This window comes from Trichomycterus rosablanca, chromosome 4 (assembly GCF_030014385.1).
Source record: "Trichomycterus rosablanca isolate fTriRos1 chromosome 4, fTriRos1.hap1, whole genome shotgun sequence".
In the NCBI taxonomy this organism is placed as follows: Eukaryota; Metazoa; Chordata; class Actinopteri; order Siluriformes; family Trichomycteridae; genus Trichomycterus; species Trichomycterus rosablanca.
Genome location: NC_085991.1, coordinates 37,115,735 through 37,368,783, shown reverse-complemented (window position 1 = coordinate 37,368,783; position 253,049 = coordinate 37,115,735). Strand labels below are relative to the sequence as shown.

The 253,049-nt window shown below is 38.8% G+C and overlaps 6 protein-coding genes and 2 long non-coding RNA genes across 17 annotated transcripts; 4 read left to right on the top strand and 4 right to left on the bottom strand.

The window, feature by feature from the left end:
- The first annotated feature begins 1,566 nt into the window (after positions 1-1,566).
- On the top strand, positions 1,567-11,685 carry nagk (N-acetylglucosamine kinase). Its single transcript, XM_062994245.1, has 10 exons — positions 1,567-1,626; positions 3,139-3,223; positions 3,437-3,535; positions 4,094-4,235; positions 7,041-7,151; positions 7,235-7,347; positions 7,426-7,513; positions 7,593-7,690; positions 7,812-7,890; positions 11,089-11,685. The coding sequence occupies exons 1-10, from the start codon at positions 1,598-1,600 to the stop codon at positions 11,280-11,282; spliced, it is 1,038 nt and encodes a 345-aa protein (XP_062850315.1). The 5' UTR covers positions 1,567-1,597; the 3' UTR covers positions 11,283-11,685.
- A 5,517-nt stretch (positions 11,686-17,202) lies between these two features.
- LOC134312360 (polyadenylate-binding protein-interacting protein 2B-like) lies at positions 17,203-37,134 on the bottom strand. 2 transcript variants are annotated; one of them, XM_062994247.1, is made up of 4 exons: positions 36,999-37,134; positions 19,750-19,910; positions 19,100-19,276; positions 17,203-17,869 (listed from the first exon to the last, which is right to left on the bottom strand). In XM_062994247.1, the coding sequence occupies exons 1-4, from the start codon at positions 37,003-37,005 to the stop codon at positions 17,813-17,815; spliced, it is 402 nt and encodes a 133-aa protein (XP_062850317.1). In that variant the 5' UTR covers positions 37,006-37,134; the 3' UTR covers positions 17,203-17,812. The 2 variants fall into 2 exon arrangements, with proteins under 2 accessions (XP_062850317.1, XP_062850316.1); XM_062994246.1 differs by lacking the exon at positions 36,999-37,134 and adding an exon at positions 35,996-36,057.
- Positions 26,183-28,157, top strand: LOC134312361 (uncharacterized). Its single transcript, XR_010011537.1, has 2 exons — positions 26,183-27,478; positions 28,025-28,157. It is a non-coding gene; the product is annotated as an uncharacterized LOC134312361 (long non-coding RNA).
- A 2,160-nt stretch (positions 37,135-39,294) lies between the features above and the next one.
- On the bottom strand, positions 39,295-42,824 carry LOC134311637 (uncharacterized). 3 transcript variants are annotated; one of them, XR_010011460.1, is made up of 8 exons: positions 42,714-42,824; positions 41,840-41,964; positions 41,551-41,685; positions 40,905-41,012; positions 40,373-40,536; positions 39,874-39,922; positions 39,718-39,794; positions 39,295-39,518 (listed from the first exon to the last, which is right to left on the bottom strand). It is a non-coding gene; the product is annotated as an uncharacterized LOC134311637 (long non-coding RNA). The 3 variants fall into 3 exon arrangements; XR_010011459.1 differs by having other exon boundaries at positions 40,373-40,455; XR_010011461.1 differs by having other exon boundaries at positions 40,373-40,455; positions 41,565-41,685.
- Positions 42,825-50,149: 7,325 nt separating this feature from the next.
- hspa12b (heat shock protein 12B) lies at positions 50,150-77,222 on the top strand. Its single transcript, XM_062993285.1, has 13 exons — positions 50,150-50,198; positions 52,215-52,279; positions 56,904-56,998; positions 58,366-58,490; positions 58,574-58,760; positions 59,963-60,067; positions 61,153-61,269; positions 65,308-65,485; positions 68,446-68,532; positions 73,696-73,800; positions 74,481-74,739; positions 75,951-76,054; positions 76,165-77,222. Exons 2-13 carry the CDS (start codon positions 52,234-52,236, stop codon positions 76,821-76,823), a joined length of 2,067 nt encoding a protein of 688 aa, XP_062849355.1. The 5' UTR covers positions 50,150-50,198; positions 52,215-52,233; the 3' UTR covers positions 76,824-77,222.
- A 1,606-nt stretch (positions 77,223-78,828) lies between these two features.
- On the bottom strand, positions 78,829-86,883 carry cct7 (chaperonin containing TCP1, subunit 7 (eta)). Its single transcript, XM_062994244.1, has 11 exons — positions 86,811-86,883; positions 84,540-84,693; positions 84,334-84,440; positions 83,527-83,705; positions 83,266-83,437; positions 82,883-83,047; positions 81,950-82,138; positions 81,732-81,829; positions 81,452-81,584; positions 81,123-81,329; positions 78,829-79,473 (listed from the first exon to the last, which is right to left on the bottom strand). Exons 1-11 carry the CDS (start codon positions 86,814-86,816, stop codon positions 79,240-79,242), a joined length of 1,644 nt encoding a protein of 547 aa, XP_062850314.1. The 5' UTR covers positions 86,817-86,883; the 3' UTR covers positions 78,829-79,239.
- A 2,392-nt stretch (positions 86,884-89,275) lies between these two features.
- On the bottom strand, positions 89,276-90,028 carry LOC134311635 (uncharacterized). Its single transcript, XM_062993284.1, has 2 exons — positions 89,498-90,028; positions 89,276-89,359 (listed from the first exon to the last, which is right to left on the bottom strand). Exon 1 carries the CDS (start codon positions 90,009-90,011, stop codon positions 89,499-89,501), a length of 513 nt encoding a protein of 170 aa, XP_062849354.1. The 5' UTR covers positions 90,012-90,028; the 3' UTR covers positions 89,276-89,359; position 89,498.
- A 33,034-nt stretch (positions 90,029-123,062) lies between these two features.
- Positions 123,063-235,618, top strand: slc8a4b (solute carrier family 8 member 4b). 7 transcript variants are annotated; one of them, XM_062994236.1, is made up of 9 exons: positions 123,063-123,198; positions 180,351-181,425; positions 185,981-186,244; positions 190,697-191,175; positions 224,988-225,094; positions 229,185-229,309; positions 231,544-231,643; positions 231,912-232,181; positions 235,239-235,618. In XM_062994236.1, exons 2-9 carry the CDS (start codon positions 180,397-180,399, stop codon positions 235,616-235,618), a joined length of 2,754 nt encoding a protein of 917 aa, XP_062850306.1. In that variant the 5' UTR covers positions 123,063-123,198; positions 180,351-180,396. The 7 variants fall into 7 exon arrangements, with proteins under 7 accessions (XP_062850306.1, XP_062850313.1, XP_062850312.1 ...); XM_062994243.1 differs by lacking the exon at positions 123,063-123,198 and adding an exon at positions 188,819-188,824 and having other exon boundaries at positions 180,622-181,425; positions 185,981-186,238; positions 224,988-225,099; positions 229,205-229,309; XM_062994242.1 differs by lacking the exon at positions 123,063-123,198 and adding an exon at positions 228,343-228,354 and having other exon boundaries at positions 180,622-181,425; positions 229,221-229,309.
- The last annotated feature ends 17,431 nt before the right edge of the window (positions 235,619-253,049 follow it).

The following is a 253,049-nucleotide window of genomic DNA, read 5'->3' as shown; positions in this document are numbered from 1 at the left end:
GCTCTTTTGACACACTCTAAAATATTGTGGATGGAACTGAGCCTGTTATAGCTGCAAGGTAGGGAGCTAACTCCAACTTAATGGACATGCTTTTGGAACTGTATATTCAACAGCCTCTCAGTCAGCTGTCCAAATACTTTGGACCATATATTCTATCATTTTATATATCACATCTATAAATTTTGCATGACCAAATTACAGTGGATGAAGTCTTGTTGATTTTCAAAGTGAAAACAAATTAACGAGCACATACTGCCATCTACTGATAATAAACAACATCAACCTTAACTACAAGTTGCAGATACTCTTGGTATTTTTCTTTTGTTCTATCTCGTGTCCAGTTTATGTAAATGAAATTATGATTAAATAATACATAATTGCCTACGTTTTTGTGGATTATTTTCCACGAGATCATTTTTACAAAATGACTAGCCAAATAAATGTAAACAAGGGTGCAAATTTATTTTAGTAATAGCATACTCTTGTACATTGGTTTTTTTGAGATACAGTGGTACCTTAAAACTCAACTCCAATTGGTTCTGGGAGTGGCGTTGAGTTTTAAAGGCGTTGAGGTTCAAGGTATTTTTTTTACATAAGGATGTTGTGGAACTGCATATATTTTGGGCTTATGTAAAATAATGGGGTTGTTTTTGACACTTATACACTGAAAATAACACAAATATAATATAAAAACACTGAAATACAATTTTAAAACAGTTAAAAATCAATAGAAAATGCAATAAAACCTGCACTTTACCTTTACTTCTTTATTGTTTCCTTACGCTTCTTAACCATGGAGATGCTTGATCTTGAAATACCGTATTCCATTCAGTAAGGGCGCATTTACATAAGAAGCAGCAAAACTGCTCTTGCACTGACTGCTGTTATTTCCTATGGAGTGTGGCAGAGCACAAAGCTTAACATGACTTATTGTCCTAAAACGAGCGAGAGAATTTATGAGCAGTAATAATTAAGAGAAGTTTAGTGGTTATATGTAGTTCTTTTAATACATTAAAATGAAACTGAACACGTTGAGTTTAAGGGAAATGTTGAGTTTAAGGGTACAAATTTTTCGACGAAGGGCGTTGAGTTTCAAAGATTTTGAAAGTTCTGAAAGTTTAGGGGACGTTGAGTTACAAGGTACTACTGTACTTCCACTTTATTTGCAATAGTAAGAACGATTTAATTCTTATCAGTTTATACGATATGTCATTTTAGAGAAATAGCAAACGTGTGATCTGCACAAGCGTGCAATAAAATCATTTTGTGTTACAAATCACACATTTCCACTATTAAGTGCACTATTTGAATAAGTTTGTCAAGTTTAAGCCACGTTAAGAAGTATAACTTATAACTTCCAGCGTATTAAAAATATCCTACAGATCTCCGCTGTACGTTAGGATATGAACAATGTAGCATATTATATTTTGAGCAACCGGCACACAGTTTAAAGTGTGTATGGAGTAGGTCTCTGTGAGTTATTTGGAACATAGCCGACATTTACGACAGGCATGGTTGGAATGATCTGATTGGTGAAGACTCTGATTATTTGACTCGCCGTGGTGTTGTCACGTGAAAGAAACAGGAAGCGGCAGAAATGAGTGTTGTCTATGGTGGAGTAGAAGGGTGAGTTACTGACTAAACTATTGAATTATTATTAAATACTCATTTAATGATAACATTAAATCGTTTTACAGAATTATTAAAAACGTATGTGTATATGGAAACAACTGTTATGATCATTGCCTCATTTTCTGTTTACGGGTTTAATAAACTTAGTAACTTCCTTTCTGTAAAAGCTGAAACATTTTGTAAAATGCATTAAAACACGGATGTTTGTTTTGTTAAATGTATTAAACCTTTATTTAACTGATAAAAGTACAACAAATCTCATGTTTTCACTGACCAACTTAATTGCATTTTGTTAATATAAGCAAAATTAGAATTTGATGTTACAACACATTTGAAAAAAGTTGGCACAGAGGCATATTTAACACTGTTACAGCACCTTTTCTATTAATGAACCTTTTTAATTGTTTAAAATCTGGGGATACTAATTGTTGTAGTTTTACAAGTGTAATTTTGCCCATTCTTTACTCTTGCACCTTTCCCTTATAACGTTATGTGGCTTACTTATTGCTTAATAGATTTTTTTAGGTTGAATTTCTTGATCCAGCGGCAGACTGTGTTAAATGACAACAACTTTCCAAAGCTGTTCCACTTATTGTGAAATTTTTCATAACGGTGTAATTTAAATGTTCTATAAACCTTTCACCCTTATTCTGTCCCTGTCACATCTGGGCCTTTTGTAGGCATCAAATTCAAAATACAAAATTCAGTCAAGTTGGTCTATGAACACATTAAAAGTCCTTTCTTTGTACTTCTGTCAGTTAAATAAAGGTCCAAGAGAATTAACAAATCACATATTCTTGTTTTTATTGCAGTTTTCAAAACGTTCCTTATTCAGAAATTGGTTACCAATACATCATTCTTAACCCATGTTCTGTATACATATATACAGTTTTTGCAATCACACACTATAACACTACAGCTGGGTTAGTTGTTTCAAATGTCCAAGCATTAATTTAGGTTTTACAAATGAAATAAAAGATAAAAGACAGGATTGTTGCAGGGAACTCTGTTAGTCATAACAGGAAATCACACATCGCAGAGAATGATATCATGGTAAAACATACTCTTAAACTAAATGTGATTGTGTGAGAGGAGGAGGCTTCATTCTGGTTAGGGTTTTAGGGAGTTTGATTCTTACACTGGGCTCAGGGCAGGAATTTACCCCACATTGGGAAACCTTATAAATTCAGTTTCTTAATCACTTACATCTGGGAGCAATGTAGAGTATCTAGTCCACATTGTAATTATTTAAGTGGAAATTGGAAGAAAACCCATGATGACAAAGGAAAACATTCAAAACTTCTTGCAGACAAAAGCTAGAGGTAAAGTTTGAACTCAAGTTCACATGACTCATGCTCCTATGTGGCGTGTTACTAGCTGTGCCATCATGCTGCCACAGTGTCATCCTGCAAGTGTATTGTATTATAAAACTAAACTTTATGGAACTCTGTGACTTTATGCTGTACTGACACATTGTATGGATAATGTTATGCTTTTATTTGGTAGAGGCGGCACTCACTCCAAAGCAGTGCTGCTTTCAGCAAGCGGAGAGATCTTGTCTCAGTCTGATGGACCATGCACTAATCACTGGGTAAGGAATATGTATAAAGTATACTCTCTCTCTCTCTCTCTCTCTCTCTCTCTCTCTCTCTCTATATATATATATATATATATATATATATATATATATATATATATATATATATATATATATTGTGTATTGTCTATCTTTCCATGCATAATTAAATTGGTTGGAATGTGTTTTATTGTTTTGCTTACTGTAATCATCTGTTTTGTTCTTTAGTTGGTTGGTGTTGATAAATGCCTCGAGGGCATTAACAGTATGGTCCAAAGCGCAAAGGTCAGCGCAGGGCTGGACCCAGACACACCCATTTATTCACTGGTGAGTCTGTACAGAGCACCAGTCACACTCTGCTGAATTATTGTTTTTGGTTGTCCAAGTATTCAGAATATGTATTTAAAATACAAAACTAAAGTGTTCCTATTCATTTATTTTGGTAAATACTAACGTGACATAAAGGATTTCATAATGGATACAATGCACCTATGTCTGTTTGAACTTAAAGAAAATTAAGGTGTGCTGTGCCACCCAAGTGTCCATAGTTTTTTTTTCTTAGGAATGTTAAAGGGTACCAATATCTCCACCCACACCTGTATGTGTAGTGGACTGTGAACTGTTAGCAATTTAAGGGTTTCTGCAACTGTTTGTGAATAAGAGAAAAAAAAAGTCTGTGTTCATCATTTAATTTAACCTTTCAATCTACACTTATTTGCCCATAATGACAAAGTGAAAACATGTTTTACAGTTTAAAAAAATACATTTATCACAGGACAAATGTTTCTCAATCATTGAAGTTTGCTAAATATTGTGTGTCCACTAATCGCATATTGTTGTCTTTGTCGTAATTGGTTTAAAGATTTTGTATGTGTTGGTATTTAGGGCATGTCGCTGAGTGGTGGAGATCAGCAGGGGGCCATTCAGAAACTGACTGATGAGCTGTCTAAAAGATTTCCCAAACTAAGCCAGAATTATTACATCACTACGGATGCAATCGGTGCCATGGCAACAGCAAGTGATCATGGTATTGTATAAATGGTTAGCTAATATCAATTGTGTCAAAAAAGTGAAATAAAAATTCCCAGCAAATCTATTTGACATTTTTCAAATTAGACAGTTGTATGTCTTCTATTCTGAACTGCAGTTGTGAAGTTAATGTGATTACGAATGGACATCTATCTCATTTACAGTCATTTATGTGAATACACGCCCAGATGCTGGTCACAAACTGCATTTCCTGCTTAGTAACCAGTGAATAGTACAATTAGTAATATAATAGTAATATTATTAGTCATTTTATCACAGGAATCCCGTGGTTATACCATGTCAATGACTTTACTTTGTGCATCTGGTTGATTAAAATCAGTTTCCAAAAAACACTGATTTGCAGGAGGCAAGAACACCATGTGGAACTCAGTGTTCCATGGCACGATTACAGACCAATCATTCTCTCTCGAACCCTAACTATTAAAAAGAGATAAGGGAGGACAGGGTGTACTAATAGTATGTGTTTGGTTACTAATTGTAGTCTTCACTTTCATGAAGCCCCCTGTACATTGTATTAATGATTTAACTTTATATGCACAGTTAACAGTTACCATGTGTAAAATGTGCAAATGTTTCATGAACACACTGATGAAATTATGTATGTGACATTTAGTGTAATATGCATTTCTTACAATAATATACAGGGGTTGGACAAAATAACTGAAACACCTGGTTTTAGACCACAATAATTTATTAGTATGGTGTAGGGCCTCCTTTTGCGGCCAATACAGCGTCAATTCGTCTTGGAAATGACATATACAAGTCCTGCACAGTGGTCAGAGGGATTTTAAGCCATTCTTCTTGCAGGATAGTGGCCAGGTCACTACGTGATGCTGGTGGAGGAAAACGTTTCCTGACTCGCTTCTCCAAAACACCCCAAAGTGGCTCAATAATATTTAGATCTGGTGACTGTGCAGGCCATGGGAGATGTTCAACTTCACTTTCATGTTCATCAAACCAATCTTTCACCAGTCTTGCTGTGTGTATTGGTGCATTGTCATCCTGATACATGGCACCGCCACTGGATGCACATGGTCCTCCAGAATGGTTCGGTAGTCCTTGGCAGTGACGCGCCCATCTAGCACAAGTATTGGGCCAAGGGAATGCCATGATATGGCAGCCCAAACCATCACTGATCCACCCCCATGCTTCACTCTGGGCATGCAACAGTCTGGGTGGTACGCTTCTTTGGGGCTTCTCCACACCGTAACTCTCCCGGATGTGGGGAAAGCAGTAAAGGTGTACTCATCAGAGAACAATACATGTTTCACATTGTCCACAGCCCAAGATTTGCGCTCCTTGCACCATTGAAACCGACGTTTGGCATTGGCACGAGTGACCAAAGGTTTGGCTATAGCAGCCCGGCCGTGTATATTGACCCTGTGGAGCTCCCGACGGACAGTTCTGGTGGAAACAGGATAGTTGAGGTGCACATTTAATTCTGCCGTGATTTGGGCAGCCGTGGTTTTATGTTTTTTGGATACAATCCGGGTTAGCACCCGAACATCCCTTTCAGACAGCTTCCTCTTGCATCCACAGTTAATCCTGTTGGATGTGGTTTGTCCTTCTTGGTGGTATGCTGACATTACCCTGGATACCATGGCTCTTGATACATCACAAAGACTTGCTGTCTTGGTCACAGATGCACCAGCAAGACGTGCACCAACAATTTGTCCTCTTTTGAACTCTGGTATGTCACCCATAATGTTGTGTGCATTGCAATATTTTGAGCAAAACTGTGCTCTTACCCTGCTAATTGAACCTTCACACTCTGCTCTTACTGGTGCAATGTGCAATTAATGAAGATTGGCCACCAGACCATGAAACCTCCCACACTAAAATGACAGGTGTTTCAGTTATTTTGTCCAACCCCTGTATATATACACTTATTAGCCATAACATTAAAACCACCTCCTTGTTTCTACACACACTGTCCAGGTTATCAGCTCCGCTTACTATAAGTTACTGGACTGTAGTCCATCTGTTTCTATGCATGCTTTGTTAGCCCCCCTTCATGCTGTTCTTTAATGGTCAGGACTCTCCCAGGACCACCACAGAGCAGGTATTATTTAGGTGGTGGATCATTCTCAGCACTGCAGTGACACTAACATGGTGGTGGTGTGTTAGTGTGTGTTGTGCTGGTATAAGTGGATAAGACAGCAGTGCTGATGGAGTTTTTAAACACCTCACTGTCACTGCTGGACTGAGAATAGTCCACCAACCAAAAACATCCAGCCAACAGCGCCCTGTGGGCAGCGTCCTGTGACCACTGATGAAGGTCTAAAAGATGACCAACTCAAACAGCAGCAATAGATGAGCTATCATCTCTGACTTTACATCTATAAGGTGAATCTAGGTAGGAGTGGACAGTAGTGGACACAGTATTTAAAAACTCCAGCAGCACTGCTGTGTCTGATCTACTCATACCAGCACAACACACACTAACACACCACCACCATGTCAGTGTCACTGCAGTGCTGAAAACAAATAAGCATAAGAAACAAATAGAATTGTTTAATTTGTTAACATATTACATTTTAAAAGCTATTTAAAATATTTTTTTAAAAAGTTGCTTAACATTGGTGGTTGTTGCAAAAATCCAAAAATTAGGTCATGTTTTTCCCAAAAAGAATTTAAGATGTTACAAAACATTGTTACGTACATTCGCCCTCAATTTTACACCCAACATGTTTGTGTTAAATATGTGAAAGTGAAAATACACAGAAATATTTCCAAATAAGTGAAAATTACAAATTAACATAAGCTCTTCTTCTCCTCATAGGTGGTATAGTGCTAATATCAGGAACTGGTTCTAACTGTAAGCTGGTGAACCCTGATGGCACTCAGGTTGGCTGTGGAGGGTGGGGTCACATAATGGGGGATGAGGGCTCAGGTAACTATCAGTACTACTTCTTTTAACATTATTACTAATATCAAAAGCTTTACTAAGATTTTTCTCATTGTGCTTGTCTCTAGCATACTGGATTTCTCACCTTGCTGTAAAAACAGTATTTGATGCCAAAGATAATTTGGTTCCTCCTCCACATGATACTACTTACGTCAAAAAAGCAATGGAGGATTACTTTCAGGTGAGCAATCACTATGTTTGTTTCTGTTTCTTTTGAATGGTTATTTTGTATGAATTGTGCCATTATTTTTACTCCTAGGTGTCAGATTTGATGGGAATGCTTCCCCACTTCTACAGGAACTTTCAGAAATCACACTTCGCTGGGTTCTGTAAAAGACTTGCTGAAGGTATTGTATAGTGAGAAAAAAGATTTTTGTAATTACTCAGCTAAATATTTGAAACTTAGGTGTCGTGTGTGTGTTTTAGGTGCCAATGCAGGTGATGCCCTGTGTCAGCATGTGTTTACCCAGGCTGGTAAAGTACTAGCACAGCACATAGTAGCAGTGCTGCCCAAAGTACACCAGGTTAGATATGTTGCTGATGTGAACCAGTAAACAAAAATACACTTGATAACCATGCCACATAAACATATCATTTAAACTCACACTGTGTCTTGGTTTCTCTCTGCATCTGCCCCTGGTTAAGGAGCTTTTCTCAGGTCAGCTTGGCTTGCCCATTCTCTGTGTTGGATCTGTATGGCTTAGCTGGGACCTTTTGAAGGATGGTAAGTATTGAAAAAAGAAAGTGTATTTACACTGTTAAAAATTAAGGAAACATGTAATCATCGCAGCATAACACCAGATCAGTTAAATCTGTCAATTTTATGTGCTTGGGTGCAAATAAAAGTAAAAACGGATGCACTAGAGAGGCAACAGCAAGACAACCACCAAAAATGGAAAGGTTTTGCAGGTGGTGGCCACAGACAATTACTCTCTCGTTCCTGACTGATTCTTCTCCTGTGTCATTACTGGTAGCATGAGGCATTACCTGCAGCCCATTCGGGTTGCGTAGGTAGTCCAGCTCCTCCAGAATGGCACATTGATACGTGCCATGGAAAGAAGATTTGCGTGTCTCTCAGCACAGTCTCAAGAGCATAAGCAAAAATGGTATCTGCTTCTTTGTGAGAGGAAGAACAGGAGGAGCACTACCAGAGCTTTACAAAATGACTTTCAGCAGGCTACTGGTGTGCATGTTTCTGACTAAATTGTAAAAAACAGCCTTCATGAGGGTCCAGTGTCCTCTAGTGGAGGCTTGTGCTCACAACCCAGCACTTTGCAGCTCGATTGGGATCACCAGAGAACATCAGAATAAGCAGGTCTGCCTTTGGCCCCCACATTCTCTTCACAGATGCTAGTGTTGATGCCATTGACTGGCCCTTATGTTCCCCAGACCTGAATCTAATTGAGAACCTTTGGGGTGTAATGTATCAGTGCATCTGAAGTAGCACCACAGACTATCCAGGATCTTACCGATGCCCTAACAGTGCAGTGTGAATTACAACCTCATTATGGCTGATTAAGTGTAAATTGATGGCACTTGCAAATATACACTGTACATTAAAAAAAAATCCACAACTCAAAGTGCACAAACACAAGGGGTCTTTTCCATGCAAATATCAATTGGTCAGTTTTTGGTCAATTTTGAGTTCTTCATAAGGTCAAGTATAATTGCCATTTTATTAGAATGCTAAGTGTCTGTTGGAAAAGCATTAATGTGCTTTGCCTGGTTTATTTGTGTGTATACAAAAACATACGGTGATATAATATATAGTGTAAATGGTTGTATTTACATTTTTAGTGCTGGGTTTCAGAGGGAGGCAGAGAGTCATTTTTACTTGCTTAATAATTGTGAATGACTAAAGCTTAATCCCTTACTGGTTGAAACATGATTCCATTCATGGTGCATCATCATTATTATGGTATGGCCTTGTGTCTGAACATAGGATCAGTTAATACATTGTGGTAATGGAATTCATTGGATGAATAGTTATGTATGCTAGTAGAAGTACAATTAAAGCAAAAGAATGTCAATACATCACATCCTGCACGTTTGCCTAAATTGGTTTCTACAGGCAAAAAAAGTTTGGTTAGTTTGGAAGTTAAAACATTACTGCTTTTCCATAGAACTCATTTACAGTTGTAGTAGTTGCATACAAGAAAGCTTATATATTAAAGGTTATTTTAAGTATTAAAGTAGTAAAACCCATTTCTGCCATTCAACATCAGCATGGTGTGAAACCTACAGGTCCTTCTCAAAAAATTAGCATATTGTGATAAAGTTCATTATTTTCCATAATGTAATGATAAAAATTAAACTTTCATATATTTTAGATTCATTGCACACCAACTACACACGCGAGACAGATCTTAATGCTGCCAACCAAGCACCATCACACAAAAGCAGCATCACACAAAAGCAGCTTAGGTTTTACATTTTATGTTTTACACTTTTTACATTAAACGAGCTATTAACCTAATCATCTGAATCAACGAATTAACTCTAAACACCTGCAAAAGATTCCTGAGGCTTTTAAAAACTCCCAGCCTGGTTCATTACTCAAAACTGCAATCATGGGTAAGACTGCCGACCTGACTGCTGTCCAGAAGGCCATCATTGACACCCTCAAGCAAGAGGGTAAGACACAGAAAGAAATTTCTGAACGAATAGGCTGTTCCCAGAGTGCTGTATCAAGGCACCTCAGTGGGAAGTCTGTGGGAAGGAAAAAGTGTGGCAGAAAACGCTGCACAACGAGAAGAGGTGACCGGACCCTGAGGAAGATTGTGGAGAAGGGCCGATTCCAGACCTTGGGGGACCTGCGGAAGCAGTGGACTGAGTCTGGAGTAGAAACATCCAGAGCCACCGTGCACAGGCGTGTGCAGGAAATGGGCTACAGGTGCCGCATTCCCCAGGTCAAGCCACTTTTGAACCAGAAACAGCGGCAGAAGCGCCTGACCTGGGCTACAGAGAAGCAGCACTGGACTGTTGCTCAGTGGTCCAAAGTACTGTTTTCGGAAATCAAGGTGCCAGAGTCTGGAGGAAGACTGGGGAGAAGGAAATGCCAAAATGCCTGAAGTCCAGTGTCAAGTACCCACAGTCAGTGATGGTCTCAGGTGCCATGTCAGCTGCTGGTGTTGGTCCACTGTGTTTTATCAAGGGCAGGGTCAATGCAGCTAGCTATCAGGAGATTTTGGAGCACTTCATGCTTCCATCTGCTGAAAAGCTTTATGGAGATGAAGATTTCATTTTTCAGCACGACCTGGCACCTGCTCACAGTGCCAAAACCACTGGTGAATGGTTTACTGACCATGGTATTACTGTGCTCAATTGGCCTGCCAACTCTCCTGACCTGAACCCCATAGAGAATCTGTGGGATATTGTGAAGAGAAAGTTGAGAGACACAAGACCCAACACTCTGGATGAGCTTAAGGCCGCTATCGAAGCATCCTGGGCCTCCATAACACCTCAGCAGTGCCACAGGCTGATTGCCTCCATGCCACGCCGCATTGAAGCAGTCATTTCTGCAAAAGGATTCCCGAACCAAGTATTGAGTGCATAACTGAACATAATTATTTGAAGGTTGACTTTTTTTGTATTAAAAACACTTTTCTTTTATTGGTCGGATGAAATATGCTAATTTTTTGAGATAGGAATTTTGGGTTTTCATGAGCTGTATGCCAAAATCATCAGTATTAAAACAATAAAAGACCTGAAATATTTTAGTTGGTGTGCAATGAATCTAAAATATATGAAAGTTTAATTTTTATCATTACATTATGGAAAATAATGAACTTTATCACAATATGCTAATTTTTTGAGAAGGACCTGTAATTGCCCAGTGCAGCCACAGGAAGTCTGATATATATAAAACCATGCTCAGGTTGACTGCACACTGTGGTGAGTCTGTGGCTTCCTATTTTCTCAGGTTTTACTCAGGTCCTCTCAGAGACCAAGAAGTCTGGTTACAACCATTTTCAGAAGTACAGTCTTCTCACACTGCGTCAGTCATCTGCTGTAGGTGGTGCCAAGCTGGGAGCCCAGAAGGCTGGTGCTGTATTGCCACTGGACTACTCCACTAGTGCCAGTGTGTTTTTCAGTCACTCTTTCTCCAATCAGTGATCACTACAATGAGGGATAATAAGGACACATTAAAATAAAATAGCCTTTTTTTAATGAAGGTTAATCTGCCTCATTGCAGTTGAGCAAAATCAGAAAGGTTATCCCCAATCACTTCTACTTGTAGACTTTTATAATTGTTTTAAATGGTGCTTCTACTTTAGATACTTCATACAACTCAGATTTACCCATAATTTCTTTTTGTAACATTTGAGAGGGACAATGAGGGAAATGATAGCAAAAGCATTTTGTTTACATAAAAATAATGGTTATATGGAACAAGTTTATATGTCACATTCCTTTTATCTTTGTCATTAAACACAAATCAGTGGAAATGTACTGTACACTGATCAGCCATAACATTAAAACCGCCTCCTTGTTTCTATACTCACTGTACATTTTATCTTCTTCACTTACCATATAGAAGCACTTTGTAGTTCTACAGTTACTGACTGTAGTCCATCTGTTTCTTTGCATGCTTTGCTAGCCCCCTTTCATGCTGTTCTTCAGTGGTCAGGACTCTCACAGGACCACTACAGAACAGGTATTATTTGGGTGGTGGATCATTCTCAGCACTGCAGTGGCACTGGGAGAGTCCTGATCATTGAAGAACAGCATGAAAGGGGGCTAACAAAGCATGCAGAGAAACAGATGGATTACAGTCAGTAATTGTAGAACTACAAAGTGCTTCTATATGGTAAGTTGATCTGATAGAATGGACAGTGAGTGTAGAAACAAGGAGGTGGTTTTAATGTTATGGCTGATCAGTGTATATGAATGTCTAGAGCAGTAGAGAATAAAACTGGTAATTATCTGGTAGATGTGTATTCTTTTCTGTGCTAATGATAAATTACCATTAAAAATCTTTTTAATAAAAATATATTTATACAGTGTTTCAATTTCCTAATATAAAAACTCTGCAATACTCTTAAAGACTCACAAATCACTATAATATACAGAAGAAATGTACCATACAATCTGATCTAATCCTAATTACATTTGTGATTAGTATTTTATTTATACTAGCCTGGGGGTGCAGTAGTCTAATATGCTAGCCCACCACCAGTAGCTATAATCTAGTCTGGCATCTACACAGACATGATTGGTATTTTTAAAGAGGGGTGGAATCGGAGTGGACGCGTCTATAAATAGGATAAACCGGTTGACAAAAATTAGAACTAATGTGGATTTGTGTAAAATGCCATTTTTAACAAACATGATTAGACTGCAGGTCCCAGTGTAAAAATTAACTCTTCTGACTTAATGATTAGCTAATGTTGTTCAGAGTAGCTTTGAGTTACCGTTTTCAAAACGTTTGTCATATTTAACTGTAATAAACTGCTGTAAACTGGACTGAGTTAAAATAATCACTTATGCCGTTCAGGTGGCGCGGCGGTAAAAACACACACTTGCGCACCAGAGCTGGGATTTCGAATACATCGTATTGAATCTCAACTCTGCCATCCAGCTGGGCTGAGCGGCCACATGAAAAACAATTGGCCTGTTGTTCATATAGGGGTGGGGTATTAAGCCGGATAGGGTCTCCTCATAACTGATGCACTGTGACCTCTGCTGGCTAATTGATGGCTCCTGCACAGAGGTAGGGAAAGAGTGCGGATCAGGGTGTGTACACAAGGCTGATTCGCATATATGCACTCGCCTAGTGTGGGTGACAAAATGCATACGGCTGCTGCCCACATGTGGGTTAGCTTTGTTCTCCTCAAGTCATCAGAGTGGATGTTGGCATTAGTGGAGAGGAAGCATGACGCAATCGGGCAATTGGACACGCTAAGAAGTCGGGAGAAAATGCATAAACAAAATATTTAAAAAAAAAGAATCATTTATAATGCAAAACTTGTTCTGGTCCAGCCATTTATGTTTGTTATAGCATTCATGTAGGCATGTCATCACCATGCCAACAGTACATTATCTTACCACATCACTGGTAGCTTCCCCACTGCCATCCAGTCCCACACAAAGTCCCTAATGTAACCCAGAAGGTGCTGGCTCCGGCTTTCTGAGAACTAAACTGGAGCTTGGATGTCTCTAGGGCCTTATGGTGCTGGCAAAAAGGAAGAACTACGGCATCCTACAGCTAGGAGCGATGTAGTGACCGGTCAGCATGTCCCTTTTTGTAATTTGCAATAAAAGCAAGAATCACATTTCCTAAAACACTCCAAAAGTTGGTACAGAGGCATGTTTACCAATGATGCTTTGTTACAGCTTTCCTGTTTATTTAACTTTTTAATCACTTGGGAAGAGCTGCATAACAGTCTATGGTCACTGTTGTCTGATTCTCCTCTTCATGGCATGCCATACATTTTTAATAGTAGACAGATCTGAACTGCAGGCATGCCAGTTAAGCACATGCACGCTGTGTCTACAAAGCAACGCTGTTGTAGTGCATGATTAATGCCTGGAATTGTCTTGCTGAAATAACCATGGAGTTCCCAGGAAAAGACATCACCTTGATGGTAGCCTGTGTCTCTCCAAAATCTCAGTATACTCCTCAATGTCAACAGTACCTTCACATGTATGCAAGTCACTTATGCCATGACAGATGTTGGTTTTGGCCCTTTTTGTTAATAACAGTCTGGATTATACTTTTATATCTTTGGGACAGACAACTGGACACCCAAAATCATGTTAAAACATGGACTCATCTGACCACAGCACCCATTCCCCTCTGAGATGAACCCAGGCCCAGAGATGGTCCTGCATATAATTGATTTATGACTTTCTCTGTGTAATACGAGTTTCAGGTTGCAAGTGACAACAGTTTTCCAAAAAATACTCCTGAGCCAATGTGGCTATATTTATCTCAGTATCATGATAGTTTCCCATGCAATGCTGACTGAGGGCTCCAAGGTCACACATTTTCAGCAGTGATTTCTGGCCGTGCTTTACACAAAGATCACAAAGAATTCATGAAAAGATTTACATGTTTGGTATAAACAAATGTCTTCTGAGTTCTTTTTTTCCCTGTATTGTGTTTGGCTCTGACCAGACTGCCAGTTGCTACTGATAATCTACCACCACCATATTTTACAGTTGGGTTGGCATCACATACAGTGGTGTTCAAAAAAATAGCAGTCCAACACCATTAACCTGATAAATCACTGTTTTTAGTAGAAGTGATTTTTCTACATAGCAAAAAATTTACTTGAAAGTGTAGTAGAGTAATAAAAACAAAACAAACCCAACAATTACGACATGCATGCCAATCATTCTGAGTAATCGAAGCATTGATTGAAAGAGGGTTTTCAAAATAATAGCAGTGAGGAGTTCAATTGGTGAAGTCATTCATTCTGCAGAAGAACGGGTGTCAATTTTGGCCCTTATTTAATGTAGGAGGGTGGCAAATGTTGCACAGGTTGGTCATAGCTCATTTCCTTTTGAAATACTGGGTAAAATGAGTTGTTCCAGACATTGTTCTGATGAACAGCGTACTTTGATTAAAAAGTTGATTGTAGAGGGAAAAAACATACAGAGAAGTGCAGCAAATTATTGGCTGCTCAGCTAAAATGCCTTAAAGTGACAACCAAAACCTGAAAGACGCAGAAGGAAGCGTGGAACTACTGTTCAAATGGATCAGAGAATAGCCAGAATGGCAAAGGCTCAGCCAATGATCACCACCAGAAAGATCAAGGAACATCTGAAGTTACCAGTGAGTACAGAAGATGATTAAGTGAAGCCAATTTACCAGCAAGAACTCCTGCAAAGTCCCGTTGTTAAGAAAAAGACGTTTCCTGAATGGGTTCAAATTTGCCAAAGAACACATTGACTGTTCCAAAGAGAAATGGCTGAACATTTGTGGACTGATGAAAGCAAAATTGTTTTTTTTGGGTCTAGTGGCCGTAGACAGTATGTCAGACGACCCTCGAGCACTGAATTCGAGCCACAGTACACTGTGAAGACAGTAAAGCATGGTGGTACAAAATGATGATATGGGGATGTTTTTCATACCATGGTGTTACGCCTATTTATCACATAAGAGGGATCATGGATCATTTTAAATATATCAGAATACTTGAGATCATCATGTTGCCCTATGTCGAAGAAGAAATGCCCTTAAAATGGGTGTTTCAACATGACAATGACCCAAAACATCTTGGTTACAAACAAGATTGAGGTAATAGAGTGACCAGCCCAATCCCCTGACTTCAATCCCATAGAGAACTTGTGTTCTGATATCTGAAATGCGTTCTTTTGAGGCAAAACCCAAAATTGCAGAAGAACTGTGGAATGTAGTCTAATCATCCTGGACTGGAATAGCTGTTCAGAGGTGCCAGAAGTTGGTCGACTCCATGCAACACAGATCTCAAAAACAATTGTTATGCCACTAAATATTAGTTCAGTAATTTTAAGTAAAGTGAAACCTCAAACATTTTTTCATGTTATAGATACATTTTTTTAGTTTTTAAAGAAAAATGCTGCACTGCTATTATTTTGAACAGCCTAATATTCATTTTTCTTAATTTTCTGTAAAGGATTAACACAAACTGGCTACATTTTGTTAATGTTTTGATTTAGAATTGAAAGTGTAGTATTTTCAGTGCGTTTGCATTTATGGAAATAAAAGTTATTATAATGATTGTGCTTTATTCACTTTTTTAAAGTCACTGCTATTTTTTTGAACACTACTGTAAGAGTGACCAGCTCAATCCCCTGACCTCAATCCCATAGAGAACTTGTGGGCTGATATCTGAAACATGTTTTTTTGAGGCAAAACCCAAAATTGCAGAAGAACTGTGGAATGTAGCCTAATCATCCTGGACTGTAATACCTGTTCAGAGGTGCCAGAAGTTGGTCGACTCCATGCAACACAGATCTCGGAAACAATTGTAATGCCACTAAATATTCGTTCAGTAATTTAAACTAAAGTGAAACCTCAAACATTTTTAGTTTATAGATACTGTACATTTTTTTAGAAAAATGCTGCACTGCTATTTTTTTGAACAGCCTAATATTCATTTTTCTTAATTTTCTGTAAAGGATTAACACAAACTGGCTACATTTTGTTAATGTTTTGATTTAGAATTGAAAGTGTAGTATTTCAGTGCATTTGCATTCATGGAAATAAAAGTTATTAGAATGATTTTGTGCTTTATTCACTTTTTTAAAATCACTGCTATTTTTTTTTAACACCACTGTACATGTTTGGTATAAACAAATGTCTTCTGACTTCTTACGTTTTTTTTTCCTGTATTGTGTTTGGCTTGAATTTTTAGCAGACGGTTTTAACCAAAGCGACTTTCTGTATTGTGATCATACTCTCTCAGCAATTAAGGGTCAAGGGCCCAACAGTGACAACCTGGCAGTGGTGGGGCTTGAACCAGCAACCTTTTGATTACTAGTCCAGTACCTTAACCACTAGGCTACAACTGCCCAGCTGCCAAGGTTTCAGATAAATTCTCAGGTATTCACAGCTGTGATTTTTGTAATTGTAGTACAAGCCTGAGTCCAGACCTGTTCATTTACATGTATGTAAAACAGATATGCACATGCCCAGTTCAGCTTCAAATGTTCTAACAAATGTACAACACACTACAAAGCGAATCTGTTAATTGCTGTAAACGAACTCTGATACTGAATGATGCTGATTGAGTCTGTGCTTGTGGGCTTCTGGTTTTTTTAAAAAAAATCTTTCTTCAACTATGTTGATATACAATTACAACAGCAGATTTTTTGCTTTGTCTCCTATATAAACATATATGAAGTGTGCAGGGTAATTATGGACATTTGTAAAAATACTCAAGTGCATATATAAATGGCCAAAAACATGGGATATAGGATGAGACATACTATAGTACAACCTATATTTTCTAAGATTAACGTCCCAGCATAAAAATATCCACAAGCATCCTGCTAAAATGATTCAATATAGGACTGAAAGACCAGTAGGCATAAAAATTACTCAGTGTACCAACATTTTTATATTTATTTTTTTTCTTTTCTTCAAGTAATCGCATTCTTGCATGTAATTTCTACTCACGCAAAATAATGTTTTCTTGTGAATACTTTCAACCTTTTCTGGCCAGTCTACACAAACTGGATTTTCCAATCATAATTTCCCTTTCAACACCCCACCCTTAGTTATGGGGTACTTATCCAAAAGCACCTCATCCAAAAACAGACACAAATCTCCCCTATAAAAAGCAGGCAAGGAAAAATAAACTAAATACACAATTCGGCAAAGACTTCTACTCGAGTGCTGGGGTGATCTGTCATTCAAGGTAGAAAGAAATGAAATGCTTTTGTATAGAGTACAACATTAGGCTGTCATGGCACCTCCTAGAGGCTTCATCTAAACTCTTTGCCCTTGGTTTACATGTAAGAAATGGAAAAATAAAAAAGCTTATAAACAAGCCCTCCTCCCTTCCCCGAATTCCCTCACCCTCCTCTGCTTTTCAAGCCCCTCATAGCTCTGTGTGGACATATTTATAAGAATGTATGGATGGCTGTGACAATCCCAGCCAGAATAAGTCTTTGTGCATATAAGAGGGTTCCAATCCAGAGGGTGAGGCCGAGTCCTAGTATTTTACTCCCGGGACAAACTCCTTGGCTTCAGGATTTAAGCTGCTCTTGCGCTGAAAACAGAACAAAGGGGGAGAACTAATGTTAGATATCATTTAGTAAGTTACATTTTACTGGAACATAGCTTGCTACATACTACTGAATACAATATCTGCTTAATACATTTAACAGAGAACATGAAAATAGGACATTGAAATCTTAATCGCATAAATCACATCTCCCTGCTACTGTAACAAACTTCAGCTGTGTGTATACTGTTTAATAACTTTCATGATGCAAAACTGTGCATCTGCTAAATCTATTTCAGATATTTAATTATTATTATTATTTATAAGGATTTTAACTTCATGTTTTACACACTTTTGGTTACATGACAGGACAGGTTGTCGTTTTATTCTTAACGACATGTCAGCTGCTATGGCTGTTATCATGGCTAGCTAATGGTCTTTAAAAGTCAAAGTGGTTGGGACAGAACAGGTAATTACTGGTTACACAAGATTCATCACTTCAAGCTAAATTACATTTTGTATCTCAAGTTCACCTCACTTGCACGTCTTTGGACTGGGGGAAACTGGAACAGACATGGGAAGAACATGCAAATTCCACCCAGAAAGGTCTCAGACCTTCTCTATCTGGGAATTGAACCCAGGGTGTTCTTGCTGTATGGCGACAGTGCTACCCACTTAGCCACCCTCCCCCATTTCAGTTAAAAAAAGATTACAATTTTCAAAGCTACTTTAGCCTCAATTTTCCACAAAAACACACAGCAGCTATTTTTGAGGTCAAATCTATTATTTATTATCAGTTAGATAACATCCAGAACACTACAGCTGTCATGCACCACTATATGACTGTAAACATTACTGAAGCTTGTCAATTTGTCTGCTAAAGCTTAATCTCAGTTTGTGGTAAACTGCACAGTGTGTGCTGCTTCAGGTAGGTAGGCAGGTTGCAAACAGCAAGTAAGCTATTTACTAAGAACTGACCCCAAAATATCAGTTGTTGTAGGTGCAACAGTTTCTAATATACAGATTTAATCATTTTTGCATAGCTGCCAAAATTAGGAAGGTTAGCACTCATCAGGCCAGCTGGCAAAGTGGCCTAGCTGCTGCTTTTGTCAATAATAGAACATGCAGTTAAATGTGCCATTTCGAGGTACCTTTTGATAGATACTAAGTGTATGATTTGAAAGCTTTAAGATCCTGTAACAGTGGTGCCAACATGCCGTGGGCTCAACGCCAGTCTAGACAAACTAAGCTTGTCCAATCTTGTTCAAAGCTTACCACAATCTCTTCTGCATTGTTGTCGTTGTTGATGGACAGACCATTGAGTTGCTGTTGGATCTGTCCTACACCTGGGGTGAGGTCCCTCGCTGGAATAAACCAATCCTGATCTTCTTCATCCAACATCTCTTGAAAACAGCGCTCCAGAAACTCTTGCTCCAACAGCTCTTCCTCTACCTGAAAAAGAATAATAATGAACACACTAATTAAGGTGTACTAAACCATGAAGTACTTGCAGCGATATTCCCACCCTTAACAAAAGTATGGGTGTGTTTGTTTACACTACTGTGGGATGAGAGCATTTTATTCTGTAAAAGAATTGTTCCTCTACCTGTACTAACAGGGTTCCAGCAGATGTGTGTTCTTAGACTGTTGTTGGTTTGTACTTGAGTGAGGAAATGTTTCCCGTTTACTAAGAAAGCACTACTAATCTTATGGATAAGTTAGTTGTATGGATAAGAGCGTCTGCTAAATGCTGTAAATGTAAACAAGATGCTGCCTGTCACCAAATTAAGCATTCAAAATCAAAGCAAAACAACAGGAGCTGAAGACATACTGAAAAATGAGTTCTACAACACCCATACAGGTGCACAAACTTCACTAAACAGACAAATAAGGTTTTTATATTACAAATGCATGTGTGCACAGACCTGCCGGTTGTACTCCTCCTCGTTCTCCATCCACATAAACTCTGCAAATGGGTTGGCGTCTCCCTCTCCATGCCCATTGGCTATAAACTCCTTTCCATCTTTCCCTGGAGCACCACCCCCTGGCGTTTTAGCTACATTGGGTCCATTCATGTCTGTAGGCTCTGAAAATGAAAAAGTAAAAGGACAATCAGGCATAGCAAACACCACTGATGACGACAATCACAGTAACAAACCATTTGCTGTGCCAGTCCAAATTGTACTGTTGCTTTAATTATCCTTGTCTAGAACTCAGTTGGAGTGTACCTGCTGCAATCTGAATTGACATATTTTGGAAAGGCACGAATCTGGGGTCAATAAAGGTCGACAATTAAGACTGCATTGTTAGAACAAAGACCAAGCCATACAGTCCAAGGAACTGTGGATATCTGTAATCAAACTGTGATAGGCATAGATCAGTGCAAAGATATAAACCAATATCCAATGCTTTGAGTGTGCCCAGGACCACCATGGCCTAAACAACTGTGAAATGTAGCAAGCTTGGCTCAACCTTGAACCCTCCTTGAATTGACTGTCCAGCCAAATTGGACATCCAGACAAGAATGTTTTAGGTAAGAAAGAAACCCTCAATCAAATACAATGTGTGCAAAAAAATCACAAATGGGTTGGAGTACTTTCTGAATCCACTGTCAGAATCACTTAAAGAACTAGAAATTTTAATCTGTTCCAAAAGACAAATGCTGAAGATAAAATATTTTGTGTTGCACAAGAGTGCTTTCTGATGCGTTACTAGTATAATCCTTTATTTGAGCACCGAGCAGGCAAGCATTCATCTTTATAAAGCTTTGATTTACTAAAGCATGTATCTTGAAGTACAGCTTCAAGATCAAATCCCTTTTTTAAATAGAAATTCATCATTGTACGGTCAGCAAAAACACATCTGAAATCAATGTGAAGCTTGCAACGTGTCAGTATCCAGAGGGGAAATCTTAGCTCCCAGGTCTAAAGTGAGGCGAAAGTGTGCAGTGTAGGAGGACGGATCAATAACAGAATGTATCAGACAGATAAATGTCACAGTACAGAAGTATCTAGTTGCAGAGTTCTCTGCAATGAATACAGATTTCAAGTACCTTATATGCGCCAGTTAACCTGCACTTGAATCGGCATTGATAATATCTATGAAATAGGCATTCAAAACATAAATCCATGTGTAACGAACAACTCATTACAAGCACTAAACAATCTAATACCATAAACAAAGATGCAGTCTATTTTAAAGATCTCTATTTTAGATAAGTGCAGCTATTATAAGACGATAAGCAGGGGTCTGTCTTTATACTGGAACATGATGCAAAATATCCACATCAATATCCTCATGCTCTCAATTGGAATTGAAGCATCAGCTATTGGAAGTTAATTTATACTGCATTTATCAAACGACTACTGTATGACAAGTTAATGGACTTGTAAGCCAAGTTCTAAGTTTAATGAAACATGAAAATTATGAGACCATCTATGCAGATTAATTTGTAAAGAATCATGACTGTCACAACAAAAAGGACATGTTATTACTTATTCCAACTAACCTACACACTAAACTGTTAATCATGTAAAGCAGCAAAAGTATAGTGTAGAATGGCATTAATGGATTCCTGATGTGCTTTGCAATTTTTTGAAAGAACACACGTCATGGCCACTGTGCTTTTGTTACAGTTAGCCTTTATAAGTAATATTTAGCAACCCCACCCAATGATTACCGTAAACTTTTAATTTCTAGTTTTAAGCAAGAAGAGGAAACAAACATTTCTCTACACACGTTCTTGTGCATTACGCAATGGAGTTTCACAGTGGTGATTATGTTCTGTTAACTTTAAGGGTTTGGTGAAGTGTGATACTAATTTGTGATGGTAATTTGAAGCATTCACCGATTTTCCTAAGGGTTTAGGGTTTGCTCATTTTTTTTTTTTAAATGCATTTTTTCCCGCAATTTTCCTCCCAATCTAGTCATACCCAATTACTAGGGATGTCCCAATCCGATCTCACAGATCGGGATCAAGGCCGATCAAGGCATTTTTAACTGATCGGAAATCGGCTTTACTAATGCCGATCATAACCCGATCTTTTGTTTTACGTCAGCATGTCCGCTGTGTGGAAATACTTTAAACTGGAAAGTGAAACAATTCCAACAGCAGTGTAATGTCTGCACTGCGAGCGTTTCACGAGGCGGTGGGAGCAGAGCTGCGTTCATTACTGTAGAATTTTACTGTTTATATGGTGTGTGAGTCGAGGATCACTCCGGTTTACAAAACAATAACTTTTAATCCGAGTATGAAAACTTCAGGACCATAACATACAGCTTTTACGAGTTTACGTGTTACAAGACTGAACGACATCTCAGTATCAAGCACTCTGATTGGCTTAGTTATGTAACCGAGCGTCGTAGTGATGCACTTGCTTAATAAAGAAATAAATACACGGTATATTCACAAATTGTCGGGAGCATAACACTTTATTAACTTCTTCTGTTCCGAATAGCGGACAGCTAGAGCCGAGCACGCTATCCCATGCACTATGGAAGCCCCAAAGGGTCAAAACACACTCACTTTGCGTAGACCCGTCCATCAAACCATCGTCACAATACAAGCACTTTAAGAACTGGCTTTCCTTCATAACAAAAGAGTGACTTTCCATTTTATTTTGGTATTCAGGTTTTACTGTAATGCTGTTAAGTAACTTATTTGTTTTTTTATATTCAAGTTAAGCTGCTACACCACTTGTGAGTGGAGATTTTTGTTCATTTTTAGTGCATCACTGCATTAAACAGAATTATGTTCTTTGAATATAAAGTTCAAAGTGAAACTGTAATTATCTCACTTCATTTTTACTACAATGCTGCACTAGGTTTGTTTACTTTGATTTTGTAAAAGAACATTAAGCAATAGCTTGGATGCAGGCAATTTTTTTTTCCTACAGCACTGCAGAGCTATTCAGTTGTTAAACATGTACATTGGATTAATTTGAATAACTGTAATGTACTTGAAGTGTGCACTGTGTGAACAGTATTATCTAGTTCTTATCTAGACAATATCTAGAAAATACAAGTATCGGTTTGAGAATCGGTATCGGATCGGGATCAAAATTAAAGATCGGGAACAAAAAAACTTGATCGGGACATCCCTACCAATTACCCAATCACATTTCATTTCCATGTCCAGCTGCTGACCTCCACTCCTAAACAAGGAGAGCTGTAAATTTCACACTCCCCGACTGCTCATATAAAGATCCGTATTATGCACCGATCTCCATTATCCCAGTCTCTATGCAGGCACCATTGATTAGACCATAGGGGCCATTACTGCAGAGGTTATGAGGAATCCCTTCCAGCATTCCCATGCTCAGACAAGCCAATCACTGTTCGTATAGGTTCCCGGGCTGCCGATAGCAAAAACAAGATTTAAACTCGTTGAACAAGTTTGAGATGTCAGCTCTGGTTTGCTTTTTTGTTTTTTTACTTTTACGGCAGTGTGTGTCAGGAGAAGATCTGCCCATTAAGCTTGTGTAGGCCAAGAATCATGCTCTGAAGAGACCTCCGTGAAGCTGGCCCCCCATGTGGTCAGAAATGGAATATAAATATTATTATTCGTTTGTGCTGCGTTTGTGCTGGTTTGTGCCGTAGGAATCATCGTTTGTGCTGGCACCGTTTTAGAGAAATTAAGTATTATATTTTATTACCCGTGACGTCACTCAGCCCCCCATCAGAGCCCAAATTGCACCAAAAGCATCTCATTCGTTTGTGCTGCGTTTGTGCTGGTTTGTGCTGCTAAAAGAAACATTTGTGCTTTTTTAATTCTCAAGTTATTACGCTATAAATATTACACCCGTGACGTCACCAGCCCCCCCATTAACGTCCAAATTGCACCAAAAGCACCTCATTCGTTTGTGCTGCGTTTGTGCTGGTTTGTGCTGCTAAAAGAAATATTTGTGCTGTTTTAATTTTAAAGTTATTACGCTATAAATATTACACCTGTGACATCACCAGCCCCCCATTAACGTCCAAATTGCACCAAAAGCATCTCATTCGTTTGTGCTGCGTTTGTGCTGGTTTGTGCTGCTAAAAGAAATATTTGTGCTGGTTTAATTTTAAAGTTATAAAGCTATAAATATTACACCTGTGACATCACCAGCCCCCCATTAACGTCCAAATTGCATCAAAAGCATCTCATTCGTTTGTGCTGCGTTTGTGCTGGTTTGTGCTGCTAAAAGAAATATTTGTGCTGTTTTAATTTTAAAGTTATAAAGCTATAAATATTACACCCGTGACGTCACCAGCCCCCCATTAACGTCCAAATTGCACCAAAAGCACCTCATTCGTTTGTGCTACGTTTGTGCTGGTTTGTGCTGCTAAAAGAAATATTTGTGCTGTTTTAATTTTAAAGTTATAAAGCTATAAATATTACACCCGTGACGTCACCAGCCCCCCATTAACGTCCAAATTGCATCAAAAGCATCTCATTCGTTTGTGCTGCGTTTGTGCTGGTTTGTGCTGCTAAAAGAAATATTTGTGCTGGTTTAATTCTACAAATATTGGTCCAGTGGCGTCAGTAGGTGTGTGTCAACTTTTGACAGGTAGTGTATTCAGTAGATGTCACTCACCAATGATGAATGCAATACTAATTGAAATGCAAGACACAGAATATCAAGAAGTGGGTTATGTTTAGTATGAATGTAAAAACAGTTACAATTAATTAATTACAAAATTGTTAAAGACAGAACGTAAACATGTGATACAAAATAGAAACATTGTAGGTTAAACAATCTAGTTCACAATTGATGACTGATCATTTTTTTTATGGCATCCAGCCATAAAAGTAAAGACTATCAGTCCTTTGTATAAAATACAACATGTGGTTGAATTTTTGTGTTTTCAGGGGCTGTCATGACGCGATTACAAAAGTCATCATATCGCTCCCAGACAAAGTATGACCTCCTGCAGTAGGCCACATAGTGTCCAAGAGTGTCTTTTGGCCCTGGGAGAAATGCCACAATGCCTCTGAGTGTGAACGAGTCTTTGCTCAGACTAATGTTGATGGGGAATTCACTTAGTGGGAAACTGCATTCTGCTGCTGTTTCAATGTACAGTGCTGGACCACTTGCATAACTGTGCGTGACCAAACCATTGCACATAAATTTCAGTGCTGATGGATGTTCTGTTTTTAAACTGTCTGGACACTTTTCAGGAGACTTCAGTGGCTGAAGACATTTTGATGGCTCCAGCCTCAGACCTGCTTCAAGTGCAGCCTGAAGCCCTCTCATTCCTTCTGTATTTAAAATATCGACATTGACTGGAATCAGAGGAATTTCTCTTGAGCGTACCAAACTACGGCTGCAGTATGGAGAGGAGCACTGACTTTTGCTTGTGACACTTGGCGTATGCTTCATTGTTGAGGTGATAAAGTGAGCGATGTTGCATTCTGCATTTACCTGCTCCACACCTGACTTAAGTTGAACAGAGTTAAATATGTCTAACAACAATTTTGCCCTCTGTTTGTACACACCCTGTTGTACTCCTCTTATGGTTGTGGTCTTAACCAAATTGAACAATTCAACATTGTCTTGCTGTTCAGTTACATAGGAGCTAAAATTTTCACTGTCACAGAAGGCACAGCAGAGACACTGGCAGAAGGAGTCAAAGGCACAGGTATTGATCACGCTCACAAGTGTTTTGTCTACTTTAATGGGCTGTTTTGCAGAGTAATTGCCATTTTTTAAAACACCAATTTGGGTTCTTTGTTTTTTAAGAGATGAATCAACATGTAGCCACTCTGGACAGTGTACAAGGTATGATGATTTTCTCTTTTTCAATGGCAGACCAAGGCCTCTCCAATTTTCAATCGGAGACTCCTGTTCCATTAAGTCTTCTGTAGACTGCTGTATTTGTTTGTTCTCCTGAATCAACTGATCTTTCATGTTTGCAGGATGTCCACATTCATTTGACTTTGATATTGTTTTCTCATTATTTGCAGATGTGGCTGCTGAAGAAAGTCTCATGGTCCCTTCAATGAACCCAAGGTGTCGAGTGATGAAGCGGTCTACTCGAATTGGCAAACTTTCATGTTTGAAGAGGCCGTACTTCAAATTTTTGAATTCAGCTTCAGCATGGGCAGAGCTTGCTGTGATGCTGTCACTTTTGAAAAGTGGAACCATTACACCTGTCCAGAGAGGTAGATAAGAACCTAGTCTTATTAGATGGGGAATAAATTCTGGAAGAAAATGTAAATTATCCCGATCACCGTCGTGAACAGCCAGAATCTTGCTTTCCTCGCAGATGTCAATCACCCACTTCTTAACATCAGTGGTACATTCTGTCACAGGCTCCTGAGTCTTCACTGTGTCCAGACTGTCATCAGTGCATGTGAGTGGATCGTATCCATCAGCAATTCTTTTTTTCAGATTTGTTTTGCAAATCTCTGAGATGACAGGCATGCCCTTTTTGTCATTACCCTCAGACTCACTCAGTGCAACAATTGCAATAGAGTGTATGAGCTGCCTTGCATCCTGGATTGTCACAGACTGAAGAAGCTGTGCCATGGCTCTTAGATAAAAATCTTTAACCCGCCTTGCTTTCTTATGGAGACATTCCCATTGACTAATCATCTTTATGCAGTGTGCAACATCTACTCTGATGAAGCAAGGAGGCAGTTTTGTTGACTTCCAGCTGTTTAGTACACCAAAACACTCATTTATATAGGTCTTCAAATCAGAGTAAGGAGTAAAGGCCTTAACAAGACCACCCAGCAATGCAAGGGAGAAATCAGAAACAACTTCTTTTGGTACAGATGCTCCTGCTCTTAGCCATTCAGAGAGCCAGTTTGATATGGCATTAATGTCATGCCGCTCAGACAGCATTTGCACCACTGGGATATGAACAGAAGTATCTCCATGTGAGGACAGAACTCCTTGATACAAAAATATATGTCCTGATGTTTCTGTTGGTCTAGTGAGCCTTTTGACTACTGTACCTGTAGCATCAAAACTTACACTTGAACCTTGAGTCTTTACTAATGTTTTGTAGACTAGTAGTTGAGAGGGGGTCCAATAATGGCAAAAAAATTTGTCAAGGCCTATGTCATGAATACTGCCCCTATGAGGCACACTGTATTTTATCAGATGAAGGGAAAGGATGGGGTCTTTGTGTCCTAACTCCTTATCCCCTCTCTCTTGTTTTGCTTTTCTTAATGTATTCAGGCTTGGTAGGTGGCTAGGCTCTGGGTCACCGAGTGCCATTATTTTGTAAGCCTCTGCGGCTCGCCACACATGTGGCAGTTTTTTACCCTCCCAGAGTTCTTTAGAGACCTGCAGTCTTTTCTCTCCAGATAGCATGCGTTTTGCCTTCCCAGTATGAAGACTTTCATCAATGTTATCTATTCTGCATTTTAGCACTGCTGGTGTGCTCACCTCTGGTAGACTTTCACTGGAAATGCACAATTTTGCATTGCACTCAGTACAGTGGCCAGCGATGTCAATGCACTTAGATGCACTCTGTGGGTACACTTTTGCTCTTTTAAATCTAAGTGTGCAGGCTAATTTGGTCATGTTCCAGATCTTTTCATTTAGGACATTAGACCATGTGCCATGTTTCAAGATGGTGTAAGTTCTTTCATTTGACTGTGCAGCTTTGTTCTTGTAGACTGCTTCTTCTTGCCAGATGTCAGTCCACTCTTGAAAGGGGATGGTAAGTTCAAAGTTGATGTTATTTGTCTTTTGTGTGGAATGTTTATCAGAATCAGAGCTGTCACTGTCCTCATTTACCTGTATACCTAGGCTTTGCCAAATGTTGTGTCGATCCATCTTGACGAATGTGTACAAGCTTTTAGGAGTCATTTTTCCACCAAGCTGTTCACTAAGTTCTGTCCACACCTTTTCAGAGGGGTGGGCAATACACTGTGCTCTGACAATTGTATCCCTAGCAGCTTGGATGAGTTTTATGACATCATCCTTGTTACAAATTGGCAGCTTCGGCATCTATGTAAAAGAACATCAGTTATTTTTGATGCAATCATTTTCAGGTTTTTTTTTGTTCCACGTGTCTATTAATATATATGTACAGCATATGTTTGTTTTATATTTTTCACAGAACTGTCCAGTCTTGTTTTAAATGTCATTAATATGATTTAAATTCTCACAGGACTATTACAGGGTTTTATTAGAAGCAATAAATTACCTTGAAATGAGAATTATGTGTTTGTGTTATAAAAACACTTTCCTTTTTTGTCAACAGTCGCCTGAGGAGAGGACAAAAGAAAAGTATGCTCAGACCCTCAAACGTGACAATGAACTTTTTGTTGCTGGGACAATGTTCTTTTTTTTTTTTTTTTTCTTTTTTTTTATTAAATAAAGGTTGCATAAAAAAATTTTTTTTATCATGCCTTGGATTGTTGAAGCCCAATTTACTGGCCAGTGAGCATAATTAAAATGTAGGTATTCATAATGTGGTAATGTGGTGTATAGTGGAGCAGAATGACATTCTGCCAGGGTTTTGGTGCAGCATGCTATCTAGTGAAAGGGTACAAAGTAAAGTACAAAATGAATGAGTGCAGTGTTATTAGACAAGACAGTGCATCTTAATACAATAAATATGCAGGGCAGCATGGTGGAAAGTATAAATGTGTAATCTATGAAGATGTGTGAAGACCTAACAGAACTGACAGCAAGTTGCACAGGGAAACAGATGGATAAATAAGTATAACCTGAATGACTAATATGACGTTATATGGTGAGGGTTATATATTTTTGTGTTTTGTAAGTGGATGCTGCAGTAAATTTTTGCTAACAATGTTAATGATCTAAGGATATTACTTCTTTCTAGTGTCATTACAGTGATACACATATGGGAATACATTGCCCCAAGCAATGACCATGAAAACTTGATAAATTTCCCACAGCAAACAATTTGCTGATCCCCATTAAACTGCATGACAAATCAAACATACATTGCATTTTTCATATAATATTTTCTGTATTTTATCACTGATGTTGAGTCTACTAGAGACTTTTCATTAAGTGACAAAGTCTAAAATCTTGAAAATAGGTTATGTTACTGTTATTTTAGTTATATTTTTACCTGGAAAAGAAATTTTGGGGGTTGGGAAGAACTGCTGTCTGAAAATGACTGCTTACAGTCAACAGGTCCCCACCCCTTTTCTGCATCTCGGACTGGGGTCCACATGGAAACATGGCTTAAAATAAAGATTCCCCTCATAAAGAAGTCACATAGAGAGAATAGGTTTATCACATAAGTTTTGACATTAAAATTATTGATGGTGGTGAATTATTGAAGTGTCATCACTTTACATATTATTTAGCCTATAACTCGAGAATTAAAACAGCACAAATATTTCTTTTAGCAGCACAAACCAGCACAAACGCAGCACAAACGAATGAGGTGCTTTTGATGCAATTTGGACGTTAATGGGGGGCTGGTGACGTCACGGGTGTAATATTTATAGCGTAATAACTTGAGAATTAAAACAGCACAAATGTTTCTTTTAGCAGCACAAACCAGCACAAACGCAGCACAAACGAATGAGGTGCTTTTGGTGCAATTTGGACGTTAATGGGGGGCTGGTGACGTCACGGGTGTAATATTTATAGCGTAATAACTTGAGAATTAAAACAGCACAAATGTTTCTTTTAGCAGCACAAACCAGCACAAACGCAGCACAAACGAATTAAAGGGTTTTGGTGCAATTTGGACGTTAATGGGGGGGCTGGTGACGTCACGGGTGTAATATTTATAGCTTTATAACTTTAAAATTAAACCAGCACAAATATTTCTTTTAGCAGCACAAACCAGCACAAACGTAGCACAAACGAATTAAAGGGTTTTGGTGCAATTTGGACGTTAATGGGGGGCTGGTGATGTCACAGGTGTAATATTTATAGCTTTATAACTTTAAAATTAAACCAGCACAAATATTTCTTTTAGCAGCACAAACCAGCACAAACGTAGCACAAACGAATTAAAGGGTTTTGGTGCAATTTGGACGTTAATGGGGGGCTGGTGATGTCACAGGTGTAATATTTATAGCTTTATAACTTTAAAATTAAACCAGCACAAATATTTCTTTTAGTAGCACAAACCAGCACAAACGTAGCACAAACGAATGAGGTGCTTTTGGTGCAATTTGGACGTTAATGGGGGGCTGGTGATGTCACAGGTGTAATATTTATAGCTTTATAACTTTAAAATTAAACCAGCACAAATATTTCTTTTAGTAGCACAAACCAGCACAAACGTAGCACAAACGAATGAGATGCTTTTGGTGCAATTTGGACGTTAATGGGGGGCTGGTGATGTCACAGGTGTAATATTTATAGCTTTATAACTTTAAAATTAAACCAGCACAAATATTTCTTTTAGCAGCACAAACCAGCACAAACGAATGAGATGCTTTTGGTGCAATTTGGACGTTAATGGGGGGGCTGGTGACGTCACGGGTGTAATATTTATAGCGTAATAACTTGAGAATTAAAAAAGCACAAATGTTTCTTTTAGCAGCACAAACCAGCACAAACGCAGCACAAACGAACGAGGTGGTTTTGGTGCAATTTGGACGTTAATGGGGGGCTGGTGACGTCACATGTGTAATATTTATAGCTTTATAACTTTAAAATGAAAAAAGCACAAATGTTTCTTTTAGCAGCACAAACCAGCACAAACGCAGCACAAACGAATGAGATGCTTTTGGTGCAATTTGGACGTTAATGGGGGGGCTGGTGACGTCACGGGTGTAATATTTATAGCGTAATAACTTGAGAATTAAAAAAGCACAAATGTTTCTTTTAGCAGCACAAACCAGCACAAACGCAGCACAAACGAACGAGGTGGTTTTGGTGCAATTTGGACGTTAATGGGGGGCTGGTGACGTCACATGTGTAATATTTATAGCTTTATAACTTTAAAATGAAAAAAGCACAAATGTTTCTTTTAGCAGCACAAACCAGCACAAACGCAGCACAAACGAATGAGATGCTTTTGGTGCAATTTGGGCTCTGATGGGGGGCTGAGTGACGTCACGGGTAATAAAATATAATACTTAATTTCTCTAAAACGGTGCCAGCACAAACGATGATTCCTACGGCACAAACCAGCACAAACGCAGCACAAACGAATAATAATATTTATATTCCATTTCTGACCACATGGGGGGCCAGCTTCACGGAGGTTCTGAAGAGCCGTCAATAGATGACTGACATCTACATCTGGGTTTAACTGCTACAAAATCACACATTAAGATAAACTAAAAACTTGATCTGTTTTCAAAATGATTAAATGTTCACTTAAACAAAATACAAAAAGAAAACAAACTGATTCTATTACCTAAAAAAATATTATTTGCCCATATAAGGTCTGGATTATGCTCTTATGATGTATGGCAGAGCTACACAGAGCAAACACTATGCTAATACAATCGGGCACATTAAAGTGTCAGAGTCGAACATGATAGAAGAACAGCTCCTAATTGAAACCAGAATTTTGAACAACAAATGTAAGCTAGGTCAGTCATCCATCATTTCTGCAGTCAAAGGCATGGCCAACACTATTATAATAAAAATGCAAACAATATGCTTCTATAATAACAGCACTTGATAGCAGGGCAAAAAATTTTACAGCACACAAGATCAAATCAGAATAGCACCATGTACCCATCTGTCTTGCATGTTAGTGTGTTTACATGCACTCTAATCAGATTACTGCAAGAAATCAAATAAGGATAATCTGATGACTTGGTTTACGTACACTTCCGTATGTGAGGATCCTGAGCACCTGAAGTAAAGCTGCTGACTATTCAGTAAAGTGGACGAAATTTGGACATATAGAAAAAATACTAATTTAGAGACACGGCTCATGTCATTCATGTCTATAGTGGCCTTAATCATTTTAAGATAACCAAAGTAAGTCTTTACATTATCATTTAAACTGCCATATTACCACCCAAACCTAATCAGATTATTACTGTGCATGTGTTGTATTTTGTATTTATTTGATTATGCATATACAGTATTAGTATGAGAATCTGTGCAACAAACCACATCCCATCATTCCAAACGATACAGGCTGTCCCTTAATCAGCACATTACCTTCTAAGTTCTTGGCTAATTGCCTTAGTGCCAAAGGTCTGTGAAAGAAAGGAACAAAGTACCAATGTTCTTGGGAGTTTTTTTTTTATTCTTTGACAAAAGTTTGGCAAAAGTGGCTGTTCCCTTCTATGAGCTACAACCCTTATTATGATAGTGGTCACTGAGGATGCATAAAATATTTAAATATTCTCTTTTAAGAGACAGTAAAGGGGTCAACATTTGAAACAGAGAAATAACAAATTTTTGCATGGCCACGTGTGTCTGATACATTAGAGCTATCATTTTCCCTGTATTTTTTTTCTTCACTTCCTATTTCTCCTGACCATATCTCCATACATCATGACATATCCGATTCATAGTAAAGACGCTGCACTTTTGCCTTGCAAAAAATCTATCAAACTGCAAAAAAGTTGGGACAGAGGCAATAAGAGTAAAGGTTTATAGAATATTAAAGTTACAGTGTTCCACAATAAGCAGGTGAATTGGTAACACATGAGAGAATCATGATTGGATATAAAGGGATCAGTCTTTACACACACTGATGGTCATGGCTTCAGGAAAGATTTGACAATCGGATCAAAAACATTTCTTAATGCAAAACTGCAAATAATGCAACCTGAAACTATTACACAAAGTGAATGCTGTACATCAGTTCTGTGCAGAAACACCTTATAGTTCTCTGGGACTGAGCTCATCTCAGATGGTCAAAAGAACAGTGGAAACTTGCTGTTGTCAAATAAGTCCATGCTTGCTTAAGAAAGGTTTTCTGTGCTGAAGATGAAAAGGACCACCAGACTGTTAATCGGTGAAAGGTGCAAAAGCCAACACCAGACATGGCATGGGGGGTGCATCAGTGCCCAGGACATGGGTGACTTGCATATGTGTGAAGGTACCATTGACACAAAGGGGTGAATTAGGATGAGAGAGACACATGCTGCCATCAAGGGAATGTCTTTTCCTGGAAAGTCTATGATTATTTCAGCAAGACAGTCTCAGGCCTATGTGCAACAACCATAGACAATGAATGCATGTGATTGACTGGCCTGCCTGCAGTTCATATCTGTCTCCAATTGAAAATGTAACAGCATAAATAGGAGAATCAGACAACAGTGACCACCTACTGTTGAGCAGCTGAAGACTTGTATCAAGCAAGTATGGAAAAAAGTCCTCAGTACCAAAACTAAAACTGTCCTGTGCTGTGGGCATCAAACTCTAAATGTGTTATATTAACAATACAATGACGTTATTAAGTGAAAATATTGTAATTTGCTTCTACTTATCAGTTAAAGATTCAAAAGAAAAAACAAATCAACATCTTAACTTTACTGCATCTGGATTTTAATGCCATGTTTAACACGTGGGTCATTTTATGGAATGATCAGTATTATGTTCGAGTCTGCTTATTGTATCTTTTCTTTATATTGTGGGTCCATTTTATATTTTCATTTTTCATAACTGGGAGGTGATCGAATAGGTAGTTATCCAAACAATTCTGGAGATATGCTTGCCTACCGGGGTGAATCAGATAGAATAGAATGCCTTTATGTGTCATATATACAGTGTATCACAAAAGTGAGTACACCCCTCACATTTCTGCAAATATTTTATTATATCTTTTCATGAGACAACACTATAGACATGAAACTTGGATATAACTTAGAGTAGTCAGTGTACAACTTGTATAGCAGTGTAGATTTACTGTCTTCTGAAAATAACTCAACACACAGCCATTAATGTCTAAATGGCTGGCAACATAAGTGAGTACACCCCACAGTGAACATGTCCAAATTGTGCCCAAAGTGTCAATATTTTGTGTGACCACCATTATTATCCAGCACTGCCTTAACCCTCCTGGGCATGGAATTCACCAGAGCTGCACAGGTTGCTACTGGAATCCTCTTCCACTCCTCCATGATGACATCACGGAGCTGGTGGATGTTAAGACACCTTGAACTCCTCCACCTTCCACTTGAGGATGCGCCACAGGTGCTCAATTGGGTTTAGTCCATCACCTTTACCTTCAGCTTCCTCAGCAAGGCAGTTGTCATCTTGGAGGTTGTGTTTGGGGTCGTTATCCTGTTGGAAAACTGCCATGAGGCCCAGTTTTCGAAGGGAGGGGATCATGCTCTGTTTCAGAATGTCACAGTACATGTTGGAATTCATGTTTCCCTCAATGAACTGCAGCTCCCCAGTGCCAGCAACACTCATGCAGCCCAAGACCATGATGCTACCACCACCATGCTTGACTGTAGGCAAGATACAGTTGTCTTGGTACTTCTCACCAGGGCGCCGCCACACATGCTGGACACCATCTGAGCCAAACAAGTTTATCTTGGTTTCGTCAGACCACAGGGCATTCCAGTAATCCATGTTCTTGGACTGCTTGTCTTCAGCAAACTGTTTGCGGGCTTTCTTGTGCGTCAGCTTCCTTCTGGGATGACGACCATGCAGACCGAGTTGATGCAGTGTGCGGCGTATGGTCTGAGCACTGACAGGCTGACCTCCCACGTCTTCAACCTCTGCAGCAATGCTGGCAGCACTCATGTGTCTATTTTTTAAAGCCAACCTCTGGATATGACACCGAACACGTGGACTCAACTTCTTTGGTCGACCCTGGCGAAGCCTGTTCCGAGTGGAACCTGTCCTGGAAAACCGCTGTATGACCTTGGCCACCATGCTGTAGCTCAGTTTCAGGGTGTTAGCAATCTTCTTATAGCCCAGGCCATCTTTGTGGAGAGCAACAATTCTATTTCTCACATCCTCAGAGAGTTCTTTGCCATGAGGTGCCATGTTGAATATCCAGTGGCCAGTATGAGAGAATTGTACCCAAAACACCAAATTTAACAGCCCTGCTCCCCATTTACACCTGGGACCTTGACACATGACACCAGGGAGGGACAACGACACATTTGGGCACAATTTGGACATGTTCACTGTGGGGTGTACTCACTTATGTTGCCAGCCATTTAGACATTAATGGCTGTGTGTTGAGTTATTTTCAGAAGACAGTAAATCTACACTGCTATACAAGTTGTACACTGACTACTCTAAGTTATATCCAAGTTTCATGTCTATAGTGTTGTCCCATGAAAAGATATAATGAAATATTTGCAGAAATGTGAGGGGTGTACTCACTTTTGTGATACACTGTACATACATCAGCCATAACATTAAAACCACCTCCTTGTTTCTACACTCACTGTCCATGTTATCAGCTCCACTTACCATATAGAAGCACTTTCTAGTTCTACAATTACTGACTGTAGTCCATCTGTTTCTATGAATGCTTTGTTAGCCCCCTTTCATGCTGTTCTCCAATGGTCAGGACTCTCCCAAAATCACTACAGATTAGCTATTATTTGGGTGGTGGGTCATTCTCAGCACTGCAGTGACAGTGAGGTGTTTAAAACCTCAATCAGCGCTGCTGTGTCTTATCCACTCATACCAGCACAACACACACTAACACACCACCACCATGTCAGTGTCACTGCAGTGCTTAGAATCATCCACCACCTAAATAATACCTGCGCTGTGGTGGTTGAAGAACAGGGTGAAAGCAGGCTAAAAAGGTATGTAGAGAAATAGATGGACTACAATCAGTAATTGTAGAACTACAAAGCTGATAAAAGGCACAGTGAGTGTAGAAACCAGGAGATGGTACACGTGTACAGTACAAAAAATTCTCTCTTCACATATCCCAGCTTGTTTGGAAGCTGGGGTCAGAGCGCAGGGTCAGCCATTGCATGGCACCCCTGGAGCAGACAGGGTTAAGGGTCTTGCTCAAGGGTCCAACAGTGACTGCATGGCAGAGCTGGGATTCAAACCCAACCTTTCAATTGATAGCCCCAAGCTCTACCCACCTGGCTGCCATTGTCCCAGCTCAAAAGCATCTACCAAAAGTACAAAAATAAAAAATAAAACACAACAAAAAGCATCAAGTAATGAATTTTAAGATGAAACGTGTCACCTTCTGTACAAACAATGCACGGTTTAGTTGGCCCTCTGAGGAATACAGAGTTACATCTTAGCAGATCTATCTGCTTTGTTCCATACATGGAGCACCATGTTTTAAAGTACCACGGTGTGGTGATGTTGCCATATTGCCTACCTGAACAACTGGCTTTTTGGGCACCCATTACAGACAACACCACATGTTAGATAACGAAATTGCTTAAGCGTCTCACGGATGTCCATTTTTAGTTAGCAACCAAGAAACTGGAGCGAAATGAATAAAGCAAAGGAAGTCGACATGACACAATGTATGGACAAATGTAGCTCGTCTGTGCTAGCAAACCAAACAGCATATGTAGGCCACTTCTAAAACACAATGAGTCTTAAATTTGGGTAAAACACGCCCGAAAGTACTGAAACGCATGGTGTGGTCTGGTTGGTAAAGTAAAAGTTGTATTTTTCCTTTGCATTAAAAATGGCCACGTTTAGGTTTGTAATCCTGCATGGCGAAGAAAACACGTCTCACCAAAACAAAGAGCACGCCACGAACGGATTGTGTTACAGTTTCCTGTCTGCTGAAGGACACTCTTGCGGTTATTTGTTCGTGTTAAAGAGTTACTTCTAGTCGAAACTGCATATTTTACGCTACTTAGAAGAAAAATATGAACAAATACACGCAATTTTTGTTTCATTTAAACCGGGTCAAATATGGAGCGTCTTTAAAAGGCAAGGAAGCGCGAGGGGGTGCACACATGCTCTGAACACACAATAAAGGTAAACTGTATGACAAAACAGCCACTCTGCAGAACTAAAAGCAGCAGAAATAAATGCAAAATAATATATAAATGTGCATATTTGCATTACCTATGAACAAAAGTAGCTCTATCAAAGCAAATTAGAACAATGCATTAACCCAATGCATGTACATACATGCACTGCATATTCCTCTGTATATCTGTACCCCATATTATAACCCTTCAGTGACAAAATGCAAAATAGCATTTTAGTGCATGTAGATTTTACGTCACTAAACATGCCATACAGAAAGGGTGCACAATGATTTAGTTACTAAAGTCCAAACCGAAGCTCGAAAATATTCCCTAGATTAACGTGGGAACGCTAAATATACCAGAAACACCACAGAAAACATTTTAAAGTACCTGGCATGGCGTGCACTCGACTGTGGTCCGTCAAAATCTACAAATATACCTAGCACAAACCACTGAAAGGTAATCCTCTCTCTCGCGAGGTAGTTCACTAAGCTAACTGCTGTTGGCTAAATACATTAGAGACACGCTGGTCATGTGTTCACCGTTTAAACAAACATAAAGCCCCCGCCTCCGTTTGTCCGCGCACGCGCGCCACTCAGCCCCCGAATACACCGAGCCGTGTACCAAATGGCTCCATCTATTTCACACACTTGTGCACTACACAATGTAGTGTACACTCTCTCACTCACTCACTTTCTTAACCGCTTATCCACTCATCCCGGGTCGCCGGGGTGCTGGAGCCTATCCCAGCTTTTCAATGGGCGCAAGGCACACAGTAACACACTGGACGGGGCCGCCAGTCCATTGAAGGGCAGACACACATACACACACATACACACATTCACCTACAGGGCAATTCAGTGTCTCCAATTAACCTTACTCGCATGTTTTTGGACTGTGGGAGGAAACCCACGCAGACACTGGGAGAACATGCAAACTCCGCACAGATAAGACCCGGACCGCCTGCCTGGGGATCGAACCCAGGACCTTCTTGCTGTGAGGCGACAGTGCTACCCACCGAGCCACGTACCTACAAGCATACAGTTAAAGTGAAATTTATTTATTTGGATTTTAACGTCATGTTTTACACGGTGGTTAAGTGGGTAGCACTGTCGCCTCACAGCAAGAAGGTCCTGGGTTCGATCCCCAGGTGAGGCGGTCTGGGTCCTTTCTGTGTAGTTTGCATGTTCTCCCCGTGTCCGTGTGGGTTTCAGAAGATAGAAGAAGATATACTTTATTTGTCATATATACATATACAGGTGTACAGTACAATGAAATTCTTTCTTCGCATATCCCAGCTTGTTTGGAAGCTGGGGTTAGAGCGCAGGGTCAGCACCCCAGAGCGCCGTAAGGTGGCTGACCCTGCGCCACCCTGGTTAAGGGCCTTGCTCAAGGACCCAACAGTGGATGCATAGCAGAGCCTGGATTTGAATCCCCAATCTTCCGGTTGATAGCCCAAAGCTCTACCCACTAGGCTACCACTGTCCACTGTTCCTCCGGGTGCTCCGGTTTCCTCCCACAGTCCAAAGACATGCCACTGAGGTGAATTGGAGACACTAAATTGTCCATAACTGTCTTTGATATAAACTTTTGAACTGATGAACCTTGTGTAATGAGTAACTACCATTCTGTCATGAATGTAGCCAAAGTGTAAAACATGACGTAAAAATCCTAATAAACAAACACACCTTGGTTACATTCAGAAACGGTAGTTACTGGTTACACAAGATTCATCTGTTCACAAGTTTAATGTCAAACACAGTCATGGACAATTTCGTATCTCCAATTCACCTGACTGCATGTCTTTGGACTGTGGGAGGAAACCGGAGCTCCCAGAGAAAACCCACGCAAACATGGGGAGAACATGCAAACTCCAGACAGAAAGGACCCAGACTGCCCCACCTGGGGATTGAACCCAGGACCTTCTTGCTGTGAGGTGACAGTGCTACCCACTGAGCCACCGTGCCACCCCAATCAAAGTCAAAAGTATCATTAAGGTGTAGGACAACCACAATTCAAAAAAAGCTTTAATGTGTCTTGCAGGGGCTAACACACAGGACGGCCTTGGTGCCCCCAAGGTGAACAGGCACAAATACTGACCTGTTGCTGGTTTAAGATCATCACTGTTGGTTTAATCCTAAGTAAGATGCTATATGCAAACTGTTTCCTACAAAATATCAATGGTTCAAAACTTTAACAACAGTGAAATATTTCCATCTAGAGCTGAGCACCATGCTGAGAGGTCATGGAGGTAAAATATTTCTTATACTTTAGCAAGTGTATTGTGGGTTTTGCTGAACATTTAAATATACTGTTTGTTTATAAATGGTAACTTGGCAGAATATAAGTAACTATTCAGGGAATTTGTTGCTTAGTGCTATGACTAAATTAGAACAGTGGCTACAGGTTGCATGTCTTATTATGTATATGCTAACAGCCACAACAAGGAAATATGTATTTATTAATTAACAAAACATTTTATTTTATGCTTTACACACATTTATTAAGGGTGCCACTGGAGCAGACAGGAGCACTAAGTCAAATTGCAACTGTGAATCGTATGAATTCAAACACAACATTGTATTTTTTCCTTTTGTCCCCAACTTGCATCTTTAGTTAATGCTTATGCACTATCATCACAGTTAATTATGATACTTTAGATAAAATATAAAAAAATGACACTGTGTAATTTAGGGAGAATTTTATTTCAAGAACATTGACATTAAATACACACAAATTATCAACAACATGGCTGAATATTGGTTACTGTGTGCTCTTAGAGGGTGGGTGTTTCTATACACCGATGATCTTCCAAATCCCAGGCTAACAGGTGTGTTTGAACACAGAAGGTAGGGTAAGTTCAGACACAGTAGGAGAGACATTCACCCAAGGCCCAAAGCAGTTAGCATTCTGTGGAGAAAGAAGCTTCATACAGTGAATTTAGACAGTATTCCGACCCCACATGCCAATTTTCTGCATTAGGTTTCAGCACAGCACAGGAATTTACTTTAAGTGGTGCTAATGTGTGTGAGAGATCTGTAGCTCTGCTCTTGATTTAAATATCAGTCATCATCTTATTTTTTGAATCAACACAAAGTCATATTGTTACCTCTTGGTTGGCTGACTCGGTACCCCCTGCCATTCTGTAGAGTGCAAGGTGGGTAATAAGAGAATGACAGCTGAGACCTGCAGACAAAAAAGAAAAAAACATGAGAGTACCAGATAAATAAATCCTAACATTGGGTGTGAATGTGCAGAAAATTACCTGAGCATGGGGCAGTAAGGCTCTCTGAGCATCAAGGACTTCTGCTTGACTGAAAAAAATGAATATTCTTTATTGACAGCCCTTTAAGAACACAAGCAAATGACACAGGAGCATTTAGTAGATCATTCATATGGGTGTATGGGTGATTACTGTAGACCATTATTTTTAATTTATAATGCTCCTATACAGTATTTAGTACTCCTATTGTGTCGTTGTTCAACTTTTTCTGAGAGTATTGCAGACATCGCATTCAAAATGCTTGATTCTTGTTTTTATTGCATTTTACAAAATGGTGTTTATAAATTGCTAAATAGGCCCTAATGCAAGTTTGTTAACATTAACAATTAAAGGTCAGACTAACATGCTTTAGTTTACAGGTCAGAAATGTTTGCTTGTTAACAGTGTTGTGATCTTTTACAGTCAACGAAAAACAGTGTCGAAAAATCCAATAAAGGAGTCATTTTAAGCTAATAGTGTTTTAAATCCAATACTGACTTACCATCACTCTGGTCAGTATGGTAAGTGTTATGTTCTGCCAAGGTATTCTTGATGTACTTTACATCTCTCCTTGCCTTTGCAGAGCTTTGTGCAGTGGTTTGTCCAGGAGACAAGTCCAGAACAGGGCAAGTCAGCAAAGAGTTTCAACATTACTGGTTAGATGTACTGTAAATTATACCCCAGTTCATCATTAACCAACTGAAACTACATAGCAGCTCAACAATTCAACTGACCTTTTATTGTATAAATGAAGTGTAAGATTAAATTCACAGAGTTGAATATGATTACAAACTTATAAAACTAATAATTGAAGTAATAAAAAACAATATCAGCCTACTCATTTACTCTGTAGTAGCTCACCTCTGCTAATCCAATCTAATTTTTAATATGACCTATGACAGCTGTTACAATAAACTTGCAAAGGAGCAAAATAATCTAACTATAGTCTCCAAACAGATGTATATACTCAAAACATGTGTTTTTACATCAAAATCAGACTGCTAAGTAATTTCTATTAAACAAACTGTACTTACTTTAGGAGTTTTAATGGGTACACATTTGGCTGGTTTTAAGGAAGGTAGGGGTTCACACTGGCTGTTAATCATTTTGAAAGAAGTGTTAGGCCGTGGCACCAATATCCCCTTTAAGGAAACAAAAACAAATACAAGTCATTTAAACACCATAGCTGTCTATTCTGGGAAATATACAGATACACTAAATGGCCAAACACCAGACCATGTGCTTGTTGGTCATTACTATAAGAAAGATCAGCAAATACAGCAATGATGTGTGACAAAAAGGTTGTTCAGCTGCATGAGTTAGGAAATAGCTACAAGATAATAGCTCAGCACTTGAGAATTGCCCTTTCCACTCTTAGGGCACTAATGAAAATGTTAGAAGCAACTGGAGGGCTCTTCCTGGAAGAGGACTTATGTATTTATATTACCAGCACAGTGAGTATAGATGTTTGGACAATCAGGCTTTATGTAATTTATAAAGCAAGTAAAGGTAAATTGCAGTTGTGTGCTTTGAATTTAAAGGAAGTTGAAGTTACTTGTGACTTAAAATTAAAGGCACAGTACATTTATGGAAAAGTTCTTCAATCAGGTTAAAAGGTAAGAGTTACTCAGACTGCAACAGGATCAAATAAGTAAGCTCTATGTAACAAAGTGTACTAACTTCCAGAGTATTACCGACTTCACGAACTGCAGGTATGAGAAGAGGCCGGGGTTTTAACTGGTGCAGTTGCAAGTAGTTTTCCATGTTGGTCACTAAGACCACTCCATCCGCCGATGGAGAACGAGAAGACATCTCCTTTAAATAACACAGAAATAAATTTAAAAGGGCATTTGCACGGATATTAAGGAAAACACTGTTGATGTTCCAGTTCATTGCAAAGCTGTAGCAAAATCTGTTTAGACTGTCATAGGATCACCTCACTGCTCTTTATAGAACAGAGAATACTTACTTCAGGAGTATTGGCAGGTGCTCGAAAGTCTTGTTCAAAACAAAACTGGCGTTTTAACTAGTGCAGTAGAACTTTGTTGACCGATTTATAAGCTCTTTAGCCTGTGAGGACCGGGCACACATTTTCTATAAGAAAACACGAAAACAAATTACTGTTCCCCCATATGAACATACATAGAATTGTTTTGGCACCATTAATTAATTACTCTCTGATTAAAATGAGCTTTGAAACTTTTGAGGATGGTAGTGGGTGGAAGGGGGGGGGGGGGGGGGGGGGGGGGGTGATGGGGGCAGTCTTGCAAGCAAAATGCATTAATAAGTATTTTACAGAATGAGTAGGACAAAAGTAGAAAAGTTATTTTTTTTATCTTATAAGGCTCCAGATAACTTCATTTGTAATGCTGTACTTGAGACCTTGCCTTTTGTCAAGTTCGTATTTTACAAACGCCGGTATTGAAGACTAAATTTAACCAAATAGCTCTGCTTGTTAATAAGGTGTTTAAACTCAAAATAAAGACAGTGAATATTGAAAACGCAGCTTAAGATCCTCAAACAGTTTTTAAGATAATTGGGATAGTTGCACAAAAGTGTACGGCACACTGTTATCTTGAGGTCTTTTACAAACGCCGGTATTTGAAACCATAAAAAAGATGGAAATTGAGGTTTTAAATTCGAGTTAAATATTCGCACATTTAAAGTTATACTGATACATTTTAGTTCAAATAATTAAATAGTTTAAGGTATCAGCTAGATTTCTGCTCTGAAATGCGCTTAAAGCGTTTATGCTAATAGACAAACGCTAGAAATTAACGAATAAAATATTAAAATATTACTTTAAATTAATAAATGTAACAAACTAGATAACAAATGTTAACCTGAGAACTTTTAAGTGTAAAATTCCTAATATATCCACGTATTTTGTCTATCAGAGAGCACAGAGAGCTTGTGAGATGAACTGAAGCACTTCTGTATCTGAAGCTTTCACATCCTGACTGATGACGTCTTCATGGGACATGCCACCGTCCACATGCCGTTCTCATTATAGCACGTGATGCTAAAAATCCTCCCTTCTGATTGGCTGACAGGTGCACATTCATTTCTTAAAGTACAGATCTGATCAGAGATGCAGCCCACTGCAGTGAACCGTTCAGCGTAATAATGCATTAAAATGTATTAAAATGCATTAAAATGTAAATTAATTTATACGTTTATTTAGTTTGTGTGGAGAAAAACAAACTTGAGAGGCAACAAAGTTACACAGCAGAACAAAACATGATCTGCATCAAGACCAGGGCGTAGACAGGCACCTCGGGAAGCATCCAGAGTGGGGCGCCATTTATACATGATAACGTTAGGAACTAAATTCTCCAGCGTTCAACATCTGTTTTAAGTGTAATGAGTTATCCTAAATATTGCTGACCTTCTAAGTAATTACTTTTTGAGTGTGTTGCAGATATCTAATTCAAAGTTTGTTTATATTTACAAAATACAGTTGGTTAGTTGGACTTTTGTCAATTAAATAAAGGTTTAAGAGAATGAACAAATCACACATTCTTTTTTTTTACTGCATTTTACAAAATGTCCCAACTTGGGAAATTGCGTTTGCAAAAAGATAACCATTATGACTGATAAAAGTACACACAAAATCTACAAATCTGATTTTTGTAGTTGGCCTGTAAGGATACCAAAAATGATTGCACCTCAAATCCAGTAAATGTAATTTATAAGTAGGTTGCATTTGGTCAAAAATGGATCTTTATGGATTATACAGTTTTTAGCACTCAGGGATCAAACATTAGTCAAATCAAATTTATTTATATAGCGCTTTTTTCAATAGACATTGTCTCAAAGCAACTTTACTGAATCCAGGACCAACAGACCAAAAACCTCCTGTTGAGCAAGCCAGGGGCAACACTGGCAAGAACAAACTCCCCTAAAAATTACAGGAAGAAACCTTGAGAGGAACCAGACTCAACAGGGACCTTCATCCCCCTTGGGTGGCCTGGAGGATAATTTAAATAAATACATACACAAAATTAAATTAAACTAAAAGTTATAACTAGCAAAAAATAAGTTTTTTTTTTTATTTATTATTCAGTACAGTCTGTGATGAAGTCCGTATCGAGTTCTTGACCTTTTTTGTGCAAACACACCAGTTATCCGTCACATCTAGCAGGAGCAGCATTGTTGGCACGGCAGTCTTGACTTGCAGGATTCAACTTCGAGTGGGTAAACAGGTTTCCATAAAAACCACCTCAGGGTAAAGAACCACCTCAGGGTATAAGAACCACCTCAGGGTAAGGAACCACCTCAGGGTAAAATGACAATAAAGTTGAATTGAATTAAATATTAGATTTAAATAATCAAGATAAATAACCAAGGAATTACTAATGTAGTTTTCAGTGGAAATAAAAATACAAAGCTCAGGTTTATGCTTTTGGAACTGTGGGCCTCCAAGACTCAGGACCACTGTTTCCCATCATAATCAACATCTTAGGCACAAATGGGATATATCATTGCATTATAAATAAAAAAATAGGATTGGTAAAAGTCTTTGTTTAACATGGTAAGACGGCCTCGGCGAAGATCCTTATGCACACTACAACAAATGATAACTGGTATCACTTTTTCACAGGAGTCTGCTGTGAAGGAAACCTTAGATGCAATTGCATCAAGGAGTTCTTGCTGTTCACTGCTGTGGTGGATAAACTAAACTGTACTGATTTATTATTTTTCTTCTGCAGGGGTTTAGAGTGCACTCCAAATGCATGCTTTATTTTTCTTGAAAGCTCTTTTTCATCCTTTTTTACACCCTCTTTAGACTGAAAAGCACTGATGGGAAGGTGGGTTGGTGTTACAAGATATTTAGTGTAGTCATTCATTTTGTTTGCAGACATATGCACATTTTCAGTAAAACCTTGTCCCCACAAAGCTTACAATGACCCACGTAACAAATAAAGTTGTTCTGTATAATTCAGCCCACACATTTATAAACTTTACCAACACCGAAAAAATATTATTATATATTTTAAACTATTTATTTTTTGCAGCTTGGTGGAAAGAAACATTAATGCTACAGACAAAGTTAGTCAGTGTTGTAGTGAATGGGGTGAACTGCAGTGTACTGGGGTGAGAAAAGCAATTTCCTGCCTTTCTCATTGCTTCTCTTGTTGCATATATTTTATGAATGATTTTAGAGAATGAAAGTGAAATATAATATTGCACAAGATGAAAAGCACCAATTAAAACTATTTAAAATTAAAAATTCAATTAATTAAATGATAATTAATTAAAATTAAAACACCAAGTATGTTATTAAACAATAGATTAATTTAAGAATAAAAACTATACAAAATCATCAAGTTATTACAAAAACATGAAAAAGATAATTGTATTCTCAGACAACCAGTAATTCAAAGTAATTGCTATGCCAGTTTAGTAAATACTAAAGATCTTACCATCAAAGTTTACATTAAAGGTTTTTTAAGAACACCATGAAGCAATATACAGTACACTGAAAAATAATGTCACTGTGAGTCTTGCTAAGACACGAAACCACAGTGACTGCTATCATGAAAATGTCACATAGGCCTCAGAGACAACAAGAAAAAGTAAGAGCATTATACTAATAGTCAAAAATGTCCATTGTAGCATAATGGTGTGGGTATGCAGCAGGACAGTGATTCCCAATATAAAAGCAATATCTGTATGACTGAAAAGAAACAGCGGCCTTGTCAAAATCTGTTGTGCAAAACAGCATAATTATGACAAATTTGTATTTTATATTTGACCCTTACATCATTTCATTTGTCTCAATTTTTGTTTAAAACACAGACATAATATATGGTAAAATGGCTTTTGGGCCTACTTTCCATTGGCCTACATTGGAGATTAAACAGCTGAAGTTTTAACCCAAAGTTATGCTAATCTACCTTACAACATGCTATCCATATTTTGTGTATGATTTGTGTGAAAGGTAACTAGCAGTCACAAAGCAATTCTAATTTAGGATGGTCATAAATCCATTCTGAAGGCTGTCTTTAGTAACCTCATTAATGTTTTGAGAATTCAACTTGGGTTATGGTGTGAATGTGTGTACGTGCCTGATTGTGTGGGTGTGCCTTTAGGAAGGTTGAGATTTGTCACAGGAAAGCCAAGAGTGGAAAGCCAAGGCACACACAGCAGAAGCAGACATGCATATGCAATCATACATGTGTAGTTTCATACATAATAGTCATGCCTTTTTTTTAAGGAAGAACAGCCATAGGTTAAAAATAGATCCTTGGACCTCATTGATGTACCAATAATATTTTTCACACATGTACATACTGATTGATTTATTTTAGTGAGTACGACATGTCCCAGACTCTAACTCCATCATGGGTGTTGCCTATTAGAAAGCGGAAGGGTGGTATACAATACAGGAAGGATTTGAGGTGTGTTTGGGATTGAAGCCAGTTCAGTTCCTGGTTTGATGTACAGTACACACAGTATAACAAGAGATCTATGTAGTGCTGTTCCTGTCAGCTGATTCTCTCACTTCCTGTCTGAGGCAAAGGGAAAAGAGGACAAGCCTATGCTGACAGATGTAGATTAAGAAATCTGATTGGAATACTTTAGAGATGCCATAATTAAACAGTTTGAGGAAAAGCAAGCAAGTAAGCAATCAAAAAGGTAAATAAAATAAATAAAGATAGGAAAAGCAGTGCAAGAAGGACTAAGAGAAGTAAGCACAGAAATTAAGAATGACTGAAGTAAGAAAGCAATAAAGTAAAGAAACAAAAAAGAAAAAAGGTTAGCAAAAATATTTATTTATTTTATTAGGATTTTTAACGTCACATTTTAACTTTGGTAACATTCACAGCAGGGCCGGTGCTAGGGGGGGGCTGAGGGGGGCATTGCCCCCCCAAATTGTGTCTTTGCCCCCCCAAGCACAATGCAAGCAACGGCTATTTTTAAAATTATCTCTGAACCAATCACAAAAATGCATTTAGTTTTATAGTGTGAAGATATTTCCTTGCTTATTCCTGATTGGCTCTTTGAGTCATATAAAAATCGGCAGACTGCCCCAAACAGTTCAGTTCGGCAGTATATGTTCTGTTAGTGTGAGCGAGAGGCAGGTATACTGGTAAACACTTTTTTTTTACAGAATTAGTATTCTTTTGTTTTCTTTATATTTTAATTTCCCAATAATTTAAATATTCTCACTCATTCCTATTTCCACGTTTGAATATTCTCAGTCTGTGTGTAGGTACATTTGTCAGCTTTGACTTAAATTTGTATTAAAGCCTTTCAAGAAATAGAGTTGTTCTATTAGTAATGGCAATTTAATTAAGGGGGCGTATTAAAATGAAATACAATTAGATAATCTTTTTTCTCCATTTACATAATCAACATGTATTTTTTAATCATTGGGTTTTAAGTTTAAGTTCGAAAACATGCATTTTTATTTCTTTACCTCATACATCACTTTAAGCCAGTATCAATAGCTTGGCTGTCATCATTCATGCACAAATCAAGCCTTGAATATATTTCTGGCTTCAAAAACATGACTATCAACATGCCCCCTCATTAGGTTTTACTGCCCCCCCAAGCAAAGCAGTCCAGAACCGGGGCTGATTCACAGGTATTTACTGGTTACACAAGATTCATCAGTTCAAGTCATGGACAATTTTATATCTCCAATTAACCTTACTTGTATGTCTTTGGACTGTGGAAGGAAACCCACGCAGACATGGGGAGAACATGCAAACTTCACACAGAGGGAATCAAACTCTTAGAAAAGTTAGAATGTACCTTGACATTTCAGATTTTTTACCTAATGGTTAAAAACACAACACACTTTTTTTGCTGGAAAACATTTAAAATGTTGAGTTTTGAGCTAGTATGAAATAAATAGTGCTATAAATAGTGCAAAATAAATAAATAGTTCCAAAATATTAGTCATGATGTGCCCAGGTGGCGATATTCCGCTAGCACACCAGCACCGAGATTCTGAAATCCTCGGTTCGAAACTCGTCGTTGCCACCGGTCGGTTGGGTGCCATCTAGCGGGCATAATTGGCAGTGCCTGCGGCAGACACATTTCTGCTAAGGGGCGGGACGACCGAACTATGTGTGTGGGGTCTGCAAAAGCTGTGTAAGGACCCTGACTGGCAGATAGAGAGGTGCCTGTGCATAGGTGAAAAAGGGTTCAGCTAAGGGCTGAGGAGGAGGCGTGAGCAGCAATATACCCACCTCGACTGCAATCAGGGATCCCCCAGCAGCGGAACACAAACTACGCCAAATTGGGAGAAAATGGGAGAAAATGCATAAATAAAATAGAAATAAATAAATAAATGAATAAAATATTAGATTATGTGACCTGTATTTGCATGCAAACAAGTAAAAAAAAACTAAGAACTATTCGAATACTTGAGACCGTAGGGGATGCTCTCTCAGGAACGGGGCGGTTGCGCCCTCTGCTGGCTGGTTGGTGGCGCCTGTATGGAGACGGGAGGGGGTGTGGCGGAGTGTGTGATCCTCCGTGCACAGTACTCTGCCACGCTACACTCGTCAAGTGTGGGTGATAAGACGGTCGATTGGCTGTGCGCGTTTCGGAGGAGGCGTGGAACGGCCTCGTCAGCCCCAATCAGGAGCAGGAATCTGCACTAATGAGAGGATGATAGATGGGACGAAATTGGACGTGCTAAATTTAAAAAAATAAAAATAAAAATAAAAAAAATAAAGAAGGAAGAACAAAGCAGGCAAAAAGGCAGCAACACTATAAGTGTACAAAAAAGAAAGAACAAAAAAAGTACAAACAGGGAAAAAGAAAGAAGACAAGGAAAAGGGAAGAGGGAAAGTAATTGTGGAAAACAAATGAGGAAAAGAAAATTACAACAACTAAATTTTGCAGAAAAAGTGTGAGTGTGAGGGAGCAGGGAGAAAATCTGGTACAAAGCCCCTCACCTGGGCCCCATGATGCCATCAGTAATAGTCTCCAGACCCTGCCAAAATCAAGTGATTTGGAATCCGAGCAAAACCAGGAATGTAGAAGTCACAGAGAATTGTACTGCAGTGTGTGTGTGTGTGTGAGTGTGTGTTCTTGCTGCACTGAAAGGTTCCCCCTGCACTCTGCTGAACCTTTATTCTTTCCTCACAAAAAGTTAGTTATGCAGTTTAAGAGAATGAGAACAAGCATGTAAATTTGGTCTCATTTATTTCTATCTAATTTCCTGTGCACTCTTTATAGATAGCAGACAAATATTTAGAATTTAATAAACTTTAGGTATACATGTATTCACATGCATCTCAGAGAGGTTTGGCTCACACTTTGGTTACATTCATGACAGAACAGGTAGGTACAACTAGTTACACAAGATTCATGAGTTCAAGTTTAATGTCAGACACAGTCATGGACAATTTTGTATCTCCAATTAACCTCACTTGCATGTCTGTGGGAGCTCCCAGAGAACATGCAAACTCGACAAAGAAAGAACCCAGAATGCTCCACCTTAAAATCAAACCCAGGACCTTCTTGCTGTGAGGCGCCAGTACTACCCACCTAGCCACCGCGCCACCCTCTAAATGTATTATTTATGTTTGCCCATGGATCTCCAGAACATTGTTATTTTACTAAACATTTCATTTTAGTCATTGTTGCAGTGGGTTTTGGGGCAACTAACCAGACCACAAAACAGGAATATACCCTGGACTTGGAGCCAAACTATTACAGATCACCTCCCACTTAGTTATTCATTGGCAACTATGATACAAGGAGGAAAAACATGCCAAAACGCTTATAGACAGTTACCAAAAACATGGATTGAATGCCGTAGACTCTACCAGATTTGTGACACCCTAACCTTAACAAAAAGACTGAGTTTTTTAATGCCTTTTAAATGTTTAAATGTTACTATTATGATGTAATTTCTTACAGACTATGTTTGCACATATGCACTCATGCACTGAATATGATTCCCTATGAAGTCACCATCCCCTCCCCTAAACTATAACAACCTCCAGAGCCAGCTAAGTGTGTGTGTGTGTGTGTGTGTTACTCTATTAGCTTTTCCTCTCTGACATTCCAGTGCAGTTGAAGGATTGAGTGCTGGGATACAAACACAGGCGGGAACATAGTGAGGGAGTTAGAGCGAGTGAAAGGGAATTCTCTCTGAGCTAGTCTGCATTTGGATTTTTTCCCTTCCTGTGGTGCTTTCAACTCACTCTCATTTGACTTTTCCTTTGTCTGCTATCTCCAGCTGGAGATCACAGCCTCTATCAGCTTCAAAAGCATCATCAGGCATTCTTTTTGGCTCTGATCACTTCTCGGATGTTAGTCCAGCAAGGATAGAGTATTGTTTCTACAAAATCCTAAGGGTGAGTTGATGCATACTATAACCAAAACATTCATGAAATACAACTTTTTCTTTTTCTCGTTTAGTAGTAATCGTGTAGATAAACATCAACACTTGAACCCTGCATAATAATCACTAAAATAAGAATGATACTGTTTAGTATTTTATATTTCTATTTTATTGCACTTGTAATTGTACATTGGAGTCATTAAACTTAAAATATTGCAGTGGATTGTTTGTAAAATTATAAAGTCAGATCCAATACCAGCCCAGTGTTTTGGATCAGCATTGGTTTTAATACTGAAACTCAGTATTGAATCTGTATGTCCCTAAGCATGCTATGTTTTTGTGTCTATGCTGCACTGCAATCAACTGGTAACCTGTCCAGGCTGTATTGTTGCTGTGAGCCCAGAGTTTTCAGGTTCAGACTCACCAAGCCCCTAACAGGATAAAGTGCATAGTGAAAAATAATAAATGCAAGAGTGTAATCCTTTATATGTAATATTAGACAAGCTAACTGCAATATCACTGTTAATTATATTTAACTTAGTAAGCCAACGCTGTGACACTAATTACAGTTTGACTAGTTTGCAGCCCAACTATAAACTCAACATTGAATGCGTTTAGATATTAATGTGCACAACTGCAACAACAATGGAAACACTATTGTACAGATAATGTGTCATTAAAATCTACTGAATTAGGGTTAGATAATTGATAATTGGAATCCAGTGCTTGATTAACTGTCTGTGAATTTGTTTTAAGATTGCTGTAGAGATAAATAATAAAATCAAGATAGTTGGAGATAGACAAGGTGGAGCACTTCCACCAATAGCTCAGATTATTTATGTTCTCTTGTTGAAGAGCCATATTTAGTCCTATGGGCTGGCTTTGGATGACATGGGTAATATATGCTTCATTTTTCTGGGGACTGGTTACGTTTGAATCTTTATCAGGAACAAAGGCTCACAAAAAGTCATAATTTACATACTATCAGTCAGGGTTGCATAAACTAAGTTCAGCAGTTGACATATTTAAGCCACCTGATTTTAGGTGACCACTGTAAAGAGTCACCTAAAGAGACATGTGTAGGTTATTGTATAAGGTAGTCTGATCATGAATATAGTATGCATAAAGTTCCTATAATGCCTGGGCTTAAATGAAAAGGGAACTCAGGCTTCATTGCATTTGTGCAGCATAGCATGTGCTTTTGATTTGCAGTTTTACCTCTGCTTCATTAGCATGCAGATGTGAATATTAATGAAATGTTTTAACATTTGTAACTCAAAACACAAAAGTGTGCAATTGGTTGGTGTTTAGGTTTGAAATAATGAAATATAAAAATTGCATGTTTACATACAGTATAACTAAAAACAAATGTGAAGATGATGTACAAAATTTGATATGGTGCTAATTAATAATGCCCATCAGTCAAAACATGAGCCCAAACAACATGAAGTCACCATGACACCTCCCCCACAGGGTCATTTTCCAGATGACTTTAATACTGTAGCATCTGGGTATTTTAAATACACAGGCATTTAAATGTTATTTCAAAACGTTGTAAATCTGTAGTTTGTTTATATGAAAACAAATTGTAAACAAAAAGAAAGAATCTATTATATCTAATATCTATTATTATTGAGCTAGTAGTAATTCAGCATTTAAGATTCTGTTCCAGTAACAGGACACATGCAAGACACTGGCTACTGGGACATTGCAACATTTAACCCAGTTAAACCCCATTAAACTGCCCGAGTAAAAATATTCAGAATTATTAATTTCTGTATGTACTGTGAAATTTTCTTTTACATTTTTACCAATAATTGTTTTCTATTACCCACATTATATCTTTAATTAGATCTGCCCCCTGACTGAGGTTAATTTGCAAATGCTGGGTGAAAAACAATCCTAAGGAGTGCTTCAGTATTTCTATTTTAATACACTTCTGCTCATTTGTATGATAATCTAAATAAAATAATCTATCAGCTAAATAAATGTAAATGTTATCTGTTATAAATACTTCTGTCTTGGTCAGGCTGTGACGGCCCCCTACAATGGCGATGATTCTGCAGCCCAGCACCAACAGCCTTGAGGTCCCAGGTATTGTACCATTTTATGAATGTACTTCTAATAAACATGTTATATTTACCACATGCATTCATTTGTTACTATAGTAATCATTTAGAATTATTACTAAACTAAAAACACATTTGCACATTACAAATAAAAAATAATGTGGACTATAAATGACCTTACCTTGAACTTTCTGAACACCAGGACATAACATCTCAACAAGCTGATTGAACACTTCATTCAGAGTTAATATAATGTTATTTTTGCTTTTGCCGTAACAGCTTTACTCTTTTTGAACTTACGTTCATCCACAAAAGCTTTGGTTAGGTTGGTCACTGACGTGCATGGTCATTCATCCCAAATGTGTTGGACAGGATTGTGATTAGAACTCTGTGCAGGCCAGTCAAGTTCTTTTACACTAAACCTCATGATTTTAGCACAGTCATACCGAAACTGTGACCACAATACGCCTGGTTAATCATTTTCCAGAAAACTTCATTATGGTAGCCAGCTGCAGCATGACTGTAGTATATTTTAATACCATAAATGATGATAAAATGTGAGTCATCTAATGGTAGTGTGCTTTACACAGCTTCAGCTGATGCGTGTCATTGTACATAAAGATCCTTGGCTTGTGTGTGACTGCTTGACTATGGAGACCAAATGCTTAATACATTAGACAAACAATTTTTATGCTGCAGTTACTTCCAAGGACAGACGACTTGTCTGCACCATGCACTTCAACTTGGCAATCTCATTCTGTGAACCTGCGTGGCCTAATCCTTTTTGTCCGACCTGTTGTTGCTCTGTGTTTTTACTTTACAACACTCAGAGTTCACCAATGGAATTTTAACAGGAAAGATGATTGATAAACTGATCTGTTGAAATGGTAGCATCCTTTGAGAGTTATTATGTTGGCAGTGTATTACACGGCTGAAAGCTTGTCATGTTAATTGTGGGGTTGGAAGTACTGCACAAATTTGGGTGGCAAACTTGGGTAAGGCTTGTTCCTATTTAATATCCTATGGTACGTCCATGTGTTTTGGTCTGATAACATTCCAATCATACCCTTGACTGGATCCGTCTTGTGTATGTAATTTATGTGAGTTTACATAGTTCCTAAAGCTACATGAGTGGGTAAGTCATTAGTAGAATGGCATATCTTTGTGATAAGGTAGAGAGGAACAGTTCATTCCCACTACATCCTTTACAGCACGTAAGAGTTCCTGAATTCTTGGCAGTCTTGGGATTCCTGTTCTGTGCCCTGGATTGATATGGGCCTTTATAGTGTAAAAGTGGTGAAAGTTTCCCACCATTTGAATACACGCTAACAGTTTAGAGATCTACAGCTAGTCTAATGATTTTTAAGGCCCTGGTATACAGTGGGGCCAAAAAGTATTTAGTCAGCCACTGATTGTGAAAATTCTCCTACTTAGAAAGATGAGAGAGGTCTGTAATTTTCATCATAGGTACACTTCAACTATGAGAGACAAAATGAGGGAAAAAAAATCCAGGAAATCACATTGTAGGATTTTTAAAGAATTTATTTGTAAATTATGGTGGAAAATAAGTATTTGGTCACCCACAAACAATCAAGATTTCTGGCTCTCACAGACCTGTAACTTCTTCTTTAAGAAGCTCTTCTGTCCTCCACTCGTTACCTGTATTAATGGCACCTGTTTGACCTCGTTATCTGTATAAAAGACACCTGTCCACAGCCTCAAACAGTCAGACTCCAAACTCAACCATGGCCAAGACCAAAGAGCTGTTGAAGGACACCAGGAAGAAAATTGTAGACCTGCACCAGGCTGGGAAGAGTGAATCTACAATAGGCAAGCAGGTTGGTGTGAATAAATCAACTGTGGGAGCAATTGTAAGAAAATGGAACCTGGACCATTGATAATCTCCCTCGATCTGGGGCCCCACGCAAGATCTCATCCCGTGGGGTCAAAATGATCATGAGAACAGAGAGCAAAAATCCCAGAACTACACAGAGGGACCTGATGAATGACCTGCAGAGAGCTGGGACCAAAGTAACAAAGGCTACCATCAGTAACACACTACGCCGAGAGGGACTCAAATCCTGCAGTGCCAGGCGTGCCCCCCTGCTTAAGCCAGTACATGTCCAGGCCCATCTGAAGTTTGCCAGGAGCATATGGATGATCCAGAAGAGGATTGGGAGAATATCATGTGGTCAGATGAAACTTTTTGGTAAAAACTCAACTCGTCGTGTTTGGAGGAAGAAGAATGCTGAGTTGCATCCCAAGAACACCATACCTACTGTGAAGCATGGGGGTGGAAACATCATGCTTTGGGGCTGTTTTTCTGCAAAGGGGACAGGACGACTGATCCGTGTTAAGGGAAGAATGAACGGGGCCATGTATCGTGAGATTTTAAGCCAAAACCTCCTTCCATCAGTGAGAGCATTGAAGATGGAACGTGGCTGGGTCTTCCAGCATGACAATGATCCCAAACACACCGCTCGGGCAACGAAGGAGTGGCTCCGTAAAAAGCATTTCAAGGTCCTGGAGTGGCCTAGCCAGTCTCCAGACCTCAACCCCATAGAAAATTTGTGGAGGGAGTTGAAAGTCCGTGTTGGCCAGCGACAGCCCCAAAACATCATTGCTGATATAGGAGATCTGCATGGAGGAATGGGCCAAAATACCAGCTACAGTGTGTGCAAACCTGGTGAAGACTTACAGGAAACGTTTGACCTCTGTCATTGCCAACAAAGGTTATGTTACAAAGTATTGAGTTGAACTTTTGTTATTGACCAAATACTTTCCACCATAATTTACAAATAAATTCTTTAAAAATCCTACAATGTGATTTCCTGGATTTTTTTTCTCATTTTGTCTCTCATAGTTGAAGTGTACCTATGATGAAAATTACAGACCTCTCTCATCTTTCTAAGTAGGAGAACTTGCACAATCAGTGGCTGACTAAATACTTTTTGGCCCCACTGTAGGTAACAGCCTGATACTGAAATAACAGAGATGTTTTGATTACCTGATATAAAGGTTTAAAATGGCCACAGGTATAATTGCTTTACATTTGTTAGTCTAAAGTAATCATAGTTTGTTTTTATATTGCTCCACTGCAATTTGTGAAATACCTGATATCCTGTTACTGGATGATGCTACATACCGTAACAGTACTAGATGATGTTACATTTGAACTGTTGCCCGATATCGGGACGTGAACTGAAAATAAACCATTGAGTTTAAACGTACTTAATTTTAATAAATGAACATTTATACGGGGTTTATGGGTGCAGACGTGAAATACAAAAATCTTTATACATTCAAGGCAGTTAGCAGACGCTTTCATCCAAAGTGACTTACAATTTTGACTGGATGCAACGCAAGCAGCTGAGGGTTAAGGATCTTGTTCAAGGGTCCAACAGTGGCAATCTGACAGTGGTGGAGCTTGTACTGGCAACGTTTCGGGTACTAAGCCGGTACCTTAACTGCTTAGCTTCCTCTGCCTCTCTAAAACATTGACATAGAACATCTTCTTCCTTTAATTAATTTTACCCTCCTAAAATTATCGTTTTATCCAGTCTGCTACACAGTCTAAGAGATAGTAATATTAATATTATTCAGTCTATGCAAAATGACAGTATATGAGAAGCCAGTACTACTTTGAATATTTGTTTATTATATATGTTTTTATTTACATCAACCACTTTATTTAGGTCGGAGTCACAGTGATTTCAGTTCACCCTAAATCCCAGGGCACAGGGTGGACAGGGTGGCAATCCATTGCAGTTGAATCTGCTTTGCATAAACATTTTTGAATGATAACAAATATTTAAAAATTAACAAGTTTTCTGTTTGAGCAGCTAGGTAAGACAAGTGTAAATGAACACAGGTACAGTCAAGTCAAGTCAAGTCAACTTTATTTATATAGCGCTTTTTACAATAGACATTGTCTCAAAGCAACTTTACAAAATCCAGGACCAACAGATACAAAAAAACCCCTGTTGAGCAAGCCGAGGGCGACTGTGGCAAGGAAAAACTCCCTGAAAATTACAGTAAGAAACCTTGAGAGAAACCAGACTCAGCAGGGCCCATCCTTCTTGGGTGGCCTGGAGGACACTTTAAATAAATACACGATTTACACAAAGCATACAAACACAGAATTAAATGATCTAAAGGTTATAACTGGTAATAAATAGATAAATAAATAAATAAATAAGAGTTGTTATTCGCTCTAGTCTTCAATAAAGTCTGTAGTGATTTCTTGTCATTCTTGGTGCAATTACTCCAGACCCGTCACATCCGGCAGGAGCAGCATCGTTGTCACGGCAGTCTCGACTTTTAATCCTTTGCCTCGGCGGGTAAACAGGTTTCCATCAGAATGCCTTTGGAGTAAAACAACAAAGAATGTAGTTAATAATGTACAATGCTAGTTGAGTAAAACAGTTTTACAGAGAGTTTTAGAAAAGGAAATATAGATGTTCAATTTGCAAATGTCATTATATTTATTTACATTCTTATTTTAAATGCATGGTGAACCAGTTTAAAACATCCATTCTTAAAGCACATAAGCATATTGTATACTCATTTACTAATAGTTTTTCACTGTGTAATGGCTGATTAGAAAGACTTCATCAGAATACAATACTGACATATATTTTTTGTTTTAGGTGAGGAGAAATCCATATCTACATCTCCATCAAGCTCTCCATCACCATCCAGAAATGACTGCAGTATTGCTCCTGTTACTCCCTCTTCATCTCCGGTATGACTCCAAATACTAACTCAAATCAGCTGCCACATCCACATTTTTGTTGTTAACCAAAATTCTGCAATGCTATTGCTTACTAACTAAGGCTTTAAATCTCCAAAAAGACAAAAAAGTCAGTACTTTTCTGTTATTTTTTACACAGTACAATCTCTGGTTAAAGACAACACACATCCCGAAATACAGAACCAAGTCTGAAATGTTTGATTCATATTAATGGTGATGGTCAGAAAAGTTGATAAAGATAAAAGGAGAAAGGAAAAACGGGAGAACAGGGAGGCTGTTTAGATCAGTACCAGGCAGAGCTGCAGATCTGATAACTACACCTACTGAAGAAAATGTTTCAATTAAAGTGTGGAGATGAAAGACATAACAACAGTACAGTAGTACAGTCTTGAAATATTGTTATATCATACAAGCACTTTATTTTTTGCAAAATGATAAAGTAAAAATATTCATAAATAAATCAATAGACCCACACATTTTCTTATACAGGTACTTGAAATTTTCGGCATTTAGCAGACGCTCTTATCCAGAGTGACTTACAGAAGTGCTTCCATAATAAACTTTACCGTACTCTAGTTTAAGTAGACAACAGTCCAAGAACACAAATCTGTTGAAACCCTGATAGATTTTTTTTTTTTAATAAGAGCATAAGTAAGTACATGTCAGCTTAAATTTTTAGTAAAGAGGTGGGAACTCAGATGTTCGAACAGACAGGGGAAGTTCGTTCCACCACTTGGGTGCCAGTACAGAGAAGAGCCTTGATGCTTGTCTTCCTCGAGTCCTGGGTGGAGGATCAAGTCGAGCAAGACTAGTGACTTAGAGGTTGCGTGGTACAAAGCGGGGTTTTATTAGACCTCGAAGGTAGCTTGGGGCTGGTCCATTTTTGGCTTTGTAGGCGAGCATCAGTGTTTTAAAATGTTTTAATTCATTTTGAATGAGTTGCAGACATTTACACACAGCAACGTTAGTAAATATTACTTATCACTATTAAACCGTTTTAGGTCAAAACAAGAGCAGGGTTTCCTGTGGTAAAAACTCTGGAATTTTTATAACTCACAACTGAAGTCATAATTTGAAAAAACTTGTAACTTGATCATGTCTGTCTATGACTTTCAACTTGAACTTAAACAAAGACTGAGGCCTAACTTGTATGGGCAGTGGTGGGTAACTAGTTAAGGACTAGACCATTGATTATAAGGTTAAGGGTCCAAGCCAACTTTTCACTGATGGGCCCTATAGTAGGGACCCTAGCCTTTAAATGGATTTTATCCTTTTTTATTTCTTGTCATATCTTATTTTTACTCCTCTTCTCTTTATCTGTATTATCTTTATCTCTTTATCTCCTTTCCTCCTTCCAGAGAACAGAAGTAAGGCCACGTATAGCATGTCCGTTCTCTGTTGTGGTGGCCATTGATTTTGGGACCACATCCAGTGGCTATGCCTTCAGTTTTACAGAGGACCCAGAAGTCATCCATATGATGAGGTAACCATTCCTAGCAGGCCTTAAAGGCTTAATGTTGATCACCATTGAACATTTTTTGAAAGCTTTTTTTCCACTCTACGTAGACGATGGGAGGGCGGAGATCCCGGCGTAGCCAATCAGAAGAGCCCGACTTGCCTGCTGCTGACCCCTGAAATGCGCTTCCACAGTTTTGGCTTTGCAGCGCGAGATAGCTACCATGACCTGGATCCAGAAGAAGCTAGACGCTGGCTCTACTTTGATAAGTTCAAGATGAAGATCCACAGCAACAGTGTAAGAATGCAGATGTAATATATATATACACAGCTTAAAGTATTAAGGGAACACCAGATCTTGATGAACAAACAATTCAAGTTGAAAATCTTTACTGATATAAATGTGTAATTTGTTGAGAGCTAAACGATGTAACAATGGTCAATGAAAACCAAAATCATTAACCCTGGAGGCCTGGATTTAAAATCACAGCAGAAATCAAAGTAAAAAAATTTAAAATCACTGGCTGAAACATGTTGCATGAATTTTATCACATCAACTTATTCTGTGACTCAGAAGTGTGTATGACCCTGGTATGCACTCCCAGCAATGTCTGGGCATACTCCTGATGAGGTTGATGTCCTGGGGGATTTTCTCTCAGACCTGCTTCAGGGCATCAGTAAGCTTCTAGACAGTCTGTGGCACTATTTGGCATCATCGGATGATACATAATATCCCAGAGGGTCCTAACTGGATTTACTTCTGGGGAACGTAAGGGCCAGTCAATCGCATCAATAGCCTTTGTCATTCAGAAACTGCCAGCACTCTTTGACCACATAAGCCCGACTTTGTCTTGCACCAGGAGGAACCCAGAGCCCACTGCACCATTGTTAGATCTGACAGTGGCTCTGAGGAGTTTATCCTGGTACCTTAACAGCAGTCAGGGTACCATTGGCTATCACATGGATGTTTGTGCAATTCTCCAAGGATATGCCTCCCCAGAACATCACCGACTCACCTCCAAACCGGTCATGATGGATGATGTTGCAGGCAGCATAATGTGCACCATGGTGTCTCCAGACCTTTATGTCACATGAACTCAGTGTGATCTTGCTCTCATCTGTGAAGAGAACCGAACACCAGTGGAGGACCTGCCAATTCTAGTGTTCTCTGCTGAATGCTGGTCGAGCTGTACAGTTCTGGACTGTAAGCACAGCTCCCATTGGAGGATGTTAGGCCTTTATAGCACATGGTCAAGAGAACTAGATGTGGTTTTATTCAAACTCAAATTTATGTCAACTTATGTCATTAACATTATTATTTTTTGTTTACTGTGACTTCTTTTTGCTTATTTTTGTCAATTCTATAAACATCTCCATAATACCTCTTAACGTAAAAGAAGCTGAATATTTCTGATTGCAACTCTATGAATTATTAGACTGGGTGATTAACAAATGAGCATCTAAACAAATTTGCATCACTTTATTCTGCTTTTTTTGTAGGACCTCACCGTTGTTACAGAACTGGAGTCAGTAAGCGGGCAAAGAGTTAGGGCCATTGAGGTGTTTGCTCATGCTTTGAGGTTCTTTCGCCAACATGCTTTAAAGGTAAAGCAGAAAAATTACCATTTGCTGTGTTTCTATGTATGATGCAAAAAGTAATAAAATTTACCCATTACTGACCCTATTACTACATGAAATGGAAAGATTCATAAACAGAAGAAATAGAAGTCAAAATAATGCTCCACTTAGACACCGTATTGTGGTGCAATACTCTTTTTACTTTCAGGAGCCCCTGGGGACCAAATACCAGCATCAGCTCTACCCACAGAGTCTATTACTATTTAAATACACAGATCAGCCATAACATTAAAACCACCTGCTGTGTCTTATCCACTCATACCAGCACAACACACACTAACACACCACCACCATGTCAGTGTCACTGCAGTGCTGAGAATGACCCACCACCCAAATAATACCTGCTGTTTAGTGGTCCTGGGAGAGTTCTGACCATTGAAGAACAGTATGAAAGGGGGATAACGAAGCATGCAGAGAAACAGATGAACTACAGTCAGTAATTGTAGAACTACAAAGTGCTTCTATATGGTAAGTGGAGCTGATAAAATGGACAGTGAGTGTAGAAACAAGGAGGTGGTTTTAATGTTATGGCTGATCGGTGTATTTTGGCAGCATAATCCGATCCACACCTAAAAGAGTGTGGAAGATTTATATGTGTTTACAACATGGGCATTGTGGTCAAACTTCAGATTACACATTACGATACAAAATACAGTTTGTATTAGTTTATCCTGATCTTACTTGATTTTGCTGCCATAGATCCTTAATGTTGAGATAATCATAAAAACATTTTTTATAGCTTGAGATAAACATGCAATCATTTTTCTATAGCTTAAAGGGTATATACACTGACTGATATTCCATTCCATGGATAATTTTAAATTCTTTTAAATGCCTATGCTCACTAATTCAGTAACTGTATTTGTAATTATTAAATAGAAGCCAAACATGTAAAATATTTCAAAACGTAGGTATAATTCCTAAGAATCAGCCTATAATGGCTTTAGTTAGAAGGCTCTGGAATTTTCATCCTGGATGAGATTGCATTACTTATTTAGTGACGTTGCTCTAAAAATTTTGTTAACCCATGGTTTGTGTTTGTGTGTGTGTAGGAGGTGAGGGACCAGTGTTCATCTGTGCTGGAAGGTGATGAGGTGCGATGGGTCATTACTGTTCCAGCTGTGTGGAGACAACCAGCCAAGCAGTTCATGAGAGAGGCTGCTTACCTGGTAATACACTCAAGCTCATGTCATCACAGATCCATAGGGTTTCCAGTAACATTTCCCTAGTACACACAAAGATGAGGTTATTCATGTGAAGTATATGTAAAGTTGAGAAAGGGATGTCTACACATCAGTGGAAAAGTAACTAGGGTGTGTTGACAATATGTGTAAGTAAATGTGGCACGATATTCACCATAAAATACCAATGTGTTCTCTGTCAAATCCAGTGAAGACAAAGTAGCTTAAATATTTAATATAAATATGCTTTATGTTTTATGACTGAATATATTTAAAATCATAAAACAAATGAAAATGGCATAGTCAAGAGTATTGGTACCCTTGACCTAATTGTTTTGCAGCACAACCTTTGGAAGCATTGTCTGCAATCAATCAAGCATTTCTGCACTTTGCTGCTGGTAGTTTAAGCCACTCTTTTTTAAATCCCTCTAAAGTTGTCTTCTAACTGCAAGTTTCAGCTCTTTCCACAAATATTCAACAGAATTCAAACCAAAACTTATAAAAGGTCACTTCACTACAATTATCCAGTGCTTTCTTTTCATCCATTCTTGTGTGCTTTTAAATGTTTGTTTCTGGTCATTATCTTTCTGGAAGCTTTCAAACACTTGGAGGTATGTTCTACTTCAAAAATGTCTTCATAGTCTTCTGACTTCATTGATTCGAGGCACCCGGTGTCTGAGGCAGTTTAAACTTTATTCTGTTCTCCTTGGGTCTGGGGCCTAGAGCTGGTTTAAGAGGGGCGTAGTTTCCTCCTGACTCAAGAACAATGCTCGAGACCTGGGCACAAACACAGGAAACCACGCCTGCACAAAGAAAGACGGTAGGGAGGGTGGTAATGATGTGGGGTTGGGATAGAGAGGTATGAGGGAAGGCTAGGGAAAAGGGTATTTTGCATGTGACATCATATGTTAATCTTTCTCCTGAAAAATTGCGTGTAATGCAGTATTAAGACTCCAGTTGGCTTGTATGTTGTGGCTGTTGCATATTTTTGTTCACAAGGACATTCATGAAATTTGTCCGAAAAAGGTTTGCTTTATTTTTGTAATTACTGGGAACCTCATGTCTGAAACTACATACTACGTCTAAAAATGAAAAAAAGAAAAGAAAAACAACACAACGCAAATTGGTGAACCAGTTATTCCATGCTGTAATATGCTGAATCAGTTATTCCGTGGTTGGAGAGGGAGGATAGGAAAATGTTCTAACACAGTAAATCACATCATTCTCTTATCCACTGTTTCAGCCTGGCAGTGGATAGCTTCCTACCTGAAAGAGCGTTCTTACTAGGTGTCATAAAGCTGACATCTCCTCCATGTAATCTTTTAACTGGAGTCAAACAGGGTTCTATACTTGGTCCAATTCTTTTTTTGCATATTTACACATTCTCATATCCTCCTATCCCCCTTTCTTACGATTCTCATGTTGATGATACTCAGCTCATCGTGTCATTCCTTTTTAAGACACCCAAGTTTCAGATCACACATAGATGTCAGCTCATCACCTAAAACTTAGCCCCAAAAAGAATGAGGTTTTATATATTCCCGCAGATCTGGACCTAGTCATTTCTTTCAATCATCATCATAAAAATGTGACCATTCCTCTCTATAGAAGTCACTCAGTCTCTTGTCCGGTCTCTCATCATTTCACAGCTGGACTGGTGCAACTCCCTACTGACAGGACTTCCCATGCCCACCATCAGACCTCTGTAACTGATTTAAAATGCAGTGGGCTTTACTGAGAAATTGAAGGACAACACTGTTCCCAAAAAATTACTTTAGCTGTTTAAACAAGTAATATAAAAAAGGGGTTCTTTATTGGATTACAATGTCCATAGTCCAGTCAAGATGGGTAACTGAATAGTTTGATGAGTAATTAACCCTTTGATGCACAACCTGGGTCAAAAGTGACCCAACTGAGTTTTTATTTTCTATATCTTTGCAATAAATTAATTTAGTCATTCAAGCTTCCATGAATTTTTCAATTAACTTGTTTTTGATCATCACAAATCCTTATTTCAGTTTTATATTTTTTGCTTTTTTAATAAAAATCATTTTTGTATCACTACCCTTCTAATGCACAACACGGGTCAAAAATGACCCTTATGTATTTACTATGGAATTTGACAGAAACTACTGACATTTGTAAGTGTTTGTAGCCATAAACATATTTACTGATCTTTAGAAAGACAACCAAAGATTAGGCTCTTGAATCTTGAATATATCCAATACTATTTGCTTGCTAGCTGTTTACATATTCTAGTATAGATAGCGTTTATTAGCTAAGACAGCAAATACATGAATAACTGACAAATGTGCATATGAAAATATTCTTGAATGGATGAATATGGGTCATTTTTGACCCATGTTGTGCATCAGAAGGGGTTTGCTTAGCATGTGCATCAAAGGGTTAAATAATCACTACATTTAAACCCTGCTAAATACCCACAAAGGATTTTGGACTGGCATGTTATATATTTTCCTTTGCCACAATCATCAAAACAATGCATGACTTTTGGTAGAATGTTTTATCCTTCAGTTTTAAAGAGTTGTGGTGGTTGTTATGCTGGTTTTTGCTCTTTGTATTTAGTACGCAGTTTAAGAAACCAGTCTCACAATCATGGGGGAAAATTAAAACCAACCAGGAATACAAACAATTGCATTTACTGACAGATATTTTAGGACACGCATACACAGTCTATAACTTCCATCCAGACATTAGAAAACGTTTAAAGGCACACTTATCTATGACCTCAACCTTTTTCTCTTTATGTTGCTTTACTTAAATTCTGGTTTTTTTCTCTTGTCATTTATCTGTGCACACTTAATATTAACCACTTACTAGTTTGCAATTTAGGACACATGCAGAAATGGGCTTTTCTGAAAGTTTCAAGAAGGCTTGGACAAGATTATAAAACCAAACATACTGCTAAAGTTAGTAAGCACGCACAAAGTATCCAGGAATAGGTCTCCCAAGGGGTGTGGTGCATAACCTTTTGCCCAATAGCTCATACTGTGGACGATCAAGCCCCAGGCTGTTGTACAGCTGTTCCAGGAGATTATGCATTTCTCTCTCCTGTTAATTCAGTGGAACCAGCAAATCCCAGGTATCTGTGAATTAATGTGATTGATAGTAGACAGGAAACACGTCATGCAGGATACAACTCTTATACATAAGGTTGATTGGCTGCATGTGTCTCACCACTGACTCTAAACCCAACTCTGACTGAGTAATGCATGGTCACATTGTTATGATTCATCAGCAGTTGAATAGATCCTGGTGTGTGTGGTCAGCAAGCGAATCATACTCATTTATGTCAATGTCAGCTACCTTTTTTGACAGATAATGAGAATATCATTCCATGGACAGTTTACTACTTAACTGTTACTTGTTGCCGGTTTTAATTTAATTTTGTACAGTTAAATTGTTACATTTAGCACCCTTAAGAATTTAGGGTAGAAACCTAAAATAAAAGGTTCTAGGGTAAAGGAATTATGACTCATTAAGTTAAGATCAACATTTCAATGTAGAAATGCTCCTTCAGATGTAAGTAAAATGTATTCTAGGTAGTATTGGTCTACCTAGATCTTAGAACACTAGAGAATTTTTTTGGTATTTAATTCTAGGTAGCATTGGTCTACCTAGATCTTAGAACACTAGAGAATTATTTTTGCTATTTAGTTCTAGGTAGTATTGGTCTACCTAGATCTTAGAACACTAGAGAATTATTTTTGCTATTTAGTTCTAGGTAGTATTGGTCTACCTGGATCTAAGAACACTAGAGAATTATTCTTGCTATTTAATTCTAGGTAGTATTGGTCTACCTGGATCTAAGAACACTAGAGAATTATTTTTGCTATTTAATTCTAGATAGTATTGGTCTACCTGGATCTAAGAACACTAGAGAAATATTTTTGCTATTTAATTCTAGATAGTATTGGTCTATCTGGATCTAAGAACACTAGATAAATATTTTTGCTATTTAGTTGTCTTTTATTTTACATTATTTTTCTTTCTCATTTTCTTCAGGCGGGTTTAGTTTCTACAGACTCTCCTGAACAGCTCCTCATTGCTCTTGAACCTGAAGCTGCCTCCATCTACTGCAGAAAGCTCCACCTTCACCAGGTAATTGACCTTAGCCAGCGACCAGTGACCAATGGCTTGGACTTGGATGGGTCACGTCTCTTCGATTCCAGCTTCAGGCAAGGTAATGGTGCTGTCTTTTCAAACCAAGGAACAGTTTGTTTTGAATTGCTTCTTTTTCTTAATGGTAAACATGATTATACAAGGGACACTCTGGGCAGAACTCCAGTACAACAGAGCATATCACTTTACTGCATTAACATCGAATGCAAAACATCTTGAGGGTTTGGGGGAAAGCCATGATCTTTGTCTCTCTGTGGAGTTGTGGTTTTCTGGTGGAAATATTTTGTCCTTCTTTGCAGTGTGTGTTGGGGTAAATGTAAAATCAGATAAAGCATTAGGGGGTTCAGTCAGAGGGGGGTTGGAGAAACAGCATGTGGTTTATATTAAGTGAGCAAGAGAAAGGATTGATGAGGGGCCTTGGAGGGCAGTCTTTTTAAATAAACCACCGATGCCTATTGTAAAACAATATGCCCCCCATATTTATGCAATTTTTCTTAAGTAAGTGGTGCCATTATTTTTTCTTACAAATACCACCGAGAGTCATAGTGCATAGTGAATTTTACACCCCCTTCCCCCAAAACATGCACAATCATGTGTAATTGGAACAAGATGCTTTTGGACCATGATGTCAGTCTCCTTAGGTCTGTTCAAACAGTTCACATTTACTACTCATGGTCTCCCTTCATTTTTACCTCCCAACTTCATCCACTTCTGTTAGCATTTGAATGACGGCTCCGAGTTCTTTCATTTCCTTTGATGTTTAATGTTAAAACCATTCCAAGTTTGAATGTGCCCTTCACCACTTCTTTTCTCCCACTTTCAAGTCTTTTACTCTAAATCCTGAAAGCATTTCTTTGGAGCTGCCCATCACTTTAAGTATACTCACAGAGAAAAAGCAATGATGCCAAACATATTGCCAAATAGCCTGACAACTGTCTAAAAGAATACACTCCACAAATGTTCCTCTAGGTGTTTTGATTGCACACTCACTCAACACAGTGAGCACTAAGATGTTTTAGGTTGGAATTATACTTATTTAGTAACTAGCCATATAAAGGTGCAGGTAGCTTTGAATGGAGCAGCAGTGGCATACACTGATCAGCCATAACATTAAAACCACCTACTTGTTTCTACACTCATTGTCCATTTTATTAGCTCCACTTACCATATAGAAGCACTTTGTAGTTCTACAATTACTGACTGTAGTCCATCTGTTTATCTACATACTTTTTAAACCTGCTTTCACCCTGTTCTTCAATGGTTAGGACCCCATATGACCACCACAGAACAGGTATTATTTAGGTGGTGGGTCATGCTCAGCACTGCAGTGACACTGACATGGTGGTGGTGGTGTTGTTAGTGTGTGTTGTGCTGGTATGAGTGGATCAGACACAGTAGCGCGGTTGGAGTTTTTAAATACTGTGTCCACTCACTCTCCACTCTATTAGACACTCCTACCTAGTTGGTCCACCTTGTAGATGTAAAGTCATCTGGTCATCTTCTACACCTTCATCAGTGGTCACAGGACACTGCCCACAGGGCGCTGTTGGCTGTATGTTTTTGGTTGATGGAATATTCTCAGTCCAGCAGTGACAGTGGGTGTTTAAAAACTCCATCACTCATACCAGCACAACACACACTAACACACCATCACCATGTCATGTCAGTGTCACTGCAGTGCTTAGAATGATCCACCACCCAAATAATACCTACCCTGTAGTGGTCCTGTGGGGGTCATGACCATTGAAAAACAGCATGAAAGGGGGATAACAAAGCATGCAGAGTAACAGATGGACTACAGTAATTGTAGGACTACAAAGTGCTTTTATATGGTCAGAGAAGCAGATAAAATGGACAGTGAGTGTAGAAACAAGGAGGTGGTTTTAATGTTATGGTTGATCAGTGTATCTGCTGCAATGAATAGAAGCCGGTCCAAAATGTAACGAAACATACTTAATTGGGTACCTAATTAGGCTTGATTAGAATGTCTCGGTAGCTTACATCATCTCCAAATCCATTACAAGCAGAAATCTCGCTAGCTTGCTAGTGAGCTAATGCGGATGAATTACGATGGCCAAAAAATCAACTTAACATTGACTACAAAAACTTGGACTTTTAGTCCACCCAGAATGCACCTGTCATGAAAAATAATGTGACTATTATTAGAATGCAAACACTTTAACACACTGACACATATAGTTAGTTGTCCAGCTTACTCCAGCTGTCATCCTTTTTCGACTGTTATTACAGTGATGTCAGCTACGTTTGGTAGTCATTACAATCCAAATTGAATCTTTTGTTTTTTCTTTTCTTCTCTCATTTCATCTTTAATGCTGTTCCATACTGGAAATGGTTTCCAGACAGGGCCTAAAGCACAAGTCTGAAAAATAGGATTCTTAGATCTTAAGATCTGGCACACACAGCTAGAATTTGTAAGCTCTTGATTGTGTTTCCTGACTCTTTCTACAGAGAACAGGAACTCCAGTGGACAGATTCCCATTTTATTATTCTAATAATATACAATAGTCCTTAAATATGACCCGGGTTATAAAACACATGTAACTAGTGCTGTACAAAGTGGCTGTAATGATTGAAAGTGTATTTATTTTTATAACAGAATGTGCTATAAGCTATTCTAGACTGTGTAACTTGACTGTTACACATTGGTCACAGTTATGACTGCCAGCATTTACTGGAAAAATGTTTTCTTTTACAGCAACAACAAAAATGTTCCCGCTGGAGTATGGTGGAGGGTCTCAGTTTAGCTAGAACAAGATCATGTGTATTGTAAGATGTGTACTTGCTATTTCCTGTATTGTATAGTAATGTCAGCCAATCTAAAAGTACAAGTCTTCAAAAAGACATTCATTTAAAGTGGTGATTGTTATGGTTGCAAAAGCCCCCTCCTCCATCTTAGTCACTTTGTAATGTGGTTTTTAGTAATGAAGGCCATGTGCTGATAATTAGTACTGCTGGTTCTCTGATTAAAGACTTGTGTGTGCATGTGTTTGTACATTGCAGCACGCACACAGCTTCGCAAAGCCAGACATAGCCGGACATTTCTGGTGGAGAGTGGAACTGGGGAACTCTGGTCTGAAATGCAGACAGGTAAATATAAAACATATGCATATAAAACTTGTATAAACCCTGATAGTAAGAGTGCATAGCCACTGATGCACCACTGCTTTCACATCATCATCACATGAAATCTTCTTCCTCTTAAAGCTTCTTTGAGCAGTTCGAAAAGGTGGAAATCTGATGGCGCTAAATCCGGACTAAAATTTCTCTCTAGACACGACCAATTACTACTCCTCCCGTCCTCACCGTTTCCAACAAAAACATAAAAGTGCAGAAACTTTTTGAAGATCTCTTGTACATTTATGTGGTACAGCAGTGGATTTTCAATGTAAGACAACATACGAATAAAAAGTAAATAAAAAGGTATGAGGTAAAACAATAGACAGAACTATACACCGATTAGGCATAAAATTATGACCACCTTTCTAATATTGTGTTGGTCCCTCTTTTGCTGCCAAAACAGCCCTGCAACAGTGATGCACTGTGTATTCTGACACCTTTCTATCAGAACCAGTATTAACTTCTTCAGCAATTTAAGCTACAGTAGCTCGTTTGTTGGATCGGACCATGCGGGCCAGCCTTCGCTCCCCACGTGCATCAATGAGCCTTGGCCGCCTATGACCCTGTCGCCGGTTTACCACTGTTCCTTCCTTGGACCACTTTTGATAGATACTGACCACTGCAGACCGGAAACACCCTACAAGAGCTGCAGTTTTGGAGATGCTCTGACCCAGTCGTCTAGCCATCACAATTTTCCTGCTTCTAACACATCAACTTTGAGGATATTTGATATTCACTTGCTGCCTAATATATCCCACCCACTAACAGTTGCCGTGATGAAGAGATAATCAGTGTTATTTACTTCATCTGTGAGTGGTCATAATGTTATGCCTAGTTTGTGTATGTAACAAAAGGGTGGCACAGTGGCTCAGTGGGTAGCACTGTCTCCTAACAGCAAAATGGTCCTGGGTTCAATTCCCAGGTAGAGCGGTCCAGGTCCTTTCTGTGTGGAGTTTGCATGTTCTCCCCATGTCTTTGTGGATTTTACCTGTCACCTATAAGAACCTGTTCTGTCATGAATGTAACCAAAGTCAAGAGGACAATAAAATGCTAGTAAACAAACAATAAGTGATAACTGAATAGTTAAAGATTAACCAAAACTAACAAGCGTATGAATTCCCATCAAAATACAAAACATCACAAGTTTTTATCCACAAGTCTGTGCTTTATTTAATACATATCAGCTTAATGCTGGGAGTAGAACTAGAATAAAATAAGTAGAAAACAGTTTTTTATAGAAAATAGATGCTTCTGTGTTCCAAACCTTACTCCTAAATACTGGTGCAAAGCTGGAGTACAGCCTTCTGAAGGTGGGAGGAAATCAGAGTATTCAGGGAGAAACCTAGGCAAGAATGTTAGAATTCTGTTTACTAAAACGTAAATTCTTTAACCTGTTATCTACTTCTGACACCCCAGGTGCTGGCTGGCTTCAAGAATTTTAATGTGGACCTAATCTTAATAACTCACAGCTTTATAACCATAAAGCTTTATAAGCACACAATGATAATACAGCATATGGATTTTGATTTATGCATAAACATAAATACGTAATATGTTAATGTTTTATTTAAATATGAACAGCTTTAAGATGAAGTAAATACATGACACATAAAGTCAAAAAGCTAACCAACTTAAGACAAACCCAGAAGCTAAGAGACATTTACAATAGTTGACTAAAGAACCCAAATACATTTTTTAATGCACTTTCTTCCCTTTTCTCCCCCTTTAGTGCGTCCAATTGCCCAATTGCATCATGCTTCCTCTCCGCCTATGCCGATCCCTGCTCTGACCGAGGAGATCGAAGCTAACCCACGCCCCCTTCGACACGTGGGCAGCAAGCCGTATGCATCTTATCACCCACACATGTTGTGCCACCTAGTGTTGTGTACGGAGAGACACACCCTAAGAGCACTCTTTCCTCATCTCTGTGTAGGCGCCTCTAATCAGCCAGCAGAGGTCATAATTGCACCAGTCTGACAGAGAGAGACCCATATCGGCTTAGTCCCGCCCATCTGAACAACAGGCCAATCGTTGTTCATGTGGCCGCTCAGCCTTAGCCGGCAAGGCAGAGCTGAGATTCGATACGATGTATTCGAGATCCAGCTCTGTTTGCAGCGTGTGTTTTTACCGCTGCGCCACCTGAGCAGCAAGAACCCAAATAAATTTGCTAAAAGAAGAAGTCAGCTTACTTGCAAAACCAATGAGCAGATCTGCAATCAATTTATTGATTTATTTGAACTTTACCATCATGTTTTACACTGGTGGTCACTGGTCATGACAGGACAGGTAGTTACAGGTTACACATGATTAATCAGTTAAATTTCAAACACAGTCACAGGCAATTTTGCATCTTCAATTTACTTGTCAACTTACATGTCTTTGGACTGTGGGAGGAAACCCACACAGACACGGGGAGAACATGCAAACTCCACACAAAAAAGACCTGGATCACTGCACCTGGGACTCAAACCCAGGACCTACTTCCTGGTGACAGATCTACATTTAGATTTGACATTGAAACAACACAAATAAAACTGTCAAAGCATTTCAACAAACTAAACTAACCAAAGCTAAACAAAGCCCACACACACACACCTAAACCACACACTCTCTCACTCCCTCATTTTAACAAAATTTCCCAGCGGTACACAGTGCCAGTACATGCCACAAAACAGACCCGTCACATTTTCCCTTCCTCAACCTGATATTGAACACACTTCAGCCTGCTGAAAATTCAACACTAAAACAATGTTGGTAGTTTTGGATCAGTACTCTCGTTTTAAAAACAGAATAGATTGTACTTTAATTAAAAGTGCACTTTTGTGTGTGCTGTGAATAATTTGTATATTATTACTGGCTCTGGCTGCTGCCTCGTCTTGTAGTGCCTTGTGGGTTGTAAAGCATGTTGCTCATTGCCAGGCTGACTGAGGAGGTCCAGGGTCAAAATAATCAGATTTTTAGGTACAGATGTTTCCTGCTAAAAATGAGTAAGAAACACACAGAAAAGAGATCAAGAGCGGCATGGAGAAAGAGAAAATAAGAAAGAGAACAAAAAACTCTTTTTAAAAAAAGCCCAAATTACTTTTCACTTGTTTGTACTGCATTTACCTGACCCTCAGATTTTTTAACTGCCATGTGGGACAGAAGTGCTATACATTGCTGTACATCGCTACCCACAAGACTGTATCATAAAGGCTTAGAAGGCCTATTTTCAGAAGTTAAAAAACATTCTGATAAAGTATTTATATTTTGTAATATCACGACACTGTATTTGTATCAATATTTGCCATTTTTATATCAAATAAATCACAATCAATTTATACTATTTATACTGTCCATTTATACTGTCAATCAAATTTATACTGTCCATTTTGCTTCAAATACATGAGCATCAACCAACCTAAAAGATTACTATTTAATAAATAATGCTTTGGTTTTATTTCAAAACAAAAGCATGCAGTTAATCATGGCACTGAAATACAAAGAAAAGAAATACTAGAGATGCATGAGTACCGATACTGGTATCGGGTATTTGCCCGATACCACGCTCATTAACTTGTACTCATACTCTCAAACGAGGCTCCGATACTAAACATCCGATACTGTGTGCCTAGTGCACGTTGCTGCGTTATGCACAGTTCACACTACACGATTTGTGCCCTGATTTTCGCTCGGCGACTGGTTGGCGCTAGATTTGCCGGCTCGGGAGCAACTCGGCGTTCGCTCGGCGATCAAAACTCGGCTCTGGATCGCTAAGTGTGAACTATCCAACAACTCGATCTGACTGGCTCACCGAGCGCTCGAGTTTTCTAGCACGTCAGATATCTGATCTCAGATGTGCGACTGGGAATGAGTGACATGTCGAACAGCCAATAAGAACGCAGGATACGGTGTGAGGGGAAATGCAGGAGAGGAGTGTAAACAGGTGGGACAGGGGGACAATATAGTTTATATCAGAATACACCGGCACACACACACACGTTTTACAGTATTTCTGACCTGATCATTCTCTACAAAACATAACAACAAAACACCAACATTGCAAAAATATTTATTAACCTCCAACTCACTACAGAACAATCCATGCTATTCGTGTTGCCAAAACCACTCAGATTCATTTATTTTTCCTCCTTGATATCATCACGTCAGCGCACAAACACTTTGATTACTCGCTACTTGTTGACGTGCGTTTTTGGACGTGGTATCATTAAACTTCTCGTCACTTCTCACGTGTGTTTTTGTTTAAAAAAAAAACGGTATTCTAAATAGGTATTGGTATCGGTATTGGCAAGTACAAAAATACATGTACTTGTACTCGTACTCGGTTGGGAAAAAATGGTATTGTTGCATCCCTAAGAAATACAAAAACTTACCTTAGCTTGTGTTCTTTAAAATGAGAATTTATATGTGTTGTTCTATTAAGAATATAAACAAACAACAGGTGACATTTAAGCCTTAGTAAGTAAATGATCTCCACACAAGTTCCATTTTAGGCTGGAGTTCAAAACACGTGACAGTCCCGGCCACACGGCTCTGCAGACAGATACTGCAGCTGGCACAATAACAATGCTAACCCATTTAGAGAGACAGTGTGACAAATTGGTCTTTTATTAAATTCTTATTGCTTGACCCTCTGTAAATCTATAGCTGGACCACCTCACAGCACAATGTTCTTTCTAGCGACAGTAGAGGGTGACAAAGGGACTTTTTAAATATAACCCTTTACATTCCAACACAAATTGAAAAGGCAGGTATAAAAGACTTTTAGAATATTTTAGGCACTCTCAGAAGGCATACAGGGCCCTCACAGTTCTCCTCTGGTGCAAATTTCATATTTATCTTTAGATCAGTTGAGTTGAATAAATTAGTCTTCAGCACCCCAGTGTTGGTAATCGTTATCGAGAGTATATCAATTTAGTGTGGCCTGTTGACTTTTTTGTTACAGTTCAGGACACAATAAGATAGAGGTAGTGAATCCCTCTTAAAATGTTTGTTATTAACTTTATTATTATGAGTGGTTAAATAAAAGGTCAAGGGGTCTGAATACTTTCTGAATCCATTGTATTGTTAGTACAAAAAGTAACTTGGTCTTTACTGAGGGACAGCAGCTGTAATAATGTATGTGCTTTTCAGGTGATAAATATATAGTAGCAGACTGTGGCGGAGGGACAGTGGATCTGACTGTACATCAGATTGAACAGCCTCAAGGAACTCTGAAGGAACTCTACAAAGCATCAGGTGAGAGAAATGATGCACATACATTATTGCAGGACGTCACAGTGCACACTGCTAAATGTATCACAAGTATAATCAGTAGTAGAAGTGTGAAATTATAATATTAATAGTTATTGTTTCTTTCATGCGTCCTGCTAAATACTTCTGCTGTAAATGTTTTTTCAGCACTTTTTATTATTATTTGTTAGTATATTTATGTAAATTATTTAATTAAAATGCTTTACTACAATGGCCAGTGTATTTATAATAATAAACTAGGATGTGCTTTTATTTGAGTGCTTTTATTTGCAATTAATGCAGAAAACTTGTTCATTACAATGACATTTTAAACATATCCCAGCTTGTCTGGAAGCTGGGTATGAGTACAGGGTCAGTCATTGCGTGCAACATTTGTCAACAGTGGCTGCATGGCTAAGATTTGAACCCACAACCTATTATTTAATAGCCCAAACCCCAAATAAGGGTTCTTAATATCTAAAGTTATCTCCACTTATCCACTTATAACATCTACAATCCTAAAACTCTTAAGATGTTATTTATCTATTAATTGCAAATTATTCACAAAACAGATGCCTCCACAGCACCTGCCAGACTTAAAACCTGTGTCATGTTTAAAGAAATACCCAAGCATAAGTGATGTATCAGAAAATGAGACGAGTAACTGTCTAACCTGTGTGTTGCAGGAGGCCCGTATGGTGCAGTAGGTGTTGACCTGGCGTTTGAAGCCATGCTGTGTCAGATATTTGGGTCTGATTTTATTGAGACGTTTAAAGCCAAGCGTCCAGCTGCCTGGGTTGACCTGACCATCGCTTTTGAAGCTCGCAAGCGCACAGCAGCGCCTGGTAGAACAAGTGCACTCAACATCTCCCTGCCATTTTCCTTCATCGATTTCTACAAGATACACTGTGGCCAGAGCGTGGAGACTGCACTACGCAAGAGCAAGTATGATCAAGAGCTTATCACAGCTAAGAGAAATAATGCTAGTCTGAAATTATGTTTGTCAATGGGTTTCAAAGGACAAAAACAGTAGAAAATGTATGTTTACTGGATATTTTTAAAGACTTTTAAATGAGAAAGAACAAGGCAATGCTCTTGCTGCAAAAGAAGTCATGGGTGTAGGTTTGCCTTGGAAGGGATGCATAAAAGAGAGCTCCCTTATATGCATGGGCCTCACAATTAAGATAGGGGGTTAATACAGAAAAAAAATAAAAAATAAATAACACCTGATAATTGATGACCTTGTCAAAGTGCTGCTCTAAAACAGGGTTGCCAGGTGTTTGGTTTTGACAGAAAAACTTATAAATGTGAGTTAAAATTAGGCAACCCAACTAAAAAAAAGGCCTGTTATTGGCCTTAACATAAAATTTTATAAGTTCAGATGTATTTCACCCTAATTTTTGTTTTTCATTTACACTGGAGGCAACATCTACCAACACTGCTCCTCCAAAACATGTGAATCCAGCCATGCCTCTTGTTCAGTTGTGGCTCATTGGACAAAGAGCTCACAAGGTTTAATGTAAATAGTCTGATACTTTCTTTCAAAGTGGTCAAGAACCACCTATCACAGTACAAAGCCATTTGACTGACACTGCAAATGACCAATTATTGACCAACTATTGCCTTCAGTTACCTCCCCTTTATAAAAAAAGCCATTTGGCTGTAGTATGGAATAAAAATACAGTTTTCTGTTTCTGTTTAAATAAGCTTCTCTTGGGCATGAATAAAAGAATAACACTGTAAGCTGTATGGCCAAAAATATGTAGACACTCCCCCTTAACATTGAGTTTGATTATTTTTTATGCTTATATATAAGCATAAAGCATATAAGCATATACTGTAAGTGACAGTGTCCAAAGAAGGTCCATAAAGACATGGTTTGACCAGTTTGGTGGGACTTCAGTGGCCCAGGCAAAGCCCTGACATTAACCTTATTAAACACATATAGGATAAATTAAAACTTTGATTGTGAGCCCGACCTTACAAATGCTTTTTTGATTGAATGGTTCGGGTGTCCACATACTTTTGCCTGTACTTTCTCTCTCAACATGTAGTGGTTTTTAACCTGTTTTATTAGCCATGCAGACACAAATGAGACTAGTTTGTCAGAATTGTTTTGCTTCTCAGATTACTAATGCAAACTATCTCACTTTCAGTATGAATATAGTGAAGTGGTCTTCTCAAGGGATGCTGAGGCTCACGGCTGAGGCTACACTTGATCTTTTCCAGCCGACTATCAGAAACATCATCAAACACATTGGTAAGCCACAAAAACACACTCCAATCTCACTCTATACTGGACAAAAAAATTAAACACAGCTTAGTGACTATGGCTTCTAACTGCTGATCTTTTCTAACTTGTACTTACAGAGGATCTGATGGACAAAGAGGAGATAAAGAATGTGCGTTTCCTGTTTTTGGTGGGAGGTTTTGCAGAGTCCCCCATGCTTCAGTGTGCAGTCCAGAATACACTAGGTCATCGCTGCCGCATCATCATCCCTCAGGATGTTGGGCTGACAATCTTGAAAGGTGCGGTGTTGTTCGGCTTAGACCCCACAGTGGTCAGAGTTCGACGCTGCCCTTTAATATACGGAGTCGGTGTTTTAAATCGCTTCATCGAGGGCCGTCACCCACGTGATAAACTGCTTATTAAAGATGGTCGCAAGTGGTGCACTGACATCCTGGATCGCTTCGTCTCTGTCGACCAATCAGTTGCTTTGGGAGAAGTGGTAAGACGGAGCTACACCCCAGCAAGGATAGGCCAAAGAAAGATCATAATTAATATCTACTGCAGCAGCAATGATGATGCTGTGTACATCACAGATCCTGGGGTTAGGAAGTGTGGAACTATAACACTGGATCTGCCAGAGTCGGGTGCAGGAGCTGTCAGTGGGGTGAACGAAGCAGCGCTAGAGCGCAGGGAGATACAAGCCACTATGCAGTTTGGGGACACTGAGATTAAAGTGACAGCTGTTGATATGGCAACGGGGAAACAAATCAGAGCTTCCATTGACTTTCTGTCCAACTAATACTATGAGAAAAGAAACAAGAATTAAGAAAGAAGAATGAAGAGAACATCCGTCAGGGTTCCTGAAGAATTTGGCACATTTTCTGTACATTATAACAATTTTTATATTATACAAAACCACTTAAAAGTTTATTTTTGTAGACATGTGCTTGTTTTTGAGGAATTTATACTGTATAACATATTCGTCTATCATGACTTATATGTTTAGAGCTGCAACCTAGTGTATGTAAAAAAAACAAAAAAAACACCTGGATACTGAAAATCAAAGCAAATAAGCTGGAACATTCCTTACACCGTTAAATAATATAAGCATCAGCTGATAAAATGATGTTATGCATTAATTTTGATTATTAACCTAATGCCTACTATAAATACACAATTAAATATTACCTATTATACACAAACCATTACTGATCAGGTCTGCATTACTTTATTAATAATGGGTTACTGTATTGTATATTTTTTTACCTAAGATTACACACACACAACAAAAAGGTAACAAATAAGGACTATAAATATATAATTTATGTAATTCTATGATTGTTTATGCATTTACCCCAATTTTCCTTCCAGTCTTTTCCTTACCTCCCCTTCTGCTGCTGACCCGAAGTCCTGAACAAGGACAGCCATGACTAACATGCACCCTCCGACACGTGTGCAGTAACCCAGCGATCCCCAACCTTTTTGCACCATGGACTGGTTTCATATAAGATATAACTTCATGGACCGGCAGGGACGGGGGGATTTAAAATAGAATAACAACACTACTCACAAATGATGGAAAATCAGTGGGAACCCTGAGCTTTTTTCGCTGCAGTGAGGCGCTCCCACCTAGGGGTGATAGGAGACAATAACACTCGAAGTGTCTTGGAAATGGAAGCAGTATTTTCATTGCTATTGTAGCGATCTCCAATTATTTATTCTTTTGGACCGGTACCAGTGGTTGGCCCGGTGGTTGGGGACCACTGCAGTAACCGACTGCTTCTTTTCACCTGCACTAGATGGGTTCATACGGAGATCCATATCGCACATGAAGTCATGCACTGATCTACATTATCACAGTCTGTAAGGGTGAAGCAAGTTCAAGATGTCAGCTATGGTGTGCTAGCATGTTTTACCGTTGCACTACCCAAGCGTTCAGCACTTCTATGATATGAACTGAAGCATCTTCCTTAATAGCTTAAATAGTTATTAGAATATAGACAGTATATTAGAACATACATTAGGTTTTGAGGTAATTGAGGTAATCTAGATGAGTGAGAGACAAATGCAGGATGTATCACTTTTTAAACTAATGTCTTAAAATGGGTTAAACCAATTATAATACTAATTGCAGTATTTGATTTCTTACTTGCTTAAATATCTGTTTTTGGGTAAAAGCTCTGAAATGCCTCATGTGACTAAAAGGAAAAGCTCATTTTTATTAGGATAAAACCTTCCACTTGAGCTAGAACACATAATGAAGATGCAGGAAATATTATAGTGTATCTTGTAGCCAATTGATCTGTGCATTCCTCTAATTTTCTGTATGTGCATTATTTCTTTTATATTTTAAATGATTTGTTAATGAGCAACAATGGTAATATTAAGGTACCTTCATTTACTGTTAAATTTGTAGGTACTAGTACTGGCATTTGCAGAAACAATCTTAAAAACAGTATGGACAACCCCAGTCACATTCTATTTGGATCAGTTGAAGTTTAACAAAATTGGAAAAAAAGAATAATGTGGCATATGTAAACTTTATTTTATTTATAATTTATATTAATTATTCCATTGTACCCTGTAGTGGAGAATGCATGTCTGTGAGATTTGGGGTTGTCCAAATGTATGTGACTGCATATTGGATAAAGCTAGTTTATTTAGATTGACCAATTTGCCTAACTGCCCTAATAAATACAGATACTAACCTGTCAGTTTGTTATTAAATGCACAGCATTACACAGATGTTTAAATTATGTTAACATTTAAATATGTGAGGAGATAAAGAAAGACAGAAGGCTAAATGTGAAAGAATGGGTTTTAATGGTCCAATAAATAGTTCCAATGATTGACAACATGGGAACAATTTGTAGTCTGGCTCAATGACCGAAATCAGTGCTTCTACAATTCCCCTAACCAGAAAGTCTCCCGTCTGGTAATGTGTTGTCTCTGACTATTACAAAACAAACAGCCATTATGGAACCACAGCCAATTTACTTACAAAACCATACAGATAAGCATTAGCAATGTAATTAGCAATGCAATTTGATCCATATTGTGCATTACAGCCACAAAAAAAGGACTGAAGGCATACAACAGGTGTGTAAGTAAAATGTAATCAAACTGAGGCCATTCATTTATGTTACAATAGTCCAGAGACAACAACACCCCGAGTAGCCAGGGTTGGTACATATGGGTGTGCGTGTAAAGGGGTTCTAGTGCGCATGACCAGGTCTACCACGACCCCTTCCTCTGCCACCTGGTGGTGGAGGGCCATCAACGCTGGAGCGAGGGTTTTTGATGGTCTCATCAACTGAGAGGATCAGGCAAGCAGCTTCAGAAGCAGCAGTCAGAGCATTGATGCGAACAATGGCTGGTTCCCACACACATGCCTGAAAGTTATCAGCGATGTCCTCATTGTTTACATCCACTCCATACCACATTCCACCCTGACAAACACAGTTCAAGATACATAAATAGATGTACATTTCGATGACGTTTAAAACAACAGACTAGTAAAATGTGCAATCACAAGCTACACCTAATATACTCTAATGAAGAATAAAAAATGGCTTTTTCTAAACAAGATTGCTGTTTAATCATTTCTCAGAACTGTTTTAGGTCTGGAAAATGAAATTTAATTTTAGTCATCAATACTCTGTTAGATTATCAGTATCACAGTACTCATGCAATCTTGACCAACTCACTTTAACAAATGATTAAAAGTAAGACAGAAATTCATACATACTAATAAACTGCATTTATGCTGCAACATGTTGATTTTCAGTTTAAGATAAACTTCTTTTGCAAGAACTTTTTTTTTCAGAATAAACATTTTTAAATATTTACCAGCATGTTTTTCATTTATGCCAGCAAGGCAAATGAGTTTTAACAAGGCACTTATCAGCCAGCAAATACAATACAGCATATAATGACGAAGTCCACACATTATGGTGCTTTCACACCTAACTAGTCCAAATTAAAGTCCACGTTGTTTTTTTATTTTTTTTATACATTTTGTTTTTGTCGTTTGGTTCATGGACATGGACCAACACCTCTAGAAAGTGATGAGCCAAAACATGTTTTGTCCCAGTTGGCTGCAAAAACACCTCTGCACAAGAAAGACATGAACTTGACATGACTGCTGAAAGTGTCCTGTGGTATGCTCTAACTGGATTTACCAGCAGGTCCTTTTAACTCATGCATGTTGCAAGGTGGATTGACTGTGGATTAAACCTGCTGGCCTAACACATCCCATGGATGCTTGATTGGGTTGAGATCCAGGGAATTTGGGGGCCAGGGCTACACCTTATGTTAATAAATATAAGGTGAAATATCTGCCAAGTTCTTACAATCCCCTAGCTTATCATCTTACACTGCATCCTGGTGCCATCTCCTCCACTGGTAAACAACATACACATGCCTGCCATCCACATGACAGGATTGACTGACCATGTGATCTTCAATTCGAGCCATAGTACTATATCAGATACGACTCCCTTTATTGTTCTTTGGCATTATAATGCGTCTTGACTGTCCATCACAGTTTGTGGTCTGTCCCTTTTTGAACCACTGTTGGTAGATATTTACCATAGATGCCTGTGAGTACCTCACATGTCTAGTCTTACCCAGCCATCTAATCATTACCACATGGCATTTATCAGAGTCACTCAAGTCTTTGCATCTGTCCATGTCTGAAGCATTCAACATGTGTCTATCTACCAGCCCAACATTTAAAATATTCCTGACTGTGACATGTCCAACTTTATTGAACTAGGCTATTTCATTCACACTGTGGGGGTGAGGCCATATATTATTGGCATAATTATTGTAAACACAGAACAACTAATGGAATACACAATACAACTATTGGATTAATAAAAATAAAATAAAAAATTCACAAATAACTCAATTAGTTGTTCCCGTGACATTCATACTGGTTCAACAAAGTCAGTACATCCGTAACAAATTTTAGTAATTTGCCAATATGGGACTCTTAATAATTAACACATGTTAATACTAATTGTGTATGTAAAACATTGAATGCTAACTATTAATAATGGCAGGTGTACTTACGTCTGTGTGTGTATTAATTTACCTGTGCATGTTTTGCTCTGAGCTTGTTAAGGACGTTAGTTGCATCGAAGCCAGCATTGTCGCACAGCTGTCTGGGAATAATCTCCAGCGCCTTGGCATAGGCTCCGATCAGCAGCTGCTGTTTGCCTGGGATAGTCCTGGAGTAGTCTCTCAGATATTTGGACAGCTCCATTTCTATGGCACCACCTCCAGCCACAACAGAGTCATTCTGCAGATAAATACTCAAAAAGTGAGATTAAACACATTTGACATTTAAAATTGACATATTTCTTAATTTAGTCAATCTATACTGCCATTCAACTGATTGTACTGCTTGGACTAACAACCCACCTTGATGGCTCTGCGTACAATCATAATGGCATCGTGGAGCGATCGTTCTGTCTCCTCCATAAACTGTTCAGCACCGCCTCTTAAAATGATGGTGCATGTCTTGGCTTTTGGACAGCCTTTAAAGAAGTTGTACCTAGAGAGGTAAATGCAAATACATTTGTTACAAACTCTGTAATCAGTGATATTAACTAAATCTTAGTAATCTACCATCCAGAGCATCATTTATTTACTAACTATTAAGAATTCTACATCAGTGTGTTTTTGAATAAAATAACTTTACCTTTCTCCTCCAACCTGCACCTCTTCAAAGAGCTCACACTGTCCCAGTACATCATCACTGAGCGAGCCAACAGTGGTCTGGATGGAGCCACCACAGGCCTGGAAAGAACACAATGTTAGGAGTCATTTAGACAAATTTAACAACTAAAAAAATACAGGTAGAATTTTATATAGTAATGCATATTTAATAAAGCCACCTGGAAGCAATTAAAATCATACCATCATGGTTCTTTTTAGATCCTCCTCCTGGACACGGCCAGCGCAGAACAGATCTCGGTCAGCAAAGTACTGTGTGGCCACATCCCCAATGGGCAGTTTGGACAGCACCACCTTGGCACCAGACTTATAGATCTTCTCTAGCTTATCATACAGAATGTTCCATTCTGCATCCACAATGGCTTGGTAGTCCTTAAAGATAGGCATAACGGAGACATGTAAGGAGTATGCATTGGGGAAGTAATACACATGTTTATAAGTGAACTGCAGTTCACACACTTCTCACACACAGATTGTAAAACTCTAGACACTGGCCATATTTGCAAGGTTTCCCAGTGTCACCATACTGAGACTATTTAAATTCAATTAAATGCATATGCTTTCACGTTACAACATGATCTATGAATAAAGCTTCTTACAATTTAAAAGTTAAACTCTTGAAATAGGTTTTTAAGAATGTACATTCATACACTAGATTGTGCTATGAAACATTACTGTATATAAATGCACTAGCAGTGTAGCATTAATCTCTAAGATTCACATAACCTTAACAGTAAAGAGAAAAGTAAAAAAACCTTTCTTTCTTTTGACAATACGCTATTTAAGAGAAAATAGTACCTGTATCATTATGTATTTTTAAATTTTATTAATTTATTTATTATAATCAACTGTGTCTAGGGTACCAGCAAAAAATATATAAGTATATAATAAAATAAATAATGATCTGGGCTTGAGACCTGCACTGAAAGCGCACTGAGAAGTGCCCCGCCCAACAGCTAGGCTGTCTAGACTTGGAACAGTACTGAATCTAAAATACTTTTTCATTATTCTTAGGAAAATGTCTATAAAGTGATAACAGCCAGATTGTACAATGTGTCTACCTGAGTCACTGTTACCCTGTAAACAGTCTACGACACTAAAAGCACTGACACAAACCTCCACATTGTTGACCCGAACTTCAGCGTTATCCTTTTCTGCCTTCAGCTCCAGCTCAATGTTAAGTAGGGCGATCTTTGGGTTCTCATAATGTTTGGGCTGCATCTCAAAGCCAGCATAGGAGAAGGTCTTTTTGAAGGCTACACCTGCCACCAGCTGAGAGTCCTGAAATAACATTTGGAGAAGTGTTACAAGCCACATTCAGTGCCAGATGAATAAAAATGAAGCAAGCATAAATGTTGATAGACAACATTCTAACAGAAAATAACAAGACAGTATTAAACAGCATCAGATTTAAATCTTCCTATTGAATTCATTTGTATGTGCCAGATTTATCAGAAATGAGCCAAGCTAGTGAAAAGAGTACTGAAGAGAATTCTTACCTCTAGAGCGCCACCCTGCACTTTCTTCATGCCAATCATCTTGAGTGGCAGCAGCTCGTCCAGCATCATCACTGCATCCACCACCATTTTGGAGAAAAACTCTTTCTGGCCAGCAATCAGCTTCGAGTTCATTGCTGTGGCTGCACACTTCTCCAACAAATGCCTCTGCTCTCTGAGAGAGAAACCGGTCAACAGGACAAAATTCTCCACAGAGATCACATTAAATAGCTTGACAGTGGCAGTATGCCAGTGGCTACTCACTGTTTGTCATCCTTTTTGATAGGGACTGCAATCTCTTTGATCTTTTTGACAGCGAGCTGTGTGGCAGTACGGAAAGCACGGATGATGGTCTGTGGGTGAAGCCCTTCCTCCACATATGGCTTCAGCTGCTTCAGAAACTCAGCTGCAAGGAGAGTGACTGAGGTGGTGCCATCACCAACCTGAAATCACACCAGGCTATTAGACAAACTCTTTTTCTATTTAAAGTCCAATTTAGTAGTGTATCATTAAGAAATACATGGTTTATGGAGAAGTCTCCACATACTTTGGCCATATAATGTACATTTTAGTAACTATATAATCTATATTAGTATAAGATAGATTGAATACTTTAACTGCTCTTTTCCCTCCACTATTACATTGACATTTTCAGCATTTAGCAGACACTTTTATCCAAAGCGACTTACACAATGAGCAATTGAGGGTTAAGGGCCTTGCTCAGGGACCCAACAGTGGCAACTTGGTGGTGGCGGGGCTTGAACAGGCAACCTTCTGTTTACTAGTCCAGTACCTTAACCACTGAGCTATCACTGGCCCTATTACTATTTACTATTATGATCACTTCTATAACATTACTTTTGTATGATGTGTTCTTATGCACTTTAAGATCAGTAACAGAGCAAGTGACACTAATACTGATATACATTATAATGCTTAACTCATTTAACATCTGGTCAGTGGTGGTCCTATGGTGGCCCTCTTTCTACTGAATGGCAGGTAGAGGTCTAAGAATTTGTGCATAGCAGAATGGCTCTCTCACTCTTTCATCATAACCTGAAAAAGCCTTACCTCAGCATCCTGAGACCTGGCGATGTCCACCAGAGTTTTGGCAGCTGGGTGCACCACATCCAACAGCTTCAGGATGGTGGCACCATCATTAGAGATGGTGGCTTTGCCTGCAAGAACATAAGCACGATTTCAGCATGTCTCTATTGCTCTCTAATTTAAGACAAAGGTGGGATCTGTTAATATTTCCTTTGACTTCTCATTCTCACCTCTGTTATCCACAATAAGCTTGTCCATGCCACGGGGACCAAGCGTGGTACGCACTGCTTCAGCAATCACCTGGCAGGCATTGATGTTGCTGACAAGCTGAGGGACACCCTGGGACGTGTCTGTCCCCTCCTTCAAAAGGATTACTGGTGTGGGCTGAGATGGGAAAACAGAAAAACAGCAACAAATAAATGTTTTAGCAGTGTTTCATTTTTTTCAAGGTGTTTTATTTTCGTCTTTATGGTGTGTTCTTAGCCATACTACACTGGCAGTTAAAAAGTTTATTCAAATGTATTTCTTGCCGCTGATGGCTGGTTTGAACGGAGACAGTGAGAGTCCAGGCTGCTGATTTGAGGCGTACTTTCAGTGTGCCTGCACCAGCAAGGTGTACAAACTCATTTCGAGAAAACCAGACCAGTTCTGCTCACTGTGTGTTATACACTGGTCAGCCATCAATTAGCCTCTGACTAATGACAGTTAAACATTGGTTAAAAGAAATAGGCATAATATGCATCTCTAGTCTGCATGAAAGATCTCATAATCTCATGTGCAGACTAACACAGACTCTTGTATGTTTTAAATTCAATGGAAATTTATTAATAAATGTTTACTTCATTATTATGAATACAACATTCATACTAATTTGTGACTTTTATACTGTCTACACAAGTTCAGTAAGACAATTTAGATTAATATCCAAAATTTTATAGTCAATAATGGCAATGGGAATAGCGGTGAGGGTGTTAATTGATATGTTTTTCCATATCCTTGTCAATTTGACTATCACCACACCTTGGTCTGGCCAGTAGCCATATATGGGTGTGAAGCCTGGACACTAAAGAAAGAGGAAGACACACACACACATTCAGGCTTTTGAGAACAAGTGCATTAGAAAACTGCTGAACATCTCATGGATGAAGAAGATAACCACTGAGCAGGTTTACAAAATAGCCTGAATAGAAAAGTAGAGACTAACCAACATTAAATCCCACAAAATGAAATCCCACAAGTTCTGTTACTTGGGTCCTGGCATGTGATGAGGCACCCATTTGACAACATTGAAGGCTATGACAGGACTTGTGAATAGACATAAAAGACCAACAATGAGCTAAACTGACATCACAAAAAAACTGCATTGTCAGGGGCTAGTCTGCTACAAGCGACATGAGACAGAGGGCATTCGAGAAAGCTGACCCATCTGTGCAGCCCAACATTGCTATGATGGTGCAGTGACGTGACAATATTAAATTTAGTTTTTTGTTTGTTTTATTGGGATTTTAACGTCATGTTTTACACTTTGGTTACATTCATGACAGAAACGGTAGTTACTCATTACACAAGATTCATCAGTTCACAAGGTTATATCAAACACAGTCATGGACAATTTAGTATCTCCAATTCACCTCACTTGCATGTCTTTGGACTGTGGGAGGAAACCGGAGCACCGGAGGAAACCCACGCAGACACGGGGAGAACATGCAAACAGCTTTAGACACTTCTTGTGTCCAGTGAATGTGTATTGAGTAGCCACACTGACTAACAGCTGACTAATAGCCCTTCACAATCACTGATCAGTTAGTACACTATTAATTCTCTGCACTTACAACTACATTCTATATAAGACTGATTTTGCATGGAACTGCAAAGTATGTACTTAATTACTGCCACTTATCAATCCTTATTAAAAGGATAAACTTATTTATTGTTGCCATAGGTGACCGGTCATCTAATGTGCTTGACACAAAGAACCAGGGTGGCTAATGTTCATTTAGTAGCACTGAAACATGTTTTAAATTCCAGCATTCAGACAATTAGTATATAACCAGCATAAGTATTATTATTAACTGAAAAAGACATGTACAATTAAAACCCCACCAGTCACTGACATGTGCAGCGGTTATAAACCGGTTAGCCTTTTAGTAGCATAGCTACAATAAAGAGGTGGGGCTTTCATCCTAGCTTATAGCATCAGTTTAACTACACACAGACATTTTAATCATCTTCACACATTTTAGCTGTAAAATATATCATACACTAACATATTAAAGCAGAGACCCATACCGCAATACATACAAAAATACATAAAACGCTAGTCAGCAAGCTAGCTACGTTTTAATAACATCTTATCTGCAATTACAACAATCGGTGAGGAAAATATCACCACAGGTTAACAGATCATAATGTCCTCTAACAGAAAAAATAAATACTAATAATCTCCGCAGCATAGAAAGAGCAGATGGAAGCGGATAAATCTGACATGATTGCACACTTACCATCATTTTAGCGGCTAAAGAGGAAGACCCGCGCCGGCTAGCGTTCCCACAATGCACTTGGAACTCTCTAGAAGGAGAGTCTGAGCGAGTCGATTCTAAAAGATTCAGTTCTCCGAATCCGTGCAGGTTCTGAGAATGAGTCACAACATCGAGTCTGTTCCAAACAGTGAAACTGATTTCTGTTTTGTACAAATATCAATATTATTTGAGTCTGTTGTTTATTAGTAATGTTGTGCTAATGGTTAGTCTGCGATTCATATAAATCACTGGATTCTAAAAAGTCCACTTATTTAGAATTTGTTTATTTATTTGAGTCTCGAGTCCACACAGTGAAGCAGATTCATTTAAATGATATTTGTTCATTAAAAATATATAACTTGTGACACGTGTAAAGAGTCATACACGCGCTTAAGCATTTAATTATGTAACCTTAACGATTATATTGGGGAATCAATTTTAGAGATTGATTCAATAGAGTCCCAAAACATGGAATCAGAATTAGAATCGACTCCAACATTTTTGGAATCGAACAGTACCGCTTGTATGTCTTCTCACACAATGCAAAATAAACCGTCTATCAGCCTCTGTTCTGGACTGCTTTGCTGGAAGGAAGGGGGTGACATTGGTAATATTTTTAAAGCCAGAACTTTATTTAAGTTATATCATTTTTGATTACTAAGATTAATAAGTAAGTGTCATTTAACATGTGGGATATCCAGGTTCCAGTAGATGGCAGCAGATTTCTGTTTTTTTAGTGCGGCTTTGAACAGTAGATTTTCCTAGAAGATCCATTGTCCTGCAAAATTTCAAGCTTTCCCTGACCCTAACATATCTGATCCAGACCATGCAAAATCTGATTCCATTGTCCTTCAAAATTTCAAGCTTTCCCTGACCCTAACATATCTGATCCAGACCATGATCTTGATCATTTGTTTACGAGCTAAATCAGGTATGATAAGGGTTTGTAAAACGCTCTTTTGGGCAGAGAGCCTTTCAAAAACATTGAGAAACCATGCCTGGAGCACTTTGAGTCCCTCAAGAGAATATTCTTTTGCCCCGTACACAGGCAATAATGAGTTGTAACCCTTTTATTCTTGCAGCAGTTATGGCTGAAAAGGTTCTTGATTTAGATTTACTAACTATATAACTATACCACAGGGTAACTGCCAACCCCATGTCTTAAGACAAATTTGTAAAATATAAAAGTATACAATTTAAATCATCTGGTACTTATTTTCAACCACAATTTATCAAAATGTTGGTGCCTTTATCCAGCAGTAAGTAACTTTATTTTAGTCTGTATATTACTTAACTCTTTTGCTTCCCTCTCCAAAAAATGATCTGGCATGATTTGCCAAGGAAACATCATCAATTTGTTCTGTTATGACTTTGGTCTGACAGAGTTTACAGTGTGACAGTGTAATGATGATGGTATGAATAAGGCAACATGTATTCATGATATTCTGGTGACCTGTCCGGGGTGTTTCCTGCCCTGAATAAGAAAAAAATTAACTTTTGCTTTTAATCACCCACAAATGACAGGGCCAGAGCATAACCCGGCAGCTGCTTAATTTGCCACCAGCTTCTGTGAAATGGGTCAAATGAGCTTCCATTTAAATTAATAAAATAGATTTTTGGCTTAGAATCAGCACAGTGACATGCAACAAACACGTGGGCTTTGTCAGGATGGATTGTACTACCAAGGCATGGAATTCCTACCAAGAAAGTCAAGGCTGACATCTCATTTCTATCTGCTTCAAAAAAAATGTGTATAGAGGAGAGTTATAATACTGTAACAACTTACCCTTGATCCTGATATCATAAATAGCTGATTTTGTACAATATTAAAGATGTTCTTCAAAGTCAAGCTGTTCAGTGTAAGACAGGCTTTTTAAATATGCATCAGCATATCTGATATACTGTGTGCAGCATGTGGTTTTGCATAACCTTAATGTACTTAATTTATTTTTTTTTTTGCATTAATGCTGCCATCACAGAAGTGTAAATTACATTTGCCAAGGGCTCTGACACAACCCCATACCATGACAGACATTTAACGTTAAGGTATGCTACGTTTTGTATTGTAGCTTCCATTTATTTTATTCTTTAATTTATGAGTGTTATTTTTATAAGTGCAATAACTTAATATATTTTTGCATATTTGTAATGTATATATTATTTTTTAGATATTTTATAGTTATTTATAGAGTAAATAACTACACACTATGTGTGCAATATTTTTTACTTAGCTGTATTTCTTGTATTCTTGTCTTCATACTGCTGTAAGTTAATTTCCCTAAGGGGATCAATAAAGTCTTATCTTTATGTACAGGCCTCACCCCACATATTCTGTCCACATACAATCTGTGTAAATATATAATGCTGAAAACTGATTTTGCACCCTCGGTTCAGTCTGTGGTGCAAAGGTTAAAGAAGATGGTAAATAAAGAAGACCATTGTGTGAGTTTTTTAATGCATTGCTTTTATTGAGCTTTATCAGTGCATGTCTGTCTGGCTGAATGTCTGCCGATCGATCTTCAAAGCGTTTCCTATGAAAACACAAACAATAACTATTAGTGAAAGGTTAAGCAGATGTCAGTAATTGTTGCATTAGATCTTACCTCAGTCAGAAAAACTGACTTTACCTACCAGCTCATTTGTGTTGTGCTTGTATTTGGTAAACTTACGTTACACTGCCTTACAACTCCTAAATCCAACCTTTTTAAATATTTGTAAGACATTTTTGTTTTGCACGTCATCCACTTTCTCGTCATCGTTCCTGTGCTGTTCCATCTTGTCCTCATTACACTCCTCCTTTCTCTTCATCTTCTCTTTCTTTTTTAGCTCCTTCAGCGTAAGGAGAAGCATTGCTTTTTCATTCTTAACTTCCTTTTCCACACCCTTTAGCTTCTGTTTTTTCTCCTGCTTTTCACGCTTGGCCTCCTTTTCCAGAAATTTTATTTTCAATTTTAGCTCTTTAGTTTCCATCTGCCTCTTCTGCTGTGCCTCAGCCATCTCAAGTTTTAGTTTCAGCTTCTCCTCCTTTTCAAACTTATGTAACTTATCTATCTCAGCATGAAACTCTATATCCAAACGTCGTATTTTTCCATCAAGTGGCTTATCTTGAACGTTCTCAATCATAAGAATTTTCGTTTCTTGTTCTGTGGACTCATCGACAGTTTGCAGCTCCGTTTCATTCATCACAGTGCCGGTCTCTTCTGTGTTGTTGCTGATGCTTTCATTTGCAGCCCATGCTAACTTGGGGAATTGGGATGACTTTGCATCATCAGGGTGCAAACTGGAGTCCACAGAGCAATGCTGGGGTTTTTTCATAGGTGGAAGCCGGATCCCGAAAGAGCTAAAAGAAGAGGATGATGGAGTGAAAGATCCTGGAACTGGTGTGAAAGCCTCACACCAGTGAGGCTTAGCCATTTTTGTTTTCTGTATGTTTTAAGACAAAGATAAAATAAACATCATTCATTGATTTTTGAGCAATTTTAGAATTAGGAAATGTTTATATACAATGTTTTATAAAGTGTTTGCAAACCTCAATAACATCACTCAATTTTTCCATCTGACTCAAAAGATTCTCAGTGCACTCTGCATGCCTTTTGAAAATCATGTCAAGTGACAGCAGGATTTGGTGGCTGTCCTTCATTTCTGCCTGCAGGTGCTCCTGTTCCTCATTCTCATCCTCCAATTTCAGATCATTTGTCCCATTCTCTTTCACCTCCTCCTTCTGTACAGTATTAGAAACACAATTAGCATTATAATTAAAGTAAATATGGGTAGTTTTAAATGGTAGGTGAAATATGAACAAGAAAAATAAATTTTTACTCACAGGAATAGGATTTACTTTGGAGCGCTTTCCAAACAGCCTCCGGATCATTTGTATCCACATACTTACCACCTTCATACTGTACATGCAAAAAGGAAACAAGAACAACAAGAAAATATATCAGAAACAATACTGTGTGTATGTAACCAAGACTGATTGATTGATTTTTATTTATGCATTTTCTCCCAATTTAGTGTAGTCAATTTGTGGATTTCTGACTGCAGTCGCGGTGGATATATTGCTGCTCACGCCTCCTCCGACCACCTTTTCACCTGTGCACTCTGCACATGCGCCTCTCTGTCTGCTAATCAGGTACACAACGTTTAAAGACCCCGCCCACATAGTCCTTTTATCCCGCTCTAGCTCTACCGTGTCTGCGGCAGGCACTGCCAATAATACCCGCTAGATGACGCCCGGCCGACCGGTGGCAACGCCGCGTTTCGAGCTGAAAAGTTCAGAAGGAACTTACCTCAATATGTGATGAGAAAATCCACAGACTGATATTTTCACCGCTTAACACACGTTAGCTGCTCTCTCTGACCAGACGTAACGTGAAGTGAGGCCTCCAGCACGCGCACGCTGCTTTTATACAGGCGGTTTCATTATGACGTACACAGTGTTCTGTTCACCACCGCTTTTACCTGCTTCACTAACTTACTGATTCACTCACTCTGTATTTACACACAGCACTACATTTACTTTTACTTACTGATTCATTCACTCTGTATTTACACTCAGCACTACATTTACTTTTACTTACTGATTCACTCACTGTATTTACACTCAGCACTACATTTACTTTTACTTACTGATTCATTCACTCTGTATTTACACTCAGCACTACATTTACTTTTACTTACTGATTCACTCACTCTGTATTTACACTCAGCACTACATTTACTTTTACTTACTGATTCATTCACTCTGTATTTACACTCAGCACTACATTTACTTTTACTTACTGATTCATTCACTCTGTATTTACACTCAGCACTACATTTACTTTTACTTACTGATTCATTCACTCTGTATTTACACTCAGCACTACATTTACTTTTACTTACTGATTCACTCACTCTGTATTTACACTCAGCACTACATTTACTTTTACTTACTGATTCACTCACTCTGTATTTACACTCAGCACTACATTTACTTTTACTTACTGATTCATTCACTCTGTATTTACACTCAGCACTACATTTACTTTTACTTACTGATTCATTCACTCTGTATTTACACTCAGCACTACATTTACTTTTACTTACTGATTCACTCACTCTGTATTTACACTCAGCACTACATTTACTTTTACTTACTGACTTCATTCACTCTGTATTTACACTCAGCACTACATTTACTTTTACTTACTGATTCATTCACTCTGTATTTACACTCAGCACTACATTTACTTTTACTTACTGATTCATTCACTCTGTATTTACACTCAGCACTACATTTACTTTTACTTACTGATTCATTCACTCTGTATTTACACTCAGCACTACATTTACTTTTACTTACTGATTCACTCACTCTGTATTTACACACAGCACTACATTTACTTTTACTTACTGATTCATTCACTCTGTATTTACACTTAGCACTACATTTACTTTTACTTACTGATTCATTCACTCTGTATTTACACTCAGCACTACATTTACTTTTACTTACTGATTCATTCACTCTGTATTTACACTCAGCACTACATTTACTTTTACTTACTGATTCATTCACTCTGTATTTACACTCAGCACTACATTTACTTTTACTTACTGATTCATTCACTCTGTATTTACACTCAGCACTACATTTACTTTTACTTACTGATTCACTCACTCTGTATTTACACACAGCACTACATTTACTTTTACTTACTGATTCATTCACTCTGTATTTACACTCAGCACTACATTTACTTTTACTTACTGATTCATTCACTCTGTATTTACACTCAGCACTACATTTACTTTTACTTACTGATTCATTCACTCTGTATTTACACTCAGCACTACATTTACTTTTACTTACTGATTCATTCACTCTGTATTTACACTCAGCACTACATTTACTTTTACTTACTGATTCACTCACTCTGTATTTACACTCAGCACTACATTTACTTTTACTTACTGATTCATTCACTCTGTATTTACACTCAGCACTACATTTACTTTTACTTACTGATTCATTCACTCTGTATTTACACTCAGCACTACATTTACTTTTACTTACTGACTTCATTCACTCTGTATTTACACACAGCACTACATTTACTTTAACTTACTGATTCATTCACTCTGTATTTACACTCAGCACTACATTTACTTTTACTTACTGATTCATTCACTCTGTATTTACACTCAGCACTACATTTACTTTTACTTACTGATTCATTCACTCTGTATTTACACTCAGCACTACATTTACTTTTACTTACTGATTCACTCACTCTGTATTTACACTCAGCACTACATTTACTTTTACTTACTGATTCATTCACTCTGTATTTACACTCAGCACTACATTTACTTTTACTTACTGATTCATTCACTCTGTATTTACACTCAGCACTACATTTACTTTTACTTACTGACTTCATTCACTCTGTACTTACACTCAGCACTACATTTACTTTTACTTACTGATTCATTCACTCTGTATTTACACTCAGCACTACATTTACTTTTACTTACTGACTTCATTCACTCTGTATTTACACTCAGCACTACATTTACTTTTACTTACTGATTCACTCACTCTGTATTTACACACAGCACTACATTTACTTTTACTTACTGATTCATTCACTCTGTATTTACACTCAGCACTACATTTACTTTTACTAACTGATTCATTCACTCTGTATTTACACTCAGCACTACATTTACTTTTACTTACTGACTTCATTCACTCTGTATTTACACTCAGCACTACATTTACTTTTACTTACTGACTTCATTCACTCTGTATTTACACTCAGCACTACATTTACTTTTACTTACTGAGTTCATTCACTCTGTATTTACACTCAGCACTACATTTACTTTTACTTACTGATTCATTCACTCTGTATTTACACACAGCACTACCTTTACTTTTACTTACTTATTCACTCACTCTGTATTTACACACAGCACTACATTTACTTTTACTTACTGATTCATTCACTCTGTATTTACACTCAGCACTACATTTACTTTTACTTACTGATTCACTCACTCTGTATTTACACACAGCACTACCTTTACTTTTACTTACTGATTCATTCACTCTGTATTTACACTCAGCACTACATTTACTTTTACTTACTGATTCATTCACTCTGTATTTACACTCAGCACTACATTTACTTTTACTTACTGATTCATTCACTCTGTATTTACACTCAGCACTACATTTACTTTTACTTACTGATTCACTCACTGTATTTACACACAGCACTACCTTTACTTTTACTTACTGACTTCATTCACTCTGTATTTACACTCAGCACTACATTTACTTTTACTTACTGAGTTCATTCACTCTGTATTTACACTCAGCACTACATTTACTTTTACTTACTGACTTCATTCACTCTGTATTTACACACAGCACTACCTTTACTTTTACTTACTGATTCACTCACTCTGTATTTACACACAGCACTACCTTTACTTTTACTTACTGATTCATTCACTCTGTATTTACACTCAGCACTACATTTACTTTTACTTACTGATTCATTCACTCTGTATTTACACTCAGCACTACATTTACTTTTACTTACTGATTCATTCACTCTGTATTTACACTCAGCACTACATTTACTTTTACTTACTGATTCACTCACTGTATTTACACACAGCACTACCTTTACTTTTACTTACTGACTTCATTCACTCTGTATTTACACTCAGCACTACATTTACTTTTACTTACTGAGTTCATTCACTCTGTATTTACACTCAGCACTACATTTACTTTTACTTACTGACTTCATTCACTCTGTATTTACACTCAGCACTACATTTACTTTTACTTACTGAGTTCATTCACTCTGTATTTACACTCAGCACTACATTTACTTTTACTTACTGACTTCATTCACTCTGTATTTACACACAGCACTACCTTTACTTTTACTTACTGACTTCATCCACTCTGTATTTACACACAGCACTACATTTACTTTTACTTACTGATTCACTCACTCTGTATTTACACTCAGCACTACATTTACTTTTACTTACTGATTCACTCACTCTGTATTTACACACAGCACTACATTTACTTTTACTTACTGATTCATTCACTCTGTATTTACACTCAGCACTACATTTACTTTTACTTACTGATTCACTCACTCTGTATTTACACTCAGCACTACATTTACTTTTACTTACTGATTCATTCACTCTGTATTTACACACAGCACTACATTTACTTTTACTTACTGAGTTCATTCACTCTGTATTTACACTCAGCACTACATTTACTTTTACTTACTGACTTCATTCACTCTGTATTTACACACAGCACTACATTTACTTTTACTTACTGATTCATTCACTCTGTATTTACACACAGCACTACATTTACTTTTACTTACTGACTTCATTCACTCTGTATTTACACACAGCACTACCTTTACTTTTACTTACTGACTTCATTCACTCTGTATTTACACTCAGCACTACATTTACTTTTACTTACTGATTCATTCACTCTGTATTTACACACAGCACTACATTTACTTTTACTTACTGACTTCATTCACTCTGTATTTACACACAGCACTACCTTTACTTTTACTTACTGACTTCATTCACTCTGTATTTACACACAGCACTACATTTACTTTTACTTACTGATTCACTCACTCTGTATTTACACTCAGCACTACATTTACTTTTACTTACTGATTCATTCACTCTGTATTTACACATGAGGTGTCTGGAAGGTTCATATAAAATAATTTGATCAGATATCTCTTTTCAATATTCCTTTTAAAACAATCTCATATATAGGTTATTGTGTAGAAGTGTTTCCCACACTTCTGGGATGCCTCTCATGAGACCTCTACATTCCATAAGTAGGCCGGGGTGTATTCGGTTGCAATCCCACATCTGGGATCCATTTTAAATGCATACATTTCTGTTATTCTATAGAAAATATATTAATCACACAGAGACCCTAACTGTCAGTGGGACTGTGGGAACCTCTACTGAGTTTTAAGAAAATGACACACCCAATACATTCCATATGTTTTTTGTATGGATATTCAAGTATTTAAGGAGAAGCAAATTTCATTGGAGTCAGAGAGCAGCAGATCCGAACACAAGCTCTCTCCGGACAAAGCCAGGCTGTCCGAGCGACACTGCTATTATTCTGTAATAAACTTCTTAATTACAAATAAACTGTGTCAACGGAGTCGTCATTTCATCGTCGGCACCTCATCGCTGAGACAAAGACACCTCACACACAGCACTACATTTACTTTTACTTACTGATTCATTCACTCTGTATTTACACACAGCACTACATTTACTTTTACTTACTGACTTCATTCACTCTGTATTTACACTCAGCACTACATTTACTTTTATTTACTGATTCATTCACTCTGTATTTACACACAGCACTACATTTACTTTTACTTACTGACTTCATCCACTCTGTATTTACACTCAGCACTACATTTACTTTTACTTACTGATTCATTCACTCTGTATTTACACACAGCACTACATTTACTTTTACTTACTGACTTCATTCACTCTGTATTTACACTCAGCACTACATTTACTTTTACTTACTGATTCATTCACTCTGTATTTACACACAGCACTACATTTACTTTTACTTACTGACTTCATTCACTCTGTATTTACACACAGCACTACATTTACTTTTACTTACTGATTCATTCACTCTGTATTTACACACAGCACTACATTTACTTTTACTTACTGACTTCATTCACTCTGTATTTACACACAGCACTACATTTACTTTTACTTACTGACTTCATTCACTCTGTATTTACACTCAGCACTACATTTACTTTTACTTACTGATTCACTCACTCTGTATTTACACTCAGCACTACATTTACTTTTACTTACTGACTTCATTCACTCTGTATTTACACACAGCACTACATTTACTTTTACTTACTGACTTCATTCACTCTGTATTTACACACAGCACTACATTTACTTTTACTTACTGATTCACTCACTCTGTATTTACACTCAGCACTACATTTACTTTTACTTACTGACTTCATTCACTCTGTATTTACACACAGCACTACATTTACTTTTACTTACTGACTTCATCCACTCTGTATTTACACACAGCACTACATTTACTTTTACTTACTGATTCATTCACTCTGTATTTACACACAGCACTACATTTACTTTTACTTACTGACTTCATTCACTCTGTATTTACACACAGCACTACATTTACTTTTACTTACTGAGTTCATTCACTCTGTATTTACACTCAGCACTACATTTACTTTTACTTACTGATTCACTCACTCTGTATTTACACTCAGCACTACCTTTACTTTTACTTACTGATTCACTCACTCTGTATCTACACACAGCACTACATTTACTTTTACTTACTGACTTCATTCACTCTGTATTTACACACAGCACTACCTTTACTTTTACTTACTGACTTCATTCACTCTGTATTTACACACAGCACTACATTTACTTTTACTTACTGATTCACTCACTCTGTATTTACACTCAGCACTACATTTACTTTTACTTACTGATTCATTCACTCTGTATTTACACACAGCACTACATTTACTTTTACTTACTGATTCATTCACTCTGTATTTACACACAGCACTACATTTACTTTTACTTACTGACTTCATTCACTCTGTATTTACACTCAGCACTACATTTACTTTTATTTACTGATTCATTCACTCTGTATTTACACACAGCACTACATTTACTTTTACTTACTGACTTCATCCACTCTGTATTTACACTCAGCACTACATTTACTTTTACTTACTGATTCATTCACTCTGTATTTACACACAGCACTACATTTACTTTTACTTACTGACTTCATTCACTCTGTATTTACACTCAGCACTACATTTACTTTTACTTACTGATTCATTCACTCTGTATTTACACACAGCACTACATTTACTTTTACTTACTGATTCATTCACTCTGTATTTACACACAGCACTACATTTACTTTTACTTACTGATTCATTCAATCTGTATTTACACACAGCACTACATTTACTTTTACTTACTGACTTCATTCACTCTGTATTTACACTCAGCACTACATTTACTTTTACTTACTGATTCACTCACTCTGTATTTACACTCAGCACTACATTTACTTTTACTTACTGACTTCATTCACTCTGTATTTACACACAGCACTACATTTACTTTTACTTACTGATTCACTCACTCTGTATTTACACTCAGCACTACATTTACTTTTACTTACTGACTTCATTCACTCTGTATTTACACACAGCACTACATTTACTTTTACTTACTGACTTCATCCACTCTGTATTTACACACAGCACTACATTTACTTTTACTTACTGATTCATTCACTCTGTATTTACACACAGCACTACATTTACTTTTACTTACTGACTTCATTCACTCTGTATTTACACACAGCACTACATTTACTTTTACTTACTGAGTTCATTCACTCTGTATTTACACTCAGCACTACATTTACTTTTACTTACTGATTCACTCACTCTGTATTTACACTCAGCACTACCTTTACTTTTACTTACTGATTCACTCACTCTGTATTTACACACAGCACTACATTTACTTTTACTTACTGACTTCATTCACTCTGTATTTACACTCAGCACTACATTTACTTTTACTTACTGATTCATTCACTCTGTATTTACACACAGCACTACATTTACTTTTACTTACTGACTTCATTCACTCTGTATTTACACTCAGCACTACATTTACTTTTACTTACTGATTCATTCACTCTGTATTTACACACAGCACTACATTTACTTTTACTTACTGATTCATTCACTCTGTATTTACACACAGCACTACATTTACTTTTACTTACTGATTCATTCACTCTGTATTTACACACAGCACTACATTTACTTTTACTTACTGACTTCATTCACTCTGTATTTACACTCAGCACTACATTTACTTTTACTTACTGATTCACTCACTCTGTATTTACACTCAGCACTACATTTACTTTTACTTACTGACTTCATTCACTCTGTATTTACACACAGCACTACATTTACTTTTACTTACTGACTTCATTCACTCTGTATTTACACACAGCACTACATTTACTTTTACTTACTGATTCACTCACTCTGTATTTACACTCAGCACTACATTTACTTTTACTTACTGACTTCATCCACTCTGTATTTACACACAGCACTACATTTACTTTTACTTACTGATTCATTCACTCTGTATTTACACTCAGCACTACATTTACTTTTACTTACTGACTTCATTCACTCTGTATTTACACACAGCACTACATTTACTTTTACTTACTGAGTTCATTCACTCTGTATTTACACTCAGCACTACATTTACTTTTACTTACTGATTCACTCACTCTGTATTTACACTCAGCACTACCTTTACTTTTACTTACTGATTCACTCACTCTGTATTTACACACAGCACTACATTTACTTTTACTTACTGACTTCATTCACTCTGTATTTACACTCAGCACTACATTTACTTTTACTTACTGATTCATTCACTCTGTATTTACACACAGCACTACATTTACTTTTACTTACTGACTTCATTCACTCTGTATTTACACTCAGCACTACATTTACTTTTACTTACTGATTCATTCACTCTGTATTTACACACAGCACTACATTTACTTTTACTTACTGATTCATTCACTCTGTATTTACACACAGCACTACATTTACTTTTACTTACTGATTCATTCACTCTGTATTTACACACAGCACTACATTTACTTTTACTTACTGATTCACTCACTCTGTATTTACACTCAGCACTACCTTTACTTTTACTTACTGATTCACTCACTCTGTATTTACACACAGCACTACATTTACTTTTACTTACTGATTTCATTCACTCTGTATTTACACTCAGCACTACATTTACTTTTACTTACTGATTCATTCACTCTGTATTTACACACAGCACTACATTTACTTTTACTTACTGACTTCATTCACTCTGTATTTACACTCAGCACTACATTTACTTTTACTTACTGATTCATTCACTCTGTATTTACACACAGCACTACATTTACTTTTACTTACTGATTCATTCACTCTGTATTTACACACAGCACTACATTTACTTTTACTTACTGATTCATTCACTCTGTATTTACACACAGCACTACATTTACTTTTACTTACTGATTCATTCACTGTATTTACACACAGCACTACATTTACTTTTACTTACTGACTTCATTCACTCTGTATTTACACTCAGCACTACATTTACTTTTACTTACTGATTCACTCACTCTGTATTTACACTCAGCACTACATTTACTTTTACTTACTGACTTCATTCACTCTGTATTTACACTCAGCACTACATTTACTTTTACTTACTGACTTCATTCACTCTGTATTTACACTCAGCACTACATTTACTTTTACTTACTGACTTCATTCACTCTGTATTTACACTCAGCACTACATTTACTTTTACTTACTGATTCACTCACTCTGTATTTACACTCAGCACTACATTTACTTTTACTTACTGACTTCATTCACTCTGTATTTACACACAGCACTACCTTTACTTTTACTTACTGACTTCATTCACTCTGTATTTACACTCAGCACTACATTTACTTTTACTTACTGATTCACTCACTCTGTATTTACACTCAGCACTACATTTACTTTTACTTACTGATTCATTCACTCTGTATTTACACACAGCACTACATTTACTTTTACTTACTGACTTCATTCACTCTGTATTTACACTCAGCACTACATTTACTTTTACTTACTGATTCACTCACTCTGTATTTACACTCAGCACTACATTTACTTTTACTTACTGACTTCATTCACTCTGTATTTACACACAGCACTACCTTTACTTTTACTTACTGACTTCATTCACTCTGTATTTACACTCAGCACTACATTTACTTTTACTTACTGACTTCATTCACTCTGTATTTACACACAGCACTACCTTTACTTTTACTTACTGACTTCATTCACTCTGTATTTACACTCAGCACTACATTTACTTTTACTTACTGATTCATTCACTCTGTATTTACACACAGCACTACATTTACTTTTACTTACTGATTCATTCACTCTGTATTTACACACAGCACTACATTTACTTTTACTTACTGATTCATTCACTCTGTATTTACACACAGCACTACATTTACTTTTACTTACTGACTTCATTCACTCTGTATTTACACTCAGCACTACATTTACTTTTACTTACTGATTCACTCACTCTGTATTTACACACAGCACTACATTTACTTTTACTTACTGACTTCATTCACTCTGTATTTACACACAGCACTACATTTACTTTTACTTACTGATTCACTCACTCTGTATTTACACTCAGCACTACATTTACTTTTACTTACTGACTTCATCCACTCTGTATTTACACACAGCAATACATTTACTTTTACTTACTGATTCACTCACTCTGTATTTACACTCAGCACTACATTTACTTTTACTTACTGACTTCATTCACTCTGTATTTACACACAGCACTACATTTACTTTTACTTACTGACTTCATTCACTCTGTATTTACACACAGCACTACATTTACTTTTACTTACTGATTCACTCACTCTGTATTTACACTCAGCACTACATTTACTTTTACTTACTGACTTCATCCACTCTGTATTTACACACAGCACTACATTTACTTTTACTTACTGATTCATTCACTCTGTATTTACACACAGCACTACATTTACTTTTACTTACTGACTTCATTCACTCTGTATTTACACACAGCACTACATTTACTTTTACTTACTGAGTTCATTCACTCTATTTACACTCAGCACTACATTTACTTTTACTTACTGAGTTCATTCACTCTGTATTTACACTCAGCACTACATTTACTTTTACTTACTGATTCACTCACTCTGTATTTACACTCAGCACTACCTTTACTTTTACTTACTGATTCACTCACTCTGTATTTACACACAGCACTACATTTACTTTTACTTACTGACTTCATTCACTCTGTATTTACACTCAGCACTACATTTACTTTTACTTACTGATTCATTCACTCTGTATTTACACACAGCACTACATTTACTTTTACTTACTGACTTCATTCACTCTGTATTTACACTCAGCACTACATTTACTTTTACTTACTGATTCATTCACTCTGTATTTACACACAGCACTACATTTACTTTTACTTACTGATTTATTCACTCTGTATTTACACACAGCACTACATTTACTTTTACTTACTGATTCATTCACTCTGTATTTACACTCAGCACTACATTTACTTTTACTTACTGATTCACTCACTCTGTATTTACACTCAGCACTACATTTACTTTTACTTACTGACTTCATTCACTCTGTATTTACACACAGCACTACATTTACTTTTACTTACTGACTTCATTCACTCTGTATTTACACACAGCACTACATTTACTTTTACTTACTGATTCACTCACTCTGTATTTACACTCAGCACTACATTTACTTTTACTTACTGACTTCATCCACTCTATTTACACACAGCACTACATTTACTTTTACTTACTGATTCATTCACTCTGTATTTACACACAGCACTACATTTACTTTTACTTACTGACTTCATTCACTCTGTATTTACACACAGCACTACATTTACTTTTACTTACTGAGTTCATTCACTCTGTATTTACACTCAGCACTACATTTACATTTACTTACTGATTCACTCACTCTGTATTTACACTCAGCACTACCTTTACTTTTACTTACTGATTCACTCACTCTGTATTTACACACAGCACTACATTTACTTTTACTTACTGACTTCATTCACTCTGTATTTACACTCAGCACTACATTTACTTTTACTTACTGATTCATTCACTCTGTATTTACACTCAGCACTACATTTACTTTCACTTACTGATTCACTCACTCTGTATTTACACACAGCACTACATTTACTTTTACTTACTGACTTCATTCACTCTGTATTTACACTCAGCACTACCTTTACTTTTACTTACTGACTTCATCCACTCTGTATTTACACACAGCACTACATTTACTTTTACTTACTGATTCACTCACTCTGTATTTACACTCAGCACTACATTTACTTTTACTTACTGACTTCATTCACTCTGTATTTACACTCAGCACTACATTTACTTTTACTTACTGACTTCATTCACTCTGTATTTACACTCAGCACTACCTTTACTTTTACTTACTGACTTCATCCACTCTGTATTTACACTCAGCACTACATTTACTTTTACTTACTGACTTCATCCACTCTGTATTTACACTCAGCACTACATTTACTTTTACTTACTGATTCACTCACTCTGTATTTACACTCAGCACTGTTATGATGTGGGAGGAAGGACCCAAGGATGCAGAGGTTTTAACTTAAAAGGGTTTTATTTACAAAATCATAAACATAAACGCCAGACTGAAAGAAACAAGGGAAAAAACATAAAGGGGAAAAAGGGAAAGCGCGAGGCGCGAACCCTGGTCGCTCACCTCCAGGCTGGGAGCTTAAGCACGCTGCCACAGCAACGCTGAAAGCAAAACCGCTCCCAGCACTAAAGAGGCGTAGCGACCGGGTTCGCGAGGTGGGAAACCTCGCGCTGTTGGCCGAAGAAGGGGGGATAACACCGCCGGTAGATAAATGGCACGGCGCTCACCAGCAGTTAATGCTGGTCAGCGCCATGCCATCCACCGGGTGTGATTTACTTGCGGATTTCAAAAGTTAAAAGCAAAGGCGCTGTCACCAGCCAGGGTGGCTGGGAAGTGGCCAATTGCTCCTGCGCTCCAGAGGGCGGAACGTGACGCTGTCACCAGCGGTAGCTGGGAGGGGGTCAGGTTCCTCTGGGCGCAGTCATGGGGTCTCTAGGTGGCGGCGTCACGGCGGCTCGACGGCTCGGCGGCAGCGGCCCGACGGCGACCTGAGAGCGGCAACCAGGCGGCGGCGGCGGCACGACAGCTGCGGCACTATGGCGGCAGCTTGGCGGCGGCGGCGGCGTGGTGGCGCCCACTAGCGGTGGCCCGGCGGCAGCGGCACGGCGGCGGCGGCACAGTGCGGCGGCACAACCTGAAGATAAAAAAAAAAAACAATAAACATAAAAGGACACCGCAGTGTCAAACAAACTCAAAGAAAGAAAAAAGAATCGGCCAACATGAGCAGAAGGTGCGACGGCTACAGCTCTGCACCTATCCCTTAAATAAGGGAAGGCACAGGTGTAGCCACTTCGCCCTAACGAGCTGGCCAGGTAATAAAAGGCACAGCTCGTTTCTGCTCTGTAAGGCCTGTGGCATCAGGGAGAGATGGTACATTCCCCTGATGCCACAGAGCCTAACAAGCACTACATTTACTTTTACTTACTGACTTCATCCACTCTGTATTTACACTCAGCACTACATTTACTTTTACTTACTGATTCATTCACTCTGTATTTACACACAGCACTACATTTACTTTTACTTACTGAGTTCATCCACTCTGTATTTACACTCAGCACTACATTTACTTTTACTTACTGATTCATTCACTCTGTATTTACACTCAGCACTACATTTACTTTTACATACTGATTCACTCACTCTGTATTTACACTCAGCACTACATTTACTTTTACTTACTGAGTTCATCCACTCTGTATTTACACTCAGCACTACATTTACTTTTACTTACTGATTCACTCACTCTGTATTTACACTCAGCACTACATTTACTTTTACTTACTGACTTCATCCACTCTGTATTTACACACAGCACTACATTTACTTTTACTTACTGAGTTCATTCACTCTGTATTTACACTCAGCACTACATTTACTTTTACTTACTGACTTCATTCACTCTGTATTTACACTCAGCACTACATTTACTTTTACTTACTGATTCACTCACTCTGTATTTACACTCAGCACTACATTTACTTTTACTTACTGATTCACTCACTCTGTATTTACACTCAGCACTACCTTTACTTTTACTTACTGAGTTCATCCACTCTGTATTTACACTCAGCACTACATTTACTTTTACTTACTGAGTGAATGAAGTCAGTAAGTAAAAGTAAATGTAGTGCTGTGTGTAAATACAGAGTGAGTGAATCAGTAAGTAAAAGTAAAGGTAGTGCTGAGTGTAAATACAGAGTGAGTGAATCAGTAAGTAAATGTAAATGTAGTGCTGAGTGTAAATACAGAGTGAATGAACTCAGTAAGTAAAAGTAAATGTAGTGCTGTGTGTAAATACAGAGTGAATGAAGTCAGTAAGTAAAAGTAAATGTAGTGCTGTGTGTAAATACAGAGTGAATGAATCAGTAAGTAAAAGTAAATGTACTTTTACTTACTGATTCATTCACTCTGTATTTACACACAGCACTACATTTACTTTTACTTACTGATTCATTCACTCTGTATTTACACACAGCACTACATTTACTTTTACTTACTGATTCATTCACTCTGTATTTACACACAGCACTACATTTACTTTTACTTACTGATTCACTCACTCTGTATTTACACTCAGCACTACCTTTACTTTTACTTACTGATTCACTCACTCTGTATTTACACACAGCACTACATTTACTTTTACTTACTGACTTCATTCACTCTGTATTTACACTCAGCACTACATTTACTTTTACTTACTGATTCATTCACTCTGTATTTACACACAGCACTACATTTACTTTTACTTACTGACTTCATTCACTCTGTATTTACACTCAGCACTACATTTACTTTTACTTACTGATTCATTCACTCTGTATTTACACACAGCACTACATTTACTTTTACTTACTGATTCATTCACTCTGTATTTACACACAGCACTACATTTACTTTTACTTACTGATTCATTCACTCTGTATTTACACACAGCACTACATTTACTTTTACTTACTGACTTCATTCACTCTGTATTTACACTCAGCACTACATTTACTTTTACTTACTGATTCACTCACTCTGTATTTACACTCAGCACTACATTTACTTTTACTTACTGACTTCATTCACTCTGTATTTACACACAGCACTACCTTTACTTTTACTTACTGACTTCATTCACTCTGTATTTACACTCAGCACTACATTTACTTTTACTTACTGACTTCATTCACTCTGTATTTACACTCAGCACTACATTTACTTTTACTTACTGACTTCATTCACTCTGTATTTACACTCAGCACTACATTTACTTTTACTTACTGATTCACTCACTCTGTATTTACACTCACCACTACATTTACTTTTACTTACTGAGTTCATCCACTCTGTATTTACACTCAGCACTACATTTACTTTTACTTACTGATTCACTCACTCTGTATTTACACTCAGCACTACATTTACTTTTACTTACTGACTTCATTCACTCTGTATTTACACACAGCACTACCTTTACTTTTACTTACTGACTTCATTCACTCTGTATTTACACTCAGCACTACATTTACTTTTACTTACTGATTCACTCACTCTGTATTTACACTCAGCACTACATTTACTTTTACTTACTGATTCATTCACTCTGTATTTACACACAGCACTACATTTACTTTTACTTACTGACTTCATTCACTCTGTATTTACACTCAGCACTACATTTACTTTTACTTACTGATTCACTCACTCTGTATTTACACTCAGCACTACATTTACTTTTACTTACTGACTTCATTCACTCTGTATTTACACACAGCACTACCTTTACTTTTACTTACTGACTTCATTCACTCTGTATTTACACTCAGCACTACATTTACTTTTACTTACTGACTTCATTCACTCTGTATTTACACTCAGCACTACCTTTACTTTTACTTACTGACTTCATTCACTCTGTATTTACACTCAGCACTACCTTTACTTTTACTTACTGACTTCATTCACTCTGTATTTACACTCAGCACTACATTTACTTTTACTTACTGACTTCATTCACTCTGTATTTACACACAGCACTACCTTTACTTTTACTTACTGACTTCATTCACTCTGTATTTACACTCAGCACTACATTTACTTTTACTTACTGATTCATTCACTCTGTATTTACACACAGCACTACATTTACTTTTACTTACTGATTCATTCACTCTGTATTTACACACAGCACTACATTTACTTTTACTTACTGATTCATTCACTCTGTATTTACACACAGCACTACATTTACTTTTACTTACTGACTTCATTCACTCTGTATTTACACTCAGCACTACATTTACTTTTACTTACTGATTCACTCACTCTGTATTTACACACAGCACTACATTTACTTTTACTTACTGACTTCATTCACTCTGTATTTACACACAGCACTACATTTACTTTTACTTACTGATTCACTCACTCTGTATTTACACTCAGCACTACATTTACTTTTACTTACTGACTTCATCCACTCTGTATTTACACACAGCACTACATTTACTTTTACTTACTGATTCACTCACTCTGTATTTACACTCAGCACTACCTTTACTTTTACTTACTGACTTCATTCACTCTGTATTTACACACAGCACTACATTTACTTTTACTTACTGACTTCATTCACTCTGTATTTACACACAGCACTACATTTACTTTTACTTACTGATTCACTCACTCTGTATTTACACTCAGCACTACATTTACTTTTACTTACTGACTTCATCCACTCTGTATTTACACACAGCACTACATTTACTTTTACTTACTGATTCATTCACTCTGTATTTACACACAGCACTACATTTACTTTTACTTACTGACTTCATTCACTCTGTATTTACACACAGCACTACATTTACTTTTACTTACTGACTTCATTCACTCTGTATTTACACTCAGCACTACATTTACTTTTACTTACTGACTTCATTCACTCTGTATTTACACTCAGCACTACCTTTACTTTTACTTACTGATTCACTCACTCTGTATTTACACACAGCACTACATTTACTTTTACTTACTGACTTCATTCACTTTGTATTTACACTCAGCACTACATTTACTTTTACTTACTGATTCATTCACTCTGTATTTACACACAGCACTACATTTACTTTTACTTACTGACTTCATTCACTCTGTATTTACACTCAGCACTACATTTACTTTTACTTACTGATTCATTCACTCTGTATTTACACACAGCACTACATTTACTTTTACTTACTGATTCATTCACTCTGTATTTACACACAGCACTACATTTACTTTTACTTACTGATTCATTCACTCTGTATTTACACACAGCACTACATTTACTTTTACTTACTGACTTCATTCACTCTGTATTTACACTCAGCACTACATTTACTTTTACTTACTGATTCACTCACTCTGTATTTACACTCAGCACTACATTTACTTTTACTTACTGACTTCATTCACTCTGTATTTACACACAGCACTACATTTACTTTTACTTACTGACTTCATTCACTCTGTATTTACACACAGCACTACATTTACTTTTACTTACTGATTCACTCACTCTGTATTTACACTCAGCACTACATTTACTTTTACTTACTGACTTCATCCACTCTGTATTTACACACAGCACTACATTTACTTTTACTTACTGATTCATTCACTCTATATTTACACACAGCACTACATTTACTTTTACTTACTGACTTCATTCACTCTGTATTTACACACAGCACTACATTTACTTTTACTTACTGAGTTCATTCACTCTGTATTTTCACTCAGCACTACATTTACTTTTACTTACTGATTCACTCACTCTGTATTTACACTCAGCACTACCTTTACTTTTACTTACTGATTCACTCACTCTGTATTTACACACAGCACTACATTTACTTTTACTTACTGACTTCATTCACTCTGTATTTACACTCAGCACTACATTTACTTTTACTTACTGATTCATTCACTCTGTATTTACACTCAGCACTACATTTACTTTTACTTACTGATTCACTCACTCTGTATTTACACACAGCACTACATTTACTTTTACTTACTGACTTCATTCACTCTGTATTTACACTCAGCACTACCTTTACTTTTACTTACTGACTTCATCCACTCTGTATTTACACACAGCACTACATTTACTTTTACTTACTGATTCACTCACTCTGTATTTACACTCAGCACTACATTTACTTTTACTTACTGACTTCATTCACTCTGTATTTACACTCAGCACTACCTTTACTTTTACTTACTGACTTCATTCACTCTGTATTTACACTGAGCACTACCTTTACTTTTACTTACTGACTTCATCCACTCTGTATTTACACTCAGCACTACATTTACTTTTACTTACTGACTTCATCCACTCTGTATTTACACTCAGCACTACATTTACTTTAACTTACTGATTCACTCACTCTGTATTTACACTCAGCACTACATTTACTTTTACTTACTGACTTCATCCACTCTGTATTTACACTCAGCACTACATTTACTTTTACTTACTGATTCATTCACTCTGTATTTACACACAGCACTACATTTACTTTTACTTACTGAGTTCATCCACTCTGTATTTACACTCAGCACTACATTTACTTTTACTTACTGATTCACTCACTCTGTATTTACACTCAGCACTACATTTACTTTTACTTACTGACTTCATCCACTCTGTATTTACACACAGCACTACATTTACTTTTACTTACTGAGTTCATTCACTCTGTATTTACACTCAGCACTACATTTACTTTTACTTACTGACTTCATTCACTCTGTATTTACACTCAGCACTACATTTACTTTTACTTACTGATTCACTCACTCTGTATTTACACTCAGCACTACATTTACTTTTACTTACTGATTCACTCACTCTGTATTTACACTCAGCACTACCTTTACTTTTACTTACTGAGTTCATCCACTCTGTATTTACACTCAGCACTACATTTACTTTTACTTACTGAGTTCATTCACTCTGTATTTACACTCAGCACTACATTTACTTTTACTTACTGAGTTCATTCACTCTGTATTTACACTCAGCACTACATTTACTTTTACTTACTGAGTTCATTCACTCTGTATTTACACTCAGCACTACATTTACTTTTACTTACTGACTTCATCCACTCTGTATTTACACTCAGCGCTACCTTTACTTTTACTTACTGACTTCATCCACTCTGTATTTACACTCAGCGCTACCTTTACTTTTACTTACTGACTTCATTCACTCTGTATTTACACTCAGCACTACATTTACTTTTACTTACTGACTTCATTTACTCTGTATTTACACTCAGCACTACCTTTACTTTTACTTACTGACTTCACTCACTCTGTATTTACACTCAGCACTACATTTACTTTTACTTACTGAGTTCATTCACTCTGTATTTACACTCAGCACTACATTTACTTTTACTTACTGACTTCATCCACTCTGTATTTACACTCAGCACTACCTTTACTTTTACTTACTGACTTCATTCACTCTGTATTTACACTCAGCACTACATTTACTTTTACTTACTGACTTCATCCACTCTGTATTTACACACAGCACTACCTTTACTTTTACTTACTGACTTCATCCACTCTGTATTTACACTCAGCACTACCTTTACTTTTACTTACTGACTTCATTCACTCTGTATTTACACTCAGCACTACATTTACTTTTACTTACTGAGTTCATCCACTCTATATTTACACTCAGCACTACCTTTACTTTTACTTACTGACTTCATTTACTCTGTATTTACACTCAGCACTACCTTTACTTTTACTTACTGACTTCATTCACTCTGTATTTACACTCAGCACTACCTTTACTTTTACTTACTGACTTCATTCACTCTGTATTTACACTCAGCACTACATTTACTTTTACTTACTGACTTCATTCACTCTGTATTTACACTCAGCACTACCTTCACTTTTACTTACTGACTTCATTCACTCTGTATTTACACTCAGCACTACATTTACTTTTACTTACTGAGTTCATCCACTCTGTATTTACACTCAGCACTACCTTTACTTTTACTTACTGATTCACTCACTCTGTATTTACACTCAGCACTACATTTACTTTTACTTACTGATTCACTCACTCTGTATTTACACTCAGCACTACATTTACTTTTACTTACTGATTCACTCACTCTGTATTTACACTCAGCACTACATTTACTTTTACTTACTGATTCACTCACTCTGTATTTACACTCAGCACTACATTTACTTTTACTTACTGATTCACTCACTCTGTATTTACACTCAGCACTATATTTACTTACTGACTTCATTCACTCTGTATTTACACTCAGCACTACATTTACTTACTGACTTCATTCACTCTGTATTTACACTCAGCACTACATTTACTTTTACTTACTGAGTTCATTCACTCTGTATTTACACTCAGCACTACATTTACTTTTACTTACTGACTTCATCCACTCTGTATTTACACTCAGCACTACATTTACTTTTACTTACTGAGTTCATCCACTCTGTATTTACACTCAGCACTACATTTACTTTTACTTACTGAGTTCATTCACTCTGTATTTACACTCAGCACTACATTTACTTTTACTTACTGACTTCATCCACTCTGTATTTACACTCAGCACTACCTTTACTTTTACTTACTGACTTCATCCACTCTGTATTTACACTCAGCACTACCTTTACTTTTACTTACTGACTTCATTCACTCTGTATTTACACTCAGCACTACATTTACTTTTACTTACTGAGTTCATCCACTCTGTATTTACACTCAGCACTACCTTTACTTTTACTTACTGACTTCATTTACTCTGTATTTACACTCAGCACTACCTTTACTTTTACTTACTGACTTCATTCACTCAGTATTTACACTCAGCACTACCTTTACTTTTACTTACTGACTTCATCCACTCTGTATTTACACTCAGCACTACATTTACTTTTACTTACTGAGTTCATCCACTCTGTATTTACACTCAGCACTACCTTTACTTTTACTTACTGACTTCATTCACTCTGTATTTACACTCAGCACTACATTTACTTTTACTTACTGAGTTCATCCACTCTGTATTTACACTCAGCACTACCTTTACTTTTACTTACTGATTCACTCACTCTGTATTTACACTCAGCACTACATTTACTTTTACTTACTGATTCACTCACTCTGTATTTACACTCAGCACTACATTTACTTTTACTTACTGATTCACTCACTCTGTATTTACACTCAGCACTACCTTTACTTTTACTTACTGACTTCATTCACTCTGTATTTACACTCAGCACTACATTTACTTTTACTTACTGAGTTCATCCACTCTGTATTTACACTCAGCACTACCTTTACTTTTACTTACTGATTCACTCACTCTGTATTTACACTCAGCACTACATTTACTTTTACTTACTGATTCACTCACTCTGTATTTACACTCAGCACTACATTTACTTTTACTTACTGATTCACTCACTCTGTATTTACACTCAGCACTACCTTTACTTTTACTTACTGAGTTCATCCACTCTGTATTTACACTCAGCACTACATTTACTTTTACTTACTGATTCATCCACTCTGTATTTACACTCAGCACTACATTTACTTTTACTTACTGAGTTCATTCACTCTGTATTTACACTCAGCACTACATTTACTTTTACTTACTGACTTCATCCACTCTGTATTTACACTCAGCACTACCTTTACTTTTACTTACTGACTTCATCCACTCTGTATTTACACTCAGCACTACCTTTACTTTTACTTACTGACTTCATTCACTCTGTATTTACACTCAGCACTACATTTACTTTTACTTACTGAGTTCATCCACTCTGTATTTACACTCAGCACTACCTTTACTTTTACTTACTGACTTCATTTACTCTGTATTTACACTCAGCACTACCTTTACTTTTACTTACTGACTTCATTCACTCAGTATTTACACTCAGCACTACCTTTACTTTTACTTACTGACTTCATCCACTCTGTATTTACACTCAGCACTACATTTACTTTTACTTACTGACTTCATCCACTCTGTATTTACACTCAGCACTACCTTTACTTTTACTTACTGACTTCATTCACTCTGTATTTACACTCAGCACTACATTTACTTTTACTTACTGAGTTCATCCACTCTGTATTTACACTCAGCACTACCTTTACTTTTACTTACTGATTCACTCACTCTGTATTTACACTCAGCACTACATTTACTTTTACTTACTGATTCACTCACTCTGTATTTACACTCAGCACTACATTTACTTTTACTTACTGATTCACTCACTCTGTATTTACACTCAGCACTACCTTTACTTTTACTTACTGACTTCATTCACTCTGTATTTACACTCAGCACTACATTTACTTTTACTTACTGAGTTCATCCACTCGTATTTACACTCAGCACTACCTTTACTTTTACTTACTGATTCACTCACTCTGTATTTACACTCAGCACTACATTTACTTTTACTTACTGATTCACTCACTCTGTATTTACACTCAGCACTACATTTACTTTTACTTACTGATTCACTCACTCTGTATTTACACTCAGCACTACCTTAACTTTTACTTACTGAGTTCATTCACTCTGTATTTACACTCAGCACTACCTTTACTTTTACTTACTGACTTCATTTACTCTGTATTTACACTCAGCACTACATTTAGTTTTACTCTGTATTACTTTCAATATTATGCTACTATAAATCTCATTTCCAAAATAAGTTGGGACATTTTGTAAAATGCAGTAAACTGAAAAATCTGTGATTTGTTTTCTTTCTTTATTTAAAGAAACAGTATAGAGTAAACACAACAGTACACTTAATATATATGAACATATTACCAAAAATATGCTTTAACATTAATACAACAATAACCAGTATATGTTCAACAACAATAAATAATAAATATATCAAAGAAAAAAACTAAACCTGAGGAATTACAAATCATTTAAGGAATCTTGTTTCAATAGCACCACATATAAAATAAAAGAGATAATAAAATAAAAAACATCTTAGAAATCTTTATATACATTTAAAGTGCTTTAAGATACATATCTTTTATTTCTTTTATAAATTCAGATTTATATACATATATAAATCTGAATTTATAAAAGAAATAAAAGATGGCCATTTTTAGCATTTTTAGTTTTATGAATATAATATTTAGCTAGCAATATAATTAGGTTAATTATATAAGATTCAATTGGCTGAAAGAGAAATTTATCAAATATATACAAAACATTGGCTTTTTATTGGAATTTACCATTTTTTTACATCATTTCACATCCACCCAAAAGGAAAAGTTAGAGACACAATCAAATAATAAATTATCAGTCGACTCACTAAAGCTTTTACAAAAGACACACCTATCAGAGATGGTAATAAATCGACCTAATCTTCCATTAACTGGGTAACATCTGTGAATTATTTTAAAGACGACATCTCTTATTTTATTATTAATTAAGAATTTATAAGATTAAAGTCCAAATTAAATGCCATTTTTATTATCTCTAGGTATATGAGAAATAGTTCTCAAATAAACAAGAAGGTTCCTAATGTATCGGTTATAAATTTTTTATCCATTATATTAATATCTTCAATATAAATATTAAGTGAACTAACCAGTCTGTTAATGAAAATGAAAAAAACTTGAGGCCATAAAAGGATATTCTGTATGGAAAAAAAATAAGAACAAGGGACATACAGGAGTGTTTAGCTGACACATGAGTGATGCCAAGCGTGCGGAAGATGCTCCAAACAGGATGGGCTGCCAACTGATTTAAAAAAACGTGACTTAAGGTTATTTTAAGCGCAAATGACCTAGATTGACCATCTACTATTTCAATAATACAATTACTTTGCAAATATTTAACCCATACATAATAAAAATAGAACAATAGAACAGAATAACGCATGTTTGTTGAGCTTGACGAGTTACAAACTCTAAAAGAAATAAATAAAAGATTTTTCTGTATTCTATATGCGAATTTACATGTATTTTCCCAAATGTACAGAAGAGGGCGGTAAAGGATAAAACACAATATTACCATATCTCGTTCAGCTTGTTGAATTCGAATTTATATTTACCCTTTGAAATTAACCAATTTCACTACAGTACTGTACAGTAACCAATTACATTAAAGTATAATAATAATAATGATGATAATAATAATAATACAGGCATAGCATTTCTTGAATCCCCCCCATCTCTTCAAGGTAATGCTGCATCATCTATGCTGAGTTGAGGTCTGAATTATAGCCACAGGTGATTATATTTTCCTATAAAATGTATTTACACATTGTATTGTTAATTTTACAGTTTTCCCAATGTTTGCTTGATTTTCAGCCCCTTACAGAAAAACAGCCCAAAATCATGATGCTTGCTCCACAATGCTTCACAGTAAGGTTGTGTTTGTATACAGTACTGCAACTGTGTTGGAGCACTTTTATATGCACTTCAACATTGTTGTGGACCACAAACTAAACTCAGTAACTGCAAAAAATAGGGTTGTTTGCAAAGACATAAAACAAAAGTCAGGGGGAATACAATTAACTGTAGGAACACAAAAAATAATCATAATTTGCAAGTCAAGTGTACTTTTTTGTAGCTATAGAGGTTTTTGATTCGTGTTTATTGTTGGAAAAAACTTTAGTTTAGATTTGAGTCAGACCGTGCTACAGGATTTTTTTTGGAAAGAGCTAGGCTGTGTTTAAAACAAGAAAAAAAAAAAACAATTCCCAAATTTCTACACTATTTTAGTCCCCATCAGAAAAGTGCTCAAAAATCCTTTCATATCATTTCAGATTTTTCTCAGTCTGTTACTGATGTGTCAAATAAAGACAACATATTGTTTGTGTGTTGTTTGTTAAGACTAATCTTTTATTTTTATTATTTGGATAGAGATCAGATAATGAGTTTTTATAAACAAACAAGCTACTTTTAAAAGTTTTACAAGTATGTCCTACTGTATTCACAGACCTTCGAGAGGTTTTTACCAACGGTTTGCTCTACATGATGTCTTGTGGTGGTGTAAAGCTACTGGGGGTAACATGAGACAGAGACACATTGCATCATCCAACACTCCTTTTCTTCCGCTTACTGTATAAACACACACTCCTGAAAACATAAACCATGTGCTATTCATGTTCTTGGCTGCAAACTACACATACCCCTGTAGATGTATACTCATGTCTTAGCAGAGGGAAGCTATTTTCCCTGTGTAACTATAGATTTTCTTTTCTGTGGTTCGAATTTTCAGGGGTGGAACACATGTCTCTCTCTGATATGTCTGCAGTCTGTGGTTGAGTGCAAAGCTTACAAGGTTCACTGCTTTTAGACACATGCAATTATCAAGCATTTATACACATACTCAGCCTCACCCTTGCAGAGGGTAGCCTTTAACTAGATATTTCTGGATACAGTGGCAGGGAACCCACCTACAGTAATTTCTTACTTCTTACTGTGCCTCTGAAAGCTGACCTGCTCCATTTTCTTTCAAGTTTCAGGTCGGTGCCATAGTGCAGAAAATGTCAAGATGCATTTTTTAATGTTTGTTAGGTGGTCTGTACTTAAAAAATACATATGATTTTTCTGGCTAGATAAAGACAGAAATAAAGAAAAAAAATGTCAAATGTTTTCTTAAGATGGTTCCACCCAGTAGTACCTTCATGATATTCCCACCCTGTTTTTACAACTGCAAGATTATAGGGAGATTCAGGTCCTCTTTCTATGGCTGTCTTATACTGTGTAATTACCTTCTTTCATTAAATCTCCTTCTCCTTCGTCCATCCTGGCGTGCCTTTTAATCTGGTAATGTGGTTACAAAGCTCCATACATGTTTCATGTTCTGACTTTATGTTGGAATCACAACCAGCAATGATAACTGGGCTAACTGATGGGTGGATGGCAGTTTTTGCCCATGATGGATAGTGAGACTGGATGTTCTTTAGATTTATTTTGGTAAGGGTCATTCAGAGCCTAGAAGTTTTGAACTTATAACATACAGGGGTTGGACAAAATAACTGAAACACCTGGTTTTAGACCACAATAATTTATTAGTATGGTGTAGGGCCTCCTTTTGCGGCCAATACAGCGTCAATTCATCTTGGAAATGACATATACAAGTCCTGCACGGTGGTCAGAGGGATTTTAAGCCATTCTTCTTGCAGGATAGTGGCCAGGTCACTACGTGATGCTGGTGGAGGAAAACGTTTCCTGACTCGCTTCTCCAAAACACCCCAAAGTGGCTCAATAATATTTAGATCTGGTGACTGTGCAGGCCATGGGAGATGTTCAACTTCACTTTCATGTTCATCAAACCAATCTTTCACCAGTCTTGCTGTGTGTATTGGTGCATTGTCATCCTGATACACGGCACCGCCATTGGATGCACATGGTCCTCCAGAATGGTTCGGTAGTCCTTGGCAGTGACGCGCCCATCTAGCACAAATATTGGGCCAAGGGAATGCCATGATATGGCAGCCCAAACCATCACTGATCCACCCCCATGCTTCACTCTGGGCATGCAACAGTCTGGGTGGTACGCTTCTTTGGGGCTTCTCCACACCGTAACTCTCCCGGATGTGGGGAAAACAGTAAAGGTGGACTCATCAGAGAACAATACATGTTTCACATTGTCCACAGCCCAAGATTTGCGCTCCTTGCACCATTGAAACCGACGTTTGGCATTGGCACGAGTGACCAAAGGTTTGGCTATAGCAGCCCGGCCGTGTATATTGACCCTGTGGAGCTCCCGACGGACAGTTCTGGTGGAAACAGGAGAGTTGAGGTGCACATTTAATTCTGCCGTGATTTGGGCAGCCGTGGTTTTATGTTTTTTGGATACAATCCGGGTTAGCACCCGAACATCCCTTTCAGACAGCTTCCTCTTGCGTCCACAGTTAATCCTGTTGGATGTGGTTTGTCCTTCTTGGTGGTATGCTGACATTACCCTGGATACCGTGGCTCTTGATACATCACAAAGACTTGCTGTCTTGGTCACAGATGCGCCAGCAAGACGTGCACCAACAATTTGTCCTCTTTTGAACTCTGGTATGTCACCCATAATGTTGTGTGCATTGCAATATTTTGAGCAAAACTGTGCTCTTACCCTGCTAATTGAACCTTCACACTCTGCTCTTACTGGTGCAATGTGCAATTAATGAAGATTGGCCACCAGACTGGTCCAATTTAGCCATGAAACCTACCACACTAAAATGACAGGTGTTTCAGTTATTTTGTCCAACCCCTTGTATACAGTCCATAACATTATTATTTATAAAGGGCAAGACAAAAAAAAAAACACAATATCGAATGCCTGTAACCTATAATCCCTCAGACAGCAATGTGTTACCAATCAACATGCTTCTGCAATTAATATAACCACATGGGCTTGGGAATAGATTGGAAAACTCTTTTGAGTAAACACAGTTAATTGCTCGGTCTACACATGCATCTATTACACTGTGTATTAACAACATCTAGAAACGCTGCTGACTTCATATTGAAACTGTGCTTTAGTCTAAGTCCACCTGTCATATTGCTATCGGGCTGTGTTAGTACCGTTGACATTGATAATTTGTACACTCACTCGCATAACTCATCATTAATGCTGAAAAGTATATACACATTTTTTAAGCAACATATGTTTCCATCTATGATGGATGTCTTTTTTGTTGTTGGGACATCCCAGCTTGTTTTAGCCAGACAATGTTACAGCAGTGTGCCTTCGTAAGTAAGTGACCTAGTAAGTAAGTGCATGTAAGTGCTTGACTGGCCTGTCTGCAATTCATACTGCCTTCTATTTTAAACTAGTGCATTATGAAGCGCAATATATAAGCTTGGAGTTCCTGGACTGATGCTGAAACTAAATGCTTATTTGTATATCTTACATGCATCTCTGAAATGTTTTGGCATATTTTTTTAAACGTTTTGCATGTGTTTAGCATAGGGTATATTCTGTGGTTGGCATTTTCTTCCTTATCATTAGTCTGAGAGTCTTTTATGCCACACCTGTCTGGAGATGGTTACTTGTGGGTACATGAGCTCAAACCAGTTGTACTGACAGAGATTTGTTAGGGTATTTGTTCTGAGTATCATGTTCTCTACGTACCTTTAGCTATCCCACTCACTAACTAATGCATATCAACAGTAATGCATTATATCAGTGTAGTATGGTGATGTATAAATGATGAGATATAGAGAGTGGAGACTGCTAAACATGGCTGTAAAATTATATTGCATGTGTGAGGATCTTTTCTCTACCATGTCCACTTATAAGTCTTATTATAAATATTCTGCCAAATTATCTGCTACAAATTTAGATTTTTTAATCTTGACATGAAAAGTAATGCTAGGCAAAGTGTTCATGTGTTTGTCTGTTGGTCCCCAATAATCTATGACCAGTTTGTACCAGCATACTAGATTTAATTAATGCTCAATCTTTCGCTCAGTTTCCAACTATGTAATCAAACACCTTTCTGGCTGCCAGCATTATTGAAAATGTTATTGGTTTAGCCAGGTCATTGATCTCAACACTGAGGGCCACACTTTACAATTATTCAGTCTCTTTACAGATCTGATCAATACTCTGTTACTGACAGCATCTTAATGGTATGTTAAGATCAGCACAAATCACTTTAAAGCAATAAAACATGAGTAGAAATTGTCACAGAAATGCTTCAAATACAACAACCAGTATCAGCCACATTTTAAGCATCTGCTGCTTCAATAGGTTAATTTTTATTTACATAATAAGCAACATTCATCACGTATCCCTTTACTGTTGCAGTATGTAAATACATGAAGAATAGTAAACTGTAACCGGGCTACCTGCCATAAAAAATCGGCAGGGGGTGCAGGTTACAGAATCATGCCCACCTGCCATGCCATTATGGCCAACAAAGGGCATGGAGGCACAGATGACTGACAGTGTCTGCACCTTATCAATGTTAATTCCTAGTAGCCCTTTACATACTGGTTTTATTGGATTCCTTGTTGCGTGCAATTTTTTTTTATGTGTTGTATGGTATTTGCACTTTCACAACACATGCACGCTTTGCATCATGGTGTAATCTGAACAAGCGAGCTGCCCCCAGAGGTTCTGTGTAAGTTGGTGGAGTGGCTGCTCTGTTCCTTTTATAGCCGCCACTGAAAAATGGAGTTTATATATTACGACCTTGTGGATGTGCGGGACTCACCTGGCGGCCCACATTCTCACAGCAAAGTGCATACCAAAGGCATTTATCACTTTGCTAATAAATGACAGAAACGGGATGTAGGTTTACAACCACTAATGGCCAATCAAGCATCATACATGACTGGCTGTGTCAATTGGATGGATCTGCAATGGATTCGTTCCTACCCACAACCTGAAATTCTATTACGCGAACAGAAAACTATACATACATTTCATGCATGGATGTCAAGTTCTCCATGTGAAAGACATAAAGGACCAACCAGACCTGAAAAAGTGCAAAAGTCAACATCTGACATGATATGGGACAATAAGTGCAAATGGCCTTTTCAGAAGAATCACAAACCAGGCCTTCTCATTCAACATCAGCGACAGACCTCACAATGCTATTTTGACTAAATAGGCAGGAATATCCCAGACAAACTTATGAAGACTCTTCCTAGAAAAGTAGATGTGGTTATCATGGCAAGATGTGGGGAAACTGCAATGTAATACCCATAGTTTTGGAATGAGATGGCTAACAAGCTCATGGTTAGGCATCCATATACTTTTGGCCATATTGTGTAGTAACATTTCATGTTGGATGCTATACTTTAAATGTAATGTAAAGACATAGATTGAATACAGATCTATTTTATGCCAGATAGTTTACTGTATAGTTAGATTATGTACTTACATAATACAAATACCTGTTAAAGTAATTATTATTTTACTTTAATTATTATTTAAATATTATACCATATACACTCAGTGAGCACTTCATTAGGTAAACCTGTTTGGTGCATACATACATTGATAATTGTAGCTACACCTAGTCTACAGATTACCTTTATGGGCATACAATAATTCTGTATCTGTTGCTCTGGACACTTTGTCACCCTATGTACTCTGTTTATATATCAAAAGGTATCTCTTTAGGGCTGCAACTGACCAGATGATGTTTGGGTAGTGGACCATTTTTGAACTGCGATGGCACTAAATGAGTAATAACAGTGTTTTTGTTCTGGAATGAGTGGATCAGGTGTATATATATAAATATTTAAACAGTATTTAAAACCCTTAACAATACACTCATACCAGTACAACACACACTACCATTTCTGTAAGTCGCTCTGGATAAGAGTGTCTGCTAAATGCCGAAAATGTAAATGTACTACCATGTTATAGTAATATTAGTGTAATTTCATTGCGAAGAATGGCCCATGACTTATATTTGGGCCAATTTTACATGGTACACTGCAGATTTATTAAAGTACATCATCATACACTTAGATTGTACTTCAGTTATTATTTGGAAGTTCAGTTTCAAAGTTTCAAGTTTAAATTTGCTTCAGATGGTATATTTTAGTCATCTTTAAAATAGATTCTGACAGGAGCATAGCTAAACCAGCATATGCTACAGTTTGTAGTTATACATTTATGGTGGGAAACTATATCTTTATAAGTTTTGCAAAGAATAGTATTTTGTATGTGCAGTTGGATGGTAGATGAGGCAATGGTTAGACTTAAGGATAATTTAAAAAGTGACTTAATGTCAGTAATTCCCCACAGATTCTTGGAGATTCTTTGGCCACTAAAACATCCTTCCCAATGTACTACCATGTTATAGTAATATTAGTGTAATTTCATTGCCAAGAATGGCCCATGACTTATATTTGGGCCAATTTTACATGGTACACTGCAGATTTATTAAAGTACATCATCATACACTTAGATTGTACTTCAGTTATTATTTGGAAGTTCAGTTTCAAAGTTTCAAGTTTAAATTTGCTTCAGATAGTATATTTTAGTCATCTTTAAAATAGATTCTGACAGGAGCATAGCTAAAACCAGCATATGCTACAGTTTGTAGTTATACATTTATGGTGGGAAACTACTGTATATCTTTAAAAAGTGACTTAATGTCAGTAATTCCCCACAGATTCTTGGAGATTCTTTGGCCACTGAAACATCCTTCCCACTGTGCATGCGGTCACATAAATTTTATATACCCTGAGTTATTTAGCTACCTTTTGTTGCAATTTCTTGATTTGTGGAGCTTACCATACTTTTATCTTAAGTCACTGCTGTATTTTCTGATTTACTTTCTGATTGTGTTTATTGAGTAAGACAATCATGCCTGTGTGTCACCTCATTTCTCAACCCTGTGAAACCGGAATTCTTGGCTGGTTGTTTTGAGTATTACTTACTTTACAACATAAAATATGAATGAAAATACACTTCCATAGGATTTTACTAGGTGTGATACCCATTAATTTAAGAAAAAAAAATATGACAAATATGACAAGATTTAGGTATTTTGTTTCATGTATTGTTTTTTTTTTTGTTAGTGGCTTTTTAGTCACATTATTGTTCTACCTTGATTAAAACATCTTAGCCTGGGTTCTTTTTATTTTATTCTTGCAGGTGCAAAGCTTTACCTAGTGATTCAAAGTGAATAAAAGTATTTCAATGGTAGCAGTTTGTGCTAGCAACATGCGTCTACCACGCTCTCTCTCTCTCTTTATCTCTCTCTCACACACACTCTCTCTCTCTCCAGCTTTGGTTCCTCTTATATCATTGCGAGCGGCAGCTTAATGTTCGTCTGTTCGTCTGAACAGTTCTTTAAGCAGTGCTGGACCGGCATGTAGCTCTGTTCTCTATCGTGGCGTCGCTTTTTGCATGTTATTGTCGGCTATACGGGAGCAACATCATTATCGATTAATTGAACGGACTGTGCGTGTAATCCAGTCTTAGAGAAATTGTTTCTGAGAGTGCGATCGATACAAAAGCGGAGGAGAAATTATTTTCCTCAGCCGCTCACAATCCAGTCCTGTGGAAACTACAGTAGATGAACAGAACAGGTATTCAGAATTAAAGGAAATGTGACGATCCGCGTGTTGTATCTTACTGTAGAGGATCAGGTCTGTGTTAGAGGTTGTGACCACGACTACCGGACGGGTGCATCACCCACCAACATCACTAACCAGCATCTCTGTTCCAGCTCTGCTGACCCATACTGACGTGGTAGGTCAATCTGCAATTCTGACTGCTTTAATATTATTTGTAGATAAACCACATATTGTGCATTTCTGGGTAAAATAATTAATTTTCTTTAAAATAACATAAAAAGATATTCAGTACAGTTTGTTTGTTTATTAGGAGTTTTACACTTTGGTTACATTCATGACAGAAATGGTAGTTACTCAATACACAAGGTTCATCAGTTCACAAGGCTATATCGAACATATCATTTGGGGAGACACATTTAGTGTCTCCAATTCACCTCACTTGCATGTCTTTGGTCTGTGGGAAGAAACCGGAGCACCCGGAGGAAACCCACGCGGACACGGGGAAAACATGCAAACTCCACACAGAAAGGACCCGGATCGCCCCACCTGGGGATCGAACCCAGGACCTTCTTGCTGTGAGGCGACAGTGCTACCCACTTAGCGACCGTGCCGCCCTTCAGTACAGTACATCCTTTATGTACACGTTTTAACGGAATCAAAATGCTATTAATTTATTTCAGGCTTTTTGTCAGTAGAAATATGTCAAAGAATAGGACCTCTGATCTTAGATGCTGATACATTTAAGAATGTCAGTTTAGTCAGTGAACAGTAGTTTGTCATGGTTTTAGGGTTGTTATGTTATCATGATTACATTTAGTACTCTCTAAAAACAGAATGTAAAACAGGTTTGAAACTCGTCCCTGCAAACCTGTTATTATATAATAAAACACTCCCCTCCACAAACATTGGAACCCCTGTAAAACATGAATTAAACAGGATGGAAAAACATTATTTTTGCTCATAATGTGGATATTCCATGCATAATAGCTATCAAAAAGCTCATTTATTAGAAGTACAATAATTAAAAAAAGATTTTATTTTCTTATAACTGTCTCTGCCAACAATCCCCCACTTTATCGCAAGGAATTTTAGATGAATCTTAGATCAATTTTTTATATAGACTTTCTTTAGATCTTCAGCTTGTCTCACAGATGCTCTATGGGTTCAGATCAGAAGGATCTCTATAGCAAAATCTTGATTCTGTGATTCTGTAAACAATGTTTGATTCTGTGATTCTGTAAACCATGTTCCTGTTGACTTTAAGGTGGGCTTTGAATCACTGTCCTGCCATAAGATCCAGTTTATGACTCAAATTAAGCTTCCCAGCTGAAGCATTTAGGTTGTCCTTTTATATCTACTGGAACTTGATGGATTCCAAGATACCTTGTATCTAATCAAGTTGTCCAGAGCCCATCTCTGTTTTTTGTTTCCAGTAGGCTTAATTTTGGTCTCACCTGACCAGAGAACATGGTTGCACTGAAAGTTTCCTGTCTGGCATTCTGTATTTGCTCAGGTTTGTTGGTCCCTGGCAGCAGAGGATGTTTTCCGTCTATGGTCAACTTCTGCTTATGTAGCTGGCAGTGAATTAGTAGTTATGGAGATGTTCTGAACCCAGAACATCTCCATAAGTAATGACATTACCCAGACTTAATGTCAGCAATTCCCCACTGATTCTTGGAGATTCTTTGGCCACTAAAACATCCTTTCCACTGTGCGTCTGTTCTTCAATGGTCATGACTCCCCCAGGACCACCACAGAGCAGGTATTATTTAGGTGGTGGATCATTCTCAGCACTGCAGTGGCATTGACATGGTGGTGGTGTGTTAGTATGTGTTGTGCTGGTACAGTGTATCACAAAAGTGAGTACACCCCTCACATTTCTGCAGATATTTAAGTATATCTTTTCATGGGACAACACTGACAAAATGACACTTTGACACAATGAAAAGTAGTCTGTGTGCAGCTTATATAACAGTGTAAATTTATTCTTCCCTCAAAATAACTCAATATAAAGCCATTAATGTCTAAACCACCGGCAACAAAAGTGAGTACACCCCTAAGAGACTACACCCCTAAATGTCCAAATTGAGCACTGCTTGTCATTTTCCCTCCAAAATGTCATGTGATTTGTTAGTGTTACTAGGTCTCAGGTGTGCATAGGGAGCAGGTGTGTTCAATTTAGTAGTACAGCTCTCACACTCTCTCATACTGGTCACTGAAAGTTCCAACATGGCACCTCATGGCAAAGAACTCTCTGAGGATCTTAAAAGACGAATTGTTGCGCTACATGAAGATGGCCAAGGCTACAAGAAGATTGCCAACACCCTGAAACTGAGCTGCAGCACAGTGGCCAAGATCATCCAGCGTTTTAAAAGAGCAGGGTCCACTCAGAACAGACCTCGCGTTGGTCGTCCAAAGAAGCTGAGTGCACGTGCTCAGCGTCACATCCAACTGCTGTCTTTGAAAGATAGGTGCAGGAGTGCTGTCAGCATTGCTGCAGAGATTGAAAAGGTGGGGGGTCAGCCTGTCAGTGCTCAGACCATACGCCGCACACTACATCAAATTGGTCTGCATGGCTGTCACCCCAGAAGGAAGCCTCTTCTGAAGTCTCTACACAAGAAAGCCCGCAAACAGTTTGCTGAAGACATGTCAACAAAGGACATGGATTACTGGAACCATGTCCTATGGTCTGATGAGACCAAGATTAATTTGTTTGGTTCAGATGGTCTCAAGCATGTGTGGCGGCAATCAGGTGAGGAGTACAAAGATAAGTGTGTCATGCCTACAGTCAAGCATGGTGGTGGGAATGCCATGGTCTGGGGCTGCATGAGTGCAGCAGGTGTTGGGGAGTTACATTTCATTGAGGGACACATGAACTCCAATATGTACTGTGAAATACTGAAGCAGAGCATGATCCCCTACCTCCGGAAACTGGGTCGCAGGGCAGTGTTCCAGCATGATAATGACCCCAAACACACCTCTAAGACGACCACTGCTTTATTGAAGAGGCTGAGGGTAAAGGTGATGGACTGGCCAAGCATGTCTCCAGACCTAAACCCAATAGAACATCTTTGGGGCATCCTCAAGCGGAAGGTGGAGGAGCGCAAAGTCTCGAATATCCGCCAGCTCCGTGATGTCGTCATGGAGGAGTGGAAAAGCATTCCAGTGGCAACCTGTGAAGCTCTGGTAAACTCCATGCCCAGGAGAGTTAAGGCAGTTCTGGGAAATAATGGTGGCCACACAAAATATTGACCCTTCAGGAACTTTCACTAAGGGGTGTACTCACTTTTGTTGCCGGTGGTTTAGACATTAATGGCTGTATATTGAGTTATTTTGAGGGAAGAATAAATTTACACTGTTATATAAGCTGCACACAGACTACTTTTCATTGTGTCAAAGTGTCATTTTGTCAGTGTTGTCCCATGAAAAGATATACTTAAATATCTGCAGAAATGTGAGGGGTGTACTCACTTTTGTGATACACTGTATGAGTGGATCAGACACCGCAGCGCTGCTGGAGTTTTTAAATAACGTGTCCACTTACTGTCCACTCTATTAGACACTCACTCCTACCTAGTTGGTCCACCTTATAGATGTAAAGTCAGAGACGATCGCTCATCTATTGCTGCTGTTTGAGTTGGTCATCTTCTAGACCTTCATCAGTGGTCATAGGACGCTGCCCACAGGGCGCTGTTGGCTGGATATATTTTTGGTTGGTGGACTATTCTCAGTCCAGCAGTGACAGTGAGGTGTTTAAAAACTCCAGCAGCATTTCTGTGTTTGATCCACTCATACCAGCACAACACACACTAACACACCACCACCATGTCAGTGTCACTGCAGTGCTGAGAATCATCCACCACCCAAATTATACCTACTCTGTGGTGGTCCTGTGGGGGTCCTGACCATTGAAGAACAGCATGAAAGGGGGCTAACAAAGCATGTAGAGAAACAGATGGACTACAGTCAGTAATTGTAGAACTACAAAGTGCTTCTATATTGTAAGTGAAGCTGATAAAATGGACAATGAGTGTAGAAACAAGGAGGTGGTTTTAATGTTATGGTTAATCATTGTGTGTGTGCATATATAATCAGTACTAAGCTCCTAAACATCACATATCAGGAAATTATTAGTGCCATCACTTTTAGTTTACAGAGCTTTCTTAATGGTTGTACTATTTGATGTGATGCTGAGATCATTGCATAAACCAAGAGGTTAGATTTTGTAACTGGTTAAATAATATCCCAAATCTTGAATTTGGCAAGACTAATTTAGGAGTAGGTTATAACAGACGCTAAGTGCTAATGAATTCAGAGCTGTAGTCAAGGCTACCTTTGTCAAATCCAAAAGACATGGACTATAAATAACCGAGATCAAATAGAGTTAAAGGTAGACAATCTATATGGGAGCAATACATATCTGACAGAAGTAGTATATATGTATGTGTAATTTGTGAAGAGGCGAACTGCAAATACTGCATCTGAGCTCATCACTATAAATTGATGCTCCCAGATCAATGTGGTGCTGAGTATTTGCTGTGTGCTTAACTTAGGCTGGTAAGGTAAGCCTGGTGTACCGTTTACCTTTCACTAAGAGAGATCCCACAGAAAATATATATTGTTTAAGCTTAAAGCTTATATGCTGATATACAAGGATCTCTTATTTTCCCATTCCCTTATTAGTAAGGGCAGAGGGAGAAGTATTGGTCTGTGATCATGTGTTGGCAAGTTAGTGGAGTGAGTAGTTCATATGTTACACTTGGTCAAGCAATCTCATCCTATTTATATTAAGTTTATGTTTATTTGTATTTCTTTTTTAACTGATTGGTGTTTTGGTAGGATGATCGTATTTACTCACCGCTTCACTCCTGTCCTTTTTTTTGCTTTTACTTTGCCGGCTTGCCAGTAACTCAGATTGTAGCACATCTGAATTCAGCGTTCCACAACATTTGATCGAACTCTGCCTCCAGCAATTGAATTCCTTTCTTCTTTTCTGTTTTAATTGCTCTTTTGTTAGTGACTAGCCCTTTTCCCCTTTGAGTTGGCTTCCTTTGTTGTGATTCTGTTCAGCCACTGCACGGCCCAGAATCAGCTTGCTGGTGAGTCAGTGTAGTTTTTTTATTCACCACCCCTTACATAATTATTATTGTTTAAAACTATAATCTATAATATAAATTCAATTTGGCAGATGTTTCTACAATAAATGTTAAACAATTGGTATTGGTTGAGTGGTTAGCATTAAGGAAGATGTAAGCTCAAATGTTTAAATGTCTCTTGCATTTGTGTCAATAAAAAGGAACTATAAATAGGATATAGTTCATAATCTAGCACATACATTTTTATACTTTGTTTATTTTTACATTTTTATACTTTTTTCCCCAATTTTTATCCCCCAGTCTAGTCGTGTCCAATTACCCTGAATGCGTCCTCTATACTGATTCGACCCCTCCGGTACGCACAGTCAGTACTGATAGTGCATTTTTCACCTGCACGTTCATATACTTGATGGGCACTGTGCACGAAGGGCCACACCCCCATCAGCATTATTCCTCAGCTCTGTGCAGGCGCCATCAGTCAGCCAGCAGGGGCCACAGTCACACCAGAAGTTGGACCTATGATCCAACTTTCTTACCCCTAACAACCCTGAACAACAGCCGATTGTTGTTCATACTGCCGCCCAGCCTAGTCGGAAAGGCAGAGCTGAGGTTCGATACGATGTATTAGCATATATATATATATATATATATATATACTTTGCTTATTTATGATTAGCAAACACTTTATGTGAGTGTCAAACTCACAGGCAGTGATCAAAGAAATGATTTAAACCTGTGTCCCCAAATCAGTCAAAGCTGTGTGACACCCACACTACCTGCCTCACCAATATGACACATTTTTATTATTTAATCTGTTATTCAAAGAAATAGAAATAACACAGCATGAAGTTTCTACACCCATGAAAAGTGTTGTATTCATTTAGAAACATTCTGAAGTAATATTTGACCTTTGTGGTAGTTGTACAAGAGCTACGTGGTTTTTGCACATACATTAACTACATATAATAAACATATGCCAACTTGATTGTATTTTGTAATATACAAAATGGAATAGAAAAATAGAATTTTTTTTTTTGCCTGCAGCACACCCAAAACATGACATTACATTACCTTTCTTATTAATGACACTTTTCAATTATTTGGGAACTGAGGACACTAATTGTTGCAGTTTTGCACCTGGTTTTATTGCCTATCCTTCAGTGGTAGTTGTTGTCTGATTGTCCTTTTTATGATGCACTGTACAGTTTTAATAGTAGACAGACCTGGACTACAGGCAGGCCAGTCAAGCACACTCACTTTGTGTCTACAAAGCCAAGCTGTCGAAGGCCTGGCATTGTCTTGCTAAAATAACCATGAACCATAAAAGATATCATTTACATTTTTAGCATTTAGCAGATGCACTTATCCAGAGCGACCTACAGAAGGGCTTCCATAGTGAACATTACCTTACTCTGGTTTAAAAAGACAACAGTCCAAGAATACAAATCTGCTGAGAACCCAGTTAGAACCAAAGATGTTTTTTATATGCAAGAAATAAAGAAAATTAGTAAGTACATGTCAGCTTAAATGCTTAGTGAAGAAATGGGTTTTTTATTTTCTTTTGAAGACAGCAAGAGATTCAGATGTTCGGACAGACAAGGAAAGCTCATTCCACCATTTGGGTGCAAGTACAGAGAAGAGCCTTGATGCTTGTCTTCCTCGAGTTCAGGGTGGAGAATTAAGATACTCAAGACTAGTGGCTCGGAGGTTGTGTGGTACAAATTGGGTATTTATTAGACCTCGAAGGTAGCTTGGGGTTGATCCTTCCTAATATACATTTCTGGGTCCTTTACTCATATGCAATTCATCCATGCCCTGCATTGTGGAACCCCCATACCATGACTGTGATTGCTTTTGCACCATTTGCCGATAACAGTCTGGGTGACCACAGCACACATTTTAGACCACATCACACCACTTTCTTTCAGTCCGTCTGAGATGAGCTTGTGGCCAGAGAACTAGATTTGAGGTCTGGCTTTCTCTTTGTGTAATAGGGTTTTAGGTTGCATTTCTTGATGCAGTGGCGGAGTCTGTTAAGTGACAGTGGGTTCTGGAGTATTTCCATGCTCATGTTCTACAATATTATGTACAAATCATGGCCTAGATTTTTTGCAATCTTATGGTTATCGATCAAGTCTGTAACATACAGCATATTCTGGTGAAATACAATATGTAAAATACAGTATAGTATACACTGATCAGCCATAACATTAAAACCACCTCCTTGTTTCTACACTCACTGTCCATTTTATCAGCTCCACTTACCATATAGAAGCACTTTGTAGTTCTACAATTACTGACTGTAGTCCATCTGTTTCTCTGCATGCTTTGTTAGCCCCCTTTCATGCTGTTCTTTAATGGTCAGGACCTTCCCAGGACCACTACAGAGTAGGTATTATTTGGGTGGTGGATCATTCTCAGCACTGCAGTGACACTGAAATGGTGGTGGTGTGTTAGTGTGTGTTGTGCTGGTATGAGTGGATCAGACACAGCAACGCTGATGGAGTTTTTAAACACCACTGTAACTGCTGGACTGAGAATAGTCCACCAACCAAAAATATATCCAGCCAACAGTGCCCCATGGGCAGCGTCCTGTGACCACTGATGAAGGTCTAGAAGATGACCAACTCAAACAGCAGCAATAGATGAGCGATCGTCTCTGACTTTACATCTACAAGGTGAACCAACTAGGTAGGAGTGTCTAATAGAGTGGACAGTGAGTGGACACGGTATTTATAAACTCCAGCAGTGCTGCGGTGTCTGATCCACTCATACCAGCACAACACACACTAACACACCACCACCATGTCAGTGTCACTGCAGTGCTGAGAATCATCCACCACCTAAATAATACCTGCTCTGTGGTGGCCCTGACCATTGAAGAACAGGGTGAAAGCAGGCTGAAAAGGTATGTAGAGAAACAGATGGACTACAGTCAGTAACTGTAGAACTTCAAAGTGCTCCTATAAGTGGAGCTGATAAAATGGACAGTGAATGTAGAAACAAGGTGGGGGTTTTAATGTTAGGCTGATCAGTGTATATTGCACCAATATATACTGTATTCTATACTGTATTTTACATACTGCACCAGAATATGCTGTAAGTTACAGACTTGATCGATAACCATACAGGCACTAGTCTGAGCTTGAGTCAGAGAGCAGAATTAAATTATTCAGCTCTAACTAAAAACAACATGCATCAATTTACTTTCTTACACTACACATAAATGCTAAGTGGGCTATTAGATCCTGCCACTGTTGTCTGAAAATGAGGCGCGCTCATTCTCAAGAGCTAATAATGGAGCTAATCTGTTTATTTGTGTATGTTGCTGTATGTCTGTGGAATATGTGAGAGCTAAATTAACAGGTAGCACCCTCAGCTATAACTGCATATAACCAGTATTTGGCCACAGACAGGAACAGGCATTAGACCATCTCATAAAACCACTTGTTTACAGAAGAGTACGAATTAAAGTAAGACCAAACATGGATAAGCACTACTGATAGAGAGCATATAAAGAATTAAGCAGAAACAAACTGTATTCTGTGCAGCCTGTGAGTATCTAAATGTTTTTGCTGTTTTGAGTGTTTACAGCCCAATGTAGTTGAAATAAACAATAAAAATAGGTTAAAATACACAGTGTCTCAAAGATGAGGATACACCCATATAAAATTAAAACAGTTTGGCAGACGGTTATCCAAGTTTAGACACAAGCTGTAGGGGAAGGGGGGACCCGTTAGGCAGTGTCATCAAAATGGCAGCCATCTTGAATGCCGCCATCTTGTATTCAACTTTAGCTTTCAAATGGAAAGGTAGGTGTGTGACACATCAAACTGGTATAGAGTTTCACCAGAAAAACAACTGTGTGCTTAATTATAACATAACTTTATTCGATCTCATGTTAAAACAGTGATTTTTTTGTAAAACCAGAAAATTGACTACTAGGTCTGCAGTATGTGTTTGATATGCTGGCCAACATATTTGAGTATTAAGGCTATCCTTTTCTGATTAACTTTTACCAAAACATCTGGCTGAATGCTAGATCAACTATGAACAACTTTTACTTTAAGATGAACAACGTTCTGTATCTTTACAGAGTAAACAAGCATCTTGCAATGACTTAACCGATCGAAATTGAAATTGATGAGTTATGCTTATAATTTTGAGAAGGTGCCAATAATTGTGTCTAGTCTATTTCTAGAGTTCTGTTTGAAATTATATAAGATTTGTCTTTTTTAAGCTTTTTTGTGTTATTTCAATGCAAACAAAAATGAGTAAACAAAAAATCTATATCAGATCATTTGTAATTTTAGTAATCAGAGAAGTGATTAATTTTCATAAAGAAGTGCAGAAGTGCCAGTATTTTTTCAATGACTGTATATGCCGTGACCCATTACTATAATTACTACCATTTTCACTGAAATTTCATTTACATAAATATATAAATCATATAAATCAGCCACACTTCTACTAATTTCAGGCTACAGCAGGGCCGGCACTAGGGTGGGGCTGGAGGGGGGCATTGCCCCCCCAGATTTTCTCACATCCCCCCCACCCCACCAAGTGCAACGCAAGCAAAGGCTATTTTTTTTTATTATCTCTGAACCTGTAACAGGGCGAGCGACTTCTGGCGCTACAGTGGGAATTAGAAAGCATTTGGTTATTATTTTAAGTAGTGTTCACTTTTAGTCTTAGTAACGCCGCGCAGGTTATATCAGCATTACAATGTGTTTAATACCCCGCTGTTTGAGTAGTGCAGTGGGCAGAGCGCATCTCGCATATTTTTCCACCCTAGGTTCGAATCTGGCTTAGGGCGAAACTAAAGTAAAACATGCAGGGCCGGTGCTATGGGGGCGCTGGGGTGGACCCCCATCCAGATTTTGTCACTGCCCCCCAATCAACGCAGTCCAGAACCGGGGCTGGGCTACAGCATATCACTAACACACTTTATTGCCTTTGTCAGGTTAAAAGTGCTCGTCTTTAAAGAGAATGACAAGGCCTATTAAAAGAAATGTACACTGTGTAAGAAATGTGTGAGAAATTTAACAGGAACCCTAATGATGAGGTGAGCAGCAGTTTTCATATCTTTTCCATTTAGGTTGCCAACATAAGGTGCCAAATGTGAATACAGCCCAATAATTAATTGAGTTAACTTTCACACTGATACTCAGTACTGGATCAGTGCATCTATAAAAGGCATCAAACTTATCTGTCTTTCTGTACGTAATCATCACAGTGATTATTTCATTTGAAAACTAATTGGCTGAAGTACAGAGAAAAAAGCTCTCACTGTCTATGTACTTTGGGGACCAAAAGTCTGAGTCCACTAATGAAAACGCCTCTTTTTTACATTTTAGTTGAATTTAATACTGTGTTTTTCATTTAAAACCTTAAACTTAAAAGCTTTGGAATAAAAATCTTTGTAGTGAATGCAAAAAAAAATGCTAAATTCAATAATGGCCCTCACTGTATGTACAGACCTCACTTCATTTACTTAAACCTGTGCAGTCATGTGTGAAATTAGTTTGATCTCTTGAGGTTTATGGTGACTACTAGTCATAATTCTTTTGCACAGTAAAATGTTTTGAGTGTTTCAGCTGGATTTTAAGTATGACATGACAGTTTGCTCTATGTAAGAAATGTATTATTCATGTTTCCCGTGCCGTGGTCATGCTGCTGTTGATGACTTAAATCTATTCCTTTTGTTAAGCTCTCTTTTACCCTTTATCTACAGTATTTCCCATCACGTCACATTCCTCATTTTCAGTTTCCATAATCCATTGCAGAATTGAAGTCTGACTCGCCCTTATCTAATATATTCAGTATGCTATGCTGATATCCCTGGTATTAGGAGGGCATGCATGCACATGCTAGTGTGTGTGCTTGGGCAAGTGGGCTTGTAATGCCTGCAGTAGATCCCCCCTGATGACTTGATTATAGAAATCAGAAAAAATGGGATTCAGAGGCAAAAACTGTTTGTTTTTTGTATCAAAAATGTACTGTTATTTGAGCTTCTTTATCAGGATGTACCTGTGAATTTCTCTTGTGTCTTTATTTTTACATAAAGGGAATTACATAGGTTATATCCCCTTTGCTTATATCCGCCCTTTGATATTCTCAACCCGATATGGGGACTCGGAGTTGCACAGCGACTTCAGACTCGACTCAGACTTGTTTCAAATGACTCGGACTCGATTCATGACTCGCAAAAAATGACTCATAAACAAACGAGTCCCTAGCGTCAGCATGTCTTAACATTAGTTAAGTGTGACAATTTTATATATATAAAATATATATAAAAATATCTATCTATCTATATATCTATATCTATATCTATATCTATATATATATATATATATATATATATATATATATATATATATATATATATATATATATATATATATATATATATATATATATATATATATATATATACAGTGTATCACAAAAGTGAGTACACCCCTCACATTTCTGCAAATATTTCATTATATCTTTTCATGGGACAACACTATAGACATGAAACTTGGATATAACTTAGAGTAGTCAGTGTACAGCTTGTATAGCAGTGTAGATTTACTGTCTTCTGAAAATAACTCAACACACAGCCATTAATGTCTAAATAGCTGGCAACATAAGTGAGTACACCCCACAGTGAACATGTGCAAATTGTGCCCAAATGTGTCGTTGTCCCTCCCTGGTGTCATGTGTCAAGGTCCCAGGTGTAAATGGGGAGCAGGGCTGTTAAATTTGGTGTTTTGGGTACAATTCTCTCATACTGGCCACTGGATATTCAACATGGCACCTCATGGCAAAGAACTCTCTGAGGATGTGAGAAATAGAATTGTTGCTCTCCACAAAGATGGCCTGGGCTATAAGAAGATTGCTAACACCCTGAAACTGAGCTACAGCATGGTGGCCAAGGTCAAACAGCGGTTTTCCAGGACAGGTTCCACTCGGAACAGGCTTCGCCAGGGTCGACCAAAGAAGTTGAGTCCACGTGTTCGGCGTCATATCCAGAGGTTGGCTTTAAAAAATAGACACATGAGTGCTGCAGAGGTTGAAGACGTGGGAGGTCAGCCTGTCAGTGCTCAGACCATACGCCGCACACTGCATCAACTCGGTCTGCATGGTCGTCATCCCAGAAGGAAGCTGACGCACAAGAAAGCCCGCAAACAGTTTGCTGAAGACAATCCAAGAACATGGATTACTGGAATGCCCTGTGGTCTGACGAGACCAAGATAAACTTGTTTGGCTCAGATGGTGTCCAGCATGTGTGGCGGCGCCCTGGTGAGAAGTACCAAGACAACTGTATCTTGCCTACAGTCAAGCATGGTGGTGGTAGCATCATGGTCTTGGGCTGCATGAGTGTTGCTGGCACTGGGGAGCTGCAGTTCATTGAGGGAAACATGAATTCCAACATGTACTGTGACATTCTGAAACAGAGCATGATCCCCTCCCTTCGAAAACTGGGCCTCATGGCAGTTTTCCAACAGGATAACGACCCCAAACACAACCTCCAAGATGACAACTGCCTTGCTGAGGAAGCTGAAGGTAAAGGTGATGGACTAAACCCAATTGAGCACCTGTGGCGCATCCTCAAGTGGAAGGTGGAGGAGTTCAAGGTGTCTAACATCCACCAGCTCCGTGATGTCATCATGGAGGAGTGGAAGAGGATTCCAGTAGCAACCTGTGCAGCTCTGGTGAATTCCATGCCCAGGAGGGTTAAGGCAGTGCTGGATAATAATGGTGGTCACACAAAAGATTGACATTTTGGGCACAATTTGGACATGTTCACTGTGGGGTGTACTCACTTATGTTGCCAGCCATTTAGACATTAATGGCTGTGTGTTGAGTTATTTTCAGAAGACAGTAAATCTACACTGCTATACAAGTTATATCCAAGTTTTATTTCTATAGTGTTGTCCCATGAAAAGATATAATGAAATATTTGCAGAAATGTGAGGGGTGTAATCACTTTTGTGATACACTGTATATATATGTATATATATATATATATATATATATATATATATATATATATATATACAGGGGTTGGACAAAATAACTGAAACACCTGTCATTTTAGTGTGGTAGGTTTCATGGCTAAATTGGACCAGTCTGGTGGCCAATCTTCATTAATTGCACATTGCACCAGTAAGAGCAGAGTGTGAAGGTTCAATTAGCAGGGTAAGAGCACAGTTTTGCTCAAAATATTGCAATGCACACAACATTATGGGTGACATACCAGAGTTCAAAAGAGGACAAATTGTTGGTGCACGTCTTGCTGGCGCATCTGTGACCAAGACAGCAAGTCTTTGTGATGTATCAAGAGCCACGGTATCCAGGGTAATGTCAGCATACCACCAAGAAGGACAAACCACATCCAACAGGATTAACTGTGGACACAAGAGGAAGCTGTCTGAAAGGGATGTTCCAAAAAACATAAAACCACGGCTGCCCAAATCACGGCAGAATTAAATGTGCACCTCAACTCTCCTGTTTCCACCAGGGAGCTCCACAGGGTCAATATACACGGCCGGGCTGCTATAGCCAAACCTTTGGTCACTCGTGCCAATGCCAAACGTCGGTTTCAATGGTGCAAGGAGCGCAAATCTTGGGCTGTGGACAATGTGAAACATGTATTGTTCTCTGATGAGTCCACCTTTACTGTTTTCCCCACATCCGGGAGAGTTACGGTGTGGAGAAGCCCCAAAGAAGCGTACCACCCAGACTGTTGCATGCCCAGAGTGAAGCATGGGGGTGGATCAGTGATGGTTTGGGCTGCCATATCATGGCATTCCCTTGGCCCAATACTTGTGCTAGATGGGCGCGTCACTGCCAAGGACTACCGAACCATTCTGGAGGACCATGTGCATCCAATGGCGGTGCCGTGTATCAGGATGACAATGCACCAATACACACAGCAAGACTGGTGAAAGATTGGTTTGATGAACATGAAAGTGAAGTTGAACATCTCCCATGGCCTGCACAGTCACCAGATCTAAATATTATTGAGCCACTTTGGGGTGTTTTGGAGAAGCGAGTCAGGAAACGTTTTCCTCCACCAGCATCACGTAGTGACCTGGCCACTATCCTGCAAGAAGAATGGCTTAAAATCCCTCTGACCACTGTGCAGGACTTGTATATGTCATTTCCAAGACAAATTGACGCTGTATTGGCCGCAAAAGGAGGCCCTACACCATACTAATAAATTATTGTGGTCTAAAACCAGGTGTTTCAGTTATTTTGTCCAACCCCGGTATATATATATATATATATATATATATATATATATATATATATAATTATTAATATTATAAATGTTCTGCTCTCTAATACCGCTCTGGCTGTCTTAACCCGCAATGCATGCAATGGGTAAATGTTACAGCCTGCTTCCGGCGTAGTGATGAAGCGTCGTTCCTTACTCCCTTCACAGTTTAAAGTTCACTTCATTTGAACATTTTTATTACCTTTGGATTGGAATCTCACTTAAAATGGTGGAATACCCTACGTTGTGCACTTCACAACTGGGGTGAATGGAACGCTCCTACAGAATTAGCGCAAATTGTTGAAAGACCGCTTTCTGAACCAATCAGACCTTCTGATTTTAATGTTTAGTAAGAAATGCTGTTATTTGCATTTATTTAGTTTGCGTCACACAGATGATGTGTTAATGAAACGCTTGATTGGCTTTCTAACGAGTTAGTGTTTCAGTTTACAACCGTGAAAAGTTTGGAGGTTTTTAATTTTAAGCACACATTTACAAAATAACGGATTATATTCCTAATGGGACAACACATGATTATAAATTTAATAACATCTGGAAGAACATAAGCTAAGGTAAGCAGTGGTTATGATTTATTTTGCTGTGTTTGGGATTTTGGCCGCCGTGCCGTTATTTATCGTCTGCTTTTGTTTTACAATGAAAACAAAACGTATCAGTTTAAGCTTTTAAATGGTACTTTCTTGTACGGAAATTACATCTATTTGCACAATGACTAGGAAAGTAAAACCGCAAAATACAGTTGCTAATCTGTTGTTGTTTTTTTAATTTATTTAAACTTACATATTATTTGTTTATTTCTACGCTACATTTCCAATATATGTTTTGTGTATATTATATTGACTCTAGCCTAAAGACTTGTGACTTCACTCAGACTCTAACCTAAGGACTCGTGACTTGACTTGGACTCATATTTTGTGACTTGTGAACATCTCTGTTCTCAACCAGTTTTACTTCCCACCCTAGTTGGCCTGTCATGACTGTGGACACTTTTATTAGTCTCACCACTGTAATAATATGGATATTGAATTTTTTATCAGAAATGCTTGTACACATGCACATTCTTGTCATTATCCAAGCAGCCAATTATCTGTCCATAGCATAATGCACACAAGTCAAAAGCTTCAGTTAATCAGATTGGGGAAAAATATTATCTTTACATGTGGCATGGTTTTTGATGCCAGGCATGCTTGTTTGAGTGTTTCAGAAACTGCTGATTACCTGATATCTTCATGCACAACAGTGTCTATAGTACACTGATTAAAAAACACATTAAGAACACCACTGTTGTATGGTAGAGGAAAACTAGTGTGTTCATTAGGACCATGACCAGGAATTTTTTAGATCAATTTCTAGGAATGTCAGCTGGTTTAAGAGCAGCTTTTTATTTACTTTTATAAAACCCAATGTTTAATATAATACCTGAATTTGGTCTGACACAGTTACTAGTAAATATGTCACATTATGTTTCCCTGTGACTTTAAAAGCATGCACAGGTTTCTGCTGTGTGTATAAATTTTTTCTCTGTAATTTGTATCTTAAATCAAACATTTGAAATGTGAAATAAATCTGTAATGGCAGTTTTAAGTGAATTAGAAAGACTCCATCAGTTGATATAAAGCTAAGATCTTTATTTAAAAGATTTTTATTGCCCAGTCTATGCTAAATCTATATTAATCTGGTAGGATTGCTGGGAAATGTACGCACATTCTGATTTGGCCTGCAGGGGAGAAAGAAAGTAATTAAAATAAATGGCAGAAGGAAATCGAGCTTGGCTGAGGGAGGATAGCATTAAAGAATTACTTGTCAGGACTGCTGCCCCTATCATTCAAACTTCACTAGAGTAGCAAAATAAGCAGAATAAAGCACATGGTGGGCAGCATAAGAAATTCATAAGAAAAAGCCCATAAGGAATAGAGACACTCTTTTCCTTCAGAACAACTTAAATCTATCTTGATATGCTGTCATGCTATCAAATCCTGGATGGTTTGTGCTACAGTTTTTAAGAAGAAATATTTCGAGGTTTTTCTAGGTCAGGGAGTGTTTCCACCACAGGATACATCTGCTCCTGTAAGAATAACTTTGTTTATTTGATAATGACAACAATTGGATCTAATGATTTTCACCAGATGACTGCCTACCATACTTAACAGCTGGCAGGAGTTATTGCAGGTTGAGGACATTCTTTGGCATTCTCCGAACATGAAACCTTCCATCTGACCAAGAAATGTATTAAAAGATATACATCAGTTTTATTGGTCAGGGCTCCAAGTTTTGTTCTACCAGTTATGCATCCTGGCACATTGATACAAGACGTTCTTAAATGGCAGCTCGGCTATTGATTTCAGCCTTGTATTGACGTACTGTTCCAGTTAAATGTGAATCATAGATGTGTTCATTTCAATCAGTGGTTTTGGTCTGTGTGATCATGATTGCATCATTTAGCTGGAGCAATTCTGTGAGCTACACAGCTCTGAGAATTCCCACTGGTGCTATATTGGATTCAGATCTGGTGACCGGGCAGGCCATTAAAATACTCTGAAGTCATTGTCGTGTTTATGAAACTGGGTTGAGAATACTGGTGTTTTAAGGATTGTGCATAATCATGCTTGTGTCTGTATAGTTTTATGCAATTCTCTTCTGACACTGGTCTGACTGATTAAATAATTGCATAAATGAGCAAATGTAGATGTATTCTATAGAAATGGCCAGTGAGTGTATATTCCTAAACAATATATTTCTTTGGAACTGTATAACCAGACATGCTTTTACATATTTTGTGGTCACAGTGTTTTTACAATTTATGGACAAACAAAAATACAAATCCAAATACGGACAAAATTTTGATTATGATACATGCATGAGACTGCGGTTACAAGTGGATTTTCTATGCTACTAGCTACAAAGTGTAGCTACTACTCTCTTTATGCAAAAGAAAATACAACGTTAAAGACGTCAAACAAATGGGTGAGTACTGGGGGATGCTGTAGGGATTTGGTGAGTGAAGGGTCCAGAGGCAAAGAGTAAATAAAATGTGTTAAAAGTAAGGATGGAATTTATATTGGTTCGAGGAGTTGAGAAAGTAGAAAGGTAAAGAAGACAGCACCAGAATTAAGGCTCAATGTTGAATGAGATAAGAGGAAGAAGTTTAGCAAATGGAGCAGGGGGAAAGAAATAAGAAAGGACGGTGACTGGATGTTTTTGCTCAAGGTGCCTTGTTCAGGTCAGAACTGCTGTCTGGTCTTTTGATGAATTCCACTCCATAGGAGCATGTGTGCAGCAGAACTGTCGAGCTCTTCTATTTGCATCTCATGTTTTCTGACAGCTCTCCAGCGTAAGCAGGATCAGAAAGACTGACTTGCACGAAACACACACACACACACACAGAGTTACACCCTCCAGAGCTCCTGTCACAGAGAGCTAAATTACTTGTAAAGAAGGTAGAGTTGGTACTTTACAGCTCTGAGATCCTGGATGTCTGGGTTTATACCTAACATCTCTGTTTATTGTTTGTATACATAAAAAACACAAAATACAATGAAGCTACTCAGCATTTCTGCAACATTGCCCCAAGTCATCACTTCCTAACCCTGAACTCATCACTTTACAGTTAGTTCCCTTCTCTCAGTTTCCGGGGCTGCATGTATAGCATTAGTAAGCAATGCCACTCCTGACATAATTTATATCACTGATAAACTAATGATGATGAACAAATGGAAGCAGATAGCTCATTAGTTAAAAGACATAGCAAGCAGAGTAATGCTAAATTACTACATATTATTAAGTACTTCATATTAGCCACATAGTGAGTGCACTAATACTGTACATCAATCAGCCATAACATTAAAATAAACATTAAACGTTAAATAGTGTAGGTACCTTTTGTGCTACCAAAACTGTTCTCACTCGTTGAGACCTGGACTCCACAAGACCTTTAAAGTTGACCTGTGGTATTTGGCACATTATCCATACACCGACCAGACATAACATTATGACCATTCTAATATTGTGCTGCTCCCCCTTTTGCAGCCCCATACGCAACAAACTGTGATGCACTGTGTATTCTGACACCTTTCTATCAGAACCAGCATTTTGAGCTACAGTAGCTCGTCTGTTGGATCGGACCACTTGGGCCAGCCTTCGCTCGCCACGTGCATCAATGAGCCTTGGCCGCCCATGACCCTGTCACCGGTTCACCACTGTTCCTTCCTTGGACCACTTTTGATAGATACTGACCACTGCAGACTGGGAACACCCCACAAGAGCTGCAGTTTTGGAGATGCTCTGACCCAGTCGTTCAGCCATCACAATTTGGCCCTTGTCAAACTCGCTCAAATCCTTACACTTGTCCATTTTTCCTGCTTCTAACACATGCTGCCCAATATATCCCACCCACTAACAGGTGCCGTGATGAAGAGATAATCAGTGTTATTCACTTCACCTGTCAGTGGTCATAATGTTATGCCTGGTCGGTGTATATTAGCAGCAGATACTTTATGTAAATTGTAAGGTTGGGCCAGACATGGAACATATGTGTTTGTCAAAGAGATCCTACCGGCTTGGTCAATTGGGACTGGGAACTGGGAAATTTGAAATCCAAGTCAACACCTTTAAATGTTTGTCATGTTCCTTAAAGCATGAACATTTTTTTTGCAGTGTGGCTGGGTAAAGTGTGTTTTATTTTTGTTTCTTTCTGTTTATGGCATCTAGTTTTTTATCTAAAATAAAATGTGATGTTCTGTTCCTCGCTAGCTTTTCTCTGCTAGCAAGTATGGTTTGTGTCTTGTTTGATGGCGGGTAAACCCCTTACTTTATGCCAAGCAAGACAAGGAAAGTGAAAGTTAGTTTTAAATACAATATTTTATTATTGATAATAGTTTAAACATTTAATATAGCAATAATACTTAATGTTCTAATCATTTATAGATCTAGATTTGTCTCTAGTCAAAGATCCCTCAGATCCTCATACTTTCTCGTTTTTCATGCTTCTAACACTAAATTCAGCATCTGATTATTCACTTTTTATGGATCAGACTTGGGAGATCTTCAACTCTACAACGTATGTGTCAGATTTGACTGTGGCTGTGACAATAAAACACATTTTGTAGCTATGGAGACAGCTATGTGCTACACAGAACCATGTCTGAAATCACAAAGGAGATTTAAATTAATACTTGCCCCCCCCCAAAATGGTACAAACAAGTTTGGGGCTAGCTAAACTGTATCTCCAGGCAAAGCTTAGAAATTAACTGATGTTAGCATTCATCAATATGCTGTTGGTACAATCTACTTGGGAAACTCAGAAAGCAATAAATTGTATTAAACAAGTTACATAGCTACTTTATACAATAACATACAGTGTCTTCTCTGGCCTGTGCAACTGCAACCTTAATGAAGACGCGACCAGTAACAAAAGTCAAAGCAGTCAGATGAGATGAGAAGTGGTATGGTCTACTTTAGGTGTGTCTGAAATCGTTGACACCCCCCTTCAAATGACACTGTATAATTCACACTCTGCATAGGACCCCTGGCTGAATTCCACTTTGCAATCTTGTGTGTGTGTGAACGAATGAGAGACAGACTTGCCTTCCTGCTGCTTGCTTATGTCACCATGACTGTGAAGCTAGTGCTGCACAAGCTAGTGCTATTATTGTTCCGTCATGTTTATTGATTTTTTCCCGTCGAATTTTATCAAAGCCATATATATTGTTATCAGCCAGTAGCAGAGATTTCAGTATCACATGACGGCTGCCAAACTGGACAGGTGAAGGTTAACAGTTTTTTTCTTTGAGGTGTTTAATGCTAGTTACAGCCTCTTTTACTGTTTTTACTGCAGAACATGCAAATGCTGGACAGGCCTGCTTTTAACATGTAAGCCAACAGAGACAAATTGACCAATGTTACTCCGATAAGGGAAATAAATGAATTTTTCTCAACAGAAATTGATGGATTGGGTTTCTTCCTGACCTTGGCAAAAAGTCAACAATCCATGGAAGCCTAGTGTTTAAGGTACTGGACTAGTAATTGAAAGGTTGGTTTGAGCCCCACCACTACCATTTTGCCACTGTTAGGCCCTTAACCCTCATTTTCTTAGACACTATACTACATATCTTAGTACTTTGCATCTGCTAAATGCCAAAAATGTAAATGAAATGTAATGTAATTTGTATGGATGCAGACAAACTAGCCCTATTTACATAGACATCAGGTATCATCAGGTATAGTCTATCATAACTACTAACATAAAGTTTTTTTTTTTTTTTTCTCTCCCAATCTAGTCACATCCAATTACCCGATTGCATTATGCTTTCTCTCCGCTGATAACGATCTCCACCCTGGTTGAGGAGAGCCGAGACTGACACGCCCCCTCCGACACGCCCCCTCCGCCCCCTCAGACTGCATCTTTTCACCTGCATGAGACGAGTTCATATGCGGATCAGCTTTGTGTACGGAGAGCCACACCCTGATCAACGCATTATTCCTCGTCTCTGTGCAGGTGTCATCAATGAGCCAGCAGAGGTCGTATTCGCATCAGTTATGGGGTCCCGTCCGGCTCCCACCCTGTATAAACAACAGCCAATCGTTGTTCTGCCGGATGGCAGAGCTGAGTTTCGAACCGACGAGTTCGAAATGTAAGCTCTGGTGTGCGAGCGTGTTTTACCACTGCGCCACCTGAGCGCCCCTATGTATATTTTTAACTCAGCAGATTTTGCTTGTACACTTTGTCACCCCTATTTATCATTCGAAAAGGTCCCCCACTGACCTGATGTTATTTGAATGATGGACCATTCTCAGCACTGTAGTGACACATGATAATTATTTTGTAGTATGTTGTACTGGTGTTCACTGTTAAACCAAAACATTAGGACCACCCACTTATTATTCTGTCAAAACAGCTCTAAGCCACCTAAGCATCAACTCTACAAGACATGTAAAGAGGTCCTTCAGTATCTAGTATTAGGACTTTACCAGCAGGTTGTTTAACTCTGGAAAATAGTACTCGGGTGAACGATGCACATCAGCCCTTCATATGATTAAAATGGCTTCGTCTCGACCAGTTGCACTTCCTCCAATGTTCTAATGTTCATTTCATTTGCCTTAAGTATGTTGAAACCTAAACATTAGCATGTTTGACACACTATTCCAAAACCACAGGCATTAATATTGAGTTGCCCATATACCCCTGCATTTGTATTATTGTCCCAGTTCATCCCAAGTTTAATGTGGATAAGATGACGGCTCTGTGGTTGATTGTATGCAGACTTATTTTACAGGCATTAATACTCTATGTATAAAAAACTTAATGATCCTAGTGTCTGGGAAAGACACTTTTGAGTGGAAATGCTTTGTCAGGTGACATTATAATACACTACATATGTTATATACAAGCTGCATATAGCATAACAGCAATTACTGGGGAGTCTGACCCTCCTAATTAGTACTAGGACCCCCAAAAAAGAGGTACAAACAAGTTTGGGGGCTAGCTAGACTGTATCTCCAGGGAAAACTTAGAAACTAGTTGATGTTATCAAGTGTATTAAACAAGCTAGATAGCTGCTATTAACATACAGTGTCTTCTCTGGTTTGCACAACTGCAACCTTATTGAGGATGCGACCAATAATGGGAGTGAAAGCAGTCAGACGAGATGGTAAATAGTATGGTCCACATTAGGGGACCTAACAGAAATCATTGCATAGCCAACATAATCTATTTTACCTGCAAGATGTACATTCACTTATTGATTGCATGTAACGCACTGTGCTCTACTGCAATGCTTTAAAGCTATGTAAACATAACAAACCATACAGCATGCCATTCTATTCTGTGTTCAAGCTGTGCTTGCAGAACATGCTTTATATACTGAAGTTATTCCATTTTGTTTGTGACAGTCATGTCTGTGCACTCAATCCTGTGTGTGTGTGATTGTCAGATGGGAGCTTTACAGCTTCAAACAGGAGAGTTAGCATGATCAAAGGCAGTGTTTAGCACTGCGTGTTGCTATCACATCACCGGCAGCTCCACAATCAGTAGCTCCAATTATAGCTTTCAAAGAGGAAGTTGCTTTCAGTGTCTTCTATTTCTTTCTGGTTCGTTTTCCCTATTTGCAGCCCAGTCTCAGAACAGATGGGCAAATGGGCAAAGTCTTTAGTAAGTACTTCATACTGCTCAGGGTCACGTTATAACCTGGAAACCATGGTGACATTGCAAGAATACACCTTTGATAAAGCATGAGTTTATTAAAGGGAATCACACAAACATGTCATCTACGTGAACATGTCAGTCTCTAGAGACACGGTTCAAATCCACACTTCCAGGGTTGTGGTGCTGTGTGGCATCAACACTACCTGCTCCTGTCTGGGGCGCTCCAAAATCAGAGCAATATTTTCTTGAAATTTACTGTGTTTGAATTAGAAGATGACATTTCCAAGTAGTCAGTAAAGTCACCACATGCAGTGTGAGTGTCTGTGGATGGAAGTTGCCTCTGTGTGTACTTGATCAGCCTAGACTTTGTGTGAATTTCCTGGCTCGGTATTCATGCCCTTTTAAAATGCTACCTACAGAGTGAAATGTCAACAATTTACAAGTATTTATCTTCTTCTTTTAATACTTGGTTGAGCAATTTTTGGGAGTTATTGCAGCCAGTAGTCTTTTTGAATGAGCTTTAATTAATTTTGCACACTGTTTAATAAAAAATTTAAATTATTTGTCCATTCTTTGTCCTTCTGTTGTGGAAACAGTTCACAACAGCAGCAATAGGTATGGCTAAATGATCTATTATTGGCCATATAGTGTATTTTGTGATTTGCAAAATGATTTAGCAAATAAATTGGCTATATATTGTTTTAAAAGACTTTAAAACATGCACTTATTAATATTCACTGTGTTCTTTTTTGCATTTTTCCTTCCAATCTAGGGGTATCCAATTACGCAATTGCATTACGCTTCCTCTCTACCAATGCTCATCTCCACTCCTGATTGACACATGCCCCCCTCCGACACGTGTGCAGTAGCCGACTGCATCTTTTCACCTGCACGAGGCGAGTTCATATGCAGATCAGCTGTGTGTTTGAAGAGCCACACCCTGATCAACGCGATATTCTTCGTCTCTGTGCAGGCACCATCAATCAGCCAGCAGAGGTCATAATTGCATCAGTTATGAGGACCCTATTCGGCTCCCACCCTGTATGAACAACAGCCAATCGTTGTTCATGTAGCCGGCCAGCCTGCCGGATGGCAGAGCTGAGTTTTGAACTGACGAGTTCGAAATGTCAGCTCTGGTGTACTAGCGTGTTTTAGTTGTATCCTGGGACTGTTGTCTACTTAAATTGGGCGGCACAGTGGCTTGGTGGGTAGCACTGTCGCCTCACAGCAAGAAGGTCCTGGGTTCGATTGCCTGGTGAAGTGGTCTGGGTATCTTCTGTGTGAAGTGCATGTTCTCCCTGTGTCTGTGTGGTTTTCTTGCCGGAGCTCCGGTTTCCTCCCACAGTCCAAAGATATAAGGTAAGGTGAATTGGAGATACAAAATGTCCATGACTGTGTTTGACATGCAACATGAACTAACGGATCTTGTGCAACCAGTAATTACCTGTCCTGTCATGAATGTAACCAAAATGTGTAAAACATGACGTTAAAATCCTAATAAATAAATTACTTAAATTAGAGTGTGGAAATGCACTTCTGTAAGTCGCTCTGGATAAGAGTGTCTTCTTAATGCTGAAATGTAAATGAAAACAGCTGATTCATTATTTTGCATCCACAGAACCACAAAAACATTAATTAATGTTAATTAATGTTAATTAAAAATTGATTTCTTCATTCATGATGCAGGCCATTTAGCTAAGAGCTTTGCTTTGCTTCTATCAGCCTTACATGTGATATATCCCTGACAGTGACACACACAACTACGAAAGAGGCATTGCCATGCACGTTTTGGGGGGGGGGGGTCCTAATGTTTTGGCTCATCTGTACATATTTAAAATGTGCAGTGTGAGTCAGTAAGTTTTATGCCAACATACTTTGTCAAGATATCGTATACTTGTCTTTTTTTACATACAGTTATGTGTATGTGTGTCTTTTTGTTGCAGTTTATCCTCAGGCTGTTCAACATTATTGATGTGAACATAATTGGAAATAAACAGCAACATGTCATATCGTATTTCACTGACATGAACAGAAAAATACCCCTCAGTTCATTTGAATAATATTACACAGTCTGCTGATTCAGTTATATATACACTCAGCTTTGAATGACAGATGAGTAGATGTACTCAAATTTGCTGTGCACATTTTTAAGACCATTGTGACACTTTCGGTGACACACAGTAACACTATATTTCCATTTACTGTCTTATTATATACCAACTGGCCACTTTATAAGGATCATCTTATTAATTCCTGGTAAGCCTTACTTGCCCTCATAACAGCCTTCATTGTTTGTGGCACGATTTCACAAATGGCCCACCGGTTGGTACCTTAAGACTGCACGTAATGTGTACATTCTTTTGGTTTCTTTTTACCTCCTAATGATTTCAAAATATTAGGTGGTGACTTCAAATTGCCCTTATATATCAATATTAAGTGTGTGAATTGGTGTGTTTTGCCCAGTTATAGATGTGCGCTGTCCAGGGTGTATTCCTGCTTTGCTGCACTCACAGACCCACTACATACAATTTTCCTTATCCTTTTATTCTAAATCAGTTTTAAGGTAACACGTTTCTGTTATTCTGGCTAAACAAGGAGATGATGTGGTAATTGCACCTAATGCCTCCAGTGGATAGAGGATATACAGTGTATCACAAAAGTGAGTACACCCCTCACATTTCTGCAGATATTTAAGTATATCTTTTCATGGGACAACACTGACAAAATGACACTTTGACACAATGAAAAGTAGTCTGTGTGCAGCTTATATAACAGTGTAAATTTATTCTTTCCTCAAAATAACTCAAAATACAGCCATTAATGTCTAAACCACCGGCAACAAAAGTGAGTACACCCCTAAGAGACTACACCCCTAAATGTCCAAATTGAGCACTGCTTGTCATTTTCCCTCCAAAATGTCATGTGATTTGTTAGTGTTACTAGGTCTCAGGTGTGCATAGGGAGCAGGTGTGTTCAATTTAGTAGTACAGCTCTCACACTCTCTCATACTGGTCACTGAAAGTTCCAACATGGCACCTCATGGCAAAGAACTCTCTGAGGATCTTAAAAGACGAATTGTTGCGCTACATGAAGATGGCCAAGGCTACAAGAAGATTGCCAACACCCTGAAACTGAGCTGCAGCACAGTGGCCAAGATCATCCAGCGTTTTAAAAGAGCAGGGTCCACTCAGAAAAGACCTCGCGTTGGTCGTCCAAAGAAGCTGAGTGCACGTGCTCAGCGTCACATCCAACTGCTGTCTTTGAAAGATAGGCGCAGGAGTGCTGTCAGCATTGCTGCAGAGATTGAAAAGGTGGGGGGTCAGCCTGTCAGTGCTCAGACCATACGCCGCACACTACATCAAATTGGTCTGCATGGCTGTCACCCCAGAAGGAAGCCTCTTCTGAAGTCTCTACTCAAGAAAGCCCGCAAACAGTTTGCTGAAGACATGTCAACAAAGGACATGGATTACTGGAACCATGTCCTATGGTCTGATGAGACCAAGATTAATTTGTTTGGTTCAGATGGTCTCAAGCATGTGTGGCGGCAATCAGGTGAGGAGTACAAAGATAAGTGTGTCATGCCTAAAGTCAAGCATGGTGGTGGGAATGCCATGGTCTGGGGCTGCATGAGTGCAGCAGGTGTTGGGGAGTTACATTTCATTGAGGGACACATGAACTCCAATATGTACTGTGAAATACTGAAGCAGAGCATGATCCCCTCCCTCCGGAAACTGGGTCGCAGGGCAGTGTTCCAGCATGATAATGACCCCAAACACACCTCTAAGACGACCACTGCTTTATTGAAGAGGCTGAGGGTAAAGGTGATGGACTGGCCAAGCATGTCTCCAGACCTAAACCCAATAGAACATCTTTGAGGCATCCTCAAGCGGAAGGTGGAGGAGCGCAAAGTCTCGAATATCCGCCAGCTCCGTGATGTCGTCATGGAGGAGTGGAAAAGCATTCCAGTGGCAACCTGTGAAGCTCTGGTAAACTCCATGCCCAGGAGAGTTAAGGCAGTTCTGGGAAATAATGGTGGCCACACAAAATATTGACACTTTAGGAACTTTCACTAAGGGGTGTACTCACTTTTGTTGCCGGTGGTTTAGACATTAATGGCTGTATATTGAGTTATTTTGAGGAAAGAATAAATTTACACTGTTATATAAGCTGCACACAGACTACTTGTCATTGTGTCAAAGTGTCATTTTGTCAGTGTTGTCCCATGAAAAGATATACTTAAATATCTGCAGAAATGTGAGGGGTGTACTCACTTTTGTGATACACTGTACATATCTATACATACTATATTGCCAAACGTATTCACTCACCCATCCAAATCATTGAATTCAGGTGTTCCCATCACTTCCATGGCCACAGGTGTATAAAACCAAGCACCTAGGCATGCAGACTGCTTCTACAAACATTAGTGAAAGAATGGGTTGCTCTCAGGAGCTCAGTGAATTTCAGCAGGGTACTGTAATAGGATGCCACCTGTGCAACAAGTCCTCTCGTGATATTTCCTTGGTACTAAATATTCCACAGTCAACTGTCAGTGGTATTATAACAAAGTGGAAGCGATTGGAAACGACAGCAACTCAGTCACAAAGTGGTAGGCCACGATTTTGGACAATTTCATGCTCCCAACTTTGTGGGAACAGTTTGGGGATGGCCCCTTCCTGTTCCAACATGACTGCACACCAGTGCACAAAGCAAGGTCCATAAAGACATGGATGAGCGAGTTTGGTATGGAAGAACTTGACTGGCCTGCACAGAGTCCTGACCTCAACCCGATAGAACACCTTTGGGATGAATTAGAGCGGAGACTGCGAGCCAGGCCTTCTCATCCAACATCAGTGTCTGACCTCACAATTACGCTTCTCTAAGTATGGTCAAAAATTCCCATAAACACACTCCTAAACCTTGTGGAAAGCCTTCCCAGAAAAGTGAAAGCTGTTATAGCTGCAAATGGTGGACCGACATCATATTAAACCCTATGAATTAAGAATGGGATGTCACTCAAGTTCATATGCGTGTGAAGGCAGACGAGCGAATACTTTTGGCAATATAGTGTGTATTTCTTGTGAATGTCTTGGTCCAATGTGAATTTAAGCAATTTAACAATACTAAGTTAAACTCTGTATGTTGATTTTGTATTGTCTTGTATTGTTTTAGTAGATTTACAGTATAATGTGACTGAATTACTGACTGAATGCTTTACTAATATGCTTAATATGCTTATGTTTAATGTGAAGATATTTTCTCCAGTAGCGTATTGAGCCAGTGGTGACAAGAAGTAATTAAAATTCGGAGGGATCCAGTACTGTGTGCCCTTTCCCTTTTTAAAAAAGTAGGAGAGACGCAAAATGGCATGCGCATTCAGTTGAAGGACAGTAGACAGATGTAACCTTTACTTTTTCTTTAACAAATTAATCAGAGAAAAGCTAATACAATAAAACCAGTAGTGCTCCAGACCTCTTTCATTTAATCTCAATTATTTTCTTTACATACAAGGTCAAAATCAAACATATCTTTCAATATTGGACCAAAGCTTGTCCTTTTTCAGGGCTTTTGTAAGCAGTAGGGAGTAGATTAATGTTAGGAAGCAGGAATTTTCTGTGTCATGCTGGGAGGCCCTATAACCAACTGAGCCTTTAAAAAAACAGTATTTCATATTTGTTTTCTCTGGCCACACAATCAAAATTTTGACCATCATATGCATAAGTTGAGACGCTGCAGACAAATAGTTCTTTTTTAATTTAATAAAATTTTAATTTAACTGATGAAATATTTTATTTTAAAATGTATATTTGCTAGAAACAACATTGTTAAACTACAGTGTATCACAAAAGTGAGTACACCCCTCACATTTCTGCAAATATTTTATTATATCTTTTCATGGGACAACACTATAGACATGAAACTTGGATATAACTTAGAGTAGTCAGTGTACAACTTGTATAGCAGTGTAGATTTACTGTCTTCTGAAAATAACTCAACACACAGCCATTAATGTCTAAATAGCTGGCAACATAAGTGAGTACACCCCACAGTGAACATGTCCAAATTGTGCCCAAATGTGTCGTTGTCCCTCCCTGGTGTCATGTGTCAAGGTCCCAGGTGTAAATGGGGAGCAGGGCTGTTAAATTTGGTGTTTTGGGTACAATTCTCTCATACTGGCCACTGGATATTCAACATGGCACCTCATGGCAAAGAACTCTCTGAGGATGTGAGAAATAGAATTGTTGCTCTCCACAAAGATGGCCTGGGCTATAAGAAGATTGCTAACACCCTGAAACTGAGCTACAGCATGGTGGCCAAGGTCATACAGCGGTTTTCCAGGACAGGTTCCACTCGGAACAGGCTTCGCCAGGGTCGACCAAAGAAGTTGAGTCCACGTGTTCGGCGTCATATCCAGGGGTTGGCTTTAAAAAATAGACACATGAGTGCTGCCAGCATTGCTGCAGAGGTTGAAGACGTGGGAGGTCAGCCTGTCAGTGCTCAGACCATACGCCGCACACTGCATCAACTCGGTCTGCATGGTCGTCATCCCAGAAGGAAGCTGACGCACAAGAAAGCCCGCAAACAGTTTGCTGAAGACAAGCAGTCCAAGAACATGGATTACTGGAATGCCCTGTGGTCTGATGAGACCAAGATAAACTTGTTTGGCTCAGATGGTGTCCAGCATGTGTGGCGGCGCCCTGGTGAGAAGTACCAAGACTTGTATCTTGCCTACAGTCAAGCATGGTGGTGGTAGCATCATGGTCTTGGGCTGCATGAGTGTTGCTGGCACTGGGGAGCTGCAGTTCATTGAGGGAAACATGAATTCCAACATGTACTGTGACATTCTGAAACAGAGCATGATCCCCTCCCTTCGAAAACTGGGCCTCATGGCAGTTTTCCAACAGGATAACGACCCCAAACACAACCTCCAAGATGACAACTGCCTTGCTGAGGAAGCTGAAGGTAAAGGTGATGGACTAAACCCAATTGAGCACCTGTGGCGCATCCTCAAGTGGAAGGTGGAGGAGTTCAAGGTGTCTAACACCCACCAGCTCCGTGATGTCATCATGGAGGAGTGGAAGAGGATTCCAGTAGCAACCTGTGCAGCTCTGGTGAATTCCATGCCCAGGAGGGTTAAGGCAGTGCTGGATAATAATGGTGGTCACACAAAATATTGACACTTTGGGCACAATTTGGACATGTTCACTGTGGGGTGTACTCACTTATGTTGCCAGCCATTTAGACATTAATGGCTGTGTGTTGAGTTATTTTCAGAAGACAGTAAATCTACACTGCTATACAAGTTGTACACTGACTACTCTAAGTTATATCCAAGTTTTATTTCTATAGTGTTGTCCCATGAAAAGATATAATAAAATATTTGCAGAAATGTGAGGGGTGTACTCACTTTTGTGATACACTGTACATTCACTCAGTAGTTTACTTTATACAATGTATGTTTCGTGAAATAGCAGACAGCCTGTATTTGCAAATTGAGTTTAAAGCTGTGTTAGTGTAGTTAATGTTTAAAATGAGTTTGCCTTTAGTATAGTTTTGTATGTTTTTGGTATACTTATGCAGTAAATCATATTCCTTATCTAACCACAGGTTCAGTCCCAAATCACATACTAAACTACTAACTAGTATTCTGATATAGTTACTTGTACTAATTTTGTATGCTATTTAGTTCAGTAGTATGCAGTTTGAGACTCCTGTATTTGCTCCCAGTGTAATAAGACAGACTGATTTTGAGATAAGACTGATTTTGTCAACAAAGCAGTGGAGTTAAATCTCTACTCTTACTCACATCTTTAGTAATCAATTGCTGCATGAATCAATTGCTGGATGAAGATTTCAGCTGCTTTTTGTCTGCCATAGCCTTTTTTAAATGGCCTTGCCCCATGCAAAGTGTCTTTCTGACAACGGCAGACAAGTTTCTGTTCAAATCTCCTAATACCTTAAAATATTATATATTTTGGTGGTAACTTCATTGCTTTTTGAATTCTGGTTTACTTTAGCATTGAAAAATGAGATTAAAGTGTAAACCATATAGCTGTTAATCTCATTTCTTACTGGGGAATTCTTCAGCTCTCCCACTGTGGAGTGTGTGTCCCAGGAGGAGTTACAGCAAAGGTGTGATCACCTCAGAATGGACCACAGCCAATTCTGGTTTCTTTCTTGTCAAAGAGCCAGAATGTGTTACAATGTTTTTGAGGTCTGCACTGAATTTGGCAATCATAAGCTGTTGATGTATCAAGAAACTCATTATAACCATTGAGAAGGGTGTTCAAGCACACACCTACACACCCATACACCTACCCACACACACACAAACACACATACAGTATGTCTGTCTCTGTCCCGCTGTGCTGCCACCTGCTTGTTTGTCAGGGCTGGGTCATCTGAGCCATCTCTCTTTTCCCTGTCCAAACACAGTCAGGATCGGCTACTGATGAAGGTCACATTGCTACAGCTAATTTAAGTCACTTCTCTCAACAAGTAGTGGACCATCTTAAAGTACTAATTCAAGGATAAATTAAATACGCACATTTTTCCCCCAATTATATTTTAATCAGCAAAAACATGTTTCTCGTCCTATGTTTTTGAGGCTCTACACTTGATTTCTTGATAGTCAGAATGTGGTGTAGTTAACATTTATCTTTGAACCCAACCTGTTATACCACTGTATAATTTACATATAAGTTATATCACTGTGGTTCTACAAACATAACATTGAGTCCAGTGTTCTTTAATGGTCTCTCCACACCAAAACTGAATCCAATAGAGCACCTTTGAGATATAGTAGAATGTAAGGTTAGCCAAATGTGCCAGTCCCCTATTTAAGGCTTTATCATTTTACCATTCTGTGCCTGATTTCAAGGGAGTTGGGATGGCGCTACAAATGAAGTTGTTATGACATTCTTACATAAGATGCTATAAGAAAGGGATCTGCCAGTTAAAACAGGTAAAACGTGAACCTGACAAAAAATGATTTAGAGCAGCTGCAGCCCATTAAATAAAATTTCTCTCTAAATGTTACATTAATTGATTTTTGTTGTCAGGCTTGATTTGGTGTAATGTACACTTGTACGTGTAAAGCATTACTGAAACATTTAAATTAAAAGGCCTTTATTTAATAACTTAGACAACAATAAGTGAATATATGGTACCTGTAAATCTTACACGAAGGCTAATTTATTATGCTTGTGTGCATCTGTAATCTGTTTAGCAGTCAGATCTATTCAGTAAGGCAGATAATCATGCCTGGGAATGAGCTAATTTGCATATATAATAGGTAATGATGGTGGCCGACGGCAGTGTTTAATGCACTGTCAATGCATCTTAATTATCTGTGCATGATTAGTGGTTAGTGTCAGCATTATCAAGTTTATGTGGCATTAGCGTTATTGCCTGTGCTCATAAGAATGCAAGGGTTTATTAAAAGGCAATGCACAGACCTATAAAACGGCAAGTATTTAAAGTGAGGTATACATTCAAATTATAAAGCTGTTTATTGCTTATTAGATCCATTATGCTAAAGCTCAACCACTGTTTTTAAACGAGGCAACCAGACCAATTGCAGTTACACTATAGGACCAAAGGTATTTTGACATTTGACCATGAGCTTGTTGGATCCCATTTCAAAAACAAACAGCATTAAAATAGAATGACCTCTATGTGATCTTTTCAGCTATAACAATAGCCACTCTTATGAGAAAGCGTCTCACAAGATTTTAAAGTGTGTCTTTGGGATTTTGTGCTTTGTGTGACTGTGCACTTATGTTGGTCAAGAAAGCCTCGATTGATGTTACAATCCATTCCAAAGCAGTTTGTTGAGGCTGAGGTCAGGGCTTTGTACAGGCCACTGGAGTTTCTTTGAACCAAGCTTTTCAATGTCTTTATAAACCTTGCTTTGTGCACAGGGGCACTTTCATGCTGGAACAGTAAAAGGCTTTCTTTAAACTGTTGCCCATAACATTTTAAATGATTCCGAGAATCCAAGACGATCTCTCTGTGATTTTAAAAGCAGGGCTAAAAACGAAGAGTAAATTGCAGTCCTGCAGTCAGAACGGTATTTCAATAAAAAGTATGACGCATCATTCATTCATTTATTCTTTGTCTGTTTTACCACCTTATATTCTGGCCTGGATTATGGTGGGTCCAATTCGTTGTTTGAATGGCAGGAAACACCCTGGACAGGTTGCCAGTCCATCACAGGGCAGACACACTAACACACACATTCACACTCACAATTTTAGCAGCTCTAACTGGACTGGCTGCATGGCTTTGGACTGTGGGAGGGGGGAACCCACACAGACACAAGGATAACATGCAAACTCCACACAGAAAAGATCCTGGCCACCCAGCCTGGGAATTAAACCCAGGCTGTTCTTGCTGTAAGGCGACATTGCTACCCACAAAGCCACCATGCCCCCCTTGGAGTATTCTAGAGCACAATAAATAGCTGTTTAGTAGCTGTAGTGTTATATTACTAAAATAAAAAGCCACTTTCACAACTACAACAGTTGTATTCAGTTGTAACAGGTGTGTTTACCCCCCAAACTGACTGCAGAGGCTTGTGAAAAAGAAGCTTTTAATACACTGATAAACATGCCTCTGTCCCTGCTTTTTATTGATGACTTTTCTATACAGCCATGTATTTCATTTGTCTAACACCAAACACTGTGTTAAATAAACACAACTCTCAGTGTTAACAGTGTTTCATATCATGTGATTATGGTTGGATAGACTCCATCCCCACAAGCCTCTTTGATGGATATCAGCCATTGTCAGGCCTCATTGCTTTTGCCTTGTGGAGTCAGCAGGAAGATGGACGTAGGCAGTTAATAGCTTTGAATGGCGTCATGCTCCCTGACCATTTGACACAGATGATGAATCCTGACTGATTTTAGATATAAATTGTATTATTCATTTGTATCCTTTGTTCTTTTTCCCATTTAATCATAACACAGATAGGAATTTGATTACTTTTGGTAATTAGTGATCGATGTTATTCCATTAGTAATCATTTAGATATATGTATAGATTTTATGTTTTAGACTGATACTAGCCTTATAAAAAGGCTGACTTGTCTAAATGGCTGTACTGATGTGGCATCAGGCTTGGTTGCCCACTGTCACCTCTGTCCCTTCTTAATTTAACCAGTAAAACAAAGGCTGGTAAATCTATAACCTGAGAAAGTGGTTCCAAGACATATTCTAGATATCAAGGAAATTTTATTTTTGACAGCTTCAATCTGGTTTTGGACAGAAACATAGTACACACTGCTCTTCTGAGAATCTTAAATGATAATGAGTGCTGATGAAAAGGGTGTCTGTTTTGTTTAATTAGATATTTGTGAAGCTTTTGACACCATCAATCATAATATTTATCTTAGATTGGTTTTCATCATATCTATCCAATAGAAAGAAAGTAGTATCTATTGGAGATTAGAGATGTAACAATGCACCACAAGGCAGTTAAAAATTGGTACACGTGTTATTCATTTAAGATAAATCGATATTCACTTTAAACAGCAGAGGGCACTGGCACTATTTACCTCGCCTGGTTGACAGCACTTCACAAAGTTGCCAGGTAGGGGATTTTCCAGCCAAATGTATTTATATGAGGATACTTTCTTTATTTGTAGTATTCATTTACTTATATAATGTTGGATTTGTTTTAAAATTTAATTAGTTTTTTTACACAATAAGCATTATTTGGCATAGTTTGTACCTACCTCAGAAATAAAAGGGCATTTATTATTTAGATAAATAAAAGATAAGCACAAATACAGTCTTTTATTTTATTTTTTTTAAAGAGAAATAATAAAAGGAAACTTTGTCAGAATTTGTCTTCAATTTCATTTTGTTTAAAAAAATCGTTACATCCCTATTGGAGATTGAACATCCTCATGTGCTCATCTTTCCTGTGGGGTTCTGCAAGGGTCTATCCTTGGCCCGATTTAATTTTCTTTGTACATGCTTCCCTTGGGAAATTTAACTTGTTGTTTTAATATAGCTTCACTTTTATGCTAATGATTAACAGCTTTATCTGTGAAGTAACATGATTATAAAATCTAATGGGATGTATTTAATCTATTAAGAATTGATTGGGTTGTAATTTAAATGTAAGTTAAATAAAGGACTAAGAAAGATGCTGATCAAATTGTTGTCAGTAATTTAGGGAAGGATCTTGATTCGCTTGCTTTAAGGATAAAATTGTGTTCTATAAATGTAGGTTTTTGTTTGTTTATATTTACAAAGTACAATTTGTCATTGGTCAGTGAAAACTTTGGAAATCTGTTCTTTGTTATTTAGTTAAATAAAGGTTTGGAAGAATTAAGGAATCACACATTCTTGTTTTATTGCATTTTACTTTAACTTTTTCTGAAATTGGAGTATTTTTGTGCGACTACTAGATTTACAATATACTTCACATGTTCTTGATAGCGTTGAGGTTTGGGGTTTGATAAAGACTTTTGACAAGCTTTATTTAATACTAACAACCGTTTGTCTAGCTTTGTCCAAGGATAAAGATTTTAGGGTAAGACTCAATGCACCAGTTTCCCTGACAGCAAAACAGACCTAGAACCTAATACCACCACCATGCTTGACAATATGTACAGTGTTGTTTGGTTTAAATGTCTTACATTTACACTTTATCACCAAAATTTGTGCACACCTGACCATGAGCTTGTTGAAAATCCTATTTGCCTAAAACCATGCTATCCCTTTGCAGCTATTAGGACTGTCCACAAGATTTTGGATTGTGGAAATTTGGGCTTTTTTGAGATTATGCACTGATGTTGAAGAAAAAGGCATGGCTTGCAATCAGCCTGCAATCAGCTATCCAATTCATCCTAAAGGTTTTTAATAGAAAGTGTAATCAGGGCTCTGTATGGCCACTGGAGACCTCCACACCAAACTCATCAAACCTTGCCTTCATGGCCTTAATTTGCGTGCAGAATTAACACAGCTGGAACAGAAAAGGGTGTTTCCCAAACTGTACCCACAAGGCTGGAAACATACACTGATCAACCATAACATTAAAACCACCTCCTTGTTTCTACACTCACTGTTCATTTTATCAGTAGTCCATCTGCTTCTCTGCATGCTTTGTTAGCCACCTATCATGTTCTTCTTCAATGGTCAGGACCCCCACAGGACCACTACAGAGCAGGTATTATTTGGGTGGTGGATCATTCTCAGCACTGCAGTGACACTGACATGGTGGTGGTGTGTTAGTGTGTGTTGTGCTGGTATGAGACACAGCAGTGCTGCTGGCGTTTTTAAACACCTCACTGTCACTGCTGGACTAAGAATAGTCCACCAACCAAAAATATCCAGCCAACAGCGCCCCATGGGCAGCGTCCTGTGACCACTGATGAAGGTCTAGAAGATGACCAACTCAAACAGCAGCAAAAGATGAGCGATCGTTTCTGACTTTACATCTACAAGGTGGACCAACTAGGTAGGAGTGTCTAATAGAGTGGACAGTGAGTGGACACGGTATTTAAAAACTCCAGCAGCGCTGCTGTGTCTGATCCACTCATACCAGCACAACACACACTAACACACCACCACCATGTCATTATCACTGCAGTGCTGAGAATCATCTATAGCTCTGTAGTGGTTCTGTGGGGGTCCTGACCATTGAAGAACAGGGTGAAAGCAGGCTAAAAAAGTATGTAGAGAAATAGATGGACTACAGTCAGTAATTGTAGAACTACAAAGTGCTTCTATATGGTAAGTGGAGCTGATAAAATGGACAGTGAGTGTAGAAACAAGGAATGTTATGGCTGATCAGTGTATATTTTTAAACGATTGATTTAAAAGACCTGTAGTCAGTGGGCTTGGTTAAAATTCCTAAACCTAATAATTAAGTTTTAAATGTTAATATGTTAATACTACTATATTTAATACAATTTTATTGTCTCCTGGGTGAAAGAACTAAAAGATTATTTCAGATTGTTTACTGGCAGTTTATTGGTTTTAAGGTACATTGTTATTGTAGCATTTCAGTCATATCTGTTTTTATTATCAGCAACAATGAAAATAAGACATTGATAAGAATCTGTTTTGCTCAAGAAATACATATATATATATTTTGTTTTAATAATCTCCCTTTCTCCAGAAAGCACACTTTCGGGTACAAGAACATAGAACATCTTTTTTCTCCAGGGCTATGGAAATAAGATTTATATTGTCTCACACCACAGGTTTCTCTTCTGTTAGCGACCCTTGATTTTTTTCACACCATGCCTTCTTGCATCTAACCTCATTATGTGCTTAGCCCTTGGGGCACTTCCTGTCAACAGAAGGGCTCTATAGATTGCCAATTTTCTTTCCAGTTATTCCATTAAGGTCTTTACTTTGACACAACCTGGCTGCCTGCCATTACCACCTGATTATTGTTGTTTTCCACCAATGCAGAGTTCTTGTTTCATAAATGCAGCCCGGGAATGGTAGCATGAATTAATTGTTTTTGTGTTATCTGGCAACTTAGCTATGGATGACTCTGTTGACCTCTGAATAAAAGGGAAAAAAACATTTTACAGCCCCATAAATAACAAACTTCAATTTTTACTGCAAGTATGACTTTTAAGGATGTTTTTGGTTTATCCTGTAAGGCCTTGGGCTGAGAAGGATTGGAGCAGGCAGTGATAGCTATCATGTTCATTGTCTTTGTCTATTAGTTCACAATGTGTATTAAATCTGTAGTGGCATCTAAGCTCTAGGAATGCTCAAAGCGTACACCAACGTGGGTATCGCCTCCAGGTCTTTATGTTTTTCCAACCACACCACATCTCTATTTCATCCCTAAAACTGCTGTAGCCTGATTCAATTACTAGTGTGGCCTGTTGCCTTATTGCAAAGTAATATTACAAAAAGGCAACAAGCCATGTTAGGAAAATGCATGACTAATTTATGACTCTGAATCCAGTAGAGGACATTATAAACAAAGTTAGAAAATAGTTGACATAGTGCCTTGCTTATGGGGGATTTTTGGGTCCAATGTCTCTGGACTGTGTACCCATCTGACCCTGACCCAGAGATGTTCACAAGTCACAAAATACGAGTCTTAATCGAGTCATGAGTCTTTAGGCTAGAGTCCGAGTCAAGTCATGAGTCAATATAATATACATGAAACATACTGTATATTGCAAGTGTAGCGTAGAAATAAACAAATAATATGTAAGTTCAGATAATAAACAACAACAGATTAGCAACTGTATTTAGCTGTTTTACTAAGTGCCTTTACTTTCCTAGGGTACCAGTTAAAAGCTTAAACTGACATTTTGTTTTCATTGCAAATTACTGCACAGTGGCCAAAATCCCAAACACAGCAAAAAATCCATAATACTGCTTACCTTACCTTGTTCCAGATGCTATTAAATTTATAACTGTGTGTTGTCCCATTAGAAATATAATCCGTTATTTTGTAAATGTGCTTATAATTAAAAACCTCCAAACTTTTCCCAGTTGTGAGGTAAAACACTAACTCGTTAGAAAGTCAATCAAGTGTTTCATTGACAATCATCTGTGTGATGCTGCAAACTAAATACATGCAAATAACAGCATTTTTTACTAACAATTAAAATCAGAAGGTCTGATTGGTTCAGAAAGCGGTTCTTAAAATCATTAGCGCCAATTCTGTAGGCGTGTTCCATTCACATTATCTGTTACTGTGAAGAGCACTACGTAGGGTTTTCCACCATTTTAAGTAGGGAGCGACGCTTCATCACTTCGCCGGAAGCTGGAACCCATTGCGTGCGTTGCGGGTTAAGACGGCCGGAGCGTTATTAGAGAGCAGAAAATGACACGATCAGAATGATGTCGGATCATATACATCTATACATATATATAATTGTCACACGTAACTAATGTTGCTGACTTTTGCTGTCCACAAGTAATTTTTTGCGAGTCATTTGAAACGAGTCCGAGTCGAGTATGAAGTCACTGTGTGTGCGACTTACCTGCGAATCAGACTTAAGTCGGAGACTCGAGTCCCCATCTCTGCCCTGACCAGGACTGAGAAGTGACTGACATTGTCTTTGAATGTCCAAAGAGTATAATTCTTCCATACTAGCTTCCATTTTGTTGAATTGTTTTCTCATGACCTCTTCATCCTGATTAGGGTAACAGTTACTTTGTTGCCATCTTGGTGCAAGGCAGGAATACTTCTTATACAGGGTGGCAGGTACCCTGAGGAAACCCACACAGACACATGTGTCACTCTTCAGAGACAATGAGCAATGCTGCACCCATTCAATGACCCACTCTACCAGCTGCGCCACAGTGCTGCTGTATTGTTGTATATTGATCGATCTATAATCCAGTAGCCAAATCTGTAAAATAATCCAAAAAAATTACAATTTAATAATATCTATATTCAGTTAGTTTAGTTAATTTAGCATGCGAGATTTACTCTGGTCACTTTGTTTTTCTTTAATAATTTAACTATCAGACTAATCTTATGCACACTATTGTGTAAATCACCAAAGCTTAAAAAATGTATACAAATGTATTCAAAAGAGTTATTTAAAGACATTTTGCCAAATACAGATCTTTGTAATCAATCATTCCTAAGGAGTTGACCATTTGAGGAGAATGCTTTTGAGTTCAGGGGTACTTTAATACACTTAAGTCCAGCTCAATATTGCACAAGTGGATAACAGCATTATCTGAAATATGACCCCCTCCGCCCCCTTTCCCCGCAATGCAGCAACAGTTTCCTGCCCTTTATTTCCACACACCATTCAGGTACTGGGTGCTACAGTATTTATTTCAGGATACAAAAATAGGTTTTTTTATTAATTAGGTTATTTATACAATTTATTTTTGAAGATAAATTTTATTCAATTACCTTTTATTAGGTGGATTTGGAGATTCAGTTTCAGGAGCTCAGGCGGTGGACCGATAAAATACACTAGCCCACCAGTGCTGAGATCTCAAGCTCTCAGGTTTGTATCTGAGCTCTGCTATCAGCTGGATTGGTGCTTACAAAGACACATGATTGGCTGTGTTTCTGTAAAAGGTGGGACATTACTTGGTATCCTTGGTTCCAAATCATCTGTCTTTTGAGAAGAAATGGCAACATTACAAAGTGGTAAATGCTTTACTGTCCCAACTTTTTTGGAATTTGTTGCAGGCCTGAAATGCAGGAATGGATTTATAGTAACAATTGAAATGAGGTTGACCAGACAAAACATGAAACATCTTGGGTTCATGCTGTCTGCAATAAAATAAGTATAAAGTATAAAGAAAGAAACACTGCAAATCTTTTCTGATTTGGGGTTGTGCATTTAACTAATTTTACCAAAATGTTACCAATAAACATTCTGTAATTGACTGCTATATCTGCAGTTACATGTGGTTGAATATGAAATGGTTTTGTTCATCTCATCTAGTGTGGGCCAGTGATAGCTCAGTGGTTAAGGTATTGGACCAGTAATCAGAAGGTTGCTGGTTCAAGCCCCACCATCGCCAAGTTGCCACTGTTGGGCATCTGAGCAAGGCCCTTAACCATCAATTGGTCAAAATCATTTTTACTCATAGTTGTAAGTTGCTTTGGATAAAAGCACCTGCTAAATGCTGAAAATGTAAATGTAAACCAAATGCTAGCCCTCAGCCTTCCAGATTAACAGCATTTGTGTGACAATGTTAGCTAGTGGTGGAAATTAGCTACATTTTTAGAAACAAAACAAGGTTAAATTAAAAATAAAATCCCACTTAGTCATTCTGAAATTCTTTCACAACTGTTGGATAAACCAATAATCCTTCCCTTTGGCTTTTCTCTGGTACCATTCCCATGTTTTCCACCCTTGGCTTTTTCATATCTACTCATTGTAAGTTCACCCGCAGATGTCGGTGAGAGTGAGCCGACCCTGGTGGGCTCTAAAATTGGCTGAACAGAATGTGGTAGGCTTCTGCCGTGAGGAAGCTTAGAAGCGGAGCAGAAAGGTTGATCTTTCCTTCAGCAGGGTGTTTAAGTACCAGGTACTATATTTGGCCACCTTAGCTGCACACAGCATCCTGTAAGACATTTTTTTCAGAGCGAGAGGGAGGGAGAGTATGTCAGCTAGCTGATTGTGATTTAATAGCGTTCTGGATAGCTGAAGGATTCTGCATACTGAAAAGGTTTCAAAGGTTTCCAGATGCTTAGCAGCGTGTTTGACACAGAACAGGCCGGGCACAGGGCTAGCATTGGAGAGCACTTGGATCTGGCAGGGTTGCATGTTTATATGTGTTCATAGCATTGTTTAGAAGGAACATACAGAGAAGATAAAACATATGTACTTATAACATAGCATTCGGAATAGTAGCTGCAATAAGGTTGAAGGAAGATTATATACAAAAAAGATACATTTGAGGAAAGAAATGTTACAATTTGTAATATGTAATATAGACAGCTAAAGCTACACTATGTTGCCAAAAGTATTCACTCACCCATCCGATTAATTGAATTCAGGTGTTCCCATCACTTCCATGGCCACAGGTGTATAAAACCAAGCACCTAGGCATGCAGACTGCTTCTACAAACATTTGTGAAAGAATGGGTTGCTCTCAGGAGCTCAGTGAATTCCAGCAGGGTACTGTAATAGGATGCCACCTGTGCAACAAGTCCTCTCGTGAAATTTCCTTGGTACTAAATATTCCACAGTCAGCTGTCAGTGGTATTATAACAAAGTGGAAGTGATTGGGAACGACAGCAACTCAGCCACGAAGTGGTAGGCCACGTAAAATGACAGAGCGGGGTCAGCAGATGCTGAGGCGCATAGTGCACAGAGGTCGCCTACTTTCTGCAGAGTCGATCACTACAGACCTCCAAACTTCATGTGGCCTTCAGATTAGCTCAAGAACAGTGCGTAGAGAGCTTCATGGAATGGGTTTCCATGGCTGAGCAGCTGCATCCAAGCCTTACATCACCAAGCGCAATGCACAGCGTCGGATGCAGTGGTGTAAAGCACACCGCCACTGGATTCTAGAGCAGTGGAGACGTGTTCTCTGGAGTGACGAATCACGGTTCTCTGTCTGGCAATCCGATGGTTGAGTCTGGGTTTGGCGGTTGCCAGGAGAACGGTACTTGTCTGACTGCATTGTGCCAAGTGTAAAGTTTAGTGGAGGGGGGATTTATGGTGTGGGGTTTTTGGTGTGGGTTCGGCCCCTTAGTTCCAGTGAAAGGAACTCTTAATGCTTCAGCATACCAAGAGATTGTGGACAATTTCATGCTCCCAACTTTGTGGGAACAGTTTGGGGATGGCCCCTCCCTGTTCCAACATGACTGCACACTAGTGCACAAAGCAAGGTCCATAAAGACATGGATGAGCGAGTTTGGTATGGAAGAACTTGACTGGCCTGCACAGAGTCCTGACCTCGACCCGATAGAACACCTTTGGGATGAATTAGAGCGGAGACTGCGAGCCAGGCCTTCTCGTCCAACATCAGTGTCTGACCTCACAAATGCACTTCTGGAAGAATGGCCAAAAATTCCCATAAACACACTCCTAAACCTTGTGGAAAGCTGTCCCAGAAGAGTTGAAGCTGTTATAGCTGTAAAGGGTGGGCCGACATCATAATAAACCCTATGGATTAAGAATGGGATGTCGCCCTTGGCTTGCTCAACAGCGGTTTTTGTATCTTTTGGTCCTGGATTTTGTAAAGTTGCTTTGAGACAAAGTCTATTGTAAAAAGCGCTATATAAATAAATTTGACTTGACTTGACTCAAGTTCATATGCGTGTGAAGGCAGACGAGCGAATTCTTTTGGCAATATAGTGTAGCTAGCTGCACTGCAAACTACATTGCAAAAGTAGCTTACCTTAATAAAGATACACGTACATACAGTTTTTTTATACAACCTCTTTTGCTAATTAAGTTAACACATGTTTAAAGAAAGATCATCAAGAAATGTTCTTAATACACTTAATAGGCCACTTAATATGATGATGATGATGATTAATATGATGATTTAATAGCAATCTGTTACTTAAAGTCTTTTTTCCAAGCAACAGCTCTATAATAAATCGAGGCAGCAGCATGTGATGACGATTTGTAGACCAGTCTGCATGCTAATCACTGTGAGTATTTTGGAAGCAACTGTGGTTGCAGATTTGTGTAATTACATGCCCCTTTATTCAAAACGTAGTGACCCATCATGCAATCCATCATGCAGCTGGGAAATGTAGCAAGATACACGATAGCTAAGATGGTACAACAGGAAATGCATCAATCTGATCTTATCATTGGGACCATCAGTGAGGAGACAACATCTTATGCTTTGTTTATCTCGAAAAATATAGACAGTGAGAGTCATGTCCAATCTTGCTCTGCATGCACGTTTTTACCCCCCTGACTAGTGATTTGGCATTAGTTTCCAGTCCAAAGTCAATTAGTTACATTGACCTGAAAAATGAAAAGAAAAAACAAATTATATCACTTGTGATTATTTATTAAAAGTATAAAAAAATCATTGCATTTATTCAGAAGACAATGTTACTTCCAGTTTTGCTTGTAAAACCCTCGTCATAATAATAGGCACTGAGAACTGATCTTTCTTTTGGTTAGTAATTCCAATTAATCTTTGCATTAATTTTATTTTTTTATTATTTCAAAGATTTTTAATGCAATTTCTCACTTTTTCTCCCAATTTTAGCGCGTCCAATTGTTACCCTATTGCGTTTTTTTGTACTGGTGCTGACTCCCGTTCTGATTGAGGAGAGCGAACTGACACACGCCCCCTCCAACACTCTACTGGTGCTGACCCCCACCCCGATTAAGGAGAGCGAGACTGACACACGCCCTCACCGACACGTGTGCAGTAGCCGACTGCATCTTTTCACCTGCACGAGGCGAGTTCATATGAGGATCAGCCTTGTGCACGGAGAGACACACCCTGATCAGCATTATTCCTCTACTCTGTGCAGACGCCATCAGTCAGCCAGCAGAGGTTGTAATTGCATTAGTTATGAGGTCCCTATCCGGCTCCCTCCTTGGATGAACAACAGCCAAACGTTTTTCATATAGCCACCCAGCCCAGCCGGATGGCAGAGCTGAGATTCGATATGATGTATTCGAAATCCCAGCTCTGGTGTGCTAGCGTATTTTACCACTGAGCCACCTGAGCGGCTTTAGATTTTTTTTATTGCAAAGTTTTAAACACCTGACATTAGCTGAGACTAAAGATGGTGTTTTTTCTGGGCTCTCTTGTGTTGCTAGGCTGTTTCAGCAGGCTTACCACTCATGAGTAATTTCAATGCTGCTTTCTGTATTTGTTGATAATGGCTCTTGAGAGCCTTACAGGTGGCTTTGAAACCCTTTAGACTAAAACAAATCAACATGTTTTGTTCCTGTTCAAATTTTAGGTTGACAGCATAACTTTAATAGTAAGGTTTCCAGATAAATCAGATGTATATACAGAGCTGGATAAAATCCAACCTGGCTGTGTTTAATTAGCTAAATTGGCTTACCAGTTGAATTTGGTATGCTGCTTGCTTGAGTAACTAGAAAATCCATTAATCTTCCACGAGTGTAATATACACTGGACAGCCTTGTTAAATAAATGACATTTTGTTTTTAAATTGTGCAGGTTTTACAGTTATGTTCAGTGGCGTAACTAGGAGCTCATGGGCCCCAGTGTGGAAAAAAATTTGGGGCCCCCTCAACAAATTTCAACAAATGTTTAGTCAGGACTTCAATGAACGTTACAACACTTTAGACTGCCTAGCTCCAGCACCCGAACTACCTATTGGGTTTAATACTGGGGGCATACGGCGAGTCTGCAGAACGTCCGAACGCACATGTGTAAACCGGGTGGTGCATTCTGATTGTCTGAGCTGAATGTCACTCACATATCGCCGCTACAATATTGTAATATAATAATAACAACCTGGCGAGTGCAGCCAATGGGGCACCTGCCAACCCCATCTGGTAGTTACGCCCCTGGTTATGTTCCTTCTTTGTAATATGATGTTTTATTTTAAAATTTGAAAAGATGTTGTGTGTCCAAAACTAAGACAAACAGAAAGGGGGCAGTTTACACAGTTTACACATCATCACAGTTGTTAAAAAGCTAGGGACACTTGCAAATGAAAAGCACACACAGCATACACACTAAACACACCCACTGCAGGTTATCTAGCCCACACATACAATGTATTCAAATAAAGGCTTGCTGTCCGTGACACACAAAGAGAAGTGGGCTTGATTTAAATTGAACCAATTAGTGATCTAAATTCTGGAGTGATGAGCAATTTTCATGCACACACAGAGCAATGAGGGTAAAATGTCAAGCACAGTGTGGGTGTGTGTGTAAGCGAGACACACACACACACACACACACACACAGAAGCATACTGGTTGGAATCTATGCGGCTCATTATACTCCACTCTTCTAACTTTTGCCCTTACTAGTTTTGTGCAGAAGGTGGCAGTTAGCTTGAACTTACTCCAGAAAAGAGTCATAATATCATTCTTAAATCTAGCTTGTAACTCAGTAGATGGAAAGAACCATTGGCACTTTAGTAGATCTGTGCATAATCAGTGAAGGGTGCTTTGTTTTAGCTTTGTTCTTCTACAAGTGTGATGCAATTTATTTATTACACTCCACTGCCAGTTTAATAGGTTTATGCCCCATCTTTTGTACTCAATTGATATATATATTGAGTACAAAAGATGGAGCATGCATATATATATATATATATATATATACAGTGTATCACAAAAGTGAGTACACCCCTCACATTTCTGCAGATATTTAAGTATATCTTTTCATGGGACAACACTGACAAAATGACACTTTGACACAATGAAAAGTAGTCTGTGTGCAGCTTATATAACAGTGTAAATTTATTCTTCCCTCAAAATAACTCAATATACAGCCATTAATGTCTAAACCACCGGCAACAAAAGTGAGTACACCCCTTAGTGAAAGTTCCTGAAGTGTCAATATTTTGTGTGGCCACCATTATTTCCCAGAACTGCCTTAACTCTCCTGGGCATGGAGTTTACCAGAGCTTCACAGGTTGCCACTGGAATGCTTTTCCACTCCTCCATGACGACATCACGGAGCTGGCGGATATTCGAGACTTTGCGCTCCTCCACCTTCCGCTTGAGGATGCCCCAAAGATGTTCTATTGGGTTTAGGTCTGGAGACATGCTTGGCCAGTCCATCACCTTTACCCTCAGCTTCTTCAATAAAGCAGTGGTCGTCTTAGAGGCGTGTTTGGGGTCATTATCATGCTGGAACACTGCCCTGCGACCCAGTTTCCGGAGGGAGGGGATCATGCTCTGCTTCAGTATTTCACAGTACATATTGGAGTTCATGTGTCCCTCAATGAAATGTAACTCCCCAACACCTGCTGCACTCATGCAACCCCAGACCATGGCATTCCCACCACCATGCTTGACTGTAGGCATGACACACTTATCTTTGTACTTCTCACCTGATTGCCGCCACACATGCTTGAGACCATCTGAACCAAACAAATTAATCTTGGTCTCATCAGACCATAGGACATGGTTCCAGTAATCCATGTCCTTTGTTGACATGTCTTCAGCAAACTGTTTGCGGGCTTTCTTGTGTAGAGACTTCAGAAGAGGCTTCCTTCTGGGGTGACAGCCATGCAGACCAATTTGATGTAGTGTGCGGCGTATGGTCTGAGCACTGACAGGCTGACCCCCCACCTTTTCAATCTCTGCAGCAATGCTGACAGCACTCCTGCGCCTATCTTTCAAAGACAGCAGTTGGATGTGACGCTGAGCACGTGCACTCAGCTTCTTTGGACGACCAACGCGAGGTCTGTTCTGAGTGGACCCTGCTCTTTTAAAACGCTGGATGATCTTGGCCACTGTGCTGCAGCTCAGTTTCAGGGTGTTGGCAATCTTCTTGTAGCCTTGGCCATCTTCATGTAGCGCAACAATTCGTCTTTTAAGATCCTCAGAGAGTTCTTTGCCATGAGGTGCCATGTTGGAACTTTCAGTGACCAGTATGAGAGAGTGTGAGAGCTGTACTACTAAATTGAACACACCTGCTCCCTATGCACACCTGAGACCTAGTAACACTAATGAGTCACATGACATTTTGGAGAGAAAATGACAAGCAGTGCTCAATTTGGACATTTAGGGGTGTAGTCTCTTAGGGGTGTACTCACTTTTGTTGCCGGTGGTTTAGACATTAATGGCTGTATATTGAGTTATTTTGAGGCAAGAATAAATTTACACTGTTATATAAGCTGCACACAGACTACTTATCATTGTGTCAAAGTGTCATTTTGTCAGTGTTGTCCCATGAAAAGATATACTTAAATATCTGCAGAAATGTGAGGGGTGTACTCACTTTTGTGATACACTGTATATATGGTCAGGACCCCCACAGGACCACCGCAAAGCAGGTATTATTTAAGTGGTGGATCATTCTCAGCACTGCAGTGACACTGACATGGTGGTGGTGTGTTAGTGTGTGTTGTGTTGGTATGAGTGGATCAGACACAGCAGTGCTGCTGGACTTTTTAAATTTAGTGTCCACTCACTGTCCACTCTATTAGACACTCCTGCCTAGTTGGTCCACCTTGTAGATGTAAAGTGCTGTTGTTTGGGTTGGTCATTTCCTAGACCTTCATCAGTGGTCACAGGATGCTGCCCACATGGTGCTGTTGGCTGGGTATTTTTGGTTGGTGGACTATTCTCAGTCCAGCAGTGACAGTGAAGTGTTTAAAAACTCCATCAGCGCTGCTGTGTCTGATTCACTCATACCAGCACAACACACACTAACACACAACCACCATGTCAGTGTCACTGGACTACTGTCAGTAAGTGCTCCTATATGGTAAATGGAGCTGATAAAATGGACAGTGAGTGTAGAAACAAGGAGGTGGTTTTAATGTTATGGCTGATCAGTGTATATAGCCTTCTTTATTACATCCATCAGTAAAAAAAACTTCCTTTCCTAATGCATCACCATGTTGCCTCAGTACTAGGAGTGGATAATAAATCCTCTTTTTTATTGTATATACCATTTAAATGAAGATACAGTAGATATCATATCATATTAATTTTTGTAGACTCAGTAAGTAAATTTAACTTGTGTTCAGTTGGAGTTTTGTATGAATTAAGTCTCATATATAGAAACTGTACATAGAATTAGCCAGACAATTTATCACTGTGTTTTGTGACAATTTGCAGCACAGTTCTAATGTTCCTTCTTAATCAGAGATAGTGGAGCAATACTGTATCTCATATAAATGTCTGTCGCCTTTACCCATATCTTTCATGCATAAACATTTATGTAAGTGAGTAATGTGTTTTCTTGTGTTGTGTGCCTTGTGTCTTCAAAATTTTATTCCTGGTTCTGTCTAAGATCCTTGCTAAAAGATCCAAATGCAAGTACAATGAAGAATATGTTATCTATTTAATGTCACATATGGAGCTGTTTTAGATATTTGAATTCCAACTGCAATGTATAATACACAACATCACTGTGATGTGGAATTAAATTTATTAAACCTATACCTAAAATATGACGTTTGCCCTCATTGGGCAAAAAAGAGTAGCACATTAGGTAATTAAAATGTTAACATGTGCTATAAGTATTAATGCTGGTAATGTACAGGTCTGAATCTGCATTCTCTGTTGTTAGGTCAGCAAGTCTGTTTGTACAGTTAGCTGAAACAGGTGATTGATGACGGGAGAAAGGAAAATCAATATTAGGAGAGCTTGTGACTCACGTGACACATACAGGTTATACTAACTGAAACATTGTTTCATATATTACAATTAAATATTATGTATTAGCTCATATAAACTATGTTTTTGCTGTTTTCTGTATTATTTCAAAGAACTTGTAGACATTCTACTAAAAATCCTGGAGTGTGTAGGACAGTGTGTCAACGATTAGGCCAGAGGTTCCTGTACTACAGGCTGCATTGTGTATCAGTGTGTAAATCTTTCTAAATCTTTTTTATTATCTGTCTTCATTATCTGTAATCCAGCGCTCTAATTCTTCCACCATGCCCTTCATCTAACTATCAGCCTCAGTGACACATGTCCCTGTGGCATACATTTGTGCTGAGGTAAACATAACCCCACATACACACATTTTAAAGAAGAATGTCAAGCTCCTTTTTTATGTGGGTCTTCATGATCTTTTATCTTTGGTGCACACATCTGAATGTCACACATGGTGACAAAGTACAGTATCTGTGTGTGACTTTGTCAGATCACTGATTTCATAATTGTGATTAACACGATTAAATGTATTGCTAGAACAATGTACAGAAGAAAATGCTGCATTAACAATGTTAACAAAGCTGATTAGGATTTGATTTGGACAGATGTGAAGGGCTAATTAGGTATGAAGTATCAATCAGTTAATAATAAATGTTTATCCTACCAGTGGGTACACGGGTAAGTAGGGCTGGGCGATATATCGAGATTTTATAAAATATCGATATATTTTCATACGTGATATAAGATAAGGCAATATCGTCTATATCGATATAGATGTTGCGTTCCAATTAGATCCGACAGTTCGTCTTTCTCTTCTCCCAGTTTGTCTCTGCACATGTTCACCTGCCCCGCCTCTCTCCCTCACTGAACACAACTCGCCCCTCCCCACCGCCAATTCTTTCTGCCCTCAGAACACATTTCTGTAAGTAAAACTCCCATGATAGCATGGAGACGGTGGAGGAGCTGCTTAGTAAAAAGAATAATAATGGCTCATTTATTTGGAGATGGTTCGGATTCAAAGTGTCAGATGAGCAGCAGAATAATGTATTCTGTAGAGAATGCCGAAAACAAGTCCAGACAAAAGATTCCAGCTTCATGTACCTTTGGTCATTCATTTTTCACTTCAAATCCCAAAGTTGAAAAACAAGAAAACGAGTCGTTATTCGTTTCAAAAACCAATATTGGAAAACGGAAATACATACAAGCGCATGCACGTGTAAATCAAGCACAAGTGTTATAAACAGTAATAATAACGTAACGGTGCATCTCCTGTTGTTCTGACTCTTGTGTTTGTATATGTAATGTGCATGTATAGATATTTGCTATATCTGTAAAAAACATTATGGGGAGTGATTTCTGTACTGGATGTTGTACATGGTCATGTTAGTTTATACTGGATGATCGCCCGACGTCCGAGACGTCATTTATTTATTTATCTTCTATTATAGTATTTCTTGTTTTTGGCCAATAAACAACCAAAAATTATTAAAATTGCCCGAACGAACTCTGCAGTAAACAAGGAGCAAACAGCAATAAAACAACAAATAAAGCTGTTAAATAATAATAAAGTACATAAAGCAGAACGCTGATTAAAATGCATGAAATGTTGTAATAGTTACACAGTAACATTAACGATTAGTTCTGCCTGTATTACAGAACTGAGTTCTATACGGTAACAAATATTAATGTAAATGTTGTGGCGACATATACATAATGTATAAAGTCCAAACATGTGAGGGGGGTTTAACGAGAACGCTATATTTAATGTCACACAAGCGCAGTGCAAAACAACAGAAGAACACGAGCACAGACGGAAACGATAAATTCCGACACCTTCCCTACACACTCGCTCCCTGCGCTTTGGGGAAACGTTCGCGAAGGAACGTTGGGGGAACATTCGTGAATGATAGTTGAGGAAACGTTGAGGGGGAACATTGAGGGAACGTTCGTGTGGAAACATTGGGGGAATGTTCGTGGGGGAACATTCATGAATGAACGTTGAGGAAACGTTGAGGGGGAACGTTGAGGGAACGTTCGTGTGGAAACGTTGGGGGAACGTTAGTGGGGGAACGTTTAGGGATGTTCCCTAAATGTTCCCTCAACAATTCACCCAAATGTTCCCTCAACAATTCACCCAAATGTTCTCTCAACAATTCACCCAAATGTTCCCTCAACAATTCACCCAAATGTTCCCTCAACAATTCACCCAAATGTTCCCTCAACAATTCACCCAAACGTTCCCTCAACAATTCACCCAAATGTTCCCTCAACAATTCACCCAAACGTTTCCTCAACAATTCACCCAAACGTTCCCTCAACAATTCACCCAAACGTTCCCTCAACAATTCACCCAAACGTTCCCTCAACAATTCACCCAAACGTTTCCTCAACAATTTACCCAAACGTTCCCTCAACAATTCACCCAAACGTTTCCTCAACAATTTACCCAAACGTTCCCTCAACAATTCACCCAAACGTTCCCTCAACAATTCACCCAAACGTTCCCTCAACAATTCACCCAACCATTCCCAACAATCTAGCCAAAAATTCCCTCAACTGTTGAGAAAACGTTTGGGTGGATTTTTGAAAAAACGTTTACATTACACGACAGGAGATACCTTAGAAACAACTTTCTTTTTCTTAGAATAGCTCTTTTTTAAAGTAAAAATAGTTCTTGTGTGAAGCTTCCCCAGCATGAATTTTAATAAAAGTGACTGTAAAAAATGTGTAACATGTGTAACAGCTTTGTCTCAGAAGTGTCTTTTTGTTATTACCTTATGGGATAAAAAAATATCGAGATATACAGTGTATCACAAAAGTGAGTACACCCCTCAAATTTCTGCAAATATTTCATTATATCTTTTCATGGGACAACACTATAGACATGAAACTTGGATATAACTTAGAGTAGTCAGTGTACAGCTTGTATAGCAGTGTAGATTTACTGTCTTCTGAAAATAACTCAACACACAGCCATTAATGTCTAAATAGCTGGCAACATAAGTGAGTACACCCCACAGTGAACATGTCCAAATTGTGCCCAAATGTGTCGTTGTCCCTCCCTGGTGTCATGTGTCAAGGTCCCAGGTGTAAATGGGGAGCAGGGCTGTTAAATTTGGTGTTTTGGGTACAATTCTCTCATACTGGCCACTGGATATTCAACATGGCACCTCATGGCAAAGAACTCTCCACAAAGATGGCCTGGGCTATAAGAAGATTGCTAACACCCTGAAACTGAGCTACAGCATGGTGGCCAAGGTCATACAGCGGTTTTCCAGGACAGGTTCCAGGACAGGCTTCGCCAGGGTCGACCAAAGAAGTTGAGTCCACGTGTTCGGCGTCATATCCAGAGGTTGGCTTTAAAAAATAGACACATGAGTGCTGCCAGCATTGCTGCAGAGGTTGAAGACGTGGGAGGTCACCCTGTCAGTGCTCAGACCATACGCTGCACACTGCATCAACTCGGTCTGCATGGTCGTCATCCCAGAAGGAAGCTGACGCACAAGAAAGCCCGCAAACAGTTTGCTGAAGACAAGCAGTCCAAGAACATGGATTACTGGAATGCCCTGTGGTCTGACGAGACCAAGATAAACTTGTTTGGCTCAGATGGTGTCCGGCGCCCTGGTGAGAAGTACCAAGACAACTGTATCTTGCCTACAGTCAAGCATGGTGGTGGTAGCATCATGGTCTTGGGCTGCATGAGTGTTGCTGGCACTGGGGAGCTGCAGTTCATTGAGGGAAACATGAATTCCAACATGTACTGTGACATTCTGAAACAGAGCATGATCCCCTCCCTTCGAAAACTGGGCTTCATGGCAGTTTTCCAACAGGATAACGACCCCAAACACAACCTCCAAGATGACAACTGCCTTGCTGAGGAAGCTGAAGGTAAAGGGGATGGACTAAACCCAATTGAGCACCTGTGGCGCATCCTCAAGTGGAAGGTGGAGGAGTTCAAGGTGTCTAACATCCACCAGCTCCGTGATGTCATCATGGAGGAGTGGAAGAGGATTCCAGTAGCAACCTGTGCAGCTCTGGTGAATTCCATGCCCAGGAGGGTTAAGGCAGTGCTGGATAATAATGGTGGTCACACAAAAGATTGACACTTTGGGCACAATTTGGACATGTTCACTGTGGGGTGTACTCACTTATGTTGCCAGCTATTTAGACATTAATGGCTGTGTGTTGAGTTATTTTCAGAAGACAGTAAATCTACACTGTTATACAAGTTGTACACTGACTACTCTAAGTTATATCCAAGTTTTATTTCTATAGTGTTGTCCCATGAAAAGATATAATAAAATATTTGCAGAAATGTGAGGGGTGTACTCACTTTTGTGATACACTGTATATCGTATATCGCCGTTCAGCGAAAAAATATCGAGATATTATTTCTGATCCATATCGCCCAGCCCTACTGGTAAGGTAAGGCTGTACCATTCCCTTACCAAGCCATTCACTGACCACATTCAGCATTTAGCAAACGCATCTAGCAAAGCGACTTACAGTACTGTGACAGTATATTGTTTAAGCAATTGAGGGTTAAGGGCCTTGCTCAGTGACCCAACAGTGGCAACTTGGAAGTGGTAGGGCTTGAACCAGCGACCTTTTGATTTCTAGTCCAGTACCTTAACTGCTAGGCTACAACTGCCCTGTTTGGCTGTGGACGTTGTATTTATTGACTTATTTCACAGTGAATCTTTATTCTAAGCGCGCAATTTGACCCATTTTGGCCCTCTAGTCATTTCCAATCACCACTTCCCCTTCTTTTTTGGCTTTTTTCAGACTAGCACTCGCCCCCTCCGACACCTTTACTCCAGCTAGCAAAGCTGTTCCACTTCTCAAGGAAAACTCCTTTCCGACCTTAACTTACTCAGACACAACTCATTGTGTCTGTTGAGTGCCAGCCAGGCCAGAACCCCTACAGGTGGTCAATCATTTAGGTCCGTACCGTTCTTTTGGTGTACACCACACATGCCATGAAACACATGAAGTGTTTTCTGTTTCACAATTAATGTCAGGCAGGGCAGTTGTAGCCTAATGGTTAAGGTACTGGACTAACAATCAAAAGGTCGCTGGTTCAAGTCACACCACTGCCAGGTTGCTGCTGTTGGGCTTTTGAGCAAGGCCCTAAATTCTCAATTGCTTAGACAGTATGCTGTTACACTACTGTAGGTTGCTTTGGATAAAGGCGTCTGCTAAATCCCGAAAATATATATATGAATATTTGTTTATTTGGATGTGATGTTTCACAAGGTAATTTTAGAATGTTGAATTAATTAAGCCGACAAAATAAGCATATTTATATGACTGAACAACAGTTGCTTTGTATGGAGCCTGGCCACTGTTACTTTAAAGCTAGGCAATCTGCTGTAACCAGGGCTTTAAATGCCATCAGGAACTTTCCATGGTGCTGAAGTAGCAACTTCAGTTCCTCAAAGTCAGCATCCACTTCATTGCATAGATTTGATTGCAAGTACATAAATATTCTTGTCCATGCTTGTACTCTCAGCACAAACCCCCATCAACAAGCAGCAAGTTTGTTTACCGGCACAAACAGAGCGACTGATGGTATCAAAGTTGTCTTGGTGTATTTGTGTGTGTGTGTGTGTGTGTGTGTGTGTGTGTGTGTATACATCAGATAGAAAATATAGAATTATGTTTATTTATAAGGAATGTATAAATGTATGATGATATTGATACACAAAATGAACATCAATAAATATATGAAGGCCAGTACTGAAAGATTGCTAGAGTGTGTTTTTAAACATGTCAGGCCGAGGAAATGTCATGAATGTCAGACAGTGTGCATCCTGTCAGAAGCACTTAAGTCTGTCCTAGTTATATCGCCAAGGGTTCGAAGGACATGAGAGAGCTGAAGAAAATAAACAATAAAAGTGGTTGCTGGATTTTTACTTCATGTGGTGTATGTCACTATATAAATGACAGAGCTTTAGGCTTCACTGCTTTTAAACATATTGCTCTTTTTAGTAGTGTATAATTACACCAATAAAGCAAGCTATTTCTTTTTTTCTAAAGTAGGGAATCTATCATACTTAAAAAAAAACTTTCTGCATAGATGTAGAGAATAAAGGAATAAGAGAAGTTTTTTGTAATTAAAAAATAAAGAGAAGAGGAAGGGGGAGTGGAATAAATTGAGATATGACTGAAAGAAGGTGAGGGATGAAGCTGTTAAAGATGAACAGAACGGTTACAGATGAAAAAAGAGGAAAAAAGGAGAAGAAATCATTCTCACTTTAAACCTTAATGCATGACTGTGTTTTAAACAAATCTAAAATAAATTCAAGTAGGTTATGCTTATATAGAAAACCATAATATTTCATAGGCATATAAAACAAAATCTTTTGTCATAAGATAAGCCAACTCTGTGAGGAATGCTTATAAGGCATAGCCAGCAGTAAATTAAATAAATACTGACTGCAAAAGCAAAATCACCATAATTTAATGCTGAAACGTTCATATGTACTTCAAAATTGAATAACAACCATATCAAAATGTGCCCAGGTGTATCATTACTCATTATTTCTATTCCTAGTTTGATATCACTTTCTTCTATTTTGCACACCATCCAGGTCAGTGTTCCTTTCTGAAAATTTATACATATAAATAACACTTAATGTAAATAACACTTAATGTAAATAAGAACATTGTTTGTGTGTAAAGCAAATAACACACAAAGATACGTTCCAACAGAGTGCAGTTTAATGCCTGCTCACTCGGCAACTGCCGTAACAAGGTGCATCTTGATGACATCATTAACATGTGTCACTAATCTACAACTTATCTGCAACAGCCATTCAGAAATTAAAACACACTGATCTACTTTTAGCATTTTAAAAAATCATCTACTACTGTCACATCTAAAAACACTGTTTAAACACAATAAAAATAATCTACTACTGTCACATCTAAAAACACTTTAAACACAATAAAAATAATCTACTACTGTCACATCTAAAAACACTGTTTAAACACAATAAAAATAATCTACTACTGTCACATCTAAAAACACTGTTTAAACACAGTAAAAATCATCTACTGTCACATCTAAAAACACTTTAAACACAATAAAAATCATCTACTACTGTCACATCTAAAAACACTGTTTAAACACAATAAAAATAATCTACTACTGTCACATCTAAAAACACTGTTTAAACACAGTAAAAATAATCTACTACTGTCACATCTAAAAACACTGTTTAAACACAATAAAAATCATCTACTACTGTCACATCTAAAAACACTGTTTAAACACAGTAAATATAATCTACTACTGTCACATCTAAAAACACTGTTTAAACACAATAAAAATCATCTACTACTGTCACATCTAAAAACACTGTTTAAACACAATAAAAATCATCTACTACTGTCACATCTAAAAACACTGTTTAAACACAGTAAAAATCATCTACTACTGTCACATCTAAAAACACTGTTTAAACACAGTAAAAATAATCTACTACTCACATCTAAAAACACTGTTTAAACACAGTAAAAATCATCTACTACTGTCACATCTAAAAACACTGTTTAAACACAATAAAAATCATCTACTACTGTCACATCTAAAAACACTGTTTAAACACAATAAAAATCATCTACTACTGTCACATCTAAAAACACTGTTTAAACACAGTAAAAATAATCTACTACTCACATCTAAAAACACTGTTTAAACACAGTAAAAATAATCTACTACTGTCACATCTAAAAACACTGTTTAAACACAGTAAAAATCATCTACTACTGTCACATCTAAAAACACTGTTTAAACACAGTAAAAATCATCTACTACTGTCACATCTAAAAACACTTTAAAAACAATAAAAATAATCTACTACTGTCACATCTAAAAACACTGTTTAAACACAGTAAAAATCATCTACTACTGTCACATCTAAAAACACTGTTTAAACACAATAAAAATCATCTACTACTGTCACATCTAAAAACACTGTTTAAACACAATAAAAATAATCTACTACTGTCACATCTAAAAACACTTTAAAAACAATAAAAATCATCTACTACTGTCACATCTAAAAACACTGTTTAAACACAATAAAAATCATCTACTACTGTCACATCTAAAAACACTGTTTAAACACAATAAAAATCGACACAGAAATGATCCAGACCACTCCGCCTAGGGATCGAACCCTGGACCTTCTTGTTGTGAGGCCACAGTGCTACCCACCGAGCCGGCTGTCTAAAGTATTCAGTATGAAATAGTAGGCTGCCTAAATTATACCATATAAGCTGTATATACTGTATAGTATTCTACCCACCCCATTTCCAGAATAGTTGGAACACTTTCTAAAAATGCAATAAAATAAAAAAACTAATTTGTTAAATTGCTTGAATTTTATTTAACTGATAAAAGTACAAAGAAAGTGTTTTTGCTGACAAACCTGAATTGTATTTAAAACCATATAATGTATTTTGACTATTTTCCTCTCCATTTCCAGAACATAGGTTGGCATTTCGACAAAATTTTAACCCAGTAAGGATGAACTAACATAATATTGGATCATTTTTACAAGTCAAGTCAAGTCAAATTTATTTATATAGTACTCGTCTCATCCAGCAGGAGCAGCATTGTGGGAATGGCAGTCTTGACTTTATTCCTTAACCTCGGGTGGGTAAACAGGTTCCCATCAGAAGGACCTCGGGGTAAAACAACAGAAACTGTAGTTAAAAATGTAAAATGTGAGTTGAGAAAAATATCAGTTTTACAGTAATGTAGCTTTTCATCATTCATCATTTTTTAATTGTACATTATTCCCAAAAGCTTCCTTCTAATGTTTATTTATAGTTTTACCTACAAACACTATTTCCTAAAATGTTGGGACACTTTGTAAAATGCTTATTTCGGAAGGACAGAAAGGCAGTGGAAACGTGCTGTGGTCAGATAAAGCTATGCTTCAGCTTGTTTTTGAGAAAAATGAACGTTGAGGTCTTCATGTCATGTTTTCACTGACAAACTGAATTGTATTTTGAACCATAGAATGTATTCTGACCTTTTGTATTTTCTTCTTCATTTCTTCAGAACACGCAGAGAGGACCTTCTCAGTCACTCTGACCTGTCGTGGACCATGCATCCCTCCTGGCAAACATCATATTTCTTCCTCCCTCTTCTTTTTCTCATCTCTTTTTCTATTCCCTCCAATGCAAGCTCCCATGACATAGATTCCCTTAATGGCAGCTGTTCTCAGGGTGATGTCTGCACTGAGGGTGTAATCCTACCAGTATGGAACCCTCAAAATCCTTCTGTGGGGGACAAGGTGGCTCGTGCCATTGTCTACTTTGTGGCATTGGTGTACATGTTTCTGGGGATGTCGATCATTGCGGATCGATTCATGTCCTCTATCGAGGTGATCACCTCCCAAGAAAAGGAGATCACCATAAAGAGGCCAAATGGTGAGACCACCACAGCTACGGTGCGCATCTGGAATGAAACTGTGTCCAATCTGACCCTCATGGCCCTTGGCTCCTCAGCACCTGAAATCCTCCTCTCGGTTATTGAGGTCTGTGGACACCAGTTTGAGGCTGGAGACCTTGGCCCAAGTACCATTGTGGGCAGTGCTGCGTTTAACATGTTTGTCATCATTGGAATCTGTGTTCACGTGGTGCCTGATGGAGAGACCCGGAGGGTGAAGCACCTGCGAGTCTTCTTTGTAACAGCAGCATGGAGTGTTTTTGCCTATGTGTGGCTTTATGTCATTCTCTGCTTGTCATCCCCTGGTGAGGTAGAGGTCTGGGAGGCTGTGCTTACCTTCCTTTTTTTCCCAGTTTGTGTGGTACAGGCGTGGGTGGCTGACCGACGCCTATTCATTTACAAGTACGGCCGCAAGAGGTACCGTGCAGATAAGAGCCGTGGCATTGTTGTGGAGACAGAGGGAGGGGATGAGGGGGTAAAGGAGACAGCCTTCACCAAGATGGACATCCTTGAGCTGGATGGAATGGCAGCTCATTTGGATGGCATGCTGGGAGGAGAGGATGGACTTGGAGGAAGGGATCAAGAGGATGAGGCTAGGAGAGACATGGCCAGAACGCTGAAAGAGCTCAAGCAGAGACACCCAGATAAAGACATGGAGCAACTCATAGAGATGGCCAACTACCAGGTATGGTTAGGTTAATAAAGGTCAATTAGCATAGGGATGCGTTTTGATGAAATATAACCCTGTAAGGATAAATTAACTTAATATTAGGTCATTTTAACACTAAGGTGGCTGTTTGGTATAGAAATGCTTAGAAATGTAGTTTTGTTATCACAAAAATGTATTTAACAGGACTTTTACTGGGATTTTAAAGATTAGTTGATGTCAATGATGGTGCTGTAACACCAGTGTAATAAAACCAGTGACAATTTCTTATAAAACTTTGAGAACTTTCAGATTATTTTTCATTAAGGTCAATTATCACACACATTGTGTGAATGAACCTTTTACAGTATGGGCCGATCTTTACTTTTTAAAATGTACTTCTACAGTCAAGTGGGGAAGTCAGCACACCCCTTTCACCTTCTCCATGTTTTATTACGTTACAGACTCATTTTATAATAGATCGAGTTCTTTTTTTGCTTCAAACATCTACACACAATCACCAATAATTACAAAGTGAAAACAGTGTTTAGAAAATGTTATTTTATTTTACTGACAAAAATCCTTTATTTAGAGGTTACATACACCGATCATACATAACATTATGACCACCTCCTTGTTTCTACACTCACTGTCCATTTTATCAGCTCAACTTACCATATAGAAGCACTTTGTAGTTCTACAATTACTGACTGTAGTCCATCTGTTTCTCTACATACTTTTTTAGCCTGCTTCCACTCTGTTCTTCAATGGTCAGGACCCCCACAGGACCACTACAGAGTAGGTATTATTTGGGTGGTGGATCATTCAGAGCACTGCAGTGACACTGACGTGGTGGTGTGTTAGTGTGTGTTGTGCTGGTAAGAGTGGATCAGACACAGCAGCGCTGCTGGAGTTTTAAATACCGTGTCCACTCACTGTCCACTCTATTAGACACTCCTACCTAGTTGGTTCACCTTGTAGATGTAAAGTCAGAGACGATCGCTCATCTATTGCTGCTGTTTGAGTTGGTCATCTTCATTCTTCTAGACCTTCATGAGTGGTCACAGGACCCTGCCCACGTGGCGCTGTTGGCTGGATAATTTTGGTTGGTGGACTATTGTCAGTCCAGCAGGATTCATGTATTTACTGTCTTAGCTAATAAAAGCTATCTATACTAGAATATGTAAACAGCTTGCAAGCAAATAGTATTGGATATATTCAAGATTCAAGAGCCTAATCTTTGGTTGTCTTTCAAAAGATCAGTAAATATGTTTTTGGCTACAAACACTTACAAATGTCAGTAGTTTCTGTCAAATTCCATAGTAAATAAATTTTTGACCCATGTTGTGCATTAGAAGGGTAGTGATACAAAAATGATTTTTATTAAAAAAGTAAAAAATATAAAACTGAAATAAGGATTTGTGATGATCAAAAACAAGTTAATTGAGGAATTCATGAAAGCTTGAATGATGAAATTAATTTTTGCAAAGACATAGAAAATAAAAACTCAGTTGGGTCACTTTTGACGCAGGTTGTGCATCAAAGGGTTAAACTCCATCAGCACTGCTGTGTCATATCCACTCATACCAGCACAACACACACTAACACACCACCACCATATCAGTGTCGCTGCAGTGCTGAGAATGATCCACCACCCAAATAATACCTACTCTGCAATGGTCCTGTGGGGGTCCTGACCATTGAAGAACAGGGTGAAAGCAGGCTAAAAAAGCATGCAGAGAAACAGATGGACTACAGTCAGTAATTGTAGAAGTACAAAGTGCTTCTATATGGTAAGTTGAGCTGATAAAATGGACAGTGAGTGTAGAAACAAGGAGGTGGTCATAATGTTATGTATGATCAGTGTATGTAACCCCTAAATAAAGGATTTTTGTCAGTAAAATAAAATAACATATTTTCTAAACACTGTTTTCACTTTGTAATTATTGGTGATTGTGTGTAGATGTTTGAAGCAATAAAGTTATATTATAGAATGAGTCTGTAACGTAATAAAACAGGGAGAAGGTGAAAGGGGTGTGCAGACTTTCCCAGCCCTGATTAACAAGGTTTTTTATATTTAATATGTAAAACCTTCATAACATCTGCAAAAATGAGCTCAGAGGATTTTTAATGTGACATGTAATTTAGAGGAATGTACTTAAAAATCTTTCTATATCTATAAAAAATAAAGTGCCACACAACGTATTGAGAAGAGAGTTTCAGACAGCCAGCATTCAATATTTATTTTTTCAATCATAAATTCTAAAGTGCAGGAAATGTGTAGGCGTTAATTTAATTTAATTACTTTTTAAATGTGTAGGTGTATATTCAATTAATATTTTATCATCAAAGCTGCAATTATCAATGCCCTGACGAATGTCATATGATATTATTTTTTATTTGCACACTATTCCAAAAAGCTTCTATCTAATGTTTATTTGTAGTTTTATCTACAAACACTATTTCCAGAAATGTTGGGACACTTTATAAAATGCTCATTTTAGATAGACAGAAAGACAATGGAAACATGTCCTGCGGTCAGATGAAGCTATGTTTCAGCTTGTTTTTGAGAGGTCTTTATGCCTAAGACAAAAAGGGCCAAGGTGATGTTTTTTTCTGTGAAGACCATGGTTATTTTAGCAAGTCAATGCCAGACCTCATTTTGAAAGCAGTACAGCAGTGTGTCTTTATAGACACAGTGTGCATGTGCTTGACTGGCCTGCCTGCAGTCTAGATCTTTCACCTTTTAAAAATGCATGGCACCTCATGCAAATTAGAATCAGACAACATTCGGTCAGTGACAGTTTGGTTAGTGAAACACTGGAAATATTTCCTTAATTTCATCAGTTTAATAAAGATTAAAGATGAAATGAACAAATTACAGATTTAAAGAAAAAAAGGTATGCATTTTCTCCCCATTTTCCTCCTGATTTTGCGTAGTCAGTTTGTCTTCCACTGCTGAAAGTCAATTTGTCTTCCTCTTCCGCCAATCAGTGTCCGTACACAGCGTATGAAGACCCACTCACCCACACATAGTCCGGCCCCCACCCTGCAGATACGGTGGCCAATTAGTATTTGCTCCAGGCACTGCCAGTTATGCCCACCGGATGGCGCCCAGCCGACCAGTGGCAACACCAAGTTTCTTACTGAGGAGTTCAGAATCTCGGTGCTGGTGTGCTAGCGCAATATCCCACTGCGCCACCTGGGCACCAAATTACAGATTCTTGTCTTTATTGTATTTTACAAAATGTTTCACGCTTCCAGAAATGGGGTTTGTAATTATTATCAGGCATTAGGTCTGCTCTTGTATTTTCATGTACATCATAGGGATACGACAGTTTTTTTCTGAGCTTATACTAAAAGTCATGTCTACAGTTATTTCCAAAATGAATATTGAATGAGTATTGGAATATTTACATCCTTTGTAAAGATGAGTCAAGGGGTGATGAAAAATGTCTTTGTATTTTATTAGCCCAATCTTACACTCCCACACTAACAATATGAGAAATGTCAAACGTTGAATTATTAATCCCCCTGCACAAAATCTATGTGGAAGTCTTTGAGTAGCTCTTTAGTCCAGAGATCCATAGATCTTCTGCAGTCTGTATTCCAATGTGCAGAATTAGGGTATTTTCATCACACATACAAAACTATACAAACAAAACTTAAGAGCTTAATACTTCAAACAAAATAAATCATATTAAGAATACACTTTACATAAAACACCTTCTAAACAAATGCCCTTAACCTTCATTTCTAGTGAATTTTAAGTCAACATGTAAAGATGCGGTGGTTTGGCAGAAAACAGAAACTCACCCCCGAATTGATTCTGGCCCCAACTGTGGCTGAACAGAAATAGTACAAAATGGTGTAACAAACAAAAAGAACACACAAGTAAAGTATCACCCTAGGCGGGATTCAAACAGAGACTGTGAACATCTAAGGGTGATCGCTTTACAGCATGAGATATGTGGTAGAAAAAGGAAGAAAAAGGGAAAAATGATTCAAAAGCAGTGATGAGTGGGTGGGGAACTGACTCACTCAATGAATTAAACCAATAACGACAAAAACTATCTGAAGCAGTGGAAAGACAGCAGTTGGTACTAGCTAATGGATCCACCAGTGCAGTCCTGAAAAAATAGAGGAAATCGCTTAATGATGCAGAAGTTAATCCTCAGGGATTGGACATCAGACAAAACTAAAAATGCAAATGCAAAATATTTGAAAGACAATATTAAGAAATGCGAGGTATGGCAGTGTCAGCCACTTATCTTAGCGGCTGGGTCAGTGGTAAAATAAAGACTTGGTGCCGCTGAGCTGTTCTGGCTTCATTAAATAGAATGAAGAATAAGCACTAATAAGTGCTGTCACCCTGGGATTTGCAGTTATTTTAGAACTACAGTGAGTTGCTCTGTGCGTTTTGCCATGGTAAAATGCGGTCAAATGAGCGTGACCCAAAACAGTACACTTTAAGAAATATAAAATAAACATACAAGACCCAAGATCTGCAGCAAAGACATTAAATGTGTTGCAATAATGTGCATATTATTTGGATTTCAAATGAAATAACATAATTTCATGGTCATTTCCTCAGGTGCTAATGCAGCAGCAAAAGAGCAGAGCGTTTTACCGCATCCAGGCCACAAGGATGATGACTGGAGCTGGAAATATCTTAAAAAAGCATGCAGCTGATCAGGCCCGGAAGGTGGTGAGCAGTGGAGAGGCACGGGAGCAGGAGGATGATCCCTATACCACCCGCCTAGAATTTGAGCCTGCGCTCTACCAGTGCTTTGAAAACTGTGGCTCTCTGAAACTGACAGTGGGGAGGCATGGGGGGGATGTGAACTGTACGGTTAAGGTGATTTTATTATTCATTTTTTTATTAGGGTAAGCTGGCATTCTGACCAGATTTTAAGAAAATGTGAAAGCAACTGTAAACGTAAAACAAATATGTCATATATATTCAGCAAATTAAGGAAAGTGGCTTTCTGTGTGAGTGTTTGTATATTCAGCGTGTGTTTGTGTGAGAGAGTGCAGTAGAGCCCAATTGTGCTAATATCTGCTAATAACTGTTTTAGAATTACTTTAATCAGTTTAAGCCATTTGCTAATCTTTGCAGCTTAGCTAATGTGGTGGTGTTGTGTTTTAATGTTATCTTGATTTTCATTGTTTACCACTGCTTTAGCCTGGTCAGGATAAGGTGGGAAGAGTTGGGGTCAGGTTTCCTCGGAATCACTAAGCGCAATGCAGTAACACACTTAGGACAGGACGCCAGTCCATTGCAGGGCCTTGGCCATCCCCCAAATAGCCAATCATGTCTGTATGTAGACGTCTGACCTGCCAGTTTAAATCCTGGATCCCAGCAGTAGTGAGCTAGCGCAGTATACCGCTGAGCCAGTCGAGCACCCTGCTGTAAAGGGTGTTTTAAATAGTCACCACTGAGTAAGTTTATGTTCTGCTTGCTTAATACTTACAGTAAGCTAATGATCAAGGGTGCAAGGCTTCAACATATTAAGGACAGTGCATGACAGATACTGAAATGTGAGACTAGGGTCAGAGCATCTCCAAAACTGCAGGTCACGTGGGGTGTTTCTGGTCTGCAGTGGTCAGTATCTATCAAAAGTGGTCCAGGGAAGGAACAGTGGTAAACAAATGACAGGGTCATGGGCGGCCAAGGCTCTCTGATGCACATGGCAAGCAAAGGCTGGTCTGTGTGGTCTGATCCAACAGACGAGCTACTGTAGCTCAAATTGCTGAAGAAGTTAATGCTGGTTCTGATAGAAAGGTGTCAGAATACACAGTGCATCACAGTTGCAGGGCTGTTTTGGCAGCAAAAGGGGGACCAACACAATATTGGGAAGGTGGTCATAATGTTATGCCTTATTGGTGTATATATATATATATATATATATATATATATATATATACAGTGTATCACAAAAGTGAGTACACCCCTCACATTTCTGCAAATATTTCATTATATCTTTTCATGGGACAACACTATAGACATGAAACTTGGATATAACTTAGAGTAGTCAGTGTACAACTTGTATAGCAGTGTAGATTTACTGTCTTCTGAAAATAACTCAACACACAGCCATTAATGTCTAAATAGCTGGCAACATAAGTGAGTACACCCCACAGTGAACATGTCCAAATTGTGCCCAAATGTGTCGTTGTCCCTCCCTGGTGTCATGTGTCAAGGTCCCAGGTGTGAATAAGGAGCAGGGCTGTTAAATTTGGTGTTTTGGGTACAATTCTCTCATACTGGCCACTGGATATTCAACATGGCACCTCATGGCAAAGAACTCTCTGAGGATGTGAGAAATAGAATTGTTGCTCTCCACAAAGATGGCCTGGGCTATAAGAAGATTGCTAACACCCTGAAACTGAGCTACAGCATGGTGGCCAAGGTCATACAGCGGTTTTCCAGGACAGGTTCCACTCGGAACAGGCTTCGCCAGGGTCGACCAAAGAAGTTGAGTCCACGTGTTCGGCGTCATATCCAGAGGTTGGCTTTAAAAAATAGACACATGAGTGCTGCCAGCATTGCTGCAGAGGTTGAAGACGTGGGAGGTCAGCCTGTCAGTGCTCAGACCATACGCCGCACACTGCATCAACTCGGTCTGCATGGTCGTCATCCCAGAAGGAAGCTGACGCACAAGAAAGCTCGCAAACAGTTTGCTGAAGACAAGCAGTCCAAGAACATGGATTACTGGAATGCCCTGTGGTCTGACGAGACCAAGATAAACTTGTTTGGCTCAGATGGTGTCCAGCATGTGTGGCGGCGCCCTGGTGAGAAGTACCAAGACAACTGTATCTTGCCTACAGTCAAGCATGGTGGTGGTAGCATCATGGTCTTGGGCTGCATGAGTGTTGCTGGCACTGGGGAGCTGCAGTTCATTGAGGGAAACATGAATTCCAACATGTACTGTAACATTCTGAAACAGAGCATGATCCCCTCCCTTCGAAAACTGGGCCTCATGGCAGTTTTCCAACAGGATAACGACCCCAAACACAACCTCCAAGATGACAACTGCCTTGCTGAGGAAGCTGAAGGTAAAGGTGATGGACTAAACCCAATTGAGCACCTGTGGCGCATCCTCAAGTGGAAGGTGGAGGAGTTCAAGGTGTCTAACATCCACCAGCTCCGTGATGTCATCATGGAGGAGTGGAAGAGGATTCCAGTAGCAACCTGTGCAGCTCTGGTGAATTCCATGCCCAGGAGGGTTAAGGCAGTGCTGGATAATAATGGTGGTCACACAAAATATTGACACTTTGGGCACAATTTGGACATGTTCACTGTGGGGTGTACTCACTTTTGTTGCCAGCCATTTAGACATTAATGGCTGTGTGTTGAGTTATTTTCAGAAGACAGTAAATCTACACTGCTATACAAGCTGTACACTGACTACTCTAAGTTATATCCAAGTTTCATGTCTATAGTGTTGTCCCATGAAAAGATATAATGAAATATTTGCAGAAATGTGAGGGGTGTACTCACTTTTGTGATACACTGTATATATATATATATATATACAGTGTATCACAAAAGTGAGTACACCCCTCACATTTCTGCAAATATTTTATTATATCTTTTCATGGGAAAACACTATAGACAAGAAACTTGGATATAACTTAGAGTAGTCAGTGTACAACTTATATAGCAGTGTAGATTTACTGTCTTCTGAAAATAACTCAACACACAGCCATTAATGTCTAAATAGCTGGCAACATAAGTGAGTACACCCCACAGTGAACATGTCCAAATTGTGCCCAAAGTGTCAATATTTTGTGTGACCACCATTATTATCCAGCACTGCCTTAACCCTCCTGGGCATGGAATTCACCAGAGCTGCACAGGTTGCTACTGGAATCCTCTTCCACTCCTCCATGATGACATCACGGAGCTGGTGGATGTTAGACACCTTGAACTCCTTCACCTTCCACTTGAGGATGCGCCACAGGTGCTCAATTGGGTTTAGTCCATCACCTTTACCTTCAGCTTCCTCAGCAAGGCAGTTGTCATCTTGGAGGTTGTGTTTGGGGTCGTTATCCTGTTGGAAAACTGCCATGAGGCCCAGTTTTTGAAGGGAGGGGATCATGCTCTGTTTCAGAATGTCACAGTACATGTTGGAATTCATGTTTCCCTCAATTAACTGCAGCTCCCCAGTGCCAGCAACACTCATGCAGCCCAAGACCATGATGCTACCACCACCATGCTTGACTGTAGGCAAGATACAGTTGTCTTGGTACTTCTCACCAGGGCGCCGCCACACATGCTGGACACCATCTGAGCCAAACAAGTTTATCTTGGTCTCGTCAGACCACAGGGCATTCCAGTAATCCATGTTCTTGGACTGCTTGTCTTCAGCAAACTGTTTGCGGGCTTTCTTGTGCGTCAGCTTCCTTCTGGGATGACGACCATGCAGACCGAGTTGATGCAGTGTGCGGCGTATGGTCTGAGCACTGACAGGCTGACCTCCCACGTCTTCAACCTCTGCAGCAATGCTGGCAGCACTCATGTGTCTATTTTTTAAAGCCAACCTCTGGATATGACGCCGAACACGTGGACTCAACTTCTTTGGTCGACCCTGGCGAAGCCTGTTCCGAGTGGAACCTGTCCTGGAAAACCGCTGTATGACCTTGGCCACCATGCTGTAGCTCAGTTTCAGGGTGTTAGCAATCTTCTTATAGCCCAGGCCATCTTTGTGGAGAGCAACAATACTATTTCTCACATCCTCAGAGAGTTCTTTGCCATGAGGTGCCATGTTGAATATCCAGTGGCCAGTATGAGAGAATTGTACCCAAAACACCAAATTTAACAGCCCTGCTCCCCATTTACACCTGGGACCTTGACACATGACACCAGGGAGGGACAACGACACATTTGGGCACAATTTGGACATGTTCACTGTGGGGTGTACTCACTTATGTTGCCAGCTATTTAGACATTAATGGCTGTGTGTTGAGTTATTTTCAGAAGACAGTAAATCTACACTGCTATACAAGTTGTACACTGACTACTCTAAGTTATATCCAAGTTTCATGTCTATAGTGTTGTCCCATGAAAAGATATAATGAAATATTTGCAGAAATGTGAGGGGTGTACTCACTTTTGTGATACACTGTATATATACATATATGTATATATTTAGCCTGTGCCAAGATGGTGGCTTTAGGTGATGATAAACTTTAGTTTGTTTGCAAACTTTAGTAGCAATTAGCAAAAAGAAAACAGTGTGGTATTCTTTAATATTTGTCTAATGCAGGGTTATATTCTTTCCTTTTTTTAACCTGTGTACCTCAGGTCAACTATCGTACAGAAGATGGCACTGCCAACGCAGGCTCTGATTATGAATTTGCTGAAGGCACGCTGGTCTTTAAGCCTGGAGAGACCCTAAAAGAAGTAACTGTGGGCATAATTGATGATGATATATTTGAGGAGGATGAGCACTTCTACGTGCACCTAAGCAACCCTCGTGTTGTGAGTGGGACGGACGCCCAGCCGTCAGACAGTGCAGCGTCAGCGCACAAAGCGGCCCTGGGAGAAGCTCACACGGCAACAGTGACCATCTACGACGACGACCATGCAGGCATCTTTACGTTTGAAAGTGAATCAGAGCGAGTCAGTGAGAGTGTGGGTGTCATGCAGGTGAAGGTCCAGAGGACATCCGGCGCCAGAGGTTTGGTTGCTGTACCCTATCGCACCGTAGATGGCACGGCCCGTGGTGGGGAGGACTATGAGGAAACGTCTGGAAAACTAGAGTTTCAGAATGATGAGACCATGTGAGTAGGCAAATGTTTTCTTAAAATTACTGCACACCTACCATGATCACACTTTTTAAAACGATTGTTGAGGGTTAAAGCAATTTTGACTTGGCATAATGTGCAACATAATTTATTCATTTAGTTTTGAAGCAGGGCATTCATGTAAAACTGTAAAAAATTGTGACAGTTGGTACAGAGTGACACTGGAAAAGCTGTTGCTTTATCGTACATGGCAAGAAGTCATTGGGCCCTAAAAAAACCTACTTTTTGGGGTTAAAGGAATACCACTCCTGTCTCCTTTGTCAAATGTGAGGGCAAGTGTTCACCGTCCTTTATGCATATTGATCTGCTTAATAACATAAAACACGAAAGCTAAGGAGTGTTTTTTTGTTAATTAGAACATCATGCGCCCAGGTGGCGCAGCGGGATTTTCCACTAGCACACCAGCACCGAGTTTCTGAACTCCTCGGTTCGGAACTCAGTGTTGCCACCGGTCGGGTGGGTGCCATCTGGCGGGCATAATTGGCAGTGCCTGCAACAGATACTAATTGGCCCCGGTACCTGCAGGGTGGGGGATGGACTATGTGTGGGTGAGTGGGTAAGGATCCTGATTGGTGGAAGAGATGCCTGTGCCGAATGCAGGGGCGAGAAGAGGAGGGCTGTACACGTGTCGACGTGCTCTCCTTGGATGCAATTTGGTATCTCTCAGCAGCGGAAGACAAAATTGAGTAGAAAATGGGTAGAAAATGCATTAAAAACATAATAATAATAATAATTAGAACATCATTTTAAGACTTTGTAGTAAAACAGTGCAAGTGTGTTTTGTTTTGTTTTTTGTTCTTCACAACAATGTTGTAAGATGCCTACAGTACTGGCCTGTTTTTATCTAAAATATATCTTGGGAAAGTGTGATCCTTTATGTGCTCCATGGCTTGGCTGCACAATTACAGTGATTGTAAAAACACTCTCAAGAGTTTGTGTGTTCTGGAGGAGGCTTTCTTCAAGGATGTTCCTGTATTTGTCTGCATTCATCAGTTCTTACCAGTCTCCCTGTCACTGAGAAATACCCCATAGCATGATGCCATCACCTCCATGTTTCACCATAATGGAGTTAATGATGTACAGTGCTTGGTTTTTGCTAGACATAGCGTCTGCCATTCTGCTCAAAGACTTCAATTTTCATCTCATCAGGCCAGAAAATCAGTCCTTCACATGCCATTAAGTGACATTTTACTCAAGAGAGTTTTCCGTTTGCCACTCCGCCATATAGGCCTGATTTATGGAGTGCTGCAGAGATTGTTGTCTGTCTAACAGGCTTTCTTATCTGTATTACTATTGTGTTTTTTTTTTGTTTTTTTTTGTGGCATGGCCTCAAAATTTGTTAGTGATCATGATTGATGATGTGTTTATATACACCGATCAGTCATAAAATTATGACCACCTTCTTAATATTGTGTTGGTCCCCCTTTTGCTGCCCCATATGCAACAAACTGTGTATCCTGACACCTTTCTATCAAAACCAGTATTAATCTCTTCAGCAATTTGAGCTACAGTTGCTCGCCTGTTGTATCGGACCACATGGGCCAGCCTTCGCTCCCCATATTTTATTTTAATTTATTTTAGAATAAAATAAATATCCCTTACATTTCTTTACTGTGTTAAACTACACCTGTTCAAGAGACGGTTTCCGATTTTATGCCGGAATAACCTATTTAAAAGAAATTATAAGCTTTATATATATATATATATATATATATATATATATATATACACACACATTATATATATATATATATATATATATATATACACACACACATATATATATATATATATATATGGGTCATGGACACACCGATCAGCCATAACATTAAAACTACCTCCTTGTGTCTACACTCCACTTATCATATAGAAGCACTTTACAATTACTGACTGTAGTCCATTTGTTTCTCTGCATGCTTTGTTAGCCCCCTTTCATGCTGTTCTTCAATGGTCAGGACCCCCACAGGACCACCACAGAGCAGGTATTATTTGGGTGGTGGGGCATTCTCAGCACTGCAGTGACAATGACATGGCGGGGGGGTGTTAGTGTGTGTTGTGCTGGTATGAGTGGATAAGACACAGCAGCGCTTTGTCACTGCTGAACTGAGAATAGTCCACCAACCAAAAATATATCCAGCCAACAGCGTCCTGTGACCACTGATGAAGGTTTAGAAGATGACCAACTCAAACAGCAGCAATAGATGAGCGATCGTCTCTGACTTTACATCTACAAGGTGGACCAACTAGGCAGGAGTGTCTAATAGAGTGGACAGTGAGTGGACACGGTATTTAAAAACTCCAGCAGTGCTGCTGTGTCTGATCCACTCATACCAGCACAACACACACTAACACACCACCACCATGTCAGTGTCACTGCAATAATGTGGTGGTCTCTTTCATTTTTTTGATCTTATGTTTTAAATTTTTCTTACATTTAAAATGCTTTCTCCTATCCTTTATTTCATTAACTCTCTGCACACTTTTGTTAACCACCTCAGTTCTCTCTTCATCATTCATCCTAGTGTTACACAATTTCTTCTTCTGCTTTGGCAATGTACAGTAAGCATTATCTCACTCATTCCTGTTCATACCCAATTTCCCACCTTTGCCCTTTTTATTATTCCATCTCTCACTTCACTCAGTGTCTGCCCTTTCATACCCCCTTGCACCTTAGGCCTCCGTGTTTCCCTAAAATTGTATGTGGTTAGACTGAAATATCATCTTCTTGTGCCAGTGCATGTGTGAAAGGTGAGAGATTGTTGAAGGCATCTAAAAATGTACCTCGCTCCAGTGAAAATCAGCAGTGCACTAGATCTGAACTGACAGAATGGAACTGGATGAAGAGAAAGGGCAGGGTAAATAGAGCAGGACGTGACAGTAGTGAAACTTTGTCATCAAGGGCTCAATGTAAGCTATACATCAGCACCTAATGCTACATTAGATGTACTTTAATAATTTAAAACAACTGTGTGTTCAGTCTACAAAGTGGGAAACCATGGATGCCGACAACCTTGTTTTTAATTCAGTCTGTTTTTAATTGAGTAGCAAAAGCTTATGCATAGATAAATAGTCCTTGTTATATATGTTGTAAAAATGTAAAAAATCTTAGATAAATAGATATTCGTCAAGCCCAGTGCATTGGACACTGCAATTTCATGCATTTTTGTGTTTTGTCAAAATCAGCTGGGTCAAAAATGTAAATACAACAACTTAAAGAATTCATTTAGTGGTAAAAATTGATAAAAAAAATCTGTATTACATTTTTTTTTTACATGGCCTCCTAATTTCTCCTTTCAGTAACTATGACAGGTGGTGAGTACAGGTGGTGACTTCTCTGTGCCCAGATAAACAGGATAAGTTTGACGGCACCTATCAGATTAAGCTGCAGGCATTACAATGCAAAAGTGGCAGAATTGGTGGGCTATCAAGTAAAAGGTTGAGAGTTTTAATCCCAGCTCCTCCATGCAGCCACTGTTGGGTCATTGAGCAAGGCCCTTAACCTCTCAGCTCCAGGAGTGCCGTACAATGGCTCTGAAACCAGCTTCAAGACAAGCTGGGATATGCGAAAAAAGAATTTCGTTGTACTATACACGTGTATATGTATTAGGGCTGGGCGATTTTCACGATTAATTCGGTTAATTCGAATGAACGTTTTCACACGATGTTAGAAATTTGACAATCGCGATTGTTTACATACTATATTTTAATGAAAATACCAACATGTCATGAGGCAGAAACTGACCAGACGCTCGCGGAATATAAATCAAATAAAGTTTAATACCAAAAGGGCGAAAACAGTGTACAAAATCAGGTCAGAGTACAAAAACAGTAAACGGAAGACAACAAGGATTATACACGGTAACGGTTAGATTCAGTTATAAGGAGCGCAAACACGATCGGCAAAACAAGACACAAACAGAAGAGTTGAATTAAGAGTGAATCAAACACCGCTGAACTGAATCAAAACTCCGGAGCCGATGAGCGCGATCAGGATTGGCTGACCGGGACATGCTATAGTCACGTGACAGTCCGGGGAAGCATGGGAATTGTAGTCCATATAGTTAGAAGCAGACCGTGCCCCCTCCATCCACCCCCCAGTCACAAGAGGACAAAATCAAAGCTGAGTTGAGTGATTACTTGATGCCCCCCAGTGTAGATGCTGATACAGACTCACTCAGTGGTGTAAACAGCACAGTACAGGCTCGTGTTCCTTTTAAGAAACCTGTAAAGAACTTTTTGTAGTTCTTTTCCTAATGTAAGGAGGTTCTGCTGCACATTATTTAAAATAAGAGTTGTTTGTGAGCTATTCTTATAAAGGATATAGATAATTCAGATTTCTATTTTGTTTTAATTACTGTTAATTATTGTGATATCGTTATTGTTATAAAGTTTGAGCCCCTTGAAAAGAAAATTATAGGTGGTGCTGTTACTATTTTTGCACTTCTGCAGTCTTTTAAATTACAGTGCAAAAAAGAAAAGAAATTTTAGTCTTATTTCAATTGCATTATACAAGAACAAAAAAAAATCGAAATCGTAATCGAGAATCGGTTATAATTTTAAAATAATCGAGATTTTTTTTTTTTTTTTTGCAAAATCGCCCAGCCCTAATATGTATATATGACAAATAAAGGGATTCTATTCTATGTGGAGCACAGCTTTTCATAAGTCAGATATGCCGTCCTAAAAAGGTTGTACAGATGATTTAGGGACCTAAAATTGCTTAGAAATGGTTCCCAGTGACATTCATGAAATTGTTGGAACTTGGATGATTCAGCGGTCTATTAAGCTAGCCCAGCTAGATCCAGGTTCAAACCTCAGCGGTGCTAATGCATGCAATAAAACTAGCCCTCTCTAACCCAGCCCCCACCTTCACCAACCATTTTTTCGAGGCTTTTCCACCATTAGTAGGAATGTCTGGACAATACTACCAATCTTCTTATACCCAGTGCTCTTTTGGTGCAATGAAATTATCTTCCTCCTCTCTCAGCTTTTACTGCAGCGTAGTAGTTTTCACCAAGCAACACAGCTTGAACACATCACAGCTGAAGCAAATAAAGGGTTGTTATTGGGTTCCCAGTGGTTTAATCATGTTGTAACCCAAATTTAGGTCATACAGACTAGCAGTAGGTATTAAGATCAGCAGCAGTATTAACAAAATACCCTGTGACTAATCCTTATAAAAACTTAATTGAAGCAACATCTATATAAATCATTATTTTGTTTAAGGGTTTTACTATCCTGGTCAGGGTTGTGGTGTGTTTGGCAGGTACACACCACACAATATGTGTTAATCATCCTCTCTTATTTTTAGGTTTGTTTGTTTGTTTATTAGGATTTTAACGTCATGTTTTACACTTTGGTTACATTCATAACAGGAACGGTAGTTACTCATTACACAAGGTTCATCAGTTCACAAGGTCACATCGAACACAGTCATGGACAATTTAGTATCTCCAATTCACCTCACTTGCATGTCTTTGGACTGTGGGAGGAAACCAGAGCTCCGGGAGGAAACCCACGCAGACACGGGGAGAACATGCAAACTCCACACAGAAAGGACCCGGACCGCCCCACCTGGGGATCGAACCCATGACCTTCTTGCTGTGAGGCGACAGTACTACCCACTTAGCCACTGTGTCGCCCCTTATTTTTAGGACAATAAATATTAATTTGCAGCATGTCCATGGTTGTTTAACCATATCATAAGTTAGCAGAACAACAATGAACATCAACATAGGTTAATATAGCAGAAAGAATTAACCATGTGAAGTTTTCATCTACTTAGCCTAGTAGAAATGAAAGTGGCAACCATGAAGTAGATTTATATGCCTTTTTATTTTCTGCTTCTCAAAGGTTGAAGCATTGTTTACTAGAATGCTGCCCCTATAATTTAGTAATGTTATCCCTGTTTCTGTACCTCAGAATAAGTAATCATTTACAAACTGTTGCCACCACACAGGCCCCTTTTTTCCTGCATTGACAAATTATTTTAGTAGTAGAAAAGTTGGCACTGGGCTGGGTGTGTATGTATGTACTGCTTCTGTCCTTCACAGTCATAGCAGATTTAAAGCCCAGCTTGGGAGCAATTCCCTCATTCTGTGCAATTTATCACACTTACATCATAGATGAAAAAAATGCAGTGCACACCCCCCTTTCTTTTTTTCCATCACACTAATCCTCTGATCAGCAGCTAACTGTTCTCATACACTCTTTGCTATGCCTGTTTAAAGTCATATACTTTCTCATGCAGTCAGATTTGTGTCTTCTGTGAACTTTTTGCTTTATCACCACTGATGAAGGTCTAGAAGGTGACCAACTCAAACTGCAGCAATAGATGAGCGATCGTCTCTGTAATAATACCTGCTCTGTGGTGGTTCTATAGGGGTCCTAACCATTGAAGAACAGGATGAAAGCAGGATAAAACAGTATGTAAAGAAACAGATGGACTACAGTCAGTAATTGTAGAACTACAAAGTGCTTCTAAATGGTAAGTGGAGCTGATAAAATGGACAGTGAGTGTAGAAACAAGGAGGTGGTTTTAATGTCATGGCTGATCAGTGTATGTATGATTTTAATGCATTTGATTAGACTGGTATTTATTTTGCCTGCATTAAGAGTGTCATAGAACATAAAAAAGCTTGAAGTTTGCCAGTTCAAGCCCAACCACTGCCAGTCTGCCACTGTTGGGCCACTGAGCAAGACTTTTAAACTTCAATTGCTTGAATTGTATTCAGTCAGAATTGTAAGTCACTTTGGACAAAAGTGCCTGCTTTGTGCTGCGAATGTTATGTAAATGTAGTATGGTCAATAGAATACTGCAGAAATATATCACTAAATAACTTCTGTACCTATTGATACAGATACAAATTCATTTATGCTACCATTATGCCTATTTAGCTTTTTATTTTATTTTTTAATGTCATGCTTTTTGTGTAGCAGCCACAAGCCCATGCCCGTGTTAAGCTTGCTAGACTATGGATAGTTGCTGTACATGTTCCAAGTGTATGTACATGACTGACTTCAGTTGTATCTACTTGTGCAGAGTAGCTTATATGGGTCATTGTTTCTCATTGAGCACTTTAAAACCTAAAATACAGAAAAAAACAAATACAACAATTTGGATGGACGGGGCTTTGATATTTTTATTATAACTAAAACAACAGACAAACAGATGGCACATTTTACTCATCAGTGCATTTGTCTTGTTCTCTGTCCTCTCTAGTGTGACCCAGAAACCATTCCTCAGGCCAGGTCTAAATCCACCTCAGAGACTTTCTACAAGCTTACTTTCTGTGGAACAATGTTCAAAGCAGTGTGTGTGTGTGTGTGTGTGTGTGTGTATGTAAGTAGAGCATGCCCCCTCGGGTGATGCTTCATCATAGGGATTCTTGTTGATCCAAACTGCTCAGCAACATGTTGACCCATTAAACACAAACATTAATGGTTATACACTGTAAACTAAAACTAACTGTATAAGGAAATAAATGCTAGTTAATTGTTAATTTCCTTGTGGATTCTGGTAGAATCTTTGCTGTAAATAATTTAAATAAACTGGCACTCTTGTCTTGCTCCTAGTTTTTTCTAGTATCTCTGGACCCACCTTTACCCTGACCAGTAAAAAAGTTACTAGTGTGTGTTTGAGTTAAGTTCATTCAAAGCAGCTTACTTCTTACCTGAATTATAGATCTTCAACCTTTATATATTGTGAACACTCACTTTTTCTTTCTTTCCTCACTGTAATTCTCTTTTATAAAACAGTGTAGCTCCAGTCTCAGTAAGCTTTGGCTTTTATCCTGGCTCACAAAAGTACAATGGCACCCTAGATTACAGGCATTTTGTCAGAAGAAAGGACAAATATAAAAACCCACCTACAATTCATGTTTTTCATTCTTTTGCTCTCCATTATTGTTCTGGGCAGGTATGTGTCTCGAGTGAATAAGTACCATCAGGCTTTGTGTGGGAGTGTGTCATGTAATCATGTTAATGGCTGTCAAGAGATAATGCTCCATACAAACTGAAAAAGACTCATACCTGAACAGTGTAATTATTTGGCATAATGTCAGTTGGGAGATTAACAGTCACTACAGAAAGAACAATTTAGAGATTCAGTGTAAAACTGGACTTTTCTATTGCATTTCATTGCAACAAATCAAATATTTAAGCCACGAACTGTGAAAGACTAAATGTAGGATCTCTAAATAAAATTACATAGATTGGTACAGATCTGTCAGTATTTTGCCAAAGAGTTTTTTAGTGACTGAAATAATTCAAGAAGAGAATTACACATGTATCCTAAGATCCAAAAGAGTTCAAGATGTGCTTAGTTGGTAGCAAGGTCACACTAAATACTTACTTTTGCCTGTAGAAGCCATTTTTTATGGAAATTATGGGCTTTTTATTATCAGAATCAGAATCAGAATCAGAATACTTTATTGATCCCCGAGGGGAAATTTCAGATGTTACAGTTGCTCAGATTGTATATATGTATTAAGAATATTAAAAGGTAAGAATATATTAAAAAGTAAAGTAAAGTAAAAATGCTCTTAAAATAAAGTGGCAAAACACTCTTAAAATACACTTAAAACGCTCTTAAAATAAAGTGGCAGATGCAGTGGTGACATATATTGCACTATTTATGATACAACTATCATATTGCACGTATTGTAAGGTCTATTACTTAAGTGAGGAGTTGTAAAGTTTGATGGCCACAGGTAGGAATGACCTCCTGTGGCGCTCCGTGGTGCTTTTGGGTGGAATGAGTCTTTGACTGAACGTGCTTCTGCGTCTTTCCAGTGTGTTGTACAGCGGGTGAGAGGTATTGTCCATAATGGACTTCAGCTTAGACAGCATCCTCCTCTCTGACACTGTCGTCAGCGAGTCCAGCTCCACACCCACCACATCACTGGCCTTACGGATCAGTTTGTTCAGTCTGTTGGCATCTGCCACCTTCAGCCTGCTGCCCCAGCATGCAACTGCATAAAGGATAGCACTCGCCACCACAGACTCATAAAAGATCTTTAGCATAGTCCTGCAGATGTTGAAAGACCTTAGCCGTCTTAAAAAGTAGAGACGACTTTGGCCCTTCCTGTAGAGGGTTTCCGTGTTTTTACTCCAGTCCAGTTTATTGTCTATGTACACTCCCAGGTATTTGTAGTCCTCAACAGTGTCCACACTGACCCCATTGATGGACACAGGGGTCACCGGTGCCTTTTTTCTTCTCATGTCCACAACCAGCTCTTTTGTCTTTGTCACATTAAGCTGTAGATGGTTCAGCTCGCACCATGTGACAAAGTCCTTCACCGTAGCCCTGTACTCGTCCTCATCACCCTTGCTGATACATCCAACTATCGCTGAGTCATCAGAAAATTTCTGAAGGTGGCAGGTCTCAGTCCGATAGCTGAAGTCCGTGGTGTAGAGGGTGAAGAGGAAGGGAGAGAGAACAGTTCCCTGTGGTGTTCCGGTGTTGCTGATCACTCTGTCCGACACACCGTGCTGCAGGCGCACGTACTGAGGTCTGCCGGTCAGGTAGTCTGTAATCCAGGACACGAGGGGGGTGTCCACCTGCATCGCTGTCAGCTTCTCACCCAGAAGAGCCGGATGAATTGTGTTGAATGCACTGGAGAAGTCAAAAAACATGATCCTCACCGTGCTGGCTGGCTTGTCCAGGTGAGTATAGACTCGGTCAAGCAGGTAGATGATGGCGTCCTCAACTCCCAGACGTGGCAGGTAGGCGAACTGGAGTGGGTCTAGAAGTGGCTGGACTATGGGTCGGAGCTGGTCCAGGACTAGCCTCTCCATGGTCTTCATGATGTGGGACGTCAGTGCTACTGGTCTGTAGTCCTTGACGTCACTAGGGCGCGGCGTCTTCGGAATAGGAACGATGCAGGACGTTTTCCACAACACGGGGACACGCTGGAGACTCAGGCTCATGTTGAAGACATACTGCAGGACTCCACACAGCTGGGTGGCGCAGGCTTTAAGGACCCTGGGGGGGACCCCATCGGGGCCAGCAGCCTTGTTTGTGTGGAGTCTATTAAGCTGTCTCCTCACCTGGTCAGCAGTGATGTACACAGTAGGGGAGATTTGTGATAGGGGGTTGGAGGTGTGAGCTGGGCTATCACAGGAGGGGGGTAGACAATCAAGGATTGGAGGGAGGGTGAGTGGGGTGGGCTGCAGGGGACAGATAGCAGTGGAGTCGGGACGGGGGAGGGCAGGGCCTGCAGTGTCAAACCTGTTAAAGAACAGATTTAGTTCGTTGGCCCTTTCTTCACTGCCCTCTACTTCTCTGCTGTCGTTGGACCTGAAACCAGTGATGGTCCTCATTCCACTCCAAACCTCTCTCATGTTGTTCTGCTGTAGTTTACACTCCAGCTTTCTCTTGTAATTGTCTTTACCCTCTCTGATTGTGGTCTTTAGCTTCCCCTGGATCGTTCTCACCTCCTCTTTGTCTCCAGTTCTAAATGCCCTCTTCTTGTCGTTAAGGAGGGATTTAATGTCCTTCGTTACCCATGGTTTGTTGTTTGGGTAACACTTTACAGTCCTGGTTGGGACAATGGAGTCCACACAGAAATGTATGTAGTCTGTTATGCACTCATTGAGCCCGTCGATGTCCTCTCCGTGCGGCTCACAGAGTGCCTGCCAGTCTGTCTGTATCTTAAAAACAGACCAAAAAAATAAATATGGACATCATTAAAACTTTGCTAAAACAACAAAGGTAATGGTAACCTAAGAGTTTTGCACAGGATATATACACTGATCAGCCATAACATTAAAACCACCTCCTTGTTTCTACACACATTGTCCACCCCCACAGGACCACCACAGAACAGGTATTATTTAGGTGGTGGATCAGTCTCAGCCCTGCAGTGACACTGACATGGTGGTGGTGTGTTAGTGTGTGTTGTACTCGTATGAGTGGATCAGACACAGCAGCGCTGCTGGAGTTTTTAAATGCCATGTCCACTCACTGTCCACTCTATTAGACACTCCTACCTAGTTGGTCCACCTTGTAGATGTGAAGTCAGATATGATCGCTCATCTATTGCTGCTGTTTGAGTTGGTCATCTTCTAGACCTTCATCAGTGGTCACAGGACACTGCCCTCTGGGCGCTGTTTTTTGTGTGTGTCTTGTGATGGACTGGTGACCTGTTTCAGTAAGCAGGCATTGTTTACACTTGACTCACCTACTTGGTGTGATGGAAAACAGAGTCAGCACAAAATGTGTATATGTAAGAAATATCTGGTCAAAATGTGCACTGTACTTTAAAAGTACTTATAATTCAAGACAGAATGAACATTGTTACACTAAATTAAATAACTGTTTGGTTGCTATCAAAGACTAATGATGCTAACACTAGTGGAAAGTTAAAGCTATCTTTTACAAAATACATCATCAGTAATAGGGATTTCAAACAAGAGCAGCAAAAGCTTGAGGCCCTGCAGTACACCATAGGTAATTACTGTATTGAGAAATGTATTGCATACCAGTCATTTTAATTTTGGTTAATCTACATGCACATGCTTACATGTCAAAAAGACAGACTGGTTCTATTTAAATCTGTTTCATATGTCTAGAATAGATGACAGTTAAGTGTATCTGCAAAGTAGACAGCTGCAAGATAATTGTGTCTCCGGTTTGTAATTTGGGAGACTCCCAATAAGATTAGGTTGTTGAATTTTGCTGGGTGTGTAGGCCATTATGTGATGTGTTTTTATCAGCGTGCATTTGTGTTTATTACAGTTTGATATTAACGGGGCATACTGCAACAAACAGGTTACAGTGTTTTTTTTATTTTTATTCAAAGAGCTGAATCACATAAATATTTCAGTTTTATTATTTCCCTTAAAATAATTAAGGTGCAGGTAATTAGTTTAGTGAAAATAAGTTCCTATTATGTACATTTTATTTTCTCCTCTTTCACTTCCCTTTTCATATCTCAAAAGATCCTATAAATCTCAAGACTTTACTCACAGATGGGAGTACTGTATTTGTGAACACACCCTATGCATGGCTGTAATTACAGGGAAGGAAGGTAGGGACATAAAGGCCACACACTGTGGCATCTTTGCATGATTAGAGCTCTCTCCACTGGACTTTTTCATTAGTCTACCCCCTTTGGTGCCAGACTGGAGTCCACATGGGTGCTGCCCCCAATTAAACCACACCACTATTTTAGCAGACTGGATATAAGGATTCACATTAAGAGCAATGATCTATATAAAGTTTCCATCCTTTAATTGTCAAGTCATGTCACATCAGTTTCTAACCTTTTCACGCAGACACCTGTGTGGACAATGTCGAGCATCCTAAACCACATTACTGACAAAGCAGATCAAAAAGGGCAGCTTTATGGTAGGTGTATGTTAGTATAGTTTAAAACCATAGCTCACCTATTTTCAGGATAAGGGAAGTTGTAGCTTAGTGGTTAAGGTTCTAGACTAGTCATCAATAGGTCGCTGGTTCAAGCCCCACCACTGCCAGGTTGTCACTGCTGGGCCCTTGATCAAAACCCTTAACCCTCAATTGCTCAGACTGTATACCGTCACAGTACTGTAAGTTGCTTCGGATAAAAGTGTCAGCTAAATGCCGTAAATGACGACATAAGTTCTTGTACCCTCTTACAGAGCAGTAGGCAGGTTAAAGAGTTTCAAGTGGCGTTATTAAAGTGTAAGAGGGACGTAGGATGTTGTTTGTCATCCTGGCCAAACAGAAATGGTTGGTAGGATACAGGGATCAGTGTTATAGCACAGCATTAATTGTTGATCATTACAGTAAAAACTAAGGGATGAAGGATAACTATATACCGATATAAAGAAAACTAAATATGCCAGGGGCCAGTGATAGCGCAGTGGTTAAGGTACTGGACTAGTAAACAGAAGGTTGCCGGTTCAAGCCCCGCCACCACCAAGTTGCCACTGTTGGGTCCCTGAGCAAGGCCCTTAACCCTCAATTGCTCATTGTGTAAGTCGCTTTGGATAAAAGCGTCTGCAAAATGCTGAAAATGTAAATATGTATGGAGTGTTTGTTTGTTGTTAATTAGGATTTTAACGTCATGTTTTACACTTTGGTTACTTTCATGACAGGACAGGTAGTTACTCATTACACAAGGTTCATCAGTTCACAAGGTAATATCGAACACAGTCATGGACAATTCTGTATCTCCAATTTACTTTACTTGCATGTCTTTGGACTGTGGGAGGAAACCGGAGCACTCGGAGTAAACCCACGCAAACACGGGGAGAACATGCAAACTCCACACAGAAAGGACCCAGACCGCCCCACCTGGGGATCGAACCCAGGACCTTCTTGCTGTGAGGCGACAGTGCTACCCACCGTGCCGCCCCTGTATGGAGTGTATGTTGGTCTAAATGTTTACTTAGAACTATGGCAAAGTGTGTGTTTTTACAGCGTTTTAAATGTGGATAGCTGATCAAATATGTGTAGATAAACCAGCACAGGTATTGTTTTGTATTTTTCTGTTTTTTTTATACAGCCGTGCAAAATAATCATTGGTCCAAAGTATTTCCACAGAAAAGCTGTTAATGTCATTTAGGATTATGGGTTGAAGAAGTACAGATGTAGGAAATATGACAATAGCTGACCAAAAAATTAGGACCACCTCCCAAAAATGTCCATGGCAATGCCTATTTCATAACAGTTGTGAATGTTGTGATTAGGCAGTTGGTGTTTACTTGTAGCAAACATGTTGAATACCGCAGCACTGAGTCCTGAGTGATGTTTATAAGGGACGGATTGTTATGGACAGATTGCTGGGTTAAAGTATCTCTGAAATAACATGGGGTGCTCTCAGGCAGCCACTATAAGTACCCACAGACAGGGTTCTGAGGAGGAACAAGCCACAAATTGTTGGCAGGTTGTTGGGTGGCTGTGGCATCTAATAAAGAGTAACAGAATAAACATTGAGGTTCAAATTGCAGATAATTTAATACTGGAGATAAGCTGAATGTATTACAGCACACTGCATCAAACCTGTCTGTGTATAAAGCTGCATAGTCGCAGGTCAGTGAAAGTGCTCCTTCTCTCCTGAAACTCCTGTCCACCACTAAAAGCACCTTCAGTTGAAGAAGGTCAGATAAATCTTGTTTTCTCCAAGATGTGGGCACCCCAGAAATGTATGCATCATTTACCCATGGAACAGTTGGCACCAGGATGCGCTAATGTCCTTGTACAAGATAAAACATGTTTTGATAGCATTTTAGACAGATGTTCCTTAAATTTTGGCTCCTTAGTTTAAACATATAACATTATACATTGCTGTAGTTGTCTAGTTAAATGCTTTTGCACATTGTCGGTCTTTGATCAAATGTTTTACAAAGGGCAGGTTTGTCATGAACTCTAGCATTGTGATGCTCACAGTATATTGTTTAAGCCATTAAAGGTTTTTCTGTGGCTGTACTTTAACTTGAAACCACTGTTCATCTTTTCTTATGCTGTAAGTTCATATTTTGGATACTTTGCCAAAAACTGTTAATGTTATTACATTAAATATGGATATTAAGTGTACTCATAATGCTTTAAAATGTCAAAAATCGAAGTGCTAATTGACAGAGCTTTTTGTACAACACACTGGTGGCTTAAAATTGACATTTGAATGGGTTTGAGGCCACTGAGGTTCCTCCACACCAAAGTCTCCAAACCATGTCTTTACAGAGCTTACTTTGTGCACAAGAGCATACTCTAGCCTTACCCAGTCTGTTGCTTTAAATGTGTAAGTTTTTAATTTACTTTATAAAAGGAGGATTTTCCCATACATCACCAGTGCCATTTTAGGGCAAGGCTTTTTTGTACATGATCTTTCTGTTATGTTGGTACCATTATTAACATGGATCTCAAGCTCAGGCGAGAACAAATTACATGGCCCAAGGCTAACTATAACGAAACATAGATCTCAAGGTCAGGAACATGGACATCAAGGTTATATGAGCACGCTTGTTTTATGCCGTGCCGTGCTGCTTACACCTAATTTTACTGAACAGGGGAGCATGTGTAACTTATACACTACACACTGATTACACAACAAGGAACAGGTGATCATGATGAAGGTGAGGACAAATCAAGAGGCAGGGGTGGAGACAAGGGAGGTGTATGTGGTTAGACATGTGATACCTCTGCTAATATACCTCTGAACAAAAACAATGCATTTTTAAACTAAAAAAAACACAAAGGTAGTTAAAGTTTTTAGAGTAAAGGTAAGCTTGTTACTTAATAAAATACCAAATAAGTACCAGTTCAAAAAAATCAGAAACCTCCTCTTTACTTAGCAATTAAATGTTATCTATCTATCTTTCCAAAATAATCTGTTCTAGCTATACTTTTGTTTTAACAAGAAAACGCAGATGTGTTCTTAGACCATTGTTTAGTTGTACTAGATTTAGCAGACGCTAAATGCTATGAATATAAATAGTAAATGTGAAATCATATCCTCACATTACTTCTCTTACTAATCATACACTGCTCATTCCCTCCTTCAGACACCTTAGTCTCAGTTTGCATCTCAGCACATCTGGCAGATATCTTATTATGGATATCAGCGCATCACCTAAAACTTAACCCCAGTCAAACCAAGCTGATGTATTTCTAGAGATTTTCTTCATGACCCAGTAATTTCTCTCAGTGACCGTCAGATCAAACCACCTGATAATGTATGAAATACATCACCCTGTTGTTGCCTTCTGTTCGTAGGCTTCCTGTAGCTTCTCGTGGGTTTTTTTGCATTTTTTTCTAATTTTTCTCCCAATCTAGTCATATCCAATTACCCGATTGCATTACGCTTCCTCTCTACTGATGCTGATTTTCACTCCTGATTGAGGAGAGCAAGACACACGCCCCCTCCGTCTCATGTGCAGTAGCTGACTGCATCTTTTCACCTGCAAGAGACGAGGTCATTTGCAGATCAGCTTTGTGTACGGAGAGCCACACCCTGATCAACGCATTATTCCTCGTCTCTGTCCAGGCACCATTAATCAGCCAGTAGAAGTCGTAATTACATCAGTTATGAGGCTTTGGCTTTCACCCTGTATAAACAACAGCCAATCGTTGTTTATGTAGCCGTCCAGCCTGCCTGCCGGATAGCAGAGCTGAGTTTCGAACCGCCGAGTTTAAAATGTCAGCTCTGGTGTGCTAGTGTTTTTTACCGCTGCGCCACCTGAGCGGCTTTTGGGTTCCATTTAAAACAATGATGCTTGTCTACAAAGCCAAAACAGACCTGCCCTGATCTTAGCGTATAAGAGCATCTGCTAAATGCTGTAAATGGACATGGAATTGGAAATGTGTTAATCACTAATAAATTATTACATCACTCAAACACAGCAGTTTTTAATCTGCAACACAGATGGGGTCACTGGAGAGATTTTTTAAACCATTAACTTAAAGTTGTAGGCACATTTTTTCCCTTTTTTTCACAATAAAGTTTTGCCATAATTACAGCATAGGCCATTCATTTAAATTAGAGCCACCGCCACAGTCATTAAGAAAATCGGCTACATAAACTGCTTTTAATTTTTTGTTATAATGCTGTTTTTGCAGTGCCCTTAAAAATGGGTTCACTGGCCAGAAAGGATAAGAACCCCTGTCTGAAGAGTGTAGATAAGTAAAATCAAATGGCTTAAGAAAACATCCTGCTACAGCATTAATCCACTTGTGGTTCAGACTTGCATTATATTTAAGTAAGATTTACAGTGCGGTTATGGTAAATCAGATTATCTAGCCATAGTATTGAAGTCTAAAGTAAGCTGTGAGTGGAGTTGGCTATTAGAGCAAATAGAAAGTATTTGATGTATTGTAAAATGAACCAGCTCTGCAATGCACCTCCTTCAAGTGATGGAGGTTGCAAGTGAACGCCAGCATGAGTTGCCATGGCGATGAGTGTAGTGCCAGTTTGTTAAACGAATGCAATAGTGATTTACTTTGCTGTATAAAAAAGCAGATATTGAGAATATAATGTATAGGGCCATTAATGGAACATTTGAAACATTGTTTTTGTCAGTTGTTTCTTTCATGTTATCTTGCTTCTTTTGGAAGTTAAATGACTTAGCAGTAGGGAGCTGTGTGATTAAGAGTCTTTCTTCTTGTCAACTGAAACATGTTGTAATTAATCACGTTTCTCATTGTACCTCATCCTATCTTATTATATCTTATTATATCTCATTCTCTCACTATCTTTCTCTCCCTCGTTTTCTCTCCTTGTCTTTAATTAGGAGTACAGTCAAGGACTGGGCCAGTCCCTCGAGCTCTACAATTCTCTCAGTGCTCAATGGTGCTGTATTCAGATCATTATCACCAGCTCTGTGCACATTAAGCTATATGCATCCCTGTAGCAATTGTATTAGGAAAGCACTTTATATAAAATGTCCTGTCACAAAGCTTTTTAGACCACAGCCATGTTGTGCAATCCAGTAGTTGCAAAGGAAAAAAAATACCCTGAATTATAATAAGAATCAAAGCCCAGGAGGAACCAAGACTGAAAAGGGGAACCTTGTAGCTTAGTTTGACCTAGCAAACTTGACATGTTTGTCTTATCTGCAGCTCACTTTGACTTTAAGTGAGCTGTTGATTAATATAAAGCTGTTTGTTCACATTTACCTAATGCAACCAAAAAATCACTTTGTGTTACCGCATGGACTTACTTATACACACTGATCAGCCATAACATTAAAACCACCTCCTTGATTCTACACTCACTGTCCATTTTATCAGCTCCACTTACCATATAGGAGCACTTTGTAGTTCAATTACTACAATTACTGACTGTAATCCATCTGTTTCTCTGCATCCCTTTCATGCTGTTCTTCAGTGGTCAGGACTCTCCCAGGACCACTGCAGAGCAGGTACTATTTGGGTGGTGGATCATTCTCAGCACTAGTGACACTGACATGGTGGTGGTGTGTTAGTGTGTGTTGTGCTGGTATGCGTGGATCAGACACAGCAATGCTGATGGAGTTTTTAAACACCTCACTGTCACTGCTGGACTGAGAATAGTCCACCAACTAACAAAAATATCCAGCCAACAGCGCCCTGTGGGCAGCGTCCTGTGACCACTGATGAAGGTCTAGAAGATGACCAACTCAAACAGCAGCAATAGATAAGCGATCGTCTCTGACTTTACATCTACAAGGTGGACCAACTAGGTAGAAGTGTCTAATAGAGTGGACAGTGAGTGGACACAGTATTTAAAAACTCTAGCAGCACTGCTGTGTCCAGCACAACACACACTAACACACCACCACCATGTCAGTGTCACTGCAGTGCTGAGAATGATCCAACATCCAATTAATACCTGCTCTGTGGTGGTCCTGTGGGGGTCCTGACCATTGAAGAACAGGGTGAAAGCAGGCTAAAAAAAAAAAGTATGTAGAGAAACAGATGGACTACAGTCAGTAATTGTAGAACTTCAAAGTGCTTCTATATAGTAAGTGGAGCTGATAAAATGGACAGTGAGTGTAGAAACAAGGAGGTGGTTTTAATGTTATGGCTGATCGGTGTATATTGTTTTCTAAGATTCTAAAACATATTTTTTACTTTTTAGATTTACTTCATTTATTTTTCTTAACTTCATTATTGCCATTAAATTCTGAATTAAGATGAGTAAAATTAGCATGTTAAAGAAAGTGTGTTGATGAGGAAGCATTGCAGTGATACATTTAATGGAACAGATGTTTAATGACAGATACATGTGTGTCTGGGGGTATGTGAATAAGGTGTGGACTGGATTTAGATAGACAGTGCATGCTAGCATAAGCAAATGAGTTACAGTGTAAATTAGGTGGATGGCATATAGCCAACCAAAAAATATAGCTTCAGATTTGCTGTATAAAACAAAAAACTTATATATAAAAAACTAATACAGCATTGTTTAACCGTCTGTATCCACATATGCGGAATTACCACATACAACAATTTTGACACATAAAATACACTAAGGCTGTGTCTGAGGGAGAAAGGTCAAACAGGGATTTGCATAATTGCGACTGCAACAATGATTTCTGCCTTCTGGTCAAGGCACCAGCATGTGTAGTAAAAAAAACATTTAGGGCGTAGTGTGACTCTCCATATGCGATACTGCTTTATGTGAGACTCCACCACTGGCTTGTATAATGAAGTGGTCAGTGACTGCACACATGTTGGAGGTGGCGGCTGCTAGTCTGTGAGCCTCTATTGCCATAGTGGGGGTGGTGGAAGTGGTAGAGGAATTGTAATAGAAAATAGAAAATGACAAAAGATGAATTAATAGGTTTTATAAGTGTATTATTGGACTGTGGTATCTCAGTGGTTAAGGTACTGGCCTAGTAATCAGAAGGTTGTTGGTTCAAGCCCCACCACTGCTATATTGCCATTGTTGTGCCTCTGAGCAAAGCCTTTAACCCCCAATTGGTCATAATTGTTTTGGATTAAAGCAACTGCTAATTAACATAAATGTAAGTGTATTATAGGTTTATTTAGTTAAAAATACTATCAAATGCTCTTTGGTACTACAGTTAAAACACATGGTATAGTGAATGCAACAGACCTTAATACTATTTTAGTATTAAGACTTTAAATACTGTTAACCAGAAGTTGGCTTTCAGTGCATTACATTATAGTTTAGTGTGTTTAGCAACAGTCATTTTTAATTTAAAATGTTTACACGTGGTAATAATAAAAGCCACTTGGGTCCATACCCAACCAAATGCCAAGTAATTGTAACTGTTGAAACCCTCTCTTGTCTTTTAACCATCTCACTAAGCACCAAAGCTAAGATCAGTGATATTTGCAATATACCATAATCAGAGAAATCCAAAATATAAACACATCTATTATTATTACAATTATTATAATTATAAGTGAAAGTAGTAGTGGTCGTGTCATTTTTAAATGCCTTTAGATACTTTTCCAGAAAGTGCTGAGTTGTTCTTTATAGCTTAAAGAAAAACATTTTTGATTGTTCTGTAAATTGATGCAACTAAACATTTGCTTTTTTTTACCTGGCTCATTTGTCAGACTGTCTTCATGAAAGGATGTTGATACTATTGTACATGGTAACCACTCATATGATAAAGATGTGGTAGATAAGGTTACAAAGACATATGAAACCTTTGAGTGCTTTGATGTACTGCTGTAGACAATCATGTACAGTGTATCACAAAAGTGAGTACACCCCTCACATTTCTGCAAATATTTTATTATATCTTTTCATGGGACGACACTATAGACATGAAACTTGGATATAACTTAGAGTAGTCAGTGTACAACTTGTATAGCAGTGTAGATTTACTGTCTTCTGAAAATAACTCAACACACAGCCATTAATGTCTAAATGGCTGGCAACATAAGTGAGTACACCCCACAGTGAACATGTCCAAATTGTGCCTAAAGTGTCAATATTTTGTGTGACCACCATTATTATCACTGCCTTAACCCTCCTGGGCATGGAATTCACCAGAGCTGCACAGGTTGCTACTGGAATCCTCTTCCACTCCTCTATGATGACATCACGGAGCTGGTGGATGTTAGACACCTTGAACTCATCCACCTTCCACTTGAGGATGCGCCACAGGTGCTCAATTGGGTTTAGTCCATCACCTTTACCTTCAGCTTCCTCAGCAAGGCAGTTGTCATCTTGGAGGTTGTGTTTGGGGTCATTATCCTGTTGGAAAACTGCAATGAGGCCCAGTTTTCGAAGGGAGGGGATCATGCTCTGTTTCAGAATGTCACAGTACATGTTGGAATTCATGTTTCCCTCAATGAACTGCAGCTCCCCAGTGCCAGCAACACTCATGCAGCCCAAGACCATGATGCTACCACCACCATGCTTGACTGTAGGCAAGATACAGTTGTCTTGGTACTTCTCACCAGGGTGCCGCCACACATGCTGGACACCATCTGAGCCAAACAAGTTTATCTTGGTCTCGTCAGACCACAGGGCATTCCAGTAATCCATGTTCTTGGACTGCTTGTCTTCAGCAAACTGTTTGCTGGCTTTCTTGTGCGTCAGCTTCCTTCTGGGATGACGACCATGCAGACCGAGTTGATGCAGTGTGCGGCGTATGGTCTGAGCACTGACAGGCTGACCTCCCACGTCTTCAACCTCTGTAGCAATGCTGGCAGCACTCATGTGTCTATTTTTTTAAAGCCAACCTCTGGATATGACGCCGAACACGGGGACTCAACTTCTTTGGTCGACCCTGGCGAAGCCTGTTCCGAGTGGAACCTGTCCTGGAAAACCGCTGTATGACCTTGGGCACCATGCTGTAGCTCAGTTTCAGGGTGTTAGCAATCTTCTTATAGCCCAGGCCATCTTTGTGGAGAGCAACAATTCTATTTCTCACATCCTCAGAGAGTTCTTTGCCATGAGGTGCCATGTTGAATATCCAGTGGCCAGTATGAGAGAATTGTACCCAAAACACCAAATTTAACAGCCCTGCTCCCCATTTACACCTGGGACCTTGACACATGACACCAGGGAGGGACAACGACACATTTGGGCACAATTTGGACATGTTCACTGTGGGGTGTACTCACTTATGTTGCCAGCTATTTAGACATTAATGGCTGTGTGTTGAGTTGTTTTCAGAAGACAGTAAATCTACACTGCTATACAAGTTGTACACTGACTACTCTAAGTTATATCCAAGTTTCATGTCTATAGTGTTGTCCCATGAAAATATATAATGAAATATTTGCAGAAATGTGAGGGGTGTACTCACTTTCGTGATACACTGTATAAAGAGAAAGCCTATGCACTTATCCATGTGGCGACAAAGTAGTGAATTGCGCATATCGATTCAGTCCTGCTATGTATGCTGAATCGATAAAGTTGACAGGAGTCCAACAAGAGAGTGTGTTGTAGAGTTAAGTGTGCGCCTCTGCGTGTTTATATGTGTATGAAAGAAAGAGAAAGCCAGAGCTTTTAGTAAATTGTAGGACAGAGCAAATAGTGCATGATAGAAATTGATGAAAAATATAGAGAAAGGCTTATGAAAGAAAAGCACATACCCAGGCCAACTGTTGGCACAAACTGGTTGCTAGCTTGGCAATAAGCAGAGTAGGTGACATGGCGCTGTCCCAAGCATCACCTCAGCCAATCACATGCTCACCTTCAACTTCCAAACGAGACATCTCTATGAAATATGTGTAGTGTTGCAGCTTGGGGTCACACTGCCAGCCCTTTAAAATCTCATAAAAGATTTATACACAATAAGGGGTGAATAGATAATAAGGCAGAAAAAGTGAAAGAGCAAGAAGAAGAGAGAGCAGTGTGGTTGTTTAAACATACATGAGGACAAGAGAAAAATGGCAGGTTTTATTGATGGTGACTGAGGAAGGGCAAACTCATTTCTCACAGGGTAAAAAGAAGATGAATAAACCCATGTAAATGTTTAATGATAAAAATGGCATGCAGCTGTGTGAAATTCCTTCTACCAGTTTTTTTTTTGTAAAGACAAATCTTTACTTCATATTTCAATTTTCCAAATTTCAAATCGGTTGACTGATATACACTGATCAGTCATAACATTAAAACCACCTCCTTTTTTCTACACTTACTGTCCATTTTATCAGCTCCACTTACCATATAGGAGCACTGAAGTTTTGCAATTACTGATGGTGGTCTATCTATTTTTTCACATACCTTTTTAGCCTGCTTTCACCCTGTTCTTCAATGGTCAGGACCCCCACAGAGCAGGTATTATTTAGGTGGTGGATCATTCTCAGCACTGCAGTGACACTGACATGGTGGTGATGTGTTAGTGTGTGTTGTGCTGGTATGAGTGGATCTGACACAGCAGCACTGCTGGAGTTTTTAAATACCGTGTCCACTCACTGTACACTCCATTAGACACTCCTACCTAGTTGGTTCACCTTGTAGATGTAAAGTCAGAGACGATCGCTCATCTGTTGCTGCTGTTTGAGTTGGTCATCTTCTAGACCTTCATCAGTGGTCACAAGACACTGCCTACGGTACGCTGTTGGCTGGATATATTTTTGGTTGGTGGACTAGTCTCAGTCCAGCAGTGACAGTGAGGTGTTTAAAAACTCCATCAGCATTGCTGTGTCTGATCCACTCATACCAGCACAACACACACTAACACACCACCACCATGTCAGTGTCACTGCGGTGATGAGAATCTTTGCTTGCAAAGTCTGAGCCTTTGGTAGATTCTCCTTTAACACCCAATCATGATCTCCTCACCTGTTACTGATTCATCTGCTTTTTTAAATGTCTAAAAATGGTGAGACTTAAATATTCTGTAAACCTTTTACTTTTATATCCAAACTCATTTTTTTTGTTTACATTTACAAAATACAATCAAGTTGGTCAGTCAAAGCATTTAAACACGTTTCTTTGTACTATTTTCTTGGTATTTAGTTTCAGCTTCAAGAATATATCCTGTGTTAAGATACAGCATATGTGTGTTTGTTTTGTGTGTGTGTGTGTGTGGGTGGATGTGTGTGTCAGAATAAGGGTGTTTGTCTATATTGTGGCTTAGGTGAGCAGGGGAGCAGGTGGTGAATATTAGAGAATATATCCAGCTCATGAATGATGGATTTCTAATACCTTTCTCCCTGCTTAAATATATTGTTAAGCCTAGTTTGTCCTCTCTCTGTCCCTGTCCACAAACATTTAGAGGTCCAGCACCAAACACACAGATTTATTCTATTCAGTCAAACAATCTGCCATCTGTCTACACACACATTTTCATTAAATGTTTTTTTCTAGAGTTACAGTTAGTAGTTAAGCGCATAGATTATGTACATTTGCATGATTATATATACATTTGCATGATTATAAATACATTTGCATGATTGAGTGATGAATTACAGTTGCTCTGGGTTAAATAGAATTAATTTAACTGCTCAGGGTGTATGTCGTTACAATTGCATACTGTGCAAAAATGTCATACATGTTTACAGTAGACAATTTATATCATAATACTACATTTGTTTAAAAACTGCCAGCAAACTTTAATATATCATTTCCCTCCATATTACTACAGAATTTTCCATGAGGGTTTAACAGTGTGTGGATTTTGTAGATCTGGTCTTCATTAATATATATGTAAATCATTTAAGCTGTACTGTTAAGCAATGGCATTTATCTCTAATAACAATATATGTAATTTTACATATAAAATATACGAACCCTATTTCCAGAAAAGTTGGGACATTTGACAAACGTGGTTAAAAGAAGAATCTGTGATTTGTTAATTCTCTAGAATCTTTATTTAACTAATACAAGTGGAAAGAAAAGATTTCCAGTGTTTTCAATCATTGTATTTTGTAAATAGGAACACCTTCAGGCTGTTATCAGTGAAGGTGTAGCAGTGCAGATCTGTCTTCTACTGAAAATGTATGGTGCTTCATATAAGGGGGAATTAAACAGGAAAATAAAAAAGCAGCTGCGGACAGTTAAGCAGTTGAGATGTCTTGTATCAAGCAAGAATGGGCAAAAAATTTCACTTATTAAATTGCAACAATTAGCGTCCTTAGATCCCAAATGATTAAAAAGGTTAACATCAAATATTTACATTATAGCATTTAGCAGATGCTTTTATCCGAAGTGACATACAATTCTGTTGAATACAATATAAGCAATTGAGGACTGTGGGTCTTGCCGAAGGGACAGATGTCACGTATCCAGCCTATGTGTGCTCCTGGGACTCTAATGCACTGGCCACACCCCCCTCACTGTGATTGGTCTCTGACTAATTACCCACAGTGCTTTAAGAAGGCAGATGGGAAACACTCTTTGGAGACTATTTTGATTGAATCATTTTGCGCCTTGCATGTTGATTTGATTAGCTTGGCCTTTGTCCTGTCTGTTTGATCTGGTTTGTTTGTTTGGTTTATTTGGTTAAGTTTCTGTTAACTCTGTTTAACCCTCTTAACCCTGTTAAACTTTTAGCCCCATTTAGCCCTGTTAGCCCCATTTAGCCCTGTTAGCCTTGTTTAGCTCTGTTTGTTCCTGTAATGCCATCATTTGTCAGGTTTGTCTCTTGATCCTTTGTCAATGTGTCTTGTCTTCCACCCTGTCTTGTTTCTTGTCTCTTGTTTAAAATAAATAGAAAATACATCTCTGCATGTGTATTCGTCCTCCCTGTCTTGTCATAGCCCATATAGTGTTACACCAGACAGTGGCACCTTGGTAGATGGGGAGGCTTAAACCAGCAACATTCCGATTACTAACTAGTCCTGTGCCTTACCAGCTGTTGTTAAAACATGTTATACAGTATTATATAAAATATTTGGGTATAAATATAGCTATATGACCATATGGCTCAAAGTATGTGAATACCCCTCCTAATTATTGAATTTGGGTATTTAGCCACGTATTAAGTTTATATTAATCTGAGTAGCTCCCACAGACATTAAAACACTTGCAAATAAGCCGCTCAGGTGGCGCAACAGTAAAAAGACACGCTGCAACCAGAGCTGGATTCTGAGTACGTGGTATCGAATCCAGCTCTGCTTCACCGGTTCGAAGCTGAGTGGCTGTATGGGCAACGATTGGCCAGTTGCTCAGTTGGGGGGTGGGACAAAGAACCGGATGTGGGTCTCTCTCTGTCAGAATGCGATTGCGACCTCTGCCGGCTGATTGGAGGTGCCTGCACAAGAGATGAGGAAGGGTGCCCTTAGGGTGTGTCTCTCCGCATGCAACGCTAGGTGGCGCCAGACTCATCAATGTGTGGGTGGCAAAAATGCATCTGGCTGCTGCTCATGTTTCGGAGGGGATATGGGTTAGCTTCGATCTCCTCGGTCAGAGCAGGGTTCGGCATAGACAGAGAGGAAGCACGATGCAAATTGAACAATTGGATGCGCTAAAGGGGGAGAAAAAGGGGAACAAATTTAAAATAAATAAATAAACACTTGCAAATTCTTCATACTCACCTGTTCAATTTGTGTTGACACGTGAAAGGTTATCTGCTATCTGCTGGCAGTTGAACAAAAAAAAAACAGCAGGCCAGCTGTTCAATTTCAAATAACAGTAAAATTGAACAGTAAAAAATCTATCGCTTTGTTATTGCTAACATTATGACAAAATCCACCTGCTGTTCAGACATACTGTAGGTGTAATATAGAATTGTAGTGGTTTCCTTATAGACATGTTTTACACAAGTTTGAATACACATGGGTGGGTGGTTATAGCTGTTCTTATATTCTGTGAATAAATTTAAGGTAAGCAAAGACATTTACTTAAATTGTCCAGGGCTGAGGTTTAAGAGTCATGGTTTGCTACTAGTGCATCTTTTACTCGTAGAAAAGATGGCACCAGGATGCACTGTAGGATGATCCACCTTGCAGCTTATAGGAGATGAAGTACTTCTGGTACCTCAGGAGACCTTTAATTTTTGTGAATTATAGGTCAAACTGTTTTGTTAAAATATTAGGCAGGTGGTTCTAATGTTTTGGCTAATCAGTGTATATACATGAATATTGTGCATGTATGTGTGTGTGTTTGCATGCATGCTCTCAGAAGAACTTTGCCTCCAGCAGTGCCATTGATTGTACATTGGCACTCTTAAGTAGAGCTTGTTACCTGTGCTCCCATCATAGGCCTTAGTTTGATTTAATGCCACTCTGAGTGGATGACTTTTGAAAATGGCTTTCTTTGGACGCAAAACACTTAGGAAAATAAGACATTTGTCACTGTAGTTTAACAGGGGGACTAACAGGCATGGAGAGCCAAGAGCTGTTCATTTCAGGCTGGGACTGAAGATAAATCACGACCCATATGTTTTTTTTATGGCCACCACACCCCATGATGAAATCTCTGCAGCCTTCTGTCAGTGTATGTGTGTGAGTATGTGTGTGTGAGAGAGAGAGAAATAGAGAGAGTGTCAGACAGATTGGATGGAAGGATAAAAACAAAGCAGACAAGATCTTAATTGTTGTGTTGGATTGTTTTCAAGAAGGCAAGCAGGAAAATCAAATCAGAGAGGAGTGAAGTGGAGTGAGGCAAGTGGGGGTTGAGGAGAGGGAAAGAAATTGGAAGAAAAAGGGAGAGATAATACAATGGTAAAAAGGGGCAAGGGTGTTTAGAGAAAAGCAACGAGATAAATAAGTTTGTTACAGTATATAAATAATACAGTTGACACCAGAATATTACATCAAAAATCATGGGACTAGCCGCTCAGGTGGCACAGCCTCGTGCAGGTGAAAAGATGCAGTTGGCTACTGCACACGTGTCAGAGGGGGCATGTGCCAGTCTCGCAGTGGAGATCAACATCAGTATAGAGGAAGCGTAATGCAATCGGGTAATTGGATACGACTAGATTGGGAGGAAAATTGGGGAAAAAAATCAAGGGGCTACTATAGAGTTTGTGTAACATCTGTATGCCTTTATTTTTCTGAGAAGGCTTTGGAACATGGGGATATTGTCATGATAGTACAGGGGGAAGTCAAACATGGACTCCAAAGTTGAAGACACACATTGTCTACAAACCCTAAAACAACTCTAGACCATTATTTTACCTCCACTATACTCTAAACCTTTGCAGCTTTGGAATTCACCAAACCCAACAATAGCATACACCCTCCACCTTCTGAGGATCTTAGATCACCTTAAACTTGTGTCTTGCTGAGCCATGAAAACCACCAATCAAGCTTCTGTTTGTTTTTAAGCTCAGGTTGCATCCAAAGGCACTTTGGAACTGTTTGCTGCAACCAGCATATGACCCAGTTCTGTAAGCTTGTGTGGCACACTCACAGCTCCTAGATGTTTCCACTTACAATAAGAACACTTACAGTTAACAAGGGCAGCTCAAACAGAGAAAATGTGTGTGGGGTGTAGCCAGAAAGGCAGAATCTAAAAGTTAGTGGGGTTTATGTACTGTGGACAGGCAAATTAGTCACCTTGACTGGTTGTAAATAATATACAGTGTATCACAAAAGTGAGTACACCCCTCACATTTCTGCAGATATTTAAGTATATCTTTTCATGGGACAACACTGACAAAATGACACTTTGACACAATGAAAAGTAGTCTGTGTGCAGCTTATATAACAGTGTAAATTTATTCTTCCCTCAAAATAACTCAATATACAGCCATTAATGTCTAAACCACCGGCAACAAAAGTGAGTACACCCCTAAGAGACTACACCCCTAAATGTCCAAATTGAGCACTGCTTGTCATTTTCCCTCCAAAATGTCATGTGACTCGTTAGTGTTACTAGGTCTCAGGTGTGCATAGGGAGCAGGTGTGTTCAATTTAGTAGTACAGCTCTCACACTCTCTCATACTGGTCACTGAAAGTTCCAACATGGCACCTCATGGCAAAGAACTCTCTGAGGATCTTAAAAGACGAATTGTTGCGCTACATGAAGATGGCCAAGGCTACAAGAAGATTGCCAACACCCTGACACTGAGCTGCAGCACAGTGGCCAAGATCATCCAGCGTTTTAAAAGAGCAGGGTCCACTCAGAACAGACCTCGCGTTGGTCGTCCAAAGAAGCTGAGTGCACATGCTCAGCGTCACATCCAACTGCTGTCTTTGAAAGATAGGCGCAGGAGTGCTGTCAGCATTGCTGCAGAGATTGAAAAGGTGGGGGGTCAGCCTGTCAGTGCTCGGACCATACGCCGCACACTACATCAAATTGGTCTGCATGGCTGTCACCCCAGAAGGAAGCCTCTTCTGAAGTCTCTACACAAGAAAGCCCGCAAACAGTTTGCTGAAGACATGTCAGCAAAGGACATGGATTACTGGAACCATGTCCTATGGTCTGATGAGACCAAGATTAATTTGTTTGGTTCAGATGGTCTCAAGCATGTGTGGCGGCAATCAGGTGAGGAGTACAAAGATAAGTGTGTCATGCCTACAGTCAAGCATGGTGGTGGGAATGCCATGGTCTGGGGCTGCATGAGTGCAGCAGGTGTTGGGGAGTTACATTTCATTGAGGGACACATGAACTCCAATATGTACTGTGAAATACTGAAGCAGAGCATGACCCCTCCCTCCGGAAACTGGGTCGCAGGGCAGTGTTCCAGCATGATAATGACCCCAAACACACCTCTAAGACGACCACTGCTTTATTGAAGAGGCTGAGGGTAAAGGTGATGGACTGGCCAAGCATGTCTCCAGACCTAAACCCAATAGAACATCTTTGGGGCATCCCCAAACGGAAGGTGGAGGAGCGCAAAGTCTCGAATATCCGCCAGCTCCGTGATGTCGTCATGGAGGAGTGGAAAAGCATTCCAGTGGCAACCTGTGAAGCTCTGGTAAACCCCATGCCCAGGAGAGTTAAGGCAGTTCTGGGAAATAATGGTGGCCACACAAAATATTGACACATCAGGAACTTTCACTAAGGGGTGTACTCACTTTTGTTGCCGGTGGTTTAGACATTAATGGCTGTATATTGAGTTATTTTGAGGGAAGAATAAATTTACACTGTTATATAAGCTGCACACAGACTACTTTTCATCGTGTCATTTTGTCAGTGTTGTCCCATGAAAAGATATACTTAAATATCTGCAGAAATGTGAGGGGTGTACTCACTTTTGTGATACACTGTATATGTATAAACTGATCAGCCATAACATTAAAACCACTTGTTTCTACACTCACTGTCCATTTTATCAGCTCTACTTACCATATAGAAGCACTTTGTAGTTCTACAATTACTGACTGTAGTCCATCTATTTCTCTACATACGTTGTTAGCCTGCTTTCACCCTGTTCTTCAATGGTCAGGACCCCCACAGAACCACCACAGAGTAGGTATTATTTGGGTGGTGGATGATTCTCAGCAGTGCAGTGACACTGACATGGTGGTGCTGTGTTAGTGTGTGTTGTGCTGGTATGAGTGGATCAGACACCGCAGCGCTGCTGGAGTTTTTAAATACCATGTTAGACACTATTAGACACTGCTACTTGATTGGTCCACCTTGTAGATGTAAAGTCAGAGACGATCGCTCATGTATTGCTGCTGTTTGAGTTGGTCATCTTTTAGACCCTCATCAGTGGTCACAGGACACTGCCCACGGGGCTGGATATATTCTCAGTCCAGCAGTGACAGTGAGGTGTTTATAAACTCCATCAGCATTTCTGTGTCTTAGCCACTCATACCAGCACAACACACACTAACACACCACCACCATGTCAGTGTCACTGCAGTGATGAGAATCATCCACCACCCAAATTATACCTACTCTGTAGTGGTCCTGTGGGGGTTCTGACCATTGAAGAACAGGGTGAAAGCAGGCTAAAAAAGTATGTAGAGAAACAAATGGACTACAGTCAGTAATTGTAAAATGATAAAGTGCTTCTATATGGTAAGTGGAGCTGATAAAATGGACAGTGAGTGTAGAAACAAGGAGGTGGTTTTAATGTTATGGCTGATCGGTGTGTATATATACAGTGTATCACAAAAGTGAGTACACCCCTCACATTTCTGCAAATATTTCATTATATCTTTTCATGGGACAACACTATAGACATGAAACTTGGATATAACTTAGAGTAGTCAGTGTACAGCTTGTATAGCAGTGTAGATTTACTGTCTTCTGAAAATAACTCAACACACAGCCATTAATGTCTAAATAGCTGGCAACATAAGTGAGTACACCCCACAGTGAACATGTCCAAATTGTGCCCAAATGTGTCGTTGTCCCTCCCTGGTGTCATGTGTCAAGGTCCCAGGTGTAAATGGGGAGCAGGGCTGTTAAATTTGGTGTTTTGGGTACAATTCTCTCATACTGGCCACTGGATATTCAACATGGCACCTCATGGCAAAGAACTCTCTGAGGATGTGAGAAATAGAATTGTTGCTCTCCACAAAGATGGCCTGGGCTATAAGAAGATTGCTAACACCCTGAAACTGAGCTACAGCATGGTGGCCAAGGTCATACAGCCAAGGTCATTCCAGGACAGGTTCCACTCGGAACAGGCTTCGCCAGGGTCGACCAAAGAAGTTGAGTCCACGTGTTCGGCGTCATATCCAGAGGTTGGCTTTAAAAAATAGACACATGAGTGCTGCCAGCATTGCTGCAGAGGTTGAAGACGTGGGAGGTCAGCCTGTCAGTGCTCAGACCATACGCCGCACACTGCATCAACTGTGTCTGCATGGTCGTCATCCCAGAAGGAAGCTGACGCACAAGAAAGCCAGCAAACAGTTTGCTGAAGGCAAGCAGTCCAAGAACATGGATTACTGGAATGCCCTGTGGTCTGACGAGACCAAGATAAACTTGTTTGGCTCAGATGGTGTCCAGCATGTGTGGCGGCGCCCTGGTGAGAAGTACCAAGACAACTGTATCTTGCCTACAGTCAAGCATGGTGGTGGTAGCATCATGGTCTTGGGCTGCATGAGTGTTGCTGGCACTGGGGAGCTGCAGTTCATTGAGGGAAACATGAATTTCAACATGTACTGTGACATTCTGAAACAGAGCATGATCCCCTCCCTTCGAAAACTCAACCTCAAACCCAAACACAACCTCCAAGATGACAACTGCCTTGCTGAGGAAGCTGAAGGTAAAGGTGATGGACTAAACCCAATTGAGCACCTGTGGCGCATCCTCAAGTGGAAGGTGGAGGAGTTCAAGGTGTCTAACATCCACCAGCTCCGTGATGTCATCATGGAGGAGTGGAAGAGGATTCCAGTAGCAACCTGTGCAGCTCTGGTGAATTCCATGCCCAGGAGGGTTAAGGCAGTGCTGGATAATAATGGTGGTCACACAAAATATTGACACTTTGGGCACAATTTGGACATGTTCACTGTGGGGTGTACTCACTTATGTTGCCAGCCATTTAGACATTAATGGCTGTGTGTTGAGTTATTTTCAGAAGACAGTAAATCTACACTGCTATACAAGTTGTACACTGACTACTCTAAGTTATATCCAAGTTTCATGTCTATAGTGTTGTCCCATGAAAAGATATAATGAAATATTTGCAGAAATGTGAGGGGTGTACTCACTTTTGTGATACACTGTATATATATACGTATATATAACACCAGTAAATATTATTTTGACTTTAAATGTGATTTTAAATGCCTCCAGGTAAGAATGGTTGGAAATAAATGTAATGAAAAAAGCCCAGTTTGCTGTTATTTTAAGAAATAACAAAAATAAGTTGAATAATTGTGTCTGTCGGTGTACTTTCTTTGCTTAATGTTAATTAAAAGAAAACGTTACTACTTGAAAAGAGTAGTCAGCATGTACGTGAAATGAACGAAACATAATATGATTTTAAATACAGTAAGTATTAAAAATCGCCATACTATACTAACACCTGTGACAATTAAGCCACACCGGTTGGATAATAAATCATCTTAATGTCTGAGGCATGTTGTTATTTTTCATTTCATAAACACTCCAATCTACACTATATGGACATAAGAATTGGGACACCCCTTCTAATTATTGAATTCATGTGTTTCGGCCACAATGATTGCTAACAGGTGTAATAAATACATTTTATAAAGAGAACAGTTTAGGAAGGCCCTTTCCCGCTCCAGTGCACAAAGGAAGGTCTATAAAGACATAACAAAACTCCAGTGGCCTGCACAGAGCACTGACCTCAACCCCACTGAACAGCTTTAAAATGAACCTTTGACTGAATAGGCATAAATTTCCTTAGACATACTTCAAAGTCTTGTGAAAAGTCTTCTCAGAAGAGTGGATGTCACATAAAAGTCCCTCTAATTGAATACCATTTGTTTTCAAATGTGTATGTATTACAGCTTTTACACTTTACCATTTATCCACACGTGTGTGTGTGTGTGTGTGTGTGTGTGTGTGTGTGGTCACAGCTGCCTGAAAGCTTAATTCTCTCTCATCTTTCATTCTACGTTCCTATTATCTCTACAATGAACCTCATAGAGATACCTCCCCCCACTCAGATCAGAACTCAAATTACATGCACGACAAAAACTGAGCAAACTAGGATAACATTTTACATAAAATTACCTAACAAAATGATCAGTTCAGTGTTATTTTATATAGTTTCATGCAGTTATCAAGCCAACACAATTGTCATGCAGGTATAACATCATGTAAACTAGATAAGGGCTGTTTTGCAATTCTGCTCATCCTCATTAGAAAGGCACAGTTTGGTAAAGGTGTGGGGGTTTTACGATAGACAAGGGTGTTACAGTGTAGTGTTAAGACATTTATACACTGTGAAAGCTGAGAAAGACATGAGAAGCATGACGTGTTTGTCACAGTGTTCATGTTGACTGGATTGCACATTACTCCCCTACTAGCTGCATTTGATCGTATCAAGACCTTGATGTAGAACAAATGTGTTATTAACTTGCTTATAATCTTTATACAAATATAACCCTGACACACACAGCATATAAACAGCATCTATGTATTATTGTTCTCTTTACCTACTGAGTGCATTTATAAATATAGCTTTACATACCATGTAAAGATCAATTTATTAAAATCCCTATTAGAATCTGACTAATCTGTCTACACCACGGCTTCTCCTTTTACCATGATTCTCTTCTTACACTCAGTCATTATTCTCTTTCTGTCTCCTAAAGCATCTCTTAGTGTCTGGTGCTACATGCTCCTGTGGTGCTTTGAGAATACATTTTATGTGTGGTTCAAATTATAAATGGCCTTGTCTGAGCCAAGCCGTGAAGTAAATAATGCATTCATACATGTTACCATGGAAGAATGGAGTGTATTGTTGCATTAAGTGTCTGATGAAAGAAGACAGTGAAACAGAGAGGATAGGCTTGTAAATAAAATATACTAGTAGTAGAGATGATATTGCCATCAGTTTGAGTTTAGTGTAAAGCTGGAATGAGCACAAACATAATATCTCCCTGTCCTTTGTGTTCACAGGAAGATCATCGAAGTAAGGATCATTGATGATGAAGAGTATGAGAAAAATAAAACCTTTATTATTGAGCTGGGTGATCCAGTTCTGCTGGAGATTGGACAGAAACATGGTAAAGTGTGATTTTGTGTTTGTGTGGATGTGTGTGTGTGTGTGTGTGTGTAAGTTAGAGAGCTATGACAGTAAAATATTGATGTGGTTAATTAAATGAACATTATGACTTTTCTTAGTATCTACAATATACATTACGAGCAAACGAAGTAATTCTCTAAGATGGGTGAAGTTTAAGTCTATTTAAGGTTTAAGTTTAATATTACGTATATAAAAAATTATTGATTATTAAAGCTGCAATATCGCAATATCTTGTGAAAACCATTAAAGAATGCTGTGTTGCTCCAGAAAGCCTTAGATATTATTACTTCATAATTAAGAGCTGTTGGGTCAGACATGATGTCATTTTTAGACTGAAGTGTTATTAGAAATTGATTTTACAGCCTAGGGCAATACTTCACTAATACCTCAGTGGTTTAGAAAAAGGAAAAATAAAAAAACGTATGTGCAGGACCATATTTCATGTCATTTCTGGGATTTAGCAGATGCTTTTATCCAAAGCAACTTACAATACTATGACAGTGTACTGTCTAAGCAGTTTAAGGTTAAGGGCCTTGTTTAAGGGCCCAACAGTAATACTGATTACTATTTCGGTACCCTAACCGCTAGGCTACAACTGCCAATATTTGTACTGGGACTATATTGTGTTCCAGTTCTTAAAGTCCGAGATAGTTACACACTGTAGCATTAAATGGGTAAAATTACTGTATTTATTTAAAGTGTATTAGGATATTTTATTAACGTGTATTAAATAAAATATAGTATAATTTGTGTATATTGAAAACCACTTTAAACTACACTACTCTTGTGTACATTCCTGTGCAGACACTTTCCCAGGTGTGATTAATTGAACACATCTGGGCTTCATTTCAGCTGGGCCTGACTCATTTTGAACCTCACTGTAATCATCTACAAAAGGAATATGCCAAAGTCTAAGGAAATTTCTAAAGAGCTTGAAAAAAAAGTAAAAATGGACAACACCTGAAGCTTACAGAAACCAGAATGGGTGTCATTTAAAAGATGAAAATTTATGTGCTGTACCCAGAATTGTTGGTCTGATTATATAGGATGAATACAATAAACTGCAGACGTCTCTAGCTTAATTAAGATTAGTGATCATGACTTTACAACACATAATAGACTAGGCAAAAATAGGATTCTCAGGAGGTAGCAAAGATAGAAACATTGCTTACCACTCAAACACCAGCACTAGTTTGTTATTTGAAAAATGATTAACTAAACTAACTGATTCAAATAGAACATTTTGGACAACAGAAGTCTTACAGAATACAAAATTTCCTAGTGTATAAGTAAAGAATGATTAATTTCACTCTCTACCAGAAGATTTTTAGAAAATCTTTTGTCCATGAGAGTCTGTGAGCTAAGCATAATTGGGTTTAGACAAAAATAAGCAGTCCATGCCTAAAAACAAATAAGTTTGCCTGATTTAAGCAATAATTCAATTAAAAGTATGCTAAAACTCCTCCACTGTGTAATGAATGCCTAATATCCATTCACGGAAAGAGTTGAGTTGCAGCCATTGCTGCTAAAGGTAGTCCAACAAGTTATTAAGCTCTAAGGGTCCAAGTAATTTAGGGGTGATTAAAATTGATTAAATTGTATTTGAGCTTCTGTTGTGCTCCAAAACATCCATGCACTCTCATGTTAAATAACATAAAAGAGAATAACTTTACTTAAGCATGAAGAGAAGCTAAGTCCAAAAACTGTTGCTTATATTCAAATATTCATACTAATTTTATAGTTTACTTATTTATTATTTGTCTTACTACATCTTTTATATTACTTACAAAAAGTCATGGTACTCTATATTTTTACTCCTTATTACTGTTCCCATTTAACAGCTATAATAAATCTATGAATATTTTCTTAGCCCAAAACCCATCATAATGAACTTTTAACACATTGGTCACTCCTAGTGTGCATAGTGTTCTTCATTACTGTAAAATGTACTGGTAGAAAAACTTGCGCTGACTAAATGTAAACCCAGCTGTATATAATTACCACCATTAATGCAAATCAAATTGCAGGGCATATACCAGATCGTAACACATCCACTACAGGTCATCAATAATGAGATACTGTTTACTAATGGGTTGACATCATGAGAAGGAGGTGACACAGTATCACCAGCCTTTTACAGTTTAATCACATGCAACTGGAAACCAAGGGCATTAGCCATTACAATAAATGTAACACAAGAAGCACATCTGGAGCAGATATACAGTTCATTCGAAAAAGTTCTCTCGTGATTTTCAACATCATCTCTGTCTACCAGATCTGTAGCATATGTTCCTTACCACAGCCCACAGAATTGTTAAATGCGAAGAACAGAACCTGTGAGGCAGTGTAAAGCAGGCTAAAAGATCTCAAACAGCAGCACATGATGCCAGAATTTAATGAGATTCAAATACAGATGTGAAACAAATTCACTGAAATCTATCAGTCTGGAAAGGGTTACAAAGCTGTTACTGGGACTCCAGCAAATCACAGTTCCAAAAGCCATAATACACAAATGAAGAAAACATAGAACAGTAGTGAATTTAGTCCTCTTGAATTTAGAAACTGCCCCTCTCTAACTGTAACTTTATAAGCCATCCAAGAGCTACTCGATAGGGGAGGGAAAGTGACTCTGGTTTTTAAAAGCTAATTTAAATTTTAAGCCTTTCAAGTCGAACAATTTACTTTTATTGCATGTACTGAAACTAGAATTTAGTGACCTATTTGTGTCCACCTAAATGAAATAGAGATTTTATTTTTGAATTTTCTAACTCCTTAGCCTGGATTACACATACTACAGATATACTTCTAATACTGAGGGATTTTAATATACATTAAACATAAGAACAGTGAATTTCTGCTTTAACCCTGTACAGCCCATCAACTGTTCCAGTTTTAATCATGGTCATACTCCTGATCCTGTTTTATCTTATGGTTTTTCTGTCAGCAACGTAATTGAGGATGTTGGATTTTCTGACAATAAACCAGTCATTTTTTATATATCATTGACTAGGCAAGCTATCGGCACCAGAGCCTTAAGCCGTTGCTATCGGCCCATTAACTCCCTTACTGCCAGCCTTTTTCTGAAGCCTACATTATGCCCCCATCAGAGTGTACTCTGGCGGCTTTACCAAATTCAATCTGAGGGAATTAGTCATCATTTTTACTTCCACCTGTTCATTCATCCTTGACTCAGTAGCTCCTTTTAAAAACCAGGCATGCTAGGGCTAGATCCCTGCCCTGGTTGAATAATACCACTAGCATTCGAACTGAGTTTTAGAAATTGAAGCGGAAATAGAAGAAAGACAGGCCGCAGGTGTCGTGAGATTTTAAAAGACTACCTGTCTATTATTCAGTACTATTAACTTAGCTCTGAACCCACCAGTGTGTAAGCCTGCTGAGTCTAAAAATTAGAACAGCCAGTCCACTCCTAATACCATCCAAACCATAGTACCTGGAGGAAATCCACATGGGCATTGGTAAAACATGTCAAATGCATTTACTGCATCTTACTTTCACCTCCAAAATACATGCAGAAGTTGGAATGGCTACTCTAAACTATCTCCAGTATGAGTGTGTAATTGATTGTGTGAGTGTGTAATGTTCTGCAATGGACTGGCGCCCTGTGTGATGTATATCCCGGCCTGCAACCAGTGTTTCCGGGTGGCACCAAACCTACTGCAACTCTGACCAAAATGAAGCGCTTGGTAAAAATAAACTAATGAAATCCTAATACTAATACTAATACAAATTATGTGGAACATTGATGGAACATTAGATGCTAAAATCCTTTGGCAGAATATTGGTTAACATAATGAAATCTTATCATAGCATGAGCTAAAGCGAATGTAGCAACTGTAGGCCACCACCTTCCTTGAGTGTTAATTATAAAGCCTGTGCTGACACGGCTCCTCTATTCCCACACACCTTATTCTGCTATTCAATTACCACCATGACTCTTCTGAGATTTACTTGTCTTTTGCCTGACAGATTCAGAAGTGGAGAAAATTTATCTTTCTGTTAGCTAATGTATCATTAGTCATTGTTTTAACTGTCCTTACACTCTCTCTCAGGTGAGTCCAATGAGAACAAGACTACAGTGGGATCAGAGGAGGAAGAAGTGGCTAAGATGGGATGTCCCAGTCTAGGAGAACACAGCAGGCTAGAAGTGGTTATTGAAGAATCCTATGAGTTTAAGGTAACAGTGGCAATTGTTAAAGTATGTGCACTTTTTTTTACCCTTTTATCTGATACCACCACTTGAGTATTAACTGATACAGATTCTCAAAGTAACTGTTTAACTCTCTGCAGGATAATGGCATGCATAATGGATAAAGGCATCCTGGTCTCTTAAGATCTAACAAGATTACATCTAGAGCATGAAATAATATAATATTTAGTTTTTACTCAGTTGTATTTGTTGTCTATACCTATGATACATGACTTCACACTAAACTGGCTTGTAATTCAATAATATTTTATGCCATGAGAGTTTGCATGGTTATCTGTGATTTAGATACTGGTCTAGTGATCAGAATGTTGCTGACTCAAGCCACACAACTGAACGGTTGTCAGTGTTAGGCCCCTGAACAAGCCCCTTGACCCTCAATTGTTTGGATTATATCCGGTCACAATTGTAAGTTGCTTTAAATAAAATTATCTGCCGAGTTCCATAAATGTAAATTTAGCCGAGGCTTTTATCCAGCAGTGGCGATATAGCAGTGGTGGGGCTTAAACCAGCAATCTTCAGATCACTAATCCACTAGCTTAATCACTAAGCTGAGCTACCACTGCCCGTAAGCAATTTATTGGATGTGCTTCAAGGCCCATGCTATGTGCTACTTAGGAAACTATACCACTGTGCATTTATTAGACTTAATATTTAGTATGGCAGGGTACAGTTTACTGTTTCTTTAAGTTCTGTCTACAGAGGGCATAACCTAGCATAATAAAAACTCACTCACTTTAAGCCAAAGTTTCTCAAGACCTTTAATATTGTTAGACATAAAGTCTTGGCCCAAGGGGTGGCCAAAATTAGTTATACCAAAATAAGTACAACCAAACCTGTATATTAAAAACATCTAAGCTAAAAATGTTGAGTAAAGGATGCCACATAGGTGGTGATCTGTCAGTCTGAACCTGAAGCGTTTCTTTACGTATATAATAAAAGCCTATTCACAAATCAATACTGTAATAAGAGTAAATCAGCTGAGTTTTCATTTTGGCATTGTCGTTTGCAGTAGCACAGTGGTGTGTAAGTATTTTGGGCCACCTGTAAACAAAGCTGTGAGCCAGGTGAATTTGGTCCAAGGGCTGCATTTGGCATGGTCGAGGTGCTGGCAGTGGTGGGAAAAAAACTGAGAGAGCAGCGCAGACCTTCATACTTACTGAGGTTCTCTGTAATAGTCCTCTATTGGTTAGTGTAATGATCTGGTCAATGGCTTCACACAAGTAAGAGAAGGCATGTGAAAATTGCCTGTGGGAATTAAGTATATCCAAATTAGGATGATGTTAGTAGCAAAAATAAATAAATAAATAAATAAAAACAAAATACAAATGAAGAGAGCTGGGCGATATGACAGTACATTCAGTATACCGGCTTTGATTGGTATGGATTTTTCAAATACCGCCATACCGTAGTACAGTTAATACAACAGCTGTTTCCTTTATTAGGCAGCAAATATAATATTGTTTGCTGCTAAAAGCACTATGGAGCATTGTGCAGATACAGCTCACTTGTTGACCAGGTAGCGTTAGCATAACAGTGTTAACAGATGAGAGAGGTTTTCTCGATATGGTGGAAAAAAATTAACAAAAACAGCAAAGAAATGAGCTTAATGAGATGAAAACACTAAATACTGCATTGTTTGTTGGGGCACAGTTGTTGCAAAAAAGCAAACAGTGGAGCGACGTTTCTACCAGGGCGCAAATACTTCAGTTTAATTGCTATACCGACGTTATACCAACAACACCAAAGCAAGCTGGAAGCGTAGATATATAAAGTCGTCCACTTTTATACAACAGACCTGTGATCAAGTTGTACAATCAGTGGAGTCATACCTCAGTATACTTGAGCACTTTATCAGTGGTGACTGGGAGACTGCATGTCGTTTTATTTGTTAAAGGGAGAGCTAAGCCAGCCCTACAAATGAATAAGGATCTAAATCTGACAGAAAACAAAAACAACCATGATCTTGTGGTTATTCATTAGCATAAAGTGGAATTTAAAATGAGTCATTTATGATGGCCATAAACTCATTATTGTTTTATTAAACTTCCAGTTTATTGGTTGGAAGCAAAAATATTTTCTGACATTTGTCCATAATAATTAAAGGTCATTCGATATTTAGAAAAATGACATTTGATGTTTTTTTCTTTAGAAGAATCTGTACCTGTACCTAAAATGTGCTGTATGTATGTGTGTGTGTGTAGAGCACTGTAGATAAGCTCATTAAGAAGACCAATCTGGCTCTGGTAGTTGGGAGCAGCAGCTGGAGGGAACAGTTTGTTAGTGCGGTTACTGTGAGTGCAGGTAAGCTGGCACAATTAAAGTCTGTTCCAGACACAATATCCCAGAGCTGATGTTTGGCATTTAGTTGTAATAAATGGCAAAATTAATAATCAGTAAGAGGTTAAAAACAGTGGACTAATGAAGTCTGACCTCAAGTTAATATAGAACAGGTTGACTGATGGTATTTTAATCTGATTTATATTTCATTCTGCTATGCCCTTTATCAGTGATTAAAAATGCATTTTCCATCTTCTTCTCAGTGTCTGACCTTTAACCTCTGGCCCTTTAGGTGATGATGATGAGGAGAGCGGTGAAGAGCGCCTTCCCTCCTGCTTTGACTACATCATGCACTTTCTTACTGTTTTCTGGAAAGTTCTCTTTGCCTTTGTGCCACCCACCGAGTACTGGAATGGCTGGGCATGTTTCATCGTATCAATCTCTTTGATTGGCATCTTAACAGCAGTGACGGGAGATCTGGCATCTCATTTTGGCTGCACCGTTGGCTTGAAGGACACTGTCACCGCTGTGGTGTTTGTAGCCTTGGGTACCTCCATTCCAGGTCAGTGAATGTTTTAATAAATAGATGAATAATGATAAATAAAACATCACGCAAAATCATTCATCCATTTATTAATTTTCTGTTTTACCACCCCTTCATACCAGTCAGAGTTGCTTTGGGTATGATTTATTGGGTGAAAGGCAGGAAACACCCTGGACAAGTCATCAGACACACACAGAGCATTGGTTTAATAAAGCATCAGCTGACTGTCTGTGTTTGCACTGTGGGAGAAAACATATTTACACAAATTTACACCCACCCCAAATCTACAAAGGTTAAGCAAAATAAAAGAAACCTGAGAATATATTAATATAAGGAAGCTTATAGGAAGCAGAGTAATCCTTTGCCTTTAAAACAGCTTAATTGTTTTTTCTTGTTTACGAGTGCTGGCCACGCCTTCAACTGCAGTGAATGAGGAGTGATTACGAGGCTGCAAGGGAAGGGAGGGAAACCCCTTTTTATTTATTTATCTAGAAAAAACCTGAAGAGCTGTGGAGGAAATAGGAATGAAGTGGGTACAAGGACTCATGAAGTAGAAGAGATTTTTCAAAGAGCAAATATTTCAGCTCCTTCACGGATAAAGCAGGTGGAGGTCTACTTCTCTGTCTGTGATGTACTGTACTTCTTATGAAGCTTTAATAAAGCTTTAATGATGTTTACATCTGGTGATTGGGGTTGCCATGAAAGATGCTCAGCCCCGGGGGGAATGAGGAGAATATCATCCTGGATTAAATAATTAGAAAAGAAAAACTCCTCATATCTGGTAGCTGTTATTTGACTTTGTAAGCAGTTATCAGCCTTAATGATTTTCACCAGTCACCAATGTCTGCTCATACCATTATGGATACTCCTGTGTACTGAAAGACTGTTAACTGTATGACATGATATAGCTTTATTTAGATGTATATCTTATATTTTGTCAATGTTTACTTAGCAAACATATTTTTTCCATTGCTCAGGGGTCCTTTTTTGCCTCATAATAATTTGTGATTTTATATATATACATACACCGATGAGGCATAACATTATGACCACTGACAGGTGAAGTGAATACCACTGATTATCTCTTCATCACGGCACCTGTTAGTGGGTGGGATATATTACGCAGCAAGTGAACACCTACCTAAGCATTGTTGCAGACCATGTACACCCTTTCATGGAAACGGTATCCCCTGATGGCTGTGGCCTCTTTCAGCAGGATAATGCGCCCTGCCATAAAGCAAACATGCTTCAGGAATGGTTTGAGGAGCACATCGAGTTTGAGGTGTTGACTTGGCCTCCAAATTCCCCAGATCTCAATCCAATTGAGCATCTGTGGGATGTTCTGGACAAACAAGTCCGATCCATGGAGGCCCCACCTCGCAACTTACAGGAGTTAAAGGATCTTCTGCTAACATCTTGGTGCCAGATACCACAGCACACCTTCAGGGGTCTAGTGGAGTCCATGCCTCAATGGGTCAGGGCTGTTTTGGCAGCGAAAGGGGGACCAACACAACATTAGGAAGGTGGTCATAATGTTATGCCTGATCAGTGTGATGTATTATAGTGATAATTATCAGAGATGTGTATTACATGCAGGTAATTGGTAGTTATATTTTAATTGGTACAAAAGCTTCATATAAAACGTTGAAATCATATACCTTGTAGGTGGCTTTTTGTCATTTGTCTTACAGGGGATCAGCCATGATCTGTTTGTAGTTTGAAGTTTTACGAATTGTCGGAAGCGGATTGCTACCAGATTAGCATTCCGCAAAATGCTTCCCTACATCATGACACACTCACTTTAAATCACACTGAGCTATCACATTATCACAATTTGATTTTATCTCACTGCTGCCTTTTTATACAAACTTGAGCTGTCCAAAAGATGTAGAACTTGCAATTATGAGACTGTGCAATAAAATGTGTAAAGAATGTTTACATTCACTCAAACCAGCAACCAGCCATCTAATATGCTGTTATAATAGCTCTGACTTACTGAGGCTTTAAGGCAAGGTGACATGCGCAGTCTAGTAATCACCCAACATTGCATCTGGGTGGCCTCTCTTCCCAAATTTACACATGATCAAGGAAATAACACAGCAAGGCGAACAAGGCGAATTTCTTTCACTGCTTCAGTGTTCAGTCATAATGAACCCATACACAGAAGGGTTCTGTATGATGTGACAGCCCCCACCACCACCAGAATTCAAAGAATCTGTATTTTGAGCCAAAGTAGCCTGTTTTGTTGTCTATCTTTTGTGTTTTGTCTTTTCTCAGACCACTACTGGTAGCTGCCCGTGTGCCCTCTTGATGTTTCAGAGAGACTTTGACCCAGTGGTCAGGTTGCCATAATGATTTGGTTCTTATCAGGTCTTTACACTTGCATCTTTTTAAGCTGTGATGTGATTTTTGGGCTGGTCATAGTTATGGTCAAAGTACGGACAGACTGCCCTGTATCATAGTGGGTCCTGAGGCACTTACTTATTCACTCTCTCACACCCAGGGGCATTTAGAACAATTGCTGGCACATTTTAAGGTAGAAAGATCACTGGGGCCAGTGATAGCTTGGTGGTTAAGGTACTGGACTAGTAAGCAGAAGGTTGCCGGTTCAAGCTCCGCCACCACCACCAAGTTGCCACTGTTGGGTCCCTGAGCAAGGCCCTTAACCCTCAATTGCTCATCGTGTTCCGCTCATTGTGTAAGTCGCTTTGGATAAAAGCGTCTGCTAAATGCTGAAAATGAAATGAAATGAAAATGAAAGAAATAGGGGTACTTGCAAAGAAAAACCCTCACAGACACAAAAAAACATCCACACAAGCTGCTTTGCCACTGTGACACCCTTTCTGCATTTCACCTATTTACTTAATACTTACTCGATTATTGTAAGTATTCTATTGTGTCTATTGTATTCTATTCTTCTTTCTTACTTTAGGTTGTCTCTGAGTTCACACAGCCCCGTTTCATAATTTTTAATCTATTCTTTTTGTTGTTGCTGGTCAATGATTTAGATGTTTGTATGAGAAATGGATAAGAGATATATGTCATTAAACCATATTTTCTGTTCCTCATTTACAGACACACTTGCAAGTAAGGTAGCTGCTATTCAGGACCAGTATGCTGATGCTTCGATCGGAAACGTGACAGGCAGCAATGCTGTGAACGTGTTTTTGGGCATTGGCGTGGCATGGACCATCGCTGCAGTATACTGGCAATTCAAGGGCAAACCCTTCCTGGTGGATCCGGGCTCTTTGGCTTTTTCGGTAACTCTCTTCACTGCATTGTGCGTGGTGTGTGTTAGCGTGCTGATGTATCGGAGGCGCCCCTCAGTGGCTGGAGGAGAACTGGGCGGCCCACGGACTTGCAAACGGTTCACGTCTTTGCTCTTTATTGGTCTTTGGCTTATCTACATTCTGCTGGCCTCACTTGAAGCATACTGTCACATTCCTGGATTCTGAGAACGATGAATCAAGCATGTGAAAAGACTTTAGGTTAAGTAGTAGGTCAGTTATGTTTTATTTTTTTTAAAGAAAAGTCACTTTCCCTGTTCTTTTCTGTCTTTTAGTACCTCACTGTGGGTTTCTACGTCTCTTTGCCTTACTGTAAGAACTTAAAGTTGTGCAAACCAATGAGCCTAATCGTTTCATCCATTACTCCAGTTTGATCCAATCAGAAACTCTGGTTTTAAAAAATTTAGTTTTTATACTCTTTGAATGGTGTCAGTGTTATTGTGTAATTGTCTTAATAATATTCAATCATAGACGTTTAAATCAAGATGGATTCAGGAAATCAAACCAGTTGATGGCAGATTACAGTTGCATAACTCCTTAGGAAGTACCTGGAGTTCTGCGTTACTTATTTTTTAATTGATTAATAAAATGTAGTCTGATTTTTATCCAACTTAAAAGAGTTACATTTTAAATCATGCATTTTTGTCCATTGTTTTACTGCACCCAACAGCTTAGATGGATTAGAAACTTTTGATAATACGTTTGAATGTGTTGTTTCCTCAGTGATTGCAATCTGTCCCTGAGGCAGCAAAGCATCCCCAAAACATTATTTTTCTTCCACTATGCTTTACGTGGCTCATAAAAAGGTTTTAATGTTAGTATGCAATGCTTTTTTATTTTAATTATATTTTGGATAAAGATCAGACCACTAATTTGTTTGTAATAAATGCAAACATTTAAATAATTGCAAAGGCTTGAAATTTATTTTTATCTTTTACTGTATATGGTAATGTTATGAAGGAAGACAGAAATTAGAGGACATTCTGTGCTTGGATTATGAAACAAGAATAATGGACAAATCAGGATGAAAAGCATTCATTGAATATTACGGTTGTTACTTAAAATATTTAAATATCATGTTCCAGAATTAAAAAGAACTTTCAGTGTAGGTTTGTCTGGCTTTTACATTTGAAGGATCTGCATCTCTGTGCCATACACACAAAGCTAAAAGAAGCTACAGTGAAAGTATGTTGGCAGTGGAAAGTGGCATTTAGGACATGGCCACCACCTCCAGCATACTGATGGGAAAAGTGTTACTATGGAAATACTGGACAGTCACAGGAAATGACCTTTGCCATGACAAACCCCCTAACGTGACCTCTGTGTACTGAATTTGTATTGTTAATATTAATATTAATAATTTGTATGATTATTATAATTAATATTATTGGTCGTATTATGATTGTTTTTGTTGATAAAATGTCTCACTAAAGCTTAATGATACTGTACGTTCTCAGTCATCAGTGCTGACGTTGAGGTCAGTGTTTGTAACACTGCATTACTCTGTGCTGTGTGTAAACATACGTGGGTGGTGTGTGAGATCATATGTAGAGTTATAGAATAGGAAAACTATGATCGACTCCTCCGTCGATTTTAGTCTACTGTATTTCTGCGCTCGAAATAGTTATATAGAGCCAAGAGAAAGCAGATACGACGTAAAAAAAGAAATATGAGTGATGGATTTAGTACTTGTGCAGATCTTTAGCTTTAGAAGAAGCTGCCGTGACCGGACCCATTGTTTTGAGTGATAGAATGTGTGTGCTGTGTATTTTTAGCCCTTATTGTTGCTAGGCAACCATTGTGGAGAGTCATTGTGTGTGTATGTACTGTATGTGTATGCATGTAAGGCACCCTATAATGTAGTAGCTATTATTTATTCTAGCTACAATGCACAAATCAGTATTATAATACAAATCCGGTTACTTAGTTAATATGTGTATACAGTGTATCACAAAAGTGAGTACACCCCTCACATTTCTGCAGATATTTAAGTATATCTTTTCATGGGACAACACTGGCAAAATGACACTTTGACACAATGAAAAGTAGTCTGTGTGCAGCTTATATAACAGTGTAAATTTATTCTTCCCTCAAAATAACTCAATATACAGCCATTAATGTCTAAACCACCGGCAACAAAAGTGAGTACACCCCTAAGAGACTACACCCCTAAATGTCCAAATTGAGCACTGCTTGTCATTTTCCCTCCAAAATGTCATGTGATTTGTTAGTGTTACTAGGTCTCAGGTGTGCATAGGGAGCAGGTGTGTTCAATTTAGTAGTACAGCTCTCACACTCTCTCATACTGGTCACTGAAAGTTCCAACATGGCACCTCATGGCAAAGAACTCTCTGAGGATCTTAAAAGACGAATTGTTGCGCTACATGAAGATGGCCAAGGCTACAAGAAGATTGCCAACACCCTGAAACTGAGCTGCAGCACAGTGGCCAAGATCATCCAGCGTTTTAAAAGAGCAGGGTCCACTCAGAACAGACCTCGCGTTGGTCGTCCAAAGAAGCTGAGTGCACGTGCTCAGCGTCACATCCAACTGCTGTCTTTGAAAGATAGGCGCAGGAGTGCTGTCAGCATTGCTGCAGAGATTGAAAAGGTGGGGGGTCAGCCTGTCAGTGCTCAGACCATACGCCGCACACTACATTAAATTGGTCTGCATGGCTGTCACCCCAGAAGGAAGCCTCTTCTGAAGTCTCTACACAAGAAAGCCCGCAAACAGTTTGCTGAAGACATGTCAACAAAGGACATGGATTACTGGAACCATGTCCTATGGTCTGATGAGACCAAGATTAATTTGTTTGGTTCAGATGGTCTCAAGCATGTGTGGCGGCAATCAGGTGAGGAGTACAAAGATAAGTGTGTCATGCCTACAGTCAAGCATGGTGGTGGGAATGCCATGGTCTGGGGCTGCATGAGTGCAGCAGGTGTTGGGGAGTTACATTTCATTGAGGGACACATGAACTCCAATATGTACTGTGAAATACTGAAGCAGAGCATGATCCCCTCCCTCCGGAAACTGGGTCGCAGGGCAGTGTTCCAGCATGATAATGACCCCAAACACACCTCTAAGACGACCACTGCTTTATTGAAGAGGCTGAGGGTAAAGGTGATGGACTGGCCAAGCATGTCTCCAGACCTAAACCCAATAGAACATCTTTGGGGCATCCTCAAGCGGAAGGTGGAGGAGCGCAAAGTCTCGAATATCCGCCAGCTCCGTGATGTCGTCATGGAGGAGTGGAAAAGCATTCCAGTGGCAACCTGTGAAGCTCTGGTAAACTCCATGCCCAGGAGAGTTAAGGCAGTTCTGGGAAATAATGGTGGCCACACAAAATATTGACACTTCAGGAACTTTCACTAAGGGGTGTACTCACTTTTGTTGCCGGTGGTTTAGACATTAATGGCTGTATATTGAGTTATTTTGAGGGAAGAATAAATTTACACTGTTATATAAGCTGCACACAGACTACTTTTCATTGTGTCAAAGTGTCATTTTGTCAGTGTTGTCCCATGAAAAGATATACTTAAATATCTGCAGAAATGTGAGGGGTGTACTCACTTTTGTGATACACTGTATATGTGATTAAATATAAAGCCCCGGGTTCAATTCAGTCTTAATTAACAATAATAGGGAATAGTGTTGCTTGTGAATTCAGTCATTTTAAGGTACAATACTATTCTTTACTACACATTGTGTGAATTTAAAACAAACAAACCTAATTATGTGGACGATAAACATTTCAGCAGTTAGAACAAGGCTCATCTACTGAAAAGTCAGTCATGTATTTTAATTCCAATTAAAAGGCAATGTTTCATAGCACATGAGATTTGAACAGAACTCTGGCACTGTGGCTCATCTGGTGGAGTGGAACAGCAACATAAATGAATGGGACATGAGTTTGATTCTCATCTCAAATCATTATAGACTATAGACTATGAGGAGTTCACATGTTTTCCTGTCTCTGTGTGGCTTTTCTTTGAGTAGTCCGGTTTCCTCCCATCTCCCAAAAACAGTGACCAAGGTATTTAAACCAAATTCCCATTTGTTCCTGTTATATGGCAAATTACAGCTGTGGCACTGTGCAATTTGTGCTATTTTTTATGTGATTTTCCCCACATTTTTTAACCAAATGCCATCCATTAACTAAGCCACCTAACACCTACTAACTTGGGAGGGTGATGTCTAAAATTTCCTTTGAAACCAGACACAGTTTCATTTCCAGCTGCTGTTAATGTTATATTATAAGGCAGGTAAATGCCCATTGTGGAGGGCACCAACTACCCCATTTGCCACACAATTTAACATTTACATTTCCCAATTTTGGGGTCTAAAGATTGATAGGCGAGTCCAGAATGCCATCCCTCCCACCCAGAGATCAGGACCAGTTATGCTTTACTGGACTACAGTTATTGATGAAATTGCTGAAATTGCTGACTTCACCTTTAATGTACAACACTAAGTGATCAGTCATGAGAAATGTAGCTTAATGTTGAACAGACACAATGATTACAAAGTGCAGGATATGTCTTAGCTGGTTGATTAAGTGTGTCACTGGCTTTTTGTCTTGGCAGGCAGAAGTAACAACAGGCTGGACTCACACACATAAATACATACACTGATGTGGCTATCTATAAATGGTATACACAACAACCTTACTGTATGCCAGTGCTTTAATGCTTTTGACACAACACTGTCTGATATTTCACTATTGTACACACACTACTCACCTACTCGGACTGGAAAGTAAACCCACCAGGACAATCCATTTCCTGCAACAGTACAGTCCTAGCTTTTCTTTGTGGGTTCGTACATCAGTACATGGTAATATTGGTAAATCATAAGGTCATAAGGTATGCTTGTCTGTGGGTAGGAAGTGGAGGAGTATGTTGTAGTGTATGTCATTTGTTTAATTTAATAATGTGGAGCATGTGCAACAAAGAAAGCAGAAATAAGAACGTGTAAATATGGTTGCAATTATAGACCACATACACACACAAGCAGGCTGGCACAGGTAGCTGTGAGTGACACACAGCTCCAAACCTTGCTGGTTACTTTTGTTTTTTCTAATCTTGAAAATGCATGCAGAAGGTGGATTAGCTGCTTTAGATTGTCCCTGGATATAAGTGAGGAAGTAAGGGATTAAATAGGCATGTGTTTGTTGCCATGTGATTCACTGACACCAGGAACAGGGTGTATGTAGTCTTGTCCTGCACTCCGGTGATTCCAGGTAGTCTGTGATCCGTTGCTAACCTGATATATGTGTGTATGTGACTTCACAATGAAAAGTGCACATGCTTATTATCTTCTTTTAAAATGTAATGACTTTTATTTTGGCACCTCTTGTGTATTTGAATTAATTATTTGTTTTTAGTAGAACAAGTTGCTCCGTTCCCATTGAGTCACTAAGTGCTTTCCATCTGCTCAAAACCTCATTAAGATTTTATATTTATTTTCTACTTTTTTTGTGCATATTTAATCTTGATGTCTTGTTCTGAGGATCTGGTTTGTGTGTGGGGGGCGGGTGATACGAGTGTGTGTTTTTGTCTGTAGGTCATTACTGGACCTTGTATGCTCACTGCATTTGCATGTATCATTCTCTTAACCTTGTCCATCCTCAAGTGTTATTTAAATGTCATCTGGAGATATTTTTAAAGATAAGTGAGTTAGAAGTGAGTTTGTTTACAAAGACACTGTCTTTCAAATCAGAATTAAACTTGAAATCTAGCTGATAACGACACTGCGCACTGTGATTTATCTCTGCATTCCTATTCAAACCGAAATCGATTTACAGTTCAAAGCTGCTCCATCCTTCGAGAAACGTTTTGACAGAATGTCTACATATTTCATGAAGAGAGAGAGTGTTCGACTCATCGCTAAAGTTCTTCCTGTCTATCTGTCATCCAACCATCCACTCAAGAGGAACAAGAAAGTGAAAAGAGAATAAAGGTTATACGAATACACCCACATTTCAGAATTCTTGAAGCTAATGTTAAAAGGTGACACACACTTGTAAGGACGATGAAGTCTGGGAATCGATTACTGCTTTTTTCAGCAACGACATACTTCTTCATTCAAAAAATCTCACCAAAATGAGAAGCCAGAAGTATGTGGACACCCATTCTAATTACTGACTTTAGGTCTTCCAGCCACACTTCTTGGTAATATGTGTATTTAAATTATTGACAGAAAATGTATTTTATGCTTTCAACTTTGTGGTACCAGTTTGAGAAAGCAATTTCCTGTTCCAGTTTGACTGTGCCCCTGTGCAGAAAGCAAGGTTTAAAAAAGGTTCAAAACTCGGTGTTGCCACCGGTCGGCTGGGCGCCATTTAGCGGGCACAATTGGCAGTGTCTGCAGCAGATACTAATTGGCCACCGTATTTGCAGGGTGGGGGGCTGACTGTGTGTGGGTGGGTGGGTCTTCATACACTGTGTAAAGACCCTGATTGGCGGAAGAGACGCCTGTGCAGAATGCAGGGACGAGACGAGGAGGCATGTACAGCGACGTGCTCTCCTCGGATGCAATCTGGTATCTCTCAGCAGCGGAAGATGAAATTTAGTGCGCTAAATCTGGAGGAAAATGGGGAACAAATGCATATATAAAACAAAAAGATACAGGTTAATGAGTTTGGCGTGAAGGAAATTTGGTGGCTTGGATAGAACTGCAGGCTAAATCTTTTCAACCAGCACCAGTGCCCGACCTCACAAATGCCCTTACATCCACATCCACTGTGAAATCCACAATGTGGGAGCCAACACTTTACTTATGCCCATATTTTTGGAATTGGACATCCAACAAGTTCATAGTTATGTGTCCATGCACCTTTGGCCATATAGTGTAGAACATTTATTCTGTGCTGTAGAAAGTTCTTATATAAGTTCTAATAAATAGGAATGGTTTGACTGCACAATTTGACTAGAAGAATCTATGGAACAACGTTCTTTTGTTCAAGATCTATACATAAACTGACAAGCTATGCTAACAGAGTTGGTGGTCAGATGTAACCAAACCACTAAAAAGCTAAGTGTTTGCCATTAATAGAAAACTAATAAACATTGCCAGATAGGCTTTATATTGCAGGGGTTTAAACGCTGCTGTGCAAGCAGGATGTCCCTGCTCCAAAAATTGAAATTTAAACCTGATAGGAACGTGTTGCTGATCACATGTTCAAAGAAATAGCAGAAGGAAGGGCAGCCGCTAAGCTCTGTTTTTTTTTTTCAACCTTGGCAAGAGGTTATTTTCCTTTTTTACTCAATTTACAAATACTGAACTGCTGAACTGCCTTTTACAAACATACATATTTTGCAAGAGTGTTTACTGATGCTGACACTGCATCTAGTTTTTAGGTAAACTGGTTCTCAAAACAGCTTATATTAAATAAATGGGACAGTGGTAGCCTAGTGGGTAGAGCTTTGGGGTATCAATCGAAAGGCTGAGGGTTTGAATCCCAGCTCTGCCATGCAGCCACTTTTGGGCCCTTGAACAAGGCCCTTAACCCTTTTGGCTTCAGGGGCATTGTACAATAACTGACCCTGCGCACTGACCACAGCATCCAAACAAGCTGGGTTTTGCAAAAAATCCTTGTACTGTAAATGTGTTTATGTATATATGACAAATAAAAGTGTTCTTCTATTCAATAGAAACATTACATTTACTGTCTGTGGACTATTTGTCCATACAAATTATTTATGAAAAAAGTCAGTAATTAAAATATAAAACTGGTACTGAATGTGCACACTATCTGATATAACAAAGAATCAATGTAAAGATGAAATCAGCTGAAGAAATAAAACGCAGAAAAGCTTGTTTTAAAGCTGCAATATCAAAGCAGTCTTGATGTATTTTTGTTCTCAGTATACAGCTGGATCAGCACCAGTCTCTCTGAGGCAGACTGAGAGAATAGGTTATAATTCTTACTCTTGTGTTCTGCAGTACCTAATCAGATTTAGGTGTTTAGAATACCAACTAGCCTGGAACCCTCTGGCAAAACATAAACATAAATCAAATCAGAAACTGGAAAAGAAAGTTTTATGCTCAGAATTGCAAAAATCAATTGAAAAATCTAGGGCAGCACGGTGGTGCAGTGGGTAGCACTGTTGAGGGGCCTGGGTATGATTTTCCAGCCAGGTGACCAGGGTCTTTTCTTTGTGGAGTTTGCATGTCTGTGTGGGTTTCTTCCAGGTACTCTGGTGTATTCCCACAAGTCCAAAGACAGTCAGACTAATTAGAGATACTACTTACTACAAATTACTGCCCTAATTGTGTTTGATGCCCTGTGATGCACTGGCAATTTAATCAGACCCAGCACGACCCAGACCAGGATAATGCAGTGGTAAAACAGACAATAAATGAATGAATGAAAGCTTTAAACTGGCAGCTTGTCAGAAAATAAACAAATACGTCATCTTAAAATTGAAGGCAATTTAAGTTCTGTGTTGTGTGTTTAGAATGATGGCTTGAAGTGTTTATTTTTCTTTGTATAGAAATATATAGAAGTATATACGGTATATATAGTATATACTGTATATATATATATATATATATATATATATATATATATATATATACAGTGTATCACAAAAGTGAGTACACCCCTCACATTTCTGCAAATATTTCATTATATCTTTTCATGGGACAACACAATAGACATGAAACTTGGATATAACTTAGAGTAGTCAGTGTACAGCTTGTATAGCAGTGTAGATTTACTGTCTTCTGAAAATAACTCAACACACAGCCATTAATGTCTAAATAGCTGGCAACATAAGTGAGTACACCCCACAGTGAACATGTCCAAATTGTGCCCAAATGTGTCGTTGTCCCTCCCTGGTGTCATGTGTCAAGGTCCCAGGTGTAAATGGGGAGCAGGGCTGTTAAATTTGGTGTTTTGGGTACAATTCTCTCATACTGGCCACTGGATATTCAACATGGCACCTCATGGCACAGAACTCTCTGAGGATGTGAGAAATAGAATTGTTGCTCTCCACAAAGATGGCCTGGGCTATAAGAAGATTGCTAACACCCTGAAACTGAGCTACAGCATGGTGGCCAAGGTCATACAGCGGTTTTCCAGGACAGGTTCCACTCGGAACAGGCTTCGCCAGGGTCGACCAAAGAAGTTGAGTCCACGTGTTCGGCGTCATATACAGAGGTTGGCTTTAAAAAATAGACACATGTGTGCTGCCAGCATTGCTGCAGAGGTTGAAGACGTGGGAGGTCAGCCTGTCAGTGCTCAGACCATACGCCACACACTGCATCAACTCGGTCTGCATGGTCGTCATCCCAGAAGGAAGCTGACGCACAAGAAAGCCAGCAAACAGTTTGCTGAAGACAAGCAGTCCAAGAACATGGATTACTGGAATGCCCTGTGGTCTGACGAGACCAAGATAAACTTGTTTGGCTCAGACGGTGTCCAGCATGTGTGGCGGCGCCCTGGTGAGAAGTACCAAGACAACTGTATCTTGCCTACAGTCAAGCATGGTGGTGGTAGCATCATGGTCTTGGGCTGCATGAGTGTTGCTGGCACTGGGGAGCTGCGGTTCATTGAGGGAAACATGAATTCCAACATGTACTGTGACATTCTGAAACAGAGCATGATCCCCTCCCTTCCAAAACTGGGCCTCATGGCAGTTTTCCAACAGGATAACGACCCCAAACACAACCTCCAAGATGACAACTGCCTTGCTGATGAAGCTGAAGGTAAAGGTGATGGACTAAACCCAATTGAGCACCTGTGGCGCATCCTCAAGTGGAAGGTGGAGGAGTTCAAGGTGTCTAACATCCACCAGCTCCGTGATGTCATCATGGAGGAGTGGAAGAGGATTCCAGTAGCAACCTGTGCAGCTCTGGTGAACTCCATGCCCAGGAGGGTTAAGGCAGTGCTGGATAATAATGGTGGTCACACAAAATATTGACACTTTGGGCACAATTTGGACATGTTCACTGTAGGGTGTACTCACTTATGTTGCCAGCTATTTAGACATTAATGGCTGTGTGTTGAGTTATTTTCAGAAGACAGTAAATCTACACTGCTATACAAGCTGTACACTGACTACTCTAAGTTATATCCAAGTTTCATGTCTATAGTGTTGTCCCATGAAAAGATATAATAAAATATTTGCAGATATGTGAGGGGTGTACTCACTTTTGTGATACACTGTATATATATATATATATATATATATATATATATACTTCTATATATTTCTATACAAAGAAAAATAAACACTTCAAGCCATCATTCTAAACATATATACTATATATATATATATATATATATATATATGTATATATATATATATATATATATATATGTAGTATATATATACAGTGTATCACAAAAGTGAGTACACCCCTCACATTTCTGCAGATATTTAAGTATATCTTTTTATGGGACAACACTGACAAAATGACACTTTGACACAATGAAAAGTAGTCTGTGTGCAGCTTATATAACAGTGTAAATTTATTCTTCCCTCAAAATAACTCAATATACAGCCATTAATGTCTAAACCACCGGCAACAAAAGTGAGTACACCCCTAAGAGACTACACCCCTAAATGTCCAAATTGAGCACTGCTTGTCATTTTCCCTCCAAAATGTCATGTGACTCGTTAGTGTTACTAGGTCTCAGGTGTGCATAGGGAGCAGGTGTGTTCAATTTAGTAGTACAGCTCTCACACTCTCTCATACTGGTCACTGAAAGTTCCAACATGGCACCTCATGGCAAAGAACTCTCTGAGGATCTTAAAAGACGAATTGTTGCGCTACATGAAGATGGCCAAGGCTACAAGAAGATTGCCAACACCCTGAAACTGAGCTGCAGCACAGTGGCCAAGATCATCCAGCGTTTTAAAAGAGCAGGGTCCACTCAGAACAGACCTCGCGTTGGTCGTCCAAAGAAGCTGAGTGCACATGCTCAGCGTCACATCCAACTGCTGTCTTTGAAAGATAGGCGCAGGAGTGCTGTCAGCATTGCTGCAGAGATTGAAAAGGTGGGGGGTCAGCCTGTCAGTGCTCAGACCATACGCCGCACACTACATCAAATTGGTCTGCATGGCTGTCACCCCAGAAGGAAGCCTCTTCTGAAGTCTCTACACAAGAAAGCCCACAAACAGTTTGCTGAAGACATGTCAACAAAGGACATGGATTACTGGAACCATGTCCTATGGTCTGATGAGACCAAGATTAATTTGTTTGGTTCAGATGGTCTCAAGCATGTGTGGCGGCAATCAGGTGAGGAGTACAAAGATAAGTGTGTCATGCCTACAGTCAAGCATGGTGGTGGGAATGCCATGGTCTGGGGCTGCATGAGTGCAGCAGGTGTTGGGGAGTTACATTTCATTGAGGGACACATGAACTCCAATATGTACTGTGAAATACTGAAGCAGAGCATGATCCCCTCCCTCCGGAAACTGGGTCGCAGGGCAGTGTTCCAGCATGATAATGACCCCAAACACACCTCTAAGACGACCACTGCTTTATTGAAGAGGCTGAGGGTAAAGGTGATAGACTGGCCAAGCATGTCTCCAGACCTAAACCCAATAGAACATCTTTGGGGCATCCTCAAGCGGAAGGTGGAGGAGCGCAAAGTCTCGAATATCCTCCAGCTCCGTGATGTCGTCATGGAGGAGTGGAAAAGCATTCCAGTGGCAACCTGTGAAGCTCTGGTAAACTCAATGCCCAGGAGAGTTAAGGCAGTTCTGGGAAATAATGGTGGCCACACAAAATATTGACACTTCAGGAACTTTCACTAAGGGGTGTACTCACTTTTGTTGCCGGTGGTTTAGACATTAATGGCTGTATATTGAGTTATTTTGAGGGAAGAATAAATTTACACTGTTATATAAGCTGCACACAGACTACTTTTCATTGTGTCAAAGTGTCATTTTGTCAGTGTTGTCCCATGAAAAGATATACTTAAATATCTGCAGAAATGTGAGGGGTGTACTCACTTTTGTGATACACTGTATATATATATATATATATATATATATATATATATATATATATATATATATATATATATATACACACAGTATATATATACACAATGATCAGCCACAACATTAAAACCACCTCCTTGTTTCTACACTCACTGTCCATTTTATCAGCTCCACTTACCATATAGAAGCACTTTGTAGTTCTACAATTACTGACTGTAGTCCATCTATCCATCTGCATGCTTTGTTAGCCCCCTTTCAATGGTCAGGACCCCCACAGGACCACTACAGAGCAGGTATTATTTAGGTGTTGGATCATTTTCAGCACAGCAGTGACACTGACATGTTGGTGGTGTGTTAGTGTGTGTTGTGCTGGTATGAGTGGATCAGACACAGCAAAGCTGCTGGAGTTTTTAAACACATTACTTTCACTGCTGGAATGAGAATAGTCCACCAACCAAAAATATCCAGCCAACAGCACCCCATGGGCAGCGTCCTGTGTATATGTTATGGTGTTACGGAGTTATGGTGCTTGGATGGCACACTGGTAAGGAAAATGTCTATTTCAATGCTGCTTATAACAAAGGGGATTAAGCATAAAATGGAAATAATTACTGAAGGCATTAAAGGGGATCAATAAAAATATCTCTTTAAAAATAGTCATGTTGATCTGCCTGGAAACAGAATGTCAGCCAATACAGAGAGATTTAATTATTCAGTGGAGCCTTAAAACCAATCTGTCATATAATGCACTGTACAAGCACAAATAGAAGGCTTTGGCTAAATCAACTACATTTTGTGGAAGGAATTTTGAGATGCCACAATAAAATATATGTAATTTTTTATTCCCTTATTTTCCTTTTCCTGCCCCATAATTATTCCATCCTCATCAAACCATAAAATATATGGTGGACATTTGGAAATTAGATTCAAGTGTTTTTGCTAAATATCTCCTGTAATTTATCACTACAGATGCAAAGATTTCACTGCTTCAGAGCCTTTTCAATCAAGCTGGCATGTCATTTGGGTTTTTCAGAAACCAAGTCACTGAAGCTCCTATTTAGCTGTAATTATTATTTTTTTAAATTGTTAAAAATTGTTGCAATCAAGGACCGATGATCATTTACATCATAGGATTTATATTATTAAATTATTGTGCTTTCCTGACAACATGCTGGGAAAATGTATATACTTGATTTAGATTAGATGATTACCTTTGTGGCAAGGAAAGACATTTATTACACACTGATCAGCCATAACATTAAAACCACCTTCTTGTTTCTACACACATTGTCCATTTTATCAGCTCCACTTGCCATATAGAAGCATTTTGTAGTTCTACAATTACTGACTGTAGTCCATCTGTTTCTCTACATGCTTTGTTAGCCCCTTTCATGCTGTTCTTCAATGGTCAGGACCCCCCACAGGACCACCACAGAGCAGGTATTATTTGGGTGGTGGATCATTCTCAGCACTGCAGTGACATTGACATGGTGGTGGTGTGTTAGTGTGTGTTGTGCTGGTATGAGTGGATCAGACACAGCAGCGCTGATAAAGTTTTTAAACACCTCACTATTACTGCTGGACTGAGAATAGTCCACCAACCAAAAACATTCAGCCAACATGTGACCACTGATAAAGTTATAGATAACATTAGATTGATCTTAAAATATTTCAAATACACAGCACATTTATTCATCTGTTCATAAATGTGCATTAAGCAACGTAAAAATACAAATGGCATAAAGCAATATTGAGTGTGTCATGTTAGTAATGTGAACTAAAAACCTTTCTGTGTCAAGAGGAAATACATATTTCATATCCACATAGCTTTTTATGGTTAAAAAAAAGAAGTGAAACACACTGAGTGCTGGTTTTATTATTTTTGTTGTTAAAATTTGGTATTTATTAAATGTACAGTTAAGAGTATCATTTACCAAGACAATAAAAATTACATCCAAAGCAATGATTTCCCTTTCACAAGGTACACCAGTACTTTCTCTACATACAGTGTTTCAATAAGAAAAAAAGAAAGAAAATAAGAGAGACGAACACCACATGTACTTGGTTGAAGCTGCGACTTGGGGAAACAAAATTAGCCCTTGGCAGAAATGTTCATTCTCTCTACAAGCCACAGAGCTGTGGCACTAAACTTCCACTGAAGACAAGAAGTGGCACAGTATTATTCTTTTAAAACAAGCCCTGCTCTCCCTTTATAAGGAATTATAAGAGAACCACATTTCTACAGAAATATTTTACTATATACTGTATCAACTTTAGTACCTAGAACATCTGCTTCTAATATTCTTAATACATTAAAGGTGTAAAAAACAAAGAAAAGTGCACCATTTGGGATGTAAGTAAATAAAATTGGAAGTGATTTTTAGGAAACTTAATCAGATATTTAATAGATTTCAGTAAAGATAAAAAGATAAACCTCATGCACAACCAAAATGCTGGATGAGGAGGACTGCAGAATAGCACAAGCCCCCTACGATAGGCGTAAAGCCAACCGCAAACTTCTGAATAGAGCTGTAACTTAGACAGTCTGAGTCACTATTGCAGTTGCAACAAGGCGCTACCCTATACAGCCCTCCTTCCCACATACACGGGCATGTGTGTCTGTAGTGCACCCGGTTAGGCCACTGGCTCCACTGGGAACCCAAAGACAAAAGTTTTAACATTTCATACAGCTGCCATGTAGAGTTAGTCTGTTTTTGGCAAGACTGGATATGGTGTAGGTCATCCGATCACATGCATATCCAGTGCTCACTCACTCGCTGTTGAAGGATATAACTACTAAGTCACTTTAGATTTAAAACAGCCTCGTACCAAACAATGGCAGCAGTAAATAAAACCTCTGTGAAATCAGACAATATGAGATTGGCAGGATTTGATGGTCAATGGACAATGTTAGCTTTTGGAAACGTATGGTTTATGCACAAAGATTTAAACTCAAATAAAAATTTTACCACAATGCAGAGAAACTGCATACAATTGCACATCACTTTGGTTACTAGGTGGTCCTAAAATGCATTTAGGGTGGATTAAAATCACCTCTACAAATGTTAGTCATCTCTAAGGCCTATTAGATCTGAATTAGTACTGAGACACAGTTTACAGACAGGTGTAAATACAGCACTGGATATGAACTATGAACTATGTGTATATGCCTATATTTTAATATTAGTATAGTCTTTTTATCTGAGGGGGTGAGGTGGGGTTGAAGGGATCAGTGTATCCTAAGTTTTATTAATAAAATATGCAAAAAAAATACATGCTCCACACATAGTATGAAAGTGCGCTTACTTTTACATCCTTAATCATGAGCAGAAATTTTTAAAGAAAATATCAACTGTGCCATGCACTATTTCTGATTTAATAATACATTTTTAAAACATTAAAACAAGCTGTTCAGGTGCTCAAAATAACACTTTTTCTATCCCAATTAAAAAAAAAACATCCAGGCAGCAGATGACTGTTTAATGGGTGGGAAACTAGTTAAAGAGAGAGTGTATGTGTTTGTGTGTGTGGTGGAAATTCAGGAACTAAGCCTGAAATGTCATGAGTTCTGACACAGTTGACCCTTAAAATCCCCATGACAAGAAAAAGACATCAGAAACACACACACAGCTCCGACACAACCCCCACTCTCTACAGTCAGTAGTAGAACTCACATAAAACCACACACGAATGACCAACGTGATACACTGACATAACTGATTACTAACCCCCACACTTCATACACACACCCACACGATACAGGCTTGTTTCAACAAAATGAATTACAAAAAAATCACTGTACATCATGTTCACAAAAGGTACCACTGCTTTTTGGTTTTTCATGCACACACGCACACACGCGCACACACACGCGCACACACACAAAATAAATCTGTGGAGCTCAAGCAAACGTATCCACAGTCTACACCCATATACACACTATATTCTTTTTCATGTACAAAAGACTTGGTACAGCTAACATTTAAGCACAGCACATTTTCTACAAGACATTTCAGCTCTTAGCATGCCCCTTGTGTTAGCCAGTTATGCTAGCAATGCCACTCTGCTGTTCAATCATAGAGAATTATTTTATTCTATTTATGCATTTCTCCCTTTTTCTTTCAGTCTACTTGTATCTGGTTGTCTCTGTACCTGGTTATCTCTACTGCACAGCTGCAGACCCCTATCCTGACCGAGGAGGGCTATACCTTCTGACACCTGTGCAGTTGCGAACCGCTTCTTTTTACATGCAAGAAGCAAGTTCGTACACACTGATTTTTATTAAACCTGTATCTGTGTTAGCGCAACTGACCAGTCAGCAGAGGTTGTGATTGCAGCAGTGATGAGGAATTCCCTAGGCCCTCGCACCTGGTAGCCAATCATAGCAGAGCTATGTTTTATCACTGTGCCAGCCAAGCACCCATTAACAGTGGTTATAACTAGGGATTAACTGTCACTGCTATAAATCTGGATCAGTATTGGCTTCAAATGAACATTGTTAAAAAAATGTTAAATGACCCCTGTTGGGAAATTACTATAAACTTTACTTTACATAGGTTATACCTTGTCTAGCCCATTGCTGCTGGGATCCAGGGTTCGAATTCCCGAATCTGCAGGTCAGGCATCTACATACAGACATGCCCATGTATGTAAAGGGGGAGGGGGTGTTTGGCATCCTGTCCCACTACAACAATGAGCAGGACATAGCTGTGGCAAAACATGATGAAATCGACACACTATTTAGCTTAATTTCTTAAATAGTACAGTAAGCACAAAGATCATCAATGTTATATCAAGTTAGTTGATTGATGTGCCAGTATTTCATCAGTTTTAGTACCTGCCAATTTTTAGAGCTCTGATTTCAGAATTAGGGCTTAAATGTCCAAGAAATCACATCAGAAAATCTTTAGTATTTACTTATCCATTCAGGATTTGGCACACTATTTCAATAAGCCAAGTAATAGCTACTATCCTACTCATAACTCCATCAGGAACCATAATGCTGCTAGTGTGGCACAGTATTCCAGGGTCTATACACTCAGTTGAGAGGAAGTGACAGCTGGCACAGCTTGCTAGCACTGTGAGTGCGTCAGAATTCATCCACACATTTAGCTCTGACTGCTAACCTAAGCAGGTCAATGGACTACTCCAGCACTTTTAGAATCTGTAGTGTAGCATCAGGAGTGTCCAAGCTTACTCATAAGAGCAACTTTGGCTGCATGTTGAATCTTCAACTAATATTACTGATCAAAGAAGTGAAATCATGCTTGGCTGGTATAAAACCACAGCCATAGCAGGGCATTGTGGGTGTGATTGAATATCCTTGGAATATTCAATTACCACAACCAGTTCTTTTATCAAACCCTTGGTTTTATTTACAATTTTAACTGCAGTCAATTGTCACTAAATAACTGAGTATCCTGCTGCTCCATTATAAGTAACAACAGCATGCTTGGACAGGAGAATTGAATATCCACTTCCACACAAATAAGCTTATAGATGCCCAAGATTGGCATGTCACTCTGATTGACAGAGATGTTAGCATTAATATTTCTCCTCCACAAAGAGCAGCAACAGTTATGCATTATTAGACACTCAGCCACAGACGTATAGCATTTTGAGGAATAATATGATTTTATAATGA

What these genes read in the sequence shown, in the direction of transcription:
- nagk (XM_062994245.1), top strand. Translation starts at nt 1,598, where the DNA reads ATGAGTGTTGTCTATGGTGGAGTAGAAGG. An exon ending in GTCTATGGTGGAGTAGAAGG is followed by an intron (nt 1,627 to 3,138) that starts GTGAGTTACTGA and finishes TTTATTTGGTAG; the next exon opens with AGGCGGCACTCACTCCAAAG. An exon ending in TGCTGCCCAAAGTACACCAG is followed by an intron (nt 7,691 to 7,811) that starts GTTAGATATGTT and finishes CCCCTGGTTAAG; the next exon opens with GAGCTTTTCTCAGGTCAGCT.
- LOC134312360 (XM_062994246.1), bottom strand. Translation starts at nt 36,023, where the DNA reads ATGGGTGCCCAAAAAGCCAGTTGTTCAG. An exon ending in AGGAGGAGTACAACCGGCAG is followed by an intron (nt 19,277 to 19,749) that starts GTCTGTGCACAC and finishes ATTCTTTTTCAG; the next exon opens with GTAGAGGAAGAGCTGTTGGA. An exon ending in ACAATGCAGAAGAGATTGTG is followed by an intron (nt 17,870 to 19,099) that starts GTAAGCTTTGAA and finishes TTCTGTTTTCAG; the next exon opens with CGCAAGAGCAGCTTAAATCC.
- hspa12b (XM_062993285.1), top strand. Translation starts at nt 52,234, where the DNA reads ATGGCGATGATTCTGCAGCCCAGCACCAACAGCCTTGAGGTCCCAG. An exon ending in GAAGTCATCCATATGATGAG is followed by an intron (nt 58,491 to 58,573) that starts GTAACCATTCCT and finishes CACTCTACGTAG; the next exon opens with ACGATGGGAGGGCGGAGATC. An exon ending in CTGGTCTGAAATGCAGACAG is followed by an intron (nt 68,533 to 73,695) that starts GTAAATATAAAA and finishes TGTGCTTTTCAG; the next exon opens with GTGATAAATATATAGTAGCA.
- cct7 (XM_062994244.1), bottom strand. An exon ending in TTCGGGTCAACAATGTGGAG is followed by an intron (nt 82,139 to 82,882) that starts GTTTGTGTCAGT and finishes CCTATCTTTAAG; the next exon opens with GACTACCAAGCCATTGTGGA. An exon ending in TCAGAGCAAAACATGCACAG is followed by an intron (nt 79,474 to 81,122) that starts GTAAATTAATAC and finishes TGTGTTTGTCAG; the next exon opens with GGTGGAATGTGGTATGGAGT.
- LOC134311635 (XM_062993284.1), bottom strand. Translation starts at nt 90,011, where the DNA reads ATGAATGAAACGGAGCTGCAAACTGTCGATGAGTCCACAGAACAAGAA.
- slc8a4b (XM_062994236.1), top strand. Translation starts at nt 180,397, where the DNA reads ATGCATCCCTCCTGGCAAACATCATATTTCTTCCTCCCTCTTCTTTTT. An exon ending in TAGAGATGGCCAACTACCAG is followed by an intron (nt 181,426 to 185,980) that starts GTATGGTTAGGT and finishes TCATTTCCTCAG; the next exon opens with GTGCTAATGCAGCAGCAAAA. An exon ending in GGAGATTGGACAGAAACATG is followed by an intron (nt 225,095 to 229,184) that starts GTAAAGTGTGAT and finishes ACTCTCTCTCAG; the next exon opens with GTGAGTCCAATGAGAACAAG.